Here is a 269,332-nt window from a genome sequence, read left to right on the forward strand (position 1 = left end):
AGGGTAAGGAGGAGGCTGAAGAGAAGGAAGGAGGGGAAGGGAGAAAGACAGGAAAAGAGTCATTACTGGAAGGTAAAGGGGTGAGGAGGATGTGGAAGAGCAGAAGAGGGGAGGAAATGGAGAGAGGAAGGGGGAGAGGAAGGGAGAGGAAGGAGGAGAAAAAACAGGGAGGGGGCACAGAGAGAAGACAAGAGATGAGGGGGGAGGAGAAGGAGAATTAGGGCAGATATTTAGGAAGGAAGAGGGAGAGGGGGAGGAAGGAAGGCAGGAGAGAAAGGGGGTAAAGTAGTGAAGAAGAAACAGGAGCAAAAACAAGGAAATGGAAAAAGAGAGAGAGAGCAGCAGTGAGGAGATAAGGTGAGAAGTGAGAGGAGGAAGAGGAGGAGGAAGTGGTGATGCCACAGAGAAAGAAAGAAGAGAGAAAGAGCTGGAGGAGTTTGTAACAGGCTGTTACATGTCAGCAGCAGGCACTGGTGACGGGAGCAGTGGCTTCTGTGAGAGTGTTACTGCGAAGGTTAGTGGGTTTATTCCCAGCATCAGGTGAGAGAGCTCCTGCTAAAGCTAACACTGAAACATCCCCCATTCTGCTCACACACACACTCATCCACCTGTGAACTCACACGCGCACAGGCTCGTGCACACAAACACATCCAGGTCGCAACTCTTTGAACTGTTCTGTTTTAAATAAATAAATAAAAACGAGCACACTGAGGCTATTCATCTGAGTCACTGTCAGTTTATGCACAAAGTAACGCACGCGCCTGAAGACACGTTCGCATACTGACGTACTCGCGCGCGCACACGCACGAACACTCGTTTCAATTGTGCTCCGCTCCTGCCCTTTTCTCCACCAAGCAAGTCTGGACAGCCTGCCTCAGTACAGAGATGCACTGAATCCCTCCGCCGACACAGTGGCAAGTAGTCCCTAATTTATGGGATTTTGATAGATAGCGGATTAAGACTCTCTAACACCTATTGTTTTACAAAATGAAATACCGACACGTTTCTCTTCCATTTAAAGGTCATTAACGATGTAATGATCAAGACGTGAATTATCAGGCAGGCATATTTAAAAGGCAAAATATTTTTAGGACAAAGATTTTAAGTATCGCGCACTGACGTGAGCACGCTTAAAAGTCAATTCACACACATGGCACATAAGGTAAAATCCAAAACCAAGACTGAGATAAAGTTAATAGTTAAGGGACTACTTCTTGTCAATCCAAACGGCTCCTAAGCTTGGGAGAGGCGAACGCATCCAAGCGGATGTCCACCTCACTTTTCTCCGGGTGTTGTCCGTCTCCCGGCGCACATACACACTCACAGCTTCCATCTATCCGTGCAGTTCTCATCATTGTAGTGTGACTGTGCTCATCAATTAGGCGAGAGTTCAGGCTTTTTAGACACACTAATTGCCTTTGAGCGCTTCGGAGGGGACTGCAAGCTGCAGACAGAGGCTCGGAGAAGTTTTGGCTGCGGGGAAGCGGAGAGAAGCGAAACACAGGTACAGTGTGACTATTATCTCCACTTCTAACTACTGGCGTTACTAATGTAACGCGAGGGTACTAGCCGCAAGCTAACTAGCTAACGTTAGCATCCCAGCGACCAACTAGGCTAGACTTAAATTGCACTTTGGTGATGAGGACAGATGTCATATATATATTTTCTAGTTTCCAGCCTTTTGGAATGACTTGGACCTTGGAAATTGCTACTATTTTTAGTTTAAGGACCCTAAACATACCGGCAAGTTGGGCAATTATGACATAAAGAGCGAGTTTTTTTTTCACTCCAGGGCAGCAGCAGACAGTAGCGTTGGTAGTAACAGCAGCGTACGCGTGGGGAAAACAAAAGGACTTCAAAGTGAGACACAGCGTACAGATGACTGTACAACGAAGCTGTTAAAAATATTGATTTTTTTTAAAGCTAGTAAACGGGACTCAAATTTGAGAATCACCCGGTGCGAGTCCGTCGTCTCTTTTTATTTTTATTTTTAGTGGTGGGATCTCAGGGTTTAACATATTATAAAACAGTCCGCCTATTACAATGTTAACTTTAACATGTAATGTCCCCCCCGCTTTAAGGTCATCCTGTGCTGACTCTTGCGAGCCATGAGCACCTGACTAGTCACTGTAGGAGTACTATTGTTTTTCCTTTTACCACTGTGAGTCAAAAAGTGTTCATCATCAGACTACCCACTTAAAAATTGCGGTGAAGAACCTAAATAGATTTTAGACATATTACCCAAAACGAAACGATCGAATTGCTCGTGGTATTGTTCACTACAGTGCAAAGCATATCTGATGACCCAATATTGTGTTTAAGTGAGGAAAAGTTTAGAAATCTGGCCATATGAGGGAAAAGGATGTAGAAGAGGAAAGCCTGCATGTGATCGCGTAGTTGAGTATTATGTATTACTACGAGTATCCAGTCCTTGTCGAGGTTATCAGTTAATATGTTGTAGTTATAGCTCTCGTTCTTGAAACGGTTGATAAATCTGCCAGTGATTGAGGCTACCGCGATAGAGGCTACCACAACACTCCCCCCACCCCCTTCCACCACGAAACTCGCTGAAAGTGAAGCGGGGCGGTCTCACGCAGCCAGTTCTCTTGTAAATAAGTAAACTTGAGTATATCGACAAAGACGAAGGGATGTGTTGAAGGTGGCGATGTTTCCAGTGAAGCCGGACGGGGGGCAGCCGCTGTAGTTTCCGAGGCCACCGGGAACAGCGATAGACAAAGACCACCAGAGAGCTTCAGACACTTGTATTGTCTGCTCGGAGTTTGGTGTGTATGGTTTTTAATCTCGAGGATCGTGAGGGTTGCGACTCGTTTCCCCGCAGAGGCTTGACTGGCTCAGTATGTTGTGCGGTGGTGGTGATGTGTATGCGGGGGTACGGTAACTACATCGGTCACCCAACTTCGAGTCCATGCTTTGTTCTGGCCGCGGTTCAAGTTGACAAGTGAAGTTGCGGGTGAGATGGTGAATGAAAGCACGCGCCTTTTAACGTGCGTTTGCACTGGGACTCGTGCCCGGTGTCGCCAGTCATTGTTTTAGGGGCTCTTATCGTTTGCGCTTGAGGAGGAAGAGGGAGTTTAGATAGGCTACTTTCTGCAATATTTCATTGGCCCAGAGATGTAGAGACATCGAGAAGACGACAAATATCATGTAATAGTATAGTAATGGCTGTGGATCACACTTCGTCTCTTAGAGGAGGGTCTTATTTATTTATTTGTTTGTAGATGTTTCTTCTCATCAGCGATTATATTCTTTGTTTACTGATGTTGACGTAGATCCCCACTGAACGGGTTTTACCTTTGCTTTGCCTTTGCTGTTGGAGGGGCTCATGTAATGGATTTCTCTTTATGTGTGATTACTTGCAATGTAGCAACCAGCGCCTTTCTGCACCAGCAGATGGGTGGTGTACTGGTATCAGCCAACAGCAGCCTTGTTGACTGATAGGAAAGTAAAATTTGCATCTCGGTGGATAATATTTACCTGTTGTGTCAAATCAGTTTTTTAAATGTCTATTTGCATCCTTGTAGCAAAAATAAGATGCATAAAAGTTACAAAAAATAAACAAATATGTAAAATATTGGTACCAGCTATTATCAGCCTAACAAATAAGGGATTGGTATTGATATCAGTATTTTGTGCCAGTATTGAACTAAAATTTGGTTCACCCTTTTTCTGTTTTTTTTTTTTTTCTGAATAGACACAAAGGTAGGACCACATCTAGTTAATTACTCACTCATCTAATCATTATATGTTGGATTAAAGAAAGCTACTTTCAGCTTCTTCTTTGTCACAAGGTGTTGACACAGCAGGTAGCTCTGGATGTTTGAGTTGGCAGAGTTTTACAGCGGACTTTCTAAAAGGATTTGTTTTGTAAATGGCTCTAAAAATGTGACTTGTTAAACTTTTAGCTGAGAAATACTTGATTATGTTAACTGCAATCAAACTGATTTGATCAATTGCTTATTATTATTTATCTTTAATATTATTATTTATTTGAGCGTCATAAAGAAATTGTCAGATTTTGGTCCAGAGCTCAGTGCCGTGTCCTTGATGGCTCTTACAGAGCGACTGCGGTGAGATAACAGATGTTCATTTGGGAAAAAATGGGATGTTGACATGTCACTTGAACTGTAAACAGTGGGTAAAATAGGCCTCTGTTCTGTTTGTTTGTGGGTATTGCTCCACCCAGACAAGAAGACATCTTTAATCAGCTGGAGCGACAAAGGAAGACTCCGGTTAATCAGTCTGGCTCTTTTGTTGAAGATGAAGTTGTTCCTGTTGATTTAGTCGGGATTTGCTCTTGATAAGTCAGAACCTGAGCAGAAAACTTGCATTTAGAGATTCAATCGTAAGTAGTTGAGGTCTTGAATGAGTTGTTTTATAGAAAGCTGCTTTTTGGAAAATAAACTCAGCTCCAGGTAGATAATGGGATTCCCTCCAAGGTGGCAACATAAGGGCCCATTTTACTTTACAAGCGTGAGTTGGTTTTTATAGGGTTGCAAGTAGAGCTGGGCGATATGAGATTTTTTCATATCACGATATGTTTTTTTCATTTCAGGCGATAACGATATCTATCACGATATAAGCCAAATAACTTGTAAGAATTTGTAAGATTTAAATGTGCTGTTGCTCACAAGTAAAATGTGAAATAATCAGCAGCTTGTTTTTATTTAAATATTTATTTCCCATAATAAGTTCAACAGGGTAGATGTACTTAAGGAACATGAGACTTTTTCAGATAAATAAAGGCAAATATTGCAAACTACACAAAAGGCAGCCGCTAAAGCGTTTAAGTTTCAAAATAGAACAAACGAAACAGACTAAATTGTCAATTCCACTTAGAAACAAAATATTAATTCTAAAAATAAATCTTAGTTTGTTTTACAGAAGAACAGACAAAACTGACTAACTTTTGTCAATATCAAATAAACTGAGAACTAAAAGGAAATTCTCAATCTCTCCTTGTTGTATAGCTTAGCTTTTCAAACAGTTTTAACAGTTACTTTAGTCTGACAAAAGCCGAATGACGAATTAGCGCTTCCAGTCAGAGACTGAGGCTACGTCCACACGTACACGGGTATTTTTGAAAACGGAGATTTTCCGTTTTCATTTTAAAAAATAATCTCGTCCACACATAAAGGCAGAAATGAAGGAAAACGCTGCTATGAACATGCCAAAGCAGCAGGTGGCGCTAGATTCCTAACCGTGCAGAAATGTTGGCCAATCAGAAGTCTAGAAGCCTCGGTGGGAAAAAGTAAACAAAGCTGGGGCATAGAAGCAGAACCGAGTCGTATGTGTGGAGGGACAGTAACTGTGTGTATATGTAAGCATTTAAACACTGCAGAGAGTAGAATTAACAGTATTGTAGAAATTCATTTCACCGAAACAATAACGTGGCACACAGTGTGACGCATGCACCAGTTTATTGTATTTCCAGACTTGTTTTCGGCACAATTTACAGTACACGCTACTCTGTTTTTTGTCAGACTTGAAATAGCCGAAATACCTTCACACTACGGAGCTTCTTTGGCTCTTCCGTTCGACAATCTCTCCGGCGTTGGAACCATCATCTGTTTTCTCTTCGGTCACACTCGGTTGATTTTTCTAGTCGGCACACTCATTTCCTCCATTACCCGCTGGCTGCTTCCCAAACAAACACACGTGCGGCTTGGCACTTGTGCTGTACGTAACAAGTCACGACGTGACGCTGCGGCTGTGATTGGTTCAGCTCTGCGCTACTTAATTTGGATTGGCTGACCTTTTTTTTTTTTTTTTTTAAGAGGACAAGAGCGGCGAGGTCTATCGCGATAGCTTAATTTCTCTATCGAGTAAAAGTTATATCGCGATACATATCGTTATCGTTCTATCGCCCAGCTCTAGTTGCAAGTGGAAACAAATAGCAGCCAGTGCACTAATGAAACAAGGCATAACTCATAGTTTAATAGGAGATTGAATCGCTTGGGGCAGAAATGTTGATGAATGGTGGATTTTTAACTAGTGACATGTTATGTGTGTGTCTGTGTGTGTGCAGTCATGCCCTCAGTGATGGAGCGCTCGGGGGCTGGGGTCCTGTCCAGGAGCAGAGCCAAAACCGTAACCAACGGGAATAGCCAGCCACACTCTGAGGAGGAGAGCAGCGATGAAGAGCATGCTCACGGTACACACGTACACACTTTTCGTTATAGTGTTTGATTTATCAGATATCACGGTAAACGTTCTAACATGGAGCATTAACCTACATCTGATACTTGCAGGCATTTTCTTGCCAGCTGTTCCTGTTGCATGCATTGCATTGCTGCAGTGCTCTCTGTCATCCCCTCTCTTCATCCTTGTCCTCTGCCCACATACGTCTCTCCTTCCTTCATTCTCTCCTTCACCCACTGACTTCCTGTTGATCTTTGAGGAGCCCATTTTAAGATAAGAAATGGCAGTTTTACACAACTAGTTTTCCTCTCTGTTACCTTTCTTCCCTCCTCTGTTCCTTCTATCAAGCATCCTTCTTCTTTATCATGCTCCTTCTGGCTCCATTCATTTCACCCATCTGCTCATGTTTCTATCATCCCCTTCTCCTCCCTTCCTGTCCTCTGTCCCAGAGGAACCTGTAATCTGTCTCTTCCTCCTTCAGGTTTGCTTCCCTGCATTTCTCACAGTCTCTTCACTCCTCGCTTTCCACATTCTCCAGCTTCCTAGTTTCCTGCTAGCTTTACCGCAGCGATAATTACCTGATGTCTGCCACCCATCGATGCTCTACCCGCTCGTCTTCGTCGGGTGGTGAACAATATCAAAATGTTAAATGGCATTTCTGGATTATCTTATTTATTGTTTTTACTTATTTATTAATGGAAGTTGTACATGGAAGTTTTTCTTTATTTAAATGTTTTCTTCATATACCAGTGTTTCCCCCCCACTTGTTTTTTACTGTATTTTTTACAAATGTAGTACAGTTTTGTTCTAATGGTTAATTAGAAAATATGTAGCTGACCTTATGTACGAATAGATTAATACATAATAAAATAAACAATAGATGCATTTAAAAACAAATTGGTTTGTTTTGAACATTAAGACTATATTTAAAAGTTAGATTTAGCCTGTGTGTCTAAAAAAATGAAACAAATACAAAAATGCCTGAATGAATTCTTTCTACTGCCCTGAAGACTCTTCTATGCCAAAAAGACACCTGGTTGTATGGAAGTTTATGCGAAAAGAGAAGTTCAGATTCCTCAGTAAACACGTTCTGAATGAATTTATGGTTACAGATGCTAGTTTGAAGTTTTAGTGACAACTGCGTGATGTTAGACAACTTGACCAGAAGGCATCTTTGTGAGATACCTGAAGCACTCTCCAATGACTGAGCTCCTCCTGTAAGGGAGAGCCCAGCCATCCTTTACATAAAGCTCATTTCCACCGTTTGCATCTGCGATCTCATTCTTTTGGTCAATACCCAGAGCTCGTAACCATAGGTGGGAGTAGGGACATAGATTGGCCAGTAAATCAAGAGGTTTGCATTTATGTTCAGTGGTGTGATCCACTTTGTTTAGTTTTGCAACTTGGAACCTTTTCTGGTGTGTTACACAAATGTTTTTGCCCTGCATTGCAGCTCTTGAAATATAAACTTATGTACGCTTGTCTCTGCAGACAGCATGATCAGAGTGGGAGGAGACTACCAGGCTCAGATCCCAGAGTTCAAACCAGGTGAGCTGGGAGGGAGAAAAGCACAACAAAAGGAGACGACAGAGGGCATTAAAATTGACGATAAAAAGAGAGAGGGAGGGAATAACCTCTGTGTCTCCTTCCAAGAGGAGACACAGAGGTTGAAGAGAAGTGTGGAGGAGACTGCGGATGAATGCAGATTAGTAGAGGAGTGAAGGTCAAAAAGAGTCATTTTACAATAGAACAAAAAACAGGAAAATGAAAAGAAGGCTGGAGGGGAAAACGAGGAGCTGTCATCTTTGTCCAGTAATGCAGACGTCAGAGTGACGCTTATTTGTCAGTGTTTTAGTGTTATTGAATGCAAAATCAGAAGGTTCAAAAACATTAAGTGTCCTCCATGAAAGAGCCCTGTTGCTTTGCTTGAGTAGATGAAAAATGTTTTGATGCTGAGGAAACAGTCGTCATAACCTTCACGGAGGAACGGCGGCATGCTTCAACAGCTTGTACCAAAGAAGGGGACAAGCAGGCAAACCAGCATAATCTGTTGTACGGAGTGCACAAATGTTGACTTCCCAAAGAGTTCAGCTGATGAAGAGGGAGCTTTAGCCAGATGGAAACATGCAAAGATGGGTAGATGGATAAGAAAAGAGAGATGCTGGGGATTGAGAGAGCTTAAGTGGTGGATAGGAGGGACATGGAGTTGACATGAACGAGTAAAAGAGGGATTGACAAATATGTATAACCTCAAAGTGTGGATTTAAGTGTTCGCTTTGTGTTGTTTGTTTCCATTTTCAGACAGCCCAGCCCGCTACAGTGAGAAGGACCAGAGGAGCATGTTGGTCTGGTGTCCCAACAGCCAGCTCTCTGATGCTATGTGTAAGCTCCACACACCTGCCTTACCTTGTATTCATGTGTGCGAGCTAAAAAACTTGACCTTCAGTTTAATGGATATATGCTGACTGGAGGGTGGCAATTAAAACTCTCGACTGTCTCTTCCTGTGCACTTATGGTCTTTCTCTCTCTTACCCTTTTCCTCTTCATCTCTCTGTTTTCTGTTATTATGCAACCCCCCTCCCCCCTATTCATTTTTTTAGTCTTCTCTTCATTCTCCTTCACCATCTTTAGATTATTATGTATTATTTTAACAGTTTTTCTATCTTCTTCCAGTGGACGAGTACATCCTCATGGCTAAGGAGAAACACGGATACAACATGGAGCAGGTAAGGGCATCAGAAACAAAAGCTCAGATGTTTATATTTCTTTCTGTCTTCTGACCTAAACTTTTCCTGGTTTCCTGACTTTTGGCTCCATCAGGCTCTGGGCATGTTATTGTGGCACAAACACGACGTGGAGCGCTCACTGGCCGACCTGGCAAACTTCACCCCCTTCCCGGATGAGTGGACAGTTGAAGATAAAGTGCTGTTCGAGCAGGCCTTCAGCTTCCACGGCAAGAGCTTCCACCGCATCCAGCAGATGGTGCGTGACTGAGAGAGACACACATGCACTTACCACCCTAAATATTTAAAACGAGTGATGAAAAGTAAATTTTCTTTTTTTCGTGTTTGTAGCTTCCAGACAAGCTGATCTCCAGCCTGGTAAAGTACTACTACAGCTGGAAGAAGACCAGAACCAGGACATCAGTCATGGACCGACAGGCCAGGAGGCTGATCAACAAGAGAGAGAAAGATGACAGGTTTGAGATGCCTTCACCAATCGTGGAGAAACAACTGCTCACCTGAGATCTGACATTTGGAGAACTTTTTTGTTAAATGACACTCAGTGAGCGCGGCATCCTGGGAAACTAGGCTCATGAATATAAATAAGACAGGCTGATATTATTTCTTGTCTTTTCAGCTGACATTTTAGAGCATTTCAGACGTGTGTTTGATGAAATTTCAACAATAAAACAGCACAAAGTTTAAACACTGGTGTGCTTTGTGTAATTTATGTTTTTTGTCTTGCAGTAATGATGAGATTGAAGAAGGAGAGCAGGCCAGTGACAGTGATTTTGAAATTGATGCCAAGAAAGAGGTGAGAAAGTGTGTGTGCGCACATTCAGAGAAACAACTTCTGTGAGGTTAGGACCGAGCTGCCTTGACACTTGAATGATATTTGTGATTCGATGTGCACACAGGCGGCAAAACAGAACGCGAGCAGCACCAGCTCTGACAAAGCCACGCCCAGCCGCTCCGGTCCAGTGAAGAAGGAGAACATCGGAGCTCAGTACAGACACCACCCGCTCAGAGCCCGCCGCAGGCCACCCAAAGGCATGCACCTGGAGCAGGCGGACATCATGTCTCTGTCGGCCTCTCACGATGCTGGAGTTCTAACCATTCGCCAGCTGGACACACAGCTGGTTTCACTCAAGAGACAGGTGCCAGGGTTTTCAGTGTGGATTTAATGATGTCTTTGGTCATCAGATTATAAATGCAAAGAGTAAATGCACATGAATGTTCTCAAAGCAGGTTTTAGCTGCAAGAACTACCAGCTAAAAAATAACCCTACCTCACTGCCCCTCCTCTGTCTCAGGTCCAGTCTATCAAACAGAACAACAGCAGTTTTAAGCAGAGCCTAGCTGAAGGTGTTGATGGCTCCAGACCTACAGACGTAAGTCTTGAAACTCCCCTCTCTATGCCCTTTCCCTCCTTTCCATATCCCTTATTTACTGCCTCATTTCTTGCCTGTATTCAATTTTCTCCTCCCCTGATCTCGCTCCAGTTTGTTCCTTTCCTCATCTATTCACGCGGCCCTTCCTCAACTCCCTCCAGACAGTATTTCACCCCTCGTGGGACTGACTCTAGTCTTAACCTGCTCATTGCTCTCTTACTGCCATCTTCCTCCCTCTCTCCCCCCCTTGTTTCCTACCACCTACCTCACTCTCATTCTAATCTCTAGTTCTTTCTCTCCTAGCCTGCCCCTAAGATGAACTCTCGTTGGACCACAGAGGAGCAGCTCCTTGCAGTGCAGGGTGAGTGAAGGCTGTAGCTTCCTCCCCCTCCAAGAGGCACCTCTTGTCATCAGCTCTCCTCTACCTGCCTCCCATTCACAGCCAGATGTCTTATTAGACATTCATATTGATATTCTGCACACACAGGAGCTGCCTGTACTCATGTGTTGGTACGGTACAAGCTCCTCGATTATTTCTCCAGGAGCTACTTTTGGATATTTTGCAATGGGCTGATGCTGGTGGGAGTTTTTGTCTTCAGGGATGGTAACGTTTAGAAAGCTTAATTTTGCCCCTAAAAGAGATTTTATTTTTATTTTGACATGAAAAGTGACGAAGTCCTATTGTGAAGCCTCTGGGTGTATTTGCCCTCATTATATTAGTTCTTTCAAAGACAGACATGAGTATGGGGTGATCTGACTGTGAGTGAAGCACTTACAAAAACTTATCATTAGCTCGTTCCCAAAGTGAGGGCCGAGGCCCCCTGGTGGATCGCAGTAATAACAGAAATTCAATTTGAAATTAGTGGTAATAGGAGGTAGTTGGGTTGTGATGTTACTCATTACTCTACCCTTGTGTTGAAGTCTTTGTCCCAGTGACAGGAGGGTCACACATTGACCTCATCACTTTGCATATAATATAATAATATTAGCCATGTATAGCCAACCGCCTGCACTGTTTGATTTTGGATCAAATTTCCTAGGAAATGCATCACTTCTGTTTTGTATTTTGATTAGCATGAAGGTTTAGGATTGGGTGGGCCTAGTGGGAATTTGTTTTTTAACTGGGCTGCACCACTCTTGACTTTGGGAATGGTTGTCCTAATTAATCTATAGCTTTGTCCTTGATGGAGACCATAACTTACAAAATTTATGTCATTTTATTTGGTATGAAACAAGCATTTGAGCTCAAACTCATTAAGAAAGTGCTCACTGAGGTCAAAGCGCAAGGGAACCAGGGACTGTTTCCCAGTATACCTCTAAGATCTAAAATGCCCTTTTTGCCCATAGATGAGTCCTCCTGCTGGTCATTAGACAGAATGCAAATTTAAGGCACTTCTAATCTACTCAGTTCTGACGTTTAACTCCATCACCAGTATACAGTCTATAGGGGGAGAGCCCTGTTTGTTTCAGTTTTTCATGACACGATGGAGCTACAGGGTGCAGTTGGACTGGAAAGTGCCGTAAACTTCAGGTCTGTTCATCGTGTGCATTATTTCAGCTTTAAAAGCGAGCACGAGGAGAGAAAATCAGAAGTTGTTAGGAGCGTATCAGCCACAAAAGTGGAAGGTAAAATTAGCAGCTGCAGCCCGTGTGCCTTTGAGCAAAACCTGTACCTCCATGTGGTACAGCTGCTCCAACAGAAAAAACAAAACAAAAACCCTGAAAGTGTGCAGTGAAGCAGGTCAGGGCGGGAAAAGAGCAGGTGCACTGAGCCAGCTGAGCTCAGATGGAGGTTAACTGTAAACATGCTCACCATACGTGACTCTTCCTGTCCCTCCTCTCACATCCTCTGCCACACACCCCTCACTGAGCGAGAGGAAGCTGGCTGACTCTGTTGCTTTTGATTGCTATATGCTGCTTGGTACAGGCAGGACATTAACCCGACTTCTCTTTTCCAGCTATCCGGCGTTATGGTAAAGACTTCACCGCCATCGCTGAAGTGATCGGGACTAAGACTCCGGCTCAGGTGAGCTTCCTCTTTCTCACATGTTGAAAGTGTGTGAAGACCACCTCTCGTCTTATTCGGACCTCACCCAGCAGTGCACTTGAGCGAGCTGCCTATCAGCTTTTCATCTCTTTTCCATTTTCCCTTTCATCCTCCGCCTAACGGTTTCCTCTATAGGATCTCTGTAATCTCCATTATCCCTGCTTTCATTTGTCTTCTCCCCTCTAACGTCCACCTCTGTGTCCTTGAGATCGGCATCACTTTGTCCTCATTCTCTTCCTCGCCAACTCTCCATCTCTCCCCGGCTTGCTCAGGTGAGCTCGTTCTTCGTGAGCTACCGGCGCCGCTTCAACCTAGACGAAGTGCTAAGGGAGTGGGCGGCGGAGCAAGTGGCCACCAGCCGAGACCAGAGAGACCCCAGGAGGAGTGGTGAGGAGATGGCAACGGCTACAGATGGCGGCGTAGAGGAGGAGGAGGTGAGGACAGTTAATACCCAAGAGGTGCCTGTAAGAGTTTCAGATTTTGTTGTCACGTGAAATCTGTTTAAGAGAAGTTTTACATGAAACTGAAGCAGGTTGTAAGAATATTATTTGTATTTAATATAAAGCTGTCAGCATGTGAGTGCTGCACATGAATCTGTACACCTCTGTTCTATCTTAATTGCACCTTCTGCTTTTTAATAAAGGATTAAACACACGACAAAGGCTGTAAACAGATTTGTATCTCTGTAAATAATTATTAGTTTGATGGAACTACTTTCAGCGGTGGATTAACACGTGTGCTGCAGGAGAGCACATGACTGAGTGTAGGACATGCAACAGCATGTTAAAGCAACATGTAGCTTCAGTAATATTTGGAAGTAGTAGGACTGGGAGCTTTGCCATCTCCACCAACCCTGTCCTGTGTCTCACTGACAGATTTAAAACGACAGACCTCGTAATGCAACTTTGAGTGATTCACAGTTCAAACTCATCCCTATGTATCTCACACTGGGTGTCGGTGTAGCCCCTCTGTCCGACCCACCAGCAGGTGGGCGGGGCCTCTGTGCTCACAGACACACTATTTGCTCACTCGGTGACAGCACACAGAGCCAAACGCAGCATCCGATTGCAAAACGTAAAGTTTTTATCTGCCCACCGCTTTTGTTCCTCTCTACATCCTGTTTGCACCTCCTCCTGACGCTCCTCCATCTGTCTCTTTCCTCCCCCTTCAGGTCAAAATGGAGGACCCCCCCTCAGACGCCACAGGCAGCTCCTCTCCCCCCTCCTCCGCTCACGCCCCGTCCTCTTTCTCCCAGCCTCCCCCGCTGCTGCGTCCAGCTCCTCCTTCAGCACCCCCGAGCCTCCTCCGTCAGCCACCTCCTCTTCAGACGCGCCCGCTTCAGAACAGAGCTCCCCACAACCACCCCCCACCTCCGCTCATCCGGCCCGCAGTGACCGCCACCACCACCTCCTCCGGGAGTCTCAGGGGTTCTCCTCCCACCTCGTCCTCTTCCTCCGCTGCAGTTCAGATGCCTCCATCACTGGTCGGGCTTAAAGTGGAGCAGCCCAACTCACACTGATAGACACACGCAGCAGTAGGAGTAGACGCAGACACGCGCGCACACACATAAAAAACACACAAACACAAAGCTTCTCTTCCTTCACCCTGGGACCATCACACGACCACATCAAATGACACGCTCAGGTCCCCAGTGTGACATCAATCGTCATTAGTGACGTGAAGCTCCTTTACTGTACTGACAAACACCTACCTCCAACACAGTCCTCCAACACACACACACACACACAGAGCTAGGAACTCCAAACACTACCTGCACACAACACACAGAAGAGACACTGGATCATGAAGCCGTTAAAGAAAGCCACAACCACAAGAGTGCAAATCCACCTGCACGTCTCCATGGCAACTCTTGAACATCTGGAGGACTGTGGATGAACACTATGTATATCTATATGCTGTAGTTGCATCGGTCTAGTCATCCACACAACCATCAGGAGAAAGAAAAGGAATAAATGAGGGAAAGAGGAAGAGTGGCCCACAGCTGAGCCAGACGTGCTGCTCCTGAGAGGGCGTCTGCGTCACACGCAGCATTTTGTTTTCTTCTTTCAGATTTAGACCCTCAAAGGGGAGCGGAGGTACTTCTGCAAAAGCTTTGTGATCAAAGCTGATTCTTTTATTTTGGTTTTGAATTGTTGATTCTTTTCGTTCTGCGTTGGGCGAAATCTTCCCTCATAGCCATGTATTGCTAGTATTAACTGGAGTGGTGTTTTGGTTTTTTTTTTTTTGGTTCAACTAGAATTTTAAAAGGTGTGCCTGAGGTAGGCAGTTAGTTACTGTAAGTAGATTAGATGGTGTACTTTGATTACTGAGCGTAAAGGAGAAAAAGAGCCCGTTAACATGCTCTGTCTCACCTTTCTGGAGCTGTTCATTTGCTCAGTGTTCAAATCTTGTTACTTTGGAGGAATATTTGAAGTGATCAATCCCCAACATCTGCAGTGCAGCTCTAAACATCAGTCTGTGATGTTTCAATAATGGTGTTAATATTCTCTAAATAAGTGATGTTTGATCTTTGACAGCCGCGCCTGCCAAAGTGTATTGTTGCTTTAAACGCAGAGTTAGGCACGGAGCGTCAGAGAGGAGTCTGACATTTCACATGGTTGCATTGTTTCTTACACAGGAAGAGTTTGACATTTTTGGAAACACTCGTTTGTGCTCTCGCAGGGTCTCAGTCTCCGAGCGGCAGCCTCGATTACCACTTCAGAGTGGTATCTCTCTGCACTCGTCAAAATGCCAAACAAGTCATTTAAACCCAAAATAGTGCAAGTTGCGACTTTCGGTTAGTGTGTCTGAGTAATTTATAGAAGTGACTTTACAAAGAGGTGATGACTGTGTTCCCCCCCCCCCCCCAAGTCCAGATAAGGCAGCCTCGAGTCCTGTGCTGTCCTGGCGCAGAGGTCAAAGGAGATCTGGAAGACATCTTTGCTGCAGCGTCAGCCACTTGATTCATTTATCCAATAAACTGAGTGCTTCTGAGTTGTGCAACAGTGCAGTTTTCTGTTCATGGCTAGTGCTTCCAAAAGTGATGGTATGGCACAACCTGATGAACAAATGCAGATGATTGAAGCATCTGTCTGGATGACCTTTGTTGTTTATTTCTGTTGCTAGTCTTAGACTACTCTTATCCAGCTGTCTGCATCGCTGCCTTTTTATGCAGATCTGAGGTCAGTGGTTAAGCTTCCTTAAACTGTGGTGTTGCCCCAAGCGTAGCCTCAAATCACCTACTTTTGTTAGCAGAGGCCTTCAGCGTTCAGTTGAACGCGGCACTGAGGAGGAACGGAAACTGCATCGCTACGTTTGGCTTTAATAGAAGTTTTGCCTTTTTCACCTGTTTTGTTTGTTCCTCCAAAAAACCCTGCTTGTGTGTACTGTATGTACCAAGGTGTTTACATTGTGGAAACTGAACTGTTTGAGGCGTTTTTTCTTTTGAATAAACAAATGACCAAATTCTTCATGATGTCGGTTTTTGAAGACATTTCTCCAGCTAAGCTATATTTTCTGTCATAGATAGTCATTTTATTCATATTGAACTATTTGTTAACGCAAATCAGTGCATTTAGGCATGTTCAAGAAGTCCTGCTGAAGTTCAAACAGAATGGTGAAGGCAGGTGATTTAAGTAACTTTGAATGTGGCATGCTTTTGGTTCCAGACGGGACTGTCTGAGTGTTACAAAAAAAATACTGCTCTACTAGGATTTACGATAGGGGCTTAGAATGATCCACAAGACATGCAGGTAACAGTAACTCAAAACCACTTGTTATGACCAAGGTGTGCAGAAGAGAATCTCTGAATGTACACATCAAACCAGATGGGATACAGCAGCAGAAGACCACGCTTGAGTGCCACTCCTGTCAACTAAAAGCAGGAAACTGAGGACAACTCTGAGCTCACCAAAAACTGGACAGTGAAACACTGGAAAATGCTTCCTCGTCTGAGTTTTGAATTCTGCTTCAACGTTTAGATGTTTAGGTCTGAATTTAGCATGAACAACATGAACGCATGGATCCCTCCCACCCTCCTGGTGGTGTCATGGTGCACGGGACGTTCCCTTGGCACATTTTTGGGCCCCTTAGGATCAAGAGGCTACCTGAGTGTGGTTGTTGACTATGCAAATCCTTTTTACCAGTTTTCCCACCCCCTTTTTGGATGTGGTGCAATTGGAGAATCCCATCAAGACAAAAGTGCAGAAAGTCTGCCATCTAATCACTGGAATATGGAGTGTGCCACGAAGAATTGAGGCAGCTCTGAAAGCAAAAGGACATCCAAACTGGTGTATGTAATAAAGTGGCCAAAGTGCTGCAGGGGAGTTTCATGACTTCGTAATGCCAAATCATCAAAACCCTGTTTAGTTCTAACAGGTTGGATCACCTGCATTCATCACATGCAGGGCTGCAGACACCAGCCTGCTGAGCTTGACCTCTGTGACTTTCTGCAGAACGAGAAAGAAAACAAAGCATATTCTGATAAATATGCAAACTTGAACTTCAAAGCTTTCATAAAAATCATAATGAAAACCAAGATTCAGTCACGTTGGGAAGAGCCGAAAGAGAAAGAAGAAAAAAAAAAAAAAAGGTCTCACTCCTGTACAACATCCACTTGCCCAAGTTTGAACACAAACATCTGCTCAGGTGATGTGACATAGATTCACAGCGGCTACTACACTAAACCTCAACTGCTGCTCATATAATGGATTTTCAGAGTCCGGCTATCATTATATCATTGTTTTTATTACTATCATTGTAATTTTTCATCATTTTGTCTTTGCACAAAAAAAAAAGAAAAGAAACAAAAAAACAAAACAAATAATACATTTTTCAGGAGTTGATCACCCCCTCCCAACCCCCCAAAAAACCCACCACTACAGTTACAGTTCGCTCAAAACACATTTAAATCAATGTAAATTACAGCAATGTAAAACGAAATAATGTCAAATAAAATCAACCCTGAAAGAGATAATATAACAGCAACAGCCAGAATAATTAGAATCCAATACCCAGCACCTTAATACAATGATCAACGTTTTAAAAGGAAAATCCGACGTATTAAAAACTGAAAGAACTAAAACAATAAAATTAAAATAAAAAAATAAAACGACAGTGTGTCATTGTGAGAGAAAGAAGGAAAAGTGTTCAGTTAGGTACAACCAGCTGACGGGCACCAGCCTTACTCCGACCCCTGCGTCTGTCCGTGCGTGTGTGTGTGTGTCTCTCTGTGTGTGGTTTCTTTTTCTGCACTGACAAAACCGGAGCATCAAACGCAACGAGAAAACGAGTTAAAGGAAGTGACTTCTTCTGCTTGTGGTTTCGAGAGTGAACGTGTGCTCTGAGAAGTCTTTCCTGCTTTTTTTTTTTCCCCTTCCTTTTTCCTCTCTCTGCTCCAAACTACTCTGGACCAACGAGTCCTTTATATATATAAAAAAAGAAAACGAATTAAAATAAAATAAAAGGCCAAAAACGAACGAGCAGTAGTCGTCAACACCACCACCATCAACATCATTAAATACATCGACATGTCCTGCACCGGAGAGGAGGAGGGGGGCTGGGTTTGTCCGTGTGTTGAAGGTGCGCTTATACTTTGGGAGGGGGGGGGAGACAAAAAAAAAACTTTAAAAAAAGGCAGCGATGATGTGATCTGACAGTGAGCCTTCACTGCGCCCCAAATCTGTACAAACTCGACGACACAAAAATATATTATCAAATCAAAAGTAGAAGAAAATAATTCACCATTCTTCGTCAATGTCGTCCTTAATCGTTTTTGTTGCTTTTTAGTTTTTCCAGTGATCTCTTACAACAGTCTCGCACACATACCAACAACCACGACTTGTGTGTCTGCTCTTTGGGAACACTGGGCTGGGGCGGGGGGGCGTATAAATGCGTCGGTACTGGGTTGACATTCTGGATATGAAGGCGTGATGCCAACCAAGAGGTACCAAAGAAAACCACAGGAAACCAGAAATCATCTGAGCGTTTATGTGCTGACAAATGGCAATGAAAACAAACGCCCAGATTTGATTCTTCAAAAGAAAGGCAACTTTAAAATGAAAAGAAAAATTCCATCATCATCAGTCCTCCCCTCTAATAAGATGCTGATCTTTTTCCAGTGCACAACTCTTTAAAAGCCGATAAAGAAATTCAGTTTAAAAAAAACAAAACAGAACTAAAAGTACGGACTTACAAAGCTGCAGCCCGCAGGATCAACTGACCTCCTCGGACGTGACTGTGTGAAAGATTTAAAAAAAAAAAAAAAAAAAAACATAATGGGGGGAGAAAGGGAGTGAAAAGGTGAGAAGATGGATGTGCTTGTGCTGACTTCAGTCTGAAGGCGGAGGAAGAGACAGCGAAGAGTGTGTGAGGGCAGGAGGGAGGTGGATGGATTAGATTTTTCTGTGTGTGTGTGTGTGTGTGTGTGGGGGGGGGTGTCCTTTAATCTTTAACAGCAGAGTTTGTCCATCCAAAATCCGTGTGTGTGTGTTTGTGTGTTCTGGCTCAGGCTCTAGTCCACTCAGGTTTGGAGGAGAATCAGAGCAAAACTTCTTTTTGAGTTTTCCAGCAAAATATCCCCCCCCCCCACAGCATCCCTCTGTTTGCTTTGATCTCCCATCCACCCGCCTGACCCCACCCCACCCCACCCTGTCCCGTTCTGGCATCAGAACCGTGCAGAGAAAACGGAATAAATAGCAGGAAGAAATGATAGGAGTGGTCAAAGTGTGCCTCCTAAAAAACAGAGAAGAAGAAGATCGGACATGCAGAAGAGTGGAACGTCTAAGTAGAACGTGACAGAAACCCCTCACCCTACAGGGGGGTGGAGAAGAAGAAGACCGGCCTGTAAGTTCTTCACAACTCAGAGGAATTCGGCTCCGGTTCTCTAATCCGAGCGCCTCGGGGAACTTATGGAACAAACTTCTAAGGAAAAAAAAAAAGTTTTCTAGTCTCAGAACTGGCAGCCCGACGTCAGACCTGACGTAACAATCGTGTTGTTTTTAAAGTGATCCCACCCCTTAGCTTACGTCCTAACCCAACCTACAGCATCATCACTCCTCTCGCCCTCATCCTTCACCCTTGCATCTCTTCTTCGCTGCTCCTCTGCGCTCACAGTTTGAGCTCGTTGGCGATCTTTGAGGCAATGTTCTTGAAGGCGATGGACGTGCCCGAGATCCGCTTGAAGCGCACACCGTTCAGGGAGAGTCGCGGCAGCTTGCACACCTCCATTTCCCACTGGACGAAGTCATCGTGCGCCGGTTTCCCGGACATGCACAGCAGCATGTAGCGCTCGCGCAGCTCGTACTCGCAGCTGTTGGAGTCGAGCACCTTGCGGATCTCGCGCATCATCTCCGTGGGCTCCATGGACGACGTGGTCTTCATGGACCAGGTGAAGCGCAGCGAGCGCGGCTTGACAGGGTCCTTCTGGCTGGAGATGGCGGGAGGGGTGCCAGTGCCACCTGGAAGAGTGGAGAAGAAGAACAGTGAGAGGAGAAAGCAATAATGTCTAATTTAAAAACCTCACTAACCCTGGAGAACCCATGGGGTCAAATTTGACCCCATGGGTTCTCCAGGGTTAAGACGATTGTCTACAAAGAAATGCTGACCTCAACAGCACCAGAGGTGGATTTAGTGTGCCTGAATGAGGAAACTTTAAAATCCTGGAGATGATCAATTTTCAGGAAATGTAGCAACTTATCGAGTCTGCCATATCTGATCTCAACAGCGCTCTCTAGTGGCCAAAAGTAGAGTTTCTCTTATAGCCCGTTTCCACGAGTACCTACTCAGCTTGTCTGGACTCTGTTTTTAGGGTTTTCCATTAAGTGGTAGCACCTGGTACCAGGTACTTTAGTTCCTGCTCGATCAGGGTTCCAAGCAAGCCGAGTTGATCTGAAAATGTGATGTAAACAGAGAGCATGCCGCCGATTGGCCACTCAATGGCATCAATCTGAGTCATGAGCTTGTCTCCTCCAGAAATATCAAACCTGCCATTTTTTAACCTTTGCAAAAAGGGAAGCGGCAGCAGAAAAAACACCACCCTGGTATACTATCGCCTAGATGTCCTCCATTGCTGTGTTGTGTATCTGTCACATATAAAATGACCAAAACTGAGTTGAGAAGAGTCAAATTGTCATGAACCCACCAGTGTTTCCAGATCCTGGAGACGAGTTGTTCTCATCGTTGTTAGAAGAGGAGGACAAACCACCGGACGTCTTCTCGGACTTGTCTACAGTACTGGTCAGCACAGGCCTGTGTGGAGCGATGGGAGGGTGGAGGAGGAGGAGATAGTGTGAGAGAGGAGGAAAGATAAAAGGGAAAAGAGAGGCCAGAGGGACAGATGGGGGAGGGGCAAGAGGGGTGGAGAAAAGGAAGGAAGGGGAGAAGGCAGGAAAAGGAGGGAGGATGGGCATAAGCAAAGAGAGAAAATGAGGATAAAAGTGTGAGAAATCAGAATTATTTAAAGAGCAGAGACAAAAAGGTGGAAGGAGGAGGAATGCAGAGGAAGGAAATAATGAGGATTGTGGAAATGAATGAAGACAAAAAGAAAAATTTGAGCACCCCTGTGTGCGTTTGTGCACGCGACTCGCCGGGCAGCACGCGGGTCGATCAGGCCCGAGTGCGCGTTTGCGTTTCGGGTGTGCGAGCGCACAAACGCACATCGGGGGCGCTTGGATTCTGATTTTCCCTTCACACACAGGCACCACCATGCAGCATCACCCTCCGCACCATCACTCTCAGTCTCTAAGATGCTACCATTCACCTCTCATCTCCCATCCCCTGATTGGTTAAACCGTTACCACCATCACCAACTAATTACACATCCACAGCTCGCCCCTCACCCCGGCCCCCACCATTCACAACAAGCTCAGATCATCTACTCATTTCTTCCACTCTACTGATTGGCAGGCGATTCGGTAGCGTCTGGGAGGTTTGTGGGAGGTTTTTTGTTTGTTCTGTATCTCACCTGCTCCCCTCATCATCACCCTCTCCCTCATATGGACCCCTCGAAAAAAAAAAAAATCAACACAAGTTTAGTCTTTATATTTTTTTAAGGGCTTATGGCAACAAGTGGGCTCGTACACAGACAGGAAACCAGCTGGCTGAACACAGTCACGCCGCTCACCATGCCCGCCTCAACCTTCCAAGCCAACCACTTCAAGTGTGTGCCAAATATTGAATTCCACTCCAACTGCCTAAAAGGACTCCACAGCCCACAATGCATTGCTGTTGCAGGTGTTCCAGGTAATACCAGTCCACTGTGAGCAAACACTATCATAGTACCACCACTCAGTGGAATTTAACAAGTTCAATTCAGCTTATCTAAACAACGCCAAATCAAAACAGCAGTTGCCAATATAAATAGTTGTATAATGTAAGGCACAGACCCTACAATAAGACAGAAATCCCCAACAGTCAGACAGTGGGAAGGAAAAACTCCCTTTTAACAGGAAGGAACATGTGGAAGAACCTCGCTCATGTAGGGGAAGCCATCTGCTGCTGCCAACATTAACATGTATTTACTAACACTAAAAAAAACAACAACCCAACGACAACAAAAGATTCAATGCGTCACTATGGACTTGTTCAACCTGTTTTAATGTTAGAAAACTCTACCTAGAAAACACCCAAAGTTATAAGGTGGAATTTAAGGAACTGGTTCAACTCGCTGTGGGATGGATGAGAAAATGTTTGAGTCGAAATAAATTAAGAATGAAGCGAGTCCGAATGAAATAGCTAGACACAAATGGAACGGCTCACTGTGGACCAGAAAGGGGGTAATTTGAAGAGTATGGAACAGCACGGACTTTCACAGAATGGAACGGTGGGGTAACTGGTGTAACACTTTGGAGTGGAGTGGAATCCAACAAACATGGAAAGTTAGGAACACATCATGAAGTGGAACTGTTTAGATCCCAAACGGAATGGTTTGGAAGAGAATGGTCGGCATGGTGAGGGCGAGTCCTGTTGCTAGGAGGAGGTTAGGAGCATTAATAATCCCAGCACTGCGTTAAAACCTGTATTAGTAACACTTGATCTACACGAAAGCTGTTTACCTCTCTCTCTCACACACACACACACGAACACACACTCCCTGTAAACAACACATGAACTTGCAGCCCATCTAACATTCGACATATGCACACGCATCCTCTCTCACACCTGCAAACAACAACGAACGCACACAAACGAGACTAAAGCAAGAAAAGCAGACGACAAACAGAAAAACACAGACAACAGCCAAACACGTGCAGACGATGCCTTGAAAGTGACACAAACATGGAAAAAATTCAACACATGATTTGCAATTCAGTTTGTTTCGGACAAAGACAAAATTCTTGTTTTACATTATTGAAAAGAAAATGGGGGGGTGGGGAAGAATGACCAGAAACACCATGTCAAATACCTTCTGCAAAAGAAGCCATGGTTAAAAATATAGCACAGTGGAAATGACGAGGAGGAGCGTGGGGTGTGGGGAGACCCCAAACAAACTGTAGATGAGGAATTCTGTAACAATGTAAAGTCATTGTGCCATTTTGCATCCCATTGCCATTTAACTTGATATGAAGGGATGCAAAATGGCTCCCAGAGTAGGAACACCGTGACCGTGATCAGTCTTTTGTTTTCCCGTGGAAGGGAAAACAAAAGACTGATCAGATGATTCATTGATTTTAAATACAGCTTACTCAGTCCCAACATACAGGTATGATAATCACTGGAAATATGTGACTACTATTTAGTCATGTGTTTAGCAGTGGCTTTAGATTTCACCCTATAGTTAGACATTTTCTACTATTACATTTTCAATTTGAAATATTTTTAGAGTCACTAAACAGCTTAGAGAAAACACAGCTATAATAATTTCACCGTGATAATAAAGTAACAGCTTTAAGCCAGCAGGTGGAGCAATGGTCCACTCTAAGACCTGCTGGTTAAAATCATCCAACACACTAATCAGGAGACATGTCCAGTCTGGTTGTGTACATACAGAAATGTAAAATGTGTCAACACGTGTCTTTCATTTAGACTAAATATGTAGATGGACATGGAAATAAGGTGTGTGTTTTTATCTTAATGTACACACACAGACACACTGAGCTCAGTGTGTCTGTGTGCGTACATGTGAAACAAATGTAATTGTGTTTATATATTCACAGCATTAAAAAAAACAAAAAACAAACAGCTTCTTTTCCAGCCACTGTAGGTCAAAGCCATCCACTTGTGTTTCTGCTGCTGTTAGAGAGCCAGTGCTACAGTGAGAACAGAGCAATGAATGAGTGGAAAGAGTGCAGCCTCCAGGAAATAGTGCAGCCCCGTCCCTCCTGGGCCCTCTCCTCCTCCTCTCTGACTTCGTCCACAACTACAACCGTATGCTGACTTATTCCAAGCTACCTCCCCACTGGGATCTAACAACAGGACACCTTTAGCCTGCGTGGCTAAGGCAATTCAGATTACGGAGGCCAAACTAATGAAAGCAGGAAGGTGAAATGGGTGATGGTTTGGTTAGCTGGGATAATGGTTAGCCACACTTTAAAGAGACTACTGGTTCTATTGCTGTGCTTCTGTTATTTCTACACCGAGTTATTTATTGTAAACCGTGGTCAGCGACATGACACGTTTTAGTATTGCCTCACTAGTTTTACATTTTACTATGATCCAGAGTAATAACATGACTGGCACCTCAAGCTATGAACGGGTTAAATGAGGGAATGGATGAGTTTGATGATGGATTTGTCATGACCTAAATCTGGGACTCTACAGGGAGATGCAAGCTCACACACAATCTAACTGGAAAACAAATGTGGGGTGAGGATGAAGTAGAGGTGGGCGGGAGGGACGATGGAGGGACGAAGAGGAAGATGAGTGAGGTGTTAATGTGCCACGTGATGATGGAGTGAGTGAGTTAAGTGAGTGGATGGCTGGGTGAGGGAGGGGAGTTAGTAAAATGAAATACATTTTTAAAAAGAGAAAGAAAATGGACCAAAACACAGCACTCAAAATCAGAAGGCTCAAAAAACAAAGGGGCCAAACCACAGAGAAACAAAAAAAACAACAACGAAAAGGTGAAAAGATAAAGGCTCAAGGCACAAAAGGAAGATCTCAACAAAAAGCTGCACGAAACACCAAAAGGGGAGGAAGTATTTATATATATATGCATATATATATGTAAAATATATATAAAGAAGAGACGTGTGTTTATATAAATCAAGGGGTTATATTTAACGTTGGGGATGTTGCCTACCTTCTCGGAAACCTGAACGAGAGATTTCTACAAAAACAAAAGAGGGATAAAGAAAGAGAAAAAAAACGTATGTGTAAAACGCATATATCAATGACGTTCTTGTAAAAGACAAAGCTGCCCTCTGAGGAGCCAACTTCAACAGAAAAAAGAAAAATCAGTCCAGACTCACTTGGGATTGAAACGGCAAACAACACCACAGTTAACACAAAGAGAAGAAGGACAACAACAACAACAAAAAGAAGAAGTTACTGCACTGCTGTCGACGTGCAATCTGAACGTGTTTAGATGTACCCTTTATTGGTGTGAATGTGTGAACAAAAACACCTCAGAGGGATTTAACGGGCTCTCTCTGAACACACTCCCCTCCCTTACACAAAGATGTCCGGGATGATCCTGAAAAGAAGCGTTTGTGAGGTGAAAAGTTCAAATGTGATAAAACTTTAAAAAGAAAGAGAGAAGGCGAGAGAACGGCTGCTATAAAAAACACAAATCACACATGTACAAATGACAAAAAGAAAAGCAGACGTTAAGCAACAACTTTTATCTCCTTTAACACAGACAAACCATCGCTCTCCAGACCAGGGAGCTTATATGATACGGTAACAAAACACACAGATTTACCGTGTGTGTGTGTGTGTGTGTGTGTGTGTGTGTGCGCGTGTGTGTGTGTGTGTGTGTGTGTGTGTGTGTGTGTGTGCGCGCGAGAGAGAGAGAGGGAGACTGGTCAAAATGTACAAATGCAACACAATCTGTCTGCCTGCTGTGCTACAGGCACATAACTGTCTGTGTGTGTGTGAGCATGTGTATCAAGGTGTCCCCAGTAGCGGTATTTATAGTTGAGGGAAAAGTGATATCTCCGGAGTAACCATGGATACTGTCGCCACGGAGCTACAGTATCTCTGAGTGGGAGGCCTGGAGAGTGGCTGTGCCTGTACCCTACACACAGACAGACTCTACACCATGCACGTAGGCTACACATATGATCATTTTTTAAGCAGACAAAAACAACTAAAAATACAAGCAAACATATTCCCTCCTCACGCACACACACACACACACGCACACACACACACACGCAGGATAAAAGAACAAAAAGACCTTATATGGTGGCTGTGGCACATTGCTCACTTGGAACTTTTCTCACTTTTGTCAGAGGTTTTCACTTCCTGTCCTGAGCACCTCTCATTCTAGCATTTGTTCTCACTGTGAGGTAGCTACATTAAAAACTCCTCTTATTAAGTATATGATATCTTAAATGTAACATCTTGATCAACTTTGCCGAGTGTAAAACAACCTGCAGGCCATGCATCTAAAATCAACTGTGTTCATGTGGTTTACGGTAGTTCACTGGAATGAGTCAGTCAACAAATCTTCTAAGACCAATAAAACCAATAATAAATCCACTAAAATCTGCATTATTTACTCAGAATGCTATTCTTCTTCCTATATGACAAACACTGACAGTGCAGTTCATTTGGAGTCAGGTCCAAAGTCCACATACGCAGACCTGCTGCTGGAAATGCTAAAGTAGGAAACATGCGTGAATACCCATCAAAACAACACTTTAGATCACATTAGCCTCATTATTTGATTACTTAAACATTTTTTAACATCAGCAACATCGAATTCTCCTGAAACTAAAACTTATTTATTTGACAAATGTAAAAATCAGTATCCTGTATTTACCCAGCAGAGTTAGACAGCCAGGAAAAGTTCACTTTACTTCCAGAGAAAGTTATAAATATCGAAATAAACAGTGCTGGCTTTTATTACAATCAGGTACCCTGATCAGCGGCTTCACTGCTGCAACCTGCACTACAAGACTGAGATGAAAACTAGGCCAGACTGGAACCACAACCAAAATTACTCCTCCGTCACCACTGCTCCAAGCAAAATTATAGAGGACGCACAGCTGTTCCCTTCCTCTCCCTTTCTGCTCTGAGCACAGTTACAGATCAGCGCGTGGTTAGTGACAGACGAGACCAGCCCCTTTAAAAAAGTACTCAGTGATGATACGGCCACAGAGTACAATGTTCCTCGGAGAACATCAAAATGACTTGTAATGGAAACTTAGTCATTTTCTGGTTCAAGCTGAAACCTCATAGACTTTAAACTGCACTGGTAACTGGATAATAAAGAGACTAGCTGTTATCACAACTGCTTTGCATTTACCAAACTCCACGCTTCCTCCTTCTACCACACGTCCTCTCCTGTACTTCAGGTTTTTCGACTTCCTTCCTTCCTTCCTTCCTCTCTAACGCTACAGAATCAAACATCAACTAACCAGTGTTTACTTTTTGTGTGCGGCTTACGCCCGTTACTCACTTGCGTACAAACTTGGATGTGAACTTGCTGAAAATCCCCGTGGCGCCATGTGTTCTTCGGGCCTGGCTGTTGCCATGCGACAGTGATGGAGAAGCAGGCCCGCCGGGGTAGGCGGAGCCATGCTGGTCCCGGGCACTACGCTGCTGACCTGCGTGGAACGTGCTGCGGATGCCCACCCCTCTGGAGAAATTGGTACGGTCTGACACGGCGGCGCTGCTGATGTTGTGGGCAGAAGGCGAGGCGCCGGGTGCCCGCTGCGCCGGGGCACTACAGGAGAGAAGGTGGAAAGACAAGAAGGAGAAAAAGAGAAGGAAGGATGGTAAAGAAAAGGCGACACAGAGGAAGGACAGCGGAGACGTGGTCATGAGGAGGAGGAAAGAAGTGCGAAACGTTTTTTGTGAGCAAGAAAAGGTTTGAAGGTGCGATAAGTAAAGAGGTGGGAACGAGGAGGTGAAAATGAAAAAGAATGGTGATGGATATGGGACAGGAGACAACAGAAGAGAGGAGATAAAGGAAACGCGGAAAGAGAAGGATGAAGGAGACGAAAGTGAAGTGTGGGAGGTGATGCAGGAGGAGAGAAAAGGGATGAAGAGAGAGGATTGCAGTGGAGAAGAGTGTGGGACAGGAACATAAAATTAGTCCAACAGTTAAAGATTAAAAATCACCTTCTGATGTGCTGTTAACTTCAGCGCAAGGTCGTGTTTCATCTAATCCCTCAAGTCAGTATTTAGAGCCACATGAGGTCAGTGGCCCGTGCACATGCACGCACACAGACACACACGAGAACGCTTTTAGCTCAGTGACTGGTTGCAGTCACTGAGCTAAAAGGCTGGATTTGCTTTGTAGGGATGTGCATCTTCCATGACAGTGTGTGGCTGCGGCACGCCTGCAGCAGATGGCAACAAACAAGCACAAATGCATGCACACACACACACACACACACACACACACAGATAAACACCAACACAGAAGAGCAGCAATACAAAAATGAACACTTATTGGCAATGTAGCAAGTCCGCTCGGACGCTTCAGGTACCCATCTTAACAGTTGCCTACCAGCTGAAAGTTGTTGCCAGTAACTGGTATGATCACAGTCTAGCTCGAATGATTGCTGAGCTCTTATGAGAGCAGGTGGTGCTGATCAAAAATGCAGTTTCTCAAGTGCAACAGAAACCAAAGGGTTCTGCACAATCCCACTGACAGCTTCAAAATCAAGAAAAAAGACCAAAGAAGGGGCTCCATTCAAAGCACCAGTGAGACGAGCGAAAAACAGCTCGAGGGTGTCCTTTAATTTGATGTAGATGTGATCATGCTGTCCAGTAGATCAAAGGTATCCAACACACACACACACACACACACAGAGATGCAAATTCAAGGAGAGAAAAGCTGGATGAGGCAGATTAGTAGGGACCAGTATCCAGTGTTTTAGTTGAAGATGATAAACTTAATCAGACTGGTTAATATTTCTGATTGGTTTCAACCTATTTTCCTTCTCATTGCACATTAAGTGAAGTAGTGGAGAAAAGGCTTATTCTAAGGTGGTTCAGGGTCATATTGTAGTCTGCTCCTACCCTATATACGTTTCAGCACCAACCTGCTTTATGGCAGTACTGTTATGAACACGTCACTCAGAAAGATTTCAGACTAGATGTATCAAACAGGAATGGATGTGAGTTAAGGGTACAGATTATGTTCTGGAAAAAAGGTGCCTAATCATCACTCAGGGTACAGTCTACGTGTTGAAGCGGTACCTTCTCTCCAGCGTTCCCAACCAGGTTCTGAACAGCCCAAGCTGACTGCTGAACGACGCATGCAACAGAACAAGACTTCAACATAGAGCAGACAAAACCACATACAGCCAAAAAGGGCCACCTTAACACGTGCATGGGTGGAATCAGTCAGACATTTAGCAGTCGTCTTTTTTTGTTTTAAAAAAGGGTCGAAAGCTATCAGAAAAATGGCTGGAGGGTCTGCAGACTGAAGTTAAGGTAGCTGAGGGACACATGCAGTCCTTCCACCTTGTTCTGTGAGACACGGCTGTCTGAACTAAAGCCCAAAAATGTTAAAGTAGCCCGTGAAACAAACACTGTGAAGCAGGGGAGCTAGCCAGCAGAGCAACATATACAGACAAACACACAGATGGCAAATACACACAGGCATTTCACACACATATGACCAGTAGGATCCTCGGGTCATTACTCCATTTCACTGACTCACAGAAACAATGTCAGAGCACAGTTAATGCTTAATAGATGAAAATGGGGTTTTCCCAGGCAAATTCATAACTGAAGGAGGATTACACATATCAGAAGGAGACTGTATGAGGGGAAAATCTTCCTCAAAGAGCCTTTGGGAACAAAACACTGAGGCTGGGAAACCTTAAAGGTGGATAAATTCCCACAAACAGCTGAAAAGCATTTCTACCAGCCGGGGAAAACCCTCATCAACAAACACAATGTGTGCCATAATATCAAATCGGGGACAAAGGGAAAATACCTATAGAGGACATGCAACAGATAACACAAAGGTGTTTTCACATAAACAGAAAGTAACACAGCTACATCTGTAATTTGTCTGGTTCTCCCCAGAGCAACTGCACATTCTTTTACTTCCTCTAAATGACACAACGCAGGGATTGTCCGCTCCTTCAGCTTTTCTATTTCATACGCTGGACTGAGAAAATAGATGTAGGATTATCAAACCAAGATTCTTATGCAATCTATTAAGGCTTCTGAGAATAGAGACATAATTCTTGTTAGTCCGCAGATGGTTTATGCTGCGAGGAAACAAAAACAAGTAGAAAAACAGCTCTGGCCTGTCAGAGGTACAGGACAGCTTAAAAAAAATCAAAATAAAAAAAATGAACCTGCTCATCTTGTTCTCAAATCCTGCCTGCTCAGTTATGTCTCCACTGATAGATGAGAGCTTTGAATGTGAGTGACTGGCCAAAGACGAGCTATGTCAACATCTCCACAATTGTGCAGCTTTTCTGAGCTCGGCGATGTACTTCCTGGCCGTTGCTAAGTAACTGGTGAGCCTATGATTGCAAGCCTTAGAAATGTTGACCATCTCACTATGGTGATGTTATAGTGGAGAATGTATACATGCCGACAGTGCATATCACAGCAAGAATAGCAGCAGCAGAGCCTCACTTATGGCAGTGTTACTTAGTGTGTTTGCTGCTGCACGTTTCTTCACAGTTCTGCTTCGTCATGGGGGGAATAATTGTTACCATGAAGTTATACAGTGACCGTAAGCTTTATGCAGGATATCCATCATAAGAAAAAGAGGATTTTTTTCTGATTACTGTACACTTTACTGTTTTGTGATGTTTGGTCCTGTAATCAGCTGCATTTTTTTTTTAGAAGCTTTTAATCAATTCTGCATTTAGTGTAGATGAGCAGGTGTAACACAATCTGAGGACCTTTCTTGGGATAAATCACTTTATCCCATCTTCATCTCTTCTTTTTCTTTTGTGTCCATTGCAGGAAAGATGATGATCTGAGCAGAGAGGTGTGTGTGTGTGTGTGAAAGACAAAAAGAGTGTGAGAGACTTGCCTGGGCCGTGGTGCGTGCAGGTCAGAGGGGCATGGATGATTGGAGGAGGACAGGGACTTGTGGTGGCGGGGACGCGAGGATGAGGAGGAGGAGAGGACGGCAGCGGCTGAGGCAGTGGAGGCGCGGGAACCCGGAGTGTTTAGGCTGAGAGGAAGGACGGGGAGGAAGAGGAGGAGGAGGAGTGCCCCGCCCAACACAGACACACACACACACACGTATATGCAAACACACCCACAAACGTGAGTAAGACAGGACAGGCACGCCAAACAGAGACACAATCAAACATCCACCCCAAAAAAAACAAACAAAAACAAAACACAAGCACACCGGGCGGGGTTTGTGTGTAGGTGGGCAGGGAGGTGAAGTGGAGTATGGTTAGAAGCAGCACTTATCATACACTGTAAGGGGGGGGGGGGGGGGGGGGGGAGGAGGGAGAGAAGAGCAGAGAAAACAGGACACAAGAGGAAGAACAGAGGAAGTAGAAACAAAGAGCGACAGAAAACGCGCGCGCGCACACGCACACACACACAGGAACAAAGGAGGAGGGCCAGTGCGTTGCTGTGAACATTGCTTCATTGTGAAACCTCATTCAAAAGGCTGCCTGTCCCTTTAACTTTACATATAAAAATGTACGTGACACAGAGGGCAGAGCACAGGAGACCAGCTTCTTATCTCTCACACACAGCACAGCAAAAAGTCAAATTATGTGGATAAAGTCAATAAACACAGTAAAAACAAAGTTTTGCCTATAAATTAAAGAGATAAATAAAACAACCATCCGTGCCTTCATTTCGGTATAAAATCTGCCAGATCTTCCCTCCATGACAACGCGAGGCTTTAGTGTAATGTAGCTTCTATCTTTAGCGCAATGCCCCAAAGTCCGTTCTGACCACCTGCACTCGTGCATCTGTGAGTTCAACACAGACGTCAAACTGGCACCGAGAAGGCATCAGCCTGACAAAACCTCTGAACAGAGCGTTCAGCAGAGATCGGCCAAATTTCCCTTACGTGTATACATCACTGGGGAAAAACGAAAAACACACTCGAAAGCTCGACATCCTTTATGTACACAGTAAAATAACAAACAATATTTTTCCTGTTAAGTTCCCCCGTCAGTGGATAAATGTGCTTTGTTGCCTCTTTTAAGACAAATTTGCTTCGTTACATTTTCAAAATAAATACTACTGATAGAAGCAAAATGTGCTATATTAAGTCAATTCTGACAACAAACTGTTTCCTTTGCAAACAGTCATGCCAAAAATGCAGATTCCAGCAAATGACACGTTAACAAGTTTAGTTTCTTACAGTAAACCAGCTGGGTAGGAGATCAGAGCTTGCAGTTCCTGACTTACCACTTTCACATACCTCCTCAAATGTAAACAATCCAAACTTTTTCCATCTATTTTATCACCTACAAAGTTGCACAACTGACATTTCTTAAGAATTACTTAAGAAAACAAACAAACAAAAACAAACAAAATGCTGAGTTCCTCTTTGAACCCTCTGCTAATCAGGAGGCTGCTACAGCCTACAAAGCTCTGCACATTACCGACGGCGTTAACTTGACCTTATCCACATGCACAAGAGAAAACACACACACACACACACACACACACACACACACACACACACACTGTAAGGGACAGCGGAGAGTGGTACCGTGGAGAGACAAGAGATATCAAGAGAGTGTGGAAGAATGAACACAGAGAAAGAGGGACATTTACACAGAAAACAAGCACACAGCTGAGAGAAACACAGGGATTAGCATGGCTGGTGATGGAAAATATTAACTGGATAACCCAGTGTGTAGTGAGTGTGAGCGTGTATGACTCGTGTTGAAATTTGTGCATGCCCAGCCGCCTCTCTGCATGTGAGTGGATGTATTTGTGCATATGTAAGCCTATTAGGAGGTGAACGCGAGGACCATATAGTGCTACTAAGAGTTAATATTCCATCACAAGTCTCTAATCTCCTTAGAGAGAGGGGAGGAAAAGAAAGAAATAAGAAGAAAGATTAATATAAGGACAAGAAGAGGGGGGGAAAAGGAAGCTCGAATAAAGCAAAGGAAGGAGGTGCCAAGAAAATGTGAGCGACTCCAGAGGGAGGCTCAGCAGCAGATAAAAGAAGCCAAATTAAGGAAATTAGAAAAGGACAGAAAGGGGGGGTGGTGTGGGTAGGGTATAACAAGTATAAAAGCCCAAACTTCAAAGCATTAGTGATGATCAAATAAAGTAACTTTAAAATCAAAGCAGATGACAACCACTGAGTTAGCAGAGCCTACCATAGTTAACAGACCCACAGTACTAAAAAAGCAATGCTGTCTCAAATGACCGTTTCCAACAGTGAACGCAGAGGAGACTTGATTTTACAGCCTCTACTTGGATTCAACTGAATCTGCCATACTGTAGGTGGTGCGCCACGTTGGGAACAATGGGGTCATTTGAGACGGACACATGAACAGGTAAACAAAGCAGTATGAACCATGACCATGAATGCTGCGTCCTAGTAGGGATTATGGTTTGGTTTTATGTTTAATGCTCATGAAAAAGCCCACAAAGCACATGGCTGGGTTAAGCATGAGTGATGTGCGTATAGCTGTATGCGGGGACGTGTTATGAGCTGCTTGACACCAGAAGTTAGCACGCGCAGAACCGTCAGAGGGCAACAAGATTTGGACCGTTCTTTTAAAAACCGAAAGGGGATCCAGGATGAGAGGAGAGCCGGGAGGATGAATCACACGCAGAAAGTTTAAAATGAGAAATTAGAAAGTGGAAAATAGGGGGAATACTCCATAAAACTCCACAGTAGCTCGTTCCAGTGAACAAGGAGGGGGGAAAAAGATGGAAGCTTGACTTAAGGCTAAAGAAAATCAATTATTTAACTTAAATGCTGCTTTTAGCCATCTGTGATTTTATAGGATTAATGTCACTTCTGCACCTTCTTTTACCTGGGTGCAGCATGGGTGTGACACCTGAAGGGACTCTGGAGGGACTGGAGGTGTCACACTTCTATTGTGCGTTTTTATAGCGTTTGAAGATCGCGTACGTAAACCTGCACACTTGGATGCTTCCACGTCAGGGCTTTCTCCCGGCCTCCATCAGGCCATCACGAGTAATCTGTAATCTTCTGGAGGTTTGGCCTAAATTCCCGAGAGAGAGCCCGATTTCCATGTCCAGCAGAGCTCACCCCACCCTGGGGGAAGGCTGCGGGCCTCCCTGAGCCAGCTGGCAGAGCTCTGGAGAGTACCAGCCAAGGTCTGGGATTCAGTCACTGAGACAGCTGTGGGGCTGCTTCATTCACAAACCATGGTGAGTGTGTGTTTGTATTATGTGTATATGAGTGAAGACGCGGCAAAGACGCCTCAAAGCAACTAGTTGGGCTTTGAATGACGAGAAAGAGTGCCTGTGAGAACGCCTGAGTGGCTGCGTTTGCCCTTGTCTTCTCTCATTTGTAATTCTGTGTGTGTATTTAGTGTGCGTGCGTTTGCGTACCTGTCTTTGCCGTTCTGAATGCTCTGGTCGAGAGTGGCTCTGTCGGTCAGAGGAGAATTCCGACTGCGGCCGGTACCGGTGGACAGGATGCTATTCTGAAAAGGAGGAGCATCAAAATAGAAATGTTAGAAAAAAGGGACAAAGGTTTGATTAAGGGTTGATGACCCCACCAAGGTATCCAGGGAACAGCCTTTCAGCAAACTTCTAAATGGAAAAAGGACAAGCAGCTTAAACAACCTAATATGAATGAAAAACCGCCGTAATTAGCGCTCAAGAGAATTTCCCGGATCAAATTAATTTTCATGCACCCTCGTCCAAATTATCTGTGAATGACACAAGAAAAAAAAAACCAATTCATTTTCACCTTGACATGTTGAATAGTCATTTGAAACCTCTCCACTCCCACGTGTGCACTTTCCATGAGAATGACAGTTAAGCTCTGCACAGCTTGAGGTTGGGCAGAGCTATAATACATGTCTGTTATGTCACCAAAGCCCACAGATAAATGATTAATAAATGTCTAAAGGCGTGTCGAGCTGACAGGTGCAACAAACCTCAAGAGAGAAGTCCATCGAGCAAAGTTTCTAAACACCCACACAGTCCTACCAAGAGGTCTGTCCAGGGGCTTTAAACCAAAACGGGTGGACATGAAATTTCCTAAAATATTTTTCATATGCACACTCGACCTTTACAGTTACGTTTTAGTTTAATGGTAGGCGTCAAATACAGATCCCTGTCAGGCACTTCCTGTGTCAGATGTTAAGGTTATAAGACTCCCTCAGGGTTCTGCCAATTGATGCCAACTGAGCAGATGAGAGCAGGTGACTGCACTTAAGGCATGTGACACGTGCTTATGTCATTAAATGAACGAAGCTGTAACCAATGCGGGCGGATGTGCTGTGGAATGCATGTTCTCTTTGTTCAGGGTTGTGTGAGTAACCGGAAAGACGAGCTTCTGAGCTCTCGTTCTCGGAGGCCTGAGCCCGGCACAAGGCTGTGAAACATCGAGTTCTTCATCAGGTTTGTGGACGCTGCTCTCATCCCCGGTGAGACGTTTTGGGTGTACATAACTTAAAGATAAAGGCCTTATCTAACCATCTTCTAATGTAAAAGCAACTACATAGCACGGCAGTGTAACAGCTTCACACCCGCACAGTTTCACTTTCGCAGAGCAGTTAAGATGTTCATAGTTTAAAAGCCACTTGTTTTTATTTAGTTTGATAATTAACTAGGAATTATTTTGATCTTTGGACCACAGCATGTGAGTAATTATGGCTGTTGACAGCATACACTAAAGGGCAAAAATTACAGCTCTGCAGACGCAGCAGTTACTTGTGCGCATGTTTGGGAATTTGTGTGTGTACCAAGCGATGACGCAAATACAACCCTTTGTGTTTTTGATACGGCTTAAATGCAAATATATCAGCAGCATGGGTATTAGGTCTCACGGTGGAGGGTGTGCCACTCTTCTTGCGGTCGGACGAGGCCAGAGGACTGGCCGGCACCTTGGTGGTGGAGCTGCCTGATGAACCCTTCCTCCCAGAATCCTCCCCTGCTGACCGGTTGTCTGTCTGACCTCCCCTTTTGGAGTAGGAGGAGCCTGGAAAAAAAAAAAAGAAAAAAGGAAGACAGTGCGTCAGACCAGCACTTAATAGGCTTGAACCTTGGACCTTTCTTCTGCTTTGCCTGCTGGTTTGTCACTTCCTTTTTTACTTTAATCAATCAAGAAGCAGTCATAGCAAGCCCTCTACTCATGCACTCACTCTTCTACTTCCTTCGCTTGACCTTCGCTTCCTTCTTAACCTTTATTCCAGCCTAAATCTTATCCTCGTCTTGATCTTCCATGTCTACAACACAACTACAACTATGTCTCCAGTGTTCCCGTTCCCCTTCAACACACACCAATCTCACCCTGGTCGGTGGTTCGGCGGTTCTGAGGCTTCTGGTTGGATGACACGCTGCGCTGTACCTTAAAGAGAGAAAAGATACACAAAAGGTCAGAGCAGCATTTAACATGCTTAAATACACAATGGGATAGTTTAATGTAGAAGCCATGACCTATGTGTATGATTAAGAACCTCAAACATCAAGAGCTTTTGCTACATGTGTGTGGTCAAGTCAGTGTATCTGTGTCGCTTGCTGGAGTTGGGGAAACCTCATTAAGCGCTAGCTGAAGACATTATGTGTTCTCATTATACCTTATGAAGCGGGGGGGGAGCATTTATGTTGCTTACATCACTTCCCGGCCGAGGTTTGATGCCACCTTCATCAAGCTGAGGGAAAAACCAAAACAGACGTCTTAATACAAGAGAGAAAGAAACTGGTATAGGTCACGTAAACAGAAAGGACTAAAAAAAAAAAAAAAAATCATATACATATTATTAAAAAGAAGATATATAAAGATAGAGTCACTTCTTCATAAAGGACAGCTCAGCTCTGACAAACAGTACCTTGCATAGTTATTATGACTCTGGTATTACAGGGTGAAGCATGATTTAAAAAAACCTGAGTAACCTCAGAGTTCCTATAGTCCAGAAGCAGGTATGTGGCCATCACGTCGTTGTACTTCTGGTTCACCAGCGAGTCCTGGATCTCCTCCTGAGAGAATCCCATCTGCAGCATGATGTCTGCACATACAGTAAAACCATGTTATAAATAGAACGGTGAGCTGACACCAACTTTATATAACTCCTAAAGATTAAAAAAGAAGACGAAGAGAAAGAGAGAATGTATACAGGCTTAGGTGTTGCTGTGTGTGATGAAGAAAAGGGGGTTTAGAGAGTCATCTTTTTTTCTTTTTTTTTTTCTTGCCTACCTGTCCTCCTGGGGTCCTTATAATCTGGCTGAGGTTCGATGTAGGGTTTGAGTTCCTCTTCCTCATAGCCCACATTCATCCACCGGTCTCTCATTATCTGCTGCTGGTAGAAAGCCAAACAAACAGATAAAGGGAGGCATGAGTTGGCAAAAAGGACAAATGGGCAGAAAGGAGTGTGGGGAAGGATGAAAGATGAACAGAGTAGTAGTAGTTCACCCATACTTTTCTCCTGGGAAACTAACGGTGTCACAATTCAGATACTACACTGACAGAAGCATTTAGACTTTAAGGATGAAGCCCACAATATCGCTCATACGCTGCAGAGTCCACGATGATGAAAATGGACATTATATAAAGACTGTATGTCTGATAAAAGCTGAGCGCAATCACAGCAGGGTTCAGTTAAGAGTTATTGATCCACTGGCTTCTTAAAGCAGAATAGACTGTACGTTCATTGTTTGAGCGAGATGCACTTTGCCGATTGAAACAAGTGCGTACAATCTTAAGTGGGTTTAAACGAACAGGCACATGACTCATTTTTAAAAACATTAAACTGAATTTATGGGGTTGTTTTAGCATGACCAATCAAGGATCGGGAATAACTACATACGCTGACAAAACCTACAACCTGACAAGCCAATGCAAGCAGCAACACTTCCCCCCTCCCTGTCACCTTAGTAATATTTTTCATCCGAGCAAGTTACCTTCCATCCACATTCAGCGCAACCAAATTAAATTACTCTTAACAGGTATTTACTAAGTCTTTAAAAAGCACTTTGCACCTCAGCAACAAACTCACATATGGCTGATGAAGCAAGTCTAACTTTACAGTCTTATACGGGCTGTAAACACCATTCTTAGCAACGAGCTACATTCAAAACATCTGTAGGACTCACGCAGTTACATATAGGTGGCTGAAATGATCGTTTCATTCACAAGGAAACAAATGCAGTAACTGAATTAAAGGCATTTTGTGACTTGTGTGTGTGCGTGTGGCACTGCTGTGCGTTATACCTCGAGGCTGCCTCTTTTTGAAGGGTTCAGGATGAGGAACTTTTTGAGCAGGTTCTCACAGTCAGTGGACATATAGAAAGGAATCCTGTATTTACCACGTAGCACGCGCTCTCTCAGTTCCTGGAGATGGACAGGTATATGAAGAGTCAACAGTAAGCGCAAACAATCAGCAATTTTAAACACAAACACACACACAGCTTTGCTTTGAAAATAAATTTGGGCAAAGCAAAGCAACTAAACATCCAAAGGTTTATGTAAAGATTAAACACTTTATGATGCGAGTGAAGAGGAAATCTCATCAGTATTCTCCTACCTCAATCAGATATGGCTCCACATAGCCAAGCTAAACATTATCTATGCTTACAAATGAATTACAGTTTTATTAAACAAGAACCATATTCATATAAGCTGGTTAGCATTTCAAAAAGCTCTGATTCAATCAGAGCTGCAGCACAGGACGTGGGTGATATAAGCATTAAATGAAATTCACTGACTTGTGGGTATTTCTTTAGCTTTAATACGAGAACGCACTTCCAGTTCCCAGGCACAGAGTACCATCGCAATTTATTTATTTATTTATTTATTTATTTTTAAAATCACCACCGTTCAGCTCATTTATCAACTTTCATGTGCTCAGACACGGAGCAGGTTAATGCACGTAGTAACGCTTGTTAACTCAGCTGTAATGAATGTGCTTATTCTGTCAAGCACTGCATTTTCATAAAACTCAATAGGAGGTAGAGCAAAAGGCATGCTCAGCAAGCCTAGATTATATTTCTCTGGCATTTTAATATCAATACCATCACATTCAATGTCATATCGCCCACCCAAAATGTGTCTGCACTTCCAGAATGACTCATGTGGGTACTGACTGAATGCACAGTGTGATAGGTGGTGTGAATGATTGGTAGCAAAAGCAGTTCAGGAAACATTAAATCTCTCTTTAAACACCGAACACATATCATCAACGAATGCAAATTTGGAAAGTCAATACAGGCAGAGAGATAATAACTTTCACCCATTCTAGAGTTCAATTTCTGCATTCTGCAGGAAGAGGGAACAGAAACCAGCATGACAAATACTACAACCACCCACAGAATACAGACTTCCACTTATGTAATGCGTGCACACACACACACACACACACACACACACACACACACACACCCTTCCGACCTTGAGGTTTTGTCCATCGAAGGGCAGCGAGCCGCTGACCAGTGTGTAGAGGATCACTCCGAGGCTCCAGACATCCACCTCAGGCCCATCGTACTTCTTGCCCTGGAAGAGCTCTGGAGCTGCGTAGGGCGGGGAGCCACAGAACGTGTCCAGCTTGTTCCCCAGAGTAAATTCATTACTGAAGCCAAAGTCGGCTATTTTGATGTTCATGTCTGCGTCCAGCAGCAAGTTCTCTGCCTGCAGACAAACGGCGAGGAGAGAGGTCAGAAGAAGGGGCATTTACTATGTTCAAAATACAGGAGAGCAAATAAAGAGGAAAGAAACCACGCCATACCAAATGTGCCAAAAAATGAAAAACACTTAAGATCTGCTTTGTGGGCTCATCAGATCAGAGGCACAAAAAGTATAAATCTGAGCTGCTGACAAAGTGGAATTAAGAAACTGACTAGCTTGGGATCAAATGTAACATGATCTGACATGCAAATGGCTTTGTAGGTAGCACATTCATGGTACAGATGGATTTCTAAAACACTTTTCTTTGGGTTAAAATAAACAGCTGTGTGGGAAAGAGAGCTTTCACAGGAATCGTCTGTGCCGTTCAAGCAGCGCACAATGGGTAAACGTGAGAGACCACAGTTTTTCCCTGCGTGTTTGTATCTTTAAGCTTGAAGTGAACCAGTGAGCAAGGAGGCTGGGGTTGCCTAGCAACAGGTCCGCTCTCCTTTTCACTTGCTCTGAATACTTTGCAGCTTCTGTGCGTTTGAGTGTGTGAGAGTGTGCATGCACACATTAAATACAATACGGACATCATCTCTAACCTCTGAGCTAAAAAAAATAAATTAAAAAAAAGGAACATCACAGGTTTTTAATGATTTGTTGTTGATATTAATCACCTATTAGTCATCCACATCAACCTTATTATCTCTCATGAAAAGAAGCAGAGATACAGTAGAGCATGACATCAACGATACAGTATTCATTTATTTTTATTTTTTTAAGTCTTGGCACTCAAATGGGGTCATTTTAGTCTCCGTGTGAAAATGCACACTCATCAAAATTTGCTCTCACTGTAAGACCAAACAGCAGCCCTGAAAAATGAAGCCATGGCATTAGTGCCTAAACCTGCAGTTCATCTTGTGGCCACTTGAGGCTGGCTCTAAAAGTAGGTCAATCTAAGTATGAGGGTCTAAGATCAACATGTTTACAACCTTGCCAACCAATTTCCTTATGGCCAAATATGGGTGATACCAGCAGGTCTACAGCCACCCTTTTGGAGCACTTCTTAGAAATAAGCCTGTGCTCGATTTTTATTTTATTTTACAACCCTCAGATCAACAGTGATTGTGTTAATGTGAAGGAAGGCAAGCATTATGATAATCCTTCTGTCTCAACCAGAAACGGCTTACTTCTAAGCCTGCCTTTTATTGTGTGTGTGTGTTTTAAATGACAACCATTAGTAACTGTTATCCGTAGGAAATCCAACCTTGCTAAAAGCTGCTAAAATTTCATTAATAGGAGGTTTCTGTCCCACTAATCATGATAATGTGTTGACTACAGGTCTGTCTGGTGGGACAATAAGAGGATTTACAACTTTGAATAATACTATGAACCAAACTGACCCAGAGGCCTTGGATCTGTGTGTGCATAATGTGCGCTTTGGTTTTTGGGATAATCTAAGATGAGCTGGCAGAAAGGAAAAAAATAACAAAAAACAACAAAACGATGACATAGGAGGAGAAATGTATACAATACATGTTTGCGTTTAACAGACTTTGTGAATATCGTCTGGGTGACTCGTTTGCAGAGGTGGGATTTCAGCTCAAAGAGCCAATAGTATGAAGATTAAATGTGGAGGTGAGGAGAGGGGAGGAGGTTGCTTTGACACCAACTCTAATTCAATAATGCCTTCGAGTGTGTTCTCACCTTGAGGTCTCTGTGTACTATACACTTCTGATGGCAATACTGCACAGCTGACACAATCTGGAGAGTGACAAAGTGAGCGAGAGAGAGGGAACGGGGAGAAGCAGGGGAGAGGAGGGATGACAGGATGGAGAGGTTCAAACAGTGAGCTCTTCATTAGGAGTTCATCCAAAAAGCAATTTCGGGATAGAGCTAGTGATGCAAGACTTAGTACAAACTGTACACTCTTAATATCAGTCCAAACTGGCTTGAAACATACGACGCTTACAAAGTTGGACTAGTTTCTGTGAAAGGAGGGGGGAAAAGCCGTTTTCAACCCAACACACCTGTCTGAATTTGGCACGGGCTTCCTTCTCCTTCATCCTGCCATGAGCCACCAAGTAATCAAAGACCTCTCCTGGGAGACGACAGAAAGAGGAGGAGAGCAGATTTAGTGCTGGAACTGGATACCTGCCTCCAGAATAAAGGGTCAGGAGTACTGAACTGAACGTTGTCGTTTAGGAGTTTATTACTGATACTCTGTTTTATTACAGACTTGACTTATAATGATACAACAGCAGTACCAAAATAAATAAATAAAAATCTGGTCATCACATTGACTCAATAACATAAATAGATTATTATAACAACATTTACAGTGGCATTCTTTTTCAGCAAATTTATCAATAATAAAGCTCTTTGCAAATGATCCTGCTTATAAAGGTCTTTATTTTTTTTCCTTTACTTATGGTCTATCACAGAATGACAACTTTTAGGGGGAATCATTTCACAGTGACACGCACTTACCTCCACTAGCGTACTCCATTACCAGGTACAAAGTCTTCTCTGTTTCTATCACCTCAAAGAGCTTGACTGCAGGTGGAAAGAGAAAGGCAAAGCAAGAGGAATGGAGGAGGAGGGAGTGATGGGGCAAGGGAATAAGAAGAGAACAAAGGGAGAAGCAGAGCAAAGAGCAAGAATGAAAGCAAAAAGGGATAAAAAAAACCAAAAACAAATAGCAGGATTAATATTATCTGGCTACATGGCCTTAAAAACACTGGCTCCCAGCAAGTGACGACACACTTGAACCTCATGTTTCAGGGTGACTCACCTATGTTGGGATGATTCAACATCTTCATGATCCTCACCTCCCGGAAGAGCTGTGAGAAACGAGACAGACCGTCAAACACGCCATCAGACTGCAGAGGGAGTTGTTCTTGTTGTGACACTCATTTATACGGTCATTTCTCCAGTGTAAATGTCTATCACTTGATTATGTGCATTTGCTCCAAATGACAGGGAGCGAAAACAAACGCCAGTATTGTAATTTCTGTGTGATTACAAAGACTCCAGAGTCTCTGTTTGTGGTAGGTAAATTGACACTGACACACAACCACTCACTTCCTGTTCAAGCGGAGGAAGGAAAACAAAAACAGTTAGTGATGATATACCAACAGAGATCAAAGTAACTCAGCTACCAATCTAAAGTCTGGTGCAATTTAGAATTGCATAATTGAACAGAAATGAGTTAAAGGCGACTATTTAGCGTTTTCTAGACAAGCACTTCCTGCAGGTAACATCTGAACATATCAGCTCAATAACTTTTCTGTTAAAGTCAGAACCGTAATCTTTCTAGATCAGACCCAATAACACTTCTGTCTGTTTCCGCACGGCCAAATTGACAGCTGCTGGTTCCAGATGTTTCTCAAAGTCTTTCATGTGAGTTTATTACATGCCTCCAGCATCGTGCAGCAGCAGTATCTATTCATAAGCTTCTCCAAAATGAGAGATTGTGTTCTCTACAGAGGCACAGTTTGTAAGCTGTAATAACCTGCATTCCCATAAATGCATAAAGGGAGTATGGCCTTTTTAATAACCACAATAGCCAAGTATCAAAATACAGACCCCAAATTTTAAAAGGTTCTGAGTCCATGTATTAGACTGTAGTGTTAAATCGTGCATGTAGTATAAAACATTGCATATTTCATATCAGGAAAGGGCGTAAAGATGCGCTGCTCCCTGCTCATTATATTTCTTCTGAGTCAGCAGATAAGGTCAAGCGAGGCCGACTGAGCACTTTATGGGCACATTAACTATTTATCCATATAAAAACTATGCAAACCAGGAACTATTAAAGTTACCAACAGCCCTAAATGCACCACTAAAGCAGCATCTCAGTGTAAAATATTTATTGCTTTGTTACAAGTGTTACCTTCTTCAAAGACTGCTGTCCTTGAGCGTAATCTAAAAACGACATCAAAACATTAAAGCTGAGTTTATGCTTATGTTAACATGAAAGCGGCTACACTGTTGCACCTATTGTGTGCTATGCAGCTAGAAGAAAAAATACACAAAAATACAGCCTCTTAGTTTGGATTGCAATCCAAACTAACTTGTATTAACTGTTTGATAACCCAAATAAAACAGATAAATGAGCCACATTGCACTGGAGTGCAAACGTGTACTAATCCGCCACATTATATAGTCCACAGTAAACATATTTAAATCTTATGCTGAATGAAACTAAAACTGCTTGGCTTTTTTTTTTTTTTAGATTTAGAGACTTGAGGCTTCAGACTGACGTATTCTTAGTTCGGCCTTTATATAAATCAATGTTTAAAAAAGAAAAAGAAAGAAAAAGACACTTCAAGATATGATAGCGTATTTTAACTAGCATTCCCTGCCAATTCCTGTTCTAACTTCCATGTGACCTTTTCCCTTCGTCTTTACATTTCCTTATCATCTGTGCGTCGGCGTTTATAGAAGTACATACTCTATGTTATGTTATGTTATAATATATATATATATGTCTGTGAAGTGGTTGGTGTGTGCATTCAGTGTGCACGTATACATGGTTAGACAGTGTGTGCGTGTAAGTGGACAGACCCCACCCTGCCACGATCAAAGGAAGTAATTGCAGCTTGTTTCCTGTAATTAAAACTCTCTCCGAAAACTAGACCACTTCAGAAAGCCAGAGAGAGCGAGGGAGAACGAGAGAAAAAGACACTTGGGGCAGGGAGAGTGGCTTAAAATGACTTCTGAGAAAAGGGATGAGAAGGACTGAGGTTTAAATTCTGTGCTGGGAGTGTGTGTGTGTGTGTGTGTGTGTGTGTGTGTGTGTGTGTGTGTGTGTGAGAGAGAAAGAAAGCAAGGTAACTCACCTTTTGCAAACTGGAGGAGTTGAGCTGTGTCTTATCTATGATCTTTACAGCCACCTAGAAGCAAGAAGCAAGAATGTGCTCACTTGTCATTACACTTTGATTAATTTATTATGGCACATTTTGCTCACACAAACCCACAAAACCACAGCCTGCGACAGCCACGCACAAACACAAATGTCCACACACTTCTCTCTTTTTGGGACACATCTCACACACACACACACGATACAATTTCACAGCATTAAGTGATAAATACACAATCGCAGCAGGTGATAGTTGCATAATAGGATAGAAAATAGGAGAGAGGCACACACACTCTCAAGCTCAAGCATGCTTTTTATCCATGCCATTTTAAGGGCCTACAGCTCATAATCCAACAGCAGTCCCCAGCAAGGGAGACTGAAAAACAAAAAGCCATAAGGGCAAAGACAAATAATCAAAATAGCCGCAGAGGAAAAAAATATATTTAAAGAGAGAAATGCACAGATGGGATGGATTCAAAATGAGAGCTGTAGGAAAAAGAGGATGACGCAGAAAATGAGGAGAGAGGACATGAAGGCAGGGGGAACAAAGAATCGTGTCTTCAAAGGGACATGGGAAAGGGAGGGCTACTCCTCAGTCCAATTATTGTCTTTCCCTGTCAACTAACGTCTTTCTTTCACCGTTTCTGGTCGTGCTCGTCTATCTGACTCCTTCGTGCCCTCTGACTATCCCTTGTTTTCGTTTTGTGCGAGAGTGCGTGTGCGCCAGCCAGCAGGTCACATGGCATGTTATCAGGGTGTCAGGCACAGAGTTGTCACACATTGACAGAGCACGCCCACCCCACTCTCTCTCTCACACACACACACACACACACACACACACACACACACACTCACACACACTCACAAACATGCACACACACACACACACAGTTGGAGAGCCGACTTGACTGGGCAACAGACAGAACCAAGCATGGGCTCACTGCAGTCCCAGCTTTTCCCTTAAAGGGACTGATCACCGGGTTACATCACATCTGGAATTCAAAGTAAACCGGAGACATTTAGGGCGTCTCTATTCAGGCTGACAATGGTGAACTAATCTCCTGCAGCAGATGCACTGTCTCCAAAGCCATGCAAGCCTCAGACCAAACTGTGTAGCACAGCATGAACCCTCCCCTACACTCAGCAACCAGGAAGACAGATTAACACTTAGCAGCCATTTTTCCTGCTTTTTACCATCTTTGCTAACTGGAAAGAAAAGGTTGAGGCTTCTTTTCGGTCAAAGTCTAATTACCAGGTATACTTGTATTGTCAATAAGTACACTATTATTACCATTTCTGTTATTATTACTATTACTACTATTATTATTGTTATTATTATCACCACCAGCAGTGATCATCAGGTTTCATCATCACAACATGACAGCATGTCTCAGCAGTTTCCCTAGCATAGCCTGTTTGTTATTGAAACACTGACGAGCCTGTTTCTGGTTAAATAAAGAGTCAATACTAGAGCATTTCTCCTGAATGTGATCGAAGCAGCTAAAAATAAAAGCCAAGTTCACAAAGTCAGAACGACTCTGTAAGTGGAACCGCAGGATAAGATTAAAGCGTACAGTCCAATCTAGCCTGTGTGTGTGTGTGTGTGTGTGTGTGGGCGCGTGCACTCATGCCTACCTCTTTTCCGGTGAGGACGTGTCGTGCCAGTTTGACCTTGGCAAAGTTGCCTTTGCCAATGGTTTTCAGTAACCGATAGTTACCGATGTGCGGCTGCTCGTCTGATGTGGTCGTGGCCACGGAGTTTCGACCTCGCGACGTACTGGAGCGGACAGATGATAACTTGGACTCCTGTGAAAGAGGGAGTACAGTTTAACCATAAAGACAATGTAATGACTTGTAAGCAAAAGGCTAAAGAAATTTAACTAAGAAACATGACAGAGCACAAATTACAGGGCATTTAAAAGGTTTGTGATTCGCTGACTTTTTAGTGCCACTGACCAGCCCTATTTCCTTAAAACTGCAAGAACACAGAATCAGTGATTATATATAAAAAATAAAAAAAAAGGACACAACTTTAAAGCATTTGGGTCAGTGATTATATAACAATTACCCAAGTGAAACAAAATAAGCATCACACACAAACACACGTTTTTTTCTGTGAACTTTTGGAGGAAGACAGTAATAACGCATTTTAAACCTAGAGATGTAATTGGAAACCGTCCTCATCCGACAGCTGTCACCATTATAGAGAAAACGCCACATCTGTTGCTTCAGATGTAAGAAAATCTGTAAATAGCTGGGAAGCAAATGCTGATTAAAAATACAGCAAGAAATGGAAACTCCCCTTTTTTCTCCTATTAAAACTTGTATAGGTTACCGGTTCTGCTGGTGGACTGCTCACATTACACCCTTTCTAACATTTAAGATTCAAATTCACAGTTTTCCCTGTAGCACCTACCACATTATGACAGTGCTTATTATTTAGGCATGTGTAGACGTCAGAGAACTGCTGAACTCTAAAACTAAGCTAACAGTCTGATAAACTGGTTCTCTTATGTACTGAGGATAGGCGCTACCACTGTGGGCTTAAGCCTCAATTATCCTCTGTTGTGGTCACAGGCAGCTGGAGACGTGACGGCCGAGTAGTCATTCCTGTTGCACTTCAGAGGTTTTCTTCAAGTCTGTTGCCTAGCAGGTACGCGGATATCCCCACAACACAAACCTGTGCGCTCAGTCTCAAGTTTACATCACTAGGAAAAGCAGACCCTTAGAGGTTGGTTATAATCTAGACATGCTGACCCTGTTTTTAAGCAACAAGTTTTTAGTTACTAAGTAGATTTTTTTTCCTCAAAGCCAAATATTTTTCCCCAGTCTCAACATGTTTACATATTCTCAGCTTTTAACAATTTGGGGCCTTGTGTCCAACTGGTGACAGGTCTGGACTGTAGGGCACCCAGACCATTACGCTAGCCATACATGTGGTATACATTTAGCATGCTATTAGGACCCGATGACGTATGCAAGGCCTTCCCCAAAAAACCATGAACATCAGCATGTGGCACTGAAATTTGTAAATATGGTTCAGCATAAACTGTGCCTTACAAGACGTATGAGATAGTTGTGGCTTTTGCACTTATCACACAATATCATCACAGAAAATGGCAATTCTCTGCTTTACCCCAGAGTCATTTTAATTGCATTTACTCATACAGAGTAGAAAACCAGGAAATAAATACTGATCCATTTAATAAAGATGTTCCAAGTGTTTCTGAGCCGATCCATCGAGTTCGAGTACAGAAACATCATTTTTTAGTGCAGTCCCACATGAAGATCATCTAATATTAGGTTTTCGGATTTGTCTCTTGCATACTGAGATTTCACAAGCATGTTTACATATTACTAAAAGATTTAATGTAGCTGATGGACTTTATGAAACACTGTTTTTCAGCATATTTTCAGTGATTTAGGAAAAGTTTCTGAATTGTAACATTTGATATTTTGTGTAACTACTGTTTAACTCAGCTACTGGGCTTTTTTGGAAAAAAGCTTAGACATCATTTAAGTTCTTTGCACGACTCAGTCCAAGGTCAATGTGTACGTGTTAAGTCCTTTAACATGGTCGTACTGAGCCTTCGTTCATCTCAAAGCAGACAGTAAGTTGTTCGAATCAAACACATACACCCCCCAACATTTAAAAAAAAAAGAAAAACACAACCTTGCTGTGCTGGCAAGTTTTGTATGGCTGGCAACTGCGATTGGATTTCAGCTCCAGGAAAGGGTCACAGCAATTGTGTGTCTGTGTGTGTGATCTGAGCAGACAGGTGACGGGGATCAGGGTCAGAGGAGAGAACGACTGGCTCCAGGGTGACGAGTCACACACACACACACACACACACACACACACACACACTAGAATACACACAAAGGTGAGGGTGTGAGTTGCACACATCTCACAGAGATTTGATACCAACAGAAGAAAGCGTCAGGTGAAATTCACACTGCTGGTAAAGAGTAAAGATGTCAGTACAAACTGACCGGTCATTTAATCACCCAATTATCTCCCCTTGGCTTGCGCGAATGAGAAGCTGCCGTTGGGTTGCAAAATACCCTCAGACCACGTTTTTATCAACACCATCTTCACCGTTAGCAAATCTTGTGCCACGGGAAAGAAAGATAACCGTGATTACTTCACTATGGTTGCGTGTTCCTTGCTCCAGATGGTATGATCTAACGTCTGCGTCCCGACAAACCCCCGCGCACACATGCTCAAGCATCCTCATCCTGACAGTGCAGACCTGCATAACATATAATAGGCCAGATTAAGCTCCAACACAATCGGGGGAATTGAGATAAAAAAAACAAATGACAGCTACATTAAGCCCAGAGGACAGGAGAAGGGGGCTTATGTGCACTTATGTGAGGGGCGAAGCAAATGATTTTTATTTTTGGAACATGTGGGAGAGGGAGACAGACAAAATGTCCAGTGTGGGCATTACTTGAGACAATGAGGCCCAATCTGACGGTGCAAAGCTTCTACATCAGTTGGGCTGTCCTCAGAGTTCGTAACACAACACATTATAAAAACCACAAAATTTAACAAATTAGCTCTACTATATATAAACAGCTCTAATTACAAATATCCCAGTATACGACATAAAATTGCTGTACTTCTCTTATACTGCAATAACGTTCCATGTGTACATAGGAAATCACATCATGGCTTTTTCTTCTCAGTGCACTTTCAGCTAGACAAGAAACTGTACATTTCCATGACTGAACTGTTTGCAGGAATCAGTGATGTGTGCTTTGACTTCACTGCAGCGGATATGACTGAAATGACAGTACCAGCCAGACTGACAGGTGAAGCTGTCGCTGTCAACAATGACTAAGAAAATAAATCAACCATTCTGTGTTAAATAAATAAAGACAACTGCACACAAACAGACCGCATTACAATACACGAGTGGCGATGGAGACACTGTAAATCATGGGAAGAGTCGAGACATTTGCAGTGAACCGAAACCTGCTCAGCTGTCAGCCTCAGACTCTACAGCCAGATAGAGAGAAAAACAGACATCGCGATGTTCCACGTGTCAAATATTTGAATGCTTCAGAAAAGAAACACTATGAAGCGATCTAAGATTTCAGTGTGGACGCTAATCTTAGGATCAGGACTTTATCACACGGCAACAAAGAATGACTAACCTTGTGTTGTGGATAAGGTCGTTTCAGGTGTTTTGTCTGTTTTCTGTCTACTTCCTGTCACATGATGGCATTTGCCTGCCTCTTATTAGGAACAATTTAACCCCCATCTTACATGTTCCCTAATGCGGTTATAACGGCCTAACCACAGCTCTGCAGCTACCACGAGGAAGTGCATCAGGTTATGTCAACTAACCAAACTTCAGTAATCCTCCACACATTGCATTACATTTTTATGTTTACTTGCATTAAAGTTATAGCAACGCTGCCTGTTTGAGGGCTGCTCTCTAGTCTCCAATCTGCATTTAAAAAAAATCCCCATCAGAGATACACTTCTGAAGATGCAGCAAGAGGAGATAAAGAGGAACAGCTCTGTGAATCCAGAAGAAACTGCATCGAGAGCACAGGTGCAGCACAGCACTGCCACTGTTCAGCTGTGCACGCTTTGGGGTCAATACAGTGACGGTGTAAAGTTGAGAACAGTTTGTAATCACGATTGCTGAGCAGTAAAGGAACTGTCAATTTGTGTCTGCCAGAGCGACAGCAGCAGGAGTCATTCACGCTGTTTAATTTCTGGGTGGCAACTTTAAAAATAAAAGACAAGCGTACACTGAACTGAGACTGCAAATGCAAAAGTTTAGTCTGTGGGAGTGTGAATCCTTTAGTTTCCTGCTGAAGGAGAGGAAAATCTAGATGACTATAAGGTTAAGACTGGACAATTTGTCATTAGGATGCTTTCCCACACTTTAAGCCAATTTTTCCACACGCGCGCTGAAGACCTGAACTCTTGCCCGATTGCTGGATGTTACACTTCTAGCTCCCTACCACAGTGCGATTGTCCATAAAAGCATGTTAGACTCCAGGGACAGCCCCTTTCTAAACACATAGTATTTCAGGTAACAACAAGGTTACTGAACAATATCTACATGTGAATGAGCAACTCTGCATAATCTTTGGGAGTTGTAAAGATGGTTCTATTTTTTGTATTAATTAACATTAGTTCATAAACAATGACTGAATGTAAATGTGAGAGACACTTCAAAGGGCTAATGCGTGCCTGCTGTCACAACGCAATTTGATACATTACATTAAAACAGAAACTGACACACGAAAACAGAAGCCAGAAGAACATTAAAGCATATTTAAAGTAAACGGGCTAACCGAGGCAGTGTAAAGTATGAAACTTCACTTCTGAGGGCGATACCATCTGAAATTCACACCCAGATGAAGAGAGAGAGTGCAGGGGCATTGTACCACTTCATCTAGTTCTCCCTTTTTTCGCCTGTTTACTGTATTTGTGGCCTTTTTCATGTGAAGTGCACAATTAGCTCGGCTTTTTAAACAGTATCGCATCCTCACTGACTCTGTGATAGCCGACTTTTCGCTCGGCCACTGGACTGTGGCTGCTCTAAACAGCTACAATCAGTGGAGATTCCTGCTGGGATAGCACGTCCTGCAAACTAGTTCTGAGGGCAAATACTGGTCTTTACAATTCAAGTGCGTTTCCTCCAAGTTCCTTCATGCTTCCTACACCTCTCTGCTCTTTAGTCTTCCTCCTCTCCTATCCTCTTTCATGTCTGACTATTTTTGTCGTCTGATTCTTCCTTCATTTTTGGGCAGCTGCAGACCATGCAAACCCCCTCCCCCAGTATACACACACATGCATACTCACTTCCCCCAGTTTTAATTATAGACGTGTCGGAGGACAATAAGTGACATCATTGTTTTCTACTCATATTACTCTGAAGTTGATTCTGACTCATGAATACCAACGTGGAACTGGTAATATACACAGTTTAGACAAGAGTTTAACCACACAAAGACTCAGCGTAATATACATTTTCATGTCCGTCAAGACCATCAGAGGTCATTGGAGAGTTGATCCTATTCTCAGTGGAAAAAGCTTAGGTAGTAAATTGGAGACAAAAATCCCAACAGATCTACGTAGCAACGCTAAAATAAGGACAGAAATTAAAGGCACAATTCTAAACCTTAGTTAATACCAGCACATTAATGAGGGACATTAAGGATGAAATTGGAAAAAAAAACAAAAAAAAAAACCTTTCCAGTGAAACCAGCTGCATGCTTTTAAGTCTTAATTTTCAAACTGAAATATTCAATTATGCTATCTCAGAGGTCTGAGAGTTAATTTAGTCCAGATTTTACAGACAACTTCAAGTCAACTCATTCTCGTGTCATCTCATGAAATAGTCACAACCTACAAAACTAATGATTAGAATTTTTGGACTTTAAACATCCCCCCCCCATGCTCCTCAAGAAAGATTTACCACCATTTACTTTCGATGCCTGCACATGACTTCTCTTACATATACATGAACAACTGACGTTTTTCCACTTTCAAATAAAAAATTCTAACTACTACCAACTGAAAACCACACAAACCATCCATCAACCAGCCATCAGTGTGAACATTTGCACAATTTGGAGGTTCTGGTGGCAGAGATGGCTGTCTTACCAGAGACCAAAATTCAGGTCATTAATATCTCAGATTTTTATCATTTTTAAATACGCTAATAATTAAAATGCTGTTGCCTAATTAAGTTCTTGCATTATCCTAAAACAAATTAGTCATGTGTATGGAGTACAGAGGGCGTGTTTAGGTTTGAATGTGAAAAACAAGTTGGTTATGTTTAGGCATCAAAAGCTGCTGGGTCAGGTTTACCAAACCACAAGCTTGGGTTAAAACTTACAACAGCTGCCACTTCTTTAAAAACTTCACTTTCTTGGTTGCCATGGTGACTCCTAACTTTCTCTGGACCAACTATGTGCTTCTGTTCCAAGACAGTACTTGGAGATTCATGTTGCTGACATGAAAAACAAAAAACGAGTCCAAATATGGACTGTAAAACTTTTATTTTTATTATCTCTTAGTTAAACACTCCTGTGGCGATTGCATTGCAGCATCTATAGAATGCTTAAAACCAAAACGTGCACATTGTGCACATGTCTTGACAGCTTTGTAAGCCACTTCCTTATAGTAACACACAAACATTAACATGTTTACACAAGTTTCTGGTTTGTATAAAGTAATGAATTTTAAAGCAATACATGATACCATGGGGTTATTTTAATTATCTTCATACACTTTGCAACTTAAGACTGTGGGGACACTGTTAAGGCATACTAAAAGAAACTGTGTGCCTGTGCAGTAAGGGTGACACAGGACACTACTCAGATGTACCCTTTCCCCACTATAAATAAATGCCCATATTCAAAGTTATATTTAAATTTTAGTGAATTTACAGTTTAGTTCATTTGTAATTTGGCCGTTTCATATTGTTGTTACTTAATACAAGGTTGGCTGTGAAAGTTCACAAGGTTTACCAACCTGTTACACATCTGCAGTACAATGAAATAAAGGAAGATAAGCCACCCGCAAAACTCAGAGCCACACTTTTTTGGCTACCGCGTCTCAACTAATCTGCAGTGAGGACAGCCCTGTTCTAAAACAAATATAATGGCAGTATAGTGTTCAGACCCAGTCCAACTAAAACACACCTCCCAGCACACACTCAAGATGGAAAGTCACTGACAAGATGTTTGCAGCTTAAATCCACTCTCTGTTACACTGTAAGCACAAGCATTTGCAATTGACCACAACACAGACAAAGCAGTCGAGCTAATCTAAGGTACTGCCTGTGTTTTGACTTCCAATCACTGACCTTTACTAGTCTGAGTTCTGGGAGAAAGGCAATCAGATTCAGCCTTTTTTCTTTTAAATACAACAGTGCAGTTACGAAAGTAAGGGAGGGCTGCACAAGAAGTACGCGTTATGCACTAATAGTAGGACAGCCGAAACCAAATGTGAGATTGGCCTGTGTCAACTGACCTCAACAACAGAGGGCTAACCTAAGGTTTAAAAAACAGGGAACAGGTGAACTTTAAACACACCAAGAAAAATGATCATTACAAACTGAGCTAGGGTAAGAAATTAAAATTACCCAACTTGCAGCACATTAAGAGAAACAGACACTGTTCATTCTTTCCAGTTTACCACTACCAGACGCCAGTTAATTATCAACTATTAAACTGATTAAGTGTTAAGTGTACATTCAATTGTAATCACAACTGAAAGTTTTAGTTTTTATAAGAGAAACGGCCTGAAATTAGTATAGAAGGATTATTTTTGTTACATCTCTGTAGAGTAACAAACTGTGCGAGTTTAATTCTAAAAAAGCGGCATTATGACAAAGACATGTCAACTAATGCAATTACACACAATTAAAACCTTGCAACTTTGTTGCCAATGTTGGCAACAACTAACATGGTACACTGGCAGCTACTATTAGATGCTGTTTTTCTTTCCAAATTACATTTTTAAATTGCACATCCCAAACTGCTGTTAACAATTAAACATTCTCGCAATGTTCCCCCTCATTTGAAATGATTAACTAAAAATTTGTGACTCGTTTCATTCTTGTCTAAAGACAACTTCAGTTTGTTGTTGAAGGCTCAGAGAAAGCTTGAAACAACACACTGCACTGTAGTATTTCAGACTGAAAAGTAACTGATAAACAATTTTTTCATTTTTTTTTTTTTTTAATGCATGAGTAATGAGCTGAGTTTCCTATTTGACAACACATCAATATCTGTAGTTTTACCCTAAAGCAAAAACCTACAAATCAGCTGATAAGCAGGGAGACAATCAGCTGTCTACACAACGAGCCATGTCCTCAGTGTTAACAAAAGTAGAAAACTAGTGCTACTTCATCGCTAGTTTTAATTGCTTATTTCTGTTCATTATATGTAGAATGCACTTTTATTTGCTTTGCAGTGAAGAGTAAAGAGCTGAGTATTTTCTTATTGACAGTATGGAGCATTTAAGTGATTTAGCCAAGAAATGTACCAAACCATGGCAGGTTTATACTGAACCGTGCTTTCTAGGTATCATTACTCCTTCATAAATTTGTAATGAATATAACCTTACAAATGAAGAAAACAACAGCTGATAATTAATCAAAAAATAAAGCTTATAACTTATAAAGAGGGCATGGAGCTGGACAATTTCCAATTAAATCCAGAGTTAAAACTCAGAATTTTCGCTTTTCTTCAATTTTAAAGACCGTTTACAACAATACTCAGCTGTAATTGAAAGCCTGTACATCCAAACAAGAAAAATGGAAAATTTTCAAGCCCAGCCAGATTCTCTGACTTCATTAAAAGAGCTGCTGCGATGTCAGTTACATGTGATCTTACTAACAGGCTTGTACGCTGCCTTCAAATAGCCAATTTACCATGTGAGGAAATCTGAGGTGGTCTGTAACGAGCCTCTTGCTGTAATTTGGCGGCAAGATGTGTAGTTGATGAGAGCAGTCCTCCTTAAATACACTTGTCCAAACTTAATCTTATTTAATAAAAATTAAATTGGGCTTAATCAAGTGCAGCCACGCTGCTATAAAAAGAAACAAAGTTATTAAGCTATAGTTTATTGCCCCCAATTGCTCACTACCAATGTCCTTGAATGCTGTGCAGTAAGCTAATGTCCTATCGGTAGGGCTGCAACGATTTGTCGTTGTAATCGATGATGTCGACGCTGAGTTATATCCTTAAGTCACATAAATGCGTTTTTGTAACCGCAATACACTACAGGAAGCTATGGGGTCAGTAACGCCTGTATCGTCTGTCAAGACCGCACGCAATACCAATGAAGAAGAACAAAGGACGGAAGAAAATGGAAACAAGATATATATGTTTTTTTCTTTTGTGAAAAAATTGTGAAAGCATTTGACAGAAAACTAATTTAAAGCAGACTGTGCAACGTGGACATTTCCTTCCACGACAGCAGTGCTGCAGCACACGAGCATTTAAAACGTCATCACCCTGGAGCTGTGACGTTTCAGAATGAATAGTTAAATTAGTTTATGTTAATGTTTGTACAGTAGTGTTTATGTTAGCTTACCTGTCAGAAACTTGTCCGAATGATGTTTGCTAAGCGAACACCATTTCAATTTTGTTAGCTAGTAGTAAGCCATTAAACAGGAGTGGCTACAAATGGCTGAAGTCATGAGAGAGAGCATCGTTAGCATGTCCACTGTAATTGTAAACTCATGAACTTTCAAAGCTTTTTTTAGTTTCCCCATTTGTACATTAGCTTTTGCTTAAACATTACTAGCACTTTCATTTTTGCTATTTTTATTTATTTAATTTTTATTCTGACGGTCCTATTAAGTGATGTTAAAATACTTTTGACTATTTTCAAATTCACGTGTTTCCTGGGTCATTAATTTTATTGCCCGTGGGACCAGACAACAGGGTGATATTCACAGTTGGGCAGACTTGAGCAGGTGAGGTACTGGAACCTGGAACAGGAGGTTTGCCCACAGAAAGTGGTGATAACAGTTACTGAAATAATCATTGACTAATCAAAGAAAAATTTGGCAGATTAGTTGACTATCCAAAATAATCTTTTCTTGCAGCTCTCGCTACAGGTGATACTTAAAGCACAGTTTGTTTTTCATGGCATCAACACAGGCGCCCTGTGAAAAAGCAGCTGAAAGCAGCTGCTGGTCCCCATTCGTGTGCGATTTGAAAACGTTGATCATATTCCTATAAGCACTTTTTGGCATGCATATGCCACGTCAGTTTGCCAAGGGTTGGTCTAAATGCTAGCACCAGCAGCGTTCTTCATGAATAGAATTATGCGATGCTTCTACCAAGCGGTTATGTCAGCTTACTATGACACAGGCTACATACCACCTTTGGTTTTCTAGATCAAAACAGTGCAGAAATGTGCTGCTTTTCACAGCTGTAATCCATCACAACTTTCCACCTAGCAGAAATACAGCTCCAATAGGAGGCTGCTGCAGAGCATCTTAAAGCCAGCAAATGATGCAACAAAAATAATCCTATTCCAAAAAAGAATATTTAGTTTAACGAGCATTTCTGGTTCTGACTAGCAAAGGCAGCAATGTTTACATGTCTAGCTGACTAGTGCACATTTCTAATATGAAATTAGGTAATATGGGGACAACAGTTATAACTCAAGTCTTAAAGTCATAAAAACTTTGCTATTGCATCAAGGATTCAATCCCCCAACAACATTTGGACTCAATGTGCAAACTTACTTTACTACACACAGAACAACTACAGACAGAAGCTGCATTACTTCTACTTTCTGAGTGAGAGGGAACACACACACACACACACACACACACACACCAAGCTGAAGTCATGATGGCTGTGTTGTCATGGAGATTTGTCACTTCCTAAATCCTGCCATCTATCTTAATGCTGGTTTCTTCTTCATACTTCTTTTCTTTTATTACCCGTTGTGCTCTCTTCCTTCCCGTAATTCTTTTCTTCAACCCAAGATCAAAGCACATAAAAAGTGTACGTGACAAAGAGAGTTAATTGTCCTTAGATGGCAATATTTTGTGTATCATAACTGTCAGAAGTGTCAGAAAAAATCCATCTGAACAGAGCACACTGTTATTATCTAATCACCATAGTCAGGGTTTTCCTGGCTCAGAATGGGGCTTTGGTACTAAAGGCAACCAGCCTCCAATCAATCCTGGTTGTGTTATTTGACAGAAATCTATGCATTTCCTTGTTATTTGTGAATACTACAAAATAGATTAAACAAATTCTACATGATAAAACGCAAGGAGCTGTGGGCCATCTTAGACAAGGATTAATAAGGCTTCGTTATCAGCATTATGCATGACTTACAGGGCAAAAATAAACTGCTGTACAAGTGTAAGAGTTACATTTTACACTCATCCTCGTCAACCAAGCCTTCTGAACATCTGGCATTCGGTGAACTGGACCTTTATACACTTGGACTCATGTGAACAGGAATTTTATCAGACAGCTTCTTTGTTGCAAAATCAGGGCTTTAGCGGTGAAGTGGGTTAGAATAATAGCCTAGAAATTAGTCTTAGTGGGCGGCATGAAAAGAAAAGGAATATACAAAAGAACGGCTTTTGTTAAATGTTGCAAAAACAGTTCAGAAAGTTGGAGATCGGTAAATAGATTTAACGTTAGCTGCAGACAATTCTCATTCTAAACAGACTGACTTCCCTGCTGCTGTGGGGACATCGCTAATGGAAATAAAAGTTAATTCAAGTGGTCAATCGCTCAGATACTGGAGGGCATGATCTGGTGCTGAAATGTGGCACTTGACAACGCAAAGGCGTGCGTTTGTCTCTTACACACTCACACACACAAGGGTTGGCTACTCTGTAATAAACTACTGCTAAAGCCCCTGGGAGAGTCTGGGATTTAACAGAGTGCTTTCTGCTCAGCTTTCAGACCATGGACAGTATAAACATTTCATTTCTTAATATTAGTCTGAGAGAATCCGTATGCTTTATGCCTGAATGAGCAGCCTGGCCGTGTTTTTGTAACAGTCAATGACTGGAACGTTTACGTAAAACTTTCAAAGCAGCAGTATTACCTCATGCACACACAATACCCCGACAGCATGCATCTCTGGTGTCCACTTCTAATTTACAGTAAGATTGAAATATTAATCTACAATGAATTTTTGCTGTTCAAACTCCAGAAGAGGGATCTGTATCTCTGAGCCCATCAGCCAGCACCGAGCTCACACAGACTCACAAATCACTGATATATGTCATGTCTCAATGAAGTCACGAGGAAAAGAAGCAGGCCATGTCTGAATGGGAGACTTTTGCAGAATGTTGAAGTTACATATCGAGTGTCTGAAAAATGCCTCACTTAAGAGCAGATATGAAAATGCACCGTTCATTTGATTAAAATAAATAAATAATGGACAGTTTTTAAAATACAGTTAGACGCCAACACAAAGGAGAAATAATTTTGATAGCAAGTGCCAAGAAATGTGCCAATGCATATCAGCTTGCACCTTCCTTCGGGTGTAGGGAACAATGACGTGATTAAGCAACATTTCAGCTGAAGCGGTAATTCATAAATCCAGGTGTAGCTCCATCTCAATTTGAATTCAGGACAAAAAGCGATTGTAATATTAGTACACTGGTTAATGTTGCTTCTTTGTCATGCCTTCTAAAATCCTGCAGGCTAACATGTTATGTACAGTACAGCTACTATATAGCCATACTAGCCAAACAAACTTGACACCCCGCATGAGGCCAAGTAAATCTTTGAGAGGCCTTAACTTTAACAAGGTGGTGTCACGCTCGATCTCAGTTTGCTGTCAATGTAGTGTTGTGTGTGTTCTCTTACACTGAAACTCCCTAGATAAGTGAATGTGTGTGTACATGTCAAATCAGTTCAGAGTTTGTGTTTGCACTACTGCTGTCACAGTTGGGACACACTGCATAACACTTCCTTGTGTGCCCTCCTCCTGCTGCTATGTAACACTGGGTGTGAGCAGTGTGTGCGAGCCACCAGAGTAAACAGGTCTGTGTAGCTCTCACAGGGTGGAAAAGCTGAAGGTTACATGCGTGTTACATGCAGATGAAGCACCACGACCGGCCACCTCGCTTTGAACAAAGATGCTCTCTGACAACCCTGTAACACATTTACTTGCCCATTCTCAAAGCTCCACTGCAATACTTAGGTCACACAAATAAGTAACAACTGATACAAATGCACAATGTGGCAAAAGTCGACGAAATTTGTCGTGTGGGAATTTATTTTTCAAACAATCAGTCTCACAAACAGTCATTTGAACTTGCGGATCCAAACTAACAAATTAAACCAAAAACATAACCAATGCAGGCTGTAGACAGAGCAGCAAACTCACTCATCATGCAAAGTAAAATTACTGTCGATTGAGTTTGCTTTGATGATGGTGCATAACGGGTTTTTGATTGAAAGTAAAGGCCTAAAAATGTTCTTAATATAGCATACACTTAGAGAGATTGATTTTTTTTGTAGGTTACTAAAATCCATTTGTAGATCGCCTGGCTTCTGTGCTGGTCAGTACTCCATGATGCGGAGCGTACTGATTTCCATCTGTTTTTGGAAACACTGGATCAGAACCTCATACATGCCAACTCCAAAAACTTTGAACTATCCCCAACTGAGGGAGCCCAGTGACAGTTAAAGTTATTTACATTTTTATAGATCTCCAGGTTTTCTGAAAGACTTTCAAAGTTTTTCTTTGGATACTGGCTGCTGTTTAACTCACTTTCAGTCCTGTCCTTGTACTTGAATGATTTCTGGCCGCAGCACCCAGCCCTAAGCAGAGATGACGTCTCTCTAAGCCTATAACATAGCCTGAGCAGGTGCCTGACGCCGTTCCCAGCATTTAAACCTGTGCGGGCTGCAACAACACAGTCAAAATTCTAGGGAAGTGTCCATCAGGTTATGACACAGGTTACACTGTAAGGTTTTGGATGGGTTTGTGGTAACAATGTACCTGTAGTGTTTAATCCACACAAATGTTATAGTGATGAGTGCAGTATGAAGTTAAATATTAAGCTGGGCAACTAAAACCACTTTCAAAGACAGTTAAGTAGGCAAATCAAGTTCTGGCACAGCCCGTCTCAGCCTTGGGAAATATGTTTTGGATACTGAGCTGCACCACAACAGCATGAATGTAGTCAAGAGAGCAAAAACAATAGCACTTCGGATGCATGTTTGAAAGCCCTCGTTTTAAACTGAAACTAAGATGTTTGTTTTTTAAAGGTCAAACTACATAAATAGCTTTACTTCAGGAAACAATTATGAAGAAGTTAATACTCAAAAATGTGACAATTTAATGATGTTCTCAAGTTTTTAACTTTTCCTTGACACAAAAACCAGGCACACTGGATTACAGGAAGAAATCCAAGTATTCACAGCAAACTGATATCAAGCGACTGAAAGAAACCCACACCTTCACCTAAATGACGTCAGGCTCTTCAAATCGCACATCTACAGTTGGCCGCCACACCTACCACTCTGCTCAACTGGTAGGGCCTGTTTTACCCTGTTCCCTCAAGACACAAAACACACACACACACACACAGACTGAGCACTGAATTTCAGTGCATGTCGGTCAGATCCCTCGGTAGCACCTGCACCCGGACCTTCAGGTATAAATGCACTTGCAGTTGACTAACTGAACGTACCCAGTTGTAAGGGGAAAATGAGAGACTGCTTGTGCTCGTGTGTGTGTGTGTGTGTGTGTGTGTGTGTGTGTGTGTGTGTGTGTGTGTGTGTGTGTGTGTATAGGCAGGAGCAAATCCGAGTGTGAGGAAGTAAACGCTTGTGTGTGTAAGGCAGGTTCTCTGTTGCTAAGGCCCTGGCCAGCTTTGTCTCTCTGTTCATCTGCCTAGTGATGGCTCTAATAAGGAGCGGGAGAGACATGGTTTATGGTTTCCTGGGCATTACAGCAACTTGTGTGTGCATACATGTGTCCTATAGCTCCTTTACACGATGACTCATCCAAAAAGAGCATGAATGTAGAGATGAAAAAAAGAAAAGAAAGGTGAACACAGATCAAGTAAACACACTCACACGTTCAGTGCTCCTTTCTTATCTATATTACATTTCCAGCTCCCCAGCTTGGTGGGACATTCTTGCCTTCTTTCATACGCCTGAGGTATCGAGTGAAAAGCATCAAACTGTGCTCAGCTCTACTCCTATTTCCTTCATGTTTTCTGTTGTGACGCTCAACAGGATTTTGAATCTGCAAGCATCACTGTTTCAGTTCTCGTGGCGTTTACAAAGGTCAAGCTAAAATAGAAACTACTGCTGATGAACTGTAACAGTTCAAGTTATATTAACCATTTTATAAATCAATAAACTGATTTAGATCAATGAACTACCATGCACTTCATTCAATGACTTTGTTTTTTGGTACACAAGTTACATTTTCCACTCACTAACTAGAAGTAACCTGGTGTCTGCCAGTGACCAATGTCAGGGTAAACTGCAACCCTGACCAACCTAAGCCTGGAGAGTTCCACATCGACTTTGTAGGTATATTGCTGGGAACCCCGAGTTCATGTTGATTATGGTTTCCACAGGTAAAAGGATCAAACTATCCATAAGATTTGGGGGGGTTGTTTACAAAACCTGAGCTACATTCGCATTTTTTCATCAGGATACTTTTAAACAGTTTTTAAGTAGTTAAAGTATCCTGCTTGGAATAGTTAGTAACTATTAAAAACAGTCAAAAGTAACTATCTAATACAGTTTAACCCTCAGTTGTCAAGCTAATATCCATCCACTCAAGTTCACCAATTACCATAGGCTCAAGGCACTGCTGTCAAGACTGAAAGCAATGGCAGACGTGGTCGACGACCTTCAATCATTCACTAATTCGGTGAACTCCAATCAGTCTGATGCAAAATGACGTTGCACCAGTCTCAATCACACTAAGCGTCAGAAGGATGCTCAATGATTAACCCAGCACTGAAACACACTTGACAAAGGAGGTATGACGGGAGAAATGACGGTTCATAAAAAGGCTTACGAACTGCACTTGTCATTAATAGCCGTTTAAGATAAAGCATATGAACATGCCTTAAGTTTGAAATTTTCCATAGTCCTGTGTACACGACAAGAAAAGAAACCGATATACCGATGATGATATTCTGTACTGTAAAAATATCTGTCTGCCCCAGAGCAATATAGATATTTGTTTGCTTATCTTGTTGTTCATTCCTTTGTTTTTGCTTGAAAAAAACAAAACAATTTTAAATTCTTTCAGGAGCTAAAGTGGAAAAAGCCAGTGCAAAAGTGGAGTTACACAACAAATAAACAGACAACTAGATCACTATGTTCCATCCCATTGTGCGTGCCCACCACCTCATATCAACCACAGTGAGCTACACAAAACATGTTTATGTCTGATCCGAAGGTGAGGAAATTCTCCCCACACATTTTATAATGATTTTAATAGGAGTGTGTGAGGATGTAACATCTGTATGTACTGTTATATACATCTGGCTGGAGGTGGGCAAGTGCTTTATCTCCTATTGTGTTTTATTTCCTTGTTCCTTGTTGCAAGTCCTTTGGGAATAAAGACTTGTGTAAATAAACCTCATGAAAACTCAAAACCTCTAACGCCACTTCCAAATCTAGTTCAGTTAGTTTTACATTTTCTCCCAATGACCCAATAAGGAAATGTCTCAACTTTGACAAATTAATGGCTTGGCTCTATAATGTGCGGAAGATCCGGCATAGTGTGCAACCATCCAAACAAAGAAGGATGAACCGACAGACCTGAAGAGCCATACCAGTATTTCTAGCTATATTAGTGGGTCAGAAGACGTGGCTTAATGAATAGAGGGAGAGCACTGTAAAACAGGAAATCAGACAGTTCAGTGATCATGTCTAGGGAAGTGGACAAACTGTGCAAACTTGTTAACAAGATGACCTGTGCCAAAACCTATTTCAAACTGCACTCATGTAATATTTTAACACCAGGTAGTTTAAACACAAAAATACAACCTAACACGTAGTAAACATGCATTTATCCTGTTATTTAACACTGAAATGTTGTTACACTCATGTGGACCACAAATAAGTTCCTCAAACTAACAGCAGGCCTGAACCCTTGCACAACGTGAGAACGTGTCCGATCAAAGCCACTCAACATATCTGCCATTTCACACCGTCAGAAAGATGTCATAAGTCACTTCTCTGTATTTGACAGCTCTCTAATTATATGTGCGCAGCAACTGTTCATGATGACTGAATGGAAAACTGTGTTGGTCAGTAACTTTACTTCACAATCCCCCCAGACCTGTAGAACCATTAACTCACAGATTAGCTGGCAGTCATGTGTAAAGAAGGAAAAAAAGAAAAGCTTGCAAACTCTGAAGCCAAGTAAAGCAGCTCCCAATTAGGGTTCCTCAAAATATTAAAACAAACCACTGCAATCAAGCCGTCTTTAGCAGATACAAGCGGATCATAACCTGCTCGTGGGTTGAAAGGATCAGAACCTAGACTTAAATCTCTGACGGGCACAGAGAGACTCGTCAACACTTAGCCTGTCCTCATGCCCGGTGCCATTTTGTCCCGTATCTTGAGACCTGACACCAAAGGCTTTCTATACATGGCCTTTAAAGACAGACTGGACTTGTGTGGGAGTATTCATCCATGGCCTTTTGCCTACAAACCTAGTTAAGAATTTGCCATGACCCCAAACTTTTCTCTTTTTTTACCCCTCAAATCCAACCCTAAATCCTCACTGGATGCTGTGGGACGAGAATGGACGCATTCAGAACAACAGCAGGATTATTTCAAACCGACATAAGGTTAAGGCCGCACAAACAGCGTCCGACAACAAGTTCAGTTTGAGGGGTTATTAATCGCCAAGGTACCGCAGTTAGGTTTTACACTCTTATGAGCCTGACAAGATATCACAGGAGCACTTATCTCCCTTCCTGCTTTGTGTCTCCTGTGCTACAAACTAAACACTGCTCCATATTCTGCCTTCAAGTATTTGCCTATCAGAATGGGCAATGTTTGATTGTCCATTCTAGATCTGGCTAAAGTGGAGCCAGGTCTGACATTTTAATCAACCGCTTCTCTTTCGGCAAGGTCCTGTGCAGAAGCTGTCACACTGAACACAGTGAGGAAGCTTCTGCTCATGACTTTATACGTGTCTCTCTTACAGCAACATGTCCAAAAGCGCCCAGCTTTCACTATGACGTCAACTTTTAAGATCCCACTGGAGATGGAAATGCCCTGTCTGTTTGTACTGTGTGCGAAAGGCAGCTACAGTGGATGACTCTACTGCCTTACTGCTGACCTTTGTTCCCATAAGGGTGTAGCTGTGTACGCATGTCTCATTCTCACTGTGTCTACTTATTTGCCTACATATGAATATAAGCGTATGTCCACTTTTCTTTACACCCTGATGCTGTTTTTAAACAACAACTCAGAAAACAGGTGAAAAAGTCTAAAAGTTTTTGTTTGGGTGAAATCTGACTGATCATGTGGACTCATTAGGAAGCTGGTAGGTTAAAGACAGTTTGTCTGATCAGACATTTGCATTCTTGCACATATGTCCATCAGGTAATAAATAGAAGTTGTTTCCAGCTGCACTGCATGTGTAAGGAAAAAAAAAAGTGGTTTAACAGAAGTGGCGACAGGCAGCGGTACACGTGCGTTGTATCTACTGGTAAACTTATGTCAGCATTTTGCTTTTATGGGAAGTAAAGACAGAAAAAAATATCTTTGAACCCTTCAGTGTTTACTACCAAGACACACTCCTATTGGCTAATAAAATAAGTTCTGTATTTTGGTAGGGCCATGCATCAGCAGTTCACACTTAAGTTTGGGGTTTTCGTCGTTTCTGTTTAGCTTGACAGAGTGCACTGTAGCACTCCCCTTATTGTGTTTCTTTTGTGCTACATAGCCACGCATCTAATTTTTCACAAAGGTTTCATTAAAAATACTTTGCACGTCGGAAACAATAGTTCTAGTTAAGTTCCCACGCTCGTCAAAACTGCTGATCAGCTGCTAAAAGCAAATCCTCACCACAGATGCATTCGTAGGACAGCACCGCAAAGTGGGTTTAGCTTCAAACGCTTGCTGACATCATCCAGTGGCTACACTGTCAATACCTAGACAATTTTCCTTCCCCATCAAACATTCAGAGATTTTAATGAGGAGGCAAATACCACGTGATGCTGAACATGGACTGCCCGAGTCACACTCTTCACTAGAAGCTATAATAGCTTTCATGTGAGCAAATGCGGCTTTCTCATAATGGAAAGATAAAACTGTCTGCAAGATTAAGACAGATGCTGCAGATATGGAAGCTTATTTCCAGCGATCTAGTATGGATTTGGAGCACATACCTCAAAGAACTACTAATCAAATGTATAGACAAAAAAGGGTTCTTGAAGCGGGAAACCATATCTGCACAGCCTCTGCAACTGATGAATCTCAATTTTTATTGGGATTTTTTGGAGCTCTTTCACATATGGATGGGGGTTAGCAGGCTTTTACTAGGTCAGAAGATGCGTATTGTTTGCACAGCCTGAGTGCCTTCAGTCACCCCCTATAGCCCTACTTGCAATCCAAGTTTTACTTTTTTCCCCTTGAACAATGATCTACAAGGGTTTATTGTTAATAAACTGAGGATATATCCAAGCGCAAACCTCCTTGCAAGTTCCCATTTGAAATACAAATTCTCATTTCCATTTAAATGCCACTTCTTCTGTCTGATAGCTTTGTGACACATTTAAGGTTGTCAAATAAAGAGTGCAACAAGCAACTTTCTTCCAGAAGGACAGGTAAGTTGAAAATTAGCATAAATAAATAAAAAAGAAATCTACATGTCTTCATCAAACTTGGTGATAAAGAAATGTGTTGAAAACTGACTTTCAGCTTTATGATTGCCTGTATTGCAGAAGGTCAAAAGTGACAAAAAGTCAAGTGGGAGGACATGTCTAAACACAGACTAAACAGAAACCTAAATTTGCTCTGCTATCCTGTAAGGAGTGGGAAATCCAATGTGAGTGCGTAGGCAAGCTGGTGAATCACTGCTCTGTGGCAAAGACAACAGAGACACAGGAGAGGAAGGAGAGAAAAAAAGCAACCAGAGACAACCAAAGCCTGTAAAAGGCCAACAAAGGCCTCTCTCCCCAGCAGATGAGAACTTCAAGTAATTTTGTGGACAAATATCACAAATAATTACATTTTTAAGAGTCATTTACAAGGACATCTTACCTGCCCGGCCGAATTTTCAATTACTTGAACCAGTGGGGGCCTTGTTGACATTTTTGAAGGAGTCTGTGTTGCCAAAAAAATAAAAATTAAAAATGGAAAAAGGAACCTTGAAACTAGTACGATTCGTCAGTCTCTGCTGAGCATTTAAAACTTGTGTAGTTGATAGCTGAGGAAAATCTCCAACAGATGTCCAGTGCTAGCCAGCTAGCAGCGCGACAGACAGCCTGTGAATCAACAAGTTGAATCCCACCATCAGCGGCTAGCCGAGTTAGCCAGCTAGCTCGAAACTAGCTAGCAGCAGCAACCGCAGGTCTCATGTTTGTCAACAAGCAGAAAATGGGAAAAACTAATGTTTTCTTCAGCTCCGGCCTGGGTGTGAAGGCATTCAGTTCCCAGTTCAAGTTGATCTGCGTCGATAGCGAACAGTGAGGTATAGCACGGATGTAAGACGCGAGCTAACTACCTGCTGCTGTGACGTTTTGATCAGCTAGCTACTTATGCTAGCCTGAAGAAAAAGTTGGGCAATGGTTGTATTGAAAGAAGACAAGGTTCAGATAGGTGGCTATCGTGCTAACTTGTAAGGTTGCCAACTGAGGTTTGGGGAAACCAATGACCGCTTGCCAAAATTTACAGCAAATGTTGACACGGCGTCGTTTTCATCGCGCAGTGTCGCCGTTTGTCTTTCTCCTTTTGTGGCAGAGATGTTTCCTTTTAGGTCTTCAAACCAGCTCCGAGGTCTACAAACTTTCGGGCCAAAGTTATTTCCCGGCGAGGTCTCGACCTTCCCACCTCTCACAAAGCAAATTCAAATATTCCCAGTGAGTTATCCGGGGCCAGGGTATCCTAAAAATAAAAGCAGCACCTTGTGAAATGGTCACATGGCAGGTGAGAATCACAAATTAATTTGTTCCGCTAGCTAACTGGTCGACATTAGCCCATGTAGCTAGCTAATTCAGGATTTTTTGAGGTAAGGCTAGCTCGTTAGCTTATTCCCCAGCGACCGCAGTGGCGGTGACTGCCAGAGAGCAACCCACAGAGCTCAAAATCCACGGAAATCACCGGCGCTCTTCCTTGTGTTGCGTGATTGGAATAAGGTCGTTCACCAGTGCTGCACTGCAGTGTGGCGATATACCAGTTCGTCCTGTCGGTACACCGACTAATATTCCAGTCACCAGCCGACCGAAGGAGGAATCATCAAGTTGTAAAATCCATTATCAGCAAAGTGGGCTTTTCTTGCTCGGAGGTGCGTGTCACGGGGAGGGGGGAGAAAAGCGAGGAGCTGCGCCCGAATGCAGTCTATGCGCACGATCCTGCCCTCATACCGGAACAAGCTCGCGGCAACATGGCTGCTTGCTTGCACCACGACTTGAAAGGGGAGGGAGGGAGTTCTGAGTTCGGCTTCACTCGATTTTTTCCGAGCCTTTACTGCTGAATGACCGCAATTCCTCCATGCTGGTAAATGGCAGGTGCGGGAGACTGTAATTGTTCTCCTCAACCTGGCAAGAATGAAGGCTCAACTCCAGACATAATGGAAGAGAGAAACTTGGAGCCTCCGGGGTGCAAAAGTTCACCGGTCTTTCAGTTAATTTCCTCTTTTTTTTGGTTTATTGATTTATTTAAGTATGCCGATGAATATTTTATCGGGCTCTTTGCCTCTTGCATTGTTAATATTGTGGCAAAGTCTTTTACAGAGCGCTCCTGACAAGTTAATGTGCATGTTTCTGCTTCCAGCTGTGATGGAATTTAACCCACCCAAGTAAGTCTACTATCTTACAAACATGAGAAGCTTTACTCGAGTATGTCGGATTTATGTGACTGTACTCCACTACATTTCAGAGGGAGCGATTGCACTTTTTTTACTACACTAATCTGCATTTAATGGTCATATTCAATACTTATAAATGTGCTGATTGGAGGAAGTTTCTGATCTTTACAGATATTACCAAAAAAAAAACAAAAAAACCCAGAGAAGTGCCTACAGCATGAATGCACGTAGTCCCATGAACCCTTTCAGTAAAGCCAAAGAGAAGCTGGACTTTCGTTCAGTGAGTAACTAGTATTTCCTCATTATGGCTGCACAGATTCATTTCATCTGTAAACAGGCTTATGGACACACGCCTCTTTCTGCTCATCCCTGGAAGCTCCAGTTCTGCAGGCAACACATACAAGAGTTGCCAGATATTTTTACCACTGAGTCACATCCCTGTTTCCTTTCATCTGTCACACGTTTAGCTTATTCCCATCACACCTCTAAGAATTCCAGTGCTCATTTAGTGAGGCACACTGTTACAGTGCAGTGCAACACTTATGGAGAGCACATAAACACTTCGATCTTTAAGCCTAAAACTAGTCTATTGGCTAGGATTTGATATTTTGGACTAAAACAATAATACTTTGGTTGATATACAAATCCATTTGAAGACAGATTTTTTTTTTAAGCCAATTACAGAACAGTACCTCTTGGCAGCCACAGCTGTAAAAATAACATGTAACTAGAAACTCATGCCATCTTAAAATGTGAGATGCTGACTGCAGGTACAGACATTTTCAAGTTACTTAGCAACAGCCATAGACTGACAAAGGTAATATGACTTCCACTGGAAGTAGTGATGCCACAAGTCTGTCAGCTGGGAGGTCGGCAGAGGTGCAATATCAAAAAAAAATCATCATTTGAACAATGTGAGGATGTTGTGCAAAATAAAAAAGAAGAATTCAGGATATGAACGGGTATGAAAAGGTTGTTGGGGACGACCGGGAGAGCATCCAACTGGCAGGATTTCCCGATAAACGAAGGGGGGAAAAAATCACCCCCCTGATGATGGAGGGAGAGCACTCCAGGGTATGTGCACTGGGTATGTTCCAGGAAACACACACACCTGCTTTTAGCATATCAATCTACCCTCTATATATTTAATAATGAACCTTGTTAATGCAGAATCACTGCACCTTTCACTCAGTGCATAAACCTGGATCATGTCCAGTTTCATGGTGGATCAAAGTAGAGGGATGCCAGTTTGGGGGGGAAATGTCAGAAAGCTATAGCAAAACAGTAAATATGTAAACTCAGTGACACCACAGTCTTTTTTTAGACTGTACATGGACCATTTTAGCAGGAGACAAGCTGCTTACAGACAAATCTGTGCTGAAGTGTCGCCATCTGCAGGAGGCTTCCTTATATTACATCCATCCATCCATCCATTTGCACTGAAACGCATTTTCTGGCTGCAGTAGAGAAGAAACAACACTCTGTGTAGGAGGCTGAGTCGCAGACTGAATTGCACTAATCTAAGCATATTTTAAGTGTCACTGGAGGAACATTAAATAAAATATATCAGCCTTTGAGTCTCCAATTACTATTTCCATGTGCCAAATGTATGTGGTTGCTTTGAGGATGTAATATGTAACAGTTATTTTTGATATACAGTCAATAGTTTTCCCAGTAGAGCAGATAAAAAAAAAAACCCCAAAAAAACCCCATGAGCACTTTGATCTGTGATCGTCAGGCTTTTCCAGCAGTTGTGCTTTTCAGCAACTCCCCTCTGAAATCCACCTCAGCCTGGGTGTGTGTAAGTCAGTGGAAAAATACAGATCTTTACTACTACAGCACCTGATTAAAGCAGCACCCTTATTTAGTTATAAATCCACTGGAGCATGAGAAAAATCAAAATTTTAAGCAATTATTAACTATTTTATAATTTTGATATTTCAACACTGTTATATAACCCATGGCTCAAGTCACTGCATGCATGACATGCATGTATTTGGAGCTACTGATGTTGTAGTTTTGTGTCATACTTTATAATCTCCTGTTCTCTGAATAATTCAAGCATTATTAACACCCACATATGTTTCAAATAGTTCTAATTAACACCTGTATTGAGTGTAAAGGTATGCATGCTGGAGTGCTTTGGGCCATTAAAGTGTAATATTGCTTATCCACCATGTAGAAGATTAAATGAAGTATCACAGGGGTGGCTATAAAACAAATGGAGCAATCCAAGGAAGCCAGGAAAAGAGTGGAGGACACAAACATAAAATTAGTGATTCCCTTAGAACCATTATTCTTTCTTCAGCAGTCCGCTGGGTGAAAATCCTGCCCTTAACCTTAGCAATTTAGAAGCTGCTGACTCGCAGCGTGGGCAAAAGTAGTACGGAAAGAACCAAAGCCAAAAACCAGGCTTTTTATCCACACTGTGCTATAATCACAGTAAGTGCAACACCGTGTAATTAGATAAACGGATTGAAGCACATCACCGTTAGTTATGATGAACATAATAAAGACTTGTTTTGTGGCCCATTAAGCACGATGCATAGCAACACGTTTTGTTTTTTTTCCAACAGTCTGTGAAATAATGAAGTGAGGACGGTTTTATATCCACAGGTATAAAATAAAATATGTTGAGGAAGTCGGGCTTTCCTTTGTATCGCCACAGGAAATACCATGGAGTAGGTGAAAGCAGTTTGATGGCCTCCAACTGATTGGGACCAGTTTGTTTTTGAGTTTTTAAGGTAGAAAAATTGCAAATGTCTGCCTCTCTCAGCAGATGTGCCGCCTTCCAAGAGACACTTTGACAAAGATATCTATAACATACTGAAGTCTTAATTGTATGTAAAATAAAGCAGAATTTTACTGTTGAAATATTCAGTTGGATGGTCATTAAACTAAAGGTTTGATGTACATGTAGCAGTCCTAGAACATCCTGTCTCAACGATGCTGAAAAGCTATTCAACGTGTTACTTCTAGGCTGAATTTATGTAATTGTTTATCAGGTTTCTCTAAAACAGGGGTGGGGAACTCCAGGCCTCAAGGGCCGGTGTCCTGCAGGTTTTAGATGTGTCCTTGATCCGACACAGCTGATTTAAATGGCTAAATTACATCCTCAACATGTCTTGAAGTTCTCCAGAAGCCTGTTAATGAACTAATAGTTTAATTCAGGTGTGTTGACCCAGGGCGATATCTAAAACCCGCAGGACACCAGTCCTTGAGGCCTGGAGTTCCCCACCTCTGCCCTAAAAGATCTCAGGAAAGCCTTCAGTTGATCCAAAACACTGCAGCAAGAATCCCGACAGGGACTAGAAATTGTGATGATATCACTCGCATATTAGTTTTTCAAGTCGCATGTGGTAGTTGGAGGTGTTAAGACTAAAGTACCATGTTAAACAAACAGAGCACTTCACTGTGAGAATTCAGGCTGACTAGAGTTTCTAAAACATGAATTAGAGGGAGTCTTCAGCTACCAGAATCCAGACAGCCTCTCTACTTTAAATATTAGGCTTCAAACTGTACTTTTTGATAAAGCTTATCGTTATGGCTGGATCAGCTGACTCTGGCATGTTCACCATACATCACATATCAGATAAACATGCAAGTTTGCTAACTTTTGCATTAAATACATTTACAGCTGGGGATGATGTGGATCGCATTTCTTTTGCAGGTTATGTATTAAGGTACGTAGAACAGTTGGCCATGACGATGACGCACGCTTAAAACTCTTTCTTAGTGCTGTGAGAACGAATCTCTGTTTTAAATTAAGTGTGTATTTACTGACCTCTGTTAATCTCAAGTTACCCAACGTGGGGCTGTCTGTTTAATCCAGTGAAAAAAGTTCAAACACAGCCACAGTCATGACACCGTTATCAGGAACCGAGCGGATATGAACTTAATCCCTCCCACGCTCCATTAATCTTTTATTAAAAAGTCTCCATTTAGCTCTGGCTCTCTGAAGATAACAGTGTCACGCTGCAGGTCTCACGTTAGCTTGCGTTACTGTCAAGTGACCACAGCAGCATGAACGGCCTTTTCTGTTTAAAGCTGTCAAACCTCTTTTAATTGATGTTGGTTTGATTTTGTATTCCCATGCAGTAATGCATAGACTGTACAGTCTACTCTACATACTATCCATGTAGAAAATAATATGCAAGTGGGTTTAACTTGATATAATGTTAATATTGAGCAGTTATTATGCAGCTGCGTACTTTCATTCTTGGGACTCTGCTAGAGTAGCTTTGCATGATTCATAGTTCAAAATAATCCTTGTTTATTTTATGTAGGGCGTCAGGTGCATCCATCAATTCATACTGTCTGATACAAGCCATTATAACTCCCTTTAAACCAGCTTCCACTGGCTGCAAGAAGTTTTACACGGCAGGTAGGTGGGGCATTCTGCCATAATGACCATATTAAGGATATCTGCTCTTTCTGACATCAAACTGATCAAAGAGGTAAAAAAAAACAAAACAAAATCTGAAGCTGAGTGTATATACATTGAACCAGTATATGCACAATCTAAAAAAAAAAATATATATATATATATATATATATATATATATATATATATATATATATATATATATATATATATATATATATATATATATATAATAAGGGAAAATACAATAGTTAAACAATAATTACCTTTAAAAAGCAAAATGGTACAGCCCAGTGACATGAATGGAAAATTCCCCACCGCTGATAGTTTGAAGATGATGACAAATACAAACAAAAGCAGGAATAAACATTGTAAAAAATTCTGATGCACTTACATATATCTGCAAGAAAAAATAAATAAATTCTGAACTAGCCTCAGTTTTTAAAAAACACAATCAATATAAACCAACATTTTAAAAAAAGTACCTGAGGAAAACAAACATATTTACATCATCAAATCTGCCCTTTAAAGCAGATATTGTTTTTATGAGTGGAGCTCCATAATGAGAGAAATCTTTCTTAATCCTGCTCAGATGTATCAAATAAAACCGGGAAACCTTTTAAAGCGAAAGAAGAAAGGAGACAGAAAGGGATAAAAACCCACAGGATTATAAATAACAAAGGGTGAGGGTGTTAAAATAGCTTTACATCCAGCGAGGCAGAGAGGATTCACCTCTGACTCGCTCTCTCTTTAAATAGCACCGAGCAGCTCCTCCACGGCGACAGTCGTCAGGTCGGAGTAGAAGTTGCCCTCGTTGTCGCCGCCTCCGAACACCAGCAGGGTTCTGCCGCTGTTCATATCCGCGTCTTCATCTTCCTCCGAGAAGCAGCGGTGACCGGCCGTCTCCATGGTGATGATGGAGTGCCCCGCCCTGGGTACAGACAGCTCAGGCGCGCTCACCTCTGTCCAGCTGTTGGTGTCTGAAACCGCAAAACAAAGGCACGAAATTTGTATTTTTCCGCTAATTCTCGTTTTTACACTTTATGTTCAGAATAAACTCAACAGTCAGGTGAAGGTGGCGGTTAACACATTGTTACTTATGTAAGCTACTTTATTGCTTATAGGTCTGTGGCTTTTATTTTAAATATTAAGGACGTGAAGGAGATATTTTTTGGGCACAGAACCAACCGGACCTACAGTATGGATTGTGCAGGAACAGTAGAATAAGCAGTGTCTCCTACCTAGTTTGGGAATTACGTTACCAAAACCCTAAAATAATTCTGTCTTGATCTTAAATCCTCTATCAGTCAGACTCTGTCATTAACAACAAAAAAAAAAAGCTACTTTTCAGAAACCAAACCTCTGCTCACCTATATCAAAGACGAAGGCGTCACTGAGGGCATTGTTTCCGTTGTAACCACCGTGGATCAGGAACTTTGTGTCTGACAGCACAGCGCTGCCGTGCCAGCTGAAACACACGAGCACACAATGTTCACATTTAACTTCAAGTTGCTTAAAGGTTCTTAAAACGACTGCAGACGATATTGTAACAATCTCTGCTCTCATTTTAATCTCCTGTCTTATTAAAATCGTATTAAACCTTAATTTGAGGAACGTAAACGTCTCCATTTAGCCCCCATTTGTCCCTAAATGTTACTGCTTGTGTTATGTTTATAATACAGCTGTGCCTACATAAAAGAAAAGCAGCTGGTCTCAGAGGCTAAAGTGTGAAATTAACCGAGCTACCCACAAACATCATCGGTCTTTCCCCATCACAGTACATGATGTCCCCACCTGGGTAAAGACATCCATTATAGCACATGTTTCCAGACAGTTTGTAGTAAATTGCCTCAGTAACTACAGGCCAGAGGCTGTAACACTAAGAGACTGATCCTCAAATACATCAAGCACACTCCCACCTACTCTGGACCCACATCAGGATTTATACAGAACCAATAAGCCAACAGATGTTGCCATTTCCAGTGTCCTCCACACCACACTATACTGTACCACCATCTGCCCACTGACTCTAGCTTTCTTGAGAACCTGGCCAAAGTTGATCAGGATGGGTCCCCTACCACCCCTCCATCCTCTCCAAAGGAGCACCACAGGCTGTTTTGAGCCCTTGATACCATCTCACAACACAAATGGCACCATTAAGTTTGCAGACAACACAAAAAGAAGACAGGAATGATCACTGGAGGAGACACAAAGAGCTGTTCATTAGTTTCAGGAGAAATCAGAATGACCATCTGTCACTGAACATAAATGGAGAGGATGTGAAGAGTCTTTAGTTTTGGGTTTCTGGGATCAAAGAAGATTTCCATGGACACACAGAAGGCACTGCCTCATTTAGGGGGAAAAAAAGTCTGTTTTCTGAGAACTGAGGAAATTAAATCAGCCTCAAAACCTGGTGTCTTTCTACCTCTGCACAACTGAAAATGTCCTCACAGCATCCTGACACAGTACCCAAATGGCTCTGCAGCGGATAATAAAGCGCAGCTGCCTGCTCCTTAAGACACATAAAGAAAGTATCCCCAGAGGATGCCCATCAGTTGTTCATCAAAGCACGCGTAACACGATCAGATCCATCGTCACACTGAACTCAGCTCTGACATCTCACACGCTCACATAATATTTTGAAGTGTTATGTGCGATACCTTCGAGGAGAGGGGGGATTCCCAGTTGTTTTGACTGCAGAAAACTCCATCAGACCTAAGACATAAACACGTTGCATTTTAATAATGCAAGCATGGATGTGTAGTTGCACGTTTCCCCTGATTTAGATACTTTGTGTGTGTGTGTTGCTCACCAAGGTCCAACATGTACATGTCATTGTAGCATACAGGAGTGTCCCAGCCACCAAACACATAGATCTTCCTCTCCTGCATCACACATGCAGAATGACTGCAAGACAAAAACAACAAAGAGGAGGTTAAAAATATGGAGCAATTATATTTAAAAAGAAAAAAGTTAGAAAGTGTGCGTTAAATAAAGCTTTGGACTGAGCCGTGTTACCCTGAGCGGGGGGAGGGTTTGTCTCCGGTGACGATGGGCTGGTACCAGATGGAGAGGCGGGGGTCGAAGATATACAGAGAGTCGCTACAGCCATCGGGCTCTGGGTTGGGCCGAGGAAACACCCCTCCCAGCACGAACAGCTCACCCTGAAACATACTGCAGCTGTGGTAGGCCAGGGGAGGAACCTTACCCTGAGCCTGAAGAAGAAGAGCAGGAGGAAGTCATTTAAAAACAAAAACAGAAATAAAGCGAGCACAGCGTGTGGACACAGATCACCACGCACCTCTACCATGGTCCACTTCCAGCTCTGCGTGTCCAGGATGTGCACGTCATTGAACCACTTCTTGTTTTTAGAGCCCCCGAACACAAAGATCCTTCTTGAGTCGGGGTCGTAGATGGCTGTGTGGCCGATCCTGGCCTCAGGAGTCGGACCCTCAGCCAGAGTCTCCGCGGCCACCCAGGACACGTCCTCTGTTGCACACAGAACGTCCCCTTAAACACGGCTCTCACCTGAGCTGTAGTATCAACGAGAGTCTAAAATGCTGTTGAACTGACTGACCTGTGCAGAGCTTCCACATGGGATCTTTGCAGAACTGCATCCTGGCTCCCTGGCCTCCAATCAGAATTGCTGTTTGAGCATCGATGGGACATAACGTCTGACCCCAGCGACCTGACGGGCTGGCCAACGGAGCTGCAAGAAAACACGACATGTCATGTTCTGTTGGGAGTAGCCAGACATGATCATCACTCAGATCATGTTTCTGAAACACTCCCAGCAGCCTGCCTGTCACCAACAACCATGTCAAAGTCAGCTAATTCAACTGTATTCCCCATTCCAGCGCTTGGATGTTTATCATATGAATCCTGTGTACTACAAGCAGGATTTGGGGCTTAGTGACTTCACTTTAGTGTTACATTACTGGATTACATCTCCATAGTAACCTGATTTGTAGAAATAACCTGCTCTGGACCTCCATGTGCAAGTTTTGTAGAGTCAGGGTCAAACTGACTGAGTTCTCAAGTGAGCTCGACCAGTTAAACCTGTATTTTTAAGGTGAAAAAAAAAAACAACAAAAGCCCTAAAACTGTGTCCACACTGGCAGTGACGTGACAACCAGACACCACAGAAAGTGATATTCAATGACTTTAAGCAGCTGGAGGTGAAAAAGCCAGCAGCGATAACAAGTTGAGCGACTCACAGATAACAAATAAACTTTTCTCAACTACCAATGAGAGCACAGGAGACTGTTGACTGGCTTATGACTACATTAGATGTTTACCTAGACAACTTGACCCTGAAACTGGCTTCAGCTTTAAAGTGACATGCGAATCATTTCCTGTGTGGATGCAGCTCTCATTTCAAGTTTGTGTAGTAATAGTGACACTGTATGGCCACACAGTAATGGTGACATAAAAAATGACTTGACTGCAATTTATTACACTTTGCATAGCCGTGCAGAGGGCTTGCTCTCGTCCCCTGGCCGCATGTTTGACGGCCCTGCTATATTCCCCCATTTGTGATGCCAGCTGCAAGCAGTTCTCATTAAGCAGAGCAGACAGTCTCATTATTCTACAGACATATGGCAACATAGCCCTAAAACTGCAGAGCCTTGTTTGTAATTGCAAACAGGTCTCATATTTGTTGTTTATGTGCTCACACACAGTCTGACACCAGCACTTTACACTACAAGCCACATTCACATATTCGACTATAGCTGCATACGAGGTGCGATTGGTCACATGCTCCCAACATTGCCTCTTGAATGCAAACTCGCTCACTGCTTTACTGGGAAGGCCTGGTTTGACCTCTTGGTTTGATGGCCACCTTAGAGAGGCCAAATTCGAATTTCTGGCTGATGAAACACAGCAGCGCTTCAACATGCTGATAATAAAGTGAGAAACGCTGTCTAGATTAATAATTCCCCAAATGCTCTTCCAAGTGATTCATTTGTTTGACTTGCAGGAATACCGATACAACGCCAACAGCGCAATCTAAAAATCAAACAGTCGGAGGGAGCCGAGCCCCGCTTGAGTCACACGCCCAGGTTTATGTTACTTTCCTGCAAGTGAGCAGTGAATGGAAAACATCTATGCGTGAATGCGGGATGGGCTGTGTCAGCTGCTGGGACAGAAGAGGAAATAAATATGACAGAAAAAGGAAGAAGAAAAGAAACAGTACCAGTGTGTGTGGGAGCCTTGGCCTGCCTACTCTTCGTCCGGACTGCACTCTGAGGAGGCATTCTTCCCACAGTCCCCTGCATCTCTGCTGCTGTGTAGTGAGGACAGAGAGAAAGCAGGTTTGATAGAAGAAATAGCACCTAAAGAAATTTTATTTATTTATTTTTTTAAAACACAACGGAAAAAAAAACAAAAAACAAACACCTTTTCCACCTGCTCCCTTCAGCTTGGTGGTTTCGGCACCGCTTGCAAACAGCTTTTGGCTGCCTTTGGCTTGACCTCTGACCTTGCGCACAGGTGTGGTCTTCTCAGTAGTTGCATTTGGACACGTGTTCTCTTCTTCTTCTCTTCTCTTTGTCCAGTCATTGCCTTCTTCTTCTTCTGCAGTTTGCTCTCTTTTCCTCTTGCCGTGGAGCTCTCGGGCTGCGGGTGGAGCAGCCGTGTCCTGAGATGCAGCACAATTGAAATAATGTCATTATCGCTATCTGCTTTCACCGACAGCAGCAACATTTCTTTGTGATATTATAAGACACAGTACATCCTTATCAGATTACCTTTGGAGTGTATTCCTTCACGGCCATGATGACTTCTGGTTCTGTTGACTAAAGAAAAAAAAGGGAGATTATATACATTAACCTGTGACATCTGTCCATATCTTAAAGTTTTAACTTAAGAAAATCCTAATGTTTTCATAAGCTCTTTAGATTTCCTTAGTATTTACCAGGTTTCCTCCCTCCAGAGAGACGTTCAGTGTCACACTGTCTATCCAGGTCTCCTCTTCCCACTGCTCCCATGACAAACATCTGAAGGTGAAATATGCATCATTCACAGAAAGGCTGTTAGAGTGCATTACAAAAAATAACAAAACGGATAAACAGGGCGAACCTACTTATTATAAGGAGTCAGTTTTCCAATAGTGATGGGCATCCGATCAGAATCGCTGAGCTCTGCGTTGACGCAGATCCGCTCCCCCCACCGGCCGCTGCTAAACAGCACCACCTGGCGGACGCTTGGTGGAACTGCAACACGGACCCTTCTAGAGCCTTCAGCGCTGACACGGCAAAACAAACGAAGAAACAAGCAAATAAAGGCACACTGCTCGATTTACATGCAGAAAAACGAGAGGCGAAAAGTATTTACTGTTTTAAAGAAAGAGAAGTTAAGCGACTGTGTGTAAACAGGTCTAATTCAAAGACGCGCCAATGAGGAGCAATAAAAGTGTAGCGACAGAGCTGTTGAGCCCAGCAATTTTAGCTGAAGGCGACTGATCTATTTAAAGACACATATGAGCGTCTCACGGGTACAAACGAAAAACAAATACATGACATTATGTGCGAGTCGAAAGCCTGCGTTACCTCAGCAGCTTCTGAGGCGGCCCGTTTACTCCGAAAACCGCATAAACTCCGAAATCATCCATCCTCGCGAAGTCCTCCTGAAAAACACAAACAACATCCACCCGGTTCCGACTATACTCTTTTATTTAAAAGTACGATTTTAAATATCTCAATAAATCACTCTTTACCCAATCTCCCGCCACCGCTGTTTGTACAGTATCTGAACTCCGCGCGAGCTCTGGGGTCAGTTTAGGTGCGCGTGTTTTGTCATCACAGTTTCTAGTAGACGCTGAAGGCTACACAGCAAACCAGTTCTCCGCCCGCACGGCAAACGCGGATAAGAATTTCAAGCAGACTCAGGGCTGCAACTTTGGGGGCTCCAAGCCAATTGCAGGCCTGATTTCGGAGGCGCTGCGAGACGCAACAGAAGCTGCGTTCAATAACACCTTCAACAAAACGGTGAATTCTACTTTAATTAAGGCATTACTTTTATTACTAAGTTAATTCTATTTACTAATTAAGAAAACCTATCCGGTATTTAGAAATTAAAACAGCAAATTAATAATAGAAACATAGACTATACAAATTATATACAGTGGGTGTACATAAATTACAACCTTTATGGGACCAAGTGGTGTGCAGGAAGAGTGTTTGCAATGATGATGGACAGGCTGACAGATGATGAAGGAGGAGTCTTTGTGGACTCTAATGCTTGCAGATGACATTATAATCTGTATTGAGAGCATGGAGCAGGTGGAAGAGAGCCTTGGGAGGCTGAGGTATGCAGAAGAGGAATGAAAGTCAGTAGAAGCAAAACAGAATGTGTGTGTGAATGAGAGTGAGACAGCTGTAACAGTGGAGATGCAAGGAGCAGACATAGTGAAGGTGGATGATTTTACATACCTGCGGTCAACCATTCAAAGGAATCGACAGTGCACAAAAGAGGTGAAGAAGAAGTGCCGGCAGGGTGGAGATGAGTGTCAGGGGTGATTTGTGACCGAAGGATAGCAGCAAGAGTGAAACTCAAGATGGTAGAGACCTTTGTGCTTTGGAGATGGTGGCTCTGACAAAAAGACAGGAAGCAAAGGTGGAGATGTTTTACTGGGAGTGAGAAGGATGGACAAAATTAGAAACATATACATCAGAGTAACGGCTAAGACTGAGTGGATTGGAGACAAAGTTAGAGAGGAAGGATGGTTTGGACATGTGCAGGGGCCGCGTATTTGACAACGAATGCTGAAGATTGAGCTTCTAGGCAGGAGGAAAAGAGGAAGACCTCGGAAGATCATTGGATGTAGTGAAGGAGGACAGAGGAGGATGCCAGGAATAGAGTGAGATGGAGATCTGCCACTGGGACCTCTAAATAAAGCAGCCAAACGAAGACGTTTATTGCATGCTGCTTATTTATTTATTTTAAACGAGACACTTTGATGCTGCAGATAAATAATTCACGCTCATATCACCAACACTTGTTTTATTTCAGTATCATAACATCCTGAAATAGTACATCTCAAAACGTTGATAAACTACTGCTGTTTGTTCTTGAACGTACCCCCACCAACAGCGCATGCTTTCGAAAAGCATTCTGGGATCCGATGCCGGTGGAAAGCTTCTCGAAAGAACTGCAAAGATGATGGTGAGTCAGCTAGCATCATGCACCACACTCAACATCTAATCCATCTCCATCCTGTAGTTTATCAGAGAACATGGTCTCCCGGAGTGCGCCTGGTGTCGGTGACGGGCCGTTAGAAGTCTCGGAAAGCTCTTATTTTATGAAATAGCTTTTAAAAAGGTTATTATTTTTAGCCAGACAATGCTAGCATAGCCGCTATCAATGGGCGGATACGATGCTAACGGTGATGCTAAACGGCTTCCTATAAACTAGTGTTAAAATTTGAGCTAGCGTCGTGTAGTTACATATTTATCTACTTTACGTGGATTCGCTTTCAGCGTTTGAACATATTTGATTTTAATACCGCCCTCCACCTAGTTTGTGATGAGCTGAGCTGCTGTGTTTAGCCTCTTTGTACGGCTGAGGAGCTGCACCGGCTTGTGTGTTGTTCTGCTTTTAGCAGTAAAAATCTGAAAGCTAATGGCCCGGAAAATAATGCGAGCTGTACAAACCTACATGCATGCACTGACAAAAGCTATTGCTACAACGATGTCGTGTATAAATAACCTAGGCATTTGTACTTTGACACATTGTTCATCCTTATGAGTGCCTACAATGTGACATCAATCCTTCTGGCAATGTGGATGTACAATAGATGTTTGCGCATCGTCACTGTCACAGTACTTTTGCAGGACTTTTTCCTCCTATTCTTGGATTTGTGTGATGTCAGAGTGTATATGTCTGTGTAGGTTCTCAGTCATCCGGGTCATGATCGTCTTAGGAGCTTAGAAAGGAGGCGAGTGGACTTCTTTAGGTTGGTTGAAGACATTTAGCCTCTTATCCAAGAGGCTTCTTCAGTTCTGAACTGAAAGTGAGAGGGGAAACATCACCAAATTTAAAGAAATCTGTTTGCCTGCTTTTTAAGCACCTGAGATCAGCATGCATGTACTTAAAATAGCACCAATGTGAGCAAATGAACCACAGCCACCTTCTATTTGTGAGGTACAGTCAGAAGAAATTTGAGGCTGAAGTGTGTTAAAATGGTTTGTTCCAGATAGTGGACAGACTGAGAGGCTTTGTTGCAAAGCTCCTGTAGCGGAGTCCAAAAACACTAACGTTGTGCTGGAAACGAGCAGAATGATGGGATTTCTGAGGTGCCCAGTCATGATGGATGCTGCTGACAGGTGTGAGCAGATTATCAGTTTGCTTACCCTCTCTTCTTGTCTTCCTGTGTCTCCCTCTCTACTTCAGCCCACACCGGTTATTCTGCTTAAGGAGGGGACGGACACATCTCAGGGTATTCCCCAGCTCATCAGCAACATCAATGCCTGCCAGGTCAGAACAATAACTCATCTCTTTGTAGTTCTGTGTCTATTTTTCATTTGCTCTGAATTTAACTAAACATTCTTGAATTCCTCTAAATGTGCTGCTCGTGTTTCCTTCTGCAGGTGATTTCTGAGGCTGTCAGGACCACCCTGGGGCCCAGAGGGATGGACAAACTGATGGTGGACAGCAGAGGTGAGATGGATGGGGGGAAAAGAAGGCGTTATTGTTCCTAGATTGGTCTGCGGCACAGTCGGTGTAATGCAAATGTTTATTTTTCCAGGAAAGGCCACAATCTCCAATGATGGAGCCACCATCCTGAAACTGCTGGATGTGGTTCACCCTGCGGCCAAAACTCTGGTGGACATTGCTCGCTCCCAGGACGCTGAGGTGAGCTGTTTGAGGCCATTCGTGCATCAGAGTTTATGCTGTCAGGAATTTCAGATTGACACCGTCTTTCTCCTCAGGTTGGGGACGGCACCACCTCCGTCACCCTCCTGGCTGCAGAGTTCCTGAAGCAGCTGAAGTCGTACGTGGAGGAGGGTCTCCACCCGCAGACCATCATCAGAGCGTTCCGCACCGCCACCAATCTCGCCGTCGGCAAGATAAAGGAGATTGCCGTCTCTGTGAAAAAAGACGATAAGCAGTGAGTTCTCTGTTTGACTTGAGCAACTTTTGATGTTTCTCCGGTGAGCAGTACAGCTGACGACCTCTTTTCTGCTTCACTGCGCCAGAGAGCAGAGGGAGCTGTTGGAGAAATGTGCGGCCACAGCTCTAAACTCCAAGCTGATCGCCGGTCAGAAGGAATTCTTCTCCAAAATGGTTGTGGATGCAGTCATGTCACTGGAGGAGCTCATGTCTCTGAAAATGATCGGTATCAAGAAGGTCCAGGGAGGAGCTCTGGAGGTTGGTGCCAGGAAGTGTGATTTTCCTGTGTAAAATCTTTCAAAACAACAGTGTTAAAGAAGCAGATAATATATCATACATGGTCTTACCTCAGCATGTTGGTTTTTTAAATTGTTCAGGAGTCCCAGCTGGTCTCTGGCGTTGCGTTCAAGAAGACGTTCTCCTACGCCGGCTTTGAGATGCAGCCCAAACGCTACGAAAATCCAAAGATCGCTTTGCTCAATGTGGAGCTGGAACTGAAAGCCGAGAAGGACAACGCTGAAGTCCGTGTGAAATCTGTGGAGGTACGAATCAGCTGCCACAAAGCTGTTTGTGAAAGGGTTTTGTTTCCACGCTCCCTCTAACCTGAACCTTTGCTGCAGGACTACCAGGCCATCGTGGATGCAGAGTGGAACATCTTATACGACAAGCTGGAGAAGATCTACCAGTCAGGAGCCAAGGTGGTCCTGTCAAAGTTGCCCATCGGTGATGTGGCCACCCAGTTCTTCGCTGACAGAGACCTGTTCTGTGCTGGGCGGGTTCAGGAGGAAGACCTGAAGAGGACCATGATGGTGAGGCATTCACAAACTGTTAGTTTTTTGTTATGGATCAACCGGGACGCCAAAAATCCAAAATCAATCTTGGTAGTTGATTATTATGTTGAAAACTGCAGTTGGTCATTTAGCTTGAAGAATGACAGCTAGTTGGAGCCGACTTGGCTTTTAAAGTGCTGATGCTTGGACTGATTCTGAGGGTGAAAGCAGCTGACTGTGTAATGTAACCATTAGGCCTGCGGAGGCTCCATCCAGACGTCTGTAGGAGCGATGACCAACGATGTGCTGGGACAGTGTGAGCTCTTTGAAGAGGTCCAGGTCGGAGGAGAGAGGTGAGAGAGGCATCTATTGTGACCATACATAAGTGTAATGGCCAAACATATTATAATAATTATGCTACATTCAGTTTTGCATATTCTTCATCCCTCTGAGAGTTGTTTGTGGTGGGTTGCACTAGAGGTGACGAGATCAGCGGTGCTGTTATGAACCTCATCAAAACGGTTTCTTTCACTCCACCAGAGTTCACGTCTCAGTCACAGCTCCGCTTCTGTGCGTTGCAGCCCAGCACAAAAGCTCGAGAATAAAGCTGATATGGATGCATACTGGGCGTCTCCTGGGTGAGGTAGATCCAGGACACGCTAGAAAGATTATATTGCTCAAATGGTCTGGGTGGGGTTAAAGAGGTCTGGACTCCTCTGCTAACACGTGTATTATAATTCTGCATACATGCACCTCCCTGAGAAATCTAACTACATGTTGGTCGGATGCAGTTTAGGGATAAAAGGAGTTTCCGGTTACTATGCAGGTTAAAGTCTAAATCAACGTTAGGCTGCTGCCCCCTCGACCCCGGCCCAAGAGAAGCAGAAGAGGATTGATGGATGGATGGATGAGATTTTAGTCAGTGTGAGAAAAGACAAAACTGTCACTGCAATGGCAAAGTTGGTAAAGCAGCAACTTTAAAGTGACAAATTTGTGTTTTGTTGTGTATTTTTTTCTGTGTAGGTACAATTTCTTTAAGGGCTGCCCGAAGGCAAAGACATGTACCATCATCCTGAGGGGCGGGGCCGAGCAGTTCACAGAGGAGACGGAGCGGTCGCTGCACGATGCCATCATGATCGTGCGCAGAGCCATCAAGGTCAGCTGCACAAGTTTTCAGATGCTGATTATTCCTGGTTGAGTTTAAAGAATCAGTCTCTGTTTTTATTTTGTGCACGTGGGAGGAAAAAACATTTGATTGTACTTAAAAGTGAGATTGTAATTGGATGATGATAAATTACATGCGTACTGGTTGCTTGACTTGAAACATGAGTAGAGCTTCAGCAATGCTTCATGAGGAGAAAGCAGCTTGTTTTTGAGTTGCTGTGACCCCGTCTCTGACTCTTGTTTCCTGTAAGTTTGGTTTATCTTTGCTCGCCACTGTCATTGGTATATTTTGATTTCCAGTGTCTTAACTGTATCAACCCTCTTCCTAGAATGACTCTGTTGTAGCGGGTGGAGGAGCCATAGAGATGGAGCTGTCCAAGTACCTGCGGGACTACTCGAGGACCATCCCCGGAAAACAGCAGCTCCTGATTGGAGCATACGCCAAGGCCCTGGAGATCATCCCCAGACAGCTGTGCGACAATGCCGGCTTCGACGCCACAAACATCCTGAACAAACTGCGGGCGAAACACGCACAGGTAGAAAACAAACAAACACACACACACCTTTTAATCCCTGGTAGTATTTAAAGTGAAGGTGACTTTGTGCGCTTCATCCGTCACCTGTCAGGGGGGCATGTGGTACGGTGTGGACATCAACAACGAGGACATCGCAGACAACTTTGTCGCCTGCGTGTGGGAGCCGTCCATAGTGCGGATCAACGCCCTGACGGCGGCGTCAGAAGCAGCTTGTCTCATCCTGTCGGTCGACGAGACGATCAAGAACCCCCGCAGTACTGCGGACGGACCTCCAGGTGGCGCCGGCAGGGGCAGAGGCCGCGGGAGACCCCATGCTCACTAACGACGCGAAACAGCAAAACCCCATTTTAAACAAGGACTAAATCCAAACGCCAGAAAGAATGTGTCTCCTGTAGCGATGCAGACAAAGATTTGACATGTTTTACCCACGTTTGGATTTTAATTTTGGATAAAATGAGGTGTTGTAAGCAGTCAGACACACGGCAGATGTTACGTTTAGTCAAACAGCAGGGAGAAGAAGAACGACGGCTGATGTTTCTTGTTTTTTTGGGGTTTTTTTTTTTTTTTGTCTGTAGGTTTTCTTACTAAAGCTTTCACACGGTAACATCCATTAAACATTTCAAGCACTGCATCTTTTCACACATTTTATGTTTTTTTACTGAGGAATGGTGAAGTGAAAGCAGACTGTCAGCAGCCCCCCTCTTTAGTAACACACTCCTGTGTCCTGTGATCTGAAGGAGTCGTTCCATAACTTCTAATTTGGTTTTGTGTTACGTGACAAACTGCTGTGTGACATGGAAAGTGAAGCACTGATGCAATGTCGAGCAGTTCTGAACCATTTGTTAGCCCCGCTGTGTGAAACTATTTATTGGAGCACTCTCATCAATAAATTCACAGCTGAAACCTGGACTGTTTGTTCTGACTAACGTCTGTCTCAGCACTCAGATCTTTAAAGAAGTGATCCAGACACAACACAAGTTCTGTGTTGTGTTCAACAGCGACGTGGATACAAATGCATCCTAGTTTAGACAACATATAAAAGATGCGGTCGGAATTATATTTATTCGTGTTAGGGTTATTACACAAATACACAAGAAGACAGTTACTGGTTTAAACATGAGGTCTGCGTGACCTTAGCTCCACACATATACCTGATTTTCTTTGTACAGGTACTCAGTACAAGGCTCCACTGATCAAATCTTGAGAATTATTAGATCTATAAAGTAACAATTACACAGTATTTATAAAAGATGGATGTCGCAACTATGATGTCAAGTACTTGGCAAAGTCATATTTTGTAACAACTCTGTAGTTGCCAGTTAGGCTTTCCACAGCTTTATCATCTCTTTCCTCCACAGTGGGGACCATCATTTACAACATACACATGTGCTGATTAAGACCTTTGACTTAGGTCTGAAGCTTATTAGACATAAGTTGTAACTGAGTACATAGATCAGGTTAGCATTTTCTCATATATGTTGTACAAAACGACACACTCACTGCTTCATTAGTAACCAATGCTAGTACCGGGTTGGACCCCCTTTGACCTTCGTTCTTCGTGGCACAGATTCAACAAGATGCTGGAAACATTCCTCTGACATTTTGGTTTATGCTGACGTGACAGCATCACACAGTTACAACAGATTTGTTGTTGCAAATCTCCCATTCCACCACATCCCAAAGGCGCTCGACTGCACTGAGAAGTGTGGTGATTTGAGTTTGTGACATCGTGCCTTATCTGCTTGGACGCCAAATTCTGACGCTATCATTGAAACCTTGCAGCACAATTAAGAATGATCAAAGCATGCAACATTTTTCCAGTCTTGTCAGGTTTTGGTGAGCCCGTGTGAATTGCTGCTCGCTGGATGTTATCTAGTTTTCAGATCTTTATCTGTAAACCCTAGAGATGGTTGTGTGTGACAATCCCAGTAGATAAGCAGTTTCTGAAATAGACCAGCACCTCTGGCACCAACAACCATTCTCCATTCAAGGTCACTTAAGTTGCCATTCGCTCCCATTCTGTTGCTCGGTTTGAACTTCAGCAGGTCATCATGACCATGTCTGCGTGCCTAAGTGTACCTAATGAAATGGCAGGAACGCAGGGTTAAGGAACTTCACAATAGATTTCAGTTTAAAGACATAAAGCTGCATCCATCTGCAGGTAGTGAGTGAGTTCTTATGTGCATGTGGTGCTTCATCTAGTGTTTCCAGTAGTAACGATGCATCTGTAGAGGGCTATTTCCTGCTGTGTACTGGATGAGAAAGTCCATATGTTAAAACAGGACATGTTAGCGACTAGCTGGTGGACATAGTGGGGCGTTTATCAGCTGATGAGCCAAATGTTTCCTGATGAATTATGAATTAAGCATTGGATTTAAATTAATAGTTTCCTCTCAAAATAAAAGCTCACAACTTTTAGAGGTCACGATAGGTTTATGAGCTACGTCTTCAAATAGCACAACTTCTGTTCAAAGTGGTTTGAAACATTTTAAATGTTATAAAGCCACAGTTCTTTTCTTATAGTATGTGTTTTGACGGATTCCAAGGCAGTGTTGTAGGTCAGTCTCTGCACCGCTAGGGGGAGTGCTTTCACATTAGAGAAACAAGGCTGCGGTCCAGTCGGTGACGTTTTATCTGCAGCGTTGCGTTGGTTTAAATAAGGCATTGTTTATTACACGAGGCCCAAAGGTAAAAGTCTGTATATTTAACGATCAACATGAGCGAGTTTCACTCATTAGGTAGCATATTGTGTTTCGTTAGAGTCACTGAGATAGTAAAGTCAGTTTGTGTCTCGCTCAGCTTTCATTCGTTTTCACAAAGTGTTTCTCTGACTGTTGGCGGGAAATGCTGCTGACGACATTATAAGGCGAGACATGGCGGACTTTGTCCCTCTTCAACTTCAAAGAGATTGAAGGACTTTGGTGTTTGTGAAGCGTGGATTCTCTCTTGATCTTCTTGCATCCTAAGTTGCTCCTAAGAATGCAGTGTTTTTCCAACAAAACATGTCGCCCACTCCCAAAGTACTGCTTTTTCTAAAATTATCATCCCTCCAATCAGCTAATGTGTGTTTTTGCATCCACGGCTCCACTTCCTGCTCCTCCTCAGTTAGACAGGAAGTCTATGGAAGCCCGGACGGAGCGGTTAGACATGACATCAACGGCCGTGACTTTAATCTCCGTGTCGCCAAACTGCATGGTCGCTCTGATTTCCCTTCTCTCTGGGGTTCCTGCTCCTGCTCCTCCCACCGCACCCGGTGGCGGTAACGGTTCGGGCAGGTCTAAGGTTATTGTGCCACACTTCCTGACTCCAGGGTCACAGATGTATGTGACGTCATCGGTGGCGGTGCAGTAGATGTTGATGATGATCTTCCGTTGGCCCAGACGAGCAGGCGTGTAGCTTCGCCTCACAACCTCGCCCAGGGCCACCGACTGGTCGACGGAGACGAAGCGATCGAGGATGTCCGTGCACCACTCACGACCGTCTTTGATGAGGAGTTTATCCCGTGGGTGGCGTCCCTCCACAAACCTGTTCAGGACACCAACACCATAGGTCAAAGGGCAACGACGCACTCGGACCTGTGACAGAGAGCGAGAGAGAACGATCGTAAGATAATGTGTCACATTACTACTCCGATACTTTCCGGTATTCCCGAACTCTCACCACGGTGGGATCCAACCCGAAGAGCACAGCGCCCTTCAGTATCGTAAGACCAACGTCGTGAGGAATGATGATGCGGCACGTCCTCCCCAGTGCCTTCTGGACGGCTTTTTGCAACATAGGGGATTCTGCAAAACCACCAACTAGGAAGAGGAAACGCACACCACGCACTTCTGGTTTTGTCATCAGCTCCTCTGTGAAGAAAGAAGATATAAAGCTTCTTAAGTAATTTGTCTTTCCATTGAGAGAATTTCTGCCTTTTCCAGCAGCTGTCCCCGGTGTTTCTTCATGTCAAACCCTTTGTTGACTCCCAGTTTTCTTTTAATGACCACCAAATATTCATACTGGGAAACCATTCCATGGTTTTGAATGTACCACTGGCATGTGCTTGATTTGAAACAGACTGCATTTTTCTGGTTTTGTTCTCTTTTGAAAAGGTTGGAAAACATAAAAATGAAATCACAACCATCTTGAAAAGGGTCTCAAGGAAAGCCATTATGTTTTGATTGATTTGAGCTGTAATTTGTAGCTGTAGCAGCTTTTGTCCTTTTACATCTGAATAAGCACAATTCATGCTTTTGGCAGTCGATAATCTAGTAAGGTCAGGAGTTCAAGCAGTGTGCAAGAATCTAAGCAAACTCATGTCCCATCTTTAGTCCATGTAATCCGTTTTTTTTGTTATGTTTTTGTTTTGTGTTTTGGAAAAATCTGCATTAAAAAGTCACCAAATATTGGTCCTAAAAAAGACTATAACCTAACCAGGCTTTACGAATGATGGAAAATACATGGTCACAACTTGGTATAAAAATAGTGCAGCTAATTTCCTTCTGCATGACAACTGCATTTCATTACTGGGCCCCTAATAGAGCTGCTAGGATTCTGTTTAAATTTGTTTTTTTGTTTTTTTCAAAAGGTGGTGATTTAGTTTTGATGAGTTAAATTCTATTATTTCGTTAGTCAGTTACCTAGCACTAATTAGCTGAAATCTATTGCGCATGATTAACCTGTTATGCGCACTCACAGACAATAAATTGATGGACGTAGCTTCTGCGAAGCCAAAGCATCAGCGCGTGAAACCTACATTCCTTTCAACGGCCACCAGATGGCGATAGCTGTGATTACAAAAAGACTTCCTGTCTACGCGGAAAAAGCTCTCTGATTTGACACAGATAAACACTTCCCACATGCGTTTGTCACTTGTTTCGAATAAGATATTAATGTCGTTTGATTTCAGAAATGAGGATCATCCAGGTTAGGCTTTTTGCAAGCAGTTTTACGCTCAGACACGCCCTCTCTCACATCCAGTTTCAACACAAAGATGGCAGAAATTCATCTCGCTCCAGGCTTCAAAATGGGATTAATGGGTGACTTCATGGTAGCTGCGTCTATTTTTTATGTTTTTAATGTGTGCACTTGAATTTTGCCACTGCTAACAAGCAACTCTACCCTGTTGTTGAAACACGGTCACTTCTGGTTCCAAAAAACCCTTAAAAATGTCGATAATTTCAAGGGCCTATTCTGCACAGGTTCATCTTGACGCCCGAGCACGGCGTTCGTTGAGCTTGAATACTAGTTTTATCTCGGAAAGCCTTTGCACTGGCTTTCTCCTGGGGTTGTTTTTCAGGTTTCTCCTAGTAGATTTACTGCAAAGTTAAACAGAAGAGTTATGTGAAAGTACACAAAACATAAGTGGGGAGTGGAAGGAAAAGGAAGTTTTTAAGTGCCCGGGTCTTTTATGTCAATCAGTACATTTTTGTGTATAGCATGTGCGCAGCAGCCCCCTTCTCTGGACATTTGTCTTTCTTACCAATGTGCTTCACAATCTTGCTGATGGTGGGCTGGAAGAGCTCATTCATGGCTTCCTGTGTCAGCCGCAGCATCCCCTGGGAGGACCACTTCACTATATTCATACTGCACACACAGAAGGAAGTAAAAAATCACTCTGTCATCTAAAGTTGCACGTACGCTCGTTGTTCACTCATCGCACCTCTCAGCCCACACTCACTTGCTCCTTCTCAGGGCAGCCTCCACACTCTGCCCTCTGTGCCTCTTGTAGTAGTCGATGAAAGAGAAAGGCAGGGAGATGTTGAGGGCGTTGGTCCTGCCCGGAGACGCTGTGCGTTTCCTCGCCTCAAACGCGATCATGAGGTCCACCCAGGCCGCTGGCCGCTTGGCTTTAAAGCTCTGGATGAAGTCCTCGCCAAAGATCTGGCACAGCATGGCTTCGAAGGCCAGGTCGACTCCGACGGCGCCGTAGGGACCGCCTGGCGGAAACACCGCAGCTATAGAAACTGTAGGAAATGTGTTTGCTTTTTTTGTCCTTTGTAAAAGGATGTACCTGAGGCCTTGTAGAGCTCTTTAAGAGTTCCCTGTGGCTGCTCAATCTGATGGACTGTCAGGTCAACTGTTCCTCCTCCGCAGTCTGCAACCACATATCTATCACCTGAACAGAGAGGGCACGGATGAACACATGCTGTTGTTTTGTTTGCATCCTAAGAACATTTTTTGCTTTTTCATACCTCATATTTCAGATTTTTTAAAGAAAAAAACACATATCAAGCACATCAAGCTTGTAGGAGGAAATCGTGGAAGATAACATGTCTTCATTTTTGTGGACGATGCAAAAATGCGTGTGTGTATATTTGGTTTGTCTGCAGCTTCCCCAGAAACTCTTGAACACGCAGTGTTTTGAATGTAAACAACCTTGAGGCATCTGTGGTTGCTGCTCTTCCCCTGCTAGAGTGTATGTTTGTGATATGTCCGGTGATAAGGGTTAGTTTTCGTGTAGCTACCCTGACGACTGCACCCTAAACACGAGAGCTCATGAGACGTGTAGAAGCGAGTGAGGAAGAGAAAAGAAGGCGTGTGGTGGAAATGAACAGAAATAAAAATATAAGACAAGAGGAGGAATCAAAGGATGTTTGCAAGGCAGGAAGATAAGAGAGTCTCTTCTTCTTGTATCTGCCGTGCAGAGAGTCCCATGGGCTGGGTCCTTCCTGTGTGTGTGTGTGTGTGTGTTGACAGGGATGAGCGCACTAAGGGTCAGCAGGCGCACGTGGCTCCACAAAATGCAGTCATGCCTCAACAACAGAGTGAACAACTTTCATTTCATAACCCAGGAAAATGCAAAGTATGCAAAGTAATTGTTAATTTTCCATCATACATATTTACAGTAAAACAAACAAAAAAAAAAAGATCTTATTATTAAAACACATCAGGAAGCCATAATTAGATTATTTAAATCAGTTCAAATAGAACCTGCAAACATCAGGTTTGGGGTTTGTCCTCTATTAAAGTGGGCGGGTTTGTTCCTCAGAGTCTGCAGGCTGGGGTTAAAGGTCAAAGTCATCCATATCTCCCACATGTGGGGTCTGCCTGTCTCTTAGGCTCACATACGCACAGATGGCCTTACCAGTCTGCAGCTCTGACCACAGCTCTCCAGTTCCACTCTCCACCAGGAAGGTCCTGCTGTGTCTAGATCGCCTCAGCTGCTCCCTTGCTGTAACAGAACACACGCACAGAATGATTTATTTATTTATCTACTGTTTCTTTGCTATTCAGAGGCACGAGCCGGAACCTCTTCTGTCTTTCTGTGAGTCGAAAAAAAAAAAAGTTGAGCATTGAGGTGAAAGTGATGCTTCTGATTACTAATTTTGGGAGAAAAACATGGAATCAAAGGGGAATTCTCGAAAACAGTTCATCATCTTCTCTGTCAAACACTGTTATCAGCTGTTTCCACAGCAGGTAGCTCTGCATGTTTGATTTGGCAGTTTTTTCACAGGATGCCCTGCAGATGCAACCCCAAGGGGAGTTTGTGTTACCAGCTGGAATCAAGCCAGAGACCTTTCACCTGCCAAGTGTTATCCATTACACCTTTGGAGGCGCTTGATCAGGTTAAAATCAGTAACATGAACATATTTATAGGCTGGTACAAAAACCAGTTTTGGTCTTTATGGTTAATTTAGCACTTTAGCCACTCTGAATGATGAGCAGCTGCCCCCGATCTTTGCTAATTTATGGCTTTTTGGACCATTTTAATATAAATGAAATATCTAACAAAATTAATGGCCTGCTGTGTGGCATTGATCACCCATGACTTTTGCACTTGAGCTTGGTTGATGAAATCCCAGCTTTTTCTTAGTGTGTTACTGAGCACTAATTAGCAAGTATCTCCATCTGTACATTTTCACATTTCGTGGATACAGCGTACTAACCAGGCTTGTTAGCCTAAACTGATAATTAAGCCCTCCACCCATCTGCTAACCTAAATATGTGACCCAGCAGTAGAAGAGCAGACCATGAACACACTAGAATCCCAGCTGTGCACAGAAACAGTATGCATCTCATCTTGTGCCATATAGGAGGCACTCAACGGCCTCCACAGTCACCAGATCTTAATCCAGTAGATGTGGTTAAAAAAGAGATTTGGATCATGGATGTGCAGCTGACAAATCTGGTGTCTGTTAGTAGGTCTGCCTCCTGAATTCTCCATTAGCCCTGCAGTCCAGTAATTTGACCGTCATTTATATGATCTGGAATAAAGAACTTATGATAAATATAACTGTTTGCCTCCAAGTGACCAAATAACTAATTGCAAGATTAATGCACTTAAAAAAAAGAAGGAATTTCTCTGGACTCTCTCCAGCTGCGAGCCCATAGAGTCATCACCACCGTTCACCACCATGCACCGCCTCGCCTGGATTCAAACAGTCTTTATCTCTCTGTATAAACACACTTGGTGCACGGTCAGACACTTAAGTTTGCTTCTGACTACTACTCCTCAATGCAAAGAGGTTCGAGCCAAAGCACAATCTTCCTCAACTTCAACCGGAGAGATAAATGTTTGTAATTTATGCTACATATGAGAGTTTATGGCATTTGTGCAGGACGAAGCATAAATCATCCGATCCAAGTTAAACAAGAAAACCGTACGGTCATAATGTTTTTATGTGACAGGAGCAATTTGTTGGAAATGAAGAATGCGCTCGAATTTCAACATTCTGTTTGTTCTCCACGTGTAAACTGTGAGAGTGGCGGGCTAAGTGGACGGATGGGGGAGGCCAACAAAAACACAGCAGGCTCACATGCAGCTGGCAAAAATACAGCATACCTGACAGGCTGTTTGACAGAGCAGATACACTATATATGCCTGCACACGTCAAGGTGAACACATGAAAGGAGACATAATGGTTCTGAGAACCAAATAGTTACAAATTAATGGAAAACTAGATGAGAAAGTTAAAATGTAAAAAAAATATATATAGCACTAGTCATTTGGTAAACTGTGAGCCTGATGAAAGGCAAGCGTAAACATGTGTGTCATAGGCAGCGAGCACGGCTTTTGATGGAGGTTAGTGCTGGTGAAAGTGGTTTTTACATGGTTTTCTCAAACCGCATGAACACCACACACCACAATAATTAGAGTAATGGACGGGGGTTTGTGGGGGAATAAGAACAAAGGTTGGAGACTTATTGGGCAACACTGTGTCGAAAGCAAATATACACATACTGTTGTTTAAGGACCTTGGATGACACAGAAGGTAATGTATGTATCTCTGTGTGTGTGTGTTTGTGTGTGGTCGCACATAGTAAATAAGCTGAACGAAGAAAAGCACAATCACACAGGCCTTGATTTCGCCGGTGCCTGCGTGTATGTTTTACAGGGGTGATGGATGGAACGCAAGTCTGGAAACCATTTACATAAAACAGCAGAAAAAGAAAATGTGTGTGCGTTAACGACTCCCCGATGCTATCTTTGGAGATGAAATGAGGTGGAAGACGCGCTAAAGATAGTAAAAAAACACGACCGGGAGACCAAGTGTGTGTGTGTAAATACGTCTGTTTGCTCGAGTCCTCGGAAAGCGAGCGAAAAAGCGAAAGAGGTAGAGAAAGTCTGGGAGAATAAAGGGAAAAATGAAAGTGAGTGAAGGAGGGGGAGACTGACAGGCCAGGAGGGGGTGAGATCATAGTCTCGCTGCACCTTGTTCCAATTACAATATCCTGTGTTTAGTGTGTGTGAATGTGTGTGTGTGTGTGTCACTGACTGCATATGTATAAGTGGGCCTTTGCAGGGGATTTTGGTCAGCATATGCGCCCACTGAATTATGCATCACTCTTCTTTCTCCCCAGCTTGAAATGACTTTTCTTCATTGCTACATCTTCGTGGTATTTCCTTCATGTGGGCACGAAGGACACGCTCTTCTGTTTTGGAAGTTTTTTGTTGCATTTTGGCTTTTTGTTAAAGTTCTCACTTGTGTACTGGTTCTGGAGGTACTTTCCCGACTGTAAATCCCCATATTTGAATTTTCTTTTAAAGCTGCGCTCTGATCCAGATTTCTATAGCAACAGCGGCTCACATTACTATGTGTCATGTGAATGAAGTAATTTGTAGGCATACACTCACCGAGAAATGTTGCCTGAATTTATTTTCATTTCATTTGGCAAACTTTTGGGTCATAGCTTTGGATTTTCATGAATAAAACATGACTAAGTATTGATCTACTTAGTGTATCTATTGGCAACTACACTACAAACCCCCAAAATTGGTAGAACCAAAAAAAGGAACCAGATTTCCTTAATTTGTTTAAGCTGGTGACGTTTTTTCATCTTTTAATCTTTTAATTAAATTCCAAATGTAGTACATCACTTAGACAAATCAAAGTAATTATTAGTGACTTAACATATTCAGTTAATAGGACTTACTTACTAAGAGTTAAATGAGATCATTAATTATATGGTATGTTCGATGGAGAGTGACCTTTTTCTTCTAATGAACCCATGCTTACTAAGCCACAGGCCTCAGTGATGCCTTTGACATTGATGGCCATCCATACGTGACTCAGATGCAGCCCTAAAATGGTTCAAATGATCTCTTATACCAAGAAACCTTGCTGTCTTTGTTCAAGGCTTTGTGTCTTTGAGTCCCACCAAGCTTGGTTCTTGGGCCCCTGTTATTCATTTGTCTCACATCTCTGGGACAGATTATAGAAAGTTTTAAAACAAGCTCAATTGTTACTTATTTGCTGATGATAGCCAGCTTTATTTCTCAAACCACATGAGGTCTGTAAGGTTATCAATGCTAATGCCAAAAATGCTATCAGGGATCAGTAAAAATGGTAAAACTCTGCAGCTTGATGCTGATTTTGGTTCTGGTTGTCGTCCTCGTCATCAAGAATAATCTGGACTGTTGGCCTTTGCTGTTAATGTCAGTATGTGTAATTTAGAGGTTATCCTTGATCAACCCCTGTCCATGTTAAACAAATGTTTCCACCAGGGAAATATTTCACCGCTCCCTGTATTGACATGTAATTTTCTGGTTTTTAATTTAGTAAATGTTTAACAGTATCACCCCACTATAATGTCTCTTCACTGGCCTCTTTTAACATCTATGATCCAGTTAAAAATCCTCTCCCTTGCTTACAGATCATTGTAAGGTCACGCTACCTTGCATGTCGTCGTGCTTCTTTAACTTTAGTGTTCAGCCAGCTCATTCAGGTCAAACAATCTGAAATGACTGTTTGCGCCATGTTATGATCTAAGGACATGCAATGATAGAGCCTTTGAGGCTTTGCGCTGCTCTTAGCCATGTTTAAATAATTACAATTTTGTTATATATTATTTTTTGTCTTTTTTAAATTTGTTTTTCAAATGTTCTTTTGTATTTTGTGTCATTTACCTGCTTTTTCTATTAGCTTAGATTATATTCTACAAAGCACTTGGTGAATCCTGTCCGTTAAAAACACTAATCTTAAGTATTTCTTCCTTGTGTATTTTAAAATTGTTATTTTTAACATGGACACACTGCACACTCCTGTTACTGACATTCAATAAACCAGTTACATGCTTCACTTATATTGTTACAGCATCACTGTTCTGACATTTTTCCTTCCCTCAGCCCCAACCAGCCATTGCAGATGGCTACTTCTTCTTGAACCTGGTTCTGCCCTCAGTTTCTTCCTGTTAAAAGGGAGTTTTTCCTTCCCACTTTTGCCAAGAGCCTGCTCATAGGGAGTCATCTGATTTATTCTCTGTATTATTGTAGGGCCTTAACAATATCTTACAATATAAAGCTCCTGTTTTTTTGTCATTTGGCACTAACTGTAGCAGCCTTTAAGTACTATTTGAGTTCTATTTTCATTTAAAAAGTGTAAAATGGAGTAGAAATTCCAGCTTGTTCCTTTTTAAGAGTTTCATGTGATTTCTTATGAAATGTTAAGTGCTTGTGATCTACTGCCACAAACTTAACTAAACACTAAACACTTCTAAGGAAAAGCTTTTCTGGCACTGCGTAAAGTTAATTAAAGAGCTGATGTGTTAAATAGTTCCTTGCATCCTCTTCATTGGATTTCTGTGGTCTGTTTCCGATCAGACCCTATGGTCTATCCAAACACTTCATCGCACACACAACTGCAAAGTCATCTGAGCCATGAGTAGTATCTGCATTCAGATCGCTGTGCTTAGTGCGCTCTCTTTCTTTGTCTTTGACAGAGGCGCATTTAGCCTTTGAAAAAAAGACCCCACAACCCCCAAGTGAAATCAAAAAGCAGCATTTCCAGGAACACAGTGCGGTTTCACGCTCATGCTAATGGCAAAGTCAACAACAAGACCCCTGCTCAACAGAAATTACATGCACACATGCTCTCTGTTCTCTACCTTGTCTGAAGCTGGAATCAAAGGGCCGCGAGACATCCAATTCCAGGCCGTTTGTGATTGGCTGCATGCTCAGGTCAATCACCTGGTGGAGGCGGAGCTTTCGACAATAAATGGATGCAGCCTCGGGTTCAAGAGCAATGAGGAGCTGCTCAGGACAGTCAGGAGACACCAGACCAGCCTATAAAGGACACAGCAGAAGCTTTACCCATATTGTTGACTGACAGGCAACACTTTTTAGTACCTGGATGAAAATCCACCTTCAGCTGTTGCTTGTTTGTGAATCTTTGCGTCCTCAGTTTTGTTTTAGTAAGTGATTTAATAACTGTAGGTTAAGGATCAGGTGGTTGACTTGGTCTTTCTCTGGTATTATCCATTTGCACTGTGAAGTGTTGTATGAGTAGTTTTACAGCATTTGGCTGAATTCACCCTGATACTTCTTTTAGCAGTCACAACATCATTGAAGACTGATTCCACTGGCAGCATTAGATGCCCGTCCTGTAACATTGTCTCCACTATATGATGTGGTATGCTTCACATCAAGAGCTGTTCTTTTACGTCTCCATACGTTTTTCTTCCCATCTTTCTTTGTTTCATTGTCCAAAGGATCCCCCTCTTTTACAATATTTCTGGCAAATTTTAATTTGGCCTTTAAGTTCTTTAGTGTAACCAGTGGTTTGCACCTTGTATTTACATCCATGAACATATCTCTTGATCCTAGTTTTGCACATAGCACTTTGCTTTCAGACTTCTGGCCTGCTTGTGGTTCCTAGAGTAGAATGGGAGGCATAGTCTTCAGCTTTCAGCTTCCCAGCTTGGATTTGGGAGACAGTTTTAAGATTAGGCTTAAAACTTTCCTTTTTGATAAAGCGTATAGTTAGGGCTGGATCAGGTGACCCTGAATCCTCCCTTAATTTTGCTGCAATAGGTCTGGCAAGTTGCTGGGAGCTTCCTGTGATACACTGAATGTTTTTTCTTCACTCACCCTTTTTCACTCTCTATGTGTTTACACACCACTGTGCATTTTAATCCTTAGCTATTATTAATCTCTGGCTGTCTTCCACAGAGTGTCTTCTATCCTGTCATCCTCCCCTCACCCCCAACCAGCCGCAGCAGATGGCTGCCCGTTGCCGAGCCTGGTTCTGGAGGAGGTATTGTCTGCTAAAAGCAAGTTCATTCACTATTTCCCTAATATTTTGATCAAGAAAACTAGAATATGAAATCATGAATGTATTATGAATTTTAAAAATATAGCTAATGTAGGGAGAAAAAGAAAAATATTATAAAGTGAAATATTATAAAGTTGTAATAATAGAGATAATTAAAGGAGCCATTCATATATTTATAACTCAAATGTCAATGTTATTTAACACACACACACACACACACACACACACACACACACACACACACACACACACACACACTGAATTACAGTGGATACAAATAAATAGAAACAAACACACATGGTGAATGACAGCAATGGGAGCAAATTCACTGACAGTTGGGATAAAACGCTGAATAGAGTAGGAGAGGTGTATAAGCATAACTCGTGATATATTGGGGGTAAAGTTGAGTGTCAATGTGTGTGTGTGTGTGTGTGTGCGTGCAGGGCGGGGGTCTAGTTTAAACTTCCTGTGTTTGTACGCCGGTCTCCCTCATTGTTTAGCCATGATGACATCATCACCAGCAGGAAGTGCACACGCCCCAAGAATCAAGCCAGGAGCCAGCTCAGGGTAAGTGTGTGTGTGTGTGTGTGTGTGTATGTATCAGTGTTAATATCAAAAAGTGTATGGATTCGACTATTCATGTCTGTACTAAAGTGACTAAATGGTAGATGGCAGATAAAAGTAAATAAATAATCACAGTGTTTGTTGCGTGTCATGATCCTGGGTCCTTTTGACCCAGTGTTTTGTGTTTTCTCTTCGATTTTGGTTCTGTTCTTCCTCTGGTTAGTGTTTACTCTGTTCTGCCCGTGTGTTCTGGTATCCAGTCCGCGTTTCTTAGTTTGTGTCCTTTCATGTGCAAGTTCCTGTTTTATTGTGAAGGTCTGCGTCTTATGTGAGTGTTTTCAGTTTGCCTCCCTAGTCTCGTCATGTTTATCACTCCCACCTGTGTGTAATCTCCCTGTGTTCTCTGAGTATATTTAAGTTGTATTTTCTGTCTTAGTAATTGCTGGTTCGTCTGTGTTGTTTCCCCTCGGTCTCCCTGCGTCTCTCCGTATGTATTTCCCCGGACCTCTGCATCTTCGTTTCTGGTTTGTTTTTGTTAGTTTTACCCAGTTTAGGTTTTCCTGTTTCACCTTCACCCACGCCATTGCTGTTTGTATTTTCTTTTGTTAATAAACACTCACCTGCTCCAGAGCTGCTGCCCTTTGGGTCCTTTTCTACATTCCACACGGCTTGCCCCGGCAATCCGTGACATTGCGTCAGTAAAGAAAGGGTGGCATTAAGAGTAAAAGGTTGTTGAGTCTTTCCCAGGCTGGTCCTTTCCCATTGATTTATACTGGGATAGGACCTCTTGCATTCTTGGGCTTGTACGTACACTTCCTACATCTTCTATGTACAGTTCATAGAGGACGGTGTGTGCATGGGTGGGAAGATGTGCAAAGAGGAAAAGAGCAGTGTGCATGTGCGTGTGTGTGTGTGTGTGTGTGAAAGAGATTGTAAATAATCCTCTGTGAGAACATCAGTCCTTATCTCATGCTTTATTCACTATCTTTCTTTCCACTGGCCCGTTGTTCTTCCTATTCTTCCGATTCTCTCACACACACACACACACACACACACACTCCACAGTGATTCCCTGTGTATCCACATGTGCACAACACCGTGATACACTGTAAAAAATAAAAATAATTTTTAAAAAATCAACAAAACAACAATGTGTTTTCATACCAGGTATGCTGCTTCTCTCATGAACTGTTTGGCAGGTTGTCTCCACACAGCAGGAACAGTAATCACCCATCTGATCTCATCTCCCTCCAGCACTGATGAAGACTGGTCTTTCACCTCCTAAAACAGGAGCCCCCACCCCCCCACAAAAAAATCATTTTCTTCTTGTACTCTGAAGTGAACCACACAGAGTGAAGTGATCTCCCAAGGGGTTTCATTTAAAAGTGCTAAACAAAGGTACACCAAATACACATTCACGTCCTATCCTAGAATATGAGAAAGTATTCAGTGTACTGCAGTGGTGAATGAAGTGATCTGAGGTGTACCTTCAGCGCGTGTTCCCTGAAGAAGCGAAGGGCATGAGCAAACACGTCTATGGCCCTGACCTTTTGACCGTTCACCGCCTCCAGTTCCGTCTCCATAGTGAGGTCCTGCAGCAAACACAATCACAACTGCTGAAAAAAACAAAACGCCACACCAGGAAGTCTGCAGCACCAGTTAAAGCTTGTTACTTTCAACCACAGTTTTACTTCTCAGCTGTGGGCAGTGATATAAAAATCTCCCACTCTTGCACATGTCAGTGCACCATAATGTCCTTTAACACCGGGTACGAGATGTCCCTATTTTCACATCTGTTTCTTACACTTGTGCTGTGGATCCTCATTTTGAATTTGTCAAAGTAAAGCCAGTGCCGGGCCTCTTCTGGATCCAAGTCATGGTAGAAGTCTCGAGCGGCAAACCCAAAACTGTGGAACCGCAAATCTGGAGTGAGCAGCAGACACGTTGGGCTCTTCTGGTTGGCCACTCCAGGGTCGCCACCCTCCCACCGCCTGCATTTAGTGAAGAACCACTGTCAAAACTTCAAAATAAAAATACAGAGTATATAATTGATGAGAATACACACAGGCTCTTACTTCATCATGTGTATGGCTTCCGAGTCCTGTGTGAAGCTGAAAGCGTAGCCGCTGGAGGTCGTCCCAAAGTCTATAGCTATGACAACGGAGAATGGACAAGCCATCCGGGGCCTGACCTCCACCCTCTTAGAGAGCGATGAGAGACAGAGAGGTAAGAATGGATACGGTTTCTATCAGTAAACCTGGTGGTGTTTTTAAACTGACATTGCTAACATTAGTGGACAGAGTCAGAACAGAATTAATAAGCAGGCTTAGAAATCAGAAGCTATTTTTGATGGACCTCTACTTGCATACATTGGCGCCAAGTTGGTGTGTTTCTTTGCCACTAATTTCAGTCTCTCCGTAAGTTTTATACTGTAAGATAAATGTTATGGTAAACCACTAAGAGCAGTTAGAAGTGGATGTGGCATTGCAGGCCTCGTTTAAGGACTTTATATAAAGTTAAATGAGTAGTAAGAGAGGAATGAGTGTGTAGGAGTGCCTGTGGTGAGTGGCCGTGTGTGTGTGTGTGTGTGTGTGTGTGTGTGTGTGTGTGTGTGCGTGCAGTAGCTACCGGTGAGGGTGAGGGTGTGAGGGGAGTGATGCTGCAGTCATTTCTGGCTGTGGCAGGCGAAGATGGAGTGGATACGTTTTCACCTGGAAGACAAGGGAGGAGATGAAATGTGTGAATATGCAGTGGTGCTAACAGGGGATGTGGCTAATGAGGGAAGTGAAGGTGAATCCCCTCTCAAATATGAAAGTTTCTTTAAGTCTTAATATTGGAAAAGCACCACATGCACTCCCTGAGAACAAACATAAAGGTCATCCTGTCTGTTTAAGGAGATATGCAGTTATGGGAACACTATTATCATAAGAAAGGAGGTGGTTCTGAACTGTCCTCAGCTACTGATACTAACATGCTGAAAGTGTATTTGCTGAGTAACTGCAGAAAACACCTCATTTTTCACCGTGGATGTTAGAAGATTAGGTCAAATGTAAACACACTTGACCTCTCTAGATCAAAAAGTGATAATCGTAATGAAATGGAATCGTGGGAATGCCACTGGAATGTGAAGTGCGTAGTATACCCAAGTGGGAGAGGGACATGGAAAGGTCAGCATGTCCACGGTCCAACAGATAAAGAAGGAGAAGTCATTTGGACAGGACTGCAATAGCAAACTAGTGTTGATGTGTGTGTGCGTGCGTGTCAGTGTTTGAGTGTGTATCTCACTTGGTATCTGCAGGCTGTTGGAGTCTGGCTGCAATACGTCAGCCATCTTTACAGGAGCCAGGGTCTGCAGAGAAACAAACCGATGATAACATGATGAATGGAAAACGATGTCTGTGGAAAACACTGCTGTAATACATATTATCACCTATTTGACTCTTAACACAAAGAAAAAGGACTTTACCCAAGTTTCATGATATATTTATAGGATACATTAGCTTTTTTTAAAGCAAGTCTTATCTGGCAGGCGCACTGGCAACACTGTTGCCTCAGAAAAAGAAGAAGGTCCTGGATTTGAGTACACTGGGCAGCAGAGATCTTTGTGTGGGGGGTTTGCATACTTCCCCTGTGCCAGCGTGGGTTCTCGCCTCCCACAGTCCAAACATATAAATGTTTGGTTATTTTGTGATTCCAAATTAGTTGCAGAGTGAGGTTGCTGAGTGCTGAGCCGCGTAGTGCGTAAAAGTCCGTTCCAAACCTCCTCTTGCACAAAAACTGTGCAGCAGACATGGGTTTAGACAGCATAGCAGCTCCTGTACTTTTGTCCATGTAGTTTATCATCTGCTGCAGATACAATGATTAAAACCTGACCTTTTTAGTCACATGTTTCAACATAACAGCACACGGATATCATGGCTCCATCAATTCACTAGCAGGTGCACTTTTATGGCCTTCAGGGATACTTTTGGAAGTCATTGTCAGGATTATTATTAGTAATAACACTCCTGATCTTTGTGCCATCACAAAAACCAACGTGCCAGAGTCAAAGCATCACATTACGAGGTCTGTTCACCAAACAGCATGACGCAGACACTTCTTTGGAAGGCGCTACGTGCTGCATAAACATGTTGGAAAAATAGATATAGGAAGAAAATGGGGAGTTGTTTTGGACGAAGAAAAGTGACATTAATCAGCGAAGGAGGGGAGGTGAACAAAGCACACGCAAACCATCATTCACAGCTAACATCAGCATCAAACTTAAAGCTGTTAGAGCTGCACAGCAAAGATTATAACATGATATAAGTAAATGAGAGTTGATTAAAATAGTAGGATATGTTGTTATTATGTTGTTGCTGGAGTATATCTGCTCCATGCTCTGTACATATGCTGCATCTGCTGAACTGACTTATTTCTCCTAAAAAAAGCAAGTACTGTATGTGTGTGTGTGTGTGTTTTTTCCTATGGCCAGTGTGTGTGTGTGTCTCTATGTGTGTCTATGTGTGTATGTGTGTATGAGTATTGATTACAGCTCTGGGATTATACTGTGATCTGAGCCAGGAGTAAACTAAACAGATGAGTGCAATGAAACAAAGATGTGTTTGTTTAAATCTCTTTCTTGTGAGTGTGTGTGCGTAAGAGAGAGAGAGAGAGAGAGAGAATAAAGCGACCATAAGTTATCTTGACATCCTTTCTTTGCATACATGCATGCAACATCTGCGCGCATTTATCCGAGCCTGTGCCTGGGACACTGGAATATAATGTGTGTGTGCATCGCTCGCTTCCTTTCCCAGCAGCTGTCCTCACTATTTGATGTTAAAAACAGAAAGAGGATGAAACTCCCCAGCTACTCCCTGCCTTTTCGTTTTGCATATACCTGCCCCCTAAGTAATGTCATTCTTTTTCTCTCTGTCGTCTCATCATCTCCTAAGCCTAATGTGCGGTGGATGCTTCACACCCACCCGAGTCCCAGCCGTGGATCAGCAGAACATGCAACTAAAACTCCTGAGTGACAGATTTTGCAAAACGCTCCACTTTTGTGCACCATTAACAATAAGCTCTATCAGTTTCTAGACTGCACAAACAGGATTTTGCCATCTTAGACAAAAGTTTTTTAGCTCGGAATAGAAGGATTATTGCATTCCTCTTCAGAGAGTAACCAACCTCATTATGCCAACAAGAGCTGGACTCCACAAAAAAGCCTGATCTTTTAAGTTAACTCACCCTTTAAGTGCTGCTTTCTCCTCTGTGCCCCCTGTTGTTTCAGCCGCTCCTGGCTGCAGCACAAAAATATTCCCAAACTCTGGAACTTGGCAAACTTGGAATCTATCTCCAGGGGTTTGTGATGGAGAGAAAAAGGGAAGAGGAGGAAACGAGAGGATGCTTTTCTAGGAATCCCGTGTTAAGAATGCAAGACTTCTTCCCAGCTGACTTGCAGGCAGATTCTCTGAAAGAATCGGAAGAAAACAATGGCTTGTGCAAGAAAAATGACAGGAAAACAAAGAAAATCCTTAGTTGCTTTCAAATGGATTTCTGAATTGGGTTTGCAGCTCAGCCTCTCTGCAGCTCAGCTCACCGTCTCCCTGCTCTGCACAGGAATGTCAGAGAAAAGTGGTGACACACACACACACATGCAAACACAGACACGCATACACCAGTTGCAGAAGTAGGAGGGCTATGACAGGGCACGGTGGGGGATTTACCCCAATGGGAAATTGCCGTTTGCGTTGGCGACTGAGGGTGGAGTCGTTTTGAACAGTTAAGTCATCTCGCCCTCTCGCCTCCCACCCGCTCCTCCACATCTATCCTTCCACAGTTTAATTAGCTCTTCCTGTCTCCCTTTTTGCTCTTCTTTTCATCTTTTTCTCTGTTTTTTCTTTTTACTATTTTCATTCTCAATCTCATATCTTTGCACTTTCACTGATATTGCAGCTGGCCTTCTTAACCTCTTCACACAGGCGTGCAGATCATACAGATACACAGATGCACAGAAAAAGCAAGAAGTGAGAAGGAAAAAATGGCCCCAGGTACATACGCACACATCCACATATACGCCCCTTATCCCGTCAGATTTCCAAATCAAATTAGAGTGTAGTCTTACTAGTGTGCAAGTGTGTGTGTGTCTGGAAACCATTACCTGGCACGCCTCCCCTTTGCTGCCCAAAAACCAAGAGGCCCCATACAGATCCTGCCATCACCTCTCTCTTTCTCTTTATTGCCTTTTTTCATGCACATGTCCCCCCCCCCACACACACACACACATTTAAAGCAAACTCTTTCTTTGTTTAATCCCTTTCATTTGATCTCTTGCCCACATTCATTTGCTCCTGCAAATTTTCTAATCATTTACATCAGCGGTAACATTTCAGATCTGCGCTTTTCATCATTTCGATTGTGTTTAGCAGTCGGCTTCATCCCGATCATCATCAAATCTACGAGAGGGGCCTCGCTCGGGTTCCGCTGCCCCTTTCGTCAGCCTCACCATTCTCCTCCGAGATTCAGACGGCGGAAACTGAGCGCGGGAAGTGATGGAGTCAGGTGACAGGAAGGAACCCCTGCGTGGCATTCCTCTCATGAATTCCACATTATCTCTGGAACCCTGGAAGTCCTCGAGCAAAGGAAACACACCCATAACACAAATTCTAAGACAGCTCCTCTAAATAGCTCACGGTCACAGACGCGGCCTGAATGAGAACCTGTTCCCTCCCAAGATAACATCAGACCATATAATGTTGATGCAGAAGAGCCACGTAACAACAGTTCCTTTCCTTCTTGGTCACAGCACCCAGCTAACTCAGGTTACCGATGACAGCAGGAAGAAAGCAGTAGTTAAAACTCCAGTAATACCCGATGTATAAATAACAACATTATTTTTTAACTAATGTGTTTCACTTTCGCTTATGACCTTTATCAAGGTCGCTGTGTTCTGTAAATGATACACTTTTATAGCACCTTTCTAATCAGCTGAACACAACAGCTCATTGCATTTAACCATGCAGTCATGGTCAAGACAACCTGCTGAAGTTCAAACCGTGCATCAAAATAGTGAAGAAAGGTGATTTTGAACATGGTATGGCTGTTGGTGCCAGACACATCAGAATATTTAAAAAACAAGTACTTAGTATCAAACAAGTATTGTATTAAAGCCATCTTTAGACGTCTGCTTCCATGGGATAACTTACCGTGCCAGAAAGTCCAGATCATCTCAACTTCTATTTTTTTAACTGTTAGAAGAAAATAATTTTCTAAATCTGGGATAAATTAAATCAGTCTTATATCTTATCTTATTAGCTCTTCTTAATGTTGCTAATTAGCATGCTAAGTTTTATGATAAACTAAGTCACTGCTGATGGCATTACTGGCTTCAGTCTTATCAGTGTCTTTGATCAAACTGATTGTGCAGCATGAACATGCAAGACCTTTCCATTTAAAGAGAACATATTCTACTCATTTCCAGCTTCAAAGCTAGTAACTTTACTGATCCTTATTTATCATATACCTTTGTGCAGCCAACAGTTCCTTAACTGTCTAAAACAGGCTGTTTCTCTGCTATTAAAGCCAAGTTCCTGCTGACTGGCTGCCCCTTGTAAACAGAAGGTTTAAAAAAGCAGGTGGGTGGGGCTACTCTGCCAACATCTAGAGCAATGAAGCTTTAACCTCATTATTTGACACTTTAGCAGTGTGTATATGAGCTTCCAGGATTGTAAATAACAATGGCACAATACATAAACTATGGAAATCATAATAAATGTGAGCCAAAGTATATTCAGCAACCAAGAGGCCCCCGAATCTGAACACTTGAGGCCCACAGTGTAGAACACACGGGGGGAACTGGAGGGGGAGTGAAGCAGCAGTATTGGCAACGCCGTTTCTCATTCTTTCAAACTTTCAGGAACAAATGTACAACATGAGGATTTTTTTTAGTCATGCTTAAATTAAACACAGTGCATGCCTGTTGTTCATTGCAGTGCTAACAGAACCTTGGATCATAAGCACCTGCATGCAGGAATATTGCAAGAATTCTGAGTTTCTGCAGAAAAATAAAGGCCAGTATTAGAGTTTTGGGTGCTTTGCGTGTGTGTGCATTAACGAGTCATGTCCTGTTTGTCTGTGTGTGAGGGTGTGTCTGATGTTCCACAGTGTGTGCACAAACTGTACATGCAAATGTGTTTCTGTGTGCGAGCTACATCGGACTAAGTCACCGGTGCAGCCTGGGGTGGGGACCAAGAGCACAGGAAAGCCTGAAGTAGATGGAGTGGAAGACCCCCCCCCCCCCCCCCCCCCACACACACACACACACACAAACACATTAAGCATGTCTGCCCTCTGACATAAAGTCTGCGCTATTGTGTAATAAAAAGTATAGGGAGCAGGGGATGGGGGGGTGGGGGTGTTACAGGATGTGTGTGTATGATTTATGATTCAATAGCAAAAGACAAGGGATGAAATTTATAGCAGAGGGAAGTGAGGGAAAGGGGGAAGAGGGAGGGGGATGTGGTGCAGCAGCAATGAAGAGGGGGAAAAAGGGGGAAAAGTCAGAGGGGAACATTTCTGCAAATGTGTGCGTACCTCGTTATTTTACCACAAACTCCTATAACAATATATGTGTGGATGTATGTGGTGTGCATCTATGCTCAGTTTTCCAAGTCTGTCTTGAAGCAACACTCTGGTACCCATGTGACCACTGAGACCGTTTTTGTTGGATGTAATCATTCGTTTCATAGCAGCCATTAAAAGATTGTTTCCCGATGGGGACTAAACCTGCATTCCTTGTTCTGAGTTGCAAAGTTTAGCTGAAACTTAGAAGTTTGAGTTAGTCAAACAAAAAGTGGTATGTTTAAAAGTTACAGCTTCTTTTGCGTTACTTTACCTCAACTGCTATTCATAGAAAGGCGTGTGCACAACACACAGAAGGAACCTGATCATAAGAAAAAAATCTTCTGGAAGATGTCCAGCTGATTTGATTAAATCAAACTAGTGGAAGAGCATTAAGATGTTTTTTTTTCTTTAGATCTTGAAAACTGTCAAGCCATCCTTTAAAATAACTGAAGCGCATGTCTTCTTTTAGTCAAAAACTAGAACTCGTTTTGCGTGCTGTTTGGATGCAGTTTTAGTTGTAGTTTTAGTCTTTAATCACAAGGACATGAACCATTTCTTTAACCCTTTGCATGTTTCCCACAGGAGAGATCGCTGCGGCTGCAGACAGATACATGCACACACATGAGTTTAAGCTGACACTATAGGGAACATCTGGTGCGCTTGAATGCTCATTTTATGTCTAGCATCTCCTTCTGAGCACACACACACACACACGTCGGGTAGTCATATCTTATGGGGGCATCTAATTGACATAATGCTTTCCCTAACCCCTTACCCCAACCCTAACCATGAAAAGTGAATGACTAACCCTAACCTTTACCCTAAACCTAACCATAACCCAATTGTAACCCTGACTCTAAAACCACATTTTGAGTCTCAAAAATGCCTTCAAACTCGTGGGGACCAGGATTTTAGTCCCCACAAGTATAGTAAACTTCCAAATGTTGGTCCCCACAAAGATATGAATACACACTTAAACACACACACATGCATGTATTTGCATAAAGCTGAAATGCAGAAATAATGTAGCAGGTTTGGGATCTGTTAAAGTTAGGATTTATGGTGAAGTCCTGTTTCTCTGTGATTACAGTCAAAAGCAGTGATGTGGTGTATAAACCTGGCCTGTCTGTGCCAGAGAAATCAGACCTAAACCAGACCCTGACTTTGAACTCGGGCAATGTGTGTAAAAGAACACAAATCATGAGCACTGCACTGTTTTCAAAAGTCATAACCTGAATGATGGACTGTTACGTTTTTATGACTTTGTTCATTCTGTCATCTGGCACATTTTTGTGACTAAAGCTGTGTCCGCTTCCTTCAATAATTGCGGGAGGCTCATATTCCCTTTGTTCTGCTCTACTTGGATCCAAACTTACTTCATAATAATGATAATGTTCCTGTCGGAGGGCACGTCATACAGGCCAACAGCCACCCTGTGTGCAACAGTCGCCCTCCGCTGTGATGTCAGAGTAATGCACCCTTCCTACTGAAAGTTGCCAGGATTAAGAAATGTTGGCAGAGCACGGAGGCTGAATGTTATTCTGTTAAAAGGCTTTGCTTTCAGCCTCAGCAAGGTGTTAAGAGTGCCAAAAACCTAAGTGTTGAAACAATGCTGCTAACCAAAAATGTGTCTAAAAATAACCTGTGAATGACAACACTGACTCCTTATTTTCTATAATGTAGTTTCAAAGAATAAAAGAGAGAACGACAAAAACACTTTTATGAAGGATCTCAGTTTCCTTTGGAGACAGAGCTTCTCTGCTGATCTCTCAGTTGAGCCCACTGTTGCTGTGGACGCTCAGGTGCTTGTACTCCTCGACCACATCAACATCCTGTCGCAGGACAGACACCGGCCATGTAGCCGTCCTCCTCCTTCAGAAGTCGATCGCCAATTTCCCGGTCTTATTCGTGTTCAGAAGCAGATGACTCCTCCCACTACGTGTGGAAAAGTGATCCCTTTGACCTGAAGTTGCTATTTCAGTGTTTGTGTATGATGTCTCTGAGACTTGATATCCACATTATGGTCATCTCAGGCACACAGCTGTGGCTGTGAGTGCAGAAGCCCCGCCCACCTGATCAAATTCTATTTGTGAGTGGGAAAAAAGCAAAATCAGCTTATTTTAAACTAGTCATGCAAAGTTAGTTATTAATCCCTGAGGGCTAACTGCAGAAAAATCACACTAGCAGAAGATGGATTCAGCGCATCGCCTTCTGGCTAATTGGCCCAGCATGCTCTGGCTGCACCACTCTGCTTTCACTTAGATGGGATTCAAACCCACACCCTGGCTTACGAAGGCTGTATTAGGCCACCATGGCTGCTACCTAAGGCCCAGTATTGGGTAAATACGTTTTTTTTTAAAAACTGGGAAATATGCAGCTATTCCAGTAAAGTGCAAGAAGAAAAATACTAAGTTGAAAATCAGGAAAACAATAAATAACAATCAACCAAACACTTAAGATTTTATGTGCATTATGTATAAGTAGGCAGATGATAATACAGAAAATGTTCAAACCCTTTGGACACGCTATGGCAGTGCTCATTTTCTGTTTTCAGCACACACCACGCCGTGAGAAGTCACTTATGTTCATGTCACTGTCATTAGTGACACCAGTGTTTCTGATTCACAACAGCTGCTCTCACCAACACCATTTCCAGCTCTCCAGAACTGCACGAGGGGGAAACGGGTGAACACGAGTCATTGACTTTGACCAAAAATAGATGAAATGGGCTCGGATGCAAATGCGGTGGCTGCTCTGAATAATCCAAATGGATAAAACATTCATTGAAGCAGCACTGTTTACCTCAGTTATACTGTAAGTGCACTCAGGGGAAAAAAAAGTTTTTTTTTAGAAAGTCCATATTTATTATAGACTATAGACAGGGTATTATAGTGTTTACATTTGAATAAATAAGCGGTGTATTCAGTAATATCACACAAAGGAACAATGTTGCTGCGCATGTGTAGATTGACGCAAGCAAGTGACATTTAAAAACAATTTCTCACAGCGTTTTCTGACTCACGACAGTCACTGATCAATGTATTGCGTTCACTATTTTCTTTTTCCACACAAAATACAGTTTACTGCTCTGACATCATTTCGTCCCTTAAACGTTGACCCCTGCAGAAACACGAATGAGGTCGTTGGTTGTCCTCTCCTCTGAAAAACACAGTCGCTCTGTGATTGATCTCTAGTCCTGCACATGTTTATGAGACAAAGCTCGTGTTCAGACAAAGTTCAAGTTTATGTTTGTAAAGGGATGAAACAGCAGCCACGTTGTTAAATGTTATCTCCACAAGGCCGCATTTTGAGCCCTAAAACTTTTTTTGGTTTTCAGAGTTCCCTCAGTTCACTCCAGTTTTACACGGGAGTGGACAATTCCCAGTTAATCTCATTACATATGTTAATATCACGCAATATGATCTGGAGAACAATATCTATATAATATATATGTATATATACACATATATAACACAGAGAACGTCTATGCAATATCACTATGTTTATATATATGTTACATCAGCTACACTGACCTTCATAGGAGGGTGTCACAGTCAATGGAGAGCCCGCTGAGCACACTGAAACTCTGCTTCACTCTCAGCTCTGTGCGCAGCAGGCAGTCTGAGTTGAACTGGGAAGGCCGAGTTGGCCCTGATACCTTTGCCCTGTGCGAGGTGTCGCAAAGTGTAACGATTACAACACGGTGCACAAAATGTAACTGACATTAACAATGACCTTTTTAAACACAGTGGAAATGGCGTGGAATTAAAAAACGCAAAGGCCACGAAATGGTCCCAGGTTCTACCAGGGGTTAAGAGAGCTGTGGCCGAGAGTGCAGCCGAAATCGCAACAAAAATAACATAACAGTTTTATAAAGATATTTTAAACGGACAAACAGGACTGGATCTATTAAATAACATAAAGTCAGAATTACACGTGGAAAACCGGTAATTTCTTTATTTTATACATTATACATTATAGAATATATATTATAAATACAGCGAGCTTCATTCAATATTAGGAAATGTTAATTACAAAAACAATGGTGGAAAGAAAAAAAAAGCTGTAATGTATTTTCTTTAGTCGCGTGAATGGCGAGGTAGGGGCGGGCGTTTCTACACTTTTAGCCAATAGCGTCGTCAGGAGGCCTTGGTTGACGTAAACCTCAACCAATGGTTGAAGCGGGCAGCTGGACGAGCGCGACTACTGTTTGTTTTTTTCTCTCAACGTGTTAGCAGAAAATTTGTGGATTTAACGGGAATTTTTTTTCTTTTTTTGGTTAATAACGCAACCAAACCGAGCAAGGGGACAACCGCTGGTTTACCGAGTTGGAGTTTATAGGAAGATTTTCTTCACTGTGTGGTTTTCTTCTCACACCCAGGACCGGAAAAGAGCATTTTACCCCTCAAGACAGCTGGCTTGCGGCCCCCCCGCACCGATTTGCGCTTGAAGTTGAGTGGTGAGTGTTGGTGCGATAAAGGGGAAGCTACCTGTTTGCTTCATATCAAGAAATATAAAAAGAAAGCTAAACATGAAACAATATTAACCTTACGTGGTTAATTTTTTTTACGCTAAATTCTCACTAGGCTGGCACTTCCTGCCTTCATGAGCTTAGTCTAAAAAGGAGTGAGGGGGCTGTTGTGAAGGTGGTAAAAACAAACTTCCACAGTAGTAACAGTGGCCTAACTACAATGTAGGGCAGCCAAGTTTATGAACATATGCAGTTTTCAAATAATTTTCTTTTTAAATCACGCTAATTGACACAAAAGGCCTCATGTTGTCCATTATTAGAGTATTTTGAGCCGCATAAAATCAGTTAAAGCGTGTCTTCCCAGAGTGAAGCGCCAGACGCGCGTTTCTCTCCGGAGCCACGCAGGCATTTGTCTCTGGGGTTAGTCAGGAGTACAGACAGAGGTGCTGTGTGACGGAGCTCGAGATGTTTGTGCACATGCTGCATTCAAGTGCTGCCCGATTTTTGATTGCCATCTATACTGTAGCTCTCAATGCTGACTAGCAAAATAGAACTAGCAGGTAGAATCTCAGTGTTGTGGTGCTTTTTTTTTATGTAGCTCCTCTATCATGTCACAAAGACTCACGTACCTCTGCAGCAACACCACCTTTCATGTTTAATGGAACTAATTCCATGTAGGGTTTATACATTTCCCTAACAAGTGTACTGTCTTTCCCAGGAGAAAACGCGAATCCCTTTTTGGGTTGTATCTGGAAGGGCATCCGGGGTTAAAACAATCAGTAGCTTCTTCTTTATGCTGTTTAACTTGATTAAATTACAGCAGATATTGTTAAAACTGTCTCCCCCAATCAGACTGTTAATGTTTAGATTTTTTTTAACGAGTGTAAACTGCATTTGCATATACAGTACTCATTACTTAAAGCTGTGTATCAGTTACTTGTAATCTCACACACTGTCAGTTACTTATCCCATTTATAGACTACTTTCAACTGCTCCCTATATCTCCTACTCTTCACACTTACATCAGGCTAATTTATTTTAAGTGGGTGCTTACAAATATAACATCTCCCACATTCCCTTTACTAAATTTAATCTGTTTTTATTTGATTAGATATTTTACTGCTGTCCACACTGTTAGCAGTTTGAGCCAAACTTTTGTTTCAGCCATTTATTCACTCTGAATTCCTGTTGTCCTCGTGTCTCTACTCCTTGGGCACTTTTCAGTTCAGTTCAGTTCATTTTTATTTCAAACATTTCAAACATGTGCCTTCACAATCATTACAAAATATCATTCCATTTAGTTTACCGCTTTTCTCACCTGTTCACCTCTCATTTAAATTGTTACTCCTTAAATGTATAATTTCGGGGAAGCTGACTTCATTTTTACATATATCCTCTGGCTGCTGCAAAGATCTTCCCAGTGGTGACACTTGTACCTTTTTTCACTGCTTCCTGACAAAATTTTATTAAACAAAAACGTGAATTGAATTTGTTGATAATAAAGGATTTAAATTGCTTTTACAGCATGCCTGTTAATGTCCTGTTCATTGGCAGGCTAAGTGGTTTATACATCAGGGCGATCGTGGCTCAAGAGTTGGGAGTTTGCTTTGTAATCGGAAGGTTGCCGGTTCGAGTCCTGGCTTGGACAGTCTCGGTCGTTGTGTCCTTGGGCAAGACACTTCACCCGTTGCCTACTGGTGGTGGTCAGAGGGCCCGGTGGCGCCAGTGTCCAGCAGCCTTTCCTCTGTCAGTGCTCCCCAGGGTGGCTGTGGCTACAATGTAGCTGCCATCACCAGTGTGTGGATGACTGGATGTGTAAAGCGCTTTGGGGTCCTTAGGGATTAGTAAAGCGCTATACAAATACAGGCCATTTACCATTTTACTTTTATTTAAAAAAGCCACATGCATTTTTTATTTTATTTTTGGAACCATTTTTTAACTGTTGTCAGCTGCTGTCACTCAATTAGCATAACGAACAGCAGGCCAAAGAAGAAAAGATGCCAGAGCTTGTCGTGACACTGGCAGTTCACTCAGTACGATGTGCTGAAAACAAGTCGCCCTTCACATTTGCTTGTTTCATTCTCAGGATTGACAGCAGAGCAGAGAGGCTCCATGATTTACTGTGTATTTCAGACTGAATCCGAGCTGGATTCTGTTCAGTCTTGGCATTCATCCTCTAATCACACACACCATTAACCTCTGGGGGGAAAAGGAATGGAAACGCTGTGGTGGAATTTAACCAGATGTTGTAGCTGCTTGGATAGGCGGAGCAATCTGTTTTATTGCATTTCTGCAAATAGTTTTTTGGACGATAAACAAACACCAGTTTTTATGGTGGTGCTTTGTTTTTCTCTCCGCATCCCTGCTTACATTTGTTACTGGTTTTAAATGGAGATCAATGTGTGCTGAATGTCGCAGTTTGCTCACTGACGTCAGCACTCAGACCTCTAAAGTTTAGCTGAAGTCATTACCATGGTATTAAAAGATATATTTACTAGCATCATTATAGGTTTTGTTGAAAGCAGTCAGCTGTATTCATGTGTTATGGATTGGAGGGAACCAATGCAATTCCTTTTCTCTCTTTTTTTAACACAACTTATACAACTACAAAATCACAATTTTCAAGCTCATGTGCAACAGATTTATTGCATTTGCAGATTTATTATGTTGAAAAGTGAAAAGTGGAGCTGCATAAGAATTTAAACATAATCTTGTGATGATTAGTTGTTTTTCAAAGTGGAAAAAAAAGTATTTATAGACCTTTAACTTAAGTAAGATTTATATTCCTATTTAAGAAGCTTAATAGTACACAGGCTGCACCTAAGCAAATTAACTCATGTCAAACGGCACCATTTAGAATCATATACATGAAATTATTGGGTTATAGTTATTGATTTGTTTATGTGTATATCTCTTTAATGTTAAAAGCTGTTGATTATTTTAATTAGATTTCTATTACTCAGTAGCTTGAGCTGTAATAATGCAAATCATTTTCAAAATAATAAGCAACTAAAGCGTCTAAATTAAATAGTATATGGGGTATGAAGTGCAATAATTGCACTCACAATATAGAGTGCATTGAAATACTTAAAGTACAAGTACATTAAAGCTGATTAAAGTAAATGAGCAAATGTACTCATTGTTACATTCCTACTGATCCTATCTGTGATCTCATCAAGTGGTAAAGAAGATTGTAAGATTAACAGTAGTCGACTCCAATAGCGTTGGTGGTGATGGGATTTACATTATTTACCCCGCCTCTGCTTTTATCTAATAGTTTGTCTGGTGTGAGGTACAAATTCCCACATTCCTGGCAGTAGATGAACGCCTCATCAGACCACATAACCGACCCAGCTTTCTAACGTTAGCGAGGTGGCTAACAGGATTTAGCTGACTGGAGCTACGTTGCATCGCAGCGCGGAGAAATCCCCACAGAAGACACGACGAGCTCGCAGTTTACTGACAGTAACTTTGTGTTACCCTACGCGTTGAGACACACAGCAGGAGCACAATGCCAGGTAACGGCGACCCGCGAACGGTTACACGTTAGAGCTTCGTCGTGTGTGCGTGTTTGCCGCTGCTGTTGTTCCCGGAGCTCAGCCTTGTTTTGTTGACCTGCTTCAGTGATGCTGCCATGCTGTAGCTGCGTGCTAGCTCATAGCGGAGCACACTTTGTTTGGCCTCTAGCATTCAAATAGAGACGGGGTTTGCCCCAGATGCGTGCTTTACCTGTTCTAGTAGCTTATTGTATATTTTCGTTTAATACGTGGTTCGCATTTAAGCCGTTTTAAGAAACCCACTTAATGACTTTAAAAGGAAAAAAAGAGCTTTTCTTCCATCCAGCCTCTACCCTTTGTTGTTGGTGGGGTAGCTTTCACCTTAGGCCCGTTCACTGACAGCGCAGCTGTGCGTTTCTGTCTGTTTGCAGCCGCTGGGAACTAGCCACTTCGCATTACCTCGACTGAAACTACCAAATCCTTTAAACCAACTTCCCAGGTATGCCCGGACACCTGGTTTAGAGCCGTTAGCAGGCTGTAAGCCACCGCGGCACAGCTCCTGTTACACACACGGACTGTCAGGCTACACGGACCGCTATGAAGCGGGTTGTTTTTGCATATCAAAGTCTTCATTGTGCACAGTTGGAACTGGACATGGCTGTAGGAGCTCCCCCCGCATTTGTCTCCCCGCAGGTTGGATGTCTCTGCTTGACATTCAGAGTTTATTTTTACACTTGCAGGTACACAAAGTATCCATTACAAACGGAGTCAAGAGGACTATTAAGCCGACATTTGGACATTTGAAAGGTTTCAGTGGTTATTTAGTTGCAGTTCCAGGGATCTGAAGGTGAATTTGAACGGCTGTTTCAGCTTGATTTTAAACCACTTTGAAAAATGTAAAAATTAGTAACTAAACTTATACTTTTGCAGTTTGTTTTTCCAGTTCGTTCCTTGCCTCAAGGGGGGAAAACTACTAAAAGTATTTTAAATATGTGGAACCAGTAGCTATTGCGTTAATAGAATTTCCCAAAGCCCTTCTTTCCTTAAAATATCCCAGTTTTACAGATCAGGACAAAAAAAAAAATCAAATTCAGTAATAATCTTCTCCTTTTTTTTTTCTTCTTTTTTTGATGACATTTTCCCCCTCTGACACAGAACAAAATTTGCTTTGAAAATGTCAAATGGTCATTAATTTTGCATATTTCCACCCACTCAACACAAAGTACATACAGTTTTCAGACTTAAGTTCTCACTATCACAACAAACAAGCCAGCAAAATGGTTTTTGTTTTGTTGTTTTTAGCTCATAGAAGAGTCAACCCCCCTCCCTTAAAAAACAAAACAAACAACAACAACTTAGAAATATGACATTGAGTTTATCATCCAGTCCAAAAACTTCTATTGCAGCTGATGATTGCTGTTCCAAGATAAAGCTGCTTGGATTCAGAAGTTGAACTCTGTCCCCTCAAACTTTCTGTACATTTTTGTTTTTGACCCCTCCCGTGTGGCTGGATTGCAGAACAGCATTTTACATTTCTACACTGATCTAGGCTTGCCTAACTAAATATTACATGGTAACCACCACATGGTTATGCAATGTGAACATGTTAAGTGCTATGTGCATCACATGCTGGCGAGGTCTTTGCACTCTTGTTAGTTATACTTCAGTGGGGGTGGGATGATGTCAGTGACTTGGCAACTTTTGGAAATTAATCTTAGAGGTGTTCTTACAAATTGAACTTTTTGGAAGTTTAGATCATGCATTCAGTATACTTTTATAACCATTTGGCGTTTAATCTGAGAAGCTGGAAACATAACTTTCGTTTGATTGTGTGGGAAAAAATATCACCTGAGCTCTAACCTCATGGCTTTTACCTGCTTTTAGCTGTCTGCTTGCATACTCACACCCCTTCAGCGTCTCAACTGTTATTTTAAAGCTTTGGCTGATGGTAAGTCCGATTCATTACACAACACTTTATCGACTGCAGTAAAAGTGAATGTTAGCGCACAGGCTTCAAATGTTCTGCAACCTCTGTCTTGTAAATTTTTCCCTTTGTGTTTTTTTTTGTTTTGTTTTGTTTTTTCTTCACCTTGTTCAAGTCCCTGCTCTGCATCGTTAGACGTCTTTATCGTCGCCCACGGTTGGGCAGAAACAGACACACCTCTTCTTCTTAGTCTACTGACCTACTTAGATTATGCTTGTTTGTGTGTGCTCTTCTGAGGAACAGCGTGTCCGTTCTGTCGCTGCGTTCGTCGAACGGCCGGCTGCTGCGGGTCACACTCTGCTTAAACATGTTTGTTTTGTTGTGCTGAGGGAGACGGGGACTGCAGGCGCGGGTGTCGCAGAAATATTATGGGCTGAATTTTGAAATGGGTGAAGTTTCTTTGAAGTCACAACACATTGCAATGAGTGAGTGAGTCTTCATCAGGATGACCTCCGGAGCTGTGAGCAGAGCTCGGTTGAGATCATCATTTTTCTATCCCCCCTCCCCCCGCTGCAAGGCTGCAGTTGAGTCATGACAAGTCTGTTGCATCTGGCTGGCACTCTGAGGATTATGTCATGATTGGGCATGTCTCATCATAGTGGCAATCCTGTGTGCGTAGAAGCAATCGCACAAATCTCATCAACTCACTGTCTTTTCTTAATAGATTATTGGATACTTGTGATCTCGCCACTGGCTTCAAGCTTAAACAGTGCTTATGACTGCAGAATATTAGGCTTAATTAATGAATTTAATCATCTGTTTTAAGTATCCCGTGTGAAAGAGGCTACACTCAGACACCCCTGTTGTTTTAGATGCCTGTTTTACAGCATAAAGGTGAAGCTGCACGTCTGAACCACAGACTACATACATTTTCACTGTTTAAGCAGGATTGACGAGCTCTGTGCTTTGACTGCACAAGTGCCATGCACAGATACAGATCTCTGTAGTAGCCAAGTAACATGGAAATAAAATACTAGAGAGAGTCCATTATGGACTAGAGAAAAACTCCCAATTCAGTGACTAGATTTAGCAGCGCTGAGGCCTGAAAGATAGTGTTTTGGGAAAACTGTCAAAGTGGTCACACCCATTAACCCCTATTTATTTTATTTATTTAAATGGTACAGTCTTTATGAAAGGACAGAGTATTAATAGAGTTGTTTTGGTGCCTGACTGTAAATATTGAGACATTGTGCTTTTAAAGCCATATTGTGCTTTTAACCCTTGTATGGTGTTCGGGTCTGTGAGACCAGTGTTCAGTTTTTTTCAAAAGAAAAATTAAACAATTAATTATTATTTTTTGTGTTGTGTTGTGTCTTTCCACTCACTCCACTTGATTATAACTGATTTATTTATAACATTTTATATAAAAGAAAAACGAGAAGCACATTAATTCATAAATGTGATCTAACAAAGGTAAAGGGAAAAAATTAACCATGTTTGCTGTTCATATGTCTTGTAATTGGGATGAAGTAAACATCTGTTGAGTAATTTAACATAAAATTGTTTAGTGTTAATTTGGAAAGCCAAAACTCTAGCGGGTCCACCAGACCCATGAACACTGGCTGAGTAACAAAAATACGAACACCACACAAGGGTTAAAGCCATCCTTAAGTGGCCACTAGAGGAACTGCTGTTTTCGGCACATCTTCATTGGCTTCATTTTTAAGCCCCGGGTGTTGCCAATTGGTGTGGACACAAATTTAGCATTGTACTCAGTTGTTGTAATGAGAATTGTTTTATTCTGATAAAATTCAGGCCAGGTGTGGATGCCGTGTCCAGTCTCGAGCTTTAGATGGAAATTGCGTGGTTATCCAGGGGCTGCCCCTTTTTGAAGGAGAAGTAGGTATTTGGATGGAGGGGGGAAAACCTGATGTGATGTCACAGTTTTTACTTTCACTTCCACAGTGCAGGTGGAAGTAATCATCTGCTAAAGATGTAGCTGGATGCTAGTACGTGTTCAGGGAATAGTTTTATTGCAGAGTATTGGTAAATTATTCTAACCCATTGGGATGTGATGATCGATAATAATAAAAAAAAAAGTATCTTTACTTATTGCCAAAGGTGTGTACTGAACACAGATGTTAGCTGTTGTCTTTCTAATGACTCTTAAAGCAGCAGCACGGCTGTATTTTTACATTGCAAGATGCGGCCCTGTTACATGTGATGACTCTCTGTGTTTGGCTTGATTGAATCATGCGTAGGCCTTTGCTGACTGCAGAAAAATAACCACACACACGTTTGCGCTTCTTCACCGATCACGTCACTTGGGTTTGGCTTTGCCTTGTTTATATGGGACTTCCTTAGATACGCTGAGATAGCGGTTTATAAAGTCCTCTCTTCTGTGGATTTGATGGGACAATACTTGCACTGTTTATTTTTGTATTCATTATTTTCCATATTTGCTGTTTTTTAATGATAAAATTTAAGAAAAAAAGAAGTGTTAAGAGTAAAGTTGTGTACTGATTCCATCCAGGTGGTGGGGGAAGGGGCTTATCTAATCATCCATCACTGTAACAGTGCGTTTATCTTTCTTTTTAGCCCACAAATGCAAGTCTGTTTTAGTTTTCCACAATTGTTGTGAACTGTTGTCACTGTTGCTACTTTGGCGTTGACTGGGTGTAAGGCTGGGGGTTAAATGATAGTTTAGTCTCATGTCATTACTGCGAAGTTAAAAAGACATGCATCAGCATCTCTGAGTAAGGATTACATGTTGGCACACAGCTGAGTACTCTGCTTCATGTCTCAGTGTTTATTTAACTCTTTTTTTTTTTTTTTTTAAAGTAACGTTGAGTTTCAAACTTTAGATGTAAACCCTATGTGGCTAGACGTTTTGGTGAACAGCTGTATTTAGTGGGGAAATAGGATTGACTTTAACATTTGGCTGTATTTTCTCTTTCATTGGTCTACACAAACCTGATTTAAAACTGGGTGTTTGTTTGGCTTGTGATAGTGCTGCATGTCTTACTGATGTCTCTCTGGACCCTGTGTGTGTGTGTGTGTGTGTGTGTGTGTGTGTGTTTCTGTGGCCTTTCACTGCAGCGCTGTAATTCACCCACCTGGAAAATAACTATTGATCAACGTCATAAAATGTCAAAGACTCTATTAAGTCTTCAGGCTCATTTGGGTGTTGCAGAAGAATGTTTTAGACATCACCGAGTAGGATTAGTCCAGGCAGGTGTTGCCTTTCAGTCTGTTTCCTACTCATAACCTGAGAGATGCAGAATTACTGTTCAATGGCTTTTTTTGTCTTTTCCTCCTTTATAAGCAGAGCGTCTTTAGTTACAGCTGAAAAACTGCTCTGACAATGCTGATTGAGATGCTGATGGTCAATTCGATTTGGAATCCCAGGCTTAAATAATGGAGCCTTGATTTTAAATATGATAATGTAAACTAACAAGAATGAGACCCAGCTGTGGGCTAGCGAACGGGAGTTGCGCAGCTTTGCTCTTCGGTTGTCTGATTGCGTGCATACTGTAGCAGGATGATCCAGACTGTTCGCTGACAGTCACACCTGTTCCTTCTTATTTCACACAGAGCCAGCTGAGATGAGCGGTCCAGAGGTGGCTAAGACACCAGGAGGCGGAGCTCCAGAAAAGGAAGGGAAAGAGCCGGTTGCCAATGGCCATGCGGGAGAAAACAATGACGCCAACCCGTTTGCTGAATACATGTGGATGGAGAATGAGGAGGAGTATAACAGACAGGTACATGTGACAAAAATGGATACTTTAACTCCTGAAGGTCCAACTCACTCTTTTTTTTTTCCTTCTTCTTTTCAGTCCATCCTGTTTTGTTGTTGTTGTTGTTGTTTTTGTTTTTAAACCTCACCATCCTGCAATCCCTCCACTCTTAATTTGAAAGTTTGATTCTGCCCTGAGCTGCTGGTGAAGTTGCTGTTGAGATAACATAATGCTTTATTCACCCTCAGGATGAGAGGCTCACCTGAGAACAGGTGGATTTATTGCTCATTTATTTGTCAACAGTACTTGAAAAACAATGTTTTTGGATGATATGCTAATAAAAAGAGTTATTAAAGATTAATTTAATGGTTAATTCTTGGCAGACTCGTACCCCTCTCCCCTGCCACTAATGAACTCTGATGCCTATGCTGCATCAGATACAAGGTTTCTTACCGAGAGTTGAGCATTTTTGTCAGCTTGTGACTTAAGCGTGAATTTGTAACGTCTGAACGTTTCCACGCCTTCACTTATTGTTCCACTTTACTGCTTATCTTATTATTTATCATTTCCTTTCCTGTGTCATTGTCTTGCAGGTAGAGGAGGAGCTGTTGGAGCAGGAATTCTTGGAGCGCTGCTTCCAGGAGATGTTGGAGGAGGAGGACCAGGATTGGTTCATCCCTTCGCGCGACCTCAACAACCAGGGGGTGGGGCAGCTGCAGCAGCAGCTCAACGGCCTGTCGGTCAGCGATCACCACAACAACCTGGAGGAAGTGGCGGTGAGTCAGATGCGTCTGATTGCGCTGCGCTCACTTTGTCGGTTCTTGATAAAATGAGTAATTTTATTCTGTTTCCTTCTCTCTGCAGAGGAAGAGCATCTTGAATCCTGAAGCAAAGGAGTTTGTCCCGGGGAAGAAATACTAGGAGTCCCCCTCACCCCCATGGAGCCTCAGCACGCACGCACACACATGCATACACAAACACACTCAGACACATGCACCAGTCCTCTCATATTCTCAGAGACTCTGGCGGCCACGGCCGCACACACGCTGATCCTCACACGCAAGCATGCACACGCACACACTTGAAGTCAGTGGCGTGCTGCCAGGCCCGATTGGGGGGTGGGGGGTTTTCTTTTTTTTTTTTTTCTTCAATCTTTTTATTTCCTGTTTGTTTCTTGTAAACTGAGGGACATTGGGGATGGGTGGGAGAGGGGGTGTAGTACCAGCTCTGCCCTTCTGTGGGCGCTAGCTCATCATTGCATTTCACACCACGCTGTTGATGTTTACAGAGCATGCAGATCTCAGCAAGTCCCTTGAAAAATAGGCAGCTACTTGGGAGTGATGCCAAGACAAAGTCTAAATTCCAAAAGTTTAGTCTTTTTTTTGTTTCAGTGTTAATTTGTGTCTAATTGGGTGAACAAAACAAACAAAAAACACATTTCCAGCAGGTTGAAGGTTACTATGTTGCTGAGGTCAGAAGGATGAACATTTCAGGGGACTGCAGCGGGCTTCTGCCGTTGCTCTGTAAAGCCATCACAGTAACCCGTTAGCGTTTGCTCCTACGATGTCCTGTGACATCACGGCTCATGTTTATCTAAACGATGGATGGTTATTTGTATCTGCAGCGGCTCTGTTCCAAACCACGTGCAAACCCCTCAGCCCTCTCTCCCTGCCGGTTGAATCGATCCGAACGCTCATGGATGGGTGGCATCATGGAGAAGAACTTGTTTTCCCAATTTGTGTTGACATCCATGCTTATTTTTCATCAAGTATCCCAATCATGAGTTAAATAAAGGAGTTGAATAAAATTGTCAAACATCAAATTTTTTTTTTTTTTTTTTTAAATCTTTTAAAAACTCAGTCATCTTTTTGTGTGTGTGCACAGCTTTAGTTCACGGCTCAGTTTTTGTAAGGTGTTCATCCTTCTTACGGGGGCGGGGGGTACTTGGTCTGGAACGCAGCCACTGCCTCTTTCTGTCAGCTTGGTTTGTTTAGGATCAGATCAAGTGTCCATATCCAAATCGGGTTTTTCAAATAGCATCTCATCCTTCCCCTTATTTTTCCTTCACATTTTTTGTTTTTGAGGATGAGGCTCTCTACTGGGTATAGTAGCCTGTGGTGTCCATTTAGTCCTGTTGGTAGGAGGAAGCAAGTAGGGAGAGGTGATTGTATCGCCATGGGGATGGCAGTATGGAGGATGTGGCGGTCAGTATTTAATCCTTGCCGGTCTTGTCCTACCCTAGGAATCTGACTTTTTGTTTTGAGGAAGTTCTACTTTAAATCTTTGCGGTCTAGAGTTCAAAGTGTCTCTCCCTGATGCGAGTATAATATCCATTAAATCGTGAGCCAGTAGGAAAAAGTTACATGTGACAATACTCTTCAGGAAATCCAGATTCCTATCACCAGTAATCCTGAATTGTTTCTTTTTTTCTTTTCTTTCTCTGAATCTCAGCCATTTTGGCTTGAACGTGGACGTAGTATTGTCCCAGGAAAAGTAAGATCTCGTGTATTTTTGTGGTAAGCAGAGATTATTTACATTGTGTTTCAAAGTATCTGACAGGTAGTGCTTCTGTCCACTCATGCTGCTTTCCGAGGTTTCTGTGAGAGACGGTGAAGCGTGGGTTTAAAGGGGAACTTCCTCAGTGTTGGACCACAGATGTCAAATGACACCCTGGTGACGCCGTTAGGAATGTCCGCCAGGTGGATTGTACAACATGAAATCATTTTTGGTGATTTTCATTTTCTTTTCTTTTTTTTTTTTGAGTTGTGTGATAGAAGCCGTTAAAAAAAAAAAAAAAAGAAAATAAATAAAAGTGTATGAATTTCAAGATAAACAAAAATGATGAAAAAAGTTGAATAAAGCAGCTAAAGACAAATGTTTTGTTTGCTTTTCTTTTTCTTTCCCCCTTTTCTCTTAATCTGTACACACACGTGACTTTTCCTGTGATAATTCTGAACAGTCCAAGAAAATCATATCGAAAATGTTTCACAGCTGAGTTCATTGTAAAGGTTCTTATTTCAAAGGTTCAGGACGATATTCACTTTCTTTGTCTGTGAAGGTTCTCAGTCATCCAGGTCATCGTAGTCAAAGGAGCTTGCAAAGAAAAGAGTCTGGACTTCTTTAAGTTGCTTGAAGACGTTTCACCTCTCATCCGAGAAGCTTCTTCAGTTCTAAGGTCAAATGGTGGAGAGTCCCAGATATAAACCTAGTGGGAGTGACCCCCCACAGAGGGACAAAAGGACCCCCTAATGATCCTCTAATCGCCTGAGCCAAACTTTCTTTCAAGTCTGAGAGCGTGGAAGTTGGATCATAACACGGATCGATAAGTGAGGTCAACGTACGTGGCCAAGTTAATGGGAATGTGCCGATGAACTAAACACTCGAGAAGTCGGAGCTACAGGGAATACTGAATAAAATCAAGATTATTAAAGTTAGAATAACATTTCAGTGGGAATTCACAGATAGTTATCGCTTCAAATGTCCGCTGAACTTCCTCGGGACTGCTCCGTGTGAGCTATCGTCCAAGATATTTATGAGTATTCGTATTCATTCCCTCTGGAGCTTTGGATCATATCACGGGATCTTTTTCAGCGTGTGGTTTTCATTATATTTCTGTTTATAAGTCCAGCTGTAGATGGATACCGCTGAAAATGAGCAGCTCCCAAATGTGCAGCGGTTGCTTGGTCAGCCACTATTAGCTTTTAATTGCTTAAAAATGATCATCTATCTAGACTGACTGTTTGCTAACAAATGGCCAGTTTTTGGTTACATAAGCGCAAACCTTTCTACTAAAGCTGCGACTGCTTAAACAGCGACGCTCAACTCCAGAATATGTTTCACTGTCACTTACTCTGTCGTTTAAGCTTGTCTTTTATTTTTTGCACAAAGTACCTTGTCTAAGAATATATTTGTTTTGTTTTCGCATTCGAGGAGGCGGCGCACCATCAGTCTGTTTAGCATCAGCTTGATAAACGGTCATCTGATTGTTGCGTAAAGCTGTGCATGCAATTTGGCCTCACTGGAGAACCTGATCTGCTGCCCTTAAAGCAGACTGTCTGAGATCACCCGGAGATAACCTTTCACTTATAAACATGAGGACGTGGAGAATGCTTGATGCTGACCTTTGGTGGGCAAAACCATCTCAAATCACTCTGAGCCCTGCAGGCGTTAGGTAGGTTTGCAACTAAAGAGCAGCACAGAACAGTGATATCCAAGTAAATAAAAAATATATAGATGCATAGGATGGTGCTACATTTCATCTTTGAATAAAGGGTTAATTCAACTGAAGTTCACAGTGTGGATCTGAAAGCAGACTGGAGGAGTGACATCAGGATTACGTCTGCAGAAAAAGAGATGAAGGATTGGTTTTTGGTGACTATCCTGAAAATGAGCTCATGACTGTGTCGGTGCTCATTTCCAAAGCGAAACAGGAACAAAAGGAAGACGATCGAAATGTTAACAGACTAGAGGAGCCTGAAATCCAGGAATGTGAACGGCAAAGACTGCAAATCCCTCGATTTGTGTGCTGATATGAAGGAGCAGAGATATATGACCCCTGAAGTCACCACACCCTCTACATACAGCACCCAGGTGGAACCAAGGTCATTGCACAGGGACACTACTGTGTGCAGCACTATGAGGATGGATCATAAGAATGAAAAAGAGCTTAATTGGACTGTGCAGCTAGTTTTGCACTTCACCTAACCTAACCTAACAAATCCTCCTCTCCAGACCACTTGAAGCCCCTCTGCTTTAATAAAGTGCGACCAGTGAAAGGAGCCATTTTCTTCACAACTGTCCATTTTTACACGCTCACACAGCAGAGATGGGAATCACTAGACACCCCACAATATTGCTACGATAATTTACTCATGAAATGATATTACTGTGATGCTGAGCAGCCTTCCAGCTCTACAGGTGGGCCACAGGTTTTCAGGTTTCTTTCAGTTGGGAATGGTTGCCTTAGGAACCCCAGGAGCTCCAATCAGAATCATTAAATCTTATTCATCTCAGCAGAGACACTGAAGTTAGCATGGGGAATGATGGTTCGAATTTTTGTGGCATTTGTTAACATTTATTTAACTTAAAAAAACCCCAAAAACTAAGTAAATCATCCACCACAGCTGTGTGGACACGTAAGCCTCTGCCCAGCACGAGGATGCCAGCAAGTTCACAGCTCACCGTCTTCCTGCCAGCAGATGGTTTACTGCTACGTTGCGACTCAGCTTTTGTGACCTCGGCGAGATAACCGAGACTCACGCACAAAAGCCATGACCGCTATCTCCCTTTTCTGCGGAGGTGTTTGGACAAAGCAGCTCTACAACATTTCATACTAACATGCTGCACTTTAAGTCTAAATCAAAATACAAAAAATACATTTTTTTCTGAATGATCTGTATTGAGTCAAGATTCAGACTGTAGACCAGTGACAAGGTGGGCGATCAGAGAAGGCATCCTGCTGAGTCTAGGTGGAAATACACAAGATAAAGGGACAGACATGAGAACATAAACAGAATAAGCACAGGGCAAAAGCCTGCAAGTGTCAGGCTACTCACACAGAGCTTCCTTTGGCCACTCTGTATCTTAGGGCCATAGTTGAACTGGTACTCTTGTTTGCGGCAGCTTCCTCCTAGTCTCTGTGCAGTAAGTTGCTGGCTGTACGTGGGCCTGAGGCAGGGCGCTGCTCTGACAGATGGTTTTCAGCTCAAAGCACTCAGGTCCCCTTGCACAGCTGGGAGTAAGAAGAAAGGGGAGAAAGTGTCTGAAAATAGCACAGAGAGCGTGAGAGGACACGATGAAAAGGTGGAATTTGTGTCTGTGCCTCACCGGCTGCCCTGACCTAAAGAGTTCTGGAGGGAGGAGGCGCTCAAACCCCACAAGAAGGCACTCTTATCCCAGTGCTGGTCATCTAAATGGGAAGTTTCAAAGCACATTCATTCAAATACAGCTTCCTCTGCAATTTAGAGACTATATTTCACACCATGACTCAACAACAGTAACAACAATGTACTTCGATTTTGTCTTATTGTCTGCATATATATCGTTTACCAGTCTAACTATAATAGCATATATGTAAATCTCTGGTTTTAGACTGGTTTAAAATACTATTTTAAAGAGGTTTTTTTTACCCTTGGGTGTGCATGGTGTCATATAGCCCTGATTTGGTCGTCTCACCCAAATGACCTGTTTGGGAGGGGCAGCCAATTAGAAGAAAGCTGGCTAAAAGCGAGGGTGAAGGGAGATAAACCTTCCTGTTTCACACAGTAGATGAACTGAGAGGTTACATCAAGTCCATCGTAGCATAAAGAATGATCATTAGTAGTGGTGATGGAAAATAACCTAGTAGGCTAATTTTTTTTTTTTTAATTGAATTTTGCTTGTACACTTAAGCCCACAAACTAAGTGGGTTATACTCACAAGCTTTCCTAAAAGCATCTAGCCCATGGTCCATATTAAATGACTTAAATATAAGGCACGGGAGCCTGAATCGGGCCGGCAAATACTCCAGTTTGGCCCACTGGATGGCTTTGGAAAATGTAGAGGAGAACATAAGTTTTGGACTTTTAACTGTATTTTCATGCATTTTCGAGCTTTTGCTACAGATACAGTAATAGATTTCTGTAATTTTGCACATTTAATAGTTACAATTTGAGCCTAAAAAGTCGTGGTTACAAATTTCTCTCATTTGCTACACAAGAAATTCTTTATCACTTCAAAAAACGGGGGCATGAAGTTGAAATTGCACTTCTTTACTTATATCGAAACCTCAGAGATTAAATGTGTAGTTAAGCTTCTGTACACTGACACAAAGCGCAGTTTGACTGGCCTGGCACACATAAGATCAAGGTGAGTTTCACATCCCTGATTTATGGTCATAAAAATCTGTTCTACCTTTGTTTGTGTCAACAGCAGACCAGCCTTGAGGAGGGCTGAGCAGGTGCTGCAGTCCACTTTCTCTCAGTAGATTTCTTAGAAAATCATTACAGCTGGACGGACCATCGGTGGAAGACAGCACAACCACACCTGAATGTGCACAAACAGCGAAAAGTGGGTTTCACTACATTCAGCCACGGATTTGGCTGCAGTTTGAAAACTCTACGAAACACGAACACGAGTGCTATTTTAGAAACCAGAACAACAAAGGCTTTGGTTTGACGGGTTTGTTACCTGGAGCTCAAGCACACAAACACCACACGAATCAAATCAAACAACAACAAAAAAGAAGCAATCTAACCTCCCTTGTAGACAATCTCAGTCTTGGTATCGTTTGCCTCCTGCTGCTGCAACATGTTTGCTGCCAACAGAAGAAAGCTGAGTGTCTCTACACCTGCCGGCTACATGTTGAGTATGCATGCCTGCTTCAGAGAGAAACACACAAACAGTCCTTACCTTTTCCACCACATCCATCACAAACACCGCGCTGCTGACTTTCATCCTCTTGACCAAGGAAGAGCTCTGTCCCCCTGGCAACTCCTGCATCCAGTGTACCGCCAGGGCGGAGCCAACGCCCTGATTTGCCACGGAAACGGAAGGTGTGAGGATGCCAAATGAAGACATGAAGGCAGAAGAAGGAGGAGGCTGGGGGACAAAGCACAGCATGTGAGGGCCTGTGGTGGTGCTACTGCTAATGGAAGGAGTTTTAAAACCAACAGCCGGCCCACGTGGCTTCAAGGTTATTCTTTCAAAACAACAAACAAAATAAAATGGACCTGTCGTGTCTTCATACGTGCACAAATTCATCCAACCTGTAATAAAGGAGCTCGCTCACCTCATCTCTGGAGTTCAGATGTGGGTAGCGCTCCCTGACGGGTCCATAGTCCTTCTTGTAAGTGGTGAGAAATCTCCCTGCACTGTTGAAACCATGAGTCTGGTCAGGGGAAAAAAAACAAAACAAAACACAAACGGGCATTTTGGGGGGTTTAAATAGGAGTTTAGCTTGTTGTGATAGTCAGTCTGAGTGTATAATGTGAACAAACCTGACATCCTGACAGAAACAAGAGCTTGTTCAGCCACAGTATGCACGCTTCATATTTACTTACATCACCATGATGTCCTGAACTTGATGTGGTATTTTTATAGTATTGCACTGATAACCACTGATGCACTAATGTAGGTAGATGCTGATTTTTATCGTTTGTTTTAAATCATAACTCTGGATGCAACACTCCAAATTCGCCAAAAGATAAAGATAATAATTGTAGTTGTGCTTATATATCTCATAGACCTTATGCCAGCTTGTTTTGTTTTCACAGCTTGTTTGTGCTGCCCCCTGGTGGCCAAATAACAGGACTGCAAGTGAGGATTTCAATACGCGTTTCTCAATGTTATGAATTAAAAAACAAGGACAAAGCCTTGGTGGGGTCTTGCCACATTATTTAAAAGAAAAATAACAATTTGTTTGTCTGTTGTTTCCCACTGTTAGGTTAGACAATTAAGATCGGATCTTATTTCAAATTGAAATAAAAGTTTTAGTTTAATTCTCCTTTTCTGTTGGACTTTTTAAACCTGTGAATTTCAGTTGAACAACAACATGTTGCTGCTGCACTCCAACTCCCCATCAAGCTACATATTTACCTTCCGGTGCTCCGATGTAAGCATGCTTGATGGTTTTTTTGGTTCCTCCTCGAGTAATCTTAGTGCTTCATCGCTGTATTAAAGCCAAACTGAAGACTAGAGACTGTCCAGCGTGTCTCTGAGTGAAAGCCAAATGTTTTTAATTGAATTTGTTTATTCCACTGAATTCTACTGTGGAATTACAGCCAATTGGTACAAACAGCTCCCTGCTTCAGGGGCTCAAATGTGAATGTATGTGACTGTAAGAAATGATTTTTTTTAATACTTATTGTCATGTTTTAGGTACTTTTTTTTTTTTTATTACTTTTCTTCTTCTATTGCTACATATTTGTCCTCAGGAGTTGAAATGCAGTTGGAGCTGGTTAAGGTGATCAAATCTACGGCTCCCTAAAAAGTGGAATGCGCCACCTTTATATTAAAAAATCTTCTAGGTTGCTGTTTTGCATCTGCACTGTCACAAAAAATGTTTGTTATTTGTTGGCCTGTTCCACTTTCATTGTGGTAGTTTCAGTTTTGGGTTTATAGTAACAGTTTCAAATTACACACTGGCATCGAAGTGCAGAGTGCAGAGGCCTCTCTGCGGAGCTTGCATGGTCTCCCAGTGTCTGCATGGGTTCTCTTGGGTAGTCAGATTCTCTTCCAAAGACACCGTTGGGCTGTTGGTTGATGCTAGATTGGCTGTAGGTGAGAATGTGAGTGTGGCTGTTTGCCTCTAAGTGTGACCCGCCTCAGTGTTCTAAATGTGACACTAAACTAGATGAAATTTAGGTAAACACGATGAAGGAAAGCCCACATCAATCAGTCTAAAATGATCCACAACAATGCAAAGATCTTCTATAAATTCAACCTCATTTTTATTATAAATCACAAATGCAAACGAGCATTAAAAAGTCTTTGCACAGTACGATAAAATTAACATGAGCATACTGAGATCTGACTCTTTAGTGTCAAAATCAAGTGCAAAACAATCACGTTAAAAATTAAAAAACTGGCCGGCAAGTCTTCCTGCAACTCATTCTCATGCGCTGCTGCTGAAGGTGTGTTGATAGAAGACTTTGGCATTGGCGGCATAATCCATGGCTATGGTAGCACCTGAATGCTGCGCTCCGAGGCCGGCGCCACCGAGCGCCGAGGACCGCTGCAAAATCAGAAGGCTGTAGCTGCAGAAATGACCCTTGTGCTTGTCAGATGATGCCAGTTTATCCAAGACTTCAGTGAAACCTGGGGAGAGACGGAGAATCTCAGACTTCTTCAGGATAGAAGCTACTCAGGCAGAGGAAGTGGATAAGTTGAAGGGTTTCATGATGAGGGTCCATGGAGACACTGACCTGGCTTCAGGAGCTCCCAGCTCTTCCACACCGAGCCCACACACAGGATTGGCAGGCCGAGGTCACCGCTCAATAGTGGCTGTCAGGAAAATAAAAGAAGACGCGACTCAGAGAAACGTGATCACAAACAGGTGACAGCACGTGACTGTGTGGGTGTGTTACCTCCTGCGCTGCAGGTAAGACTGCTTCTACATGTTTTGCCAGGACTCGTCCAGCTTCAGCAAACACATGCCGACAGAGAGCGTCCCCTGCCTCGGCACCTTTAACACACACACACACACACAAAGTCTGACTTCTACCTTACCGCTTAATCTTTCACATTTCAAAGCAGACCAGGGAGTTACACCCTCCTACCTTCAGCCACCTTCTTGCAGAACCCTGCAAAATGAGACTTCTGGAAGTTTCTGTAGAGATGTGGCAGCATGCCCATCAGATCTGACACCTACGATAAACAGAGTTTTACCCATTAGACGGTATCGCTGTGTATGTCGACACATCTCTCCGAACTTTTGGGACTCTGACCTGGAAGTACTCCTCCATGGCTTTTCTAACATGCGTGGTGTCGTGAGGAGGAGCGACCAGTTTGTCTTTGCCGTCGAACACCGTCTTCACAGCCAGGTGAGCTATCCAGAAGGCTGGGAAGATGGACAGATAGCTCAGTCTGATCTATAAAGATATGAATAATTCACATATTCCGACATAGTTACCTGATCCCTCATCGCCCATCATGTGACCCCAGCCCCCACAGCCGATCTGCGAGCCATCAGGATTGACTAGTTTGCAGTTTGATCCGGTCCCTGATATCAGGACTATGCCCCCTGAAGACAAAGATCTTGATGATAACGCTGATATGCTGATACCATCAAGCCATAAAGCTCAGGGTCAGACAGTAAAGATGATACATAGAGCCACACCTAAAACAGTAAAGTATTAAACTGCGACCTGCTGTAACATTTTAGGCTAAGAGCAGCTCTTAAACACAAGTTATGTCAAATATTTAACAATCATACCGTAGGACAGTGTCATTGTGTTTGTTACATGAACACATTCATGGTTGGGGCAGCTCTGTCTTCCTGCTGAGGACTGGCTGCTGTATGAAGCGAGAACAGAAAATGGCAGCTTACCTCGATTGCTGGCCGTGGCCATGGCACCGATGGCGTCTGTGGTGATGAAGTAACGTTCGCTGAGGCTGGGGAACCGCTCCTTCATGAGAGCGATGAGTCTGTCGATGGCATCCTTCTGCTCGCCTCCGCTCAGAGACATGCCCTGCGTACGCAGATGCACACAAATCAGATGTTAGGGCTCACATTATTTCAATCAGCAACCGGCACACAGCCAGACTGACCAGGGAGTATAACGGCGTGCCTGGATCCAGCCCCGCCTCGACCTTGGCTCTTTGGACCATGTCGTCGATGGTTGAGATACACTTGTCCACGCCGACCAGCTGTGAGAGACAAAAAGTGTTGCAAAATAAATGGAACTTGCTACAGTATAACACAATGTAACAATGTATTCACTCAGAAGACAAGTATAAAGACAGTCTATTTAATGTGCAAACCCCTCATCCGGCCACCATCTGCCCCCTCTTTCCCCTTTCCAAATTTCTCCACCTGCCTCCATCAGCACTTCCGCTCACCCAGTGGTTGGTGGATGGTCCCGCCGTCTCTGCCAACACCTTCCCATCCCCTGACAACAACACTGCTTTGGAGTGCGTTCCTCCCCTAATAAGGAATTGACAAATACATGAACGGAGCTGCTAACCACCAAAGCAACTAGACATCATTATACAAGACCATTGTATGCATCTTCCCTGATAGAAACACACACACAATTTAAATAGATCCACAAAAAAGGCCCCACAAACCTCATTTAGACAAATACGTATTTATAGCATACTTTAAAAAAAAAATGATGACATTTTAACTGACAGAAACAGCCCACAAAAGAGAAGTGATCACGAGACACACATACTCGCGCACAGCCGTTAAGAAAACTCTTCACTTTCTAATTGACCTAAAAACTTGAATAAATGCCTGTAATACACACAAGCCTTACGTGACACTTCATCACAATAAACTTAGAAGAGTTTTACTGCTTATTTTAATTGATTCTCACCCCTCAACTCCGCCGAACACTCGCTCCATGTCTCAATTCCTGTTTTGGTCCGGGCAACTGCGCAGATATCGCGAGAGCAGAGGGTGAACGCCCTCCAACCTGTAATTATGACTAATGACCAGTAGATGGCAGCAATGTCTTTCTATTTGAGAAATTCAGCAGCAGCCTAGGGCTACAATCATGAAACAAACCAGGGGCCTTCAAGGAGACAGATGCGAAAACAATATCAGGTAGAACACGAACAAACACGTGATGTACGCTACAATTAGATTCCCTACAGAGACGTTAAAAATAACATTTAGCAACAGCTCTTATCTCCCTTTAACAGTTACACGCGAGTGTTTGCATCCTGCAATAACTTACAGGACGGTACTATTAGAGAGAAGCTGCATTGGCCTGATAGTGGCATCATGCCTCTGTAATGAGTGCATAAAGAAAATATGCACTCCGCCAGCATGTGAGGCAGTCTGCTGAAGTTTAAATAATAAGATGCAATGCAGGAGTACAGGGTTTTTTTTGACCTGTGAAGGAACACGAGCCAGCAAAAAAACCCATTTTGCGTCTGAGTCATAGTTTAAACATCACGATTGAGCGATTTAGCGCCATTTGGCTGAAAACTGGGGCGCTGCAAGCCAGCAGGAGGCATCTGCAAAGCATTAATTTTGGGGGCCAGCTTCTCCTGCCAGCATAGCCTGCATCACTCACAATTCCTGTGATGTTTATGTAATTTAAGTATTTTAAGTGCTAATCTTGAGCTCTCAGAAAGCTGGGTGGTTTGAAATGAACAGTAACAGTCGCTTGTAAATGTATTTATGAACTTTTTATGGGATTTAATTTTGAACCAAAACCCAAATTTGTGTAATTGCCAAAAATACTCATCCCAAACTAATCAATCACCATATGAGTTCATCATATTTTTAATGAGCCACTAAAGCTTTCTATCACACATGTTACACAAGGTTGAGGAGGTGGGAGGAGAGAAGGAGATGAGCGGCTCCGTGCGCGTACCACGCTGCTCACTCCTTCAGATGAAGGGAGTGAGTTGCGACAAGTATAACGCATTTAATACAATACCGGTTGTTACTTATTATTTCAAAATAAACGTGCGCTACGGGCGAAAAAACTCAGTTTAACAGTAAAACTCATTTTTTCCCCCAAGTAAGAAAGCATGTATAAATATTCCCCGTGTTTTTCACACTTCCATGAATAATGATTCTTCATGGGTAATGTTGATCTTCCATGTTTTACAGAGAAAGCTCATAAATTGAGAAGTGAAATTTCCTGACTAGAGTTTCTTTTTTGGGGGGCTGGTGGATATCACTTTTAGAGGATCCTAGAATAAACATTTCCCCATTCCGGAGACTCGTCGGTTTCAAATTCACGATCAACATAAAGCACATTGTGAACTGATATGACAGCAAGATTTTCAGTAAAGCCTACTGTCATAGGAGTTCAGCTCGTTTGTTTTACTTTGCCGTGTGTATACTAAAATAAAACTGTTTTAATTTAAAAACAATAATCATTTACACTTCTAATGAAGTATTCAACAAATATTTGATGCAATGCAGTGGGGGGAGCTGATAAGGACACAACTGGGTTCAGCAGGCTGTTCTCAAACAATTTCCACACTTTTAAGTGCAAAAACAAACAAATACAAAAAAAACAAATACAAAAAATTCCCCCCACCACCAACATAAATTGTCTATATTTAATTATCTAAATATCTTTGGAACATTTTCCACCCGCTGGAGAAGCTACACACAACTACAGCAAACTTCTCTTGTGGTTTTTGCAACCATACGCATGAAGTCAAAAGACATTATTCAGCGCTTTTATTGTGAAACCGATACCCGGAAGTGACGCGTTGTCGTATAAGCGCGGCTTTTCATTGGTCCATTTCTACAGGAGGAGTGAGAAGCGACAGATAGTCAAAGCAACCGACAACATTTGGACATTAAGTTTGTGAGGACTTCTCGGTGACAGTTTGGAACTTTTTCTTCTTCTAGTATCACCATGACACTGTTACATGCGCGCGAGCGTCGCGATAAACACGGTTTAAGGCCTGTGGAGCGGAAGTGAGAGAAGAGAGAAGTTGTTGAGGGGGTGAAAGAAGAAAAAAAAAGGTGATTTTCTTCTGTCAAGTTCAAGTCCAGTTTCATCTTTGTGGAGGACGGCGGGCTTTAGCGTTTTTGGGGGGCATGGACACCCACGTTAAGGAGGGACAGCTTTATGTGCAACACCAAAAGTTTGGAAAGGTAAGACCCAGGAATAGAAAAGAAAAGAAAAAACGCTGCTTTTATTGATAAAATGTTGCGTTCACAGAAATAAAGGAAGTGCGTGTAGCCACAGCCAGTGTTATATTACAGGCAAATGAAACGAAGTGGTGGTACTTTAATAAGAGCCTGTAATAAACAAGCCATAACTTCTCTCTCTTATCTCAGCAGATAATATTCCATGTAATTTATTCAGGGTCACTAAAAAGAATGACAGATCCGTGCAACCACACAAACTCCACTCTATACTCAGCCAGTTTTGTGGATAGCTGCTGCTCATTATTGAGAAGCAAATAAAGCCTTTTAGGGGAAGAAAGAGGCACTAAAACTGCTCGTGACAGCATTATGTTGTCATATTTTGATTTTTAAAAAATCACAACTAAGTGATGTTAACTTTGTACCTCCACCAGACAGATGGGTTTTTTTTGTACCTCGTGGCAAGTAAACAGAGCACTGGTGCAATTACAGGCCAGTGGCTTCAAAGATAATGCTACTGTACCTGCAGAAGGAGGAAGTCAGTGGCTGTGCCTTCAGTGATCTGGCCTTTTTTTGGTGTGGTGGTTTAGAGTAAAGGTGATGTGCATCTGTGTGCATGCAAATTCATCTCTGGGCTAAATGCAAGAACACATGAAACTAAAGTGAACTCAAGCTCCCCGAGTACTGTCAGGAAGGGAAGTTTGGTTGTGTGTGCGTGTTAGTGACAAGCTTTATGTGACTTTCCACAACAACTCATGATAAAAGTGTGTTAAACCATTAAAGTAGAGTCGGAAACCAAATCTATTTTCTACAAAGACGGCAGTCTTTACTTTCACTTCAGCTCAGCTGTCTGTACTTGCTGTTTACACCATTTAAACTCGCTGTCAGCATGCAGACTTTGTGTCGTCTCGCAGCCACACACAAGCAGCACAGCTACCTGTGTGTTTTTGTGTGCATGCTGGTGTCAGCGCTCGGCCTCAGAGCACCACTGCATAGGAGCTGGGTTACTCTTTAAGATTTGTAAGAGGGTCTTTGTCTCTCCGTTTCTCTGTGGTCATATGACATGGACCAACAAAACATTCTGGCTCCATTTCCTGCCCTGGAATCAACACTTCACAATGCATATTCATACGCCCAAAACATAGTTTCAATGCCTTTTTATAGGCTGTTTTCAATAGAGCGTGATCAGACCTAAATCTTTCCATTTTCAAAAGTGAGGCGTTGTCTTTTACAGTGTCGAGGACCGAAGACCAGAAGTACCCTGAAGGGTATAAAGAAAGTATCAAAATTGAGCAGAATAGAACAGGAAGCAAAATGCTGGCTGATCTGAAAGTGTTGAAACTAGTGCGAGGTTTGGTGGGTGAATTATGCAATCGTTCGAGCTGTCAGTGGACAGGGTAGGACGTTCCCACGTGTATGGTCGGAAAATGTGACTTAAGAGTGAAGTGGCAGCGTCCAACCCAAGTTTCTGTTTCGCTCTGTTCTTCTTGTCAAACATTAAGTAGACCGTAGACCGCATTTTATATTTAGCTATTATCTAATCAGCTGTTTATTTCACTGATTAAATTAACTTGTTAATGTTTTTGTCCTATATGGTAAATACGTGCTAGAGATAAAGGATTGAAACAAACAAACAAACAAACAAACAAAAGTATTTTGTTTGAAGCTGAAAGATGCTGATAGCCCCTGTTATCATCTGAGGGTTTTTTTCTGTCAACTTCAGAAAAAAACGTCTTCACAGAGAACAGCTGCTTCCACAGGCTGGCTCCTTGTGATGGGTAAAATTAAATTAGAGATAACTCTGCAGATCTGGCCCACTGTGGGCACTTTTGTTTGACCAGTGTTGTAGATGCTGTGATGGCACTGCGATGGCGCCCCATTTGCTGATCTGGTTGAAACAAAATAGGTCACACAATGATTTTTGTTTGGTATTCATTCATTTTATCATCAGTGCCAAGTCTTTACCAGAAGTAGCCCACATCCGCAAGATAACCAGAATGCGCATCATCCTTCTATAACTTACCCACGAGACAAATATTTCTGCTTTTCCTTTGATGCCACTCTGTGTCACAGCGGTATTCATAGGATCCAAAATATGGCATATTGCTCTGTTTTAACCAATCAGAAGCACATTTGAGCAATGCAGAGGTGTAAAACAGGGCAAATATTTGGGGTGATGCACCTTTATGTACACTGTAAATATGGTTTATTGGAAAACCATGTTTGAGATAAATATTTGGATTTATAAATCTTGGACCTGCAGATTGCAGTCCACTTTCATGCTGGAGCTGCACAAAGCTTTGAGTTTAAAGAGTGCAGGTGTGGGCATGACGGTGCAGCTCTAAAGCCAGGAGCTAGCTGCCACTTGAACAGACGGGGTGTGTCAGAATGAAGTGGAATTACATGCCCGGAGGCAACTACATTTATCCAACAGTGATTCATGTCTGAAGGTCCTCGCGGTGGATTAATGGGTTTGTGTGTCAGATTGTCTGTATTTGCAGGTAGCACCTCAGTAGCTACATCACATTTCTCGGAAAAGAAACAACAAATCATTTGTAGTTTGTGGAAGTAGCATACAGGAAGGTGTGCAGTTTTCCTTGAATAGTCTGCAAGAATAGTACAAAGGATCATGATGGCAGTATTGAAAATCCCCATCGATGCATTAGATTTGATATTTTCCCCTCTTTGCATAATGATTTACTTTCATGTCCTCCTGGTTTTACAAATACCTGATATGTTTGGACCGAACTCTGTAACTGTGAGTATTTTAAAGTGTTAGTTCTGTAAATTTTAGAGAAATTTACAAAACATTTACTGCACTTTACACTGGAAGACAGTGGGAGCAATTTCTTTGCGTACATTTTAATGTTGGGGTAGGGTCATTGTGCTTATCGTTCCCTGTTCTTATCAAGTCCTCGTTCCCATTCAACATCTACAGGCACAACAGTACTTCAGGGAGTTTGGTTCATATCTTGGCATAAAACCCCCCCAAACTAAAATCTTTTGTCACTCTCCCGATCACTCGGTTAGAACACAGAGAAAAGCTCAACGTCATTATACTGATTTATTTCCGGTGCACTTTCCCCCCCTTTGTCGCCTTTAGTCAACAGGTCATCATGCTTCAGTAAGCATTAATACTTCTGTACAGGTATCGTGTTACAGCACAGTGACGTTTTCAGAATTGTTACCACCCCTAAAAATACGAATACTTGAAAACAGAACTACCCTTTTTGTCTTTTGACTAAAACTACCATATAAATGAACTTTGTCATGGACTACGATATTACAGTAAAGCTTTTTAATTTTGTAATAAAAGTAAGCTAAACAGTTTACTGTATGAACATTTAGGCACGCACAAATGTGGCACATATTTGGCCAGTTCAAGCTAGCGTTTACTAACAGTCTAACTTTCTGACTCTGCGCATCAGAAATTCGGTACTCTTGCGGCTGGAAATGATTTATCATATTTGACAGACTTCCTCCGAGACATAGATTTCAGAAAGTCTTCACATTTCGCAGAATTTGTCATTTGTTAATGTAAAGCCGATGCTGCACGTGCTCGCTGAAACAGAACTGAACATTCAGCGTCTTAATAAGGACCTCATTCGCATGTTTGCACACGTTGGTGATGGTTGAGCTGTCATGAAAGCTGGTAGCCATCCCTGTCAGGAGCGACTTGAGTAACATGTCATCGCTGATGCGAAGGATTGAAGCACAGACCAAAAAAATCCAATGTTTCCAGCTTTCCAGGGAATACTTGTTGGTTTGAAGTGAAAGTATTTGAGAGTTGTTGTTTTATCTGATAGTTAATGCTAAGATAATGATGAGTTAACTGGTCACCAGAAATTTGTTAATAATAAGTCCTTTTTTATGCAGCAATTCCAACAAATCCACTGGTTCCAGGATCTTTAGATTTTCTGTTTGATCTTTTTAACTGCTTGTAATATTTCTTGACATTTACAGACCAAATGATGATCATAAAATTTCTCTGAGGATTAATCGGTAGCCAGAGTGCCTGTTCCTATTGGATCTGCTGGTCGATTTGGCTAAACTTAGACCTCAACTTCCACATTTTGCGACGACGTCATTGTTGAAAACCGCGTTGGCGCTGAGAGCGACCTCTTACCTGTGTTACCTGATTTCACAGACATTACTATTGCCCTTAAAATCTCCACTCCACACATAGCTGTTTTTCCATACGGCGTGTGCACAATGGTACCAGCCTCACCGTGTAGTAGCGCGAATATAATTTGAGTCAAATCAGCAGATCGTTTGGGAGCGAGTAACGGAAAGCGTAAATGAACCGAACAGGCAGTTATTGCGGTTTGCTCAAATGTTATTGTCTCACATTAGTTTCACTCAAATCTGAGCTCATTGTGATTCACGTTTGGTTTTTGGGTCGAGAGAATCTGCAAACAGTTGAGAAAAGCTTGAGTTTATAGACACCACAGAGGACTGAGGTTAGGGCAGCAGACCTGTGGTCAGAGCAGTTGGCCATCTCCTTTTCTCTTATAAAACGTCCTCCTCGTTTGTCTACCTTTTACATAAAGTCACACATAAACAGAGAGCCCTCTGTTTTCCACCAGATTCCTTTTAGTGCATATTACCAACAACACACGGCATGATACAGACAAACTTTTATGCTTAAAGAAACACACACACACACACACACACACACTGGCCTTGCATGTGCCACTGAGGTCTGTCTGTGGCCAGTAAGAGGATGGTGGAGTGGGTTATTACACTGGTTTATTACAGACAAAGAGCATCACGTGTTCACGCAGCGACAGACTGGTTAAATGTATATCTACCTGCCTGAAAGCATCTGTCTGTATGCAAACACTTATTGTAATGACAGTTGGAAGGACAAGCAAATGAAACCCAAAGTTTTGTAATCCTGACTGGAAACACAGTGGAATCTGTGGCATATAAACAAACAAAGAGTTGAATATGTGTAAGAAGTGCAAAATTCATTATTTTTTTCACCATTATGTTCAGTGCACAGCTACCTGAAGGAAAGAAGAAGAATTATATTATTATTATTATATATTATTATATTTCTTATACTACCCTAAAGTGGTAGTCAGTCATGAAGTATGGGCCATGTGCTTCTCTTCGATTCTTCCAGCTCTTGCAAACAGACAGGACATCACTGAGGAAGTTTCGCTCCTTCGCTCAAATACATCTCTTTTGCATAATTTCCACTCTGTGTAATAGCGGCTGATAACGGCCGGTTGCCTTATATGGAGCAGCTGTTTCACAGACAGACATAATGCACACACAGTCGCACACCCGCACATGCTTTAAAGTCTCACATCCTTTTCATGTATACCACTGAATTACATCACATTGTAAGAAGGGCTGATCGCGGTCTGCGTGTGTGCATTCGCTTGTATGGTCCACGGCAAACAGTTGGGCATTCTCACACAGACCCACACACACACACAAGCAAACATATATACACTGACACAGACCAGGATTCAGATGAAGGAAGCAAAGAGGATCCTCAGTAATGACAATCCCACACATTTCCTGTCTGTTTTGGCAGTTCATTTTAAAGGCTGCAGTGTGTGTCGGTGTGTGTGCGTGAAGGACTTTGGTAAAGCTGTCTTATTTAACGCGGGGACCTCTTTTATGGCTGCATTTGACAGGGATATTAAGACATTTATTATGAACACATTTACCTCAAGGCCTTCAGAGGTTATCCAGCTCAGCTTTTACAGGAAACCTCAGAAAGACCAACTAAGGACCCTGTAGGTTGTAGATATACACAAACCCTGTTGCTATAGCTGTATCTGAAGCATCATGCAAATATCATAATTCCACCTTTACATACTGAGTCACATGTTGATGATTTTCATGCAGCGGATGATAATGAAAAAGCTGTTAGGGCTTATTCAGTACGGCAGTACTGATGGTTGACAGTAAATACGGGCAGAGCATTTACTGACGTACAGTTAGGAAGTACTTCATTTTACATGAGGTGCTCTATTTTATTTCTTCTTCTTTATCCTATTAGTCCTTTATTTGTCAGTTACAGTTAAGTGTACTTCGCCAGTATGTTATATACAAATATTTAGATGCAGCACCTACCGCTTTGAGAGCTTTTACTGGTCCTAACAAGCATTTCCACTACATTTCCTTAAGTATAGCATCCAAAGACTGTCTATTACAGTCTAATCAACGAATCCCAAAGAATCCACAAGCTGGAGTTGACAAATTTCTTAGCTGACATGCAAATGAGTATTTCATGATTTACATCAATCTGACTGCTGGGCTAGTCTGCTGGCCTGGGCTCTGTAGAGTCAAAATGATAACAATATAATAAAATAACAATATTTAAATGGAATTTACTAAAATGTTTCTGACGATAAAGAAAAATAATATTTAACAGTGTTTTATTGATGTTCCCAGCTTGCAGGCAGCAAAATCAAGTGAAGGACGGCATCCAGCTTGTGTGAGCTGCTGTCTAACTAATTCAAAGCGTGAATCTATTGTAACAAGGTAACAGAAGCTTCAGCGTTGGGGAGCAACAGTAGTGACACAACAGAAGTCAAATGTAGAGTAAAATAAAAATATCTCGGGTCGAGTTTTTTAACCTGCTGATTTAAGTCTTCCTTTTCCTCACTGTGACCACATCAGGAGTTTCCATCCATCGTTTGCTTTTCCTGTCGTATAGAGTGCAGCTAGCAAGCGCTCCAGCGATGTTCAGTTGAGTTAATTACTTCGGCCCACACATCAGCTGGCTCTATATCTCCTCCTTGCATGCCTCCGTAGCCTGTTTGTGCTTGATGGTGACTTTTTGCCTCAATTTGTTGTTTCCGCCTTCAGCTGAAGCAGTTTTCTTGTTGAAGTTAGTTAAAGTAGCTCCTTTATTACCCTTAGTGTCAGACATATCTGTGCATGCTACATAAACGTAAACTTATATCATGTAAAACTATACTGGTTTCATTTCAAGACAATATGATATGCTATACCAACTGTTTTAGCAGGTTTTGGATAGCTAGGAGATGTCCAAGCCAACAAGTCCTTTTCTTTGTTTGCTAATCCACACAAGTTCAAAATAAAGCTAAATTATCGTCAGAATAGAGCTGATTACATATTTGGCAAATGGAAACTATGTTTTTCCTACTTGCTGCTTGGTCAAGACACTCAGAATATGAGAAGACTAGAAAGAGAAACGATAAATAATAACTAGCTATAGCGATTTAGCTTTAAAGGTCTTTAATGTGTCAGTAGGAAAAGCAGGTGTAAGTAAAATAGAAGCTGGCTGAATTCCTTCGAATCTCTTTAGCTTCTGGATCCTGTTATAATTCCCGTTGACTCACTCTCACACTTCTATGGAAGACAGCTGAATGGCATGAAGCCACTGTAAATGGTTTTAACCCTTGTGTGTCTCCCAACATGACAAATGAATGTGCCGTGATAAAGTATTTTTGTTAAGTTGTATATATCATGTCATAATACCACTTTTCTTTAAAAAGCTTTAACCCTTTAAATCGATGTCAAAAGTCACACACTGGGCTGTGGCTGCTGTTCCACTCAGCTTTCAGGTTCTTTGGGCTTTAATTTTCTGACGTACTAAATAATGTTTTCGCTTCTTATCAGTGAAGTAGAACCTTTCCTGCCGTTGTAATATTCATATTTCTCATTTACTTCTGTTCGCTGGATTTTCCCTGCTGGTCGAAGGACTTTACCCCTGACCTTCCTGTTACAAACTCAGCTGTCTGGCTGTCAGGCCTCGCTGAGTGATTGAAGGGGAAACACATCTTTTTCAGGAGAAATGTCCACATATGACTTAAGAGTAAAAAGCTTGGAGGAATTTTCTAAATAAAATAAGTTATCAGCTTCATGACAAACACTACTTTAGTCTACACTGCATTGACTACATGCAGCCGTACATGTCTTCATGTCTATTTTCAGCAGTGAACGCCGGGGCTCTTTTACACCTGCCGAGCTTCTCATTGTTCAGCGTCGGATCGCGTGCCACGTTGTTTGCTGCTGTCCTTGTTTGTGGAGGAAGAGATCATTGTTAGCTGTTGCTTCCTCACCGCTGGCCTCGGGGTAGAAATGATAAACCTGTTGCCAAATTTTGTCCAGGTCATTTTTTTTATCCCGGGAGATAAAAGATAAAGCAGGCACATTTCTTTACACAGAAGACACGTAAACCCAAAACCTCCTCAATGAGATATTTTTAGTTAATTTTTAAACTAAAGTGATGTACAGATGCAGTCAGAGCTGGAGTAGTTAGCTTAAAATGAACTAACTGTTAAACCTCAAAAACTCATAGAATTATTTTAATATACTAAATTAATCTTAATATACTAAATTAATCTATGTGTAAACTCAAGATGAGTAAATGCTTTTAAGATAATTTTTCTGTATGAGCAATGATGACTAATGCTGAGGTCTGCAACTGCTGCTGATTGAATGTAAAGGAAACAATGGCTTGTGCAACAGATTTGAGTTAAACTGCACTGGAGTCATCACCACATGCCTCCTACATTAAGCCTCAGACAGCAGAGCGGTAGAGTAACAGAACAGCCTGGAAATCTCATTTTGACTCAGAATTTCTGAACCTTAACTTTACTCTTCATCAGTTTTTAATCATTTGTGGACAATTTTGCGTTCCCCTCTACTGCTATCAGATCAAACCACACACTTTTAGCTCGTTCGACAGACATTAACAGCATAATGTAAATCATATCTTGTGTTTCAATTCAAATTCACCTTTTTCTATCCTTTCAGCCTGTCCCACCCACTTAGGCAGCTTTCAGATTTAGTTTAAACTCAGCCTACTTGTCTGATCGCTACATGAAAAACAAACTTGTGTTTCTTTTCTTTTTTTCGCCTGTCCCATTTGGTTCTTTAGCCATCAGAATTGTTGTCTGAAGACCAACAAGGATACCCAATGGATTTACTTTGCCAAATGGATCATCGTGGCATTGCCGTATTGGTCCATTTGGTCGATCTTTGTTTTTATTATTTATTATATTTTATTTTCAGATGTTACAGACGGGACAGACATGAGTGAGAGATAGGAAAGGGAGAAAGAAAGAGGAAGGAAAGGAAAAACAGAAGGGGAGAGGGACAGTGAGAAAGGGGGGGAGAAAAAAAATAAAAATCTCCTGGATCACCTGTTGAGAGAAGAATAGAAAACAAGCAAAAAAAGACAAAAAAAACAAAAAACAAAGCAACATACTAAACACAACACCATCGCATTAATCTAGCTAAGTGTAAACAGCAGTAAATACTAAATATTCAATGTTGTTGTGCAGCACGCAGGACAGATGTGCTTCGAAGTAGCAGCCAAGAAAGGTGTAATTTGGGTCTACGAGCAGTGAACACCCGTGTGCATACCTGTGTGGATCAGCGCGCTTGTATTCCAAAGGTTTCTCCATGTAACGATCTGCTAGGGAGTGTGGGGGGGCCACAGCCCCGTCCTCCAGGGTGTGAAGCAGGTATGGAGGAGATCAAAACTCCAGACATCCAGAGGCCCCCAGAACACAAGAAACCAAGGAAGACCAATAGAGGGGCAGCCGCGCCACTGTCCCAGTAAGAGCTGAGGAGAGTCCCAGATGAGGGTTCACTCAGCAGCCGCGGAGCAGAAGCCAGGGGGAGTTGCAGTGACGCGCCCGTGAGCTCCGCCGGCCGCCAGCTGTGCCTGAGTGACCGAGCCCCAGGCCGAGAGGCCGGGGGCACCCCACCCCCGAAGGGGCCCGAGCGAGCCCCAGGGTCCAGGCCCCGATAAGCGGCCGCCAAGGAGTGAGCCGGTGTGTACCTGGACGCCCACCCCCAGACACAAAGAACCACCAACGCACCGACACCTGAGGGAGTCCGCCACTGGCAGGGGAAGTGGTGGTGGGTGGAGATAGGCCTCCAAACCTTGGAGGGCCTGAGATGTCCCCAGAGAGGTGGCGCCTGATACCCAACCTGACATATAGACACAGACATACAGGCACACACAGACACAAACATCCATTCCCCCCCTCATGCTCTCATGTGCACTCACTCCACACTCAACCAACGTGGAGACAGACATAAAGAGACGCTGTACACACGATCACACTCCCCAAGCGTACTCTACAAACCGGGTCTAGGTACCCTTGCTCCTGGAGGGGGGAACTGCACCCAGACCCAGGTGGTGTTACCCTTTTCCCTGCGGTGGGGAGAGGCAGACCGCCCCGACTCCGTAGCAGCAGGGAGGCCCCACACTCCAGACCGCAGTCGGACGGCCAACTCCACCTAGCCCTCCCGCTCCAGCAGGCCGCAGAGAATGGGGGTGGGAACAAACTTGTGTTTCTAAAGACTTGTACTGCAAAGTGAACAATGTCAGTAAAACTTAAAAAATAAAAACTACGACAGAAATGTTCAGAAGAAAGTAAATATTACACACCCTGTACTTGAAATATGACCTAACCTAAGAATGTGTAACCTCCTCACATGTTTTGCAGTGATGACAATTTGCATTTGGAGTCATGCTTCTGTCCACATGGCAATATTTGTCAAAGTTTCCTGTTACTACTGATTTGGTCTTCACAACTAATGCAAGAAATGCATGGTCAGAGTGTACAGCAGCCTAATCAGCTCTTTGGCTGACCTGATTTATTAGTGGGTCAGTATTTTAGACCCATATTTCCCAGTCTCTGTGTCAGCATTTATAACCATCAGTAAATGAAAATTAAAAAAAAGTGAGAAACACCCTTCAACCAAGTTTTTTGTGACATACTCTATCAGAGGGTACTCTGCAGCTTCCCTCTTTGTCACTGCAAATAAGCAGGTGAAAGGTGCTAAAACGCTTCTCTCGGTTTTAGCTACAATAATGTTTAATGATTTTTCTCGTTACTTCCACAGAAATGGAAGAAGAACTGGTTCGTCCTCTACCCTGCCAGCCAAAATGGCATCGCCCGCCTCGAGTTCTTCGACGCTCCTGGTGGTGGAGGTGGAGGTGGCGGAGGCTCCGTAGGCGGGTCCAATGAGAAGACCAGGAAGCTGGACAAGAAGATCATTCGCTTGTCCGAGTGCATTTCCATCCTGCCTGCACTGACAGAGAGCTGCCCCAAAGACAACATGGCAGCGTTTTGTGTGGAAACAAACGATAAGATGCACGTGTTTTCAGCAGAAAAGGCCGTTGCCAAGGATTGGATGGATACCATGTGTGACATTGCATTTCAGGTATTTTTTATAGTTTTTAAAGACTTGTACACCTGCTAATTAGTACTAAGTAATATACAAATAAAATACTGGACTTGACTAACCATACAGGTGTTATAGTCAAAAGCTCAGTCATTCCTATAAGCGGCTTTGAAGTCACCTAGCCTCCAACACCTTTTTGTTGCAGGCCTCAAACGTTTCATTTGTCTTAAATGAACTTGGTCATTTTAGCATGGGCGCCTATGGGGGACCGACTCACTTTAGTAACCAGCCTCATGTGGACGTTAGAAAGTTGTCGATTTTCGCACTTCTCTGCCGGCTTTATTTTTCAGCGCCGTAGGCTGATGCTCGGTTTGCTATAGGAAGCAGAGTTTGCAGTGTGTGACTAATACCAGGGTGGATGTGTGTGTGTGTTTTTTAAGGCTTCCTGTGTGTGTGTTTAATGTCTTTATCTCTTGTTGTATCTACAATATGTTTCTTTGCACCTAGCTTCTTTGCTCTGTAGTGTACAAGCCTAAACGTGACGACAAATATTTGCACAAATTTAATGAAAAAGCGGATTTAGTGCAATTCAGTATCGACTGCAATGTGGACTTTTCTTTTTGTTTGTGCGTGAGTCTTCCAGATTTTCCCACATGCCCTTGGAGTGTCTATGTAGGCCGCAGCTTGCACCATGTGAGCGCCTACACACATATACACAAACATGAACGTAGCAGATATTTGCAGAAAGGAAGCCAGAGGGAGTTTCCAGGAGGAAGACTGCACACTCAGCCTCTCTAACGCTTTACTCTTTTCTCTTCTCACTCTTTTTACTTGGTCCTTCACGTCTGCTGTGTTTTTATGAAATTCCGTTTTATTTATATAGCACCAAATCACAACAATAGCCGCCTCAAGGTGCTTTACATTGTTGGGTAAAAACCCTGCAATAAGACGAGAAAAACCAGACAGTCAAGCAACTCACTATGACCAAGCACTTGGCGACAATAGGAAGAAAAAACTCCCTTTTAAAAGGGAAGAAACCCTCGGCAACACATAGCTTACATATGTTTATGTGTACATGCTGTGAGTATCCTAATTCAGTGTCTGGTTGTCTGTTGTGTTTATGTGACCAACAGGGCGGAAGTGGCAGCAGTACCAGCGGTGCTGTAGACTCTAATGGAGGACCCCAGGACCTGCAGATGGCCGAGAACCTCATCTACTACTCCAGAGAGGAGGGTAAGTCACAAAGCAGTCCAGTCTTTTGGGCTCAGGGGTTAATCTAATCCAGCCAGATATTTTCTAGAAGATTTATGAAAAAAATTGCTCTCATTTTGTTGCAGTGAACGAGTTCTGGGTAACCATTCAACGGACCGAGGCCTCAGAGCGTTGTGGGCTCGCGGGCAACTACTGGCTGAAAGCTGAAAGCGATGTTTTGATCTTGAAGGAGCCAAAGACCAAGAGGCAGGTTCTGGTGTGGCCCTACAAGCTGCTGAGGAGATACGGCAGGGACAGGGTGAGTGAGATATGTCTCTGATAGGCAGAAAAACGATCAGAGCAACAGAGAAATGGCTAAAATCTCCTCAGGTCATCAAAACGTGTTGATCTCTGACAAACTTGGAAAGGATGTGTGTTGTCCTAAGTTTAAACGCACGGCGCACGACTGATTATACGTAGGAAGTGAAAACAATGACAGCGCGTATATATGTGGTTTGAGCCTCAGCGTTACTAAATATATTTAAGGTCCGACTCTCTGTGGTTGTTTTGTGCCACTTAGATGCTTTAAAGCTCAAGATCAGGACTTAAAATTAGCAGATGACCTTTAAAAGAGGCTGTTTAGTTTGTCTACTCGTGATGTTTATGTTTAAGTATTGATGCCATCGCTGGTGCAGGTTGGAAGGGAAACAGATAATGACTTTCAACTTTCTGCCTCAGTTAGAATTTGGAAGTAAATTTATTATTCAGATCTAATCAGAAAACTTGAAAATGAAGCGAAGTTCACTGGAAAAAGGAAGTGCTGGGACTTGTGCGACTAGCTTCTGTTGCTTCTGTTTCATTTTGAAATTTGTTCAATCCCTTCTGTAACAGACACACTTAACTCTAAATTTTGGATGAAACCCAATTAACCTTTTTTTTTTCTCTTCTTTTTCCAGGTCATGTTTTCATTCGAGGCGGGCCGACGGTGCGACTCAGGCCCTGGCACCTTCACCTTTGAGACCAAACAAGGGAACGAGATCTTCATACTGGTCGACCAGGCGATCCAGTCACAGAAAGCTCTAGCTGAAGAGCGCCGCCTCAGCAGCCCTTTGAACTCTGAATCAGACTGCTCAGCATCGCTTCAACATCTCCGCAATACCACTTCTGCCAGCATGGCGACGGGAAGCGGCGACAGCAGCAGCTGCAGCAGTCGCGAGGCCGACGGGGATTCGGGCGGGAGCAAACCAGGCTCGGCTGACGGCGTGCTCGGAAAGAGAGACGGAGGAGACGGAGGACGGGTGCAAGGAGGTGGAACGGGACTTAAAGGGAGGAGTTTACCAGAGCCTCCAGGGATGTTGGGAGGTGCAGGGACACCTCCGCGGTCTCCCAAAGGACATGTGGGCAAAGGTGTGTCCTTATCTGATGAAAGCGCAGGCCTTTATTCTGAACCAGCTGATTCAGTCCGTTTGCCTCTGCAAATCGCTGATTGTCTCTATTCTGACCCGGTGGACAGCATCAAGGCTCAGAACCAAACCAGCAGCCCATCCACAGCCACCGCTCCAGTGCCCACTCCACGCCAACGACCAGTAGGCGACGATTCCGTGGGAGCGGGCGTCCAAGGGGATCACCCGTCAGGCAGTAACCACAGGAAGCACCCAGATCTGTACTCGCATGTGTACGATCAGATCACTATGGATCTGAACGCACTGAGTCTAAACGGGGGTGTAGGGAAAGGACGAGGGGGAGGACGGGCGGTGAACAATAGCAGGCGACCCCCGGGAGGTAACGCAGAAGGAGCTCCGTCACCTCCCGCCTCTTCCCAGGAGCACATATATGACGAACCAGAGGGTCGTGCAAAAGGAAGCATACCCGCTAGCTTAGGAATGCTTTTTTATGACAAAGCTCACGCGGAGCCTCACAGCCAGAGGAGACAAGAGGAGACGGTGACCCCATCAGGACAGGAGGGGAAGCAGCCTCAGAGACAATCCCCTCCCCAGTTTGGCCAGGGCCGTGGCACGCCACAGCCTCCGACGCCGCGGTTCCCCAAGCCCCTTACCGCTCCCAAGCCAGGCAGGGGTGGTTTCACTCGTAAGGAGCCAGTTCCTCTGCCCCCTGGAAAACATGGAGGTCCCGCCAATAACGTGAACAACAACAACAACATTTGGGGTGGTGGTGATAGTGGAGACAGGGGGAAAGTGGTGTACAGCAAAGTATCAAAATCTAAGGCTCCAGCTACTGTTATGTGGTACAGCCAGCACCAACAAGCACGGCTGAGAGCACCCGATATCATTTATGACAACCTGGGAGATATTTGACACGAATCGCTTTTTTCAAAGAGGTAAGATGACGCTGAAAGACAAATTTTTGGTCAGCGCCTGCGGGCTTTTCCAAAGGACTGAGTGCATTTCGCATTTCTTCCAGCGGCAGACTGGAATAATGATTTGAGACAGCGGATTAGCTCACAGTCACGAGAAAACCACAACATGGCTGTATTTTTTGAAACATGCTGTGCAGCTATAGCAGTGTGTGTTCCAGAAAGAGAGAGTGAGTGTTTGCCTGGTCAAACCCATAATTGGCGTACCCAAGCCACAGTGTGGTCAAAGCCAGCCACTTCATTTGAACGAACACACGCACACATAAAGGAGCCGAATGGATGTGCCAACAAGAGTCTCTGCTTACGGGCTTGACTTGAAGACGCTGGGAGAGTGGCTTGGCTCTTCTTTTCTCATCCGCTGTGGCTGCGAAGTGACCGAAGAACATGTTTTTTTGCACTGCTGCTTTCTCCGTTTCTCTGAAATGCGTGACGGACACAAGTCATTGTTTGACAGTGAGACGAGGGACACACCAAAAGGAACCAGTCATTTTCTGTTTGTGTTTTCCGGGCTGATATATTCTCTCAAATCTCACCAAAGTGGGAAGATGAATTTTTTCAGGCCAGGACACTAATATGAGATGTGGTCGCACTGGAAGAGCTGCTGTTTAAAAAAAAAAAAAGGACAAAAAAAAGCAGCTGATTTAGTGAAGCCTGAAAAGTGGAACTGTTAAGACGGCTTCAGAATCAGAAACAATCTTGTGGCCGTTAAATCACAACTTCCTGCACAAGTTTAACATTTGGTAAAATCCTGTATATTTCTGTGTTTTCACAAACTAAATATGAAACTAATCAGTCCTCCGCAGTGTAATAAGTATGTGTGTGTATGTGTCCAAAAAAGCTGTGCTCTCTGTAAATATAACTAATAATAAAAGTGGCTCTACAAATTTAAACGATTTCTTCAAAGTCACTTCTTTAAACAAGTTTCTCGATTACCACCCCGCTCTCCTTGTCCTGCCAGGAGCCAATCAGACGCTTAAAAGACTTTTCTGTTCTGGACCAAAACAGGACAGCGACGCAGTCTGACCTCATCCTCCGCTTCTCTCCTGCTGCCACGCTCTGTTTTTGTTGTTTCTGTCGGTTTCCAGCCACTTAATCACACCATTAAAGCCCAGCCTCAAAAAAAAAAAAAAAGTAAGAGAAGCACAAAGACGTCCTTTCTTACTTTCTTCCTTCCTTTCTCCATCTCTGCTTTAATTCTGTTGTCCGGTTGCTCTGGTGACAGTTAAAACGGTGGCTGGTTTGTGTCAGACACGCTGTGCATTTTAACTCCTGAGAGATACCGTAAGAGGACGGCGGGCACACGAGATGGGAAGATGTGAGGGTTTCTTCTGAGCTGAGGGTGACAAAACAGTCGGAACAAAGAGATTTAAAGACGGAGGGGGGAAAAAAAAGAAACGCTGACATGATGAATGCTGGCTTGGATGAGCCAAGTTGTGTCTGGTTGGCTTGCAAACAGGTACAGGCTGTTCTCTTTGCAGCCACTGCTGCTATTTATCCCCTTCATCCCTCTTTTTTTATTCCCTCACCTGCTGCTGGAGTAATTGGATTACATATTGAAAGTAAATTTCCCAACTTCTCTAACACTCCTTCTTCTTTCAGACAGAACGAGGGAAGAAAAACAAAGTACAAGAGCGGCAGTGAGCTTCTGTCTTTCTCATTAAACTCTCAGTGAACCAATTGCGAGAAAAAAAAATGCTGGGGAAAGGGCACAACACACACACATTACGGCACTGTTTTCATGCAGTCAACATTTTCTTTTATTCGGTTCAGCACTTCCTCTTTGGAATATCCAAAACAAGCTGTTTACACATTTACAGTGTCTGTTTCCAGAGAAGACTTTGCCCAAATTCTGGCCATAAAGCAAACTGCGCAAACTTTCATGCTGAGTTCGGTTTCAATGCGTTCTTTATCTCATGTGACTCCACTTGTTCGAGCTTTAAAAAAAGCTACAGTTTTGCACATTTCAGCTGTTCAGTTTAGCATTTTAGACGCGCAACTGACTTTTTACTTTTTTGAAATACTTTGACACGGTTGCCTGAGTATCATTTACCAAAACAGGAACTGTGATTTAATTTTTTTGTCTGTGTAAATGTGCAGACCACGAGTGACATAAAAAGTTTTGTTTCTCTCTCTTTGCAGTGTCTTGGGTAATAAAGTGTCACACATTTTATTTCTTTCATGTCATTGTCAGTGAGAGCGAGTGTGTGTTGCAATTTTAGGCTCATTTTTAAAAACTGTCGCATAAAAAGTCCCCGGAGCTAAATGAGAACGATTATGTGGTAAGCAAAGAAATGTGAAGAAGATGTTAGTGTGACCAGATTAAGAAAATCCAGTCACACTATGTATTCATTCATTCTTTGTTTAAAACATAAGACACTGGACTTTTTCATGTAATCCGAGCTAATCCTTTCAGTTACGCCTAAACAAAGACCATCTTTCTCCGTTTTGTCTGTTTCAGTATAACAACAACAACAACATCAGTGTTACTGAGCACAGAGTTATGAGCGTGGATAACTCTGTGCTGGATAAATGCGCAATCCAAACATCCGGGCCCGGTACTTTGAAACAACTTCAATAAATGCAGGATATCCATCCGTTATCTGGATTCATTCAGGGATTCAGCAGTCACACAAAGCTGGTTATCAACTCACTAAATCAACTCAGAGTTTCCCCTGTGTATTCACAGGAAAAGGATGGTGTTAGCGGCATCTGGCCAATCACGGATAAGTGCTGCAGCTGGCAACAGACTGGCTGATTAGTATAGTTTAGTATCGCTTTATGTTGCCTGACGATAAATCTATACGGTGGGAAAACTAATACAGATGGAAAGCAACACAATGTGTAAAGGGAAAAGCTCTGCACAATAGTGTAGCACTAAAAGTCCTCAATGAATGTGTCTGTTTAAGCGTTTTGGTCAGTAAAACTGGAAAAGAGCAACTATATTAATAGTATTTAGACTATTTAAAGTTAGTGAAGAAAATCAACATAATTCAGTGCAAGTTGATAACTTACGCTGGTATAGCTCACTGGGTTGAGCAGGTGACCCATATGTCACATGGCTCTGGCCCTATGGAGATGTCAGCCATGCTGTCGTATCTCAAAAGTCTTGAGCCACCCTCTTTATATTTTGCCATGAAAATGGCAAATTGGTGCAGAAATTTGGGGGAAAGCCATCCAATGAATGCTAGTGCTCCACTGCATGTTGTTCTATTCATGAATACTTTTACTGCACTGGTGGTGTAGTTGGGATTACTGTCATGCATGCTGTCAATGAAGCCTTTTTTAATCCTACACTTTCCAGATGGTATTGCACGATGGATGAATATCTGATTGTACTTTTGTGTATTCATATTTCCAGTTTTTAATGAGATCTCCAACACCACTGGCTGAATTTTAGCCCCAAATCATGGCAAATCATTAGCTGTACTTTTTATGCTTTACTGATTCAAAGGTCAATCATTAACAGAAAAAAACAAACAGAAAGAAACCTCTGAAAATGTCAGGTACAAATGTCCAGACCTTCAGAAAGCCTGGAGAACTATTGTTCAAGACCACTTAATTAAAAAAATCTTTAAGCAAAATATAAAAAATGGAGGGTTAGGGTTAGCACTGTACTTGTATAGCAGCTTTCTTGCATAGATGTGTATCTTATGCATGAAAGCACGATTTCATGCATATATCTCCCTTTCAAATGCTGCTACAACTGGCAGCCAGTTAACAACTTTGAGCTACCGTCACTTTTGAAGCTCGCCCAGTGACGCACTTAAATGCTCAATGTGTTCAAAAAGCAGTGCGCTAAAATATCAGCTTGTGGTTTTACAGTTTTTTATGTGCTGGGCTATCAAGCCTGTTTTGGTCATGTGCATTTCCTGAAGTGTGAAGCAGTTGCAGCGCAGCCTCGCAATGAACTCCACGACAGGCTGTAAAGCTAAACTGCCTCTTAACAGGTATGCAGAAGAGGGCTAGGCCGTCACAACTAAATCTGCATGTATCCCGTCAACATATGCTCAACAACAAACCGATGGATTTATCCGTTATCACCAGCTAAGATTCAGATCTTATTTCGACGTTACAGAAAGCACCCCGCTCTTTCTGTCACCTCCTCTTCATTTTTGTTCTTCACACTTTGCTCTTCATCTGTTTGACCTTTCACACATCTGCAACGGGCAAGGTGCACGAACACGTATGAACAACTCGATACTGATGTGTATCAGGGTGTTATTTGCATCTGCATGGATTCCACCATTTGTCCCTTGTTGTGTACATTGTTGTCTTGTATGTGTGTGTGTGTGTGTGTGTGTGTGTGTGTGTGTGTGGTAGCCTCATACTGAAAGGCTTTATCAGACTTCACAGTTTCAGATCAACTTCTGTGAGTTTTCTCACCGTAAAATGGAGAAAAATGACAAGTTCAACAGTGAGCGCTCTGCTGCAGGTTATGTGACACCAAAAGCATCGAAGTTAAGATGCTGTGAATGATCAACAGACAGCAGAAACATATAGAGGCTTTACTCTACCAGACATGACACCAGTTGTGTATGTGTGTGGGTGTGTTTGCACCATTTCTAGACACATGAGTCTCTCTGGCCAGACAGTTTTATCTGCAGCTTTGAGGTCTATGTGTTACTTACTGCATGTCTACACAAACACACACACTCACACATACTATATTAACTATTATCATGTCAGTCACAGCCTTCCTGTTCTTTTCACTGTCTATTCTCAACACTGCGTGACTGTCTTCTTCCCACCAAGGTCTCCTGCTCGTCCTCTTTAGTCAAAGGTCACGTCAGAGTTTAGTTTCGGAAAGAGAAAAGGACCAGCCCAACAACATGAGGCACTGAAACTTGTTTGTTTTTTTTCGCAAACACGTGCTTCTGCGGAAAGAGAGAAGGAAAACAAAACTCCTTTCCAGAAGGCTTCATATTGAAGGGCAGTAGGTGCTTGGCCAACAGGGCAGTGCCCTATGATACGCAAATGTGCAACCAAATGAATCATAAAATATGTAATAGATAATATATACATAGCTCACTGTAATGGTTTTTCTCTGTTCCTGTACGACAGAACACAAACCAGCAAAAAGAAACGAAACTGCTGCACTCATATTATCCTAGCTTTCCAAAGATGAGAGGAAAACTATGAGCAGAGGAAAACATCTGTCCCTGATGTCTGAGAAACAAAACAGAAATCCGTCCATCCATAGTTTAGCTAGTTAGCTAGCGCACAGCTAGCATGTTTGCAGTTAGGACACAACAAAGTCAGGAAGTCGGTATAGTAACCTCAAATTGACGTAGCCCCTGGGTTCTGTGCCTAATTTAGAATTGTGTATTCTTATTTAATGGGTGGATGGGTTTTATTTGTAGTTGCATTCATGATTGTTCCAGGGGCTTGTGATCCTTTTGGGTTCTGGGTAACGAGGGAAGTGGGAACGACTGGCGATAAAGGCACACAGGGGGTCATATTAAGAGAATCAGAGCAGGGAGGGAAAACACAAGACAGTGTGAACAATGAACTACCAAAATAAGACAGGCTTTTGCTTTTTATGCAATGTCCCTGATTATGCTTTGCCATGACCCTCGTATTTCTTTCCCTGATTACCCTTCTTTGTATAAATGGTCCTGTTGTGTCTGTAGTCTTTGTTGGATTCCCTGCTGTGGTGCTTCCCTTGTCTTGTTAATTTTTTTAGATTTCAAACTATGATATAAAGTCTTTCCTGCCCTACACACCAATTAGTTCTTGTTTTCATTCCCCATCCACTTGTCATCTATTCTCAAAGGCCCATGAGCTGCTGAACAAGGCCTTCCAGACTGAAGCTGCTAGCCTAGCTCATTGCTTCTGAAATATCTGTCCACTTCATTATTAGTCAATTGCTTGGCTATCTGCAAATTGCATAAAACTGTGTGATTGTGGACAGTTGTGGTTACAGATTATCTCACCACCTCCATGCATTAGTACTTAAAGTTTACCTAATTTGCTAAAACGCACAAAACACAATATACAAAGGTCTACATATGGTCTCTACTCTGTGTTAGTGCCTGTTAACTGACTCAACTGCATCAAATGAGGCTCTAAAAGGAAAATAATGAGCCGAAAGATTTACTGATGCATAGCTAATGACACTATTGATGGTGCAGCTTTGATGTAAACAGAGGAAACTTCATCCGAGAGATTCATCAGGTCAGGAATCCCAATAGCCTCTTAATGATGTAGTTACTCTACTGAATAAAGGAATAACAACAGTATTGTCAGGCTATGGCTTCAAATGTTAAGATCTGTGCAAATGCCATTTTTTATGTCAAACATGGCTGGGTTATTTTGGTCTTGTGAAAACTTGACACCTGTCAGCTGCACCTCTTAATATAAAAACGACTTTGAGCATCGTTTCCTCATTCTGTTTCAACTTTGCGATGCGTAGCATATGACACACTCCTGTTGTGGGCATCTGACAAGACGTTAGTGCTTTCTGACACGGGACACACATGAAACTGTCCGGTTTCCTCTCGTGTTTGACTTGGTCGACCACCAGCGCTCTATTTTTGGCTTTGCGTGGGCAAACCAATTCAGTCATGTGTGTCTGAAATAGAGGTTCATTCACTCTCGCTCTCTTTCAGTGCTACCTAAAGGAAATGTCAGTTTCTCATTCATGCTGCTTCATTTGCAAAACCTCAATGATTATCTGCACAGAGGTTATGTGTGGTGAAGAAGTGATTTTTCTCAGCGAGCTTCAGTGGACCACACTTCAGGTTCAGGTTCTCTAGTTTCTGTGCTTTTCATGATGATAATCACTGGGACGCATACTCTTCAGAGATTTGTGCTCCTGACTTTATGTCACACATGTGCACATGTGCATGCATTTCAGACATGTAGGAGTAGAGACCTTTCAAGATTTCTCTTACGGGTTTCCAATTCAGGTTCTGTAACCTTCTGACTTCACCTCCTCACTTCCTCCTCACAGAGATGAACTTCCTCTTTCAATTCTCGCTCAGCGTTGCTGGTAAGACAGATAATTATTCTCTGCCTGTGTATGAACTGTGACTCCTGTGCTTATTCTTCCATGTGTATAGTATCAGAGTCCTGTGGCAAGTCAGGACAATCGCAGGAAAGAGACAATGCGTTACAGTCTGTGGGACAGACAGAGAGTCTGATGCATGTTTTTTTTTGTGCTCTGCAGATTGCAGCAAAAAAGGAAATGGAACATTGAGCATAAAGCAGGAAGTCAAAGCACTAATATTATCCTGACTCAGATATAGATGGCACAAAAAAGAATACAACCGCATTTTTAGACAGCTGAACCACAAAAGCCTTTTTACGCGGCTCAGAATTATCGAGTTTAGTTCGATGCACAGACACGTCTGCGAATTACGTCCCCCAAAAAACCCCAAAACAAAACAAAACACCACCCTTTTAGAAGTTATTAGAATGAATAACTTGGACATGAAGTTTTCCAATATGGTTTCTGCAAGGTGACGATGCATTGCTAATGACACTATTGATGGTGCAGCTTTGACGTGAAAACAAATAAAAGCTAACATTTTATTTTATTTTATAACTTTAACCAATACTTCTGGAGAATTTAATCTTGTCTATATTCATCTTGCTAAAAACAATGATTTAGTCTGTTCTTGAGCAATAAGCGTTACCAAAAAGGTTAAATAGACACTACTAAAAATAACAGTGGCAGAAAGTAGCTTCCTACGCTTAAAAAAACAAACAAATAAATAAAGTAAATTAAGCTTACAAAAGCAACACAGAGACTTGCACACACCATCGCTTCTCAAAATATCACTTCGTGCTCGGTAACAAATAGAGAAGTTTTACTGTGAAGCACCCTTGCTGAATGTTTGTCGGTTCCTATATAATCACTATCTTTTCTGTTAACAGTAACAGTCTGTGAGAGATGTCAGCGTGTATGATTATTAGTCTGAAGAAAATAACAGAATGTGGGAATTAACCACCAAACCCAACAAATATTCTCTGCAGACCAAAGTTCATTCTTTGTGTGGAGCGTTAACAGCTTAGGTCTAAAGACGTTTGTGTGTGTGTTGAAATAAATATGCTAACCAGTTAACTCCAGTAACTAACCACATGTAATGCTAGTTTGTAGCTAAAAGTGTTTTACAAGGTCTTGAACAATCAGGCCAGATCTTATCCTAAAGACCTCACAGTACCATATCACCATACAACATTAGGTGATACTGTATCCTCCCTTAGGTACACTGCAATAGGCCTAGGCTGCTTCCCATGACGCACCCATTAGTATTTCTTCTTCACGCACCTGTTTATACACCACTCAGCATTTAGTTTTCACCTGTCTCCTTTACCTCCACCCGGTCATGGCGGCCCCTCCTTGAGCCTGGTTCTGCTGGAGGTTTTTCCTTTTAAAAAGGAGTTTTTCCTTCCCACTATCACCACATGCTACTGCTACTACAGCATAGATGCTACTACTGCACATTCACCTAAGGTATATGTTATATATATAATATTCTACCTCTATCCCCCCCCCCTCCTTTTTGGACAAGTCGAGGAGCGTGTCAGGTTACATTCCACTGTGTGTTTTGTGTTGGAGAAAAGGTGGTGAAAGAAACATTATATGTAACGATGGGTAAAGCTCCTGACAACAGACCACTTGAGAGCAGGATTTGGGCAGGATTGGTTTATTGCTTAGCACACTATTTTCAATGTCCTGTCCTCACCTACTAGTGATGTCTGGTGATAGTAGACAAAAAACCCAGCTGCTTCCTTTGTCACATACCACAGAAATTAAAGAAATATCGATAACAAAACAAAAGTAGCACCAGTTAAGACCCAGAGCTCATGAGTAAGGATAAGGTGCATACTGCACTTTTAAAAAGGTTAATTTCAATAGGTGAATGGCTTAAAACGAAAAGCGTTTTTATGGTTTTAGTTACACACTGGATGCACTTAATTGTGCGGTGGAGTTTTTTAAGCGATAATGATGAAGATGACAAAGACAATCAATCATTAAATAATAATAAATGCAACAGTTTCATATTTATACGCCTTTTCATTCTGCTCTCATCCTTGGGAAACTCAATAATGTTATTAATGTGCAGGGAAACCTGTGGGAGGTAAAAGGTTAAAGGCGGTTAGGTGCCCTTCTTCTACTATCAGCACCTTATGTTACAGAAATATTACCGCAACCATCCGCCCACAAACTAGCATTTTATTATTCCACAGCAGATGAACAGATCAGATACAGGTTTATACATGTGTGTGTGTATATATATATATATATATATATATATATATATATATATATACACCTCGTATATATATACACCTCGTATATATGAAAGAAAGCTGAACAGGAACACGATTGAATTAACACTGTGAGATGAGGAAAAAAAGAACAACGAGAAATGCAAAACATTTTTCAGAGAAGACCTTTTGCTTTAGAGCGAAGAATCGAAAAAGTCACCTGACAAGCGGGACACTGTTAAACTTCCTGCAATTTCAAAAACAATTGAACTTTTGTCAGTTTCTGGTAATATCACATTTATCTGTAACAGTTGTGACATTTAATGAGGAGTGTGTCTAACAGTGTGCAGGTCACGCAGAAGAGCTCCGGCTCTAGCCTTCTGACCTCTCCGGGGACAGAGGGACTGCTGTCGTTGCATCTGAACAAATTTATGAAATTCACACCAGTTGACTCAGCTCTCCAGCGCTCGTGAGAATCAAAAAGAAAGTGAAGAGCGAGAGTGAAGAAGCGACGGGGGAGAGAGAGAGAGAGAGAGGGGGGGAAGTGGGGAAAATGTTAGTGGCTAGTTTTGAAGGTCCGGGTGAATTCTTCTCAGAGACAAAAGCATCGTTGTCGTCGTGAATGCGGAAGTAGTGTGACATCACAACGTCATGAAGTCACTGGCCACTGGGATGTGCCAAATGTTATAAGGTTCAGTAAGGGGGTGGAATGGCGGGAGACTCATTAAACTTATGTGTGACAAGGCTCATTCACGGGAAAGGAATTCATAACAGTGACGACGGACAAACGTAACTAATGTGTGAATGTGAATCACTGTCGGGGTGTAAATATAAAACTGTGCACAAACCAGCAGTGATGTAATAACTTCAAATCGCCTCACACACACTCACTCGCAGACACAACGGAGTGTTTTTTTCCAATGCAAAGTTGTCATATTCACGTTTTCACAGAACACACTGGAGATTTTATCAGTTTTCTTCCATCCACCCTCCTCCCCCTCACGCTGCCTTTAAACCCTCTGAGAGAGAGCTGGCGGCGGGGGTAAAGGCGAGCAGAGAGGCCTCTCTGTCTCTGGCTCGTTGAAACAGTGAAGCTGTGTTCGAACGGGAGCTCAAGATGGAATGTGCATGTGTGCGCGCTATAAGTCTTTATGCAGCACGTCTCGTTTATTATGCATCAATTGTAGTTTTGTAGCTAGTTTCCTTTTGACTTAAAGCTGTGCGTGCCAGCGTGCATGCTGTAGCGCGCAGACACTGCTTTTTATACATCCATCAGCTTTTAATCTTCCTCTGATCTCCCACACACCACCCACGTTTGTTCTTTTTTTTTGCAACTTCTTATTACTTCCCCCCATTTTTTTTGGGTGACTGTTTAAGGCTTTCATTGTCCTGCCGCTTCCCTTCTTTTCATCTTTTATCCTGCTTTTTTCTTTTTCATTGTTTACGGTGTGTGATTTTGACGTTTTGCTAACTCAGCAATCTGCACATGGCAGCGAGCTGAAACTTTCCTTTCTCACATTCACGCTCGCACACATACACGCACATGCTTGCAAATGCAGCGACGGAGGCTTGTTAAATTCAGATCTAACTAATATTGTTCGAGCGAGCGGTGAGAATAAATAGAGATGAAAGAAAGTGTCAGAAGAACCACCCAGAGTGCAGTGCAGAGTAAGTGTGCTCGCAGCGTGTTGCACGGCCTCCTGTGTGCATTTACGTGCAAATTAGCTTGTCTCTTCCTTTCTTTAAAGCCTTTATGAGCTGCCTGATTGCTCACCAGCTTTACAGTGGAGACCAATTAGCCAAATATGTGTGTGTGTGTGTGTGTGTGAGGGCCTATATATTTGCAGGTGTGCTAATTCCACTGGAACCCCTTTGAAGTGTGCAACAATGGACTTTTCCTCACTTTCTGCTACTAACCCTGCAGCACTCTTACTGTATTAGCACAGAGTTATCATCATCATCATCATCGTTTCCCTCTTGCCGGGTAGGGGCCCGACTGCTGCCACTGCTGCTGCTGCTGAGGAAGTTCAGAGCTGGGCGGGAGGCCTTGCTGGGAGGAGGTCCCAGCGAGGAGGAAGAGGAGGCGGCGGAGGAGGAGGGTAGCGGAGCAACGGTGGCCCTGACCTTGTTGTTCATTCCCAGTTGGCGACTGTAGTTTTGTAGCTGAATGGAGGCGACACACACACACACACACACACACACACACACACACACACACACACACACACACACACATTCTGAATTTCAAACTCAAGATCACTTTCTTGTAGAAAACGGGAGATGAAAGAGTGGAAGAGGAGGATGTGAAGGAGTTGGGAGGAAGGACATGTGAACGCAGCAAAAAGGAACATTATGTTTGGACTTTAAGTCTGAGGTCAGCTGGAGTGACAGCTCGCCACAGAACAGAGCAAATAAACACTTTCCCTGCGTTTTCCCACTGAAGTGAACTATTTGCATGTGAGCAGCCGTATCAGCCCCGATGAGTCACCCTGCCAACAGCTATACACCCTCAGGACACAGCAGGCCTCAGTTGATGGGAATACATAAAAAAAAACATTAGGGTGAAAGTTCACGAGCGATACACTGCCTGTGAAATCCACAGGAAATACTACACTCTACTAGAAAATACTCGGAATATACTCCGAAGCACTGAATATTGGTCTGGAATTACAGTAAAAAAACCCAATAGGATGCCACCACAGCAGCGATACATTCAAAACACCAGACAAACCTCGAGTCGAATGATCTTCTGGAAAGTCTGAACCTTTTAGAAGAAGCCCTTGTGATATAAAACCACTTCATCTCAAAAGTGCTATCTTTGACAACATTGTAGAGTATCAGAAAGCACCACAGCACAGACTGTGTGCTCGTTTAATCAGAGTTTATGACTCACTTTGAAAACTCTAAAATAAAACTGAAAAATGATTCACTACACTATCATTGTTTCACATCAGAAACGCAGTAATCCTCAGACTCAATGAGGTAACTTAACCACTTCCTGAAATAAAATTTAACTTTTAGGTTTTAACTAAACTTCTGACTTCATATGCATCCAAAATTATTCTTGTGATACTTTAGGCACTGAAGCTGCTTAAATGTTTATTTCGCAAACTTTTATCTGGCACTTTTAGTTTCTAGTTTCTTTCCAGGACATGATAAGATTATAAAACACAAAGCACCATTAAACATTAACCACAAGTTCACTTTGTGGCCTCCTTTAAAAACCTGTGATTGTTTTTACTTAGCATTCTCACATTATCTGACAGCTTTCATACATCTCTCAGATGCTCCCATTCAAACAAAACTGCTGACATCACACAACAGTTTACAAAAACAATACCCTCAGAGTGTTTGAGACTGGCTGACCTCTAGTTTACGACTACCTGGCTACAAACTGAGCAGTTAAAACTAGTTCCAGCTCAACCGAGTGCACCAATAATGCCCGATTATCTAAACTGCCTCCGGAGGGCACGCTTACACAACACCTTTATCTGTTTGCTTTAACTCGGACATCTGCTCGTCCTCAACCGCTGCCTCCAAACAACAATGCGGTTGTTTTATTGGATTATGTTGCTTTACTTCACATTTTTCATTCTCATGTTTATTTTCACGTTTTTGTCCAAAAGGCTTGTTTGTGTCTGACTGCAGCGAGTGCTGCCATCTAGTGATCAAATGAGGACGTGAGGCTGAAGGGCATTACTAAAGCACACGCTCCACAGAAAGCTGTTTAATGTGGTTAATCAGAATGCGGTCAAATGGCTCTTGAACCATAAACTTCCCCCATCTTATATATAAGCATCGCAGAGTGACCTTCAGACTGTCATAAAGCTGCTGTGTTTACCTGCCGTGGCTGTCTGCTGCCTGTGCTTTTAGGGCCCTCCTGTGGTGGCTGAATCCTGGGAACACAAACAGCTTAGCTCCTCAGTATCATCTCCTTAACATATATCTGTAACCTGAACATAATCTTCTTAATAAGCTTCTTTATCATTGGCAACAGCTTGTGGTTACAATCACTTAGCTACATCTTCACTAACGGCACTGATCACGTCATTCTTTAAATTAGAGCTTTGATCATCTCTATAAATATCATCACAGACTCATCATGATCCTCCCGTGTTGCTGACCTGTATGGGTATCGTGGCTGGGAGAGCAGGCCTCGGCTCCTGAGGTGCTGGTAGAGGTTACTGCTCAGGGTGAGAGGGTTTAAAACAAACTCCTCATCCAGCTGAGTGAGACAGCTCTGACAGAGACAGAAGGCACACGAGTATCATTTGAATATTTCAACTGCGACCTGTTTCGACCTTTAGCGAGTACTCAGAATAAAAAAGTGAGTCACAGTAAATGACGAGGCACCGTGTCCTGTAATGTCCTGTCAAAAATACACATGACGTCTAATACTGTCATCATCACATTCACAGAAGCGTCATCCTGAGACGTCATCGAAACTTTGCGTGCTTCGCCTTCGCGATGATGAGTGTGCAGTTTAAGTAAAGGTCATAATATGAAATTACTATTATAATTCTTTAATATCAGGGCGCAAGTGATAATGTGAGGAAAGTGTTCGAAGGAACAGGGAAAGGAAGAAAGTAGACAGGAATAGTGGGAGTATACGGCAAAGAGAAAGGTGGCAAAGGAAAAGGAAAATGCTTACAGTGAGTTGTTTGTGAGACTAGATGCTAAAAGAAGGAAAAAAGAGGGCCTTTTGTCAGTTGGTTATAGAGAGACCGAGGTGGAAAAAAGATAAAGATGGAAATGTGCTAATGAGTGAAGAGAGTGTGTTGACAAGATGGAAGAAGTAATTTTGAGGAACTGATGGGTGTAGGAAATGTAAGAGAGAGGAAGACAGATGGAAGACAGTTGGTCACAAAGTGCAGATTAGAAAGGAGGAAGTGAGGGCAGCTATGAAGAGAATGAGTGGAAAGGTGGTTGGTCCAGAAGACCTACCTGTCAAGGTGGAGATGTCTGTGAAAGAGAGCAGGGCGCTTTTTAACCAGATTGTTTAACATGATTTCTAGGGTACAAAATTTTTAGAATTTTGAAGGAAGAAGAGAAGGAAGCAAGAAATGGCAATGGTGAGGGTGCGACATGAGGACAGTGAGACAGTGCTGATGTGGATGGAGCTGCCCGGCAGGAGGAAATGAGGAAACCCTCAGAGAAGATTCATGGATGTGGTGAAGGAGGACATGAAGAAGGCTGGAGTGACACAAGAGGATGCTAGAGAAAGTGATTGATGGGTATGTGATCCAACAGGTGAAAGAAGAAGAAGACATATAAACAAATGGTGTGGTCCTTAGTTCCAGGTATATACAAATAGAATTGTATGATGATTCCATGGTTCAGTCTTTAAAAGGTTAACTGGTCATTCAGGCGAGTGTTAACATGATACCGAAATCCTCCATTGAGGGGACGTTGCAGCAAATCCACCTGAAGAAGATGTAACTCTTAGAGCTGCATCAGAATCTATGGGCCTGAGTTAGCATGATAAATGTTAAAGTTCATGATAGTACAATTAGAAAAGACTGAACAAGTGCGGCTTATTTGTAAAGGCTGTCATAAGAAGGCATTTTCTCCCTAAAAAGAACAGCACAGCTTTGGACAGGTGAGAACCAAGTGGAGATGTTTGGCCACAATGCACAGTGTCCCCTCATATCAGCTTTCACCATGGAGATGGAGGCGTGATGATTTAGGCTCGCTTTGCAGGCACAAGACCCGGGCAGCTTGCAATCACAGAGTTGACCATGAACACCTCTGTATGCCAAAGTATTGTAGATTCAGATGTGAGGATGTCTGTCTAACTTGGCTCACAGCTTGCCTTGTATTAATGTAAAGGTAACCAGTGCTGATAGATTACTGAAGTTGAATCATCAACTTCTGCTTTGAGGTTCTCAGTGTCTCTATCTACTTCTCTAAATTGTTTAGAGCAACCGGAGCTCATCTAACCTGTATAGTCTGCATGGCGTGATGTGCAGGGTCCTGAGCCGAGACCAGCTGTGAGCACGGCAGCAGCAACTCTCTGGAGACCACAGGCTTCAGCAGCAGGGACAGAGATGGAGATGGCTGGAGGATGTAGTGGGAATACACACCTGTGTTGGACACATACACGCGGCCTATGATTGTTCACGAATGACCTTGATAAACAGTCATCTCTCTCACACATAAACATAAACACAAATACACACATGGACCTGAGGCTCCAGCTGCAGACTTCTGAGCCGGCTCCACCTGCAGCAGCAGGAACAGGTCACGACTCTGAAAGAGAGAAATCAAAAACTTTTCGAACCGTGGAGGGATATGCAGAATCTTGCAAGGCTGACAAGCTAAAATGAAAAGACGATCAAACGGTCCAAACAATTTTATGCTATGTTATTACTGCAGAAACACTGGGATGCTGTGTAAAATGTAAACATATCTTAAACACAGCAAATGTTCAAATTGGGACATTTGACTATTTCATGAAAAAAACAACAGAGAACATTTGAATTTAATGGCAGCAACACATCTCAAAAACAGGGCAACAAAAAGACTGGAAAAGTGTTACTGAAAAACAGCTGGAGGAACATTTTGGAACTATTTATATTAACTGGAAACAGAGAAAGAGCACGTTAGAGAGCCCGAGTTTCTTAGATGTAAAGATGGACAAACGTTCGCCTTTCTGCAAAAAAACTGCATCTACAAAGCGGGGATTGCTTTCAGAATAACAAGCCTCAACATTAAAATTGGGAAGTCTTTGAACATCTCATCAATAATATACAGTACATTATATCATCAAATGATTCGGAGAATCTGGAGAAATCTCTGTGTGCAAGTGACAAGGCTGAAAATCCACATTGTATGCCTGTGATCTTTGGGCTCTCGGGCAGCACTGTGTTAAAAACAGAAGCAGAAGCAGATACATTAACTTCAGTAGTGTATTAGCACCAGTTACATTAATATAGGGAACCAAAGAAGTATTAAAGTTGAGGGATATAAGCCATTATATCTGAGGTAAAGTTGGAATCCAAATACAGAAAAAGGCTCAATGTGGCTCTTATTTACAGATACTCAGAATCATGTAAATATAAAGTACACAGTTTCATTTCTGAGCTTTTATGCATTAGGACATACCGGTACCAGCTCTTTATGATTATGTTTGACTACATGGGCTTAGGGACACTTCCAGAAAGTTCACTGAGTCGTCCACAAATTCCCTTCCTGTCTCTATCATGCAGAGAAGAAGTTGCGCAGTATGTGAACATGATCCAGAAACCTCTTCTCTGGGTTAAAGCTAAAATGGACAACTGTTGTGTGGTCAGATGAATTTATTGTGAAATTCCTTTGGGGAAAAAAAGCTACATCATCCAGACTAAAGAGCAGAGACCTGACAGCTTGTTATCATCATTATCATTTTAAAAAGTCTTGCATATTTCAGTCATATTTTCAGCCAATGTTAAATCACATGCTGCAGCTAATCCAACAGCATGGCTTCGCAGCAGAAGAGTCTGGGTGCTGAACTGCCTTGCCACCAGTCCAGACCTTTCACCAGTTGAAAACATGAAATGAAAATACAACAAGAAGACGTGGGACTGCTGAGTAGCTAGAATCCTTTATCAGACAAGAACGGGACAACATTCCTCTCTCGAATGTGAAGCAACCGGTCTCTGCAGCTTGCAGACAGTTAAAAATACCCGCCACCTCTAACCCTAGATGCACCTTTGGTAACAATTAAAAATTCTAGATGATTTTCAGAAAAGTTGACCTCTGACCTCTAACATGTCTGAGATTTTTAAGTAGATCCACCTGAGCTATCAATTTGAAAGTCCTCTGTCACCTCGTTCTTAAGTAAGACGGCGCTGGCACGGCTGGCAGCCTTAACCCAATTTCCCTCAGGATGAATAAAGTATGATCAATCAATCACATTCAAGAAATCGCATTTTCAGAAAATGTGACCTCTGCACACCCCCCCCAGCAGACTGATGTCAATACTCCATCAGCCCTTTATAGCCGAGGGGTAAAAAAACCTGTTGTTAAACAAATAGGCGGTGCTTTTTAGTGCTGAACATGGAGCTGTCCCAATTTGTTGAGATGTGTTACTACCATAAACCACAAGATTATTTAATACTGTTCTTAAACTGGCACATTTTCTCTGTTTGATATGTTTACTATGTTCTGCTGTAAACAAAATATGGATTTATGAAATTTACAAACCACTGCATTTTATTTGTACTTGAATTCGCACAACTTTCCAGTGTTTTTGGTGTTGGTTTGTATGAGTTGAGAATCACAACCGTCAAACAAAAGCACAAACATGAATATGATTGCTCTATTCTACCATGACTCCCACGTTCCCACATTCGCTAAAACGGGAACCAGATTTGCATTATGCAAATTCTTTCATGTAGACTGGTCAAATGGGTTTTACTTCTGCATCACATGCGGCCATAAAATGTCAGTTTCTCTTAATAAAGACAATTGTCACAAGATGAAAAAACAGAAACTACACCCTGAGTGTGTGGCAGAGGGCATGGAACAAGTTCTGGTTGTTCTCCATTTCATCCCAGTCCAGCTGCCAGCAGGTGGTTGGGCGGATCACCAGCGGAAGGCCGTACAACACACTCTCACACACTCCGTCTGCACGCAGAACTCTGAAAGACACACACACACACACGCCAACAATGGAAAAAACAATGAAATCCTTTTCATTTCTGAAATGAGCTCCAGCAGAAAACTGTAAGTATGCAAATATATGGAAAACATCATGAGCAGAGAGAATGACATCATCCCTGCTGAGGTGCGTTTGCAGTGTGACCCATTTTCTAACTCAAGTACATAAACAGCACAATTTTCCAACCGTCTGGTATGCAAAACGAATGCCCATTCGTTCACACAAACGCACATTACTTCCTACTGTAGGTCCTGAAAATGTAAAACAAATGCAAATCAAGTTTCTACCTCAGCGCCTGCTTTCTATCATTAGCGTGTGTGTAGCATGCGTGTGCGCATTTAGGGAAAAATTACATCAGCTGTTCACCGAGTTGGAAATAAATTCAGCATTACCTCAACTGCATGAAAACATTACCACCCCACACAGCAGGCAGGTCTGGCCCGGATCTGGTATCAAGCCGGCACTGCTGGTTGACTTCTGGCATGATAAGACGTATGTCATCCAGATATGGGCCAGGCCCGGCATAGATGGCAATGTCTATGTGATGGCATGCCATATCTGGCTCGATTGTGGTTTGGTTTATGTGGCCCAGGCTCATAGAAAACAAGTCTGGGCCAGACTTGGCAACAAGCTGGCACTTCTGACTAACTGGTGTCACAGCAGGGTGTATGTCAATCCAGATGTGGGCCAGGTCTGGCAATGATTGCACTATTTATGTTCCTATTTTCCTATTTTAATTAGAAGAACCAAATGCCATGTTGCAATACTGCTATAGTAGCCAACGTTTCAAAATAAGGTTTGACAGGTTTGTGACTGTACACTTTATCCAAAACCTAGTGACGGTTTACTCATCTGTCACGGTCCACAGTGGCAGACCGTGTGGAGAGTGTGAGGAGGACTCAGGTGCAGACACAAGTGAGGATACGGGAGTGAACTTTAAACAAAAGCGAGCCTTTTATTGTGGCTGATGAACACAAAAGAAACAAACAAGAATGAGGGCAGCACAAGAGCAGTAACTAAACAGAAACCTAAACTGGGAACAAACTATGGTAAGGCTATGCTTGGAATACAAAAGACTGGGCATGGAAACACGGAGGGTGGGAACACAGACGACGCGACACAGACTACATGAAACACAGAGACTAAATACACATGAGGGATGATCAGGGGAAGTGGCCACACATGGGAGCACAGCTGACACACATGAACCTAACGACAGGACAGGAGAGGTGAAACTAAATACACTGACCTTGAATACAGACTTTCAAAGTAAAACAGGAAACATGGAGATTAGACATGACATGAACTAAACATAACCACGCAGACATGACTCATGACAGGTAGACGCACGAACCAGGGAGACGGAGTACAGGGGAAGATGACAGAAGCGACAGCATGAACTTGACAACACAAGACACACAGACATAAACACATGAAGGGCAAGGGAGGCTTAATACAAGGGTCATATAATTACAAATGAGCTGGAATAACTTAATGAACCTAAACAAACAATAAACATCAAAATAGACTAAACACAAAACACTGGGTCGCACGACCCAGGACCATGACACTCATCTTTGCCAGTGGGTGGCTGTAGCTCGGGAGGTAGAGCAGGTCACCTACTGATCGGAAGGTTAGTAGTTTGATCCCTGGCTTCTCCAGTCCGCATGTCAAGAGTATGAATGCAGTTAGGAAGCGCTCAGTTTAGAGAAAGTGTGTGAATGTTGTATAGAGCACTTTAAGTAATCTGGGAGAGTAGAAAAGCACTATGAAAGAGTCAGTACATTCCTTGTCTAAACAGGGTTTTTCATGTTACTTTTGCACTATTATGTTCCGGCACATGTTGTTATTACATGGCTTGATTAAGGTACACATTAGGCTGACATATGGGCCAGCACAGGGCCAGCAGTGTGTCTGCAACTGGCCCGTGGCTGCACACAACCTACACATGGATTACATACCGGAAAGAGTGACGGCCCTTTGGTGGTCCAGATCAGGATTGTCAGAGGTGGCCCACACATGGGCCAGCACAGGACCACCAGTGTGTCTGCAACTGGCCTTGCGCTGGCCCATGAAACAATCTTCAGTGCACTGCATGAGTTTGTGAGAAAAAAATGGCACGTACACATTCCTCTACTGACAGGTAGGAAAGAGAAGAAAGTGAAAATGTACTGCGCTACATTCAGTTCATGTGTCCACAATCCCTGTGAGGTTTAAAATAACATGACGAGTTTGTTTTGTAGGAAGCAAATGTAGCTCATTTTTTGTATGACACTGTCCACAGAGGCTATTTTTGACCTACAAGCTTGTAAAACTCTCCATATTTGTTTTGTGATTGGTATGAAAGATTTTATTCATTTGTCAGACTTTTACGATGAGCATTTTCCTGTCCTCTGGAATATATTTTATCTTCTGGTTTCCTCGTCCATCATGCTGATTGTACATTTACGAGGCCAACAAAATTCCTTACAAAAGCGACTGAACTTTGTGCTCATATTGCTTTTACAGCCTCGGAGCACTAACTCCAGCAGAACAAAGTGCACTCAGATGCTCCCAAGTCAAACAAAGGAGCTGTGCATTCAGAGAACGCGTGTTATTGGATCTTGCACACACAAGTCTTACTTTCTCCTAACAAAGTGATTGTGAGCTGATCCTAAAAACTTTTATTTGTGCTTATAGTTCGAAGGCCCTCAGCATCGATGCCCACGCTTACTTGATCACTTTCAGTGTCTGCGGTGCTGGGCTTTGATTGGCCAAGCCCTTAGGGCCAGGCAGGAAGTCCCGAATGCTCTCAGTCTTCACTCCCAGGTTCGGGGTCAGCGGGATGAGCGCCGGGCTTATCATGCGCTCCTGCATGTCACACTTCACGCACACTGCACATGCAACAGAAACATGCAGTCATGTTAAAAACAAAGTACACGCCATGATTCAGTAGTTTGTAGAACTTAGAACTGTAGAAATTCTAAGTTCCCCATAGGTGAGAAAGTGAGTCCAAATGGTTTGTCTCTGTGTGACAGACTGGTGACCAGTCTAGGGTGTTTGTTGATGAATGGCCAACTCTTCTTTATAATGTTGCTTCAGTTCATTGAGGTTTATGGATATTTGTTTCTAAACTGCTCTCGGGTCGGGTTGAGGCCTTTAAAAACTTTAAATCTTGTCTTTTTCAGCTATTCTGCTGTAGATCATATCGGACTCTAGAATACTTCTGTATTCAGAGGAGTTCGTGGTCAACCCAGTAACTATAAGGTGCCCAGACATCTCAACTTTAGTCTCATTTGTCCAAAGGACACTGTTCCAAGAGTCACACTGTTCAGATGTAGCTTTACAAACCTAAGCCATGCTGCCATGTTCTTTTTAGAAAGAAGAGGCTTTCTCCAGGCAACCCAGTTTTTTAGGCTTTCTCTAATTGTACTGCCATGAACTTTAACATTTAACACACTAACTGAGGTCTGTAGAGTCTGAGTTCTTCTGAGCACTTTGGAGATGCTGGGATATCTACTACTGGGAAGGGTTTTCAACAGAAGAAACAATTGCTTCTGCTGCCAAAACCTCTGCTCCTAATGAGATGCTCACACTTGCTTATGATCAGGTAATGAAGTGCGTTTGATTAGCAGCATCTGGCTGCAACTTACCCTCTTAATTTCTATGGAAGCTGTAAATTTGTACTTTTTCACGACTACACAGAGTCATGTGAAAACTGTATTTGTCATGTGGCTGTATTTATGTGCATTAAAAACCTTTCTTTCTTTCATGTATTTGTTAAAGTCATAAACTGTAATGCATTTCTGACTTCCTAAAACATCAGTGTGTTCAAGTTCTGTGTGTGGCTGTAGATTTTAACCTGGAATCAGGTTATCCATGGGGCTTGGTAGCAAGAGGTGAAGGTGCTCTCTGTCTCCACCCTGTTCTTGAAGCCATGCCTTGAACACAGTCTCTATGGCAAACACAGTGTTCTCCACCTGCTGCAGGTCGACCTCTGTCCCCAGCATCAGAGAGTCTGCAAACACACATGCACACACATAGTGTTAAAAAGCTGTATCAGACTGTCTGAGGCTCTGTATGTGATAAGTGCATTGTTCTAAAGATTTTAACCTCTTTCATTAGTTTGACATATGTTAATTAAACAATGTCAATTAGAACAAACTGACACTAACATTCTCTTTGACCTGTATTTTGACATTTTTAACATTTTTATAAACTTGTTCAACAACTCCCCAACTTTCAAAGAAGGATTTTTTTAGCCACTAGATGGCAGCAACATATGATAAATCCAAAGTACAGTAGCAAATGGCCTCGGTGAACTTATCAGTACAAGGGTTCAGTGTTTGTGGATTATCTGAAAGCCTTCTTCAGCCTGTCTGATTAAGAATGAATAAAAGCCTCCAAGACTGAAGATGGTTATATTTTGAAGCTTTTTATGCAAACAAATGTGCTTCTGTTCTGCTTCTGAGCTTTTCCCTCATCCCAAAGGACGCAACATACTAAAAGGCCTAACTTGTCTTCCTTTTTTGCCTGATGACTCCCACTCATCATCAGACGAGCAAAAGAGACCCCACGGACTTGCTCCACCCTCATCTCCTGCTTTCTCGCTTATCTCACCCCCTGATATCCATTACCAAATGACTATAGGCAAGCCTTGCAGAATGCCCCTCTCCTCTCTTTCCCTCATTCTGCTCTTTAATAGTTAATGAGCCATCAGGACATGACTAATGGGACTAAAGGGAGAGCAGGAGATCAGGAAGGACGGAGGAGAAGGTTGACAGAAGGGAGGATGGAGAAGAGTAGGCAAAGTGCTTAATCTCATCCTGTGAGGAGCACTGCGGAGAAAGTAAGAAAGTTGAAATTCCTAGACTAAAATATGCCGATGCTTCTTTCATCTGTCAGATGGAACTACAGCACAGAAGATATTTTTGGTTCTTGGCCAAAGTTTGCAAAAGTGCCTTATCTAGAAATAAGTACATCCTCTGAGGGTGGGGGAGGAGGGGGAGATTAGGTTTGCTACTTTTTTTGCTGATGGACACTTGCGGTAGGATTCCTGCTGTGTGAAGCCGAGAAGGATGAAGGCTGAGAGGGAGGATTTAGAGGATAACAAAACATGCACTAATGACACTTTAGCTTTACAAGTTGTCCTTTTATGTGTCAGGGAAAGCACACTGTCCTGACACATGCTATGTTGCTCTTGCTCTGAACACGGATAAAGAAGTTTTGGAAATTCTCTGGTACTCGGGGCGAGCAGTGCATCTCACTTTACAACACTGCAATGTTACTGAGCAAAAACCCAGCGACTGCAGAGAAAGAGTCTAAAAGAACAAAGAGACAAATAGAGAGAAAGAATGGTGTATACAGAAGAGACAGGGGAGAAAGTATAAATACAGAAAGACCAAGACCAGGAGGAGGAAGGAGGAGGAGGCAGATGAAGACAAGATGAGTTAGGGAAGAGACGGGTGGGTGTGGTGGGTGATGGATGGTGGACCACACTCTAGCTGTGTGGTCCATCCAGAAGGAAAAAGGAAAGAGAAAATGAGGTGTATTCCTTTTCACTGCGGCATAAATAATTCGAGATGCACCCTTTGTGTCTGCTCTTTGCTGAGCAATACACTGAAGACCGAAGAGAATAGGTGAAAGTAGTTAACCCTGATATATGTGTCTGTGTGTTTGGAGAGATGGCAATGAGCTGAAGTAATGATGCTCTCTGTTTCTCTTTGGCAGGATTATCAGCGCTCATGAAGAATGTGTTTACACTGCTAAATCCTCACACAGATCTCCCTCTGCTCGGTTCACCAAGTGTGTGTGTTTACTGCAAGTGTGCAAGATCAAAAAAATCAATTATGTGTTATCGTTAAATCCTCCTATCGCTATCTCTTCTCGCTCCCTCTGTTTCTGTTCTCTGTGATCTGGTGGTATGAGACACCAAGACGCCATTAAATTGTGAGTCAGAGCAAGTGACCCATCCCGCTGATCTACAAGTCTAATAGTGCTCCTGAATTTCATTAGCATTTGCTTGTGTGTGTGTGTACCTGAGAAGATAAACCATGACATGCATGCTGAGGTAAGCATGCAGGGTGGCAGTCGAATCTCATTAAGTGTGTGTGTGTCTCTATCAGATGTCAGAAAGTCAGGGTGGTCACGAAGGGATTTATGATTGCTCCCCTCTTACACTAAGCACTGCACTGTAACCGTGGTGTTTAAATCCAGCAAAAAGACTAAAAATGTGACTAATAAATGAGTGAGATCTACAGTAAGTGATGTGAAGATGTCAAAATAAACAGTTTCTGTGTCAGCTGTAAAATTCATGAACAGGAAATTTAAACGTTCATTTGACTTTTCAGTGCACTGCAACTTTATATATTTGCAGATCATGCTCATTTTTAACACAAAACTATTTTTTTGCAAAAGCATAACACACAATTGTGTGTTGAATAAACCTCAATACTACATATGGATGAGATCACATTTCAAAATGTGGTACTTAAAGACAGAATTATGAAGCTCTATTTAAGAAACACAATAAAACAGCATCCATACTCACATTTTCATTAACGTTTACAACCTGCTTTAGTATGAGAAATGCGTATCTAGTTAGGGTGTGGTTTCTCTTCCAAAGAGCCCGTCATGTGTTTTTACATTAGCACACATCATTTCTGTGCTTTTAAATGATAATAACTGTAGATTCTCTTACAAAAATATACAAAAACACTCCGAATCTAAGTTTAATAAAGGCACAGTTATATCCACTCATCATGGACATCACTTTAATGGTAACTTTGGGCTTTTAATCACTTCTTTGAACTGTTCTTTTCTCCAGGGTGGAATGATTGCACAGCAGACATCTTTAATGGGCACACAACTAATCCACACAGGGTCAAAAGTATACCTACACCTCCACTTCTATTTGGCCAACTGTCCCATAGCAAGTTGCTCTTCAATCAGACGCTTTTGCACATCAACAAGTATAATTCTTTCTCAACTCATTATTATGGTATTAAAACTTTGGGTATATACTCACTAACCAGTTCCCAGCAGCTACAGAAAGCTGATGTGACTGAAAAAGGTGCTTTAAGCCCATTGCACACTTGCTCCTTGCACCAAATACCAGACAGACAAACAGCCACTTATTTTCCCTGGTAAAGTCCAAAACAAACATTAAAAGTGTCTCTACTTTATACTGAGCAGCATCCCATAGCAGCTGTATCCCTCTCAGTCTTGTAGTCTCTATGCATTTGTTAAATAAGATTGCACAAATAGCAGAAACTCGGTTTCCTTAAGATAAGTCGCACATTAGCTGATGAATCTGATGCTGACTTATCAAACGCAGTCAAGTGCAAGATGGTTTCCTTTTACATTAGTGTTCCTCGTCTGTCTCCATTGATCCAGTTCTCTGATACCATATCCTCCTGACTCATATGTGATTAAATACCAAATAGATGCAACTAAGTTGCTTCCGATGACATCTCAGAGGGACGTAATTTTTTAAAAAAAATGATCACACAAACACACATATATATACACAAACAAAAAGAGTCGAATAATTCAGCCGATGAAAATGAAATGAATTCAGAATTTGCTGAAATTTCCCACAAGACTGTTTTCAGAAAAGGGCGGGAGGAGAAATCATTTTGAGTTTGACCGACAGTTTTTTTGCAAGATGCCAAGGGATTTGGCCACCTGCAACACCAAACACATTGGTGTATCTTTACTAATGCACTAATGCAACTATTTCCTTTTGCTTTTCACCTTGGTCATGTACGAGATTACTACCCTGCTGACTCTATGTGTGCGCGTCTTCTAAATCTCCATTCCACGTCCAGTAAAACGTCCTTTTACTCTGTGCATTAGGAAGAGCACATCATTGTCATGACCGCTGACCAGTGCAACATTAGCTTGTGAGTTCAAATTAATGACACTAATGCTCAATTAGAAGAGAAAGCTGAGCTCTTCCATGGAGCCCTGTTTTTACCCCTTCATAGAGATATGGATCAGCATGATGGACACTGTGGCCTGTAATGCCATGAAAGCTTCTGACAGTCATTTTCTAATTCCAGAGAGCTCATGCAAATGGGGGGTTTTAAAGTATGCTACTATGCACATCAATAGTTTGGAATTATGTCCTGTATATTTAGCCATTTAAATTCCTTTAATGCAATCACAACATATATATGAACATTTATATGCAACATTTTAAATTTTATGCAAAACAAGCCATTTAACTTCCCCACCACTGAAGAACAGGACACAAATGTTCTAACCTGGATCTTAATTTTGTAGATGTGGTCTATAATTTTAGAAGTCTTAGTCATCTGTTAGATATGGTTCTATCACTTAAAGTACATTTATCAAAATTATTATCCCATATTCCCAAACATAGACAATTCTTTGCTTCAAAAACAATGACTGCAGCAAAATAACCAACACAGAGATATCATCTCTGGAGTCAAGTTGAGAGGGTTTTTTTTAAACTTAATCATTTACCAGATAATTACCTGATGCATGTGGGTGACATAAATTATGTGTAGTGTATTCTACTGTGGTTAATAGCTGTTAATTAAGTGAATAAAATGTCTGCTTTTTTCAGCCGAGCATCAGAATGGGGAAGAAAGAAGATTTAAATAACTTTAAATGTGGTACGGTTGTTGGTGTCAGCTAGGCTGGGCTGAGTATTTCAGAAAGTGCTGATCTACAGGGATTTTCCAACAAAAACCATCTCTACAGTCCAGAGAGAACGGTCTGAAATGGTCCAAAAGGGAGAAAATGTCAACTAATTGAGTGAATGGCCAGATTGCTTTGGACTGATAGGAAGGAAACGATAACTCAAAGCTATATGCTACAGCTAGGTATGCAAAAGAGCATCTCTGAACCCACAATAGGAATGAAGCAGAAGCTACAGCAGCAGAAGGCTACATCAGCACCTGTTAGCTAAAGAAATCTTGGCACATTTTGGGCCATTTAGTGTAACTGACAGTGATTTAATTTCACATTCTTTGTTTTATATTTGTTGGAAACATTTTTGTGATTTTGAATGAGCCGCTTATTGTGAGGTATGAAGTGCAGCTTCCAAGATGAACATGCTTTCCTGTTTGGCTACATCAGTCAATGAGGTGCGTTCAATGTGTCTCTGTTAATTTGAGTTTCCATGTAAAACATGTACATTTATATTTGCTGGATTTATCTTGCCATCAGTGTTTTTTGGAAACCCTGTCACACATAATGGTTTAAATTATTTCATTTTCACTGGATATATGAGACAAGCTAAAAGAGAATTATCATTTTATGTTTAAGAAACTGATGTTTCTATATACAATTGCTTTATTTTAATAGTTCTCACGATGACAATGCTGAGTGATCCACTGGTGACCCACTGGTGTCAAGACAACCATCTCACCCTCAACGTCGCAAAGACAAAGGAGTTGATAGTGGACTTCCGGAGGTGCAGAGAAGTACACACCCCCATCACCATCAGCGGCGCTGCTGTGGAGAGAGTGAGCAGCTTCCGGTTCCTTGGCGTACACCTGGCTGAGGATCTTACGTGGTCAGTACACACAAACAAAACAGTGAAGAAGGCGCAGCAGCGCCTCTTCTTTCTCAGGAGACTGAAAAGATTCGGCATGAGCCCCCGCATCCTCAGGACCTTCTATCGCTGTGCCATTGAGAGCATCCTCACTGGATGCATCACCACCTGGTATGGCAACAGCACCGCCTACAACTGCAAAGCTCTCCAGCGAGTAGTGCGGTGCTCTGAACGGATAATTGGAGGTGAGCTTCCCTCCCTCCAAGACATCTACAGGAAGCGGTGCCTGAGGAAAGCGGGGAGGATCATCAAGGACTCCAGTCACCCCAGCCATAAACTGTTCAGACTGCTTCCATCAGGAAGGAGGTTCTGCAGCATCCGGTCCCGTACCAGCAGACTGAGAGACAGCTTTTTCCATCAGGCCATCAGACTGCTGAACACTTCATAGACACCTCAGCTTCACTACTGGAACTTCAACATTATGCACTCCACACTGTATATAAATGCCACTTGTTTTGCACATATTCAACTCTGTATATTTTATATATTTTATTATTATTATTATTATTATTATTATTTTATTTTATTTTTTTACTATTTAATTTGTAAAAATGTGTATACACACACACACACACACACACACACACACACACACACACACACACACACACACACACACACGTAGGAAAATATTTAGTATACACATCCAGAAATGCATACACTATTATATATTGTACATATATTTATTAGTTTCAGGTTGGCCATTCTTGTATTTTGCTCGTTTGTGTTGTTGTGTTTGCACATCTCTGTTGCTTGTGGGGCTCGCACACAAGAATTTCACTCGCATGTGCTGTGCCAGTGTGCCTGCACATGTGATGTGACAATAAAAAGTGATTTGTGATTTGATTTGATTTGATCCTGTTGGTGAGCTTGGAATAAGCCATCTGTAAACAAAGAACTTGTCCGCATGGTGACTGGCGGGAGTAACACTTCAGTACCAACTAAACATCATTTAAACACCACAGGCTAGCTGAGTGTTGGTGCTGACCATCTCCTTCATATTATGAGCACAATGTACCAATCTGTACCAATCTACTTTGAACTGCTTTTATCTTTAAAGTCGTGCCTTCTGCTTTTTATTTCTTTGTGAATACTATTTCTATTTCTAACATTCACACTCCAGCAAATGCATCAAGAGCAACGTGTGGTTCAATATCTTGCCGAAGGATACTTTGGCATGCAGACTGAGCAGCAGTGATTGGTAGATTACCTGCTCTACCTCCTGAGCCACAGCCACTACTTTTAATAAGTAATAAGCTTTGAATAAGTAATTTCATTCTTTTAACAGTTACATACAAATAACAGTAACATAGTTATCACAGAGTTACCTCTATTAATTTGTTTCCTTCAAAATGATATTAAGTAAGCAATAATTTTCATTTAACTCAAAAGTATGTTTTGTTTGAACTCTTATCAAATTAATATAGAGAGGAGGCATTACAGCTATGAGCAACAACCTGAAATGAACTCTGATAAATGTACATAAACATAAAGGAAGGGTCGATGAACGTCTGTCTGTGGAATTTCCCTCTGACATCCTTGTTTCAGCACCCACTCTGTCCTCTGTCAGTACGTCTGTGTGAGCGTTAATGATGAATACTTCACTGATGTACTTTGAGACTGTGACAAATAGGACATTGATCATATGGTCTGAAACACGGGCACTCAACAAACCAGCCGCTGTGTGACCCAGTTGCCTCACAGACATTTGTGTTAAAGCCATGCGGTCATGGGGACAATTAAGGAAGACAGACACTTGAAGAGTACAAGCGGATGAGGGGGAAGAACAGCCCTGTTATCTAGCTGTCATCTTAAGAGGAAGAACAAAGGGAGAGAGAAAAGGGAGCGCCAGAACAAGAAATACTACAGAGCTGGTTGAATAATAGGACTATTCATATTTGATGGCTGATTGGGTGTGTTACAGGATTCTGGAGAATTTATTTGCAAGTGGATGTAACGTGAAAAATATTTGAACACAACATGCTACATTAATTAGCACCAAGATATACTTAAGTCAGATGGAGCTACCACAGAAAAAAGCTTAGCCTATGAATCTTAGCAGTCAAGTGTTAAAGCTTGCAATCTTTCCACTGGCAACCAGAGGGAGACTTGTCAGGTTGCAAAAACATCAGACTGTATAGAAGTCTATGAGAAAACACCCCAACTGCTCACTTACTATAAAGTAAATACTTTGACGATATAGGCTTAGTTTGTGTTGAATAAATATCGACAGTGTCATATTCCATGCGGTGTGCTATCTGATGTTGTATTTACTTAATTTTAAGCCATGCTCAGGACCAGATTATTTTTTATTAAGTCCTGATACACAAAACCTTATAATTGAAAAAGGGTGCAATTTGTTTTTACCATGACTGTAAGGTCTCTTAAGAGATTTGTTCCCATCCCAGTTCAATAAATCTGAGAACCAGATTCAAATTGAAACCAAGGATATTATTCACAGCTATGTAAACCAGGGGATACGTATATGAATGACATAGAAAACTACAAACTTTGGTTTTATTTCCAAACCAGCCATGGTACACTGAAGATGGCCAATGGATGGAAATAAAGTGACGGCAAAAGATCAACTGCCTCACTACAAGCAGAATCTGGAAATAGCAGGTGGTTAGTTGGAAGAGAAAGACACAGAAAGCCAGAGAGGATGGCAGCTGGGTGACTTCTTTGAAGCACTTGAAAAAGACAAGAGGACAGAGGAGAGGAAGCACTCTGCAGACTGCACTTCATGGAGGCACATAAGAGAGAAGAGGGTTAGAGGAAATGAAAGGAAACCAGAAAAGATGATGCACCAAATAATCTCCTTCAAAGCATACTTTTTATAAGACCTAAAAATGACAACAGCTAATAACGAGTAAAAAAACACTAAAAAGCTCCAGGAATCAAAAAACTGCTTTTGTTTTTTGTGTGCATGTGTCAAAGTGATGTCATTCTGTCATTCTGTTCCTTGCTGGTTTTGGTGAGATGCACCTGACAGTGATTGAGGGAGTAAAAGTGCATGCACAACATTTACCATAGGGGCTAAAGACTGATGAACCTTGTGGAACCCATAGCATTGACCCCAAATAAGTACAACCACACGAACATTTAGTTTGTGCATCTCACCCTGTATTCATATAGAAAATCTGGGCAATGTCAAATAGAGTGCAGCATGCAGAAGACAACAGAAATATTTTCACTACAAAAAAAACTTGATCTCAGACAAGAAGCTGCTATTTGTGTTCTCATATACAATTATGCATAGGAACAACAAGAAAGGTCAGCCTGTGTATGTGCTGCACAGTGCTGCAGGGTGTGAGAGAGCTGTGCTTACCCTTGCACACAAGCTGAGAGACAGAGACCTCACTTTTGTCCGAAGCTGCCCTTTTATACACACAGCACACAACAGGAAGCTGACCCTTAGAGATGCTTTTTCATTACTGGAAATACTTTGTTTGGTTCAGGCGAGGGTGTTCTTTGGATGGAGTGTGCAGGGTGCGGGATATATGACTGCAAATATTGTTATATGGATTCCAACTGATATTAAACTGACTCTGTCCATGGGACTTGGAAGGATTATCACTGCTTAATGTCCAATCTGGCACAATTTATGCTGGGTAATGTCTCAGAAAACTCAGGCGTGAATGTTGGAAACAACCATCTATTAATATTACTGCAAATTAGAAACAAATTGGTCAGGATAAATGTTATTATGTAGATGGTATTTCTGTTTAGGGAATTCTCCAGTTTCTCAGTGAGCTACTCACAAACAGCTTGAGAGACATGTGCAGTGGTAATCTTGTGCGTGCCTGCTGTTGTGACTTGTACAGAAAAATGACCAGGGTGCTCATTCAGACATGAAACCAGCCCGTTTAGATTGCATGAATGCATGTCTGAAAGAGGCTCAGTGACACCCACACACTTCTGTCCTCAAACCATAGAGGACCATAAGCACATGTGGCTTCATGTGAAAGAAAACAGGCAGGAAAAAATATGGGGCGACAGAACAGACCTACACAACAGGGTATAGCAAAGAAATGAGAGCAGATGCTAAAAAAAGAAGAAAACAACACGATCCTTTACTTTGCCTTATATTTTCCACCACAATCAGAATTTTAAGTCTGGTTATGCACCCTTCTGCCTCCAGTCCTGATGGAGCTGATGGCAGAGGCGAGATGTGACTGATGGAGCAGGACAGTGACAGACAGTGGCAGGTAGATAGAGGATGGTGTTTAATTGCTGTGAACCACTTTGAGTAACCTTGTTTTTTTCTTTCTCTGCTCACTCTTTTGACATTCTCTTTTCCAACTTTGTGTGAACCCAAGAAAGAAAGAAAGAAAGAAAGAAAGAAAGAAAGAAAGAAAGAAAGAAAGAAGATAACTGAAACTGCTTCTTTTGGCTGCCAAAATACTGCACGTGTCTGCAAACCACAACTACAGGAAAATGATGTGGGACCCCACCCTATGTTTTACCAGAGGCTTCCTTTCATGAATAGAAACTGTAGATTTATTTTCTCAAACAGGTGGGGCTAAAATGATTTAAAAAGATCTAGAAGAATGAAGACAGAAGTGTTAGGAGAGATTAGATAAATGATTTTTTGTATTTTAGCGTGACCATGAACCTGAGCAACCAGCCAATCTCAGCAAGATACTAATAGACACCATATACTGGTGTGAACGGTGATACCAGTCTCCATCTGTGAGGCCACCTGCTACTCTGCTAATACAGTGGTGTGAACCGCCTGACCTTGCCGATGTCTGTGTGTAGTGAAAAGAAAAATACGGATTCTGATTTTCAGACAATAAAAAAAAGGTTTCTCTCTCCTTCTGTCCTCTGTACGCATTTAAAGACACAATTATCTAAGCATGTGCTTTCTCTCTTGGTGAAAGCTTTGCGATGGCTACAGTGTGTGCGTCTCTCAGGAGGTCTGGGTGGGGTTTCCTTTGGAGGACCTCTGTGCACATTTAGCCACAATGCACTAAACTGAACTAGCTGACTATGATGGAAAATGAACTGAATGGGAGAGACGGGGAGAAACTGAAGAAAAAAGTTTGTGAGGGAGAAAAGACCCTCGGGTGAAAGACTGCAGGTATGTTGAAATAGTAGCTGAGAAGGAAACGGTTTGGTGGAAAGTTGTTTTTACACAGAGCCAACTACACAAAAGTGTAGAAATGGTGTTTATTAACAGCTCAGAGTTGAGTTGGAGTGAGCTGTATGAGGTTCAAGAAGTGAACCGATCAGAAATACCTTCACTGTTCAGTTTCCTTGTTGAGGTGCTTTGGTGGAAAAAATTAATTTATACCAGACTCTCACATTTGACTCTGTAGTGCAGCATTAAATAGAACTGAGTGGCGTGGTTTGTATGCCTCAAGTGGAGTTGTATCTGTAATTCATCAACGTGTCTTTTAGACCCCATTCCTACAAAACTGCTCAAAGAAGTCCTGCCATTAATCAATGCTTCGATCTTAAATATGATCAACCTATCTCTAATAATCTGCTATGTACCACAGGCCTTCAAGCTGGCTGTAGTTAAACCTTTACTCAAAAAGCATCTCTAGACCCAGCAGTCTTAGCTAATTATAGGCCAATCTCCAACCTTCCTTTCATATCAAAAATCCTTGAAAGAGTAGTTGTCAAACAGCTAACAGATCATCTGCAGAGGAATGGCTTATTTGAAGAGTTTCAGTCAGGTTTCAGAGCTCATCACAGCACAGAAACAGCTTTAGTGAAGGTTACAAATGATCTTCTTATGGCCTCTGACAGTGGACTCATCTCTGTGCTTGTCCTGCTAGACCTCAGTGCAGCGTTCGATACTGTCGACCATAATATCCTATTAGAGCGATTAGAACATGCTGTAGGTATTACAGGTACTGCACTGCAGTGGTTTGTATCATATCTATCTAATAGACTCCAATTTGTGCATGTAAATGGAGAGTCCTCTTCACACACTGAGGTTAATTCTGTTTACATTATACATGCTTCTCCTAGGAAGTATTATTAGAAGACATAGCATACATTTTCACTGCTATACAGATGACACGCAGCTCTATCTATCTATGAAGCCAGATAACACACACCAATTAGCTAAACTGCAGGAATGTCTTAAAGACATAAAGACCTGGATGGCCGCTAACTTTCTGCTTCTTAATTCAGACAAAACTGAGGTTATTGTACTCGGCCCTGAAAATCTTAGAAATATGGTATCTAACCAGATTCTTACTCTGGATGGCATTACCTTGGCCTCCAGTAACACGGTGAGGAACCTTGGAGTCATTTTTGACCAGGATATGTCCTTCAATGCACATATTAAACTTTTTAATGAGTCAAAAATACACAACAGTGGCAGTGCAGATGTGAAGTTTTACTACTGTTTACATTCAGTTCCGCCATCTTGGATTGTTTTATATTGGTCTGCTCTTTATAAGTGGGCTATACATTTCTCATTGGGAGCTTCCAGTTGCAAATTTCCAACTTTCGACCTCTTGAATAAGTACAGTTACAGTACAACCCAGTAATGGTGTCGCAGCCTACAACTTTTGAGAAATAGAAATATGAATATTACTTTTTTTTCAAAGTTAAACACTAAAAGAAAGACTGTATGTTTTCCTTCATTAGGATACGGATTTGTGCCAGCCAGTGTATGGGACTGTAGCCTAAGGTTTCATTAACATTGAGCTCCTAACTTTGCTGTCTCTGCAGAGAACATCTGAAGCTTTCTGAATGACGTTTAGATCCCTAGTCAACTTCCTAACCACCTTTATACATAATGACAAAATGCTAACAGTGCCCTAGCGTCTGTCAGTGACGGAATACCAAATTATGTTTTCATTAAAAAAAAATAATTCTGGCTACCTGCCCAACTAGAACTCCTTCATGTGACCTAACATATAGCATCAGGATGAAGGGACAACATTCTTCACAACTCCAAATGACCAGAGTTAACATAGCCTCATCTCCAAGCATCATTTCTGGCAAAGCATCTCCAAGCATCGATTTTGCTAAGGCATCGATAGAAAAGCTCACAGGTTTCTTTTATATTAGTATTAACTTCTTGTACAGAGGAAGCCAACTGAGGGGAGTAGTCGCCTCTGGGGATCGATGAAGTTTCATATTATCATTGTAATGTAATACAAGAAATATGACTCATTGTGAGCCCTGAGGATGAAGTCTTGCCTTACTCTTTTTATAATTCTTGACTGTGGGCCAGTGGATTATAATCCTCCTCTCAAGGGACAAAAATTTTCACAGTTATTATTCTTGCGACTCGAAATGGATTTGTGGGATGTGTGCTGATCCAAGTGCAACTGTGTGGGGTGTGGAAATGGCTTAAGTGTTCTGAAGGAGGCAAATAAGGAGAAGGAAAACACTTCTAAACAAAAAGAGCATTTCTTATCCGAGGTGGCAGCCACAACGATAACAAGGCATACAGCACATACTCCAGGCACTGTAACAGTTAATGTGATTACACAATACAGAACACCCACCACAGTTCGTGAAACGAAGATATGGAACCCAAATTCTTCTAAAGAGTTTCCTTGAGGAATGGAGCAGGCAGGTCAGATATTCAATAGGAAAGTATTCCATAAGAATTATGTACCAGATTGTTTTGCTGGGGGTTTGTCATTTATCCAAGATAGAAAAAATGTTTTCCTTATAGCATATGCAGGGATATCGTAAAGTCTATTAAAGATGCCATCAGTAATATTATCCCGACTCGGATGTCCCAACAGCAGAGATACAGTGTCCACTTTCAAGTATTCTTTCCATATCCTGCAAAATATCTATCCAATCGGATTAATTATTTTGGCATGACCAAACACAGTGTATGTAGGTTTCGACTGAAGTCTTACACTTCAGTACGAAAGTTGATGATTCATCTGGTGCCTTTTATTGTGAGCATTTGATCAATGGCCGTGAGTACCATTCACAGATAGTTAGAGAAAAGCTGTAAGCACAGCATTGTAAGATGGTGAAAGATGTACCCTTAGATGTACCCTTAGGCCCCCTCCTCGACTCAGAGATGGTCTTTCCCCTTGACTCAAGATAAGACAAGATATACCTTTATTAGTCCCACGAGTGGGACCGCTCAAACCAGCATTCCTTCCTGTTGAGATATGTGACTTTCAGCTAATAACTCTTTGGGAATTACCTCGTTGGCGCAAAAAATATTCTCTTATTGCTGTCAAACTGTGTTTTCTTTAGTATTTTTCATAGATGCAACTAACAAAATGGGGAAAAAATGATATGCTTTTGCAACCGACTACTAGTAACAAAGTGCCTAAAGATAAAATTTAAAATTGGTTCTTTGCTAAGTTGTCTGTCTTATGTAGATCCCTGGAGTTAGGTCTCTTTTTTTATGTTTGAATGATTTATAGTTCAGTGTTAAGTGGCTTAGAAATTTAAAAAAACATTCCTCTGAAAACGGTCAAGTACAAGGACATTATATAATTGTAATCTGATGCAGAATGTATAGACTGTGGACAGGATTCCTTGACTGTATACATGCTGCCATACTTCTCTTTTTGTAGCATTAATATGCTGATCATTTCATCCTGTCATGCACAAAGTGCAGAATTCCCTTGCAGCTTATCTTCCACAGTTATAGACTGAAAGTAGCGTTTTGCTGAAAGGAGTTTAGTTTTAATCTGAGCAGACCCACTTTTTGAAAAATCACAGATGGTTAAGGCAGAGAGGCACAATAAATCTAGGTTAATACATCGTAAATCTATGGTAATACAAGAGAGATAAAGTGAAAGAAGATCAAAAGAAAGAAGAAATGGAATACTTCACAGAAGTATCCCATTTCACAGAAAGCAAGAAGTATGAGGGAGGGGCAACAGTTAGAGACAAAACTTTCTCCTCCAAAAAAGAACGGGAAAGAGGAAAAGGGAGGTGGTAAGGAGCAGAAAGTAAATAGGTAGTTGGAGAAAGAAGAGAAGAAATGAGGTAAAAAGTCCTATCATCTTTCTGTTACGCTTTGACAGAGCAAGGCAGAAGGGTATGATTAAAAGAAAAGTGAAAATTAACACTGGGAAGGACCACACATGCTTGTAATATATATAAATATGTGCACACATACACGCACACAGACTGGAGAAAGGTTCAAAGAAAGACTCATGAGTCATTTAGACATATTTGCACATAGGACACACAAAAGTGTATGATGATTCATAAGCAAATCTAAAAATACAAAAGCAACAACACAACCTGCAAAAACGGAGACATATAAACAGAATTACAAACGCACACAGTTCTGTGTTCCTTTAGGCCTAAAAACAAGACCTGTCATCTGTCCCCCATAAAAGCTTCTTATCACTTGTACAAACTGGACAGACAGCAAAAGAAAACAAAAATCTGGAGGGGAAAAGACTGAGCTGTAGCACTGTGGTTTTGTGAACAGTGAGAAAGATATGAAAAGGACAGGGGAGTGAGAGATGGTAAGAAAAGGAGAGAGAGGATTAGGGGAGATATAATGGGCTATAATCCTTTTCTATTGAGAGATGGATCCCAGAATCGCTGACAGGGTGTCAGTTTGAAAGAGCTATTTGCCCAAGATATGAGACTGCTTTTAGACTGCTTCTACCTTCAGCTCTGAGGTCTTAGGGAAAAAAAACCCAACAACCCCAAAACACAAAAGCACAAAGAGACCAATCTATTTCACTTAATGCTTTTTAAATGAATTGTTTTAATTTAGTAATAATATAATCGAACATATACATTAGTAATAGTCATATTAGTGTTTTTAAGAAGGAACTATAGGAAATTCAAACATTGAAACAAAGTCTAATTTATTTTGCTTATGATCAGTAAGCTGTCAACACTATAGATGTAAAATTACATGTAGTTATGGGATGATTTGACAAGGTGAAGAAAATCCCCAGCCATGTAACAGGCTTTTTATCGCTACAACTCAAGACTCCCTGTACTAACAGGGAGATGGAAAAGTCTGGTGTGAAATGGTTTTCTTACATTTTAGAGAAAGGCAAAAAAATATATTTTTAATGTGCGTCAGTCAGAATGATTTTTCTTTTCTCTGATCCGTGACTGTCAAGACATGGGGGAGCAAAAACAAAAATGACATATTCTGATTGCCTTGGGTTAGAAAAAAGGTTAGGGTTAAAGTTATCACCTAACATAATAATACCAGGGCTAATGATAAAAAAATATTAGTGACCATTTTCTTAATGAGTTTCTGCTCCTCAGTGGTGAGTTGGTAATGGTCGTACTAATAGTCTCTTTGAGAATGACATGAAAATGATTTATTGAGAAGAATTTATCTCTTGCATCACTGCACAGTAGACAGTCATGAAAACTATGTGGGTATACAGTTGTTTGTTCCAGAAGACTGCTTCTACAATGGTTTATCAAAGAATGGGTCCTTCTCAGGAGCTCAGTTAATTGCAGGGTGGTACTATGGTAGGATGCCACTAGTCCAGCTGTAAAATTTCCTTGTTATGAATATTCCATAGTCAGTTAATGGTATTTTAACAAAGTGCCACAAGATGGTAGGCCACCTGAGGTGCATAGTGCGCATAGGTCGCCAACTTTCTGCAGAGTCAATTACTACAGATGTCCAAATTTCACATGGCCTTCAGATTAGCTCAAGAACAGTGCATAGAGAGCTTCATGGAATGTGTTTCCATGGCCAAGCAGCTGCATCCAAGCCTTACATCACCACGTTCATTGCAAAGTGTTTGATCCAGTGATAAAAGCTACTGGACTCTAGAGCAGTGGAGATGTGTTCTTTGAAGTGATGAATCACGCTTCTTCATCTGGCAATCGGATAGACGATTCTGGGTTTGGCGGTTGCTTTTGTGGGATTATGGTTTTGGGTTGCTTGTTAGGAGCTGGGCTCAGCCCCTTTGTTCCAGTGAAAAGAACTCTTTAATGTTTAAGCATACCAAGGTGTTTTGGACAATTTCATGCTCCCAGATTAGTGGGAACAGTTTGGGGATGGCTCGTTCCTATTCCAACTCAACTGCACAGCAAATGCATAAAGCAAGGCCCATAAAGACATGGATGAACGAATCTGGTGTGGAAAAACTCGACTGGCCTGCACAGAGTCCTTACCTCAACCATCTAGAACACCTTTTGGATGAATTAGTGCGGAGACTTTGAGCTAGGACTTTTAGAAGAACAGTCAAAAATACAAAATATGTATCACCTGTTCATCTTCAGTTACTGGACATCCAGACTAGTCATTTGTAGTCCAAAGAATAAAAGACAGTTTAACCTCTTGTATGACCATCTCACAAGCACCCAAAGGCTAAACAGCGGGATAATATTATGGGATCAGGTACCTGCTACAAGGGGATGCAGCTCAGTGGTAGAGCGCATGCTTTGCATGTATGAGGTCCTGGGTTCAATCCCCAGCATCTCCAACTTTTTAATGCTGTAAGTAGCTTTGGATTGACATTGCTGTGATAAACTATATGTTAGGCCTGCTTTGTAGTAATATAGGTCACCAACACAGTATACTGATTGGCATGACATGCTAATGAAGTTGGTTTTCTCTATTTCTTAATTCTGCATTTTATTAAAAAGAACTGTTGTTAAAAGGTAGTGACTGCCTTAACATTTGGGTCTCACAAATTATTGTAATTTATTGGACCTCAGCCTCAGGTCATACTATAAGAGAATCAACTTATATTTGGTAGTTATGATGACGATTCATGTTGTATTACTTTAACCCCGGTGAATATGAAAATTGTATATATTTTGACAGTCTAAAGCTGATTAAAGGACTGAAAAACTGGAGATGCTGGGGATTGAACCCAGGGCCTCATACATGCGAAGCATGCACTCTACCACTGAGCTACATCCCCTTCGCCTTGCTTTTGTTATGGCAGCTTTTATGTCAAAGACATTTTGTCTTCTCACATCCTGACTTTGATTTTTTTTAAGTGAACCCCCTACAAAAATAATAACAAAGTATCAATTTTGAATCTTATTGTCACCACTGTTATATCTAGGGATAGGAATTGATAAGAATTTAGCGATTTTGATTCCATTATCCTCATTGATTCGATTCCTTATCGATTGTCATTGGGTTCTCATTGGCTCTGTTGTGAGTCACCACCTTTGCTAAGCAGCAATAAATAAATTACAAATTTATTTCCTCCCTTAGTTGTGATCAGTCTTCACTCAAAAGTCATTATTACATATCCATCCATCCATTCGCTTCCGCTTGTCCTTTTCAGGGTCGCGGGGGGCGCTGGAGCCTATCCCAGCTGTCATAGGGCGAGAGGCGGGGTACACCCTGGACAGGTCGCCAGTCTGTCGCAGGGCCAACACACAGGGACAGACAACCATTCGCACTCACATTCATCCGCACATTCACACCTAGTGACAATTTGGATTATCCAATTAACCTATCCCCACAAGCTGCATGTCTTTGGACGGTGGGAGGAAGCCGGAGTACCCGGAGAGAACCCACGCAAACACGGGGAGAACATGCAAACTCCACACAGAAAGACCCCGGCCTTATTACATATATTACACATATTACACATTACTTCAAAGTAATGTAGTATGTTTCTTAATTACTCCCGGGAAAAAGTAATTTGTTATACTACTCGATGTATTACTTTCACGTTACTCATTAAAATAGCTGAAACACAGTCTCATTATCACCATTTAACAATATAAACCTGAGGCTACAAGCCCATACACCAACACAAATCCCTAATGAGGACACAAATCTAAGATCTTTCTCCTAGAAGAATACAAAGCTGACCGCACAAAGCAAAGATAAAAAAAAAAAACCCTTGTGTGTGTTTTTTCTGAGACAGGAGGATCTGGCAATGACCTTCAGGTGTGGCAGAGGGCAGCCCATGATTTTTTGGGTGGTGTTAATTACCCTCTGCACAGCCTTCCTGTTCTCAGTTGTGGCCCCTGCAAACCAGGAAGTAGGAGAGCACGCTCTCCACTGAGGAGCAGCGTCTGGTCCAAGTTGTTCTTCCTCAGGACACGGAGGAAGTGCAGCTGCTGCTGGGCATTCTTTACCAGGCTGATGTTTTTTTTATATATATGTATAGATTTCTCTGTAATACTTGATATACATAAAATAATGCATTTTTGGTTTTTTTTCATTAAAAAATGAAAATAACAAAAACAACAAAAAACATTAACAGCATAATAAAAACTAATAAGTAAATGGTTAAAATTCTGAAGCATCTGAACAGTTATAATCAGGAATAAAGGCTGTAAAAACTCATAAAATAATGTTAATTTATACAATGTTGACATTTTTTCCCTCACTGACACCATAACTATATATTTTTAAAGTGATAGGGTTATGTGCTCCTTGCTGAACCTGGGTGCAGGCCTGGGAGTCTGTGTGAGAAAATAGGTTTTCCTCCAAGCTACAGCAGAGAAGCAATAAAGAGGCTTATTGATGTGAGACTAATGCATGGAGGAATGGAGGATAGATCAATGACGGGATAATACACAACCTCCACAATCCATAACAAACACACTGTGGATGGTGTTTTAGTTGAATAAAGGCTGTCACTTGAAAGCTGGATTTTGGGACTAAATGTGGGTGAAATGGTTGTTTTGTCACTTCGAGAAGCATTTGAAAATTCTATATTTGAATAAGATAAATGCTCTGACAAAGCTCAGAAGTGATGTGCAAAAGACTAGAACTGTTTGAATGAGTATTTTGTCAAAATATGACGATAAGGAAACGCATTTTGTCAGCCATTTGAAAGGGATTTTCAGAGAAGCTCAAGAAGCCTGTGTCACATGGATTTTCATAGGACTTAACTCTATCATCACACATACACAAGCACAGTTTGGCATGCCGATTTAAATGACTAGTGTAAAAGCAACACAAAAGTTGTGTTCAGTCACATAAACAAAACAGCTACACAATATTTGTGTGAATGCATTACCTTTATGTAGAGCATTTATCAGCCACAGTTCTTAGCTCAGAAATAAATGTGAAGGTTAAAACTTCAAAAAGTTCAAAAAACAGGCTACAAAAATAAAATACTGCTTTTATGGTTAAAACACAGCTATTCCCTGGTATGTGCTAATTTACTACGACTGTGGCATCCAATAAAAAGTGTAGAGTGGAGGTGAAGGAGGAGTGCTTGTGTCAGTGTTTATCTAGTATCTTTCAAAACAATTTTCAGCTCCACACTTCACCTTCTTCGCTGAAAGCACAGTGCCTCTCAGTGCTGCCAACTTGGTGGTAACTAGCGTGGTGAACACAGACAAGTGTGCCTGAAAAAATTTAGGCCAGTTACTGCACAAGTGAGTATCGTGGCCACTGGAAAATAGCTTGTCAAACGCTTTTGCAACGTTTCTGTAAGCTAAAAAGTGAAGCTCAGGACAAAGAGACATTGAGTATAAGCAGAGTTGGGGATGTAGCTCAGTGGTAGAGCGCCTTCTTTGCATGTATGAGGTCCTGGGTTCGGTCCCCAGCGTCTCCAACCTCATCGCTTTTTAATGTGAACAGAAGAGGTTGGCAGCAGCTTAGTGCAGGTAGACATGCTCAAGAAAACCTGCTGAAGCTCAAACTGAGTATCAGAATGGGAAAGAAAATGTTGATTTTGAATATGGTATGGTTGTTAGTGCCAGAGGGGCTCATCTGAGTATTTTAAGAAACTGCTGCTCGATCCACCACTTCACAAAACTCAGTCTGAAACTGCTTTCTACAGTGAATTCACTGTACTCAAACGGCCTCCATAGTCAGCAGATCTCAATCCAATCGAGCAAATCTGGGATGTGGTGGAGCGAGAGATTTGTATCATGATTGCAGCTGCCAAATCTGCAGCAACTGTGTGATGCTATCATGTCAATATGAGCCAAAATCTTTCAGGCATGTTTCCAGCACCTTGTTGAATCTGTGAAGAATTAAAACAAAGAAAAGATGAACAACCTGGAACTGGTAAATTCTAAGTTATGAAGTGGCTGGTAAGTGTATGGTGCCCTCGTCACTTTCCAGATAATTCACTAATATACAACAGAGGCATTAACAATGACCCAATCAGTCTCTGCTGTTGTATATGCTGCAATGGCATTTTAAGGTCTAAAAATCAGCACTGCATTGTAATTCAGATGTTTTTAGCGATAGCTGAATGGCTCTGCCCTGCAAAAGAGCAAAATGTTGCTGGAAAAAGGATCGCAACATACGTGTTCTTGCATTAAACATCCTGCTGCGCTGATAGAGACACATCTGTCAAGCTCTAGGAAGAGCACACTTGTCGAGCATCTTTGATTTGCAATTAAAAAGGCGAGAAACTACTAATGGGATTAACAACTCAGTAAAATAAATATCACAAATGATAATGTCACTAACTCAATAGACAGGTTGGAAAAAGAGACATACATATTAGAGTTGGATGTCTCGAGACCGGTCTTTTACACGGTCTTGGTCTTGTCTTGATCTCGGATCCCTCGGTCTTGTCTTGGTCTCGCTGTTTCGGTCTTGCTGTCTCAGATCGACATAGTGGTCGGGAGATTTGGAGTCAACAGTATCCTGACACACAATGTAACGTTTGATAATGTGTCATGCGCAAAAGCATCAGCTCCAAGAGCCGTGCTTAGAGAGTGCTTTGTAGTGAATCAGAAGAGTCGACTCCCATTCAGCGAGAGCCGGCTCCTCACTTAATTTCCTTTCGATGCTCAGTTCTCACACAGTGGCTCAGCTATGCTCCAATCCCTCTATATTGTGGCCAATCACATGCGAGCATATAGGACAATATCATTATGTGAAGAACAGAGAGGGTGAGCGACGCGACAGTCAAGTGGAGCGAGCGTCTGTCCTCTCAGTAAGTGAGTGAGACAGTAGGCAGCGGTGAGGAGGGCTGCGCGAGTGCATCGCAAAAACACATAAATATGCCTGACACCCGTAAACGAAGCAGTTTACGGGTGTCAGGCTGCAGTTTAAAGACTTTTTTGTCTTGGTCTTGGTCTCGTCTCGATTTTGTCTTGGTCTTGACTCAGTCTGTCTTGGTCTTGTCTGGGTCTCGATACCCTCTGGTCTTGGTATTGTCTCGGTCTTGGTTTAGGCGGTCTTGACTACAAATCTAATATATATATATATATAATCAGCAAGGAAAACAGTGAAATTCACCCTGCTGTCCACTAATATTTAAAGCTTTCAGCATCTCTTAAGTTAAATTAATTGCACAATTAGTTGAATCAGTCTCCAGCATATCAAGCTTGAATTTATTGTCTTCTCTTTGGTCTGTTTTGCAGACGAGGGAAGGAAACACTACCCAGCAAAGGCATGTGGCACAAGGGGGCAGCAGTGACAGTGTGTGCTTGTTGTATGAGGCATGGGGAACAATCTCCAGCATCTCCATTTCCTTTAATCACACATTTAAAAACAGGCTTTAATCACCTCACCAACGCCGAACTAAAAACACTTAAAAAACAAAAGCATAATTAATCACTGTGCATGCGTAATGGCAGCCCTTCATCAGGGTGCTGTCACACAATCAGAGGCTGACAGAAGCTTATGTATGTGGCTATAATTGCAGAATTAAGAAATGCATGTATATGTAATAATAAGTCCGTGTTCACTCTCTGAATGTAGTGTCTTGCTGAGCACAGTTAGCAAAAAGCTCTCTCCAGTGAGAATCTTATAAAGTAAAAAGGCTCTGCTGGGATTCCCTGAGGAACAGCAGGAGATGAGCTGTTCAGAATCATTATGTGAGACTATAAAATACCAAATGATGACATTTTCAGTGGGGAAAAGGTGTCACATTCCATTAAGGGAGTTTTAAAGTGTATTTAGTTTAACAAGCCAATAGCTGCAAGCTATTGCATAGAGATACTTCAGATAGGAGAAGAAACTCAGTAGAAGTACAAACTGTTTGTCAGGTGCGTATTTTTTTTCCAAAGAAAACTATACAATTGGAAATGTCTATTTTTGAGTCAAGCCATTCATGTGCCAGCTAACTCCACGATTCACAGAGAGGTGCAATTTATTTTTTTATTTTTTATCTGGGCTAAATTCTTTTACTCACAGTGTCTTTATGCTTCAGAAGACAGACTCAGCACAGCTCTGAAATGCTGTAAAGAAGTCATACTGTGTCTCACAGCAAATCACCATTACATAACAGACCCGTAACACTGTTACAGTTTCGTAAAGCCAAAAATCAGCAGAACAGCAGCAAACTCCTTTTCCTATAAAGCTAAGACTGCTCCAGTCAGTTGATTTGTGCTATTCAGCTTAGTTTTTAGTTTCAGATATACATATATTTTATGTAATGATGCATACAGACTTTAGTTTAGACATAACTAAAAGTGTACCAGAATCAAAGATATGCTAAGTTATGTCAACAGCCGCTCCAATCAAGATTTTATGCACCCCGTAGAAAAACAGCGAGAAAAACAGACTGAGATATTAGTAAGATACAGCACAACACATCAAGTTTTGAAGCCTGTTATTTGTTCTAGTCCCACTGCATTTGCATTTAGGTTATTTGCACAGGGCCACTCAAAACCGCACCTGGCACCGAATGCAGCAGAAGAGAGACGGAGGGAACATTTGGCTGATATTATATTCAGGTTTGGTGTAAAGCTGACTGACAAAAAAATCTGATTTTTTACTTTACTTTTTATTAATCTGTGTACAGAATCACCCTGATGTAGTTGCCAATGATTTTGCTGAGTTAAGTTAGAGTCATTTATAAAGCTTTGAAGACCCTCTTAGTGCTGGATTCCCTAGATCGCACAGGTGTAATAGGCTATTACCTTCACTACTGCTATGAAGTAAATATATTCTTTAAATCTGAAGCTGGAGGCTTATAGTGTCTCATTAAGTCTTTCGGGGACTAAGTTAAATCCAACAGAGTCTCAAGGTAGTTGAGAAATGGAAAATTGATTTACTTATAAAAAAAAGAAAATTGAATCTTTCCAGTCTAGATCGACTGTTGGTGACCTGGCAGCCTATCCCAGATATTCTGTTACACACATACACAAACATATAGAAGAGGTAAGGTAGAGAAGTTGTACTGAAATTTTCTAGTCAAAAAACAACTATATTGTTAAGGACAGAGCAGGATCTCATACTATTTACAATTTAAAGTGTTTCATGATACTTCATCTTGGCACTCTCGATTAGTGTTCCTGTAATTTAACTCTTGCATTGTGTCTACGACACAGAAGCCACACAAACTTCCCTTCAATATCTTACAGTATTTATAGAAACAAGCCTGCAGCATCGCAAAGCAGTTATTTTGATCTAATATGTATGTATTGACTTAATCTCAGTGGTCAAATAAAGAATGCATGTATATAATTACCACTGAAATCTGACAGCAACACTTACATTTTTCTCTTGTGGAATTCTCCAATAAATTTACATGCAGGAATCTTAAAGTGCCATTTCTCTCTCTTATAATATGCCTGTTTATAGCCGGTGCTTTTATGCCTGTTGTCTAAGCACTGCATGATAACATGCACGCTATGCAAGCAGTAGCAGTGTGAACAGATGACAACACATAGGCACTTTACAACTAGTGATAATAGTCTTTGGGTAACCAACTAAATGCGGGAGATTAAATCCTCTATGCAATCATACTGTTTGTGATTAAACAGGCCCAGAAACAGAAAGAGAGAGAGAAAGATCGAGCTCAGATCACAAAGGTCCAGGTGTTCATAAGAGACAGATGGTAATAATCTGTCAGTCTAGCTGCTCCAGATGGTGTTTTTGAGTGACTATGGGTATCTATCACAGAGGTGGCCTCCAGTGCCAACAGTGACTTTGCAAAAAACACTAAAGCATTTTACTTTTCTCATGAATCCCAATCACGATCAAGACTCGTGTATAGAAGCTGCACTGTGCTGAAAACAACACCTAATATTAAAGTGTGAATAGAAACTGTTGAATGGGCTGTATGTAACAGACTGAACATGCACCTGCACGTTCTTTTTCTAAGGAACTAAGAGACAGCAGCAGATGGATGAAGTCTGAGAGCTGCAGAAGAGTTCATATTTCTCCAGTCTGAAGGGAGGAAAGTGTTACCCTGTTAAGGCTGGCAGAAACATGATTTGGCATGCTGAATTCATCTTGGATCCAGTCCATCATATTATCTACTCCTAACTTTTAACAAGCACATCCCAATTGTCTTTGCTTTTGTCTGCCACAAACCCTTAAGATAATCAGTATTTTTAAACTACTGGGGACATTTGTATTTCATTATAAAACTACTAATTGCAGCTGTTTAGTAACGGATTACCCTGCTTTGCTCATCTACGACCAGCTTAATGGCAAAACAAAACAACAACGAAAAAAATCCCAGACTGGTGTAGAAAAGCAAACAGACTCAAAAATTAACTTCATTTTCTGAACACAGGGATTTTTTATCTCATAGTCTCTTTTTTTGGTGACAATCTCTTTATATTATTGAGCCCCAGATGGTGTGAACCAGTCACATATACATCTACTATCTATCTATAGGAGTTTAAATAGGCGTGCTAACAATAGGAGTTTTGAGGTAAAGAAAGCTTTGCATATATGATGTATAGATGTATTTCCTTAGCATTTCCAGGCTATGGAAATAACAGAGAAACACATACAATTTACAGGTCAAGTTATCCTGTGTGATATCTGTTACGTGAAATAATTACATGAAATAATTATTAGGTAAGCATAAGGTGAGGGTTCCACCTCTACCTTGGTTGGAGTTTCTTTTTTCCAGAGGAATCTTTGACTGGTCTCTCCTGCTTCTCACACAAAGGATGTAGTATAAACTGCAAATGGCTATTTGGATTATAGTCAGTCAGCCTCCAGTGACCCCAATGTATTGACTTCAATCAGGTAAAAAGCAAGAGGCTATCTGCCTACCTACTGATACCATTATCAACACCTGTCAGTCAAAATGTGGTCTTTTTTTCCTGTTTCCTTCTTCTTCTTCTTCTTTTTTCTGGAATCAGGCCTTTATCACCCTTTCTCTGTACTTCTATATATACCATCGCCTCCTCCCCTCTTATTGGTGGAACTATTGCAAAGCAAAAATCCAATTATGTGTTGCTGTATGGAAATGTGTTTATTATTTTTGGTGGGATTGCTGCAAAGAAAACATTCTCACTAATTGTTGTGTTCGCTAAAAATATGTAAAATTTTTCTCGTACCAAATCAGCATCCTTGGTATTAAGATGGACTGCCATTAGGGATGGGTGATATAGCCTCAAAATTCAATTTAATCAAAAGACTAATAACAGTGAAAACGACATTTCTAACAATACAGAAAACAGTTTTTTTCAGTGCTTGCAGCTTGCATTTATACGCATAAGTAAACGAAGGCTATTTTCCAGCCTTCTTTACGAATTACTTGTCAGGAGCTGCACAGTACTGTCACATGCTTCGTGGCCTGGATGACTCAGCGATGTGTTTTTGCCTTAAGTGGTGCAAAGATTGTTGTTACCAAAGTATTGTGCTTTTAGAAGGTTTTTAAGTAGCCTCCTTTTTAGGTACTAAACGTCATTGGAGACAAGCGCAGGCTCTTCTCGTTCCTGCACACATTCGGGAACATAGATGGTGTTGCTATAGCAATGGTATTACGATGTAACATTTATATAGTACGTAAAAAATTATTCTGGTATTATCGTGGATGACATGATGATTTCTTTACTAAACAAAAATGTGTTTTCTCTTAAACAACGTTGTTCACAAAGCCAACATCCTGAGCCTTTTGCTCTGCAGGCACTTGAGTGAGAGGAGTGCCATCTAACAGCTTTATGTAGACCCATTATAATTTGATCAAGGCTTTTTAGCTTTTACCTTGCATCTGTGACATGTTTTTAAAGCTAGGAACACAAACAGAAACACCCCACAGGTCTATAGAGCAACTTTCTCAGGACAGTTTTTGTAGATACAACTTGCTCCTCTAACTTTACAATCAGTATCTTGCGGGTGGTGCTGAAGCAATTTACCAAGATTTTGCTGTCAGTTACACAGAATGCAATCAATATGTTAACTTTAGCTGCCAATTCATTTAATCTTTACATCTAATTGGTTGATTTGAATCTTCTCTCTTGTAATTGGTTGTTACTTGTTGTGTGTTCACATGAGCTTTGCATGCTCTAAAAAGTAGTTTAGATAAAATAGTATGTTTTTTTTTACTAGTTTCATCTCACCGTATATTCACGCCTGGTAAGCGATTTGAGTTATGAGCTAAATGCAGTGATCTGATTGGATTCGGATCTAAAAAATCATTAAAATCCGGCTTGGTTCGCAAAACTAAATGCTGCTAATTCGTGCAATAAAAATAAATGGTCAGTTCGAACTACTACATTAAGAAAGGTGAGTGCGAAAAATCCTTTAAACACACAAACTATTCACAGGGATTTGTTGTGGTAGGTGTGTGAAGACCTTACACTGGAAACTGAAATGGATTTACATACCATTTCTCCTCTGCAAAGGAGCAGAGCATCTGTCTGTTAGTGCCTCTAATAATTCATAATGTGAAAATGACAATTTCAGCTCAGCCAAACTGGAGGATATTTGCTCTGCTGCCAAAGAGGCATTTAGATTAACTGGCATCTGGACACCCAACCAAAATACATGCTTGAGTCTTGGTAGAGGGAGTCCTGTACAATACTGTACTAGCAAACATGTTTTTAAAAACATGTCACATACTATATTATTTTGGCAGACTTCAGCCTCCTCATCAGACTTTCCCTCTACTGAAACCTCTTTGAATGGTCAGTTGTAACCCATATTCTACAAGATACCACCATTCTGCTTCTCTCTCTGTGTAGTTGCAGTGGTGTATGATACTGCAAAAAATACAATTTGGTTATCACAGATACTCCTACTTGTAAGTTATAAAAGCAGTGTATGCAGGGGAGAGCAGTGGGCCATGATTTATGAAGTCTGCATCATCAATATACTTCATGTGGATATATTTTAATGACAACTAGATGTCTGAATTTCGTTTTCTACTGTGAGTGTGTTTTGCTGTATTAATGTGTTTGCATGAAAAGCACTTTAGATCAACTTCTAATGTGCTACATAAATAAAAATAACTTGACAGTCACCATAAAAGGGTATTATATTCAGACATATTCATACTTCAAGTTTGAAGTATTTTTCTTTTTTATTCAATTTCATTAAAATAATTTATGTAGTATGTTTCATATGGGTTGAATATATTATTTTAATGTCTGACTGCAGTTTTTTTTATAGGTAGTCAGTCTGGTAAAGTAACAGTTATGATGACCAATAACACTGTGGTAACTAACCTTAACTAATGTTGAAGAGTCATGATTGAAACATTACTTTTGCCACTAAATGAGCTACCTGGATATTCTGTGTATCTCTGACAGGACTCTGTCAGTGACCTCTGACCTCTGTGTGGAGGTCTAGGTGTGTCTAAAGGATTTCCCTCTTCCTTTGTTTCTTTTGTGGCCTGTTTTGGGGAAAATAAAAATGTATTTAATAAATCAGTAGTGTTGACAAAGTATGAAATTTCTTTCATACATATATTGCTGTTTGCACTGTTTTCATTAACAGCTGTAAAGTCTCTCTACACAATGCTCCTCTTTCTCACTCTGCAGCCCACATGTGTTTTGTCAGTGCAGCTGAGCGACCGCACATCAGCAAAACACATCGGAGCCGGAAGGAGGGGGCGGAGCATAAAGTGCCAGCATGAGAGGAGCTGTGTTTGCACAGACAGAGCTACTTTTTCATGAAACGCAAACAATGTATTGAAACATTGAAACAAACTAAATCATCAAGCTGGTCACTTTAGTACTGATTCGACACCAATACCAATGTTGGCATCGATATTACTGACATTTGGATCAATCTGTCCACGCCTAGCATGCAGCTTAGCAACAGTTGTCGTTTGATCAAAAATCCAACTATAAGAATCAATTGCAGGAAGAGTATGTAGCCAGGCATGTGTCCAGGTCTTTTATAGATAGAAACTTCAATGGAAAAAAATGACAATCTTTCATATTTCAAAGACAGACAGTAGAGGAAAAAAGCGTAATGCATATAAATGAGACAGTGTCGCAGGCTAGCAGAGTAGCGCTAATGCTAGTAACTAGAAAACAGAGATAAGACACAAACAGCAGTGTGCTTTCAACCCAGTATGACAGCAAAACATGTAATAGACACACCGGTCCACCGTGTTCTTTTCACGCTTTGCCTTTCTAAAACGTGAAATGGACACGCGTGCAGAAGTTGCAGTAAGCTGCAGTAACAGTAAAGGAAAAAATATTTTATTTCAAGCCAAAATTAAAATAACCACAGGAAAGCTTTAAACAGACATTAAGAACACATTTATGTGTAAATACATATTAGTCATCTAGCTTAATCATTTCTGGTGATTAAGGATCCTGGAATGTACTTCAGACCTTCGTGGCTTTAAATATATCATCTCCCCCTGCTGGTACTGCAACTCCTGCACGTATATTACACGCTGTCTCAGTCGGGGGTTTCCTTCTCCTACAAGAAATTTCACGACCTGACAGCATCGCAGCTCAAATTCAGTGAACAACAACCCATTCTTTCACAGATGCTTGTAAAGGCTAGGTACTCGATTTACACCTGTGGAAATTGGATTGAATGGACAATACTGTCAAGCTACACTATATTGTCAATGCACCATTTCGCTCAGGTACAGCTTCAGTGAGCACAGTTGTAGTTTTAAATTGTTGAATGGAGGTTAAATTGATGAGTGACATAAATTAGGATACTTTCATCAAATTCTGACATCAGTATTATAATGAATTATAACAAAAAGGCCCTTTTAGACTGTTTATGAGTGAATGAAATGATTAAAAAAAAGCAGCCTTTCACAAAGGAAACAACCATCTGATTTTGCTTTCATTATCCTGTGTGTGTACTTTGAAAATGCAGCTGGAAATATGGTTTGCAGAAAATGTCAACTTAAATGTCAAGTTTACAATTACAATCATATTTAATAAAAATCAGATTGATACTGCCAATGATAAACACCTTTTAATGTCTCAATCTAAAACACACACTTCACTAGATTTTAATGTAATGCATAACATTTATAATAAACTGACATCTGACATCACAAAATAGTGCATCAGATTGATGCACTATTTTGCAGAGACGAATGACAAAGGATGAGATGTGTTTGAATACAGCTAAACAATGCCATATAATTTTTCGCTCATCAATCAGCACAGAAATAATTAGTTTTCACGCCTGACTATCTCTGACTATCCCTTAGGAGCAGCTGCATTCAGAGTGGGACAGCTTGTTGACTCTGTTTCAGTCAACAATGTTGCTGTTTAGCTGTGAAGAGGAAACCAAAACCACTGGTGCCATAATCATCCCTGTCTCTGTCTCACTCCGTGACCCATTTCTGTATCGTCTCCCTGATGCTCAGCTGTAAAATTACAGAACAGACCTAACATTTAAGGACACATCGGTGGAGTTTCAACAAAAACCGGATGCTCGTCAAGGCGTTGGCTTACAGACACTCACATATCTATACTTTCATTTTTGTGAGGACCGTTAACTCGGCCCTCTCCTAACCTTGACTGTAAAACCAAATTAAAAAGTGCTCGTAAGAGAGATTCAAACAAAATCTGGAACACTTAAAAATTATGTTTGAAATTGAGTGTCAAGGTGAGAAATCTTAACAACTCCATTAAGAGCTGATTTTTCATCTGTAAGGTCAGATATAATAATAACAAATACTGCTTCTCAGGCACAAATGCACACAGACAGAAAATGACAGTATAAATCTGCCGCATGCCCTTTCAGACATGATATAAGACAACAAGTTAGAATGACAAGCGAAACAGAGACAGAGGGAAAAAAATAGTTATGGTTTTTGTTTTACTTTGTACAAAAGAAAAATGGATATCCCACCCATTTCCTGCACTATGCCTCACTCTGTGGAATAAATAACTGACACACACACACACACACACACACACACACACACACACACACACACACACACAAACAGAGCTAAACCAAATTGTCTGGTGTTGAATGATGCGCCCAGATTCAAGAGTATCAACACGGCTTCCAAAAATGTTTGTGAAGCGGGGCCGGTGTCTAGCCGCACACTGCTTTTTGTAACTGAAAATGGAGAAATGACAAAAGAAATCGACTAATAACTGAAAAGGTACAGCAGCAGTATCTCTCTGTGTGTCACATCTGAGCAGCTCTGCATTTACTATTGCGGGTTAGACCCCATCAAAGGTGTCAGAGCAGCAATCAACCTGTCACGCTTCCACTAGGGTGTTCAACAGACTGACTAAACACAATTTGGACCTCTTAGAGCATCCAGTGAATGTGAGTTGAATTCATACTGGCTAGACACCCAGACTTCTTATGTCTTGATTAAACCCTGCTTTGGTTTTTCAGCCAGATGAACTCTGAGGTCAGTGTAGCTCTTGGATGAAGCACTGACCCCATTCCCTTTTCTGTACTGGCTGACTCTTATCCAAAACATTTGAGGTTTTCCTGTTAGTAAGATACTAAAATGTAACACATTCATGTCAAAGTTTATCATACAAATAGAGCATGTGATGTATTATAATCTCTCTCTTGCTTTATTTAAATAAATTATTGTACTGTATGTTCTGTTACAATAGATGTTCATATTAAATTTGGCCGGAGTCTCAAATAATGAGGTCAGGCTCAAAAATCTGTGGTTTTCTCCTACTGGATCAATATGATGTCATTTACAGCACATATCCCTAATATGGTCGCGTCAGGTACATAAGCTCCACCCGCTGTTCTAATCTTCTTGTTTATGACGAGCAGCCAATCAAAAGAATTCTGGTCTAAAAGGCAGCTGAAGGGTGTTGAAACAACTTATTTAAGACAGAGGATGAAGTAAGAGGATGCACCAAGGCACAGTATAAGATATATAAAGATTATTTCTAAATGAATCATGGAAAGCTACTCTAGTCGAGTCTAAGAATAAAGATATGGAACTGTTGAATGAGCTGGGAATTACAAGCCCCTTTCAAGTTCTTTAATTAAAACAAATAAAATAAGTCAAACAAGCTCTTTAAGCGTGATTGCACAACAATCAAAATGCACAGAAGAGTGGAACCACTACGAACTAGTGGAACCAATAACTCTGTGCAGACATTAGGGTTTCAACAATCCTGCCCACTCTACTATGGAAAGAATGAATGCTAACAGCTTTTTGTGGGACATCAAAGGTCTAGGAGGACCACTGTTACTGATATATCTCTGATGATGGAAGCCGTAGTATCATCAAGTTAGAGTGACTGTCATGTTTCAAACACTCTGTGCTATAAACACTTCAACAACACTGCGGAGGAACACAGTGATGTATTCCCAGTGGCATCCTCATCAAAGTCAATCATCAGACTGCAGTAACTACAAAACCACATCTCCAAGGCTCTTTCCAAACATCTCTATGTTGAATGGCATTGCTGTTTGATTAGATACAGGGGAGAGATCGGAATGAGTGCCCCCGCATATTGATCTACAAATACAATAACACAAAAACACAAAAATGTGTACTTGAGGCACTGATTCAGGGACACTTATTTTGTGGTTCCTCAATATTTTATTCTAAATACTTTTAGTTCTAAAAAACGCACATGTAACACACTATCCTCTCTTTCACCTGACTGCCTGTGCAAGGACTAAGTACCTCTGTTTTTTTAAAGGCCGCTTCACGCTAACATTGACTCCATGGGGAGCAAAGGCCTCACGAGGACTAATGGAACAAAGCAACAAAGTTTTTCCTTAGATATTATATAAAAGCTGTAGCAGGGGATCAGGTATAAGAGCAGTTTTGCAGGCAGCATTGCATAACTGATACAACTGTCTCGAATGAGTTAAAGGGTATGTATAACACTGTACACGTTTACAAGAAGTTACATTTCAAATGCTAGTATAACATGTATAAGTCAAAATCTTGTTTTTGGTAAACAAGATTTTTTTCTATATCCAACTTCCATCAATATCATGGGATATATCCTGGTTTTGAATATCATCATCAACAACAACAACAATCTTTATTTATAGAGCACATTTAAAAACCAGCGGTATACCAAAGTGCTTAACATAAGAGACAGAGAAGTAACACGAGTATTATAAGGCCTTAGCAAAGTATCAAATATACTCACAGGTCAATGCCACTAATACACAGGGGTAATATAAAATGCATATCAAAATAAAAACATAATAAAAGCACAAGCCATAAAAAATATGTATAAGAAAAAATAGAGTAAGTCTAAGAGTCAGGTGCGAGCATTAACAAGCAGGACAGGCGAGATTAAACAAATAGGTTTTTAACCGTGATTTAAAAGATTGGATAGAATCGGACGTCCGGATCACAATCGGAAGGTTATTCCACAACTCTGGTGCAGCCAGGGCAAACGTCCGGTCACCTCTAGACTTCAGCCGAGATCTAGGCTGCACCAAGAGTAACTGAGTAGATGATCTTAATGCTCTGGCAGGAACATACGATTTAAGGAGTTCCTTGAGGTGGCTCGGTGCTGTGTTGTTGGTCATTTTAAACGTAAGCAGCAGTATTTTAAATTGGATGCGGTATTTTATGAGTAGCCAATGCAGGTCAGCTAGAACAGGAGTGATACAGGCAAACTTCCCAGTTCTGGTCAGAATGCGTGCCGCAGCATTTTGGACTGTCTGCAGTCTATGAAGGAGGGCAGAAGGAAGACCAAAATAAAGTGAGTTGCAGTAATCCAGCCTTGAGGTCACAAAGGCGTGGATGAGCTTTTCCAGGTCCTTATGCAGAACATACTGCCTAGCCTTAGAGATGAGACGGAGTTGGTAGAAACTAGATCTGACTACAGCTGACACTTGTTTATCGAGTTTGAACGAGCTGTCAAGCAACACGCCCAGATTGCTAACAGTGTCAGAAAGGGAGCTGGTAAGGGAACCAAAGGCTTCACGAAGTTGGCCACGAGGAACGTTGCTGCCAAATACCACGATTTCAGTTTTCTTATCATTTAGGATAAGAGAGTTTGCTAGGAGCCATTCTTTGACCTCGCGCATGCACTCTTGGAAACAATGGAAGGACAAAGCAAGATCATCATTTAGTTCAAAGTAGATCTGTATATCGTCAGCATAGCAGTGGAAAGCGGTGCGGTATTTCTCAAAGATTGCACTTAGAGGGAGCATATACAGTGAGAAAAGAATAGGGCCTAACACAGATCCTTGAGGCACACCACAGCAGACAGGTGCAGCGGAGGAAGAGCAAGTGCCCAGGTTGACAGAGAAGAACCTATTGGAGAGGTATGATTTAAACCAATCAAGGGCAACACCTTTAATGCCTACAGTATGCTCAAGCCTCGCTAATAAGATGTTGTGATCTACCATATCGAAGGCCGAGGATAAATCCAATAAAACTAGGACCGCAGAGCGTCCATTATCAGCAATTAGAAGCAATTATCAAGTACAAATTTAATGTATGAAATTGAAAGTAAGAATAAAATAGGAAGTACAGAATTTTGTTTCAGCCCTGTATACCATGAGGAACTCTGAAAATGTTAAAAATATGAAGGTTGAATTTCTCTCTATCCTCTAGCTTGAGGATCCTGTGCAGTATCTCAGCTGTTCTTAGGACTGCGCTCTTCTGAACAGAGATCTCTGGGAGTCCTAGTGCTCCGCTTCCCACTGGGACCACTGTTACCTTCACCCTCCACATCTTCTCAAGCTCTTCTCCGAGCCCTTGGTACTTCACGAGCTTCTTGTGTTCCTTCTTCATGATGTTGCTGTCATTCAGTATGGCTACATCTATCACTATGGCTGTCTTCTTCTGTTTGCCTAACACCGCTATGTCCGGTTGGTTAGCCATCCCCATTTTGTCCGTCTGTATCTTGAAGTCTCACATGATCTTAGCTCAATTATTCTCAACCACCCTAGGGGGCGTCTCCCATTTTGACCTCGGGAGATGTTTCTGTATACTATGCTGAACACTTGGTTATGGCGATCCATGTATGCCCTGCCTGCTAGCATCTTGCACCCTGTTGTTATGTGCTGGATTGTCTCAGGGGCATCTTTACACAGCCTGCACCTGGGGTCTTGCCAGGTGTGGTAGACCCCAGCTTCTATGGATCTTGTGCTCAGAGCTTGTTCCTGTGCTGGCATGATTAGTGCCTGTACTGTCTTTCAGTCCAGCTTTGTCCAGCCACTGGTAGGATTTCTGGATGTCAGCCACTTCCTCTAACTGTCGGTGGTACATACCGTGCAAGTTTTTTATCTTGTGGTATTATAGGTAATTTAAGGCTATAAAACTGATTATGATTCAGACAGATGATTGGCAACATGATGTTTTCTATGCTATCCATTCTTAACACCTTGGAACATGCTTTCTGGTGCAAATTACAGTTGAAAGTCCAAAATTACACCTTCCTTCTCCAATCTTCACACTCTGCAAATCCATCCAGAGGGCCAGACTCTACTCTTTGATGGGTTAGTTCAGACCTGCAGGCTGTATGTTCAACAAAGTTAACAGAACACTACTCCAGCAAGAAAATAACAATGGCGAACTGCATCTGTTTATTTATGATTTAAGAGCTCTCTTTGGCAGTCAGGAGCTGTGGTTATCCCCTTTTAACGTTAAAAGCCGCTCAAAATCTGAATGGCTCATTCAGAGACACATATTCTGATCTATGGAGAAAGCAAAGAAACTTTCTCATGACTTCTGGGCCTCTAGACACAGTGGGGACACTTAATTATGTTCAAGAACAATGAGAGTGGATTTTGCATAATACAGTTTGTCTCCTCTGAAACATCATTAGTATAATGTTTCCAGCATCGCTCTCTCATACACACACACACACACACATACACACACACACACACACACACACACACACACACACACACACACACACACACACACTTCTGAGAAAAAAACAACCCAATCTTAAAGTCTGCTAAGTCATTTTCTCCACAGATACAAATAACTATTTATGATCAAGGAATAAACAGACGATGCACAAATAGTTTTATATGAAACGCCTCAGTCCTCATTATTTGCTCCCACTTGGATGTTTCTTTCTCACTTTCTGTTCTTCTCCCTTTTCACCCCTTTATTCCTACGCAGCCCTCATTGCACCCTCTACTTACTCAAACCAAACCACATCACTTGAACCTTCGTGTAATTAAAAAACATGACATGTGATTATGAAATCAGGCTCTCTAAGAGAGGACTGGCAAATGTTTGGATTGTAGCCAAGTTATACAAACCGTGACATATGTGATGAGTGTGGCGCGCAGATATGCTGAAAACAGTAAAAAAATAGTAAAAATAGGGTGTTATAAATGGGTCAGTGCTACACAGCTTCGCAGAGCATGATTAAGAAAGCACGGGGGGGGGGGGAGATATGTGGAAAGTGCGGAGGAGTCAAGTCTGCTTTGGAAATAGATAACAGACTTCATGAGGACTGAGTGTTTGTTAATGCTTTTTGCTTGTTGTTTTAAACTGAGTTACATGCACTCCTGGTTAGCCTGCAGTAACAGCTGACAGCCTGTCTCCTCTTTAATGACCCTACAGTCTCAATTTGTGTGGGTCTGAGTGTGTGTGCATGTTCCAGTCTTGTGTTTTGTGTGTGTATTTGTATTTCCTACCTTCAGTCTCTGAGGGTGCGGCGGCCTCAGGTGAGAGAGTGTCTTGGCCCCAGTCTCCTGTACTGTAGATCTGCACTACCAGGAGTCGCTTCAGTGAAACCAGGTCAGCATCTTTGAGCCCCATCTCCAGCTGATGAACAATGCTACGGCCTGGCTGGCTGGTCACCAGAGTAACCTGGGGAAGCAGCACAAATATTGCTCCCAGGAGCACAGACATAGACATTTCATTAGGTTTCCAATGTCAAGGGGCAAGCTGACCTCAATGCAACACAGTGCAAAAAAGTCATCAGGCTCAAAAAGAACTGAGAGGTGCCCTCTTAATGCTTCTTTAAACCACACTGCACAATATTCTGGCCACTACTTGTTTTATGCGCCGACTGATGAGAATGACATCCATGCCATTCACACTACTTCAACTCAAGTGTGCTGCAATTAATCTGTGATGTCTTGCGATGATGTAACCCATTCGCTGCTCTTCCACAACCACACTACACAAACACTATCACTTTTCATTAGCAAGCCACATTGATGTTCTTTGCCACAACTCTTTTCCAAAACCTTTCTGTATTTGAAGTGTTCCAGCTGGTTTTATGAAGGATTATATCAGAGTCACAGGACACAGCAACACCACAACAAAGCATTCTTTATGTCTGACAGTGCTGTGTCTGTTGGGAGTTTGGGGACATGACATGCAGTAAATTACAGTTACTAAAATGAACATGTGATGTCACAACCACTAGATACAAAACAATGTCAGCCCAAAAGGATAGTGGTACATGCATACTCAACTCTACATTTAAAGACACTCTAAAGGTGTATGACTGTATGTACTGTATCTCTAAGTTTTTGTTATGTGTTAAGCCTCTTAACACTCATTCAAGCATATAAAGGCAACTAACTCAAGAGCTGAACCTGATAAACGACCTAAGAGATACAGCTGGTCCTTGTGTTATTCGATCTACAATTCACTGAAGCCTCATACGAACTAATTTCAGTGGAAGAGTGGCTGTCAAGAAGCCAATCCCAATTTAAGGAAGGGAAACAACTAGAAAAGACTTAGATATGCTAAATTACACATAAACTGGTTTGAAAATCAGAAGCAACAGCTGATAAATCCACATGTTTGGTTCAAACTATCGTCAATATTTCAGAAGAAGGATAATGATAGAATAGTGCCTACATTATAGGTAAAAACATACCTTGATGGAAAAACATAAAACTACTACTATGGACTACTATCAGTGATGGATTAGCATACACAGAGCCTGAACCTCAACATTATTGAGGTAGTGCCGGAAAGAACAGAACAAAAGTCAGCCAACATTAAAAGAAGACTTTTGAATGTCCTTTAAAAACCTTGGAAAAGTATTCCTGAAGACTACTTCAAGAAACTGCAATAACACTTGTCTGAGACAGTTCACACTGTGTTATAGAACAAAGATGGTCACATCACACACTAACTTTCAAGTTGTTAGAGTTGCATTTCTGTATCTCTATTTGCATGTTTCAGTAAACTACCTCGCATTTGTTTTACAAAAACACAAAGAAGTGAGGGCAGTTCAACATTTTTGCACAATACTGCACCTTGACAAAAAATATTTTAAAAACTGTCTCTTTGCAGAAATCCTGAGCTAGTCACTCATCTGAGTTTATTAATGGCTTTTCATTTGAAGATGATGTGAAGATTAATGGCTTCCCCTCTGAATGACCTGTAATGTTGGGTTCTGTATGGAACAAGGTTTGAGGGTCTTTGTGAGTAACTGGGTTACTCAAGATTTCTAGAGAGAGACATTACTGCTGAGATTTTCAAATGTATTTGAGCACCAAAGCAGATGCCTTCAGGTCCTGTTATATTCAAGGGAAGGCGGTATTCTACAGCAGATAAAACTGGAAAACACAACAAAACAATCTAAACAGATAAACAGCATCACAGCCCAAGAGGGAAAACATGTCAACTCGATTTGGGAGCGAGCTATCCCTTTAATTTATTTTTTTTCTCTAACTGAGCTCTCATTATCTGTAAATGAACAAAACTACTGGTAATACGTTTTAAAATGTTTTTACTCATCCGTTATCTTTTTAATAATGAAGATTTCGGCTGAACATTTGGACTAAAGACAGCAACTTAAAATAAGCAGAAAAATGTGATCATGGGAAGAGATGAAATTAGTTTTCTGTGTCATTTACATGCCTAATGGGGGAAAAAAGATAAAATAATGCTAGGCTGACATTTAGCATTCTACTGAATCACATTAACAGTAGCAGGAAATGATGATTGTATTTCGGTTATTGATGAGAGCTGCTCTCGGCTTCCGGCTGTTTAGAAAAAGTGGATGGAAACTGCTGCTCAAGGAGAACACATGCATGCATTAAGCGTCATGTATCTGAATGAAAACATGCATTGTATTGGTGGGCTAGCAAGGCACACACTGTTTTTTCCTTCACTGTCTCCTAACAGCGTTATTCATATCTCCTACCCTTGGAAGCAGTGGGTCTTAGTGCAATCATCTGTCCAGTGCATCATAAAAAGCTGGCTGGAATTTACAAAATCTCGTCAACAACCTACAGCCTGGTGTCCAGAGGACACAATGTTCAGCAGCTACCAAAGTTCTTACTGGCTGACTGCCGGCCTGACCCGTACATTTAACAAATTAGATGTTTTCAGTGAGCTGAAAGCATCTAATTTGTTAAAGTGAGAGTGAACACATGCCATAAACTATCACTTGGTGACACCAAAAATGTTTTCTGCGGTGCGTTATGAGCCTGCATGTTTTTGCATACCATTAGCAAAAAACATTACACAACATTAATAGAATTGAACGGATCTATGAACTTCAGCAGCAGATATGAGCTTTTAGTGAAACTTGTAATGTTACACTTAACTGTTCAATAATGAGTCAATACAACAGGATACAAGAGGATTTACTTTTTGAAACTGACTGCACGAAGCTCACTAAGGAAACTGGCTTCACTATTTCGTACACTGGCGTTAAGTACCTGATCCGATTTCCCCTTCAAATGGGGAAACACTGAAACTACTAAAGCTTTTTGCGATGTCCTCTTTCTACAGAGATGGTTCACAAGCAGATAAATAGTAGCTCTTTTGCTCCATTTCATATGTGGACAGGCTTATTTTAAGTGCACTGTTTCATATAAAACATGAAGAGCCATTAGCAGAGGGTTGTTAACAGAGACATGCTAATGAGATTGCCTTGTTCAGTCTGTTTTTTGCAGCTGCTTAATACACTGAATTGGACCTGAGGACAGCTCATTTAATAGGTATGAGTGGAACCTCTATCTTGAATATCCAAAGGGGATCTATTTAGCGTGAGCTGGTCTGCAGCTGAAAAGATTATCCTTGATAATGAAAATGAAGATAAAGTTTAAAAAAAAAGAAATCCAGTGACAACAACTGCAGAGAAAGAAAAATATGTAAATGAAAAAACATGAAAAACTGTGCCTATTATTCTCCTCACAGATCTAATTGACAGTTCAGGGGATGGAAAGAAGTAATTTACCTGCCGCAGGTAATGCTTCGGTTTCGATGGAAATTTCTCAATGTGTTCCCCTACTTAGAAAGCGCTGATGAATCTCATAAAGCTTTTATGATCAACATGCTCCCTGTGCCTCATAGGGGATGTAGCTCAGTGGTAGAGCGCATGCTTCGCATGTATGAGGTCCTGGGTTCAATCCCCAGCATCTCCACTTCTGTTGCCATTTAGAACTATTTAGACTCAGATTTCTGTGCTACAAAGTGGAATTTGAGGACAAGAAACACGATTATGGTTTAATGCTTTGTATTTACTGTAACAGTTACCAGGGTACTCTTATACCACAGATCTAACTGGCTCTCTAGCAGTGTGTGTTCAGTATAATCGATCAGCACTTACAAACCTACTAAGCAATTTTTTGAAAATAGTAACTGAAAGAGCCTGTTAACCTCTTTGTGCAGATAGTTAGAGGCTTTATATGTGTTTATTACTCCACTAACCATCAGCAAAGTTAAACAGGCTGTGTGTGACACCCTTTCTAAAAGCTGTTTGCCAACTGTAAATGAAAACCAAAGTTAAATTATTCACTAAAAGTTACAGAAGTGTGTACGGTGTTTGTGTCTTCTTTCACTATAAAGACAGAGCTTTCACACATGTGTGTTTCTTTGGAAGATGATCAGGATAGTTGCTCTCTGCTTTGTACTGTGGGGCTGATTCCTAAGTCAATGGTAAGAGTGGTCTCTGAGAGGAGCTCGCTACCCAGTCCCTGTGACTTGTACAAATGTGCAGTTTTACATAGAAATTCATTTCTTGCTGTGAAGTGTCGCTTCTCACCTCCACAGAGATGTTGCTGCCGGCCTGACTGCCAGCGCTGGTGTGTCTGATGTACTGTTTAAACTGCTGCAGACTGTCCAGCACTGCCTGTCGCAGCAGATCAGCTCCCGCGGCTGCTCCTCTGATACAACCTTCACTTGGAATAGACCTCAGCTCTTCAACACAGGAATGCAGCCTGGCGAAGTTACCACGAACTTGCTAAAATAACAAAAGTGACAGGGAGTGAAAAATGGATAAAAATGGGAGATAATGTGGATGACAGAATGCAAAGCAGGAAAAGGGCTGATATTTATGTATGAAAGAAAAAGCAATTATAGGAGAGAAATAATGTGTTTTGCACTGCTTTCAGGAATATTACACTTTTATCCATCTTACCACAAGTGGCAATAGACATTCCCGCTGCCTGCTGACGGCATACAGGCTCAGTAGAGGTATCCTACAGGGCCCATCCAGACTAGAGGCCAGAGACAAGAAGTTGTCGAGAGCATCGCAAAGAACTGTGCGGGTCTCTGACCATCGGGGCGGCAGCGCCTCCACAATTAGGACCCTGGCTGGTTGTTGTGGGAACGACGAGGACCAGAAAACCAAACTTGGAGAGTTGGAAGAAGCTGCTGCCCTCTTTCTGCTCTCCATGATAGCCTGCAAACCACAAACACAATGCTGAAGGAACACATAAAGTACACAAAGACAACAAAAGAAAAATGTAAGGTCTCTTCCCCTGTAATGACAATCACCCTTAGGAATTAACAAGATTCATTAAATAAGTACATTATCTGCAGTCCTAATCATCAGTAGGGAAACTAGAACAGAACAAAATAAGCAGAATAAATGAGTTGTGCTGCATATGAAAATATGTAGCGAGAAACTAGGTTATAAATCAGTCCATTCTTACATAACTCAGGGCTTTCCTTTAGATCTGAGGAGGATGGTGGGAAAAGAAGTAGTTGAACACTGAAAACATAAGAATATAATCTGAAATGATAACACAGCCAGCTCTGCTGCTCTCAAATGTTCACTTAATCAGAATCATGTTACTATGCTGGAATAAATCATAAATGAAAATATGTAAAACCAAAATGGACAAAATGGAGCATATAAAGAAGACTAAAGTAAGCAACGCTAATGTGTCGAATGCTCCAAATACTGATCAATTTTATCACTGCTGTTTTAAAGATATGATACCGGCAACATGTTTAATATTTTAGAACCTTTAAATTATCTGTTTTGCATAACCAGCAATCCAAAACGCAAAAAAACCCCCCCATTATAATATGAAATGTAGTAATTGACAGCTGGGAAATGGGTCTTTGTGAGGGTGACTATGCACATAAGCACAATTCCATGCTTGAGAAAATAAAACCCACTTAAAAAAGGGACTACAACACATTTGAAAAATATCAGTACCTCATTTTTTCCTTTTGCATCCGCATTCGGGGAAAACCCCCAAACATATCCTTGCAATATTTCCTGTAGATTTCAGAGGGGTAGATGACTGAACAGTCTGAACATATATATTTTGTAAGAAGGGCCATCTGTGTGGCTGTCAAAAGGAAGCAATCAGTCATCCATCACACAGGATGTGCCCAAAGGGTTAAAGAGGGAAACCCCCTAATCTTTCTATAAACAGTTACTCCATCAGAAACCCGTCATTATGGAATATATATCTGCAGCATCGTTGTCTCCCTTTACTGACACACAGCTACTCAGCTGGTTGTTTAATTTCCACAGCTTGTTGAGTGCAGCTGATGGCATTTTGTTGTGTAGTTTACACATAAGGGACTGTGACGTGAATTTCATTTTAAGCAAATAACTGATTAAATTGCTGAATTAATTGCTGTTTGTCAAATATGAAGATTTGATCATTTTTTCAATTCATTGTAAACAGAATATCCTTTGGTATGGCACTGATTGTTATAGTAATTAAGCTTTGACTGGGATGTGCAAATTAGCACACTATTTGACTGATATGTTACAAAATGAAATTACTCTGAGACATAGGATAGATCATGTCTATGTAAAACACACTTAAAAACCTGAAATAGTAAAGGCAAGTCATAGGCCTGACTCAAGGCTAAAAACAGAAGCAAATACAACAGATTTAGAGCCATTACTAGAGAGCTTGGAGTGGACTTATCAGGGCAAAACCATTGACAGAAATAATCCCTCAAAGGCTGAGCTCCGAGCACTCTTTATCATCCCGGGTCTTTTAATCCTGTATCCCCAGGCCCTGCTCTATTGTTGTCTTCAATATAAAGGGCACATTGTGTAAATATGTGCATTGTTTGATTGTGTGCCCTTTTCATCTACCTCTGACTCAGTTCTCCTCTTCTAAGCCAAATTCTGTGCTTCCCACCACCCAGATCAAATATCTTTCACCTTCACACCTTGATCTTGCATCACCTCTAAGACTACTGTTCAAAGACAAATAAATGTAATCAGATTCAACCCAGTAGCTAAAAAAATGAATCCTTTTGCCACAGGGGTTTTGGGTTGGTTATTCACTGACCTAAAAAATATTTCAGGCATTACTTAGTGGTGTGAATTTAACATCACACTACAGTGACACAAACACATCTCTTTTTGTGCAGCTTTAATAAGCCAAGCAGTCCATACTGCCTGTGGTCATGTCTTTAATTAAATGATTTTGACACAAATAATAGGTGGCAAGAAACATTAATTTATTAGTATTTAAAAACTAAACACATGTAAATTAGATTATTCTTAGATTAGAAAGCTGTTATATTAATTTTAGCTAGGATTAGCAATTTATACCTTGCAAAGTTTAGCTAACATTACCTTGCTGAGTTTAAGTTCCAACTTCTCTCAAAATAGCTTCTGCTGGACGGTCTGTTATGTCAAGTAGACAGGTTAATAAAAGTATATAGAAAAGAGAAAACCAACAAACTTTTGCGATACAACATGCACAGGCTCTGCTTCTTATCAACAAAATAGCTAACCTAGACCTGAGAGTTAGTCGGTTAGCATGCTAACGTTAGCTAGCTAACAGTAGGCCTGTAACCTGAATCCAGAACAGCTTCAATACAAAAGGGCATAAATAACATAATAGAGACACAGCACCAATAATGTTACACTGGGAGTTAACTAAACTTACTTTGAAACAATTTCTAGTTTACTCTGCTAATTTATTAATGCTGAATAAAACTGACATATGTGGGGAATTTTGCAGGTATATAAAACTGATAATTCATTTTTAGAGAATTTCATCTACATTTTAATATTATTTGAATTAAACATCTGTAATAGATGGTAGAGAGTTGTTTTTTTTTTTTTAAATTCAAGACAAACAGATTTTTATTAAGTTGCTGAGACGTTATTATTTTCAGTTGTTGTGTTAAATTTCTTTAATCTTAGTAAGCAGCAATTTCAATGTTTCATCTACCCAACTGATTGTTATTACTCCTTAAATACATTGTGGTATTATCTTCTCAGAACAACCACTTTGCGGTCTGCCTCTGACATCCTCTGTTGTATGGAAACTGGCCTTCAATTTGGAGATGTACTATGGCTCACTCCAAACGACGCTACAACTTGGTTTTGCAGAACAAATGCTTGAAGTTTCTCTGTGCACAAGCCCTATCCAGATCAGTCAAATATGGCATGCTTGTAGCAGGTACTGTTAATCAGGTACCAGTCAGGCACTTGATTGTTAGCTCCAGGGGTACCAGAAGCTCAAAACAAGAGTCAGTATCAGAATAACCTGTTTGGCATTGACAGAGAAGATTTGGCAAGTTTTTCACAGGCATCTTACATATGCAACTATGCAGCTCAACCCACAATTGTATTTTTCTTACAAATGCAGTACCACTTAAGAGGACATAAACAGGCTTTCCAATGGTAAAAGATTTATATCAAAGAAGCATTGTTACAGAAATGAAATACACAACCAAATACAAATTTCCTTACCTGTTGAGCTAAGTTTATATTAAAGAATAAAAAAATCCCCATAACTTTTTTCGAAATGTTAATTCAAAAACCCCATTTGCATCTTGTTCTGCCCCGCTTCTGTGTTTATTTCTATTCATCATTTGTAGATGAATACAGAAAAAGATCAATGAGAGGCAAAGTGCAGGGACAGAATAAAAGGCATGGAAATGTGTTCCTGATTGCTGGTTTGCTTGATTCAAGTGCTTTCTTGGACTTTGTGGCTGTTTATATGTGAGAGAGCCAGACGGTCCGAGCTGTAAAGGTGCAATCAAGATGTGCAGGGAGCTGCAGTCTTGGAAAATGGAATACAAGGTTTTTGATGAATGTGTGTGTATGCGTGGATGAAGGGGCTTTGTAAAGGGGTCTGCATAAAAGGCTTTGGTGAGAGCTCTGTCGTGAAATGAGAGCTGCTGCAATCGTGCACAGTCATACTCGCCGTCTCTCTCTCGCTCCCCGTCACTCTCTCTCAGGCACACACAAATGCTCCCAGTGAAACATGTCACTGCCAGGGTATATGAGTTTGTCATGAAGAAACTGGAACATGCACATCTGTTTAAGGGAGATAAGAGGTATGTGTGTTTTTTGGTGGAAAAAAGGAAAAAAATAAAATAAACTTAACTTCTGCCAACCCACTGCACCTGGCAAAACCATTTGGGGATAAATATGTAGTCCTGATGTGAAAACACACTCTGTCTTTCTGTGCGTATATCTATGTGTGTGTTTGCGTGTCAGCAGCTGATTAGGGCTTAATGTCACCCATTGGGCGGTGGCTTCTTGAAGGCACTGGCAGTTCTCCATCTTGCCTTTTTCTTTTTTGGCTAAACTTTTCATATCCCACGCACCTGCACCATCTTCCAGGTTTTTTTTTCCAGTCACTCTTTATACCTCCTGTCAACATCCCACTTGCCTGCCCTTGCTCAAAGCTCTATTTTTATCCTAAATGTATATGTTGTGCATCCTGTTGCAGGGACTTCACTGTGAGGAGCTTGACTGGGATGGATGTTGAGCAGTCAGTCTGAACTATGAGGGTCTGTGTAAAGGGATTAGGTGCACTGATATGATTGGAGCTTAATCAGTCTTACACAAAGAGCACACACACACACACACACACACACATGTGCACAAAATGCACACATGAATTTGCTTCCCAATTTTGTTGTGATGAACGCACACACTTCTAGGTCAATAGGAGCTTTGCACCAACATACTAATCCGCTGTGTCTTTTTGATTTACTCCTGGGGATCAGGCAAAGTTTGCCCGGTGGTTTTTAGCACTTTTCGTGCACACTAGTTGCTCTTTTCGCTCGTTTTTGCCCAATTTTGAATTTCACTTTCGTCTTAGTTTTATTTACTGAGCAACTGAGGTTAAATGAACGTTAAGTCGGTTCTGCTAAATTGTTTGCTTCCTTGAGAGGTTTTAGTTAAATTCCCTAAGATGGGAACAAGAGCATGAAATTAGAAAATCCTCTACATCCTAGCAGTTTTGGCGGAAGGGGGTCAGATGGAAGCTGTTGACAGAAGCTATTTTCATAACTTAGGTTTTTAATTATCTGAAAAAAGGCACTGGGACAAATCACATTATTTTTGGAAACAGCTTAAATTATACCTGTTTTAGTTCCACACCCCTATCAATGTTTAGCCCATTTATATTATACTCTTCAAAATATGGCTGCATACATATATTTACGGAAGTATCAGTTTGCCTAGACTCAGATGAGGATATTTATATTTGTATGATGTCTGTGCACTAAATATAAAGCTAAAGTCAGCAGAGCATAAAGGCTTGTAGACTGTAAATAAAAGATGGATGTAGCCCTGTGGTATCATGCACTAGTGAAGTCTGAAGTGTTTTCAGATGTGAATTTAGATGTGATGAGCAATAGGTGGGTCTGACAGAGAATCCAAGGGATTCTGCCTTTTGTATTGTAATGTAATTTCTTTATGTAACATCCACTCGGGGGCTCCCTAGCTGCAAGCTCAGCCACAGTCTTTCTTCAATTATAGCTAGCTGAACCACTTCATCTACGTAGTGAAGTAAGTATATAAGCTAAAAATTAAATGTACGATATAAACACATTTAATTTGTAACCAAAAACTAAAAGGTGAAGATTGACAGACAGATTGCTGCAGTATCTACAGCAGAGGTTCCCAATCCCAGTCCTCGAGAGCTACCATCCTGCAGCTTTTAGATGCATCCTTGTTCCGACACACCTGAATCAAATGAATGGCTTGTTATCAGGCCTTTGCCAAACTTGATGGCACGCTGAAGAAGTAATCAAACCATTTGATTCAGGTGTGTTGGAGTAGGGATGCATCTTGCTCTCAAGGACTGGCTCTGTGTCCCAAAACGTCGGCTGCATCCTTCGGAGGCCGCACTTGAAGGCCGATTACATCACAGCTAGGCGACGAAGGCTGTTCCAATTCGTCGACTCCTTCAAATGCAGCCGACAAATGCGTCCTTCATTTCCCCGAATTTGAAGGATGGGTCGGGTGTGTCCTTCGTGGCCCACCATATCCCAGAATTCATAGCGCGGCCCAGCCAAATTTCAGCTGCCAACAATGGCGGCCGCTACTGAGTTTTAAAGTTAGTCTTATTATTCTTTCTGGGTCACAAAATAAACTTTTAAAATATTTTCAGGCGAGAAAGTAGCTGTGTAAATTTCAAATATCTGCTCAGTTTATCAAGACATCGCATATTTGCAAAAGTGTGCCGACGTTTTCGGAGACGTCTGTACCCCACCCGCTCGATAGCAAGCCGGGGGGTTCAATGGTCACTCGAGCCGGCGAGAGCAGCGGACTCCCGGCTTCATCGTTTTCAGGCCCCTGCTCTTTCGCTACTCAGGTTAAACATGATATATAAGTCACTCGGATAACTTAAAAATTAAATTTTTTACCCTTTTTCGGTGTTTTATTTGTTCCGGAGTAAATCGGTTTGGCTGTGATCAACGTTATTAGATTAAATAAAACTTTATTAATTCATCAGGTTCCTCCGGGATTTTCACACAGCTGAATAAACGTTAAACAGAAAACTGATTAAACAGAAGTGTGAGACGGTCGAGAATTTACGCCAGTGTCCTGTTATATTTTTAGATAGCAAGGAGCAGACGGACGAGTTTATTAAACTCCACCGACACAGCGGTGACGCAAATCTGACTGTCCCATTTCACAGCCTCGCACTTCCGGCCTTCTCGGTCTTCGAAGGACCCGGCCCACGTAGACCACGAAGGCCGGGTCCTCCGAAGGATGCAGCTGACGTTTTGGGACACAGCTTGGGATTGGGCACCCCTGATCTACAGTGATGCAGATGTTGTACTGGTCCATTATGATGAAGAGAAGGCTGAGTATATCTACATCCCTACCCTTATCGATGGCTATGAACTCTGGGTAATGATCGAAATATACATCTTGAGCTTTCTCTGAAGGGTTCCTGGGCTCAGCCTTAGAGATAGGGTGAGATGTTCAGTCATCCAGGTAGGACTCGAAATAGACCCGTTGACTCCTCCACATCCAAAGGAGCCAACTAAAGTGTTTCAGGCATTTGATTAGGCTTGCTTCCTAGGCACCTCCTGGGCAAGATGTTTCAGGCATGTTTTATCTTGAGCAGAGAGTGGTCTGTCGTGCAATAATTAACGTCTGCCAACAGGTGTGATTTGGATGACTAACAGCTGCATGTCATGTCAGGAGGAGAAAAATAGTTGCCCAAAACAATGATATCATCAAAAAGGGCACAGCCTTATTGGGTGAAAGAATGAATCAGGATGAAAACTGAAGAAGAAAAATGTGCACAGAATAATCATATAAGGTTGTATAATCCACCTTCTATACCTATTATATACTTATTGGATTATATTCCCTTTGGATTAAGCCAGGGAAGCCATTTTTGCACTCTACTTCTTCTTCTTCTTCTTCTTTCTTAAACAACTATATTTCAAAAACCCTCAGCCACCGCAATTATTACATTGAAAGATTTCAGTGTACAAATCAAAAGCATGCTTCAGCATGTTATGCTTTGCATTAAAGAAAAACAAGTAATCAGGAACTGTGAAATCTGCTTGTTTATATTATTAGAACAGCATATCGATCATGCATCCTTGATTGCACAAGACAGACTTCCACTGAACTACTGCAGGTATTTTCTTGTAGACTCAGGCGATATAATCTCACAGTGGGACTTCACAGATTTGATTTTGTTTTGTTGAAACTAGATTGTCTTCCTCGAGGGCACGAAAGACATGAGAGGGAGGTAATCATAATTCTGAAGGATTTCGTCAGAATATTTCCTGAGAATATAAAGACGTGCGCTCAAATGCACGGCAGGGTCGCGTGGGATGCCATTTACAGTAAGAGCAACAAAATGCTACCTGACATGTAGAGCACATGTGTGTAAACGTGTGAGTATGGAAGCATAATTGTGGAAGGAATTTACATAAAGCACCTACAGCCATTTGCCCTCAGAAGAAACTGGGACTGACTTGCAAAAGAATAGCATTCTTACATTAACGTTAACTCAGGATGACGGTATTCCCTCTGTAAGTCTTTCAGGTCATAAAATATATCATATATCAGAAAGAAATAAATATATCACTGGGCGTTTTGAGGGAATCATTAATATACCAATCTCCTGCTTTTTCTCAGAAGTACCACTAAGGACAAGTCAAGCTGCTCTTTTATTTGCATGAGTACTGTTTTGGAGCCAATCCAGTCCTATTGTTACTTGACAAGCATTATTGGAATTGCTGTTCTGGTATATGTGTGTGTGTGCGTGCTTGGAGCTTAGAGATGGTAAGCTTTAATTCTTTGAGCATTTGCACTAATCTCAGTGGGAAAGCAAGTTCATTTGGTATCCTTCTTGGCCGTGTGTGGAGCACAAAGCCAGAGCTGCTTACTGTGTGTGTGTTTTTGTAACTGTGGTTAGCTCTGACTGTATATGGTCTCTGGATAAGCTAAAGTGGTGCATAACTACCTGGATGGGAATGTTTTCAAAAAGGGCTAATGGAAATTCAGCTTTCTTTGAGGAGGAGAGGGCCATTATCAAATGTGAGAGACAGTTGGTCTCTAGTTTAGTCCGAAACAAACGAGCTCAGATGTTTTCAACAGAAGACAAAAGCATGAGCAATCTCAGAGCACAGTTTATGTTACCAGTAGGTCACCATGGACTACTAATGTCTTTGTAAGTGCTACCAAGTGCTGCCTTCAGCACTCTTTCCAGAGCTTTACATAACCTGAAGGCTTTAAGAGTTATGACAGTGGTGGCTATACAGAGGTCAAAGGGCACAAATCCCAGACCTCCTCAGAAACAGCTGCTGCGATTAAAAGACTCTAGAGTCATTCCATCTCGAGTCGGCAAATCTTTAGAATATTTTCTGCTGCAATTTATGATCCAAAGTTTGAACATATATACTGAGTGCTGTGAAATTTAGCAAGCTTTCAACATATATTCTTTAGAAAACTCATCCATCGACCAAGTTTCAGGTGTGAACTTGAGTAACTTGAGCACTTTTAAACATAAAGCCTGAAATTTTCACTGATTTTTCTCATTATCAACATGAATCGTGATCTGTAATTTGGGACACATATATATAGAAAAAATGAGTATTGGATGGTTAAAAAAAAGGCCCACATTTCAGCCCTCATATGGCAAAAGACAACCAGTGAGTATGTCTGAATAGTACACAGTTCAATTTCACAATACTACAAAATATGGAAAATATTTTACCATGAAATTTCAAATCAAAAAATGAAGCAAATGCAATTTTTTCATCAAGTTTTGTTCATCACTAAAACAAAAATATCAGCTTAGAACAAAATTCTGGAGTTTCAGGAATATTCTAATTTTGGGAAATTACAAGGTCGTTTCAGCCTTGCAAGAGTAGTAGTGTGCCGCAGCTTTGAATCGCAAATACACTGAGGCTGACAATCAATCAAAAGTGCAAATACGTGTGCAAACAAACATGGAAATGTCATAATATTGTAAATAATAGCAGCTTTAAAACAGAAGAAAACCCTGAGCCACATTTCAAAGAAATACATTCAAACTTGTTGAAAATCACAACTTAATAAAACGGCTCGTGGTACACTTTGTCTATTTTTAGCCGCCCACTCGTGCTTGAAACCGACTGCTCCTGTGAGATTTGAGTACGATCCCAGTCCCAATGCAGGACTGTAAAAATTTTTATGCAAATCGGAGACACGTGACTTAAAAGGTAAGGATCAGTGCTGCCGATACAGATAGTGTGCTTGACTCTAAGTGGACAAACAATATTCTTTTCCCATGTTTAAATTAGGTTTAATGTTGGCTGATTAAACCAGTGTTTAAACCTTTGTTTGTCACTTTCTCTCCTTCTTGTGCATAATGGACTTAATGTGTACTTTGGTTGGTAAAATACTAAAAAGGCTGGAGCAGTGAATTCTGCAGCTCTCCACCTGCTTCTTCAGCATGTAACTGATACCATTAAAATCGCTGCTAAATGCAATTATCCATTACATATCAAGCAGCAATCTAATTTGTTCTTGAAAATCAGGGGACACTCCCCCACCTCTAATGGGATGATGGATGGAGAGCTTTAGCTGATCTGCTACCAGAGGCTGGTAATGATAAAAGCTGTTTTTACAGCCTTTTCTTTCCCGTTATTGTTTTTATTTTAACAACTTGCTTGTCGTCCTCTGGGCTGTACTGGAACAGATTCATGACGTCTGTTTCCAATGGCAGGAGCTCATTTCAAAGGGCATTGCGTCAGCGCTGTGAAAAGATGGCGGGGAAACAGGCTGTCTGCTGAATACAGGGAGCTCCTGATGATCCTGTGACTGGAGCCTCATCAATAAGTTAGTGTTCCTAATGCACCACATGAACAGGAGTGATGCTCTCTGGAGGAAAACTCCTGAGTGAGTTCAACATGGATGACTCATCTTTGACTGAACATAAACATCTCCAGGGCTGATGACGTGAGTTAGATGACGTTATTCTTATCAGGTCATCTTTCTCAGTTCTATTCGCTTTAAGTGTATTATTACCACATTACTTCTAACATAACCATTATATCAAAGTTTTGACTTCTAAGCTAACAAGGGCTATTTCCCTATCACATTTCTCCCATTGGGGTCCCCTATCTTTGAAAAACACCTCAGTCTGGACCTTTAACTTTTTGTCCAATCATATTTCCCCTGAAGAAAAAAGTGGTTCAAAAATCTGTTGTAAAAAAATAATGTACTTGCTACAATTTAAAAATAGCAATTCATACATTCATTTAATCTTTGTTACATCACTGGAGTGCTCTTGTGCATTATGCAGCAAAGCCTCACTAAGCCTCAGATGTAGAAACTCATAAGCAAGTCCAGCAGGAGAGAAAACATCTGAGTGGTTTTAAAGTCACTTCACTATAGATCCCAGATTATTGTGGAGCTGACTTTAAAATTGTATTGCTTACTTTTGATACAGCTTCAAGATATATTGCTGATCTTCTGACCTCCTGCCCACTGGGTTTCAAACATTTAAAGTAGAAAAGTTTTCCTTTTGCAGCACATTTGCACAGTGGTTAGCACTGTTGCCGCACAGCAAGAAGATCCTGAGTTCAATTCCACCATCAGGCCGGGGTCTTTCTGTGTGGAGTTTGCATGTTCTCCCCGTGTTTGCGTGGGTTCCCTCGGGGTACTCCGGCTTCCTCCCACCGTCCAAAGACATGCAGTTTGTGGGGATAGGTTAATTGATTCATCTAAATTGCCCATAGAAGCGAATGTGAGTGTGAGTGGTTGTGTGTCTCTGTGTGTTAGCCCTGCAAAAGACTGGTAATCTGTCCAAGGTGAAAAAATAGCACTAATGGGAGAACTCTACAGGAGGATAGAAAAGGCCAGAAGGAGTTGGTCTGTTGTTGTGGGCTTAGAGAGAGCACATGACAGAGTGCAGAGAGACGAGGCGCAGTATCACAGAAAAGAATTCAGCTGACAGAGAAGCAGATAAGAGCGCTGCAGGATATGGACGAAGGCAGTGAGACAGTGGTGAGGTGTGCAGTAGGAGTGACAGATGGGTTCAAGGTGGAGGGGGGATTACACGGGGGGTTGCCTGTAAGCCCTCTCTGTTTGCCAGGGTGATAGACAGGTTGAAGTCAGCCAAGAATCTCTGTGGATTATAATGTTTGTTTTAATGATCGGTAGAGTGAGTAGGAAACAGGTTTAGGAGAGCCTGGAAAGAATAGTAATGAAAGTCAGAAAGAGAATGGTTGGTACTTCACCAGTAAGTGAGACCAGTAAGAGTAAAGGACGAGGTTTTCAACATGTTAGTGAGTACAATTACATTAAATGGGTGCATAAGTATAGACAACTGAGCTAAAGATGCTAAGATTTGTGTTGGAAGTGACAAACTAGGGGTTTATACTTCAGTAGGAAATCTACATCATAGCTATGTTGTAACCGCAAAACCCACTGAAACTGACGTAACCTACAACGTACACCTGCCTAGAAATGTAACTACACATTGGGCCTGTTCAGTGTCACCAAATCCTCCTTACGTATCTGTGACAGAATAACAATCGTCCTCCCAATATAAGGACCAAGATATTCCTTGGAGGGGAAATATTGGAATAGTCAAAAAACAAAAATATGTATCCACGAAAAACAAAGGAAAAAAGTGCCAGCGTTTTATTTTCTTTCTATTGGCTGTGACCATATATAAAACACGGGGACATGACCACACAGTAATTAACATGTAATGCATGGATACACCAATAACTTTCGCCAACTACATCAGCCGCATACGTAGGTTACGTCACGGGATCTGCAAAAATTCACCACAGAAGTTTATAGATGCACGATTTGTAATAGAAATCTGTTGCATGTGGTGAAATGACAACAATCAGAGCACACCGTCCTCTCTGTTGTTGATGTAGGCAACAAATGCACGCTGATCTTCTTTGTGTCTCGCGTGTAATGTTGAGATGTCCGGAAACACTTCCATCTCATCTCTGCAGAGGGACAGTATGTACAGTATAGCTCTGTACAGTAACAGTAACAGCACCGCATCTTCCCTTTTAATCTCCTGATGGGTCATGTGACTCTGGAACAATCCACTCTGTTGTTGCTCTTAACTCTGTTTTACACACTCAGAACGGGAAGCAGCAGCAGCAGCAGCATAGACAGGCCCAGCTGTGCTAGTGTGACGTGCAAATACATTAAAACTAATGGATTTGCTTTCTGCATTTACTTTTTAAGGGTCACACATTACATTATTGACTGCACTGCTGATCAATGCATTTGTTGATCAATGCAAGACTTGGTGATTACTAAGTTAGAAAGGAGATTAAAAAAATAAAAAAGGACACTTATGAGATTTATTAGCAAATGTGAGATGAGCCACTAAGTGTAAAGTGGGTTTCTTTTTAATTAAAAGCACAACTTGTTAATCTGATGGCACAAGGCCTTGTTTAATTTCCCATCAGTGTTTGCCTGCTCTCTCTCGTGTGCGAGCTAAAGGTTGATACTGGAGCTGAGTGCATCATGGTGGCGATGTCGCTGCTCTCTGTGTTTCATCAGGTCATTGTCCGTTTAGATGGATGCATCCATAGTGCCCTGAGGGGGTTTCTTTGTTAACACGATCATGAATCTTGTTCCTCTGATGGCCATAATTTGATGATTCATGTTGTACGCATGCATATTGCAAACATGCAACAGTCTTCGTCTTAAATTCTCCTATTTTACACAAATGAATGATTGTTTCCTGTTTTCTTTTCCCGGAGCAATGAACCGATGCACTGTATTCAAAAATGTCAACGCACTACTCAAGGGAGCAAGAAGTTTCCCTTAGTCACTGTTTCAGTGATAGATGTGCATTTTAAGTCACTGTCTAACGTTAAGTCTAAGGTGGAAGTTACAGGATGTACTGACATAGAAATATTTCCTATGAAAAAGTGTCTACAGGTTGGATACACTTAAAAGAAAAACACAGATGTTTTAAGATGAACATAACCCGCTTGCTATCTTCAAAATCTGCTCAAATACAGCTAATTGAAGAGCAGCTACAGCCTGGTGGCAAACAAAACTGATCATCTCAGAAGACCCCGGTGTGAATGACACACTTCACATCTTCTTAATCTGCAGGTTCGGTGTCATGAAAGAACCACGTCAAAGGTAAGAGAAGTGTTTTTGCAAATGTAAAAATAAAATTAACACACGTATAAAACTAGTTATACACTTTATGAGGAGTGACTGACAATTTGCCCTGGAGAAAACCGCATGCAACGTGCTCACACAAAGCGATTCTGCTCTCTGGCTCAGCTTTGAAAAGCGGCTATGAAAGTAGGAGGCGATCCTTCTGTCGTCGCAAGATTAGGCGAAGCAAAGGAAACAAATTTTGAATGTCAAGGTGTTTCTATAACCTGCCTCCAGTCTCCTCCAGGTTCACGAAGCATCCCTAAAATTACTTTTTGCAGCTGAGAATTCTTCATGGTCGTGTTCGTGTTTGAGGCAAGAAACGTGTTTTTCTTCCATCTCCCACCCACCTGGAATCATTCCTTTCAGCACACACGTGGCAACGGTACATGTTGCACGAAGACTCATGCTCACATGTAAATACACCATATTAATCTGGATATTTTAGTCATGAAAGTGGAAAATAAAAAGATAATTAAAGCCAAATCACACTGTCTTCACATTCATCTGCTAAAGAGGGAAGCCAGCAACTGTATCACATGAAATTCATAAACTAATACGCAGATTTATGTCACTTATAATGTAGTGTGATGAGAATAAATGTGTGGATGTAGTGCTTTTGATTTTTTTCCCCAACTGAAAAACAATCTTTGCCATTTTTATTCATTTTATCCCTCTTTTATTGTTGGATCATTTCACAATTTTCATAATTCTGGCTATGCATGTTAATAGTCTTATTTTCTTCTTCTTACATTAGAACTAAAATCAAAGAGCAATCAGGATGCAATCAAAGCGCAGACTCCTCACATTAATTCAAGGTTCTGAGCACAAAATATTGCAATAACCATTGAACAATTACTGCCGTTTTCATGCACAGTCACTTATTTTCAAGGGAGCAGACAAAATTACCATGAACAAAATGAAATGTAAATTTTTTTTTATACTTTGTCTGCCTGAAGCCATGAAAATTGTTTAAAAAAAAAGGGTTTACTCCTTTGTAATGCTTTCCTAGGCTGTTACCGGAGCTGTCTTCTGTTGTTTGCTTGTGGGTCTTTCTGCTTTTACGTTTTTTCAGTGGCTCACGAAATGCGACTCGATACTGGATTGACTTCAGGGGACTGACTCAGTCGCTGTGGGTCGCTTTGCCAAGATGTTTCGGGTCATTGTCAGCATGCGCAATAAAGTGCCATAGCAAAACTGTTCATGCGCTCCGAATGCTCCTGCTATTCCTCTAATAGATTGGTTTTTGAGCCCTCGAGCTTGATGATTTAATGCACGGCATTAGGTCTACAGTGTAGCAGTGTAGTGTAGTGTACCCTATTCTGTAACACACAAAAAAAGCTGCATGTTGTGGGTAGACTGCATGATACTGCGATTTGTCCACTTGTTAGTATTCGGCCATGTCAGCGGTCCCCAACCTTTTTCGCGCCACCGACAATATTTTCACGGACCGGCCTGTAAGATGCTGCGGATAAATACAACAAAATAAAATCAGTACCGATACCTAAAAAGGAAGATTCATTCATATCACACAGGAAAAGACCCAGGCTAACCAAGTTTACGATAAAAACAATTAAAAAAATAATGATAAAAACTGATAAAAACCCTGAAAAACATAAATTCGTACTTGAGCCCGGTACCAAATGACTCGTGGGGTTGCCCCGGGGGTTGAGGACTGCTGGATTAGCACAACAATTCACTGTAACTCTGTCTAGAGTGCTCATAGTATTTATATTGCACAAACATTGCACAATATGCTCTCTCTTTCTGACAGGGACTAGAAAGAGAGAGCATATTTCTCCTGTTTTGGCTTCCCTTCATTGGCTTCCTGTTTAATCCAGAATTGAATTCAAAATCCTGTTCCTCACGTGCAAGGTCTTAAATAATCAGGCCCCATCTTATCTTAATGACCTTGTAGTACCATATCACCCTATTAGAGCACTTTGCTCTCGCTCTGCAGGCCTACTTGTTGTTCCTAGAGTATTTAAAAGTAGAATGGGAGGGAGAGCCTTCAGTTTTCAGGCCCCTCTTCTGTGGAACCAGCTTCCAGTTTGGATTCAGGAGACAGACACTATCTCTACTTTTAAGATTAGGCTTAAAACTTTCCTTTTTGTTAAAGCATATAGTTAGGGCTGGACCAGGTGACCCTGAATCCTCCCTTAGTTATGCTGCAATAGACGTAGGCTGCCGGGGGATTCCCATGATGCATTGAGTTTTTCCTTTCCAGTCACCTTTCTCACTCACTATGTATTAACAGACCTCTCTGCATTGAATCATATCTGTTATTAACCTCTGTCTCTCTTCCACAGCATGTCTTTATCCTGTTTTCCTTCTCTCACCCCTGCAGCTCTCGCAGCAGGTGGCCCCGCCCCTCCCTGAGCCTGGTTCTGCCGGAGGTTTCTTCCTGTTAAAAGGGAGTTTTTCCTTCCCACTGTCGCCAAAGTGCTTGCTCATAGGGGGTCATATGAGTGTTGGGTTTTTCTCTGTATCTATGAAGCGCCTTGAGGCGACTTTGATTTGGTGGTATATAAATAAAATTGAATTGAATTGAACATGTGAAAAAGATGACTTTCTCTATGCAGTCTTGAAAAAATTAAAACACCTCATGACTGAGTTGCTTATAGAACTACTTTTAGCAGCAAAGACTGGTATTTTGTACGGCTTTATTGGCCTCGCACATTGTTGTGAAAGAATTTTGGCCCACTCTTCTTCATAGCCTTGCTTCAGTTCATTGAGGTTTGCAGGAATTCTTTTAATGCACAGTTCAAAGCACAGTTCAAAACAGTGGTTCAATCGGTGCTGCTGTGCATGGGATCATTGTCCTGTTGGATGACCCAATTTCAGCTTTAGCTGTTAGACATATGTCCTCACTCACTCTGGAATACCTTGGTATTCAGAGGAGTTTGTTGTTCTGAGGTTATCAGGCTGCAAAACAAGCCCACATCATCACCACTCCACCACTGTACTTCACAGCTGGTAGGAGGTGCTGATATGCTGTTTGGTTTTTGCCAAATGTGGTGCATTATGGCAAAAAAATCTCCACTGAGGTCTCGTTTGTGCAAAGGCAGCTTGTTTAGACGCAACTTTGCAAACCTGAAGCTGTGCAGTTCTTCTTAAGGAAAAGAGTCTTTTTCCTGGCAGCCCTTCCTAACCACTCACGTGTTGAAAGAATAAAAAAACATGTAGCCGTGAAACAGCTTTTAAATCATTTTCCAATTAAATTTAAAAGAGAAAAGGGACCGGTGTGATTGTTTTCTTTTCTTTTTGAAATCTTCTTTTGGTGTCACACGGAGGGTAGATTATGAAAGTTGTGTCACCGTCCAAACATTTCTGGTCATATCTAAAAAACATTTTAACACCGAAAACAATCAAGACACAGGAAATGAGCCAGCAGCATTATTAAATTGCACTGAAACCGAAGACACAGAGGCCAGTGAACAGTGCACACCAGTGTGAGGTTAATGTCATTTGCTCTTTATTTTAGGGTTCTTAACCGACAAAGAGTTGCTTCACATTTTACAATTTTCTCCTCTACCCTTTCCCCCTCTTCCTGCCCATCTTCCCTCTTCTGTTTTCGCTGACTGCTGTTTATCTTTCTTCACTTTGTTTATACCATACCGCTGCATACATTTACATCGGCATTATAGGGCTTTACCTGTTTTCCATAGTGACTTACAGTGAGAGAAGATGTGGGGGTGAAGCGATATTTGCCAGGATCATTACCCATTCCCTCGTTCTTCCCTTGATCCTTCCAGCCGACCCAAATTCTCCCATCTCCACCCCCGTCCTCTCCTCCTTCCCTTCACTCTTAAGTGCTCCTCTGATTCAAGGTGCTCTGACAATTGCTCTGGCATGACAGTTTTTCACCCTAATCCTCAGACCTGTTGTCATGGAAATTGGGCTCTCCAAATAGCACCCCGTCACATTCAACCCCCTCTCACATAAAACATGAATGATGAATTTGAAGTTTTGTGTGCGTGTGTGTGTGTCCCTGAATGTGCGCGAGGGGAGGCCAGTGGACGGATTTCAGCAGTTAATCACTCTTTCAGTCATTTCTTGACAAGAGGGGTAAAGAAGAAGAAGCAAACGATGCAGTGAATGGAGGCCGGAAGGTAAAAAAAAAAATCTCCTCAGTGCTGTTTTTTTTTCTTATTCATTCACTGCATTCATTGCATTCGCTGACAGAGCTAGTGGGTTTGTTTAATTGCTCTGGGCTCAAAACTGCTCAGTCCACAAAGAAAAACTAGGCTAGGCGCTTCAAGATAGATAGAGCTGAATGCCTGAGTCTGATTGGTGCTGATGTGAATTGCCCAGTTTTAATAACCCTTCTGACTGAAATATGGTGAGTGAGTGTGCAGCGATAAGACTGATTCAGCTGATTTATGCTTTCGAATTCCTCCACACATGATGTACTAGATTCACTTTCCTTCACTTCAAGTCATTTTTTATTATATTCTATGTTTCATTTATTTATTCTTTAATGTTTCTGTTCTTGCTGTGTTTTCTGATGATTTTTATTATCTTATTTATAGAGGGGAACAGTTCTAAAACAGTATTATTAAATAGTATTATATTATTATTTGCCACACACACACACAGACGGAGAATAAATCAGAGGGAGGGTATAGACTATGATGCCTGTTAGTCTATTAAATATTTATTGCTACTGTCAATGCAATGTTTATTGAATAAAATTATGAATTTTGGACTAAATAAGGTTAAAACGTACACACTGCAATCGCAATTATCTGTCTTTTCTCTGTCTTTTAAAAAATTAAATACACTAACTTATCTGATATTCTCATGTTTTGACTTTTTCTCTTGCAGTCATACAGAGTAGAATCAGTACAACAGGCTAACTGCTATTTTACCTTCTTCACAGCACCACCCTTGCCACAGTAAGTCGAATACTTAATATAAAAAAATTACCTCAGCCAAAAACGTTATGTTTTTGGTAACATTTGCGTGTGTGTCATTCTGTGTGTAAACACAACAGCTGGAAGAGTTTCAAATGAATTCTGCTAAAAACTTGGTGGGGGTCTAAAGTTGGGTCATGTTAACAAGCCATTGAAATGTGGCTTACACCCACCAGGGTCTTTGAGGTCAACTGAATGATTTATAGCTGGAAAACTGACAAAAAGCCCAACTTTTCTTTTCTTTAAACAGTTCTCATAAATGTGGTGTGCATTGTGAATATATATAAAGTACTATGTAAAGACAATAAATGTGATCTGTCCAGGATGTACCCCACCCACATCTGGCCCAGTGCCAGCTGGGAAAGGTCCCAGACACTGTGACCCTAAGTCTGACAACATAATTGGTGGATGGATGGTTGTCACAGGCAGCAGCTCCACTATGGTTCAATAAGCTGTAATATGCCGTTGCAGATGTCATATTTTTGAGACTAATGCAAACACGTCTCACTAATAACAGATTTTATTCATGCACCTGTTGAACAGACTAATTTGTTGCATGTTTTCATCACTAAAAATTTAAAAAATATCTCAAGGTTGGCTATTTAGGACAGTTCTGTGCATGTAACAACTTGTGACAGCTCATGTCAAAAATGCACACTGAACTGAAAGAGTGCCAGAGAGCGGCAGAAAGGTGGCTTGAATATTTCGGATAATTTTTTGTGTTTATTAAATTGTTAGAGTGCTCATTTTGCTCTGATTAGCAGTGGAAGAGGCAGGTCATAGTGGACGTCATTATGGAGCAGTCTTCTCTGTTAATCAAATGTTGAATGAGGTTCAGTAGGTCTGTTACCATAGAAACAAAAAATGAATAGACCCAATCAGTTGGTTGGACGTATAGTTGTTCCAGCCATTAATGGAAAACTAATAGGGCACTTTGTCTTAATTACAGGAACATGGAAATGAGTGTGTCAAGTTTGAGTGAGTGTGTATGTGTGTGGGCCTCTGTGTGTGTGTATGTGTGGGTTGGCTGATACACAGTCCTGTAATTTTTCAATCAGCACCATCAACCTACATTTCAACTTTGTGTTCAGTGTTTCTTCTTGTTTCTTGAATGTGTTATAAAAGAAAATAGAGTCAAAAATGCATATCAAGCAAACTGAGAAGTTGTTGTAAAATTTCTATTAAGATTTTTTTTTAAAAAGCGCAGTGCATACAAAATTACAGCTGCAGGCATCACTGATATTGCTCCTTCCCAACATCTGTAACATCTGTAAAGCTGGGAAATACACTCTGATTTACTTTTGCTTGCGATTTCATTATAAACACAACTTAACTGAGATAAAACAATTACTGTGACACATTCTATTTCGCAGTCGTGCATTTTACTCACAAATTAATTACAAAGTCATACAGCCATTGAATCATTAGTACCACGGATAATTACAACACACACAATGACTGTGATCTCAATCAGCAAGTAGTGAAGGCTGCTTGAAACTCATTTTAATAAACTTTAATTATTAAAATGTTAATTTACGATTTAATATACATAAATTTGAATGTTATTACTTTTATCATTATTTCTGTTTATGTTGACGCATGAGTGTGGCATTCTTTTCATTGTTTGGTAAAATTTGTTTCAATTTTAATAATAAAGATCAAGTTAAAAATGGTTTTGATCACAAATTTAATCGCCTGTGAATTCCATCCCAACATCTTGTCAGTTTGAAAACCTGTTGTTAATTTAAATAGCTCTGGATTGCATTATTATCACTTTTACATTAAGATCAATCTATTGACCTTGAAGGAGAAGTCAGAGGTCAAATGTGATGTCATACTTGCAATCTTTATATAGGGCGATCGTGGCTCAAGAGTTGGGAGTTCGCCTTGTAATCGGAAGGTTGCTGGTTCGAGCCCCGGCTTGGACAGTCTCGGTCGTTGTGTCCTTGGGCAAGACACTTCACCCGTTGCCTACTGGTGGTGGTCAGAGGGCCCTGTGGCGCCAGTGTCCGGCAGCCTCGCCTCTGTCAGTGCGCCCCAGGGTGGCTGTGGCTACAATGTAGCTTGCCATCACCAGTGTGTGAATGGGTGGATGACTGGATATGTAAAGCGCTTTGGGGTCCTTAGGGACTAGTAAAGCGCTATATAAATACAGGCCATTTACCATTTATATGCTAATTTCTATATGTTATGATTAAAATGTAACTTTGAGTCTTCACCATGCAGTCAGTGAGGGGACCAACATTCATTTGGAACTTCAGAGCTCTTAAAGAGTTTCTTCTATAAAGCTGATGTGTCTGTAAGCCCGAATCTGCAGTCAAATGCAGTATGCGGCTCTTTAGTTAAATTGAACGTTAAATTTAAGCATGAGACACTAGAGTATTGTGAAGAATGCAGTAAAATTAATTTAAAATGACTTGCCAGCAAAAAGACTAACAGTGACATCGACTGCAAAGTATCTTAATCAATATTTATCTTCTTCCTGTGTGTTGAAAAAAGAAGGCCTGTCCCTGTGAATCATGCTATCTCCGGTGAACTGTGGTCCTGCTGATGCAGCTCAAATATTATTGCAGCTGTGTTCCCTGTCATATGATGTTGTTTTCTTTCGTGGTGCCTTTGATTTCTGTCAAGAGGAGGCTGTTCTAATTACCGTTCAGTGAACCCTGTGTTCCCTTTTAACTTCATGAAACATCATCTGTTGTGCCAGAAGCTTTACTCCATCTCTGTTTGTTTGTGGGTTGCAAAGACTTGGGTTGCAACGTGTGATTCAGATTCTGACTTTTTTGTGCGTGTCATTTGACCCGTGTTAAAAAAACTGGATTATATAAAAGTTCTCATGCGTCTTAAGAACACGCCCAACTTTCCAGTTTCCTGTTCATCAAATGATCTTCCACCTCATGACAGGGAGCATGCTGCCTGTGCTCGCCCTTACCAGTGTTTAATGGCTGAAGCAAGTCTGTCAGCTGCAGTTTTACATCTCAACATTCATTACCTGATAACATCAGGAAATAAGAATCCACTTCAGTTTCTCCTCACTTATGTGATCTGCTGCATTGGCAAAATGCACGGATTTCTGGAATGAGCACAAAAGATGAACTCATGTCTTCTATTGAATTTTGAAGCAGATCCATCGTCCAAGTAGATGATTGCCAGACAAATACCATAATTGTGTTGGATTCTTGTAACAGAAAACCGGAGGTTAAATGTTTGTTTTCATGTCATTTACAAGCTACGAATAAAGCTTCATTAACTTATTTAATGCGTCTTGTTTTATTTAGTGTGTGATGTGGAACTGCGCTTTTAAGAAATATGAATAAAACATTATGGACTAAAACAAGAATAATGGATGTCAGTGAATAATAAAACAGAATATCAAGGTTTGGTAATATAAGATACTGGTTATACTGGACCAGATAAGGCTGTACCCACAATGTACCCATTAGAAGAGGGGTGGGCAACTCCGGGCCTCGAGGGCCGGTGTCCTGCAGGTTTTAGATACAGTGGGGCAAAAAAGTATTTAGTCAGCCACCGATTGTGCAAGTTCCCCCACCTAAAATGATGACAGAGGTCAGTAATTTGCACCAGAGGTACACTTCAACTGTGAGAGACAGAATGTGAAAAAAAAATCCATGAATCCACATGGTAGGATTTGTAAAGAATTTATTCGTAAATCAGGGTGGAAAATAAGTATTTGGTCAATAACAAAAATACAACTCAATACTTTGTAACATAACCTTTGTTGGCAATAACAGAGGTCAAACGTTTACTATAGGTCTTTACCAGGTTTGCACACACAGTAGCTGGTATTTTGGCCCATTCCTCCATGCAGATCTTCTCGAGAGCAGTGATGTTTTGGGGCTGTCGCCGAGCAACACGGACTTTCAACTCCCGCCACAGATTTTCTATGGGGTTGAGGTTTGGAGACTGGCTAGGCCACTCCAGGACTTTCAAATGCTTCTTACGGAGCCACTCCTTTGTTGCCCGGGCGGTGTGTTTTGGATCATTGTCATGTTGGAAGACCCAGCCTCGTTTCATCTTCAAAGTTCTCACTGATGGAAGGAGATTTTGGCTCAAAATCTCACGATACATGGCCCCATTCATTCTGTCCTTAACACGGATCAGTCGTCCTGTCCCCTTGGCAGAAAAACAGCCCCATAGCATGATGTTTCCACCCCCATGCTTCACAGTAGGTATGGTGTTCTTGGGATGCAACTCAGTATTCTTCTTCCTCCAAACACGACGAGTTGAGTTTATACCAAAAAGTTCTACTTTGGTTTCATCTGACCACATGACATTCTCCCAATCCTCTGCTGTATCATCCATGTGCTCTCTGGCAAACTTCAGACGGGCCTGGACATGCACTGGCTTCAGCAGCGGAACACGTCTGGCACTGCGGGATTTGATTCCCTGCCGTTGTAGTGTGTTACTGATGGTGACCTTTGTTACTTTGGTCCCAGCTCTCTGCAGGTCATTCACCAGGTCCCCCCGTGTGGTTCTGGGATCTTTGCTCACCGTTCTCATGATCATTTTGACCCCACGGGATGAGATCTTGCGTGGAGCCCCAGATCGAGGGAGATTATCAGTGGTCTTGTATGTCTTCCATTTTCTGATGATTGCTCCCACAGTTGATTTTTTCACACCAAGCTGCTTGCCTATTGTAGATTCACTCTTCCCAGTCTGGTGCAGGTCTACAATACTTTTCCTGGTGTCCTTCGAAAGCTCTTTGGTCTTGGCCATGGCGGAGTTTGGAGTCTAACTGTTTGAGGCTGTGGACAGGTGTCTTTTATACAGATGATGAGTTCAAACAGGTGCCATTCATACAGGTAACGAGTGGGGGACAGAAAAGCTTCTTACAGAAGACGTTACAGGTCTGTGAGAGCCAGAGATTTTCCTTGTTTGAGGTGACCAAATACTTATTTTCCACCCTAATTTACGAATAAATTCTTTACAAATCCTACCATGTGGATTCATGGATTTTTTTTTCACATTCTGTCTCTCACAGTTGAAGTGTACCTCTGGTGCAAATTACTGACCTCTGTCATCATTTTAAGTGGGGGAACTTGCACAATCGGTGGCTGACTAAATACTTTTTTGCCCCACTGTATCACCCTGGGTCAACACACCTGAATCAAATGATTAGTTCATTACCAGGCTTCTGGAGAACTGCAGGACATGTTGAGGAGGTCATTTAGCCATTTAAATCAGCTGTGTTGGATCAAGGACACATCTAAAACCTGCAGGACACCGACCCTCGAGGCCTGGAGTTGGACACATGTGTCATATAGGGATGGACACGGTCAGCAGGAATGCTCAGTAGGCTGTAGTGTTTAAACAATGCTTAATTGGTACTAAGGGGATCAAGTGTGGCAATATCTTCCACATTATAAGACCACCACCTTCCACCAAACGCGGCAGGATGGACCCATGTTTTCATGTTGTTATGCCAAATTTCTGACCCTAGCATCTGAATGTCACAGTAGAAATCAAGACTCACCAGACCAGGTATTATTTTTCCAGTTTCCTTCTTGCAGTTTCAATGAAAAAAAATAAAATAATCAATTGTAGCCTCAGTTTCTTGTTCTTAGCTGACAGGAGTGGCACTCCTATGGTCTCTTCATGCTGAAGTCCATCTGCTTCAAGGTTAAACGTGTTGTGCATTCAGAGATGCTCTTCTGCATGATTTTGTTGAATGGTTATTTGAGTTACTGTTGCCCTCCTATCAGCTTAAAACAGCCTGGCCATTCTCCTTTGACCTCTGGCATCATTATAGGTATTTTCACCCAGAGAACTGCTGCTCAGTGGATATTTTCTCTTTTTTGGATCATCCTCTGTAAACCCTTACAGATGGTTGTGAGGAAAAGTCCCAGTGGATCACCAGTTTCTGTAATACCAGCTCCAACAACCATGACACATTCAAAGAACTTAAATCACCTTTATGATCTGCTTAGTTTGAACTTCTGCGGCTCGTCTCGACCATGTCTGCATCTCTAAATGCACTGAGATGTTGCCATGTAGTTAGCTAATTAGTTCTAATGGTTGTTAAAATTTAAACCCTATTTACTCAGGCACAGTAGTGATCTGTTATGTGTGAAAATCATCAGTAAAATCATGCATTTGAGTTTTATGAAACCTTTCAATTTCAAAGCAACACTATTCAACCCACAATACAAGGTTAGAAGTGTGTCTTGTACAAACCTGCAGTCATGTAGTTTTCCATTGACAGGGTTTCTGTGCAAAACAGGAATCAGAAGCGAGATATGATTGCAAGATGTGACGGTTGAGCTACAATCAACTCACAGACTTGGATGCCAAAAGAGGAGTTGAGGGTAATATTTTACTGCTTAAAAAATTAAGGATTCAAGAAAAAAAAAGTGTGATCTGGGTAATGTGGAGCCTGTGCCCCAACAAAGGTTTAACATAATAGTTATGTAGTGTAGGCCTAATTGTACGCACATCAAAATCATGGTAGTGAAACACCCTGCAATGACATTAAATGAGAGATCTGCAAATGTATATTTCCTTCAGTAGGCAAATAAAATCAACAAAGACCAAACAGGGTTTGAAAACAGTACTTTTATTTCTAAATAGATAAACTTGTAGGTTCAGGTTGACCATGATCTGCTGTCAGTTTTGAGATTTTCTAAAGTAACTGTTAGAGATGGCACGATACCACTTTTTTATGTCCGATACCGATACCGATATCATAAATTTGGATATCTGCCGATACCGATATGAATCCGATATAGTGTTTTTTAATCAACAAAACTGTTTTTTAAAATATCTTGCTGCATTTTGCAAGTCTGCAAGTTCATACTCAAGTTTAAAACAACAACTACACTAAAGCTATTCTGTTATACCTGTATACAAAAAAAATATTTCATAGTTCAGCAATACTGATCAATCTAATAAACTTAGACCTACACCATCCTCCCTATTCTGGTATTTTAAAGAGTACTTAGCGTAAATATTAAGCAACCTAACTAATAGGGTTCCAACTCCCAGCAACAACAAAAATAAATAAATAAAAAATAGGGAACCACCCCTCACGCTCCACCTCATGATGCTTAATCGACGTAATCAACCTTAATTTGATGCAGTGTGAAAAAAATGCACAGAAATCAATTATTTTTCAAGAAATATTAAATAGATTCAACATCTTTCTTCAACAAAATTGCAGACTGCACAGATGGTACCTTCCCAAAGGAAAAAGTACTATAGCTTACTAGGGTATATATATTAGACTTAATAGTCACTATATACAGTAATTGACTTCTATTCATTTTACATCAAATTAAAACTTTGGGTGTCAGATAATTATTTATTAAAAGCTAGACATTTTAAATGAGAATAAGAAAGAAAAGTATGTCTTTGTGCCCCCTTTTCCCAGTTAATGCCCTATCGGCCCCCCTGGCTAAACTTTGCTAGATCCGCCCCTGCACAGTTACCAGCCGTCAGCTAGGTAGAAAAAGATCCTGGTGTAGAAATTAATATTAAATAAATTCTAACAACAGCTTATCAAGCTTAAACGTGCTGCTGTTGTTCAGCCGCTGGTTTGCTCTTTCTGGCGCAAAGTGGGCCAAAAACAAACGAGAGACAGACTCGCGACAGAAAAGCCGATCAGCTGATTTAAGCAGTTTCACGATTGAAGTAGCAGCAGGAGAGCGAGAGGCAGTCGCTTGTTAAGCTTAACGTGGGAATGCTTTACAAACATTCAGAGATGGACTTACACACTTGCTTTACTTCTCTCGGGGATAACTTTGTCGGAGATGAAATGCCAGGTTGCTAGCGAAGCTCCAAATGCTATCCAGACCACAGGTCCCGCATGCCACAGCTGCTCTATCACGTGATGCATGCGTTCTGAGGTGAGTTACGGCGTGTTGCAAGTTTTGTGAGGTGCTTTCGTGATATTTAATGGATCGGATTACATTTTTTATTTTTCTCCGATATCCGATCCAGTAATTTAGGTCAGTATCGGACCGATACCGATACGTAATATCGGATCGGTCCATCTCTAGTAACTGTTATGGCTACAGTAGGTATCAGGGAAGCAAGCAAAGTGAATTAATCAACTTCAGCTCACCCTATTTTAACACTGAAAAATGAAGAAGCACCTGCCTCTCCAGTCTCTGCTTAGCAAAGAGGGAAATATTATTGGGAGTTGCCAGAGAGGTCAACAAAAAAACTTTATGTTAGAGAAAGCTAACAACAAGTATCAACTGCACATGTACAAATGAGTCTTTAAAAAGCAAGTTCATGTTTGTGTCTTTCAAGCTGATGTCGTACCAGATTAAGAAAGCTTGCTTTGATACAGTTTGCTGGAGGTGACAGCCCTTGAAAAAGCCATTAACGAAAACATATCCAATCTGGATTTCACTGAGTAAATCTGTAAAAACAGTCAAGGCCTGTAAATCCAAGAGCCACAAACTGCAAATGTTTGTAATGTGTGCAAGTGGATTAGAATAGTCTTTGAAAGTGTGTTTTGACAATGCCGTCTTCCCAGTGAAAACAACCCCATAGGTCATTTGTAAAAGTGTTTATTCTGGCTCAACTGTGTTTTAAAGTTAAAAAACTTTTCTGTGATGAAACGTGCTAAACCAAATAACAACTGAAAATGAAAAAAAGAATGAAATGAAATCAAAAGTAGACTCTGTCTCTTAAAATGAGTTATAAAAATTTTTGCAAACAGATACAAATAACAGTTTCAGTCTGTACCTAAGGGAGAGAACAATTGAGGGAACAGCCACTTTTGGCACATAGCTAGGTATCGACTCAGCTAACTGGAGTAAGCATTAAAGAAGTCTGTGGCCCAGTTTTCCTTTTGATGAAATTATAGCACCATTTTAATTATTTATTCGCACAAATTAACAGATAATAAGTGGTAATTAGCTTTGTGTACTGTACATATAAAATCTAGCAAAATAGCTAGCATTAGCTTTAAATTAGTTTTATTCAGTCTCCCACTATACAAAAGTAAATAAAACCACTCAATTACTTTTAGAAATATTAGGAGCATTGATCTATCAGCTCTTTCCCATGGCATTAATAACTTACCTACCATTGATACCTCAGCTTCCATAGACGACCTGGTATCTCACTATAACAATGAACTTATCAACCTCTTAGATACCTTGGCTCCCCAAAAAACTCGAACTGTTTCTTTCTCTCGCTCTGCGCCATAGTACTCATCTGAACTTCGCCAACTTAAAGCTACTGGACGCCGCCTAGAACGTCTCACCAGGAAAACAGGACTTACTATTCACAAGGACATGTATCTCAGTCATATACAACACTATAAAGAAGCTATTCATCATGCTAAATCTGCTTACTACACCTCTGTTATTGAATCTGCTGAAGGAAACACTCGCACTTTGTTTTCTACATTGCATAATATTGTTAAACCCCCAGATACCTTTGCCATACATACACACTCTGCCACAGTTTGCAACAAATTTATGGATTTTTTTTACTCCAAGAATGAGAATGCTCATCAACAATTGCCCTCGTCCTGTGAAATGGTCAATTGTTCTATCTGCATTTTTTTGTCCTTCTCAGCTGTCATCCTCTCTATCAAGTTTTGAACTTCCCACAATAACTCAGCTATCTTCCATAATTACTAACTTAAAGTCATCATCATGTAAACTTGATCCACTGCCGACAAATCTTGTCAAACTCTCATTCCCGTCGCTTGCCCCACTGATTGCTAATATCGTACACTCCTCTCTTATATCTGGTTCTGTTCCTTCTCTTAAAACTGCAATAATAACCCCAATACTGAAAAAGAATGGTTCAGATCCCTCCAATCTAAATAATTTCAGGCCAATTTCAAATCTCCCTTTCCTAGCAAAAATTCCTGAAAAGATAGTGGCTGCACAGGTTCATCATCATCTCATTGGAAATAACTTGTACGAACAGTTTCAGTCCAGCTTCCGTTCATGTCACAGTACAGAAACAGCCCTAGTAAAAATCACCAATGATCTTTTGCTTGCAGCTGATTCTGGACTTACAGTATATCCATCCTCATTCTCCTTGACCTTACAGCAGCTTTCGATACTATCTCCCACTGCATCTCCCTTCACAGATTAGCATCTATTGGCATCAATGGTACAGTACTCGCCTGGTTTACTTCTTATCTCTCTGGCCGCTCACAGTTTGTTCAATTACTCCTCACAGATCAGTATCTACTCCAGTTAATTCCGGTGTACCCCAAGGCTCTGTCCTGGGTCCTTTACTTTTTATCATCTATCTCCTACCCCTAGGTAATATTTTTAGGAAGCATAACATCCAGTTTCACTGCTACGCAGATGACACCCAGCTCTACCTATCCTCCAAACCCACAGCTACTCTCCCACCCACATCCATTTCTGACTGTTTAAGTGAAATCAAGGTCTGGTTTACTCACAACTTTCTTAAACTTAATGGCAATAAAACAGAATTAATTTTAATAGGCACCAGATCAAAACTGACTACAGTTCCAACCAGTCTTTCGTTATCCATTGATAACTCTGTTGTCACACCCTCCCCTCAGGTTAAGAGTTTTGGTGTCATCCTCGATAGCACTCTCTCCTTCACAGCACATATAAATAATATCACTCGGTCTTCCTACTTTCATCTCCGTAATATTAACCGTCTTCGTCCCTCACTCACACCACACAGTACCGCCATACTTGTCAATGCTCTTGTCACATCTCGTCTGGATTACTGTAATTCTCTTCTCTATGGTTTACCTCATAAATCCCTCCATAAACTGCAGTTGGTTCAAAATACAGCTGCTCGTATTATTTCCAGAACTAGATCCAGTGAACATATAACACCTGTTCTTAAACAGCTCCATGGGCTCCCAATTCACCTCCGTGTCAATTTCAAGATCCTGCTTCTCACTTTCAAAGCGCTTCATAACTTTGCTCCTCCATATCTATCTGATCTTCTCCATACATACTCACCCCTTCGTACACTCTGCTCTTCTTCAGCTTCCCTTCTGTCAGTTTCACCTGCTCGCCTGACTACCACGGGACTCAGAGCCTTTAGTTGTTCTGCCCCAAGACTTTAGAATTCACTTCTACTTGCTCTCCGGACCACACACTGTCTCACCACTTTTAAATCACTACTCAAAGCCCATCTGTTGCATACACTTGATCTGTCTTAGGCCATTTTTTATGGTATTGTTTACATGCTACTGTAAGGTGACCTTGAGGGTCTGAAAGGCGCCTATAAATAAAATGTATTATTAGTATTATTATTATTATTAATGCTAACTTAGCATTCCAGTGTTAAGTTAAAGCTAATAACTGAAAAGAAAAAAAACCAAACAAGAAACAAAAAAGCCTAAATGGCAATGGCTAAAATACTTCAAATTCCAGACCTTAAATGATTTTGCACAAACAAATGAGAGATAACTGTGTCACACTTTTTTATACCGTTCAAACATAATTGCTCAGTAATAACCAAACTTTTTTTGTCTGTACCGAACAAGCTAGCAAGTAAAAACAAAGATAAACCGGGTCGCAGAAGAAACTTGAATTCCAACCTTCTGGTTGCAAGTAAGTTTTATTCCTTTAAATAAGAAACACTCCGGAGCAGAGCTCACGTGTTTTTTCTTTTGATGAGATCATGTCATCGGAGGACATGTTGAATTTCATGGCTTGTGTGCATGTGTCAGGAAACGACGTCGACAGAGTTCTCTGCTGTTTGTTCCACCTGTTATCTTCTCCTCTCTCCACATGCCGCCAACATCCAACGCAATAATTAGCAATCAGTCTCGCCCCAACAGTTCCATTCACTGACCTGGTACACACACACACACATACACACACGCACACACACACACTAGCTTGCTTAATGGACAGCCTCGTTATAGCAAAGGTTTCTTATCTACTTGTGTCTGCAGAATGTTTTTATCTACTTTGTCGAGTCCTTGTAGGCTGCAGCTTTGAGGCAGGAAGGCAAAACAGCACTAGCTGTTCTTCTCCCTTGTGACAAAAAGCACAGTAGAGACGCAAGATAATTACAAAGAGGAGAGAGTCATCACAAATGAAATTAGATTACAGAAAGCAAGAGCACATGGAAAGAGGGTCAGACAGTATAAAGACAAAGAATAAAACAAGGTTAAAGCAAAAACATATTGAAATGAAACAGGATAATGGATGAGTAGGGCACGTACTTGTTCAAGAAAATCTCCAAAGATAATACCAAATAAAGAGATACTTTTAGCAATAGGTTCATTTGCATTATAATCAGCTTTCCGTCTCATTTGGATGCATCAAAACGAAGAAACACCAGAGCCATTAATTAAAGTGTTATCACCAAAAAAATGATATTCTTGTGCTGCAGTGGAAAAAGAAAGAGCATCCGACTACTTTACTTCTTTGGGGAAGATCAGCTAAGAAAAGGGAAATATCTCCTGACAAGTGAGCTTTTAGGATTCTGACAGCAGAAAGTGAGCAGCTCTTGCAGACTCGAATGTAGTGGAAGAAAGACAATCACGCCACCAGAGCAGGAAAAAAAAAGTAGTCAACAGGAACAATGAACTCCTTTGTACTTTTGCAACTTCTTTCGCACCTGAACCCCAGACAGTGTCAGGTCAACAACAGTCCTCAAACACAGCACACAACATTCAAACAACTAGGCCAAGAGGCAGGTTGTGTAGGGCATGCAGATTTAAAGCAGGACACATGAAACTCAGTGGCTTACTAAGAATTTACCTGCCAGTTATCTTTCCAACTCTTAAATATGTGCAACTGAGATTACTCAGACTTGGTCCCAGGGAGTTTGCAGGTTAATAACTGTTAAATGTCAGATTAACCCAGCCAGATATGTGCAATCTCAAATACAGTTCAGCCAGGTAATGAAAAGTAAGGCTCGGAATTGGAGAAGGTCTCTTTCATCTTGCATGTGCTGGGAAATCATTTTGAATTCTGCTTCCTTTGTGCAGTGAACATCAAGCCTGCAATACAGTGCGATCAATAAGTAAGAAAAGAACAGCAAGAACAACCATTAAATAGATATGCGATACATTTAGTAGCTCCTTCGAGTGTCGACTTTCAGAACAAAATACATGAACAACTGTTGGTTCGATGAGGCTCAGGGCTGACAAATAGTTCTTTGAAAATTGGTGGGATCACTTCTTATCTGGAGCCATAAATGCGTCAGACTTTTGCTGTAATTTATGTGTGCAACAGTCTTGTTTTCCTTGAGTGTTCCAGCCTCACAGTGAAGCCTGATTTGAAAAAAGAAAAAAATGCTTTAATGAGCAGGTAACTAAAGAAACAAACAAACTTGCATCTCGAGCCTTTCCCTAACTCGAGTGGAACAATCACTGCAGCCTCCTCCCGCTGTGAAATATTCTCCCGGCCAGACTAATCAGCTTCACTTTCATCAGAGGTTGAAAGACCTAAAGCTTCAACTTCTGCAGCCGCCCGCTGACCGAGTTGAACAAGTCAAAAAAAAAAAGAGGTGCGGAAAATGAGAGGGCGGGTGAGGGAGCACCTGATGAAAGGACACAACGATCTCGTAAAAAGAAGTAGAAGAAAAAAAACACACATATACACACACAAGGACAGTCTGCGCCCTCTGGTGCCTTTGTCCTATTGGCTAAGAGCCCACCCGGTGCTGGCGGCAACCGATGACATCACTGTATGAAACACTGCGGGGAGGCCTCTGCTGCCTCCTGTCACCTTGGCAACAGGTTCATTTGTGTGTCTGTGTGCGCGCGCTTGTTAAGAGTTATGCAGTCACTAATTCACTTCTGCCAATAAGTGTGCTGCCAGTTCTCTTTCAGTCTCCCCTTCCCGTCTTTCTCGATGCCCTCCCTTTATTCTTTTCTTCTGAAGTAAAGTTGGGTTTTATCCCCTAAAAAGTGTGTGCGCCCTTTAAAACACAAAGCACAATTCATCTTCTCTAACTTTCCTCCTTAACTCATATCCACTTTCCTTTTTTTTTGCTCACTCCTTCGTTCTTGTCCATGTCTTCTCGAGTCCACTTCTTCCCTCCTCGTTCCCCCCTTTTCAGTCTTTTCAGTATTCAGCCGAGTCTATCGTAAGTGGATTGGTGGTGTGCCCACTTAAAAGGAGTGGAAGAATCACACCACTAATCCCATTGTGACAGAACAAGAGGCGAGGCAGTCCAATATGTGTGTGTGAGAGTCCAAGTGTGAGCGACATTATTCCTGTATGGAGAAAATGTGTTTGATAAAGGAAGAGAGAGGGATATCCTACAGAAGGGGAAGGAAGGAGAGATAGAGGACTCTTTGTGTGTGCCCTGTTAAATCAGGCATGTGACGCCAGCTTTTATAGGAGAGCCTCTCTAGACTCCCGTGATAAGTGGCGGGCTCTTCTGATCTGAACATGAAAGACTCGGTGCAAGAAAGAGAGAGGGAGAAAGAGAAGGTGGAGAGTAGAGAGGGGGCAAAAAGAAAGAAGAACAATGTAGAAATGAGAGATTCGAGGACGAGTGTGGTCTCTCCATTGAAAATGCCATTTTTCCACTTCCTGTGGAGCTCCGTGTGGCACTTTGTCGAGGACAAAAATGACGAGGCCTTGCATTCATTCAATTCATTCATTTCAATGAAAGCAGCAGGTCCTCCAAAATAAATGAAAACAGAAAATCTTTCAAAAAAATGTATGTCCCAAACTTTTAGCAAACTGTTATTACAGTTAAATACCTCACAGACATGGAGCGATATTGCCAATTATTTGTAGCGTTGTTTTTGGAAAGTGTCATATTTTCCTCTCCCTTTTGCTGCTTTGCTTTTCGTCAAACCTGAGTCTTTTCTATCAAATGATCCACTGAGTAGCAATTTTTTTTGGCTGTGTAATAGTTATTTAGTACGAGCAAATAAATAAACTGCATCATGTATCAGGAGACATAAATGCAAAATAACCCAGAATATCAGAATAAAAGGCCAGAAATCTTAATATAGCGTATAGTGTATAGTGCCCTCACTCAAAAATTGGATTACTGGTAATGACCAGTTTGTTAATATGTACATGACTTTAATGTGGCTTTAATGTTGGAGGTATTTTAATTACTTCTACACTTCTGGGTAGCTTTGCCTAAAATAATACAAGATCATATATTAGTAGATATAGTAACTAGAACTTTAATATTCAAAAGTTAGCAGCATACAGGTAGAACGTAAAACTAAAATACTAGAATAAAACTGTATTCAGTAAAGTACTTGAGTTACTCGTCCTCTCGTCTTATGATATTGTGCACTGTAATACCGACAGTAATTGAGTCTAATGGCAACAGTGAGAATGTTGGTGCCACTTCTTGAGGCTTTTGTAGACACACCCCTGTACATAGCTGCAAACTTCAGTAAACGTAATCTTACATGGTTACAACTTTCAAGATCGATAACTCATAACCAAGATGCTGTTACACATTTGATGCTTCTTTCTAACTGACTTTAGAACACTTATTGTGTACTAAAATACACAATAAACCAGTGTTTCCCAACCACTGTGCCACGAGAAATGATCAAGTGTGCTGTGGAAGATTATCTCGTTCCACCTGATTGGAGTAACAGGCAGAACATTTACATTCTCTTCCACTAGAGGGCAGTACTACTACCTGCTCTAATTAAATCGGCTACCAACTGCTAGTAAAATAGAATAAGAAAAAGAAGAAATTACGTAATAATCATGCTGTGAGACGACACAGCGCGTAATAGCAATACATAAATATTTGAAAAGAAAAAGTAGTCAATCTGACCCGGGTCCTGGAGAAAATTCGGACCCAGATGAAGGCCCTAGCATGAGTAGTGGTCAGACGAAAGCAAACAAGGTATACTAGGAACAAACCGACCCACACACCATATTGATCAACATGCTTTTTGTGACATTTTTGTTTGGTGGTGTGCCGTGTGATTTTTCTAATGTGAAATATGTGCCGTGACTCCAAAAGGTTGGGAAACACTGCAATGGACTACAACCTAGTTTTCATCAAAACAAGCCAAGGATAATTAACACTTTTGTGCACCCAGCTGTGAAATGAATGCAAAGTGAAGTGTAATACCAAAAAGAAAAAAGAAAAAAAAAGTTGACAACAAAATTATGCAGCAACTTCACTTTTACATGATTAAAAGATCACTATCAAAATAACCTCCATGGTCTCCTCTTTATTATAATACTTTAATTAATTAGTGAAAGAGGCTTTGTGTAATTTTGAGGAAAAAAGCGTGACGTACTGTCTGTTGAACTAAGGTCACTAAAACTCAAATAATGATAATATTACACATCTATAAACCACAGATCCTCAGAGATCAACACTAGAGATGGAATCGAGAGACAGTTCTTGTAGACAACCTGTTCTCATTGGTTCAATTTCTTGTATCAGTATCAGTTGCACTTCACTTCCCTTTGCACTTCAGCTGTTTTCAGTTTGTGTGGCAGAGGAGGAAAGTAGTGCTACACTCTACAGCGTGGATATCGATGTTACTTTTATTTTTATTGCACAAAAGGAAGAGAGCGCGATGGTAAAGTGCAAACTGCATCCAGGACAGAAACAGCTGCGTTATGCTGCTAACATAACTTTGCCTCTTTGCAAGCACTTGCATGGGTAGCATGCTAATGCTAAGCTAGCCAAGAATCCAGAGTGATGCTTGCTGTGTTAATGCTGACCCCAGCCGAGCAGCCAGACCCTGAACTTCAACAGGCAACAACGGGAGTGATGAGCAGTCAGGCTGTAGCCTCTGTGTCTACCTGTTAATGTTTCTAAAGTAGAATCACTGTGGCGACCGAACAAAGAGACTTTGAAGTCTCTCTATTCTGGTTTTCATGTTTGCTTTGTGTTGTCGGCTTTGTTTTCATACCTAAATACTAAGAGAAAGATAATAGTGATGTTGCAACCTGATATCAAAGCATAAAACAGACAGACCGGTCCACTGTGTGCAAATCATCCTTTGCCTCAGATATTCATGTAGAAATTGCAGTAAGCTGTGGTACCAGCAAAGGGAGATATTTTATTTCAGCCAACATGAAAATTATCACAGAAAAGACATTTGCATGTAAATACATATTATCCACCTAGCTTAATCATTTCGGGCATAGAAGGAGCCTCGAATGTACTTCATACCTTCCCTGGTCAAAAGCGACTTCTTGGCTTTAAATATATTACCGCCCCCTGCTTGTACTGAATTTACTGCATTTCACGCTTAGCCTCTCCAAAGCGTGAAATGGACACGGTGGACTGGCGTGTCTATTCCACGCTTATGCGTGATACTGGGTTGGATGGTGATGACTCTCCCAGCCAATGAAAACCCAATGATATTCCATAAGAGAATTAAGAAGGAATCGACTCGATAAGTGATATCGATAATGGAGTTAGACTCGCTAAATTCTTATCAACGTCCATCTCTAGTAAACACAACATGACCTCGTGAAACACACGTAATAAATACAAGAAAATCCAGAGATCCTTAGAGTGAGCACAGATCACAGGGACACTTCTCTGATCCACTTTTCCTTTGAGACAGCTTGCATCATGCCAACAAACCACTTCTTTTTTTCTTCATCCCCCCCTTTTCTGTACCCTCACATACTCATCGCCCAACAGGCGCAAACACACTTGTCTTTCATTTCTGACACTCCTGCTTTCTTCTCTGTGCTCCCACCACTGCTCGCCCTGTGGGAGGTAGAAAGAGATTTATAGAGGCTGAAGTGATATCATTGTTAGTGCTTGTCTTCTGAGCTTCCCTTTGAAACATAGACACACACACATGCAAGCAGAAATAATGAGGGATCAAACGCATGCAGGTGACTGAGCAAGCCACAGAAGGACACACACACATAAAAACATTCAGCCTCACATATCCTCCTTAGCACTCTCCTGTCTGCTGTCAGGAGCGCTTGTTCCCACGCTGTGGGGAGTGTGTCCTGTGACTAGCTTGTGTGTATTGGAGTGTTTATCGGGACACCAGGGGCTCCCTCTGGGGATTAAATGTCAGTTTTGAGGTCAGAGAGTGACCTCGGGACAGACTTATCCGAAATCAAATGTCCAATAAATCAAATTAGCTGATTTTAGAAGCAATATGGTGTGTGTGTGTAAGCTAATATTCTCACAGTGAAGTGACCACATGGCTTCCACTAAGAAGCATCTGTCATTCAAGAGTGTCAGCTGTTGTACTAATGTGAGTTTTTAAATAACTTTGTAGTCAAACAGTTGATTTTGACATGTCTAAAGCAGCGGTCCCCAACCCTCGGGCCACAGACCGGTACCGATCCGTGAGTTGTTTGGTACCGGGCCGCGAGAGTTGAGGCTGGGGTGTGAAATTTATGGTTTTCAGGGTTTTTATCGCTTTTTATCATTATTATCTAATTGTTTTTAGCGTTAACTCAGTTTCCCGTGTGTTAGGAATAAATCTTTTTTTTTTTCCAGTACCAGTACTGGTTTTATTTTGTTGTATTTATTCGTGACACCTTAAAGACCGGTCTGTGAAAATATTGTCAGCATAAACCGGTCTGTGGCGCAAAGAAGGTTCACTAAAGCGTGAAGCTCACTCTTTGTGTTTGATACCCTTACTGGTATTCACCTGGATTTGATATCACCTTTTTATTTCTTAAAGTAGTGTAGTTATTTAAAATCAAGAACATAATTGTTTACCGTAAATATTTTCCAGTGCATAAATGGTTAGGTTAGCTGTGACTATTGGATGGATGCTCATGCTCCATATTGTACAGGGCTTCTCTTTCCTCTGTTTTTAAATAGTATTAAATAGTATCATAATAGTATGATCACTTTTTAATCTTTTCGGTATTTTTGTACTAATCATTTTATTTCTTCCTGTTGAATTTTGAAATTCACTGACTTATATTTCCTTGTTTGTTTTCTTTCGTTCTTGATTATGAGTTGTTTTTCTCTCTGCCATCTCTTGTCCTTTGCTGGATTGTTACACTTTTGCACGATCATCAACAACCAATTACTGCTGTCCAATTATCTAGAGAACTATATCAATATCTATGTGAGCTTTGAGTGTATGGTTTCCCAGACCTCCCAGGTGTTATGGCAGGGCAGCCAGAACCAGGTAAATGGACCCAAGCAGACACAGCACGAAGGCGAGGTTAAAAACTTTATTAACGAAAAGCAACTGTGAACTGAAGTGTTGCAAACATGAATAACAAGATCAAAACATGAACTATGAACTGAAATGTCAGACTGGGCTGTGCAGGAGCAAAAGGGAGTCTCAGGGAGAGGGTCGTGGCTTAGGAAGTGGAGGTCAGAGATACAAGAACACAAAGAGAGAAATGTCAGAGGTGCCCACGATTCGTCAGGTAGAGACAGGTGAGTTACTTTGAGTGTCTTACAGTCTTTGCAGGTGGAAGCCGGTGTGGAGGGGAAAGCAGTCAAAGTGGTCTAGGTGAGTTTCCAGAGGCAGGGAGGCAGGCAGGTAAACAGACAATTAAACTGAGCTTGGACTGTGACTGTGATTCCAGAGAAGACCAACATCCAGAGAGGAGTGATTATTACCTAGAGTGAGATGAGGAACCAGAGGATGCCTAGAAATCACACGGAGAAAACACCAGGTAAGCATAAGCAGTAAGCTGTGACACACAAGAACAACCTGGTGGCCTCACACTAATGCTAGGTTAACAGCAGATCTTGTGGGGACCCATTGAGAGCGCTGGTCTCATATACTGGCCTATAGCCCATATTGCCCACAGGTACAGATCGTGTTAGGAATGAGGCAGTTTTATGGAAAAACACCGCCACTCACCTGGGCCATGAAACCAGGTTTACTAACTCGAAGTATATTATGAGATCTATTTTAACATTTTTCATTTTTAGTTTTTATATTTGGGTAGAAAGGAGTTTGAAAGTTTGGTCACTGCTAACTAGCTAAGTTGTGTTTCCTCACCTACACGTTGATCCATCTGGAGTTCAGCAGAGTCATTCAGACTCCAAACCCACCATCATGGACTGCATGATGGTGCTCTGCAGTGGAAATTTGCTATGAGCGAAGCTGCAGCAGGTGATTTATGTGCTGTTGATATACCTGCAGGTGGTGGTGTTGGTGGGAGAGGGACTGACTGGAGAGGCAGGCGATTATCACTCCATTATTTATTGTCAGAAAGTTTATACAAAATATATTATTAATTAGTCATTTGTTTCAGAAAGCTTGGGCCCGCCTCCTTTTGCATGTACAAGCATATTCACACATGCATGTGTGGGCTCCGCTACCACTACAAACACAGTCTAATTCTATGGGAAACACTTGCTCATTAAACCTTGGCCTGATCGCACCTCTACTCTGACCTTAATGGCACAGCCAGAAAATAAAACTATATTAGTTTTGCTTTAATGTTGGACAAAGCTGAAATTATATTTTTCCAGATAAGTAGCATAAATCACACTGCCTGTTACAAGAAACCAAAAGATTCAACATTAATACTCATAAAGTCCAGACTACTGCTAGTTTCAGACTGAAGGTCTTACAGAGCAGCTGTTCAGCTGCTGTATCCTGTTTAGTCTCTCCTAAGAGCGTGAAGGTGTGATGGGAACCATAAGGCTGGAAAGTAAATTGTTGAATGTTTTTGTCTTTTCAAGATATGAGTCCTCTATCCACACCAAAGCTGTAATTCTGCTTCCTCGGAGCTCAATTTATGACTGAACCTTCTGCAGCAGTACATCTCGTTAAAATGTGATATTCACACAGGTCTTTTTAAAGTCCGATTTCTGTTTGGGTCTAAATGGTAAAAAAAACAAAAGCACAGATATTCCTCAGTCCTTTTTGTAAATAAAAAGCCAACAACGCTATTTATTTAAGCCACTAACATGTTGCAGGGTGAGACACAAAGCAGTGTCTTTTGTCAATTTGGATGTCAGCTCCATGATTCAGCCTACACTGTGTAATCTTCTGTACCTTTGATTTTATTGTTGTTCTTCGAGCATCCTGTTTCCTCCCACCCCTCATCCTTACATGACCTTGGCTTCGAATGTGTTATTTGGATGGTATCATTAACATCTAAATTAGCATCAGTTACAAATATTGAGTGCCCTGACTGAGAATTAAATCAGCCCCATTGATCCGATCTGAGCCACGACAGATACAACTGGGACTTGAGGGGGATGATTCAATGTCTAAACAAAAAGTAATAGGCTCAGATGGATTACACAGCCAGTGCTTGAATAATGAAATTAGGAGAGTATTGTAAATTCTGCAAGCGCATTGAAATCTTCCTTAAAGAAAATCAGGTGCACGCGCTGAATAATAAACAATAGCGCTGATCCACCTTTCATTCCTAACTCTCATAGATTTTATTTTCTTTAAAGGAGCACACACATTTTTAATAGTGAACTTTAATTAAGAGCCCCAGTCTTGTGACTTAAGCTGATTATTTGGGAAGTGTTTTGGGGGTGAATAGATGAAGAGGATTATACAAAGGGATAGAAGGGTTGGAAGGCTGTTTTTGAACACGGGTATTATCCTGTTCCAATCCCACTGTTGTGAGACGACGAGGCTTTAAGGCATTGGTGTTCTTCAGTTGGCTGGTTCTGGCGTGTCGCTGTGTTTTGGTGTGATCCTGCGACCGTCTAGACAGATGACATTTGCTGCAATATGTTTATTTGTGTCAAATGATCTAATACCCCAAAGTCAGTTGTTATGTCTTTGAGACAGGAAGAAGATGTGTGCGGTTACCTTGTTTACATTTTAGTAGTCTTTTCATTTCCCGAGCCTATTCCAATTACATTTTATTCGTTCCAGTCTGCCTGGAGAATTTGTCTCCTTCATTCAGTGAATGAATTTTTCTTCTCCTGATAGAATCAATGTTCAAACAAAGTTTTTAAGACTTTCCAGTCCAACATTTCTTTTTCTTTCTAATTCATTTCAAGTTCATCATTGCTGGTGGTAGTTCAGGTGAATGGGCTATGCAGCAAAATCAAGGCTGTCATTAAATACTATCAGGAGGGATATCCTTTAGCATCCGGTGGTGCTATCCGGTCGTTAAGTGATGACGTGACGAATCCTACTTCCGGGCCTAAAGTAGTCTGCGTTTAATATGGCTTTTGTGTTGTTAACATGTTTAATGTTTTGTATTTTCTTCTATTTAAGCTCAAAAAGCTCCTAAAACAGTCACTGTTGACCTCCCTCGGCTTTTATTACCGCTAATCATTTATTTAAGCTCAGTTATTAAAACCTTAGGATGTAACTACAGCCCAGCCCATGCAGCAGTATATGAATGACTAACCTCGCATTGTGGATGGATTATCTCAGTTGTTCTCCTGGCTGAAGTTTGGTCCTTTTACAGCATCCTGCCATGCGATTACATTTGTTCCTGACCACCGAGAACACTCACGTCAACTTTTATCGAGTGGAAAAAAAGTTAGCTTGTTTATATTATGCTAACATAGCTGTGTCGCTAGCGGTCATATATATATATATATACCAGCTAGCCAAACTTCAGTAACCCTACAAACGTCACTGCTTTTTAGTTTTCTGTCTTCATTTATGTTGGAAGTGATAACAGAGCTGTACGTTTTAATTTGTTTCCAAAACCCCGCAGTCAGGACATGCTATATTGTATTTAGATAGAAGCTAGCGAGCTAACTCCCTGCTAACTTCTAACTCCGTTAAATGTCATAAATTCCGTTTTCATGGATGCCTGGATGTTAAACTCAATTGTTACACCTGGTAGAGCAGAACGCTGATCATTTTATTAAAGATGAAAGACTTTAGACAGATTTTCAACTCTCAGTAATGCCATAGTGATCGTTTGATATATGGACCTGCAGCGGAGTTTAGGCCCAGACACGGCCAGTGACGTCAGACTTAACGACCGGATAGTAATATTCTACACCCAGAGCTAACTGTCCTGTTTGCAAGCACAACAAAGCTCATATAAGACATCTTGTGCATTTCCCTTTGACCAAGCTGCACTTTGACCCGCCAGCAGTCTTACAGCAGTTTGATTTAATCCATTGTTTTAAGTTCGTAGACACAAACTTCTTTTTTTCACGTACAGTGTACACTGAATAAATCTCTGCTAAACACTCTGAGGGCTGTTAACAAAATAAACATGACATTTTCTTTGTGTGTGTCTTCACAGCTAGAATACACATAAAAGATGGAAGCTTTGGGGTTACAAAAAGAAGAAGAAAATTACTCTTCTATTCACTTGATCTATGACCTCAGTAGACACTTTGTTGATGAGTTCGTGGTCTCAATTATTAGCTCCACATCTTACTGTATAGAAAATGGTTTCATTTTGTAAATTATAATGCCTGTGATGATGTGAAAGCATAATAAAGCACGACATGTTTTAAGTCAAACCTACCTACTTTGTTAGATTTAGGCAACAAAATAACTGCTTATTTGGGTTTGGAAAAAAATCATTTTGGCTAAAATAATAATGGATTGCATTTATATAACGCTTTTCGGGACCCCTCAAAGCGCTTTACAATTCCACTATTCATTCACTCTCATACACTAGTGAAGGCAAGCTACAGTTGTAGCCACAGCTGCCCTGGGGCAGACTGACAGAAGCGAGGCTGCCATATTGTGCCATCAGCCCCTCTGGCCATCACCAGTAGGCGGCAGGTGAGGTGTCTTGCCCAAGGTCACAACGACAGAGACCGTCCGAGCCGGGGCTCGAACCGGCAACCTTCCAATTACAAGACGAACACCCAACTCTTCAGCCACGATCGCCCCAAATATGCCGACTGTTTATACATTTATACACACATCTTGCCGTGAGACTGGACTGGGCACCATGGGATTGAAAATGGGCTTTAACATCAGAGTCCAGGGTTTGCTTGATGACTTATAAAGGCCTCAGTCACGCAGGCCTAGTGACCCCCTGGGATCCTGCAGTTGCTAGGAGAAATTTGCATTCCCCAGTCGGTTGGAGAGTGGTTGCTGGCTATTGCCAGAAGGCTCTGCAGCAAAAACATCTTGGTGGTTGCTTTGGTCCCTAGAAGATTGCTGTATTTGCCCTGACCTAGTTTGAGCTGAGTGGTCTACAATCAATTTACATTCTTCACGCTCTTTAAAATTTACTCTCCAGGCTGTAATAAGACTAAACCATTCAAAAGTTTTTTTTCAAGGTGAACATTCTCTGTTTCTAATTTGTATCGCACTTTTTCAACCTGCACTGCAACTTCGTGAGAAACATCTTTTGTGCAATTTACCTTTCAACCTGCACCTAGCAACCAAAGCAGTTTCTAGGGGCAGGTTTTTGGTGCAGCACCATATGCATGTACCAGTTTCACTTCGTTACTGCCTGCAACCTTCAGCTACCACTCACCATCTGGCTGTGGAGAGCACACTTTTTCCAAGGAACCTGGGGTTGCCACGGGGTCACTGACTGATCACTAGGCCTGCGTGATTGTAGACAGAAGGCAAGAAAGCTAGAAAATAATATGGTTTTGATAACATCTTTATAGTTGCAGTGTATTTCATTTCACTGACGACTTTCACTGTATTCTATGATGATACTTAATCCTAAACAAGAATCATGATGTCCTAAGGAAAAACACCAAAAAACTGTCACATAAATATTGGAGGTATATAATCTGATTCAAGAAACTAGCACAGAAATGAATAAAAAGCATCTCCGTGTGAGGTTAATTGTAAACGTAACTCATTTTATCTTCATTTCAATTCAAAATGTATTTGTTGTTGCAAATCAGTTGTAAATAAGTTCACTTCGAGGAGGGTGTGCATGGCTAGAAGGGAAAAAGGCTTGATGTAAACTGCCTCAGATGGACTCTGCACTCTGACGTCCCTCTGATTAGTGCACTCAACCCCAGAGCACATCCTAACCTTTTACCGGACAGTCTTCTAAGAGTGTGTGATTACCCTTTGGCAAGTGGAAGACTCCTTGTAAGAGCATTCAAGCAGGTCTGTACAGTAAAAAATGTAAATGTCAGTCAAGCTGTGGAAGGTGTGCTCTTTTCCCTTTTTGATTTTTGCCATAACATTCGATATTCCCCGTTATGTCAGTTTCATTTACATGTCACAGATAAAAATATCTGTGGCATTAATGATTAATCGATCACTTGGCACAAAGTTAAAGCGATCACTGATTAATTTAAACCACCCCAAAAGCACAATAAATATCCTTTGTTTCGTGCTATAAACTGGAGAACATTTGCAATAAAGCCCATGGAAACATACTGCCAGCTGTCACTGTGGCACTTGAAAGAGCATCTTCTCAGAGCCCGCCGTGACAGCATTAATGATCTTGACTGATGACAGAAGTGGCTTTTACAGTGTTGCAGTTAGACAGATATTCAATCATGCTGCTCTATAATTTGTTGCGAGTCTTTGGTGGTGGAAACACGTTGTTTGCGTGCTACCAAAGCGAGACAAAAAGAAGGAAACGGGAGGGCGTGTTTGGTCCAAACATTTTAAATGACCTTCCAGGATATGCCCGGTCAGAGTCACTTGATCCACAGGATGCCACACAATGTCACAAGCTGGTCAATTTGTGCACTTCTGTGAAAGTGTTAATTAGAAAACAACTCAGTGTTCATGTTGATAGTGTTGCCTCTACACTGTTACAATGTATTGATTATTTGGAAAGGCCTGCTCAATTTTCCAATAGGTCATTTATGGTAAAACGTTTCAGAGTCAAGTGTTATGCTCTTTCATTGCACGTACCCACACAGAGTATCTCTTTGTTTTTTTGCAATTGAATTTTGTATGGTTTAAGATGATAGCCTTCACTGTAAAAATGCTGTCAGCACTTTGTCCTCAGTATGTTGCGATAGATTTGTATTGATTTTGGCAGTGGACATGCGGCGCTTTTATTACGTGTAATCACAGCGTTTCTCTGTTTCAAACTACACTTACTAATACATACACATAGTACAGGTGTTTTTGAAGTCATGAAGAGGTTTTTTTAATGGTTGAAAAATAACTTTCTAAATTCCAAAACCTTGTAATCCCGAAATTAGCAGGTGGAAGTCATTTTTTTACCCTTTTGGAAAATTTTAAATATACTACAAAGACTGCGAGGCTTTGTCACTTTCACAATTTAAATTTGTACTTTGATGGATGTGAGCAGGGGCTGATTAGAACAGGTGTACTGTATCTGCTGCTGGGTTGCTCGTTCATGCAATAAGATGCATGCGCATCCTCTTGTACATGCTCACGCACACATATATACCCCTCCCCCTCTAAATGTCAGAAAGCATTGATTGTAAGTTTGTGAACAGGAGCCTAGGAGCAATTTAAGATTTTGTTTGTCTCTCAACAAAGATATATATATAAAAAAACCTGACAGCGTATTTAAAGGTCAAAAGAAGAATGGAGGGACAGTGGGTGTATTTTGTGTGTGTGTGTCAAAGCAAAATGGATAAATAGGGGAAACAAGAGAAAATAAATGTTTGTTGACCTGTTTTTTTTTTTTCACACAGAGCAGGCAAATAATTTAAAATGAGAGAAAAACATGATTTTTTGGAAATATGTTGCTTTTTGGAAATATGTGGCTATTTAAATGGAATGAATGGAGCAAAAAGGAGAAAATATCCAGTGAGCAGCATTTTTCTGCTGGATGTCAGAGGAAAATGTGCAGATGGGTTCAAGCTGGTAGGAAGGCAACAGCAACTCAAATAACTATGTGTTATAGCCAAGGCTGGACTGGGAAGAATGGGCATTTCTGTATATATACACTTACACACACATATACATGAAACCGTGGATCCATCCTAACCTGTATCAACTATTTAGGTTTCTCAATGAAACACCACAGCCTACCTCAGTATGGTTGTTGTTGGCCATGTCCATCACTTAATGGCCACAGTGCACCCCTATCCCGCTGGCTGCTTCCAGCAGGATAACACACCATGTCACAAAACTCAAATCATGTTAAAAGGTTTTTTTCTGGAAAGGATTTCACTGCACTCAGATGGTCTACTAAATCATCAGATCTCAAGAGCACCATTTGGATGTTTGGAATTGGGGGATTTCTGAAAACAAAAGGGGCTCCGGCCTGGTACTATCAAGCTGTAACTGATGCGGAAGTGAGTGTCATTAAAAAAAAAAAAGTATTAACTACTATTAACTATTAACTGTAATCACTGAATACCTAAAACGACCAAAACCTTTTTCACACATTTAATACTATCCATAAGAACCCTTTTACCCCGATCATGTAGTGTCTGTCCTGGGTTTTGAACGTGCCATCAATAAAAGCACATGACCTCATAAACACCCAAATTAATCTGTCTTTCTGCAGTACGACTCCCTGATTGGTGAATTTAATCTGTCTCAATCCACAGGCAATAATCCTTGCAGATTATATACCCTCAACTGTGCTGAACACCAACCACAGAACATAACAGCATTTTTAAATATATCGGACACAAGGGTTAGCGCCTCGTCAGTGTTTGCCTGGATAACCCCAACAGAGATGGTGGACTCATATAAACACACACATGTATGACAATGCTGCATATCCATACATTACCGTATGGTTATACACATGCAGATGCATAATCACACTTTCAATATATTGTTGCTTTTAGATGGATGGAAGCTATATTGCAGCCACACACCGATTTGCAAATTAATAAGTTGATTAAGTGCTCGCTTTAATCTGTCTTGGTGTCAGCCATTAGAAAAACAGCTAAAATATGCTGACTTTCACCACATGTCAGATAAATGATGTCAGGATTATACAGATATGTCTGTGTGCTGTGTAATCACTTGTAATCTGTTATTATACAGATACTGGACATGAGCGACACATATAATCCCTCCGACCTGGAGAGGACACAGATAGGCCCAAAAATGTAGCTGAAGGCCATATTAATGGGGAAAAATCAGATGAGGAGGATTAACATCATCTTAATATCTTAGATAAAATCTACATGATGCTGGGATGAAGGGAGGCGGGGAAACACTTTTTTAGGAGAAATTTAGGTTTCTATGTTTAATACTTTATAGTGAAACTAATTTGTCTTTGTGAAGTTACAGAGTTACTGTACAGACTATAAACATGAACTTTTAATGCTCTGTAGTTGGACATTTTGGCACAGGAGTTCATTGGGGTTTAGCCTGCAGTTTCTGGCACTCCCATGTTGGCTTTGTTCGAAGATCACCAACTACACTTTCTCCTCACTTATGCGCTTACAAATGAGGCAATACAATGCCAAAAGCAAAAGTGTCATTTAACTGATAATTTGAAAGAAGTTTCAGCTGTACACGTGCACTTAAAGGACAAAGGACACTGTTTGAAGGATACAAATGTTCACATTTTCCACTGAAAGTCAGATGATTTTTAAAATAGAGGCCAAGTACACCAATCCGACATAACATTATAACCACCTACCTGACTATGTTGGTTCCCTGTTTGCTGCCAAAGCAGCCATGAGCCATTGAGGCATGGACTCCCTGAAGGTGTCCTGTGGTATCTGGCGCAAAGATGTTAACAACAAATCCTTTAAGGTGGGATGTGTGGCCTCCATGACTTGCTTGTCCAGCACTGGAGAGACCTGAAGAGTTTGGGGTCCAAATCAACAAAGCCGACTCACTGTTGTGCTCTTCAAACCATTCTTGAAGCATTTTTGCTTTGTGGCAGAGCGCACTATCCTGCTGAAAGAGGCCACAGCCACCAGGGAATACTGTTTCCATAAAAGGGTGTATGTGGTCGGCAGCAATGCTTAGGTAGGTGGTATATGTCTATCATCCATGTGGATGGCAGGACCCAAGGTTTCCTGCAGAACATTGCTCAAAACATTACATTGCCTGTAAGCGACACTAATGCACCCAGCCATCCTGTGATGTACTGTAAAAGAAAATGTGACTCATTTGACCAGGCCACTTTCTTTCCTTGCTCCATATGGACCCTGACTGGTCTGTTGGTGGCTCTATGCAGCCCCATACCCAAAAAACTGTGATGTACTGTGTATTCTGACACCTTCTTCTATCAAAACTAGCATCAACTTTTTCAATAATTTGAGCTGCAATAGCTCATCTGTTGGATTGGACCACATGAGCCAGCCTTTACTCCCCAGGTCCCTGAGTGAGCCTTAGCAGCCCTTGACCCTCTCGCTGGTTCACCACTTTTGATAGATCCTGACCACTGCAGATTGGGAACACCGCACAGGAGCAGGAGTTTTAAAGATGCTCTGGCCCAGTTGTCTAGTTATCACATTTTGGTCCTTGTCAGACTCTCAAATCATTATGCTTATCCATTTTTCTGCTTCTAACACATCAACTTTGATGACAAAATGTTGAATCCCTCCCTGATATGTCCCACCCATGCACAGGTGCCATGACAAAAAGAATATCAGTGTTATTCACTTTACCTGTCAGTGGTAATTATGTTATGCCTGATCAGTATATGTCCACTGGTGAATGGTAACTACAGGCCATCTATGTCCTCTTGTCTCGTGTGACCTCAATAAGTAATAATAGGGTCGGGCAAGGTCTCAGTGATTTCACCCTTGACCCCCAGTCATAGTAATGACCAATGCCTTTTTTCACACTTTGGCTCATGTGATGACTCAGATAATCAATAGTGGGTCAACAAACCCTAGAACCACCTCTAAATTTGAAGTCCAGTTAATTTCTTCCAAGCTCTGAAACGAAGTTAGAAATGTAAGTATTAAATATGAGTATTAACTTGAAACATAATGCTGAAAGCCAGCTTGGAATATGGAGTCCATGTTTTTTTCTACTGAAGAGAAATCTTAATGTTCTCGAAGCTAACAAGTTTGCTAATGGCCAGTTATCAGAGTTGTTAGCGTGTTGACTTAGCTCGCTAATCAAAAGTTTGCAATGTTTTAAAAAGATAAACGATTCATTGCATAACTGTCTGCAAACCATTGATATTTTGTAGATCAGGAGAGGAAGAAAAAATATATAGGAAAACAGGAGTGTTGCAACCCAGCTAATACGCATTGATACTTTGTTCTACTCTTTGGCTGTCTGTCCCCTCAAAGGTCAGTGCTGTCTAGACAGCTTGCTACTGACTTCTAGGCCAAACTTCACAGAAGTTAAACTTCATATAACAGATTTTTGCAATTTCTTCGCCCTTATGAGCGTCTTCACTAATGAACAAGCTTGTCCTTGTTACAGAACAGAGTAATGATGCATAAAAATTGTGTGCCGTACAGACACATATCCATTCATTATACACTGATTTTAACATAGAAGTTAATATTTAAATAAAGAGAGAACCCACTTGGTGCCAACCTTGTAACTGCTAGCAATAAAATAGAAGCGCCTTTGCAACCCAAAAGATTCTACTCATTTAAAGTGCTTATTGTACTTTTTTATTCAAAGTTTAACCCCTTCGTTTTAGTGCCTTTCAGTTCTCTCCACTTCATTTTTAGTCTGCTTTTCTTTCATCTATCTTTCCTTTAGGCTACATGCTGCTTGTAAGACTTGGAAGTGTTCCTTCTTTTCTTACATTCTTAGCTGTCCCTTCCTTTGAAACTTTCCCAGTGATGTTCTCAAGGTACAAACAGTGCTAGGGTTGTTATTCAAAGACTCATTATTTCTCTTAAAAGTAATGTAGTACATTACCTAATTACTCACCAGAAAAAGTAAACATGTAACACTATGTGTTAAATTACCTTTGTTACTCTGTAAAATGACTTGAAACATACTGTCGCGTAATTACCAGTTAACTATACAAACCCGCGGCTACAGTCCCACACACCAACACAAATCCCTGTCTTAATGAGGGCACACACAGATCTTTCTATTAGTGTTTACATCTAAACATGGCTGACAACACAAGGGCGGTGAAAACCCTCCAAAGAGACTTCAAAGTGATTGCCACATTGACTCTACTGTAGAAACATTAGTTACAGGTAGAAAATGAGGTTCCATCAGTGCTTTGTTACCTGCTGAAGTTCAGACTCCGGCTGCTGGGCTGAGAACATCACTGCGTCTTTGCTAGGTTTGTGTTAGCATGCTATCTGTGCAGATGCTAGCAAAGAGCCGATGTTGAATTAGCACTGTGATGCAGCTGTTTCTGTTATGGATGCTGTTTACAGTTTACCATCACACTCTTGCCCTTTCATACAATAAAAATAAAAGTAGTATCTCCGCTCCTCCCCATTTTATGCACACATATTAAAATCAGCTAATCGTAACGCAAATGTGAAGGAAGAAAAAACATGTTTGTTTGACATTTTTAATCCTTTCTAGCCCCACCCCATGTGCAGAAAACTAAGAAACCTTTCTAATGCAAGTAATGGTGCAATTGTAAATGCAATTGAATTCCTCATTTTAGCAGAGTGATGCATAACATCATCGCATTACTGAAAAATGTAACGTGTTTACAGTAATGTGTTACTTTTGGAGCATGTTACACCCATCATGGGTTACAAAGGTGTTGGTTCAAAGAGAAGAATGAGATGAATAAATTAAACACGAATGAGAGTCTCTAAATAACAGGATAAACTTCTATACAGATTCTTAGATTTGGGTGTTGTAGCATTCTGGCAGCCAGCATGTGAGTCTATATGTGTGCATGAGAAAGAGTAGAGATTATAATGAAGAGCTGCCAGAAGAGTGTGTGTTGGGTGAGATGGAGTGATGCCAATGTGTCTGCATTAGTGGGAGATCAGAGTATCATATCATGATCCTTCTACAGCTCTGGGTTAGTGTGTTTGGATGGTTAATCACTATGAAGCTGATAGCTCGTCTGCCTCCCTCCGTCTCTCCTTTCTGCTCCATTTGTCGTTTCTTTATCAGCTTCCAACTCAGTCAGTCTTCATATAAGCAGGTCACCAGCCACGCATGCAGGCGGCCACCAACTCTTCAAAGCAGTTCACGTGGCAGCACCAACGAGATGTCACTTAGTGTTAATGTTCAGGCTGCGTCTCTGGTGGCAAGCTAGAGAAAAAGTTGGCTGTAGCTGAAGTTATCTCCTTTTCTCCTGTCACTTTTCCTCTTGCTTTTTCCTTTTTTTAAAAAAGAAATGGTGAAGCCCTTTTTGTAAATTATGCTTTCAAATACCATATCCAAAAAAAAGTATGCTTTTGTACTTTTCAAATTTAGATCCTTCAAGTGATTAAAGAATTTCCTTCACAGTTCTGCTGATAATCCAGTCTCCACAGTACTCTCTGCAGTTCCTGTAGCCTAATTTGAACTGTAATTACAAGCTGGAAGTTGGAAGAACTAGATGTAATTTGGATTTATGAATTTGTGAATTTTATTAAGCTAAAATCTTTATTCATGATAAAATGACTGGGAGACATATCATTTCTGGCTGATTCATTTCTGGCATGACTAGAAAGATGCCAAATCTCTCCATCACAATCACTTCTTTCAGTGCAGATGCTGTGTTAAATTGCTTCCTGAAAGTCCCAGTATAAAATGTATTTATGAAATTTCACCATAAGTCTCAAATTTGTCCATTATCTTATATTTCAAAGAGCCCACAGTGTCATGGCTTTGTGTAAGAAACACTAGCAGGAGCATATCGTTGTTGTTGGGGGGGTTTGACATTGATGAGGTTGTGCATCGTGAAATTGTCCCACAGGGTGAGACTGTCTGTGTTCCTCTTTAACATCCTGAGGAGTCTTTTGGCTGCACCAAAACAACCTTCACTCACCTCCAGCTCTCCTAGGCGAGTTCTTCTACTTCCATCAAATTAAAATCAGGTTGATTTATCTATAATTTGACACGCTGGAGGGGAACCAGCGTGCATCAGAGAGGCACAGAGAGGCACAAGCGCATGGGGACAGAACGGGGCTGTCACTGAGAGATCCAAATATAGCAGCAGGACGATCTTAAAGACTTCTTTCCTTTTTGATTGCGTTTTATGTATTTTACTCCAAAATGTCTTCATTTGATCTAATTAAAAATAATTCTGTATCAAGTGTTTGCTTCTGTTTGCCTTGAATTGAATTTTACAGTATGTCAAATAATATTTGAGAAGGACATTTCACACACGCGCACACAACTAACCATTATTATGTCTCGACTTTTTTCATCTCTGCGCTGTTATTATGTTGCCAGACGTTTACAGCAAATCCGTTTTTATAAATCTTTTCTTGAAAAGCAGCAACTAAATGAGTTTATTTCCACACTCCATAATCCAGTATAGAAATGAATCGACCATCTCTCTACATGTATGACTTCATGTGTTTTAAAACATATCTAAGACGTGTCTCGTTGGACTGTGAATTTTTGGATGCAGTTCTTCTGCGTGCGTGTGACTGGATGCCATCTTGGCTCTGCAGAGCATCACTGGATTGGAGCCAGCATGGCAGATGGCTGCTTGTCTGCAGGGTTTGGATTCCTACAGGGCTTCTAATACAACAAACACAGACAACTGGGTGGAGAAAGATGCTGCCCGGACACAGATATTTATTGTTTCTCTCTGTGTCTCTCTGAACTGGTTTCATGTTTTTTTTCTTACCTTTGGTTCACGTCTGCCTGATTTAGCTTCATTTAGCTTCTCCTTCTTATGCTCTTAAAGAAAAAAGAAAAATTCTCTTTTATGTTATACTTAAGGAACAGATAACATAAAAAAGGAGCAAAAATATTTATAAAGAATTTGAATTAATGATATTTCTGCCTCATTTTTTCTTTATTAGATGACATATTTTTGGTAAAACTATGAATTTAATTTCAAATGTGTAATAATGGGATTATGGGTAAGAAACCGTGACAACTTTAAGATCTTTTTTTTCCTTATTAATCTCTATGGTTTAGAAAGAAAGGATTTATAGCTGGTTTGTTTCTATGCATTTTTTTGTTAGTTCTGCAGAACATTTTCCATTTTAATTATATTCTGCTAATATTAGCTGCTGATAGGAAAGACACAGGGCAGAAGATTAGATTATAACTTTGCTGTGCTTTAAAAAAAAATCATCTGCCAAGCAAATGGATCCAACTGCTGTGTGCTGAGAGCTGAATTACAAATTATAAATTTGTTCGAGGGGTTTTGGAGACTTATTTCATTCAGAAGAGAAAAATCTCAGCTGGGGAAAAAAGTACTGCTGTTGCAGGAGGTAAATAAATATCAGTTTCTTTCTCATTCCAGCATTTTCTGTATCCTTTTGTCATCCCTTACATTTTTTTCTCATATTCCTCTAAGTCCTGTTCTCATTTTTTTCCATATCTCTACCATTTTTTTTAACCCTTTCTCTTTCCGTCTCCCCTGACACCATCTCAGCCTCCCTCTCCCTCTCACGCATCTCTCTGCATCCCATTCTCTTTTCCATCTCAATTTTTTCCTCTCCTGGAGCAACTGTATGTATACACCCGGTTGCCGTGGCAACCAGAGGAGGCCACATGAGCGGGTGGATGAACAAAAGACCCAGAGACCCTCATACACAGAGAGAGAGAGAGAGAGAGAAAGAGTGAGAGGGAAAGAAGGAAAATCAAATTTCATTTTTAGGCAAGGGGCTTGGTGAGTGTAGAAAATGAGGAGGAGGAGGAGGAGGAGGAGAGGGGAGCGATGGATAGCGTAGGTGAGGTGAGTTCGTAAATGAAAAAGAGAGACAGAAAGGGGGAAGGGAGATGTGGTTAACAAAGCAAGAAAAGAAAAATGTATTCAGTGACTGTAAAAGAAAAGCCTAAAAAATGCAACATTGCATTATGACCGGCAGCTGGCCACAGTTACAGAGCATTTCCATTCACTTTCAGTTTCTTCTCATTCCTAACGTATTTAATCGTCTTGAACGTCACCTGTGTGAATAAGTCAGCTTTCTTTTTTATTTCTTTTCATTTTTTCCATAACATCTCTGAGATTTCTGACAGTAAAGCCTGGTTGTTATTGTAAAGCTATACCTTTTCTATACTTTAACATGTCATTCAGTACAGTAGCAATGTATAGTACAGTAGGATGTAATGTAGATGATGCATGTCAGTAAGAGGAAATCACACTCACAGTGATTTCTGAGGAATTATATTTTTCTTCAATGAGCATGTTTAATGCTGCCAGTATCTCCAGCTGGGTGTCTGCTTGAGCAGTGAAACCCATTACCATTGCATTCAGGCAAAATGTAAGAGCTTGTCAGGTGAGAATATCGATTAATATAGTTTTATTGTTTACTTAGATACTTGTGAATCCCAGAAACACCTTTGTTTTTAGGCCTCCATGATATCCAATCACTCAGAGTTTAGATGAAGCGCCCCTGTTCCTCTGCTGGTGCTCAATCCAGACCAAAACACACCGGTGTTGCTTCTAAAAAGCTCAGAGGGAGCAGTAAATGTTGGCTGGTTATCAGTGTGCTCCACTCCAGCACTGGCGCCATGTTACTGGAGAAAAGGTAGCTGACGTATGGAGGCTGAGCACAAAACGACTGTAAGCAGGGATTAGTTGTCTCCAAGGGTGCATTCAACTGCCTGATAGAAATTGGAAAGTCTCAGTCCAAGAGATTTTCAGATCAATACATCGCCAGAGTCCAACAATTTATCATGAAGGCATTAATGGGACTAATCTTTTGCTGCAATATTGGTGAGGATATCAGCAGAAATGAGGTGTACTTGCTAGAAAATAATCCAGCAGGGATGTGCACAGCGTTAATCTGGCCAGTGGTGGTAATGCTTTGGGAGATACTGTTGCACTCTGGGCTCTGGCCAGAAGTGAACCTGGCTAAAGTTCCTTGGTTATGTTGGTGTGACTGTGGCCTTAAAGGTCACGGTCACAGTCTTTGAGTGGGCAAAACTGGAAACTTTTACTGTAGCGGCAACATTCAAGTAATTAATGTTTTGGGATTTGGTACGATGCCTAATGTTGTCTAGTTGAAATTAAAATGTACTGTATAATACGAGATATAATTACCCGTACAGTAAATCCATCCAGGCCAACTCAAGGTTTCTTCCAATTACTCCAGCGATAATGAAAACAACTAATTGTCTCTTGTAACTCCTTTAATCAGCGTCTCCGACTGCATGGCTTGGGTGGTAATTATGTTGCGGCCGTTGTAAACAAGTAGCGCGCATTCTTCAGTCTCACTTATTAAATGTAACCCAGTAATGATTAGAAGGGGGGTAAAAAAGCATTACACTCGGGAAAATGTCAAGTTGATTTCCACTTCAAGCCCTTGACAAATATGCAGATTTGTTTTCAATGCTGTGTGTGTTTGTGTTTTTTTTAAGGTTATCTTCTCTGTTTTCAATTTTTTGGACACAGGACGTTACCGCTCTTGATCAGCTATATGATGATTAACCTTTGAAGTTTATGATTAGAATTTGCACCGCAGGCAAATGTGTATCTATTTATCTAAGCAAATGTAAAGCGCGACCCTCTGCAGTACACGTGGAAAGAGCCTTCGGGGCAGTAGCGGGAGAACCATATTCAATTATCCTGCCTATTAAAACTTGCAGTGTGTGTGGTGCATGTCGTTAGCTGAAACAGGACACCCTTATGCAAATATAATTACACCAATTAATGCATATAGGGGCCTCCGGGGGGGGGGGGGGGGGGGGGTGTTAGTGTGGAACGACTGGCAGCAGTTGTATCTACATTTTTGTGTGTGCGCCAGTGGGCACAGTGGCAGCTACAGAGCTAGATCTCCAGTGTGTGTGTGTGTGCACATATGTGTGTGTAGATATATGTAGGTTAAATGTGCACATGTGTGGGTGTTGACATTCTGGGAACACCATTCTTCACACCCTTCTCCTCATCCCCCATCAGCACCACCACCACCTTATCGCCCCTTCCCCCAAAGCCGGCTTTCCCTTCTGTCTTCAGGGAGCTGACGGAGCTCAAAGGAGACGCACCAGAGTGGAGGAGAGCTGGAGGAAGGGTCGAGGACATAGAGGAAAACAGAGGAGAGTGAGCCGATGAAAGAGGAACTGAACGATAGAGCAAATCGGCTGCCACACTAAATAAATGAGGACTGAACAAAAAAAAGAGGAAGAATAAAAAGCGCAGCATTGTCTTGTAGCCATGACAAGCATCATTAATAGATGAGCTTATGTAAGAACACATCAAGAATAGTTTCTTTTTTTGCTCCTTGATGAGTTTACTCAAGGTAACAAAGTCAGAACCTGTGACCCTTTTGAGTTCAGTCATTACGACCGTGCAGCAGGTGCAGACTGTGCGCAGGGAGGCTTTTGTGAAAGAAAACACTTTTGGGCAGCATGTTGGTGCTGATGCCATGTTTATCTGAATGAAAAGAGAGTTTAGATTCTGTATAATCATTTTTTGTAAGATGCCACCTGGGTCTTCCTGTTGGGCAAAAGGTTTTCTTTACTGTCGGTACCTTGATGAACAAGCTACAGGATTTATATGGTGCCAAGACAGGGTGGTTACTGTTAATGAGGGTGGTATCAAAAATATGTGGTACATATATGGTAGACTGTGAGCCAGTATTGCCTGTCCTGTTGTTGGTCCATCAGCCAGCTGCTGAGAAGAGCAAAGTTATAACATGCAAAGAGCTGAATTAGAACCGAGTGTTGAAAACAATGAAGTGAAGTGTCCACTTCAGCCAGTCTGTGCTTTCATGCTGGAATTTATGATTCTTTAATGTTTGTTTTCTGTGAACTCCGCCGCTGTTCACTTCCCTATTCCAACCCACATGTCAGTCACTCAGTGGGCAGACGATTACATCATTCACATCCAATGATGTACATAGGATTTTAGAAGACTGCAGTGGATTAGAAACCGTCTCTGTTTACTCTCCAAATGGAAACGCGTACACAGACAGACACATTTTTTGTGTTTTGGTTTGTCTGTCACATCATCATTTGTGATGTACATTTGTGTTCAGTTGGGATCTTTGCGCTTGACAACGTCTTTTGTTTTTTTTTGTTCTTCATTCGCTCACTTCTTAATTTTGCTTTCCCTCGTTGGTGAAGTTCTGTCTCGCTAACGCAATAACCCGTCGAGTCAGGACACAGATGCAAAAGGACACCTTGTGCGTACATGAGCCACTCCAGTGGCTATGACATAACACCACTAATTAATGCTCCTGGGATGAGAACGAAGTAATTTAGAGTGAAAGAGGAGCGCACGAGGCAGAAACCAGGCTGGAAATAAACAGGTGAACGTGAGCTTTAGTGTGGATCAGGAGCATCCAACACATGTTAGTTTGTGCTGCAGCTTGTTTTGATTCCAGCTAGGTCGAAGTTTCGGAAGTGGAGATATATTCTAATTTCCATTAAGGAATCATCCATTCACTAAGCAGATGAAGAACAGGCTGTAGCGTTTTTACACACTACTTAAAAAACCTACTTTTAAATAAGGTCAGTATCAGAGCAGTAATGTTAAAATCTATGAAACAGTAGAGTGAGACAATTTGGTTTATTAAGCCGCAGCAACGACACCACTATAATAGGTTTATTGTAGTCTTCTAGCTTCTCTAACACTCGTCACTCTGCTGTCAAATAACAGCAAAAGGTGTGGGAAAACATCTGTTTATTTATGGATGATTTCTTCTTAATTAATTTCCAAAGAAACCAACTT

At 41.6% G+C, this 269,332-nt stretch overlaps 10 protein-coding genes and 4 non-coding genes across 30 annotated transcripts; 7 read left to right on the top strand and 7 right to left on the bottom strand.

Annotated features, from left to right (window-relative positions):
- The first annotated feature begins 1,268 nt into the window (after nucleotides 1–1,268).
- Nucleotides 1,269–15,789, top strand: rcor2 (REST corepressor 2). Its single transcript, XM_085451540.1, has 14 exons — nucleotides 1,269–1,504; nucleotides 6,047–6,172; nucleotides 7,651–7,707; nucleotides 8,461–8,541; nucleotides 8,833–8,885; nucleotides 8,980–9,141; nucleotides 9,234–9,358; nucleotides 9,630–9,696; nucleotides 9,800–10,039; nucleotides 10,195–10,272; nucleotides 10,576–10,633; nucleotides 12,231–12,298; nucleotides 12,592–12,753; nucleotides 13,491–15,789. Exons 2-14 carry the CDS (start codon nucleotides 6,049–6,051, stop codon nucleotides 13,836–13,838), a joined length of 1,623 nt encoding a protein of 540 aa, XP_085307666.1. The 5' UTR covers nucleotides 1,269–1,504; nucleotides 6,047–6,048; the 3' UTR covers nucleotides 13,839–15,789.
- Nucleotides 15,790–18,967: 3,178 nt separating this feature from the next.
- mark2b (MAP/microtubule affinity-regulating kinase 2b) lies at nucleotides 18,968–67,108 on the bottom strand. Of its 8 annotated transcripts, none has more exons than XM_085451542.1 (21): nucleotides 65,764–67,108; nucleotides 45,655–45,825; nucleotides 43,997–44,050; nucleotides 41,947–41,995; nucleotides 41,643–41,708; nucleotides 41,183–41,253; nucleotides 40,860–40,916; nucleotides 38,937–39,173; nucleotides 37,761–37,880; nucleotides 36,747–36,846; nucleotides 36,446–36,558; nucleotides 36,130–36,204; nucleotides 35,843–35,900; nucleotides 35,380–35,531; nucleotides 33,932–34,026; nucleotides 30,441–30,584; nucleotides 26,883–27,149; nucleotides 24,558–24,584; nucleotides 21,282–21,320; nucleotides 20,460–20,566; nucleotides 18,968–19,776 (listed from the first exon to the last, which is right to left on the bottom strand). In XM_085451542.1, exons 1-21 carry the CDS (start codon nucleotides 65,812–65,814, stop codon nucleotides 19,427–19,429), a joined length of 2,403 nt encoding a protein of 800 aa, XP_085307668.1. In that variant the 5' UTR covers nucleotides 65,815–67,108; the 3' UTR covers nucleotides 18,968–19,426. The 8 variants fall into 8 exon arrangements, with proteins under 8 accessions (XP_085307668.1, XP_085307670.1, XP_085307667.1 ...); XM_085451544.1 differs by having other exon boundaries at nucleotides 36,166–36,204; nucleotides 36,747–36,849; XM_085451541.1 differs by having other exon boundaries at nucleotides 36,747–36,849.
- A 5,017-nt stretch (nucleotides 67,109–72,125) lies between these two features.
- krcp (kelch repeat-containing protein) lies at nucleotides 72,126–78,750 on the bottom strand. 2 transcript variants are annotated; one of them, XM_085451550.1, is made up of 14 exons: nucleotides 78,631–78,750; nucleotides 78,464–78,540; nucleotides 77,998–78,159; nucleotides 77,830–77,911; nucleotides 77,663–77,710; nucleotides 77,313–77,553; nucleotides 77,110–77,196; nucleotides 75,490–75,621; nucleotides 75,214–75,401; nucleotides 74,931–75,127; nucleotides 74,725–74,819; nucleotides 74,573–74,627; nucleotides 73,283–73,380; nucleotides 72,126–72,892 (listed from the first exon to the last, which is right to left on the bottom strand). In XM_085451550.1, exons 2-14 carry the CDS (start codon nucleotides 78,523–78,525, stop codon nucleotides 72,663–72,665), a joined length of 1,677 nt encoding a protein of 558 aa, XP_085307676.1. In that variant the 5' UTR covers nucleotides 78,526–78,540; nucleotides 78,631–78,750; the 3' UTR covers nucleotides 72,126–72,662. The 2 variants fall into 2 exon arrangements, with proteins under 2 accessions (XP_085307676.1, XP_085307675.1); XM_085451549.1 differs by having other exon boundaries at nucleotides 77,110–77,199; nucleotides 78,631–78,748.
- A 1,244-nt stretch (nucleotides 78,751–79,994) lies between these two features.
- On the top strand, nucleotides 79,995–85,404 carry cct7 (chaperonin containing TCP1, subunit 7 (eta)). The gene is made up of 12 exons (XM_085451552.1): nucleotides 79,995–80,078; nucleotides 81,306–81,389; nucleotides 81,503–81,572; nucleotides 81,661–81,767; nucleotides 81,845–82,023; nucleotides 82,112–82,283; nucleotides 82,403–82,567; nucleotides 82,646–82,834; nucleotides 83,051–83,148; nucleotides 83,819–83,951; nucleotides 84,289–84,495; nucleotides 84,587–85,404. Exons 1-12 carry the CDS (start codon nucleotides 80,010–80,012, stop codon nucleotides 84,815–84,817), a joined length of 1,704 nt encoding a protein of 567 aa, XP_085307678.1. The 5' UTR covers nucleotides 79,995–80,009; the 3' UTR covers nucleotides 84,818–85,404.
- A 58-nt stretch (nucleotides 85,405–85,462) lies between these two features.
- Nucleotides 85,463–104,216, bottom strand: LOC146715126 (heat shock 70 kDa protein 12B-like). Its single transcript, XM_085451551.1, has 14 exons — nucleotides 103,758–104,216; nucleotides 101,820–101,883; nucleotides 101,163–101,245; nucleotides 100,610–100,734; nucleotides 100,339–100,525; nucleotides 100,022–100,126; nucleotides 99,699–99,815; nucleotides 96,805–96,982; nucleotides 91,565–91,651; nucleotides 90,491–90,595; nucleotides 90,158–90,416; nucleotides 89,960–90,063; nucleotides 88,156–88,346; nucleotides 85,463–88,070 (listed from the first exon to the last, which is right to left on the bottom strand). Exons 2-14 carry the CDS (start codon nucleotides 101,863–101,865, stop codon nucleotides 87,597–87,599), a joined length of 2,061 nt encoding a protein of 686 aa, XP_085307677.1. The 5' UTR covers nucleotides 101,866–101,883; nucleotides 103,758–104,216; the 3' UTR covers nucleotides 85,463–87,596.
- Nucleotides 104,217–111,478: 7,262 nt separating this feature from the next.
- Nucleotides 111,479–123,636, top strand: paip2b (poly(A) binding protein interacting protein 2B). 2 transcript variants are annotated; one of them, XM_085451555.1, is made up of 4 exons: nucleotides 111,479–111,591; nucleotides 120,619–120,785; nucleotides 121,355–121,537; nucleotides 121,626–123,636. In XM_085451555.1, the coding sequence occupies exons 2-4, from the start codon at nucleotides 120,630–120,632 to the stop codon at nucleotides 121,680–121,682; spliced, it is 396 nt and encodes a 131-aa protein (XP_085307681.1). In that variant the 5' UTR covers nucleotides 111,479–111,591; nucleotides 120,619–120,629; the 3' UTR covers nucleotides 121,683–123,636. The 2 variants fall into 2 exon arrangements, with proteins under 2 accessions (XP_085307681.1, XP_085307680.1); XM_085451554.1 differs by lacking the exon at nucleotides 111,479–111,591 and adding an exon at nucleotides 114,909–115,121.
- A 994-nt stretch (nucleotides 123,637–124,630) lies between these two features.
- On the bottom strand, nucleotides 124,631–129,528 carry LOC146715128 (uncharacterized). Its single transcript, XM_085440817.1, has 8 exons — nucleotides 129,336–129,528; nucleotides 128,530–128,628; nucleotides 128,151–128,339; nucleotides 127,996–128,095; nucleotides 127,653–127,784; nucleotides 126,588–126,669; nucleotides 126,317–126,492; nucleotides 124,631–126,225 (listed from the first exon to the last, which is right to left on the bottom strand). Exons 1-7 carry the CDS (start codon nucleotides 129,357–129,359, stop codon nucleotides 126,345–126,347), a joined length of 774 nt encoding a protein of 257 aa, XP_085296943.1. The 5' UTR covers nucleotides 129,360–129,528; the 3' UTR covers nucleotides 124,631–126,225; nucleotides 126,317–126,344.
- Nucleotides 129,529–130,167: 639 nt separating this feature from the next.
- Nucleotides 130,168–132,997, bottom strand: nagk (N-acetylglucosamine kinase). 3 transcript variants are annotated; one of them, XM_085451563.1, is made up of 10 exons: nucleotides 132,779–132,997; nucleotides 132,300–132,384; nucleotides 132,009–132,107; nucleotides 131,788–131,929; nucleotides 131,371–131,481; nucleotides 131,186–131,298; nucleotides 131,018–131,105; nucleotides 130,826–130,923; nucleotides 130,664–130,742; nucleotides 130,168–130,556 (listed from the first exon to the last, which is right to left on the bottom strand). In XM_085451563.1, the coding sequence occupies exons 1-10, from the start codon at nucleotides 132,805–132,807 to the stop codon at nucleotides 130,354–130,356; spliced, it is 1,047 nt and encodes a 348-aa protein (XP_085307689.1). In that variant the 5' UTR covers nucleotides 132,808–132,997; the 3' UTR covers nucleotides 130,168–130,353. The 3 variants fall into 3 exon arrangements, with proteins under 3 accessions (XP_085307689.1, XP_085307690.1, XP_085307691.1); XM_085451564.1 differs by lacking the exon at nucleotides 132,779–132,997 and adding an exon at nucleotides 132,528–132,577; XM_085451565.1 differs by lacking the exon at nucleotides 132,779–132,997 and having other exon boundaries at nucleotides 132,278–132,343.
- A 1,691-nt stretch (nucleotides 132,998–134,688) lies between these two features.
- dok1b (docking protein 1b) lies at nucleotides 134,689–150,618 on the top strand. The gene is made up of 5 exons (XM_085451556.1): nucleotides 134,689–135,033; nucleotides 145,882–146,202; nucleotides 147,297–147,396; nucleotides 147,501–147,673; nucleotides 148,311–150,618. The coding sequence occupies exons 1-5, from the start codon at nucleotides 134,977–134,979 to the stop codon at nucleotides 149,667–149,669; spliced, it is 2,010 nt and encodes a 669-aa protein (XP_085307682.1). The 5' UTR covers nucleotides 134,689–134,976; the 3' UTR covers nucleotides 149,670–150,618.
- Nucleotides 150,619–158,888: 8,270 nt separating this feature from the next.
- m1ap (meiosis 1 associated protein) lies at nucleotides 158,889–215,172 on the bottom strand. Of its 6 annotated transcripts, none has more exons than XM_085451559.1 (13): nucleotides 215,126–215,172; nucleotides 214,810–214,860; nucleotides 212,389–212,652; nucleotides 212,014–212,211; nucleotides 207,689–207,863; nucleotides 171,427–171,582; nucleotides 170,299–170,458; nucleotides 167,424–167,565; nucleotides 165,124–165,193; nucleotides 164,885–165,027; nucleotides 163,069–163,184; nucleotides 162,786–162,840; nucleotides 158,889–161,107 (listed from the first exon to the last, which is right to left on the bottom strand). In XM_085451559.1, exons 3-13 carry the CDS (start codon nucleotides 212,644–212,646, stop codon nucleotides 160,874–160,876), a joined length of 1,707 nt encoding a protein of 568 aa, XP_085307685.1. In that variant the 5' UTR covers nucleotides 212,647–212,652; nucleotides 214,810–214,860; nucleotides 215,126–215,172; the 3' UTR covers nucleotides 158,889–160,873. The 6 variants fall into 6 exon arrangements, with proteins under 6 accessions (XP_085307685.1, XP_085307684.1, XP_085307686.1 ...); XM_085451558.1 differs by lacking the exon at nucleotides 215,126–215,172 and adding an exon at nucleotides 214,971–215,068; XM_085451560.1 differs by lacking the exon at nucleotides 215,126–215,172 and adding an exon at nucleotides 212,906–212,964 and having other exon boundaries at nucleotides 214,810–215,068.
- Nucleotides 188,454–188,525, top strand: trnaa-ugc (transfer RNA alanine (anticodon UGC)). The gene has a single exon. It is a non-coding gene; the product is annotated as a tRNA-Ala (tRNA).
- trnaa-cgc (transfer RNA alanine (anticodon CGC)) lies at nucleotides 188,898–188,969 on the bottom strand. The gene has a single exon. It is a non-coding gene; the product is annotated as a tRNA-Ala (tRNA).
- trnaa-ugc (transfer RNA alanine (anticodon UGC)) lies at nucleotides 191,511–191,582 on the top strand. Its single transcript has one exon. It is a non-coding gene; the product is annotated as a tRNA-Ala (tRNA).
- On the top strand, nucleotides 211,322–211,393 carry trnaa-cgc (transfer RNA alanine (anticodon CGC)). The gene has a single exon. It is a non-coding gene; the product is annotated as a tRNA-Ala (tRNA).
- Nucleotides 215,173–269,332: the final 54,160 nt, after the last annotated feature.

The sequence above is a fragment of the Copadichromis virginalis genome, linkage group LG3 (genome assembly GCF_057382275.1).
Source record: "Copadichromis virginalis isolate Kocher_CV1m ecotype Utaka linkage group LG3, C_Virginalis_male_GT1.1, whole genome shotgun sequence".
NCBI classification, from domain to species: Eukaryota; Metazoa; Chordata; class Actinopteri; order Cichliformes; family Cichlidae; genus Copadichromis; species Copadichromis virginalis.

Bases quoted from the DNA above. Each gene is read 5' to 3' on its own strand.
- mark2b (XM_085451541.1), bottom strand. From the start codon at position 65,814: ATGTCAACAAGGCCCCCACTGGTTCAAGTAATTGAAAATTCGGCCGGG. The intron at 40,917-41,182 runs GTGTGTTGGGTT...GTCACTCTCCAG, and splicing joins CCCGTGCCAAATTCAGACAG to ATTGTGTCAGCTGTGCAGTA. The intron at 19,777-20,459 runs GTGGGTTCATGA...CCACTCTTCCAG, and splicing joins TCCAGGATCTGGAAACACTG to GTGGCACTGGCACCCCTCCC.
- paip2b (XM_085451554.1), top strand. The intron at 120,786-121,354 runs GTACATGTGACA...ATTGTCTTGCAG, and splicing joins AGGAGGAGTATAACAGACAG to GTAGAGGAGGAGCTGTTGGA. The intron at 121,538-121,625 runs GTGAGTCAGATG...TTCTCTCTGCAG, and splicing joins ACAACCTGGAGGAAGTGGCG to AGGAAGAGCATCTTGAATCC.
- LOC146715126 (XM_085451551.1), bottom strand. From the start codon at position 101,865: ATGGCTGACGTATTGCAGCCAGACTCCAACAGCCTGCAGATACCAA. The intron at 91,652-96,804 runs GTAGAGAACAGA...GTTCTGTTACAG, and splicing joins TGATTCCAGCTTCAGACAAG to CAAGGGAGCAGCTGAGGCGA. The intron at 90,417-90,490 runs GTACATCCTTTT...TGTTTCCGCCAG, and splicing joins AGAGCTCTACAAGGCCTCAG to GCGGTCCCTACGGCGCCGTC.
- LOC146715128 (XM_085440817.1), bottom strand. From the start codon at position 129,359: ATGCTTACATCGGAGCACCGGAAG. The intron at 128,340-128,529 runs GTGAGCGAGCTC...TTTGTCCCCCAG, and splicing joins ATCTGAACTCCAGAGATGAG to CCTCCTCCTTCTTCTGCCTT. The intron at 126,670-127,652 runs GTAGAACAGATT...CTTCCCATTTAG, and splicing joins TGCTGTTGACACAAACAAAG to ATGACCAGCACTGGGATAAG.
- m1ap (XM_085451559.1), bottom strand. From the start codon at position 212,646: ATGGAGAGCAGAAAGAGGGCAGCAGCTTCTTCCAACTCTCCAAGTTTG. The intron at 165,194-167,423 runs GTGTAGTTTCTG...TCTCTCTTTCAG, and splicing joins CCCTCTGCCACACACTCAGG to AGTCGTGACCTGTTCCTGCT. The intron at 162,841-163,068 runs GTCAGCAACACG...TTGTGTTCCCAG, and splicing joins CAGCCACGATACCCATACAG to GATTCAGCCACCACAGGAGG.
- cct7 (XM_085451552.1), top strand. From the start codon at position 80,010: ATGCTTTCGAAAAGCATTCTGGGATCCGATGCCGGTGGAAAGCTTCTC. The intron at 82,568-82,645 runs GTACGAATCAGC...CCTTTGCTGCAG, and splicing joins TCCGTGTGAAATCTGTGGAG to GACTACCAGGCCATCGTGGA. The intron at 83,952-84,288 runs GTCAGCTGCACA...CCCTCTTCCTAG, and splicing joins TCGTGCGCAGAGCCATCAAG to AATGACTCTGTTGTAGCGGG.
- rcor2 (XM_085451540.1), top strand. From the start codon at position 6,049: ATGCCCTCAGTGATGGAGCGCTCGGGGGCTGGGGTCCTGTCCAGGAGC. The intron at 7,708-8,460 runs GTGAGCTGGGAG...TTCCATTTTCAG, and splicing joins GATCCCAGAGTTCAAACCAG to ACAGCCCAGCCCGCTACAGT. The intron at 9,359-9,629 runs GTTTGAGATGCC...TTTGTCTTGCAG, and splicing joins AAGAGAGAGAAAGATGACAG to TAATGATGAGATTGAAGAAG.
- dok1b (XM_085451556.1), top strand. From the start codon at position 134,977: ATGGACACCCACGTTAAGGAGGGACAGCTTTATGTGCAACACCAAAAG. The intron at 135,034-145,881 runs GTAAGACCCAGG...TTACTTCCACAG, and splicing joins AACACCAAAAGTTTGGAAAG to AAATGGAAGAAGAACTGGTT. The intron at 147,397-147,500 runs GTAAGTCACAAA...ATTTTGTTGCAG, and splicing joins CTACTACTCCAGAGAGGAGG to TGAACGAGTTCTGGGTAACC.
- krcp (XM_085451549.1), bottom strand. From the start codon at position 78,525: ATGGATGATTTCGGAGTTTATGCGGTTTTCGGAGTAAACGGGCCGCCT. The intron at 74,820-74,930 runs GTAACACGGCTC...TTTGTCTTGCAG, and splicing joins AAACCCTCCCCCCGCTCAGG to TCATTCTGCATGTGTGATGC. The intron at 73,381-74,572 runs GTATCGCACATA...CGTGTGTTTCAG, and splicing joins AATCCCCCCTCTCCTCGAAG to CTGGCACGGCAGCGCTGTGC.
- nagk (XM_085451563.1), bottom strand. From the start codon at position 132,807: ATGGAGCGAGTGTTCGGCGGAGTTGAGGG. The intron at 131,482-131,787 runs GTAAGCTGCCAT...CTTTGTCTTCAG, and splicing joins GGCCACGGCCAGCAATCGAG to GGGGCATAGTCCTGATATCA. The intron at 130,743-130,825 runs GTAACACACCCA...TTTTCCTGACAG, and splicing joins TCTTACCTGCAGCGCAGGAG to CCACTATTGAGCGGTGACCT.